We start from the raw sequence: 265,400 nt of genomic DNA, 5'->3' as shown, positions 1-265,400 counted from the left end.
CTCACCCCTTCTTCTCAGCCTCTTTTATTTGAGTACATGTTGCATAATATAGCCTTTCAGTCCATAAACGGAAATATACATTTTAGTCAGATAAAATAACAAGGAGCAGATAGCGTGGCATGCTGCAGCTCCTCCTCAACAGTCTGGAGCAGACTGCAACGCCTTTGAAGTTTCGTGCTTCTCTTAATTACAGGAACTTCCCTGTCCTCCAATGTCCTTGGATGAAGATATGAACCTGCTGCAGTATGTTAGAAAAGGTCAAAGCAAATACTAAGCACATTATTTGATTAAGACAATTATACCTAGAAAAACAATGTTTAATCCAACAGTCATCTTTACAGAAGCACCAAATATCCTATTTTGATTGAATTTGTTTCTATTCTTTGAAATGAAAGGTTGGGTTATGCCAGGCCATCAATATTAATTGTGTGATTTTTCCACTCTTACTACAAGATGGAGCCAATCTATGCACTTAATTCATGTTCTTTACAGAAACTGTACAACGTTTTAAGATGGAGTATTGCTTTTTTTAATGTTCATTAATTTAAGTAAGAAGAATTAGTTTTTTTCACATCAAAGACAGTTTAAATGGAACAATAAAGTTTCTGTCAATTAGTCAAATGAAATTAAGTTACCAGTTCGGTCCAAAACAGTCAGTTCAAAATCCTAATCTTCCACACATGAACTGTGAAAAAAATGATAAACGCGTTTCAGGGCTCTCAAGTCTCGTGCACTTAGCATGGGGCACACGTTAGAAATAATGTCAGACTGGTTTCTTAGCCTAAACCCAAACCATGTAAAACATTTAAATGTTTTTTTGAAGATCCTTGATTTCTTTATTCATTTCATTTGCCAAAATAAAACAATGTTTAATCATCTGGTAATGTTACTCAACTCCTTGCAGAATACTTGAAGGGCATTTGTTTTAGAAAAGTGTTGGGCATTCTGCACATTTGACCTATCACCCCACCGTTCACACACTCACACACACACCAACACACCCAATTTGTGCATGCTGAAACTTCATTATAGTATTTTCCCACCGTGTCTGGTGTTTTCTGCACTCACTTGCTATTTTGCCTTTCTTTGGTTCTGCCATTTTTGCTGACTCAGGAGCTGAAGGAGAAAAAAGATGAGCTAGACTCCCTGATCATGGCCATCACTACCAACAGGGCACACCCAGTGGGTGTGTCAACATCCAACGCACTCTGGACGAAAAAATCAGCCAAACTATCAAACACTTTTGAGCCATCCTGGAGGATTTTACTTTGTATTCAGAACTACATATTTCCAAACACTTGATTTTTAATTGTTGGAGTAAATACCAGATTTCTTCAAGTTTCAGACATTAAGTCTGCCAACCAATGAGTATGAGTAGGCATTTGAGTATCCATTTGATAAAAATGGCACCAAGAAGGGAAGCAAAGGCTAAAGCATCCCCTCTCTAGCAACGGCAAAAATGCAGCCAGAGGACTCAACTCAAACCCCAAAATACCTGAAAGGGTGAAATATCCTGTCCAGAATCAAAACATATCGACAAGAAAGGCTTCATGGATTTTTCACTTGTCACAATAAGGGCATCAGGGTACAGGGTGGTTTTGGAGAGGGCACAGTTCATCAATTTCCACATTTTCCTATGTTGCAGCCATATTCCAAGATTGATTATATATTTTTTTACACGCAACATCCCATTACGTGAAAATAATTTACTTGAGGTTTTGACAAATTTACTAAAAATATAAAAAACTGAGAAAGCACATGTACATAAGTATTCACAGCCTTAGCCGTGAAGCTCAAAATTGAGCTCAGGTGCCTCCTGTTGCCCCTGATCATCCATGAGATGTTTCTACAGCTTAAATAGAGTCCAGCTGTGGAAAAAACAATTGATTGGATAGGATTTGGAAAGGCACACATTTAATGTCCCACAGTTGACAGTTCCTGTCAGAACACAAACCAAGCATGAAGCCAAAAGAATTGTTTGTAGACCCCTGAGACAGAATTGTCTCAAGGCACAAATCTGAGAAAGGTTACACAAAAAATGCTGCTGCTTTGAAGGTCCCAATGAGCACAGTGACAGCTCCATCATCTCTAAGTGGAAGAATTTCAAAACCCCCAGGACTCTTCCTGGAACTGGCCGGCCACCTAAACTGAGCAATCAGGGGAGAATGGCCTAAGTCAGGGAGGTGATCAAGAAACCGATGGTCAAAGCTCCAGAGGTCCTATGTGGATAGAGGAGAGCTTTCTAGAAGGACAACCATCTCTGTATCAATCCACCAATCAGGCCTTTCAGACGGAAGCCACTCCTTTGTAAAAGGCAAATGGCAGCCAGCCTGGAGTTTGCCAAAATGCCCCTGAACCGCGCATCAACACCTCCCTGACAGTGAATCATGGTGGTGGCAGCACCATGCTGTTTTACTTTACTTTACTATACTTTTATTTTGCAGACACTTTTATCCAAAGCGACTTACAAGAGGAAGACACCAGCAATTCCCGTTTGATTTCTATAGATTTAAGAGCCCTGATAAGGCGGAACTTGTCAGAAAAAGAACATGCTCGGAAATTGTTAAGTGCTAGACGAAGAAAACTATTTTAAAATTTATTTTGTGAAGTGTGTATGCATGTGCATGTGTAAGTGTTAGATTTTCCTGAAATACTTTTTGAATAAGTGGGTTTTCAACTGCTTCTTTAAGGTGGTGGTAGTCTCGGCAAGTCAAATGGAGCCGGGCAAGTTGTTCCACCAGCCAGGAGAGAGTTTTTCAGGTACAGGAACTGGGAGACTAATCACCATCACCGGACTAATTTATGGGATATGCCTTCTGATTCCAAGAATTCAGTCACCACCATCATCTGTCTCTTACATGCCCTGCAACACCATAAGGACTCTCCTAATATCACGTCTACTGCCTGACCTGATGTGTCTGCTCTGAATTTCACTTGCTAGACTTCGTTTGTCTGTCTCCTGACGTCCCCTTCTTTATCTGTATCTCCAATCTTACAGAACACCAGAATACATCCAACAGAGATTCTTTGTTGCAAATGTCCTTTATCAGGATCCTGAGCCCATTTTGGTGTCAGTAAACAAATTTACCAAATTTCTAGAAAACAATGTACCTGCCATCAATACCTAAAACCATAACAACCAAAATAATGTGTGCTGACGGCATTTATTTACTGCCAACAACAGTTCCCTGAACTCACACTGTGGTGCAACACCATTATAAAGCCAGGACTGGCTCCAAAGGCTACAAAAGGTATTGAGCAGATGAATGCAAATGTAAAAAGTAATTTCTGATTGGTCAATATGTTTCTGGACCCCAACCTAACAGGGCATTTGAGATCACAAGATGAATTTGTGAATGCAATTTTCTGTACTGATCCCATAGCACTGCATATTACTAAACCATAACAACCAAAACAATGTGTGCTGATGGCATATTTATTTACTGCCAACAACAGTCTCTTGTTTCCCTGAACTCACCTGATGTGCAACACCATTATGAAGCCTGGACTGGCTCCAAAGGCTAAAAAAAGGTATTGAGCCACAGGATGCAGATGTAAGAACTAAGGTCTGATTAGTAAATATGTGGTAGCACACTTAAACTGGTTTGGAAGGACCTCCTGATAACATAAGCATTATGTTAAAATGCTTTTCATTGACTACAGTTCAGCATTTAACACAATAATCCCTTTCACACTCACTGCCAAGCTGGAGCATTAGGGACTCAGCTCATCTCTCTGTCAGTGGATCTCCAACTTCCTAACTGGCAGACCACAGGCAGTCAGGATGACATGTCTCAGCCACCAGGACTGTGTTTTGAGCCACCTGCTGAACTCTGTACACCCACTACTGTGCAGCCACTACAAACTACACCACCATCATTAAGTTTGCTGACGACACTGTCGTGGTGGGCCTGATCTCTGACAACGACGAGACAGCCTACCTGGAGGAGTTTGGAAACAGGAGAATTGGTGCCAGAGGAACAATCTCCACCTGAACGTCAGTGGACTTAAGTACCAAGCAGGAGAGGAATTACCAGACCCCTGTCATCAACAGGAAATACTTTTTGTGGAGAGAGTGGACATCTTTCGATACCTCGGTGTTCACATCACACATGATCCTGTTACATCAACACCGTGGTGAAAAAGGTCCTGCAGCATCTCTACCACCTCAGAGGCCTGAGAGACTTTAGACTGCCTTCCAAGGTGCTCAGGAACTTCTACTCCTGCACCATAGAGAGCATCCTGAGAGGAAACATCTGAACCTGGTTCAGGAACAGAACCATGCAGGACAGGCGAGCCCTACAGAGGGTGGTTTGATCAACTGAATGCATCATCTGTACTAAGCTCCCTGACCTTTAATCAAGCTACAGCAAGCGATGCTGGACCAGGGCCAGGAAGATAGTGAAGGACCTCAGCCACCCCAACAATGGACTCTTCTCTCTGTTGCGATCAGGGAAACGCTTCTGCAGGCTATTCGAGCTCTCAACAACAACAACACTACATAGAATATAACTCTAATACACTCCAGCACTTTCCATCACTTCTGGACTCTACCCCCCTAGAACTTTGCACAAATTTTACTTTACTTTCACTTTACACATTTTCACACCTTCACCCTACCTACCCCTAACATAAAATTATAATATTTGCATATTGGTTCACATGAATACTTGCAATATTTGCAATATTGAGGTTTATAGATTTACATTTACATTTGCAGCATTTATCAGACGCCCTTATTCAGAGCGACTTACAATCAGTAGTTACAGGGACAGTCCCCCCTGGAGCAACTTAGGGTTAAGTGTCTTGCTCAGGGACACAATGATAGTAAGTGGGATTCGAACCTGGGTCTCCTGGTTCATAGGCGAGTGTGTTACTCACTAGGCTACTACCACCCCCAGCAGTCGCAAAAGCATTTCACTGCATATCATACCGTATATGACCGTATGTGACAAATAAAATTTGAATTTGGGTGCAATTGCAGGGGTGGAACTGTCTGTGGCGAACCTATGGTCTGTCGGGCTGCCAAAGCAGTGGCGCTTGGCCGGGAACCCATGGTCTGTCGGGGGGCCGTAACGGCGGTGCTCAAAGCTGCGTATCGCTGCGGACCGGTCGGGCTGGAGGGTCAGAGGCTGGAGGGTAGTCAGGTAGAAGGGTTTGTACCGGGAGAGTACAAATCCGCTCACTGCCTTGTTGGCAGCGCAGGTGGAGCAGGTCACCAAAAGACATGTTGAATGAATTCTTGGGTTTGTTGGCAGCTGGGGTGTCCGGCAAATAAATCATGGTGGCCCCACTGCAGCACCTGGCTGTTGGTACATACGTGTGATCAGGAACTGTGTCTGATGGAGGGGACTTATTGGTGTGCTTCGCCCTGACCGCCAGTAGAAGAGTCCATTGGACCAGGGCAATGATATGGGTGACTGGGATGATGGTGTCTGTGGTGTCTGGTGCTTCCTCTTTGACATAAAGTCTGGAGAGGGTGTCTGCATTGGTATTTCAGGTGCATGGATGATAGGAAACGCTGTAATGAAATTGAGTAAAGAAGGTGCCTGGGGTTGAGGTCGGTGAGGATGAGTAAGGGATAGGCAGCCCCTTCCAACCAACGTTACCAATACTCCAAGGCGAGCTCCAAGGTTCCCTATTACCCACGTCGTAGTTAGGTTCACCCTTGTCCAAGCGCCTTGAGAAGAAGGCGCAGGGTGTGTCTTGTTGTCTGTAGTGTCATATAGGGAGAGGACAACTCCACTCCTTGATCGGAGGCGTTGACCTCTACAATGTCAGCGTCATGGTGTGTAAGGGGTAAGGCCACCTGGCTGTGTCCCCAGATGAAGTGGCAGAAAAATTGGCAAAGCCCAGGAATTACTGCAGCTGTTTGATGGTTGTGTCTTGGTGGGGTCTGTGGGTGATCCCCAGAAAACCCTCATGTTCCCATCTAATAGCCCAGACACCCCAGAGAGTCAAAGAGAGCTGGTTATGAACCAGCTGCTTCAATTCTCCATTTAGTCCACCATCAATAATTGGTCATGTAACATGACCGCATAGTTTGGCAATGCATTCAGTGAGACCCATTGAATACTCCCCATTAAACTTATTAGGCAAGAGAAAACACAATCAAGCTCTACCCTCCTGTTGGTTTCTTGAGAAAAAGGTTTCCTGAAATGACACATGAGACTGAGATCAACCATTGACAATATCTTTCCTGGATCCCCTCTTTTGTCAGTAGGGCAATCTCTTCCCTTAAATCTCTTCCATGGGCTCAACTTCTAAATGCACTTCTTTCTCTCACTCATCAAAATGCACCCCGGACCTTCCCCCAACCATTGGACATTTACTGTTTCTGGGAATAAAAACATGCCTTTTGGTAAGTGCATGAGGTGTTATCCTAATTGAGTTGTTGCCCCCTGATGTAAATAATTGAGAACAGTGGTTCCCAACCTTTTCCCCTGAAGCAACGCTGCCTGTGTCCAAGACAACCCAGGTCTGCCCCAATTACCAAATAAAACTTTTATTTGCAAAAAAAAACAGTAACAGCAGTTTTGCCTTGTTTAACACTGCAGGTTACATACAGTCTATATTAGAACTGTAATCAGCTCTAATATGCCATGTTGTGGTAAAAAAATTTTTTTACCAGCACAAGACATGGGTGAAAAGAGGTTTTAATATAACAGAAAACAAAATGGTATTATGGCCAGGAACATACAAACAAGAAACAAAGGAAAACCAAAATGCAACACAACAGTGAACATGCAACATTCCCCACAGAACATGGCTACACCTGCTGCCCTCTCTTCTGCCTACACGTTCTCCCACACTCCTAGAAAAACTGGGAGAGGAGGGGTACTGGCCTTTTAATATCTAGAAATTGGTCCTTCACACCAATGCCTCTGACACATCTTAGCATCTCTTCTTTCGAATTCCATGCAGTCTCAGTTTCTTCTCCTGTGAACATCATTCTTATAGTCTTATATCGCCCTCCAGGGCCACTTGGGCCCTTTATAGATGAATTGGACACTCTCCTCAGCACTTTCTCTTTAGAAACCCCCCTAACGCTCCTTGGTGACTTCAACCTTCCATCAGCCCAGCTCCAATCATCTTGCCGTCTTCCCCTTCTCCACTCTTTTTTCATGACCAACAGCAACATCTCTTGGACCTGGTCTTCAGTCGTCCTTCTCCAACTTCTGACCTTTCTTCCACTCCCCTTCACATCTCTGACCACCACTTCCTGACCTTTACACTCACTGTACCTACAGGATCCACAACTGTCTCCCATCCATCCTTCATTAGACAAAACCTTCACACTGTCTCACCTTCATCTGTATCTTCCTGCATTCTTTCTCATCTCCCAACCTCTGACTCATTCCTCTCCTTACCACTAGAGACCGCTACTAACTCTCTCCTCACCTCACTTTCCCTTTCCATTGATCAACTCTGTCCTCTATCAACTAAACCCAAAAGGACTTCTCCCCCTGCGCCCTGGCTCTCCGATACATTGCGTAGCAATCGAAGAGTTCTTCGAGCAGCGGAGAGAAAATACAAGAAATCTCAACTTGACTCAGACCTACTGTATTACCAGAATCTTCTGCGCAAATTTTCCACTAACCTCACTGCTGCTAAAACTGCTTTCTACAAAGTAAAACTAGAAGCCTCTGCCCACAACCCTCAAAAACTCCACAACATCTTCTTATCCCTACTCAACCCTCCGACTCCCCCTGCCCTTAACAGCTGATGATTTTGCCAACTTCTTCACAGGGAAGATTGAAAAAATCTGTGAGACATTCCCCACCACTAATCCTACTCTTCCTTCTGAAAATTCGACAACTACTCTAAATCAATTTTCTAAGCTCACATCTGATGGAATCATTCAGATTATATCCACAGGCAACCCAACCACCTGTCCACTAGATCCAATACCTTCTGCAATGTTTCAAACTATCTCCCCTGACCTCATCCCTTTCATTTCCTATATCATAAACAGCTCAATCTCATCTGGCCACGTACCATCCGCCTTTAAAACAGCCAGGGTTCTTCCAATCCTAAAGAAACCCACTGCTGATCCTACAGACATTAACAATTACAGACCAGTTTCCCTCCTCTCATTTCTATCCAAAATCCTTTAGCACTGTGTCTACAACCAGCTATCACTCCATTTATCACAGAACAACCTCCTGGATCCTAACCAGTCTGGCTTCAGAACAGCTCATTCCACCGAGACTGCCCTTTTGGCGGTTACCGAGCAGCTACATTCAGCCAGATTGGCAAAACTGTCATCAGTTCTTATTCTCCTCGACCTCTCTGCTGCATTTGACACCGTTAACCACAAGACTCTCTTGTCAACCCTGAAGAGGCTTGGAATTCGGGGCTCAGCATGGCAGTGGTTTGCTTCCTACCTTGATGAGCGATCTTACCAAGTGACTTGGAAAGGATCCACCTCTACCTCACGTAGACTCTCCACTGGTGTCCCTCAAGGCTTGGTGCTAGGTCCTCTCCTTTTCTCCCTCTACACGAGATCACTTGGTGAGGTCATTTCCTCACATGGATTATCCTACCACTGCTATGCTGACGACACACAACTCCTCTTCTCCTTTCCTCCCTCTGATCTACATGCTGCTTCCAAAATCTCTGCATGTCTAACCGACATCTCGTCTTGGATGGCAGCCCATCACCTCCAACTCAATCCCACCAAAACTGAACTAATATTCATTCCAGCAGATTCTTCACCACATCAGGATCTTGCTATTTACCTAGACAACTCGCAGCTCTCTCCTTCTGCAACAGCCCGCAACCTTGGCGTAACAATAGACAATAGACAACCAACTCTCCTTCTCGACTCACATCAGCAATCTTTCCTGCTCATGTAGATTCCTTCTCTACAATATCAGACGAATCGGCCCTTATCTGTCAACCCAGGCCACCCAACTACTGGTTCAGTCCTTAGTAATCTCACGACTGGACTACTGTAACTCCCTTCTAGCTGGTCTACCACTATGTACCATCCGACCTCTTCAACTCATACAAAATGCAGCAGCATGACTTATCTTCAACCTTCCCAAATTCTCCCACACCACCCCTCTGCTACGCTCCCTCCACTGGCTCCCAGTAGCTGCACACATCAGGTTCAAAATACTGATGCTGGCCTACAAAGCCAAACATGGAGTAGCCCCATCCTACCTCACAGCCCTTATTACACCTCGCACTGCACCTCGTATACTCCGAGCCTCCAGTACTGCTCGCCTGGTCCCTCCATCTCTGAAGGTAAAAGGAAAACATTCATCTAGACTCTTCTCCGTCGCTGGTGGAATGAACTTCCCCTCGAGGTCAGAACAGCTCAGTCACTGAGCACCTTCAAATGACAGCTCAAGACCTTCCTCTTTAAAGAATATTTAGATTAAATTGTAATGTTCTTGTTGTCGAACTTTGTGTACAGAATCTACAACAGATTCAATAAAATATATATATTCATAGTTGGGGTCCTAGTGAACCGGAATTGATCTCTTCATCGATGGTAACTTGAAAGCACGTTGTAAGTCGCTCTGGATAAGGGCGTCTGCCAAATGCCGTAAATGTAAATGTAAATGTAATGCAAGAACCATGTTCTTTAAATTTTGACTCTTAAAGACTCTTTAAATTTTGGTTCCAACTGCCCATCCCTGCACAGTACCATAATATAATAGACATTGATATCCGTTATAGGGCAAACTATGCAGAGCATAAGAAAACCAAATTCAAGCATATTTGGCTATTTTAGGTAATCCCTGTTGTATAGAGGATGAGCGTGATGGTCCAATATGCTCCAGGTATGGGTGTCATGTTTTGTAGAAGGTGTCCAAGGTAGAGTGCATCATACTTGTATTCATTAGGGATACATTTCATGATGTTGTACCATGACTTTTTTTGTAGGAACATTTACATTTACATTTAGAGCATTTATCAGACGCCCTTATCCAGAGCGACCTTCAATCAGTAGTTACAGGGACAGTCCCCCTGGAGCAACTTAGGGTTAAGTGTCTTGCTCAGGGACACAGGGAGTCTAGAAGTATTGCAGAATTGAAGATAGCAAACAACTCATTCACAATTAATAATTTATAATTATAAATTATATTATTATAATATTAATTATAATTTATAACAATTAATATTTTTTCACAATCAATAATTTTCATATATATATAACCTGGAAATTATTAATTGTTATTGAGTTGTCTGCTATCTTCAATTCTGCTATACTTCTAGAGTCTATGTGTCTTATTCTATTATTATTATTTTTTGAGCTTGAGTTTATATAAATATAAAACCTGAAAATTATATATTTGGCCTGCCTGTTGTTCCTTACAAAGCCAGTAGGCTCCACTGTGGGTTCCTTTTAAAGCATTAGTAAACTGGAGTTGGTAATTCAGAAATTTCTGTATTTGAGCAGTAAACAGTATAAAGGTAAACCAGATTCAAAATATTTACCAGATAGCAAAACAAGCTATTTCAAAATATTTTTTATATTTTTTATCCATATTTTTGTTTGTTTTCTTGTTTATGTGCTTGGTGCAGAAATTGTGTAAATATTTTGTGCTTTCAGTCAAGATTCTGTAGGTTACATGGATATGCAAGACATATAGTTGTGGGAGTTTAAACCATTTAAATAGCACCAATTACTAATATATAAACTAATATCTGTGTAGAAATCTGAAGAACCATTGGGGGGAAAAAATGATCCTGCTCTGTGTGCTTGTGACTCGTGACATGGTGTATTGCAACACAATAAAGGATCTCATCGTCATCATCAGGTTTTTTTCTCATGTGGATGCATTATGTTTCTATAGAAATTACTTCCTGTTTTTTGTTTATGACTCTACAGTCAAGGTTTATGAGGTGTGTAGTCATGAGGTGTTTAGTACGAAGTTCATCTCGCCCTTTTCAGTCATTGTTGTACCAGTAAGGAGAAGAGGTAACATCGGCCATTAAGGTAAACTTACTCTTGTTGTATGTTGTCTTTTGGTACAATGTAAAGAAAATATATTTTTAAACAGCAAAAAGTCTTCAAGTCTTGATAGCAATAGGTTCTTACAATAATGGTTAAACAGTTATGCTTGAAATATGCACTTTTTAAATGAACCCAAATGAATCACATGAATTCGACTTAATATTTCAATGTTTCCATCAGTTAAAAGAAATTGATCATGTAAGAATAACTTGTTTAATTTGGGTTCAATGCCAAATCGTGTTTGATCAACCTAATGAAATCATTTGTTAAAAAAACTCAAGCTGAGGTAACTTAAGAATTAACTTAACCTAATAATTGCAAAGGAATTAGGACAACCTAAATCAAATGAATCACGTGGAACTGAATTTCTGTTGGCCTTTACATTAAATAAATATTTCCCTTGGTTTGCTTTCTTTCTGTCTTTTTTGTAGGACCTGTCATATTTTCTCACTCATAATGTCCAGTTCAGTATCAACTACAGATGGGTTTGTGGTGGTCACCCATGTCTACCCAAAACAGCCTGTCCACTCTACATCTACAATTGGACATCATCAACATAACACCAGCTATGCTGTGCCAGGAGTCTCATGTGCACTTGGGAAATTCTTGAAAGGAGAACCAAAAGCACTAGGGGTGAAAACTATTTCATTCCGTGGCGCTGTATTAACTGTGTTACATCCTGTAGTTCTGGCTGTACGGTGAAAAACACATATTGAAGAATCAGTCTCTTGTTCTCCACAGACGGTGGAAATAATGATCGGTGTGATCATGTTACTTTTTGCCATTGTGATAGCCATAAAGTCTGAGGGAGTGGTGCTCTACTCTGGAATCATGTTCTGGGGAGCCATAATTGTAAGATTTATGAGCTTTTATGCTTATATTTTTTTCTCTTTACAGTATGAATTAATTCTTTTTATGCTTTTTTCATTTTTCTGTCAGTACATCATTGCAGGTTCTCTCTCTGTAGCAGCTGAGAAGAATTTGAACCAGTGTTTGGTGAATATCAATTTATCTTGTAGCCCTTATTATTATTAAAACTATTATTTTTGTTGTTGAAAATTATTTGTTCAGCTATAGTTATATCCTATCATTCATTCAACAGACATTGTAAACCCCAAGGAAATCCCACTATCTAGAAGAAAAGCTCTCCGGAGCACAAAAAAAAAATACATGCGTACACACAAACAAACTTACTGTTCTCTCTGACATTTCAGGTTAAAGCTTCACTTGGAATGAATATCGTCAGCTCCATAGTTGCAGGAACTGCTATAATACTTCATTCTGTTGACTTCATTATATTGATTTCTGGTTATTACAACTGTAATGGTTCATATGAGTGCTTTCAACTTGAAGATATGTACCAGGTACCGTATAATGAGTTCATATCTGGGGTAATATCAGGCTTTTTTGTCAGTAGTTCATGTTAACATGGACAAACTGGCTACATTACAGTTATATTTGTAAAGTAAACAGTTATTTCATTTTCACTTTTTTTACACATAACTGTGTGTGTTTCAGACCAGAGCACTGGGGACCAATTCTGTGATGCTGATTTTAGCAGTGCTTGAGGCCATTGTTTCTATCTACGTATCTGCATTTGGATGCAGGGCCACTTGTACCTCCAGCCCTCAGCCACAAGTAAATAACATTTTTTCAAAGCATTTTGTCATGCTTTAAGTGCAACAATCATGCTGATTTATTTCAACATTTTCTCTTTGCCTCAGACATTATACATTCCTGGCTCCATGCCAGGGCCCATGCCTATATCAACGATTCCTGTTTCGGGTCTGAACACTTCAGAGGTAGGAACATCTTAGAATGGTTTCCAAAGGGATATTTTACAATATCACACAACAATTGCAGAAATATGTGCTGACTCGGGACGTTTTTTTTCTACCACCAGACAACCAACCTGCCACCTTATTCTTTCATAAACAGCAACCTGGAACATGACCAGAAGAATTAACCCTGATAATGATATGGCTTTCCACATCCATGAAAAATGTCACCTTTTACCATGAACAATTGTACCCCTCCACATCCATTGCCCATGATCCTGTGTTTTAAATCTTTTCATTTATTTTTGTGAAATGCTTTGTTTTCTGTGAAAATTTCTAATTATTTTCAGAAATATCTAACACTATTTGTCCACTCTTACCACAAGATGGAGCCAATCTATGCACTTAATTCATGTTCCGTACAGAAAATGCACAACATTTTAAGATGGAGTAGTAGTATTGTCATATGTTCATTTATTTAATTTACTTTCATATGAAGTGGTTGATGAGCATTCAGACCTACAGACTCTGTAAACCCTGTAACTTTGAAAAGCTGTAGTTTTTCATTAATCATATTTCTTTGGTAGAATTCTGCAATTGTGATGCCTGTAACACCTGGGTGGCGCTAAATCTCACTTTTTGTCCACGACAGATATTGGCACATGGGCCAATATCTAGGTTCAGGAGGGAGAGCAGCATAAACAAAGTTTACAAGTAATTGAATGGTTTAATTAAAGTCACTGCAGTTCAAAAAGACCAACAAAATCAAAGAGCATAGAAAACAAATCAATTTGTCACTAGTCCTCTTTATTTTTAGTGCTAATCAGTTCAAAATCCAAATCTTCATAAACATCCAACCAAACTTCTCCAGAGTTCGGTGAGTTCAAACATCCAGGTTAACTTGTTGGTCTGGGAGGCACTGAGCATGAGACACATGCATTTCAACAAGTTAACACACTCACATGCCACACATAGCATTTCTCACACACCTACAGTGTGTTTTACACCAAAGCTTTCAGCTTCAACCATGAATGTGTAGAGAATCTGAGTGCATGCGCAGAAAATCTATTTTAAGGACATCAAAGTGACAAAGAATACAACTCTGAAAGTTTTTGGAAAGCAAGTGAATAATCTCAGACTGCTTTCATTACCTAACCCATATCATGGATAATAAACATGGATAATCTACAGACCCGGAAGGAAAAGGGAGGTAAATACAAACTTCTGTGTAAAGTTAAGAGCTTAAAATGATGCCATTTTTTCAGTGATAATATATACATATTTTTATTTATATATTATATTTATCCGGCCTTATAATCTTATCCAGCCAATACAACCACCTCCCCAACATAAGCACATCATTAGGATAAATAAATATAACAATCATCTGCATTAATTATTTGTTGAGTTTCTTTATTCATTCCATTTGCCAAAACAACACACTGTTTAATCATCTGGTGATGTTACTTAACTAGTACTTAACCCCCTGCAGAATACTTGCTATTCCCCAAACCCTCTTTTTTGAAGGGGGTCTGTTTAACCATGGCCATTCTGTACATTCTGACACATCACCCCACCCATTCGCTTGCACACACACACACACACACACACACACACACACACACACACACAGCTACACACCCAATTTGCACATGCAGAAGCTTCATTATAGTATTTTTCAACCATGTCTGGTGTTTTCTGCACTCATTTGCTATTTTGCATTTCTTTGGTTCTGCCATTTTTGCTGTTAGCAAATGCTTGCTTTGTTAAGATGTTGCCTTGACCAGGGCAATATCTCTACCTTGTGTTGAAACTAAGAAGTAAAATATGGTCGAAAAAAATTATGTGTGGGCAATATTTAATTATAGTTTGACTGTACCTGGGGACTCACCTGTACCCAATCAGGGCGCTGTTATAAGGTGCTGCGATTCCGCCCGTCGGACCTTGTGGACCTTGCAACTGTTCTGTTTGGTGTTTTGAGTTCTAGCAATCGGCACACGCCTGCTGGCTAGTTTTGGTTCTTCCCGTTATTTCCTCTGTTTTTGCCCATCGCACCGTGTTTATTTGTGTTTGTAAATAAATCCTTATTTCCCATTATGTCCCGCCTCTGCGCTTACTTTCCCCGTCAGCTCGCCGATGTGACAGTTTAACAGTAAGCCAAATAAAAATGGATCATGGGCAGGAGTTAAAATGAAGTCTGTGCAATTGTGGAGGGATTTAGATTCTATTCAGGAATTGTTTAATTTTTAATTTGATCAAAATGACACAGAGAAGGGAAGCAAAAGTCAAGTCATCCCCTCTTCAGCAAAACAAATTACTAAAAATAAAACTGATCATCCTTGAGATGTTTCTGCAGCTTAACTGGGGTCCAGCTGTGAAAAAAACTGTTTGGATATGATTTGTAAAGGCACACAGATAAGGTTCCAAAGTTGACAGTTCCTGTCAGAGCACAAACCAGGCAAGAAGCAGAAAGAAATGTCTGTAGACCTCTGAGACAAGATTGTACAACAACAATGTGTATTGAGCAGATGAATGCAGATGTATTAACATCAAAGTTGTTTTAACATCAAAGTTGAATCAGCCTGTAGTGTAATTTTCCACTTTTAAATTGACTGTGACTCCAGACCTCCATGAGTTCATAAATTGATCATTTTTGTGTGATTTTGTTGTCAGCACGTACAACTACGTAAAGAGTTTAATAATAATATTTCATTAATTCAGATCTAAGATGTCCTATTTTGGTGTTCTATTTTTTGAGCAGTGTATATTGTGTAGTGTTATTAAAACATTATGTGTAATGAAGTGATTATGATGCTGATGACAGCGGTAATAATATCAGGCTTTTGCCCTGCTTATTTGTGATAACATGATAACACAGTGTTTACATCTTTTGGTCATAAAGCAGCTTTATTAACATCCAAAGTCCTTCACAAAGACACAACGTTAGTTTCTCCCAGCACAGTGTTTCAACCTTCTAGGCTTTGTATGTACAGTAGGCGCAGCAGTCATTTCGACAGAAATCCCTTGAAGTGTCCCATTCAGGTTCATGGAATGGAGCGCCGCAAGACAGTTTTCAAACTCAAAGGTCATTCCTTACTGCTCACAAGTTAACAGAGTGCTTTTATGTCATCGTACCTTCTTACTTTAATTGGAAGAAGCTCCTGTCTTCCAAACCATTCACTCAAATTGTAGGCAGATGTTAGATCTTATTTAAACACATGCCTCCATTGATTTTCAGTCTCCAAAGAATCACTATTGACTTTAGAGGTTATTTTGAGGAGCATGAAAGGACAAACTTTAAACTTATTTGGGACTTCAGAAACTGTGCATTTTAAAATCCCTTTTTTTTTTAGTTAGAGCACCTTAGCTGGAAGAAGACAGTGCTGTTTATATTTGGCTTTAATCATGGGTGTTGGCACAAAAGTGACCCTGAAACAATTCACACAATAATACATATAAATCTATAGCTTTTAACATTGTCTCTAATATTCTATTCACAAAAGGTGGATGCTACAATCAAAAGGTCTTTAAATAAATATGTTTTCAAACGTTTTCTTTGCACGCAAAATCTGATTTCTAACATCTTTATTTGGTGCACTGTTTAATTGTGATTTGCCGAAATTACATAACCAATACCATCAGATATCATTTAGCTGTATTATTTAATTCATAACACAAAGTGGCCAGACATTTACTGATCTACATCAGAACACCCAATATACAAATCACAATAAATAGTCATAGGTAATCTACAGCTGATGACTGTAGATTATAGAATATACAGTTTGCTAATTTTTGTTGCTAAACTGTTATTAGTCCTATATCAAAATAGATCATTAATCACCACTACACTAATTTCCATTTAAGACTGGCTTCAGGACTAAATGACACATAGCTAGATATTCTCCGTTTATACTTTTTTTTTTCAATTCTGGAATAATACACTAAACTTTTAAGTCAATAATGGTCAATGTGGGGATGGGAGGAAGGGGAGAGATTATCAACTCAGGCATACTTGAAGTAAAACACTTTCAGAATTTACCCATTAGAGAGAAATGGTCAAATATAACCTAAAACATTAGAACCAAAAGGAGCTCCACCAGTAATATACACAGTTCTCAAACAGCCTAAAAGGGGAGAGGGGGGTCATTTTGTATTACTTATGCTAATTGCCTTACTTGTGCTCAATGGTTTGATTGAAAACTATAGTATGACGTACTATATATAAACAGTTCAAGCAAATTACTATTATTATTCACCATAATGGTTCCGGTGGATCTTTATCACAATATACATTACCTACAAACAAAAACCTGTAAACCTACAAACAAAATGAACCAAATCACACTTATATTCATATAACAGTAAATTTAAGTCTACAAAAATAAATGTAAATAATGAAGTGTAAACACCATCAGTTCTGAAATAGGGTATAAAAATATGACTCTTTTAAAGTTAAACTTCAAGTACAGACAGCATGGGTTAGTTCATAGGTATTCATTGAACCACTGAAGCTAAATATTTCAGAAAAAACGCAGAATGCAGAAATTATGTAGGAGCAGAAGAACCATCAGACAAATTTTAAAACATTCTGTCTCTAAATGTTTTTTGAGCACACAAAAACAACTAAAAACTCACAATGTTCTCAGAATTGTTTATCAGAATTCTGTAGCAGCCATAAAACGGGCAGAAAGTTGCTGCTTCGAATCCCGATATGCTGAGGTGCCCCTGAGGTGCCACTGAGCAAAAGCACCGTCCCCACACACTGCTCCCTGGGCGCCTGTCATGGCTGCCCAAATTTCACTGTGTGCACCGTGTGCTGTGCTGCTGTGTATCACAAGTGACAATCACTTCACTTTATAAAAGCAGAGAACACATTTCATTGTGTGCTGTGCTGCTGTGCTGTACAATGACAACCACTTCACTTTCAGATCCATGTCAGCTTCACATCTTCTAAATGTTAGTTAAAATTAGTTAAAATTTGTTGAATGTGTTGAATGAATGAAAGCTCCCTGGTCCATTTTTCCCATTTTATGGCTACAACAGATCAGTGACAAATTTCAGGCAAACGTTAAGTAAATACTATTTTTAAACCACAGTGCAAATTGAAACTGATTACACCACATCCAGAGTCCTGTGAAAATATTGAATCTGCAGAGTCGCATATTGCACACATCCGTGCAAATTTAGATTTCTACACAATTGTACATTATTTACATTATTTACTTTCTGTGCTTTAAGCTTTTCTGAGGTGAAAGGCACAGCACCAGTGTGTGCGTTGATTTGCTCAAGGGGCTTTGTTATTTTACATGTAAACAAGAATGGGTCTGGTGGATTTTCTTTGGAATCTTCAATAGCACTTCAATTTGTGATTTTGAACTCTTTGTTCATATGTATTATTAAAACTTGACTTTGTGCAATATTTTCCACATAATTAACTTTGAAGAGTAGAAATAGACTGAGCTGGAAATGAACTGATTGGGAAAAAATATCAGTTTCCTGACAGTCAATATTAGAAACTGATAAAGAACAAAATTAAGCAAATAAGCAGAACCAAATAGTCTTGTGAAGAAAATGTATCACGAAAGGTTATCACCCAAATGAAAGCAATGACTGATCACATGACTGACTGGATGCCAGTGTGTTGTTCACTACTTCGCAATAAGCACGAGGAGGCATAGCTTGGATATAATTATCTTGCAAAGATTCATTTTGTAATAAGAACATGATCTGCTTATTAATCCCCATTGAACTCAATAACCTTCTCCGCAAGAATTTCCTGGAAATTTGAAAGCTGCTTCATTTGTTCAGTCTGCATGGAATGCCTTCTCATCAGTTTCTTCTTAACTTTAAAATCATGGACCCTCTTTGGGGATGAAGGTGCCATGGGCAGCAATATCTTGTTGCTTGAGTGGATTGGAGATGGTGGTTTGCCATTTGCACGGATGTCAGGTATTGGCCGCTGCGGATTGACGTTGAGAGGAGGAAGGAAGCCTGGTCGGGTGTGGGATATGTGGTCCAGGAGCAAAGTTCCAGAGCCCCTGCGCTCTAGGAGCCCGGGAGTGCGGCGGCGCATTGTTATTGGGGACACAGAGTTCGGAATGCTCTCCAGAGATTCCCGGGAAGAACTAGTTAGCAAGGAGAGGGGGGAAGCATTGTACTTGCGGCGCTCCACAGACACACGTCCTGAGTCTGGAGAACCAGGAATGGACTCTGGACAAAGGTGTGTGTCCGACTCATAGTGGTCCATCCGCGTGAGTTTCGGGTGGGCGGGACAACGGAGGGTTACATGGGCCTGGGAAGCTGTCTCCTGGGACTCTGGTGCAGTGTTCCTTCGATACAATATCTGGTGTTGTTGCACTTTGTCAGCCCAGGATGGACCACAAAGTGCCGCGCAGTCCTCAGAGCAGGAGCGGTCGATCAGCTTTGGTGAGCAGGGGTCGTGTGTTTCAATGCTATGCCTGCGGGACAGCAGGGGTCTGCTGGGGCCTGAGATAGACATGCCATTTAGCTCAGTCACCAGTCTCTCTTCCTTCGGCACCTCGACCTCCTTTTTCTCCTGGTTTGTCCCACCGAGCACTGAAGGTGCCACCAGCCCCCACGGTTCTGAGTTGAGCCTTTTAAGGAGCTTGCGAGGAGGAGGCCGCTTTTCCCCTGGAGGTCGGGTGGAGGGCAACGGCAAAGCTGAAGTCAATGCAAAGCTGAAAATTCCCTCCTCTTCCTCTTCTCCCCTGGGGGAGCCCGATGTGCGAATCTCCACTTCAGAAGGAGACATGCAGGACACAGGGGACAGCTTGTCCACTATTCCAGGTGAGGGAGGAGAGTTGAGGTACTGCTTTGTTTTCTTTGTCCCTGAAGGGGACGTGTCAGTAGTAATTATAATCACTTCTTTGCCTTTGGCCTTGCAGGCATCCAAAAGGATTTGCAAAGTGTCTCGGTCACCTTTGTTGATGGCATAAACCAGTGCAGACGACCCCGAGTAGTCCTTGATGCTTGGATCTGCTCCATTTTCCAGAAGCAGGGAAACCACATCTTTGCCAGCTTGTTCTGCACAAGCGTGCATGAGCGCGGTCCGACCCGATTTGTCTGGGATGTTGGGATCAGCCCCTTTCTCTAGGAGATAGCGGACCATTTTTTGCCGGGTCTGCGAATCCTCATAAACTGCGAGGCAAGCGGCAACGATTGGAGTTTCTCCCCGCTCGTTGCCCTCATTGATGTAGGCTCCTCCCTCTAACAGCAGACGAGCGAGCCGTATTTTACCGTGGAACACGGCCTTCAAGAGGGCATTCCCTTCAGTATGCAGGGGCCCTCCGTCACCCATGTTTCCTCTACTCTCCTTCACTCTCCCACAACTTCTTCTCACCTCTCAGCTCTTCAGACGTCACTGGGTATTCTGCACAGCATCCTACACATCCTACAGAGACAAACACACAGACCAACCCTGATAAGTCAAAGTCAAATCACACTAAAGATAATGTACAATTGTCAATTGCAAATAGGTTTCATGGGGAATAAAATTCCTTTTCTCACATAATAGACCTAAATTAATACAAAAACAAGAATGAATGAAATATTCTTATTAAATACTTTGTTCTTTACACAGTTGAATATGCTGAGAACAAAATCACACAAATATTATCAATGAAAATTAAATGTATCAACCCATAGAGGTCTGGATTTGGAGTCACAATCTAAATTAAAGTGGAAAAACAAACTACAGCAGATCAAACGTTGATGTAATGACCCTAAAGCAAGTCAAAATGAGGCTCAGTAGGTTGTGTGGCCTCTATGTGCCTGTTTCATACCCGAGGTCAAAGGGAGTGGAACGACGGACGATGAAGTGAACAAAAAAGGACTTTTTATTGGAACACAAAAAATACTTATGGGAAAAAAAGGTGCTTAAAAGAACCACCACGTCTCGCACTGAGAACAGGGGATGGGTCCTTCTATGTCCCAGAGTAAAATCAGCATAAAAATTAGCTGCCACCGACTTCCACGGTTTGCATGGTCCACAGGTCCACCTCAACAACTCTGGACCTGCCAGCTCTTGGAGTCCACGTGACTAGTCACGATCCTGTGTGATCACACACAAACACGGCATTTTCGCAATACGCTGTCATGTCTAACACAAACCAGTATGTCGAGTAGGACACTTGGTCTCAACGCGTTGGAGATGAGCTCTCCAGACTCCATATCATGCAGGCCTTTTGTAGGGGAGCGGAGGAGGCACAACAAGCACCGCCTGATGCTCATTACACCAGTGCTCATCCATATCCGTGCCAAGAGAACCTGGGGAGGGAAGATGAGGAGGAACCACCAGAAGTGTGAGAGAGGCCACACCAAGTGCACATTACAGGGACTTACCAGGGTGCCCGCGGCTATAAAGACCCTAATATTCAGGGGAGGGGGAGCGTGTTGTAGGGGGTGGAGCCAGCGGAGACTTGACAGCCTCCCTACAACGTCTGGGCATGCTCCTGATGCAGTGGCGGACTCCTGAGGGATATCCTCCCAGACCTGGACTAAAGCATCCACCAACACTTGGACAGTCTGTAGCATTGGTGGATGGAGCGAGACATGATGTCCTAGATGTGCTCAGTATGATTCAGGTCTGGGGATTGGACGGGCCTGTCAATAGCATCAATGCCTTTGTGTTGCAGAAACTGCTGACACACTCCAGCCACATGAAGTCTTGCGTCATCTTGCATTAGGAGGAACCCAAAGCTAACCACACCAGCATATGGTCTCACAAGGGGTCTGAAGATCTCATCAACGGTACATAATGGCAGTCAGGCTACCTCTGGCGAGCACTTGGAGGGCTTAGCGGCCCCCCAAAGAATGCCTCCCCACACCATTACTGACCCACTGCCAAATCGCTCATGCTGGAGGATGTTTCAGGCAGCAGAAAGTTGTCTCCAGACTCGTCACGGCTGTCACGTGGACTCAGTGTGAACCGGCTTTCACAGGGCGCTCTTCACAGATGATGTTCTCTGACAAATACCAAACATGCTGCATGGTGTTGGGCTCTAATACCACCCTCATGGAGTCTGCTTCTGACTGTTTGAGCAGACCCATACACATTTGTGGCCTGCTGGAGGTCATTTTGCAGGGCTCTCTCAGTTCTCCTCCTGTTCCTTCTTGCACAAAGGGGGAGTAGCAGAGGTAGCATGACCAAAACATCAGCCAGAAAGCATTGAGACTGAGAAGTGGTCTGTGGTCACCACCTGCAGAACCACGCCTTTATTGGGGATGTTTTGCTAATTGCGTATAATTTCCACCTAGTTGACTATTCCATTTGCACAACGGTATGTGAATTAGATTCTCACTCAGTGTTGCTCCCTAATGGGACAGTTTGCTTTCACAGAAGTGTCATTGACTTGGAGTTACATTGTGTTGTTTAAGAGTTCCTTTTATTTTTTGAGCAGTCTATTTCTTTCATTTGCTCCCTAATGAGTTTCAAGAGGAGCGTTCAGTTTGGCATTGGAAAGAATTAATGTTCCACATTTAGCATGACCTTGCATTAAACCTAATTATGTCTGCTTCTGTGAATCAAATAATCTAATCTTGTTGTGCCTTCCTGAAATATTGCCTTCAAAGTTGACCGAAAGCGAATCAAAAGCATACATCATGATCTATATTTAAAGCTCCGGCTGGAGGTGGTGACAACATACCAGTAATGTTTGCTGCAAACAGTGGATTCTGGGACAAATGCATTTAACATTTTTTCAGTAGTTACACAGTTACACAGTTCTTTTGTAGTCAAGCAGCTAGGACCAAGGGACCGGGGTTCGATTCTCACCTTGGATGCACTTTTTGGGGCACTGGTGTCCTAGTGGGTAAGAAAGTGGAAGCACCTTTCATGCCTGCGAACTGCTCACCAAGGGTGATGGGTTAAATGCAGAGGACACATTTTGTTGTGTGCACTGTGTGCTGTGCTTGCTGTGCTTCGCAAGACAATCACTTCACTTTCACTTTTCATTTAAAGTGTCACTTTTCGTAAGGCAGCTCGTGTCTAACATCTACCGCCTACTGAAAAGCAGAGGCTCTGGGTCCTGCTGGGGTGGCCTCGTTGGCAATTCGTGCTCCACCTCGGGCCATGCCGCTGAGACCAAAGAGAGATATGGCTTCCACGGTGATAAGCTGATGTCCCACTGGCTTCTCCACACCATAGAGGTTGTACAGATGTTGTTGTTTTTAAGGATTCTGTTCCAAAGCATGAGTTTCTGCTTGAGATATAGTGTATAGCAAAAAAAAATAACACTTTACTCAAATAACAATGTTGTCTAACCCACATGGTGGCCTCATTTGGTCCATTTTTCAATTTTTGAAAAATGTTGTCTATTGTGATATTTTGTGTTTTACATAAGTGATTTAATTGGTCTTTAAAAAAGTGCTTTGCTTTAATCAGTTTTTAAAAAAGGACTTGTCAAAGTCGGCCCGATCCAGTACTTGCTTCAGCTGTTTTCCTTCATTTTTCATTAAAGCCTTTCATAGCAAAAAGCAGCAACAATTAAGACCAATGAAGAGTCGAAGTGTACATTCATCCAAGGATTAAAACCTTAAAAGAGGGTTCGTAAATGCTCCAAATAGCACCAAATCGCAGTAGTAGCTGAAGGCTTCGTTAAAGTCATAGTAACAGGAAGCAGTTACTTGGGGAGATGAAGGAGAGGGCTGTAACATGGCCTCTGTAACAGAACACCCATTACGTAAAAGTGGGCTGTGCAAGTGCTGGTGTTGTTTTGCAGGGCTGAGAGGTGGAGGTTTGAGTGGGTGGGTGGATGCGTCGTTGCAAATTAACAGTCACGCCCCGCGAGCATCGCTGACCAGATCGGGTTGTGCCTTGAATACGCAATAAGCCTGAAGACAGCGCCGTGTGCCCTCATGAGGCTGGTCCTGCGTGACCCCGTGGGCTGTTCCTGCCACAACTGCCTTCAATCACCTATACGGTCCTGTTCACTGCAAAGGCTGAATCGTTTTTTTAAAAAAAAAAACCCTCTCTCTCTCTCACATTTCGGATGACAATTTCTTTTTCAGGTTTGAGAAAAGGAAAATTATTCATGGGAAGATTATTAAAATGATGTATTTGTGTGTTTTATACTAGATTATAATTGTCAAACATGTCTTAGCTAATAATTTTTGGGTTAACATAAGCATCATTTCTAAACCTACTTGCTCGGCCTCAATTTCAGTTCTTGAAATGTTGAAATGTTCACGATCCTGATAGCAAAGGAAAAACATTTTTTGTGACAGCAGTACAATTGTATGATAATTGTGCTTTCGTGACTACAACCATTTCAAACTATTTCGGTCTATTGTGCCGAGTAATCCATGATCCATGGCTGACAATGAGCAGTTTGGGAACATGTCAGTCTCCGAGAGCGTTGTGCACCACACTGCACCAAGGACTTGCTCGTGACAACACTGTCATTGTCATGTAACCTGCGTCTGGATGAAGGGACGCGGGACGCTGTCCATGGTGCTGACCTCCTGGAATTAACCAGGGTGTCGTAAACAGATGCTCTTAATGCTCGATGCTACCAATGCTTTGGCGAAAGATTTGAACATATGAATAATATACGGGATCGATCGATCGATCGATCTCGGGAGGAGCTTTCCAGCGTCTGCTGCCGTTGCGCTCTGCAGGGATCTCTCCATCCAACATTCCACCATGATCCAACATGCCGGGACCGCAGTGGAGCGGGGCGTCCGTCCGTCAGTCCAGTGCGCCTTCATTCAGGTCCGCACTCGTATCATGTCATTAGCTGCTGGGGGGGGGGGGGGGGGGGGGTTCGGATTCGTTGCATATAAAAAAAAAGAACAGGATCCTTACGAAAGCGAACATCGACGGTGACATAACATGTTTGCACAGCGCTGGCCATGCAACGGACACGACGCGGAATAAATAATAAAAGTTCACGACAAAGGACCTACATTCCGAGCACCGTTCAGTTGCCACAACTGTGTCTTAAATTTTTTGGCCGAAACGATTTGCCTCTTTCCGTGGACGACAGGTTATCTACGAAGTGCCAACGTTCAGGTAATCCGGAATCTGGCAAAAATGGATCCTTACCGTGGCCGCCGCGCGTTTTACCTAAATTAAGTCCACGGGCGAACTGCTTTTACCTCCCAGCATCCAGGTTTAGGCATTTAAATATTCCGCAGATATTTCTGGCCGGTGCTGCCACCCCCCACCCGCCCCGTCGCCCCCCCACCCGCACCCATCCCTCCCGCGACTACGAGTTTAGAAGACGAGTGGCGTCGCTGCGGGGGTGGGGAGTGGGCAGCGTCGTGGGACTGGGGGGGGGGGGGGGGGGGGGGGGGGGGGGGGGGGGGGTCGAGGGTGCCAGGTCCGCCGAATATACGTGATGTGCGCGTCCAATAGTCTGTTTTTAATATCTCAAATCGCGGCAAGATAGCTCATGCTGCACGACGGAGGTATGTTTTTTTATTCTGACACTGAATCTAAAACCACTAACCAGAATAAAAAAATCTTTTAGCAACTTCACATATTCCCAATAACCATATTTTCATGATGTCACGCCAATTTCCATGATGTCCTTATTGAAGTGAAACCACTTAGGATTATTAAATATAATTCCTGCACCACCGATGGTCTGGGGCATCTTCAAACTCGGGTTTATAGTCACCTTTTGTCTCGGTGTTGTAAAGATGCATCGGGCAGTCCTCCTCAGTGCGGGAAAAGTTGCTGGGAAGCAGGGCTTCCCGATCGATCCCACGGCAGCTACCTGTGCCGTGACTCGGTCCGGTCCGGTTAATTCGTCTGAAGTTCGGCCCGGCCAAGTTTCCGGTTTATCTCCGACATCTGGCAACCCCGGCGATGCGGCGCAGACGGTGCGGCTGTACACACGGCCAGAATAAACTCTGCAAATCCTCCACGAACACGGCTTTCCGCCGAGGGTCCTCCGTTCAGATGAGCAGCTCGGTAGCTACTGCACGCTTTAGGGGGAATCCGGAGAAATGATGTCGAAGGACGTCGGCGAGGAAAGTAAAAAAAAAAAAAAAACATAAAGGTCACTACTATTTCTATTTTAATGATATGAGCCATGTTGCAGTTTGTGTTATTCTCACAACTGTCTTTATTATGTACGTATGTATAAATATTCAGCAACCACAACACTGCATTCACATCTATTCACTCCTTGAAAATAACGAATTTTGCTAAATGTCAAAAAGAAGCAGTAAAAAACACAAGATTACCCAAACCTATACCTCATCTTCACCTGAAACAAAAAGCTTGTAAATGGTATTATTTTCATTTATAGATAACTGTTAATATGAGGGGGGGGAAATTACATGTGTGGTATTATAGAGGCAATCTATAAAAACGGTAGATATAAACCCTATCTGTACAAGTAGGCCAGCTTTGTGCATGAATGTGGCAGAGAATCCACATTTTAAAAATATCTGTAGAATAAAAATCTGTAAAAAGAGGTGGGGGCAGGCTTTGCTTAAAAATGAGGGCGACAGCAGTCCACAGACCCCGCAAATACTAATCCGGTGACTGTAGCTATAACGGAACACAGTTTCTATGGCAACTGATTCCTACAGAATCGTTCCCACAGTGACATGTGCATGCCGCTGCAGAAAGGCTCTGGGCCTGCTGGAATGCCGATGCTTCGCTGCTTTTTCAGAGCGTTGGGTGTGTGGCGAATCACTGCACAGTGACAGGTCCAGTTGAAGGTTCTGGGGATGTGGGAAAACTTAAAATCCACAGGTATACATTATGTTTCTTATACATATCTGACTATACATACTCTCCACAGATACCACAAATATGAACATAGTAGAATGAACAAATTGTTCTATAAAGAAATATGCAATTTAAAAAAAAAATTTCTCTGTCCGCGACAGATTTACTGACTACAATGTAATGACGAATCCATAACTACAGGCACAAAGGGGAACTGCTGGAAGCCAGTCAGTCACTCATATTTGTTATTATTCATTCATTCCGATCATATAAATGTATAAATCCCTTAACTTGCACTTTTCATTGTTCTGTGTTAGTATCCATGCACGTGTCTTGGACGTTCAGCTGTAATTTGCCAATGTATATTTAATAAAATTGTTAAAAATATACATTATATAATGGGTGGTAGTAGCCTAGTAAGTCACAGGTTCAGACCCCACTTACCATCCTTGAGCAAGACACTTAACCCTGGGTATGTATACCTGAGTGTGTGTGTGTCTGGTGGACACATTTACATGACAGAAAGATAAAGCTCTCAGTGTACTGCAGCACTTCACGTGGCACTCTTGTGGTAAATTTCAGGACTTGCCTATATTCATCTTTTGGCGGCCCTTTGATCTTCATCCTTTGCAAGTCTAAAACCACAAAGCATGCATTCATTCTATTATGCTTGCACATCCAGAGCCTGGTGGGCTGTTGACCGTCTGTTCCTGTAGCTGCAACAGTGTTCATCAAAATTATGTTATTAACAATTATAAGTAGTTCTGGACCTCTGGGAATGATTTCATTAAAAAGGTTACGATAACAAAGCACCACAGAAGCAAAAGGAATGTGGTGAAAGCAACATGCAACCTAAAAAGGTTCCGCAGTAGCAGAATTACGTTTGGTTTAGATCTGCTCTTCCAAAATAGTAGTTGCTTTTAAGAGACATTCAGCAGACTAATCAGCCGACCTCTTGGCTAAATGACAAATACAGCACGGTAGCGAGAAGTGAGCTCAGTCCCATCGTTCAAAGAGAAGACTGCGCCTAGAAGATGAATGCATTCCTGTTCAGCACCCAAGATAATTAAATAAGGTTAAATGCTACATACACACACAGACACACACACACACATTCCCACTGAAGGCATCAAAACTATGAATGAACACGTGTGGAGTTATGTACTTAACAAAAAAAGGTGAAATAACTGAAAACATGTTTTATATTCTAGTTTCTTTGCTCTGATTACTGCTTTGCACACTCTTGGCATTCTCTCGATGAGCTTCAAGAGGTCGTCACCTGAAATGCTTTTCCAACAGTCTTGAAGGAGTTCCCAGAGGTGTTTAGCACTTGTTGGCCCCTTTGCCTTCACTCTGCGGTCCAGTTGACCCCAAACCATCTGGACTGGGTTCAGGTCCGGTGACTGTGGAGGTCAGGTCTCCACTTTTTGTTAAGTACATAACTCCTGGCCTGTACTGTATACACACACACACACACACATATGTCCCTTTACTCTCTTATGTTATTTATAAATTTATATAATCACACTGCTTCAATATGTAATGCCACGTCCACTTGTGTCGCATGCCTCGCGGCGCCTGACGTGGCGGAACGTTTATTGCGTCGTCTTTGTTTGCAGGGCGGACTTATTTTGAAAGTGGGAAAAGTTGTCTTTCTCTCGCCGGCAGCCTGGAGTAGTTCCATGCCGGGCATGTGTCGCCCATGTGCAGTGGATCTCCGTGGTAGGGTGTCCGTGCGGCAGATGAACGTCAGGTTTAATGTCGTCTGTCGCGGCGCGTTTCCTTAGCAACATAGTACGGTACCCCCCCCCCAAAAAATGTTTTTATTTAAATGCGCATTTTAAGAACATTAAACGAAAGAACTTCGTGCCAAGCATCGCGACAAAGATGGAGTTACTTTAAGTGGCTGTCGATAATTAATTACATAAATTAATAAAACGTCACACATGCATTATAAAGGATCATTTTTACCCATTAAAACATTGCAACCGGTCAAGTGGATGGAACACAGGGGGCTATTATTATTCCCCAGTGGGAATAATAAGGATGGGACTGGAATAGGATGTTTTACTGACTCAGGCTTGCGAGACATCTGGTGAGATACACCAGGCGAGGACACTCGAGCTCGACCATGGAAGAAGTTGGAACTTCACTTTTCCCTGTAAGTTTCTCCATTTATCGCACCTCTCAGCTATGAATGTTGTTCAGACCACTCAAATCAGGATTTTCCACAATAAAGTCCAACTACAGATGTTCAGGCTGAATTTCTCATTTGTATTTAACAAATATACTGCGTTATGGCCCTTAATTTTTTATAAATATGGTGTTTTTATGTAGTATTGACATAAAATAGTAATAATTACTCTTATTAAATTGGCTTTTACCTTTCAAAGCCTATGGAACACAAACCTGTTCCACTGTTAACGGGGAAGGAAGCAGAGTACATGTTGGCGCTGAAACAGGAGTTTAGAGGAGCCATGAAGCGCTTGCCCTTCTACATCAAATCTGCGGCGTCCAAAAAAGGTGGGTGACTTATTCTCAGCACCCTGTGTTCTGTGAACCGAATGCATATGTACCTTCAAATCACACGTTGACTTCCATCCTACTTAACTGTTGAAGTGGCAACATCTTGTTCGAATTTGTTTTATTTCATTTACTTATTATAAATATAGTCAGCAGATCTTAAATGTTTGTTTCCAAACTTAATTCTGCTACTGCGGAACCTTTTTAGGTTGCATGCGGCTTTCACCACATTCCTTTTGCTTCCGTGGTGCTTTGTTTTCATAACCTGTTTTGCTTTTATAATAAAATCATTCTTACAGGCCACAGTGTGGATTGCTATTCATTTATGCTAGCTGTCAGACATCTAGTAACAGAAACCTAATTATTCAGTAAGACACCATTTGAAAATAATTAATCACATGAGTTCTCTCTAAAACTCCTCCAGTGTATATTATCATTTTTATGTAATGAATTTCACAACGGGGTCACAGGTCAAACCCCACCCAGGAAGTGAACAAAATGACAGAAATTGGCCATTTTAATTTTGACATGTTAATATTAAGCCTACTTGGCTGTAATAATTATCTTGGTACTTACGCTATTATCAAAAATTTCATGAGCATATAATTTTAGTGTGTTCTGTGTTAAAGAATGCCTGAAATATGTTTTCTTTATCATATTTGTCATGTTTGCATTATAGACCAAGCAGAAATTCTAGTTTACTCTGTTCTGGATTATGTATTTCTCTTAGATGTGGAACGCTACTCAGATAAATACCAGCGCATTGAAGCATCAAAAAATGTTTTGAAATGGAGTCCAGGTTGGAAATTTGTTCACACTTAAATTACATATTTAAATTTTTGTTTTTTTACGGAAGTAATAATTTACATATTGCCATGGAGTGGTTCCCTATATAGTCATTTGTTTTTGAGTGGTTGTGGTTCAGGAAACTATTTAAACAAGTCTAATTTTGATTGTGCAAGTTGTGTCTGTGAACGTTGACAGCACTGTTTAGTGCAGTGTCCAAAGCCAATACATTAGAGAACCAGCAAGATTTCATTATGTCTTGTTTTACAGATTGGAGGAGACTTCCTGAAGAGCTGTGCAGTCGAGTTAAAAGGCCCCTGAAAGAGAGTGAGTGAAAAATGAAGGTGCTTTGATGCCTGTGGTTTGTCTGTGCAGAAGCTGAGTGACTTCAGTAATCCTTGGCTAAATGCAGAATAAGAAATGGGTTGCACATACACATGATGTGTACCAGACTGGTCATTATACAGACTGGTCATAACATCTTATTGGTATGTATGAGAAGAAAAGATCTGAACATCTCAATCCAGGCATCTCACGCCTTAGGTGAAGCACTGTGACTCATTTGTGTCTCCGGGGAAATCAATGAAAGAGCACTTTACAGGGCATGTCTCTCTCTCTGCCTCTCTCCCTCCCCCTAAATGAAATGGATATCGGAAAAGGAATTTAGATGAAGATGTGAAAGCCAGAGGCTGGTGTGCTTTATTAATATTCTGATGAGGTATAGCGTGAAATGTCCTTTATACCAGTGTTACAGTCTGTATTGTGTCTGATTCCAGAAATGACAGCACGGCCCAAGCATACGTTTCCTGCATGCAAGGAGGATGAGGAGATTATGAGAAAATTGGAGGTTGACATCAGAGAATTTCCCGTTTTCATTTAGCCTCTGACTTTAATTCATCTACTGCTGTGTTTTTTTGAGAAACCTTCAAAAAGATTGCAATTTGCTAGGCACCCGTAATTCTGCTTGCTGTGGATTCCTTAAGCATTCCTTTCACCTCACCTTTTGTGATCAGTTGTTTTTATTCTTACAGATGCGTGAGAGGGAGGAGGAGGGCATTGCTTCTGATGAAGAGGAAGAAGAGAAGAAGACAGAAGAGGATGAGGAAGAAGAGTATGACGAGGAAGAATCCGAGGAGGTAAAGAGCTCCTTTCCCGCTCATGTCTGTATGTAGTGTACCTGAATTAGGTCTCTTGATCTACTCTCTCTGTTTCAGGAAACCGGCTACATTATGTCACACCTTGAAAATGAGGACGATTTTGGGGAAGAGAGTGACTACGACGTGGATGAGGCCATTTTCTGATACGTTATGCAGTCCGATGGACCCAGATACACACAGAATTTTGACTGCATGATACAATTCTTCAAGGCAGCTAACTTACCAGATGCACAAGCCGAAATGTGGCCTCACATTAAAAGCAAAAAAAGCTACTGATATATGTTTGATATTGATATATGATATTTTGTAAGAATGTTTACCTCTACTTTACCTCTGTTTACCTCTACTTTGATGTCTTCTAGCACTGATGAATTGATGCGGGCAGGGGTGATTCTGTCAAGAGCTTTTTACTCAAGACCTTTAGTGTGCAGTATTTCTATATATGTAAGTGTTTGGTAATGTTTTAAATATTGTGACTTGTTAACATTATTTTACATGTTCTTAATTTTATATTTTAACCTTTTATAGCCTATTTATGAATATTTTATAGATTTAAAATTTAGATTATAATTTAGAAAATTATTTCAGATGTAGTTAAAATGTGCAGTCACATTACTCAATGTGAGCCAGAGTTGTTGCTCTGCAAGTTTGTATTGCTGTGTTCACTTGCTTTACAAAGTTTATTGGGTTGTATTAATCATAAATTATAAATAAATACTATTTATAACACTCTTTTTGTACATGGACAACTTTTCCAAAGTGAACTTCAAGGCAAATATCCACTTAATACAACCCCATCTCTCAATACAGTCACCTGCAAAAGCTTTGTCTTATGGAGGTAATGGAGAACCCAGCATAAATGTCATTTTCATTTGTTTATTAAGGGATGTTTAAGTCTTTAAAACCTGTTGTCCTTTGGTGGCTGCTATGGTTTTAAAACTGGTGCAGTTAATTAGGATGTCATGTAGATGGTGCTCTAGTTTTAGTTTTAAAAATAATATACAGAGATTATTGCCTACTGATAGAATACAGACAGGGCATCGTTCAAGAGATATAGTTACATTTACATTTACATCATTTATCATGCCCTTATCCAGAGCGACTTACAATCAGTAGTTACAGGGACAGTCCCCCTGGAGCAATTTAGGGTTAAGTGCCTTGCTCAGGGACACAATGGTAGTAAGTGGGATTTGAACCTGGGTCTTCTGGTTCATAGGCGAGTGTCTAACCCACTAGGCTACTACCACCCCTATAGTTTTATCTGTGGGCAATAACTATAAAAAAAACTTCATTCTTATTCTACGAAAGTTTGCAATGAGTATTGGTTATTGGTTGAGCTATTGCTGTAGCTACTATTGCAAATCATATGTCTGTGTGTGTGCTGTTTCTTGTACACTGAGGATGAGTTCAGTTCTTCTGTTGCTATGGCTTAGCTTTCTTGTTGCTATGGCTACGTTTACTGCTGTGTAATCTTAGGTGTATCTTGTTGGGCAGAACACCTAACCAGACAGAGTCTCAAATGCGTTATTTCAAAGGTCCACATGCCTCAAATATTTACATAGTGGAAAGCTGGTTTCTAATAAATTAGTTACATTACTATTACTAATGCATCTTGTAAACTGCATTCTGTCTGCATTAAACAATGAGGCCTTCAAAGGAAAAACTTGTCTAAGTTCAGAAATGGAAAATATAATGGCATGTGTACTCATAATGCTGCTCAGATACATCATGTTTCCTGTTGGTATTACAGCATGACCTCTGCCCCCACATCAGATGCCGCTCTGTATTTCAACGTGATTTTTTGAACAGGGTTTTGTGCTCTATGTTGTACTGTAAATAGTATGTTTCGACTATATCTTCAGACTAAATATTAAAGGTTGCAAGAGAAGATCTAGTTAAGTTATTTATAATTGCCTGACAGAATTCTCACCCTTCAAAAAGCCTAAACCACGTCCCCAAAATTCATGCAGTTGTATTATTTACTAGTTTAAGTGTTGTTGTGGGGACAGCCATGTCATACCCTTAAATGTAGGTCAGCAGCGATGAGAAAAATATGCTTGTGTCATCGTTTTCTAATAGACGACATTCCCGAGCTCTACTGTGAGAGCACTGCTCGGAAGATTGAGGTGGAGTTTATTCTAGGAAGTGGACGAGGACTGCCACCACTGAAACCAGAGCCTAGTGGAGAACAGGTCAAAGGGATCTTCATTGCTTTGGCAGACACTTGCTGCATGAGTAGATCATGTACATGTGGTAGCCAGTTTATTAGGAGTATTAGCGCTGTAAATTAACACTGTATTCATGAAACTGGACTTGCTAACTCATCTAATGAGAAGAACGTTCACATTATGCCCGTTTACCTTTGCATGACCTTTGCATGACCACAGACATGACATACAGATATTTCTAACCTTCACTTAGTCAACTAGTCTTGTCGATATCAGCTCTTCGAGGAACGAAAGGTGGTTGATGACAGTGCCACATTTGGCCAGAATGTAATCTGGGAACTGAATGTGTTTTTCCAGTCCCCTGCAGAGGAACGTAGTCCAAGTGCTGATCCAAGTGGAGGGATTGCCATTGTGAAACACAATGAAATGTGTCCTCTGCATTTAACCATCACCCATGACGGTGCTTTACTCAGTGGCACCTCAGTGGTACCTTGGTGGTTCAGACTCGAACCGGCAAACTTCTGATTATGGGGCTGTTTATACACTAGGCCACCACAGATTGTTACAGGGGTTGCTGGCACTACAGAGGTGTGCTGCACAAAAAATCAAAGCTTTTATTTAGGTTATATTTTTAATTATAACTAATATAACATATCGAGGGGTGGTAGTAGTGTTTTGTGCAAAATTGAGACATACATATTGAATGAAAGCTCTTAATCAGCTCTTAATAATGGGGAAAGGATATGCACTAATTATTGCCAATTTATGGTAATAATGATGGGCACTTGTCACACTTCTAAGAAATGCAAATCCACATGTGCTCAGCAACATACAGGCAGCATATCAAAATGCAGCATACAGGCAAAAATCAAAGCAGAACACTTGTATATGTAGAACTGTATTCTTAGCCCTGCATTAGCTGGAAACTTCAGACTGTAGAGTGGCAAGTACATGGCTCTAAAGGGAGGCTTGTGTACACATAGGGACAGCCCTCAGGCCAAATTAGGCTTTTGCTAACTACTTCTGTTGATCGAAGTGGCACTTACCCAAGGCCATGGGATGTAATAAGTGATAATAGTAAAATTGGAGAAAAATTTAATTAGCTTTTGCAGGCTCTGTTTATGCTCTGTAATGAATATAATGTTCTTCAGGAAGATGCAGGCAGCATCACTAAAAAATGTTCTGGAAATACAAGGAAAGATATTAGTGCAAACTTCTGCCTTTGTTAGGAGATGCTGTGTAACATGAACCTGACCATTTGTGTTCCTGCTTACTCACCTTCTCTGGCAGAGGTTAAAATTCATGAGATATATTGTGATTGCTAGGATGTAATGGAATTTCTGATACTGGTGGGGCAGTGGTGGCCTTGCAGTTAAGGAAGTGGCCCCGTAACCATGCTTTTTGCAGATTTTTTTCTGTTATTCTAGTTTCATTTGGAATCAAAATTCATTTTGCAGTGCTGCACAGGTCTTCAAGTAGCTCTACTGTAGTTAGCAAGTGATGGATGGTGCCTTTTGTAGTAATGGCATGTCCATAAATGGACAGTAACATTTGAGAAGGCTGACCCCTCTTTAGGGCAAAGGGTTATGTGATGCTTAGTCATAACTCCAATCTTTCTGCAGACTAATATCTGCATGCAGACTGTAGGAGTAAAATTATTGAAATGGACTGAAATAGAATAAATCACCTTGTGTGTTTCATGTAGCAAATTGGAAATGGAACAACGAATAAAAAAATAACACAAATACAGAGCTCCTTCGTAAGAATTGACTTTACGCACCAAATAATTAAAACTTAAATCTGAACCAGGTTTATCTTCCATGTGATTATTACGTCCGCATAAATATTGTGAGCAAGAACAGTCACTCTAAATCAGCTTCAGGCGTCAGCTTCACACACTCTCATATGCATGGATATTATTACATAATGTAAAGCCTTGGTCGGTTACATTAAGGGCCCTTTAGATGATCAATTGTGTTATAATTTGTCCTATGTGGTATATATTAAGCTCTGGACAAAACACAGCATATTCTGATATGCCATGATGTATTATAATATATCCTATTTAGCTTTATATTGTCATGCATGTCTCATAAGTGTCTAATCAAAATGTTACTACAGAAGACTACAACCCCATGTTCAGACATAAGAAAATACATTAGACTCTGTTCAAATTGCTTTAAATAACCGTTTATCTCTAATGAAGAACAGAAACATACAACATGCAGTTCTCTGCCGGTAATTGAAATTAAATTATAGTCCTCATTGCTGAACTGGCAAAATGGCATTTCAGGTGAATGAAAACAGAATGTTTTACTTCATTATTAGTGCAGTCTGATGTGACATTAATGGGGGAAAAATATCTACTCAAGGGATTCTAAGCTCCAGGAAACCAACGGCTTAGTTTTAGGTTTTCAGTTGTCCAGAACATCTTATCAGCTTCTGAACGATTAATTGTGTTCATGCTGTAAAAACCTGAAGTTGTGAAAGACAGAGGATGCCCAGTCCTTAATGACCAGATAAATCATGCCCAAAGTCAAATTAAACAGCAAGTTGAAGATCAAAGAATGTAAAGAAATATTAGCTTTTCCGTGCAGTGAGTTCTGAATTAGGAATTCAAGCTGGGACTATACGTGTGTCAGCATAATTTATGCATGATAATGCAGAGCCACAGAATGTTCTTTGAAACCCTGGATTATTGTCTGTTTTGTATGTTGTGAGATCTTATTATAGTTTTACATTTTTGGCATTTAGCAGATGCCCTTTTCCAGAGGGTTAAGTGAATTGATAAGTGGAATGGTAGAACTGTCGTTAAGTGTAGGCAAGTGTTTAATTGTTTTATTTGACACACCCCAGCACAGCACCCAGTGCACACAATGAACTGTGGTCTCTGCTTTAAATCCAGTGGGCAGGCCCCCACCGAGCGGTGTGTGGGGATGGTACCTTGATCAAGGAGACCTCACCTATACGGTTTGGCATTTGACCCCTCAACCTTTCGATTACGGGTCCGCTTCCTTTCCCGCTATTCCTTCCAAGCTGAAAAATATGAAATTTTCATAGAGACTTAAAAAGGTGTGTCACATTGATTTTTTTGACAATTGGTCAGTTTGAATAATAGTATTATAAATGTGCACCCTTTATGATGTGGGATGGGTGCTTTAACTGGGTCTATAGTTGGATTTGCTCTGTGGGCTGCAGTATTTGGACAGCTGTAAAAAGACTGCCATGGTAGTGAGAGGAGAGATGCCAGTACCTTTTTGAGAGGGGATCTTGCCTCTGAACAGCTGCAGAGCACGTAAACAACGGCGTCAGGTTTCTGACATGATTACCAAGTTGAGGAACTCGTCCTTGGCACTATCACGAGCTGCACGAAAAGTAGACATGCAGAGCTGCATGCATCTGCTTGAAAGGTGGGTATGGTATTCAGCACATAGTAGATTACATATATTCTGAAATGACATTTATGAAATAGGTGCACAGGCATTTCGGAATAAGACACATCTGTATAAATGTAACATTATGCACTATATGCATTAAATATGCACTATATATTCTACTCAGTGTTTAATATAATTTCTTGTGTTTGTCTTGTGTGTTAAATGTGACCAGATGAAACATGCTGAGCAAGACTGGTGTAATCGGCTGTTTTACAGTGCATTTACCGTGCACACCCAGGACACACCCTAATATAGTTTTCTAGAAGTTCATATACTCCAAAGATTAAAAGAAGAATAACCTAAACTGGTCATTTACTGACAGTACATGCACAGGGAATGTGGTGCAGCATATTCCATGGTGCCCTCTGTGCCCGTCAATGCTAGTGTTACATCACCAAATGCCATTCCTAGCCCATCCTGCTGCATGATTCCTTTGTTGTAGAAATTCTTTCCATTGGAGCTGAAGTAAATATAACGTAACGGATGTTGTCCATGTGATTTTTCAAATTTATGATCATTTGATCATAACCTGCCCCTCCTACTGTGGGCACCACCTCTCCCCTACTGCTGCCCTCTGCCAAGAGATTTAGGGCCATCAGAGATACCCAGAACTGACCAACCAAAGCAGTACTTCATGTTAATTATACTTTGTGCTCACCTCCAGGAAGCAGCACAGCTCATGAAACACATATCACACTCCATTCATCCCACATGTATTAATTTGGTAGTAGCCTAGTGGGTAACACACTCGTCTATGAACCAGAAGACCCAGGTTCAAATCCCACTTACTACCATTGTGTCCCTGAGCAAGACACTTAACCCTAAATTGCTCCAGGGGGACTGTCCCTGTAACTACTGATTGTGGCTCTGGAAAAGAGCGTCTGATAAATGCCATAAATGTAAATGTAAATCCGTGGGTTTTTAATCCAGATTTTTGTAAATGTTTGTAAATGTAAATCAGTGGGATTTGTTTCACAGCTGGTAAAAAAAAAATTATTTATCCACACTTGATGGTGTTAACTGTGCTTTAAATGTACTTTTTATTATTATCTCCTGTCTACATCATGTTGAATTAGGTGAGAATTCCCAACATAATTCATGAATTTGTATATTTATCAGTTTCACAGTACTGTACGGTTTTATTTTAAAACTGCTAGCTGCCTTTCCTCACCCAGGACACGTCACCTTTGTGTTTACACTGTACAAGTTAATGTAAGGAGCATTTAGTTTGAAGGTCTACACTTTATTTTTCAGCAAATTTACCCACAGGGCATCACTAAAGGCATGTTCAAATTGACAAGCAATTCAAATGTAAAACAAGTGTAAATATATACATCTATAAAATAAAAGTGAAGTATACATTTGATGTACTGTTACATAAAAAAATATACACATGCAAATATATATATAAAATAAACATCAAGGCACAGTTGCTATGGACTGAAGAGCAAACAAAAAGTAATAACTCACAATGTTAAATAAAGAGAACATATCTCTCCTTGGGTATAAACCACTAACATTTATACATTCAAAGTGCGCAATTGCATGAAAATTCGGCATGATGAGCCTTTGATCATGGCAGACACAAAAATAACACTTGGTACATGAGTGCTGACTCGACATGGAATGATTATTATGAATTGAATCAAATAAGATACAGAATTCTGAACACTATCAAAGATGAGCCTACCTGCTGTATGATTGCCTATCATAGAAAGGTTAAAACAAATAATGTCCTCAAAGAACATCTTAAGAACAAATCCTTGTTTTTCCGCATTCATTTTCAGAATGTCCATCATATCTGCTTTTCACATAACAACTGTCATTATTATCCTTCCAATTTTCTGATATTTGCATTATTTACAATCACCAAATATATGTTTAGAATTTCGCATCTGTTCAACAGGTCTGTAAGACAGGGTCATCGCCCCTGTTCTCCTCTTCAACCTGCCAAAAAGAATGATCACAGAGTCAGTGCATCTGATACACTCGACTTGACAGTAAAACCTAGATCTAACCATCTTCGTACCTCTGAGTAAGCTGGGGGAGGACGCATGAAGATGGGACAATCGTCTTCGTCATAGTCGTCGAGCAGCGGGGTGAGGCTGCTGATCCTCACTTCCCGGGGCATTTCTGAGTAACTGGGTGGGGGGGAAGGCATGCCTGTGGATACCCAGCTGTCACTGGAGACACTGCTACCCGCCTCGCTGCTCATGCTGTTGGTCCGGCTGCCAAATCCAGTGAATGGGACGTTGCCAATGACCAGGGGGAGCTCCAGGGTCAGTTTATCACTGCCTGGGACGTGAATATAGATCTGGAGAATGCAGGGATGCTAAAGTTTAATAGACAAGTAAAGAAAAGAAAAAAAAATGCATATTGTGAAGCCAATTAAGGACGCACCATGAGCGTGTAGTCCACATGGATGAGGTTGCACCCTAAAATGGTGGGTTTAATCTTGGGCACACGTAGGCTCTTCCCTTGCCATACGTCACACATGCCAGAAATGACATGGTCGCCCCGAACAGCACACAGCTTTTCACTGAAGACCTTGGTTCTGCCGTTGGCATGGTAGATGTGTTTGGCAATGATGGCCGCCTTTGGCACCACAATCCGCGAGCAGAGGTTTTCGAACTTGGCATTAATGCAGATGTCCTCTCCCTCACAGTACCCTTTGCGGTCAATTCTTGCTTGGATGGATACGCTGCCATCAGGAATGAAGATGCAGGTCAACTTCTTTTCCTTTGCCCCTGTGGCGGGAGTCTGTTGGGAGACAAGATGAGAAAACGGTCACCGGATTACCCGTGGGCGGCCGCTGAACTGGGCGTGAATGTACCGGGCGGGTGAGCGCACTCACCATGAGCTCAGGCGTGTTAATGTCGAGGTGCTCCTCAACCTCAAACGCTCTCTTGCACTCCAGCGCAGGCTGAGAGGGCCTCTCCATCACCGCCTTCACATAATACTGAACATGTCCGAACTTCCCTTTATAAGAGGACACCAGCCGTCTGCAGGAGCAGGACGGGGATTAGGGCTCTGTTAGGAAACGGGGTTCCTCACGGTTAACAGGATGGTTCCCAAAAGGGCTTACCCCTGCTGTGGAAGCTCAAACCCGAACATGTACTCATGCGTGTGTCCAGGCATGAGTGTGACTGAGCCGTCGGAGTCTGGAAAGGCATAAAAGTCATTTGTCAATTCATTTGTCGTTTGAAGTGTATTTTTGGGAGCACCTAAGCATTGCAGAAGTTTACCCGTCATCTGGCTGTCAAGATGGGCAACGTCCTCATATTTCAGATATTCCACTTCCTCCCGACATCGCTGTTTTCCTTTAGGATATTCCACCATGGCTTTCCCGATGCCGACAACTCTCATGGCAGACACTTTTGTCGCCTCGGACACCTCCACCACGATCTTTCCAGACACCTTGTCGCCGCTACGGTAAGTTTTGTTCGAGTCATTGAACTGGACTTGGAAGGCCTTCAGCTTTTTCGACAGCAGGACCATCTCCGAGCTGAACTGTGTACGTGCTTTTCCTTGTGGAGAAGGCGCCTGTGCGCCATGATTATATAGCTCGGCGCCCGGAACGCCGCGTCTGCGCCCCTCGCATGTGGACGGCACATGCACACGCTCCGCCAGCTGTGGCGCGGCCTTCCGATTGGCCGGGCTCGCCGCTCGCGCCGCCGCCGACCAATGGGAGGCCGGGGGACGCACGCGGACGCGGCGTGCGCGGCGAGAGAAATGGGCGGGGCCGTGGGGGGGGCGGCGGGAACGCCCCCGGCGCGCGCGGCCAATCAGCGGCGAGGAGGGGCCAGGGACACGCGGCGTCACATGCTGATCAGTGCGCGGCCTCGCCCCTCTGTCGCCAGCTCGGTGCCGCCCCTCACGTTTGGATTCGAATGTTTTAAGCACGTCGTGGTCACCTAGTTCGAAGGGCAGATATGTTTGAATCTACTGATGCACTACATTCTGTACTAGTGTGGATTTTAAGCCAAACTAAGAAAATTGAAAAAAGTTTTTCAAAGTGAATAACTTGGGTTAAGGCATTCCAATGGAATGATAAAATTACTGGCCAAAGTCCAACCATTAACAGAGACATTTTCAACATGGACAATATTTGAACAGCTCTGACAAATTTGATGATTTGGTCCATTAAAAAGCCAGTACTTTTCTACATTCTTAAAATGCTGAAACATCCACAATACTGAAAACAAGCGAGGTTGTGTAAGCACAGCAGATTCCTTTAAGCCGTCCTGACACTTCTGGTGTTTTCGACATTTCTCACTCGCCATCACTGCCACGACATTGCAGGCCGGGATGGTGGGGTGAGTATATGTTAGAATAGATGATACCCCTGCTTTACTCCGCCATCTACAGAGTAACGGGAACTCATGTCAGCCTTCTGCCAATTCACTGATCGCAGTAGTGAGTGGATTCTTTTGGTCATAATTTCACATGCAGTATTCCAGAATTTGAATTTGTGATTCAATGTGGCAACAATATTCCAAATTTCCACAACAAAATTCCATTCATGTGAAATGATTCTCAACTTAATATACCAACCTTATTAGCTTTTATTATTCCATAATATATGCATATCAGTATTATGTAACATGCTTCAATCATTAAGATAACCTTTGATCAGTGGTAATAGCCTAGTGGGTAATATACTTGCCTATGAAACAGAAGACTCAGGTTCAAATCCCACTTACTGCCATTGTGTCCCTGAGCAAGACACTTAACCCTGAATTGCTCCAGGGGGGGACCTGTCCCTGTAAAAGGCATATTGGACCTAATCTCACCAGCAGAGGGCGCTTCAAATCCACACAGCAAATTGCTGCATAACAAACACATCTACAGCAACAGAACCACTTTTCTAATATTCTGTACAGAAATGGACAGCTCTAACCTATCGAGACAGCACCACAAGTTCTTGTGGGATAGAGAAAGAAACACTTCTCAATGAGACTGAAACTGTGAGAAGAACAATGGACTAGTGTCCAACTGGCTCTAACTGGCATGGGTGGTAGTAGCGTAGTGAGTAAGACACTTGCCTGTGAACCAGGAGACCCAGGTTCAAATCCCACTTACTACCACTGTGTCCCTGAGCAAGACACTTAACCCTAAGTTGCTCCCGGGGGGGGCTGTCCCTGTAAATACTGATTGTAAGTCACTCTGGATAAGGGCGTCTGATAAATGCTGTAAATGTAAATGGCTGTACAAATATAGATCTTAGATTTTTAAGTTGTTATGTATCTCACCACCTAAGATTTTGAAGACAGAGATTTGCTCTCTGTAGAGTTACCAGAGACAGAGGAGAACCCACGTCAGTAACGATGCTGAACAAAGCGAAACAATTTGCTTTGGCCATTGTGCGTAGAATCAAAAAAAAAAAAACTTTAGAGCAGTGGGGGGGGTCCTCAAAATTCATTTGATTTACCACTAAAAATATCTTGTCTGAACAAGATCTCCCTGTTGTTCCAGTCATGATAACTAGGAGAGACCACGTAAAATCAGCTGAACGATTCCATGTGCTGCTACTTCAGTTCTGTGTTTGCACATGTGCAGTAAGGACCAACCACACGACAGGCTACACGTTTCAAACAGGTTTGATCTTCTTACAACCAATAAACCCTGGTCGGGAGGGCTGAATCGTGATTGTACTCCATTGTACACGGTAGGGCAGTGGTGGCTTAGTGGATAAGGAAGCGGCCCCATAATCAGAAGGTTGCCGATCCACAAAGGTGCCACTGAGCAAAGCACCGTCCCCACACTGCTCCCCGGGTGCCTGTCATAGCTGCCCACTGCTCACCAAGGGTGATGGGTTAAAAGCAGAGGACACATTACGTTGTGTGCCCCGTGTGCTGTGCTGCAGTGTTTCACAATGACAATCATTTCACTTTCACATCATGTACACTCTACAGTGCATGATGTGGGTAATCTACTATTTTCTTTCTCAACTTCTAAAAGTTTGATTTAAGGGGGCAGGAGATTTGTGCATCGCCACCTTTTGCACCAGCGTAGCACCAGCCAAAGGTTTTCCACCTCTCACTGAAGAACTGAACTTTATCCCACCATGTGCCCCAGCACAGTCTCTCTCCCATTCCTGTTCTCACCTGCATTCCCCCTCCATGCCTCATCTCCTAGTCCTGCTGTTTCATCCCCCAAACCTGTGTCTTCTCCATACCCAGCTATGTCCGTGAGCATGACCCCGGATCCGAGCAATGACAAGGGTAGAAATAAAACCTGCAAATCTTGTTGGTTTTTGAACAAGTGGGAGGGAAGGCTGCTCAGGCTTCAGCTTAGCAGCCACACAACAAAACAGGTTGGTGAATGTTGTCTTCTTGTCATCCTACAGCGCAGGGGCTGACTGAGTGGCCTGCATTTCCTCCTCATCCAGAGACTCGAGCTCGTCAAAGTCTAGCTTGAACACAGGCCCGACAGACTGAGGAAGCAGGTGGAGAGACAGGGATCCCTTCCTTGTTGGCCTGGAAAGGCCCAGCTGAATTGGAGAGGGGAGGGTCATCGTGCGCCACGGCAGCCTGCCGCAGCACATGCTCAATAAGTCATGCAAGCTGGCAGCAGAACTCTCACAACTCTGGCTGGGACAATGCCAGTCTAGTGTGGACTATTTCAAGACATGCCTTGTGGCTGTCCTTTTCGTGGATGGAGAAGCCATCGCTCTAAGTGCAGGAATCAACAGTGGACTATACACACACACACACACACACACACTCTGGTCTTATTGATCTTTTTCCCTTAATTTCAGCATACAGTCACAAATATAGCTGCGATCAGCAATTACAGGGTACAAGCTGGTTTGCATTTAGGCCATCAAGTCACAGTGTGGAAAGCCATTCCAGAAATGTACCCAACTTGTAGCATCTCTTTTAGCGCTGCCCGGTTAGCGATGTGTAGGTCATTCCACAATATAAATTATGCTAATATACATAAAGATGCTAATATAAATTCACATGTTTAATGTCTATTTTACGATACATATTTTTCGGTTATCTCTGTTTTCAGGTTGAAATTAGCAGCCCTTGGGACAGAAATTCCAACCTGGCAACTGTACCTGTAACCCGGCCATTTGCCCTTCACTTAGCTTAATTACAAAACAAACCGGTCATGCGTGCACATGAGCATGGAAATTAATATGTGATATTAAATTAAATCTGCATGTTTGTTGTGCTGATTAAACTTCCGAAAATATTATGCTTGGAATTTTTTTTGGCATTTTTTCTATTAAGTAGTTTTTGCTCATGTATTCTGTTTTACTATATGTACTTAATATGAAACTGATGAATTGATTGAAGCTTTTTAAAATAAAGGCAATGAAGGCTTTCTGCAGAACCAGGTGCTACATTTAACATTTAAACAAGGTTACAGGCCGACCTAAAGTGCACATGTGCAACAAATATGGGCTACAGGCAGTGCAAGAGTAACATCAGACAAAACATGTAGACAACAAAGAAGACAAAATTCTAATCCAGGGTAAAAAAAAAATGTATTGAACCTCAACTGGAAATGTTTCAGTACCCTTGCCCAATGATTTTACAAATGCAAGACAAGCGCAATGTGACCACAATGTGACATATGGCTGATTCCTACTGGTGCAGTAGAACGTGCTTGTCTACACGGGTTCATGTTCCACAGTAAACCCAGATGTTTCTTATACAACGACAGTACTGAAATGTAGAAAACTGTACTTACTGAACTAAAATGATTCTGGGGGATTTCAATGAAAATATCGTAATCAGTCATACAGTAGAAACTGTATTGCACGAGCACGGCTTTACGTGATATTTCTCATGATTGTGTTATTATTCATATTTTTTTAACTACCATCAGTGTGTTTAGATTAACTGTTTTAACTGTGTGTTTGTTATATTTAATGTTTGTTTATCCTACAGGACACAGATTTGTGTGATCACTTGTGCTGGTCATTGTTGTTTTGTCTTTGGTCTTGTTAATCGGTGTTACACTGCTGGAATTTTCAATGTATATACTGTAAAGAGCACTTGTTCCTTGTAGGCACTTTGAGAGTGTGAACACTTGGTTCCACATTACCTGTGCGGTCAGGGTTGAGTTGGTGGCGTACCCTATGGGTCAACCGTTTTTTGGGACCTGGCCATGGTGCTGGATGCCCTTGCAACCCCTTTCGGGCTTTTGGAAGTTGTGGGTTTAAGGTTTTTAAAGACTGTTTCTCCCAGCTCCGGCTACAGTGCAGGCATTCTCTATTAACACCTCCTGCATGTTCCTGTGGCCGAACCTGGCATTTGTGTCCAAGATTGTAGAGGGGGACATATAGATGCCTGACAGTGGAGCAGGTGGCTTTTCACCCCCTTCATTTGCCTCTCAAAAGAATTAAAGGCTAAATTAATTATGTTCTGTCTGTGCCCCGTGAGCCTTTTTGGTGTTTTAGAGGACATGACCAGATCTTTGTATCCTGGGCAATACTGCATAAGGGCAACCCCCTGTCATGTCAGAGCTTCATGGCCACTTCCTGGGCTCTACTATCTGGAATGTAGGCGTGTGAGATTTGACCCATCCTGGTACAAGCTGTGGTATTTTAAAGTGCATGCAGTGCATGACTTTGGTGCAATCTGGGAGTCGGCTAAATCTCCCATAGTGAAACACCAAACAGAAGAAAGTGGGAAAAAAACTCTGTGGAGGGCCCCGCCCCCTCATTACCACAGCCCGACTGGTCATTGGAGCTTCCATAGTTTGTTACGCCCAAAGCAATTCCAATAATGAAACACCTCACTCTGTTATCAAAGAACCAGGGTGTACATTAAGTACCTGCAATGTTATTATGCTAAACACAAATTTCAGTTTTATACTGACACATATTATGCACATTTTGGTGCCTGGGTAGTGGGTGGAAAAAAAACGTTTCAAAGCTGTGCATTTTAAGGTACAAAATTTTAGGTAAAAGCCTAAACATTCCAATGGAATATATTTTATATATTATCTATATCTATAAAGGTGCATCCTACAAATCTGTACTAAGTTTGGTGGCCATAGTTCCCACAGTTTATGAGCCATTGCTGATTTAGTGAAAGTTTGCAAATTTGACAACTTTAATTTGCTTATGGCAGCTATTATGTGTGCAAATAATGGTTCATCGGGATTGAATCGGCAACCTTCTGATTACGGGGCCGCTTCCTTAACCGCTAGGCCACCACTGCCCTATCGAGCCTGGTTTGGTTTCTGCCCTTATTACACCTCGCACTGCACCTCGTATACTCCGAGCCTCCAGTATTGCTCGTCTGGTCCCTCCATCTAAGGTAAAGGTAAGGTAAAAGGAAAACATTCATCTAGACTCTTCTCCATCTTGGCCCCTCGGTGGTGGAATGAACTTCCCCTCGAGGTCAGAACAGCTCAGTCACTGAGCACCTTCAAACGACAGCTCAAGACCTTCCTCTTTAAAGAATATTTAGATTAAATTGTAACTTTCTTGTTGTCGAACTTTGTGTACAGAATCTACAACAGAGTGAATAAAATAGATGTATTCATAGTTGGGGTCCTAGTGAACCGGAATTGATCTCTTCATCGATGGTAACTTGAATGCACGTTGTAAGTCGCTCTGGATAAGGGCGTCTGCCAAATGCCATAAATGTAAATGTAAATGTTTAATAAATCATTGTTTCCATTATGTCCCATCTCTGCACTTCACTTCCCAGTCAGCTTGCGGACTTGACACTAGGTCTACAGTTCCAGACTGTTTAGTTTACAGATTCACCAGATATTTTCATTTTTACACAATCCAATGACACAATTACATTTTGCAAATAAAACCAGTGTTTTCCCTAATGGTCTTATAAGGGTAGGTTAAAAACCGGGACAACCCATGCTATCAGGTAGCATGAACACAGGAGTAACAGCAAATTGCTAATTAAATACATTAAAATTACAACAAATACAGTTAAGTTGTCCATGGACATTGTGCCTCATTGAAACATTTTTCATTTTCATCATTTGTTAAAATTACAATTACTAAAAGTAAGCACATAGAACCCAATATTTAATCCGAAGCAAAACGTATTGGCACATTTACGTATTGGCACATTTAACATTAAATCCACATTGAGCAGAAACATTTAAAAAAAACAGTCAGAACAAGTAGGGGGACAGAGAATTGGTTTGTGACAACGTCACCAGAAAGTAAGTGTACTTTCTCAGGGTCCATAATCAAACTGCGAGCATCTTGCAGAGCTGCCACCGCAGAGGCACTGAGGTTGACATCCCTCGTAGTTGCAAGGTCAAAAGTGCAGGCCTGAAAATAAACGTCTTTGATGGGGAGCAGGGAAGCACAGTCAGCATATGCAGAAGAGCCAGGCTGTGGCTGCTCATGCTCCAGGCGCTGTGATGCTGGACATCCCCACTTGCACAACTGCAGGTCCTGCTCAGCATTGAAAGTGTCCGCAATGGCACAGGGCACACGCACCGACAAGCCAAGGGACTGTCCAGTCTGACGCACCACCAGGGTGGTGCCAATATGGGTCGCTTTAATTTCAGCATGCTGTCCAGGAGCCTCTGATTCTATCCGGAGGCTGTGGTGTCCACGGCGCTCCCCGCTTGTGATGGACCCATCCACAAAGGCAGGGGGAACGTTGTCAAGCTCAGCATGGTAGATCTGCTGCTCGATGCACTCTCGCCAGTTTTTAAAGATGATTGTTATCTGTGGGGTGGTTATACAGAACATATATACAGAGCAGTGACATAAGAATGGATTCATGCATGAAGATGCATTGATCTGGCATTTGCAGATGTTTTCTAATGTAAGGCATGCTCAGGATTTACATAATCAGTTAAAACAAGAAAGATCTACTTGGTAGGTATCTTTAGCTTTAATGATGTTTAAAATGGGAGGAGCCCATTGCAATGATTGACACATGCTAAGGTGCATAAAAGGTGCATTTTGAGTCATTTGCTAAAAAAACAGCAATCAAATTGAATTGTGCTGATTTACACCTGCATTGTTATATGGGTAGTACACAGTTAGAATAGGAGATGCATGAGGTGAAACTCATGAGTTACCTTTGAGAGGACTGTGGCATAGACACCTCCTTTAATGCGTTCACTAGTAGCCTGCACATACAGGTACTCATTATCAATAAGCGGCCAAGCTCCTTGCACAGCACAGGTGTGAAACTCATCATGGAAAGTTCGAATGTGGGGGTCCCCAAAAACTCCACAGTGGAAATAGTCCGGCTCCCTGCCCTCGCGCTGCAGATAGCTCTTCTCATAAAAGCAAGCGTCCCCAGAGATAGGGGCTTGAGGCAGGCGTTGAGGCTGAGAGGTGGGACCTGTCTTTGGACAGCTCCGCTGCATGAGGAGGTCCTCGATGCCTTGCACAGCAGAATGGTAGGCCAGATCACCTCTGCAGGCACGCGCAGTCCGCCTGGTGCAGTGGGCATACGAGCGGAGAGCGCTGCAGTAACCAGCATTGCCGCCTGCTCCGCCGAGGTCCAGGGTGGCAGCAACAAAATCCGCGTTACACTTCAGTATTCTGCACTGCGCCCACACTGAAAATGAAACGAAATGCTTTTAAAGTCATATACCTTAGCTCAGTGATAATATCTTCTCATGCTTTATTGCTTAATTTGACGGAATAAAGTAGCAGGTGACAATGTTTACCGGACAGGTCCCAAATAATGTAAACCGTTGGTTGTACTGTTGTAGGGCCCCTCTCATGGTGCGGCAGGACACTTGTGAGATATTTGTCACATCTACTGTGAGTTTACATTTACAGCATTTATCAGACGCCCTTATCTAGAGCGACTTACAATCAGTATTTACAGGGACAGTCCCCCCCTGGAGTAACTTAGGGTTAAGTGTCTTGCTCAGGGACACAGGTAGTAAGCAGGATTTGAACCTGGGTCTTCTGGTTCATAGGCGAGTGTGTTACCCACTAGGCTACCACGGCCCTCAAATTCTATGTATTTTTACTATACATAGAATTACTAAGAAATACATTTACTATGTATTTCTTATTCTAAATGTCCTCCACATTTAAAGTTAATAAAGCTAATATCTTTTATTGCTGTGTGGCAGTGAATAATAAATAAGTGAAAGTGAAAGTAAAAGTGAAGCGATTGTCATTGTGAAACACTGCAGCACAGCAAACGGTGCACAAAGTGAAATGTGTCCTCTGCTTTTAACCCATTACCCTCAGGACCGGGATTCAAATCCCAAGCCACCAAGGTTCTATCATTTACAGCATTTTATCAGACGCTCTTATCCAGAGCGACTTACAATTAGTATTACAGGGACAGTCTCCCTGGAGCAATTTTAGGGTTAAGTGTCTTGCTCAGGGACACAATGGTAGTAAGTGGGATTCGAACCCGGGTCTTCTGGTTCATAGGCGAGTGTGTTACCCACTAGGCTACTACCACCCTCCACTGAGGTGCCACTGAGCAAAGCACTGTCCCCACATGCTGCTCCCCGGGCGCCTGTCATGGCTGCCCACTGCTCACCAAGGGTGATGGTTAAAAGCAGAGGACACATTTCGTTGTGTCACCGTGTGGTGTGCTGCAGTCCATCACAATGGCAATCGCTTCACTTTCAATTTTTCACACTTTCTAAACCAGTCCTTAATGCATAGCTGTAATTTTCCACAAAAGCACATACTGACCTTGAAAGTAACATAGATGACATGTGAGCAGGGCTAGAAATATACTGTGCTTCCACTGAAGGTGTGTGTAGCTACTGGAGAGAGTCGGCTTTCCCATTCCCTTCCATACAGAAATGGTCTGACAGGGGTGATATCTGTCTTCTTACAAGGCAAAATACTGAAAATGACATGAAAATTCATTATATTACACTTACAAGTTAAAATATGGGTTTCAGGAATGTAAATGTTTGTCATAAAAACCATATTCTCTGTCCTATGAAACTTTAACTGTTGTCTGAGTAATTCCATCACATCATTCTGCACTGCATTTATAGAACGTAGTTTTTCTGAAAAGTGAAGAGAAAAGTGATTTGAAAATGACATGCTTACCTTTAGGACAGTCATCCACATGTCAGAATCACGTTATTTCACAGCGCTGTAAACCTGCCAACATGATCAGTGGCATTTTTCAAATGAGAGGGACATTAAAATCCCATAAAATGACACAGTCAGTTACTACAATTTAAAATGAAGGGGCAAAATAAATCCTGTTACATGTACAATTATGATATGTTAACCCAACATCATTTGCCCTTTAAAGGCGTTCGCATCACTGACATCTAACCAAAGATGTGTTGCAATTTGGACTCTCTCTCTTACAGAAACAGTGTAAAGCAAACAAGGGAAAAGACCAGACAAACATTTTTGACAGGTCACATACTTAGTTAATTAGTAATGCTGAACAAGCCAATGGATTAATGTTTGCCAAACAAGTTCACATTACTTCCATAGTGCATGAAAGTCAGACTATACTACTACTATACTACTACTTAAGGCCATACAACTCCTACAATAAGCATTCTGTGGCTGTGAGCAGAATTGATTTTTATCAAGGGTGGATTTAAAAAAAAAAAAACAGCAATTTATTTCAGTTCATGTGACTAAATGAACAGTTCAAGCACTAAAGTGGTTAGTGCTTGAGCAGAACGTACAGTTGCAGGGTAGAAACAGGGTAGTCTAAATATACTCTCAATTCCAGCCTACACCCAGCACTTCCCACCATGTGCTCCCTCTGAAATAACCACCACTTGCATGGGGAGGGGGGACAGGTGTCGGAAATGCAGTGGAAGTCTCAACATTCTCAAACATGTGTAGCCTGTAGTCTAATTTCATCTCATTTTCAGCATCAATGATCTTCCATCTTCCATTAATCTACATTTCGTTTCAGGGCAGTGGACACTGAAGTGCATTCTGATAACTGATTGGGAATACAGGCCAATTTTATATCCCATAAACATGGAAGTGCAGAGACAACAGCACATTCCTCTGGTAATGGCTGATACATTTATATGTCAGCATCGAGATAAAACACGCCCTGGGTGTGTCTGCACACTGACTAACTGTAGAGACAAATCCCATTACAACTGTAAATAACACCATTTATGCATAATCACAACTGATGCAAAATGTATTATTAATTACCATTCAGGCAATTTATAGCAGCTAAATATACAAAACAATCCATTACATTTTACGCGGATGATATACATATATATATATATGATATACACAAACAGGATCTATCCCAAGAAAGCCCTCATACACTATTGCAATGCCGGTCCATTCAACGTTGAGCAGTAATTCAAAGTCAGAAAATCACTACTTAAATATAAAGGTATTCGTTAAGATGGTATATAAATAATCGACGGTGCAGCGTGCCACGGTCACGTGACTTCAAAACGGAACCGTTGAACGTAAAAAAGCATTTTTATGTCCCGGCTTACCTGCGTCTCCGCATCCTCAGACCCCGACACCGAACACGAGGGGCATTTGTGACAGAGCTGCGCGGCGGGAGCCATAAATCAGCCGGGGCGGCACCTGCTGTCCCCGTCGAGGCCGACCGGAGCTATTTTAAACCCTCGCAGCACTCCGGTTCTGGGCCTTTGCCCGAAGGCCGGGGTCTCCGGCGGTCACATGGCTTCCAGTGAGGGCAAACAGTGTGGGTACACATGGGCCAGCGGCCAGAGTTGCCCTTTCTCGTTTCGTTTAAGTTCACGTCTTCGAAGATGAACCTTTCACAATATATATATATATATTCCACACACTACGACAGCGGTTCGTAACACCTGTAGTACGAAGAGCGCGCGACAGGTGGAACTGTCGCGTCACAGAAATTAATTTATTCATCTATCGACCCCAGAAGGACTCCAGCTAGTTCACCTGGTTTTTAACAATTCGGTTCATTGACGCCAAGCCAGTAGTGTGTGTGTGTGTGTGTGTGTGTGTGTGTGTGGTGTGTGGGGTGGGGGGGGGGGGTGGGGGGGGGGTGTGGGGGGGGGGGGGGGGGGGGTGTGGTGGGGGGGGGGGGGAGGGGGGGGGGGGGGGGGGGGGGGTGGGGGGGGGAGGGTGCAGGGTGGGGGGGGTGGGGGGGGGGGGGTTGGGGGAGGGGGGGGGGGGGGGGGGGTGGGGATGGGAGGGGGGGTGAGGGTGGGAGGAGGGAGGGGGGGGGAGGGAGGAGGGAGGGGGGGGGGGAGGGGGGGGGGGGGGGGGGGGGGGTGGGTGGTGGGGGGGGGGGGGGGGGGGGGGAGAGGGGGGGGGGGGGGGTGGGGTGGGGGGAGGGGGGGGGGGGGGGAGTGGGAGGGTGGGGGGAGGGGGGGGGGGGAGGGGGGGGGGGGGTGGGGAAGGGGGGGGGGGGGCGGGTGGGAGGTGGGTGGTGGGGTGTGGTGGGGGGGTGTGTGTGTGAGTGTGTGGGGGGGGGGGGTGTGTGGGGGTGTGGGTGGGGGGGTGGGGGTTTGAGTGGGTGAGTGGGTGTGGGGTGAGTGGTGGAGTGAGTGGGGTTTATGTGGATGTGAGTGGAGGGGTGGTGTGAGTGTGTGGGTGGGGGGGGTGGGTGTGGTGTTTGTGGGTGGGAGGTGGTGTGAGTATGTGGTGTGTGTTTGTGTGTGTGGTGGGGGGTGGGTGTGTGTGTGTGGTGGGTGGTGTTTGGGTGTGTGTGTGTGGGGTGGTGAGTGTGCGTGTGTGTGTGTGTTTGTGTGTGGGTGTGTGTATGTGAGTGTGTGTGGGTGTGTGAGTATGTTTGTGTGTGGGTGTATGTGAGTGTGTGTGTTTGTGTGTGAGTGTGTGTTTGTGGGTGTGTGAGTATGTGTGTGTGTGTGTGTGTGTGTTTGTGTGTGAGTGTGTGTTTGTGTGTGAGTGTGTGTTTGTGGGTGTGTGAGTATGTGTGTGTGTGTGTGTTGTGTGTGGTGTGTGTGTGGGTGTGTGAGTATGTGTGTGTGTGTCTGTTTGTGTGTGAGTGTGTGTGTTTGTGTGTGAGTGTGTGTTTGTGGATGTGTTTGTGTGTGTGTGTGTGTGTGTGTGTGTGTGTGTGTGTGTGTGTGTAATCTGGCCGTCCTTCTGGTGCTCGGCTCCTGCTCCACTGTCCTCTGCCGGCTTTGTTGATCGTGTCGGGGGGGGCGGGGCTCAGCGACCCCGGCCACGGAGGGAAGAATTTCGGGAAAAAGGAGAAAGGCTGAGTGCAAGATCCCACACACCCACCCAGCTGGCGAAAGAACGGGCGAACATCCTGAAATCTTTGAAACGACTTTATTCAACAATCCGAAATGAAAACGGCTGCCAGTGTGGGCTGTAGTCTTGCTGTTTAAAGTAACTTGTTGTGAGTAATTTTAGGTAAGTAAGAAATATTTTCCCCGTTTGAGTAACATATAGCACGGCTTGCTAAAGACTGTTACTGCTCGTATCAGTTTTTTAAAAACGATAAAATACCGGAGCTAACTTTTCGGTCACGGGTCGGTCAGAACCGACTTGGTCGCTTAGCGACGCGTCGCCATGGAAGCGGCGTTGGAGCGTAATGCGCCTGCGTACTGGCAGCCGGCTAGAGTTTTTACTTTATTCCTCGAGTTCATTTTAATACTCGAATAGATCAACTATGAATAACCTTACCTTTTTTGTAACAGAATCCAAACGTCTGACATATGTGCAACTGAGCAATTGATTGTTTCATTTTGAAGTTAGAATATTTGAAAAATAGTCATGTTAATATCCTGTTCGTGCAGTCCATAATACCGGTATGTTTTTCTCCTACAAACCTTGATTTGTGAATTTTATACCACACACCATTCTCTGAATGGGTCAACATATTTTTATGACATTGTACAGTATGAGGTATCCTTAAAAGATTGTTCGCCAAGTAAGAGGAACTGTGCCACACTACCCCATGACAGATATGATTAGTGAAAGCCCTTTATGAAATGCTTGCTTTGTGCCAAGTGTGAAAATATTTAGCCTAGAGTACACTGGATAGCACCAGTGGGCCTGCTGTGAAGTGAAATGAACGCGTTTGGCAAAAAAAAAAAAAAAAAAAACGTTCCTAGCTTCTCTTATGGTGGCCCTGATCAGAATGAAAGCACTGATTTGAATAGCCAAAGGTTTACAGTTGATGTGTTAAGAACAATGACGACCTCTCCTACTGTAGTATTTTTAGAATAGGTTTTCGACTCAGGCCTACATTCCATCCAGACAAGATCATGTCACTTTGTGTCACTTTCACACTGATTATTTTATCATACTAGTTTGGCATACCATTGTTAAGGCTCCCTGGCCATGTTTATGGATTCGGGTTTAATGGATCACTCTAAATGCTGAGAAGTTTCCAGTTAATATCCTACAACACGATAAAGACGATTGCTATTTAAAAACAATTAAAACCCACATCTTAATTGGAAAATGTCTATTTAAAAGAGACTAATTATGGATTAATGAGTCATTTTACTCGCAATTTATAATTTTGTCCTCATTTTTCAGTGTTTCCTGCATTGTAGGTACTATAGGTGTTTAGTGTAATTCTTATAGGTGAACATTTTAGTGTTTTTGCATTTCTTGCTCTTTAAAATAGGGCTGTTAAAGAGTGTCCTGTATTCTGTGGCTATATGATTGTGCCTCAAAGAATGTTCAACGGAGCACCATAAATGTGATGAACTGAGATTTCCTCATATGCAAAAATGGATGATATGTGTCCCTTCAATGTGACATGCAAAAGTGGAGAAGGGTCTTATAGGGGACCCCTCCAGTTGAGAAAGTACATTAAAATTAAAAGGGGGTTTGGGAGGTGCCTGTTTTATATTTTCAGACAGTGTTATTGTGAAATGTGAAGATTTTAAACAATGGACAGTCAGTAAGAAGACAATGTGGAGAGTAATGGCTTTGGTGGAACAGCTCTCTCTATGTCAGGCAGGTGTGGGATGTGGTGCACTGTTGTACAATCTCCTCCCAATATTGCACTCGTCCCGGCCTCCCAGACCAAGAGGAAATGCTTCCTGAATATTTATTTTGTTAAGATGTGACTAAATGAAAATCTCCAAAATGCGAATCCAATCTCTATTGTTTCTTTGTGTAAATTAGTAAAGGTAAGTAGACGGGGGGCATTTCTCAGATGCAGCATTCTTGACTGCTTAAAGTGCTGAATTTGACCTGTTCCTATTAAGAGAAATTTATTGAAGTGTAATTATCACCAACAGTTTATGAGGGTTCGTGGTCATTTATGGATTTCAGCTGGAGATACACCAATTGGCAACAATAAACAATGAATTAGCAATGAATAAAACATCATCTTGCTGGTGCCAGTCAAGTGGTTGGTATGGAGCCATCATGTGAACAGCAGGTTCAAACAGATGCTGCAAAATATCATGCCATTGTATGGATTTGAGTGACGAAATTCTGATGCTAGACAACTGGGTCACAGACTCACTCATGCAGAATGGCAGCAAAGGTTACCCAATCATATGAGGTTTTCTGTGGTCCACAATTTGATAGGTCAAAGCTGTTGGGTGGTGATTGAGGGACCTAAACAAAATTTGTCAAAATTTTGCATGGCTTAATTTTCCTGCAATTCTTTCATGTCCATGGATGGATATGTCACAGACAAAGTTAATGACAACTGAATGAGAAAAAAATCAGCAATTTGAAACGCAATCAATAATGAACTTCCTGTTCAGTATATTTATGGTGTATTGCAGGTACATTACCTTATACTTGTTAACATTTCATGGCCACAATGTGGCAAATTAATTTGTTATATCAATGTCTGTAACTCCCTGTAAAAATGGAACAACCCATAATTTGTGTAGTAGCAGTACAAAAATAGTTCTTCAAGGACAGTAATGCACGGTCTGACGTTTTGTCACACTGTAATTATAGTTTGGAAAATCCATACGCGTCAGACATGTCTTGTCTGTCTTTTCCATGTTGTTTCTTCAGGTCTGTGAGATGGAGATATTCATTAAAGGCCTTGACCCTTTTGAAGGCCCACCATAAACGGTCACTCACAGAAGTTTGGCTGTGTCTGGCTGTGTGTAGTGACATAATTGGCCCTCTGTAGACCTCACTTGCATTCTTCACACCCTTAAGTGCTTTATTACCTGCTGGCGGTGTTGGTTAAAGTCTTCAGGTACAGTATCTGAAATACAAATTCAGAATTACTCAGAATTACTTATGTAGCTTTGCCTACAGCTGTGAAGCCAATCAAGTAGAATGAAAAATATTTAAACACATACCATTGCATCGATAACGCAGATTGGACCAGATAACATTCTCCTGAGAGAAGCAGAAAACACCTAGTCTCCCACCTCGCATGTTTGTGTCAGTCACCACTCCTGAGTCTGCCACTTGTTCGGTCCCTTCATAGAGCTTCACTCTGAAACATAGTTATAATCCATGACACTATGGGATTCCTGTAGTTCTAATACAAATATTCGAAATAGTGTGTGTGTGTGTGTGTGTGTGTGTGTGTTTGTGTGTATATACAGGCCAAAAGTTTGGACACACCTCACATCAATGTGTTTTCTTTATTTTCATGAACATTTACGTTGGTAGATTCTCACTGAAGGCATCAAAACTATGAATGGACACATGTGGAGTTATGTACTTAACAAAAAGTGGAGACCTGGTCTCCACAGTCACCGGACCTGAACCCAGTCCAGATGGTTTGGGGTGAGCTGGACCGCAGAGTGAAGGTAATGGGGCCAACAAGTGCTAAACACCTCTGGGAACTCCTTCAAGACTGTTGGAAAACCATTTCAGGGGACAACCTCTTGAAGCTCATCGAGAGAATGAAAAGAGTGTTCAAAGCAGTAATCAGAGCAAATGGCAGCTATTTTGAAGAAACTAGAATACAAAACATGTTTTCAGTTATTTCACCTTTTTTACATAACTCCACGTGTGTTTATTCATAGTTTTGATGCTTTCAGTGAGAATCTACCAATGTAAATGGTCATGAAGAAAAAAAATAAAGAAAACACATTGAATGAGAAGGTGTGTCCAAACTTTTGGCCTGTACTGTACATTATTATTATTTAAATAAAACCGTGCCTAAAACTGTCGCACAGTACTGCATGTATACAATAGTATACAACTGTGAATATTTCTGCCTGATTATGTAATGTATTTATCAATTTATTAAACTCTCCTAAACCATTGAATTAAAATGAACCTGAGAATAATGTAATGGTGGTGTTTCATGTATTTCTTAGCTATAGACTGATCATGAAGATTCTGAAGGTTTGTGCATTGCAGCCAATAGGTGTATGTACTGTAGTCCTTAATAGTAATGCAATGGGAGAAATAGACAAGTGCAGTGCAGGGTCTATTCTCCCCTCTGCATAGAATACAAAGCAGGTGACTCTCAATGTCTAAAAGGGCCTCTTTGCCTTACAAAGGCCAGGCCAGTCACACAGAGAGACCCCTGACCCCACTGTCACCATACATAAAAAACAATACATGTAAACAGCATTGCACAGAAACTTTATTAAAGGTACATCGCAGTAAATATGAACTGATTCCAGAACACACACAGATCTATCGCATAACTCATCAACAATTGGTGCATATGTTGTGCATGGTCCTTAATTTCCATTCATTCTTTCCTTTGTTGCTTTCCCTTTTTATTGCTCCCCCTTCGTCTCCCTCTTTCTCACCCCACTCTACAGCTTCCTCTAGATCTGCATATCAACAGGAACCCAGCAAATTCTTGCCAAGGATTTCATTGGCATGGCAACAGGAACAATGGAAAGCGAAGGGGCCCAGTCCCCCTGTAAAGTCACTGAGGTTTGCAGAGGAGAATATTTTAAACCAAAATGATAAGCATAACTTGCCAGAATTTAGACCACCCAGTATGGTGTCAGAGAAGTCTCACCACATTCAGGGGTACAGCCTGCACATTTGCCAGGATGTGTGTTTACATTACCGAGGAGGCCTGAGTTGTTCGTAGAACTGTCAGTACGTGCAATGTAACTAGATAGACAAATGCTGTAAATGTAGACAACTATGATTGCTTCTGCTAGATATCATTTCATTTTCTCCCACACATTTCTGGCCTATGGGAACTGCAGCGTGACAGTCATGAGCACACAAGGATTTATGATAGGAATGTCATTGGTCACTTCTGTAGAACTTATAGATAAATATGAACCATGAACTGTGGCATAAGATCATTTAAGAATTACTCAATTTTCCAAACCCCAAACAGATCCTCACTGCCTGAATCTTACAACCTGAAATTTTACTGAAACCTTACTTGCGGCATAGTTTCAGGTTCAGGCACAAGGGTCATGGATTCAATTTAAGATTAACTTTCAAATTTTAGTTCTTAAATTTTTAATTCAGAGCTGGTGACTGTGACATCATCCAACCCAAGAGCTCCCCCTAGCATTAAGAAATTAAAACACCACAACATTTTACACAGCAGCCATTCAGAAAACGAAATGAATCTTCCATGCAGTTAAAATTAAACAGTGTTTCAAATATCACATTCTTGTTTAAAGGCAATAAAACATTAAAAGCCCCAGAAGTCTGACTTACCTTATGTACCCCACCTGGGGCCTGTGACTGAGATGCCATCGGTAAGATGTCTTATCACTCCATCCAACGTTACGTGGATCCTTCCACAAGAGTTTGACCTCTCCGTCTGTGCTACCTGTATGCCACAGTGCATTTCGAAGAAACTCCCCAGGGCCAGTACGAGATTTAACAGCCTATAGAGAGGCAATGACTCTCCTTTAATTATTTATTTTGTTTTATTATACAAAATAAGAATTTATTTAATGAATTCTGTATTAATTATGTAATGTAAATGTATAACATGTGTAGGATGCTAAGCAGTTTCATGCACAGTGAGCACCTTCATATCTGAGCAGCATTTTAATGCATTGTAAATGATACTGAAACAATCTTCCCACCTTCAGCTGCAATCCAGGCTCTGCCATTGCTCTAAATGGCACAGACTGCCAGTATGTTTGTTCTGTCTGCTTCCACATGACCACATAGAAGCTAGAGGAATCCTGGTAGCCAAAGATGAATCCTGCATAGTCATCATCCGTCACTGTGTTGATATGGAAGGTACCCTCAAAGTCTACACCATTGAAAGCAGTGTATCCTGGGAAAAAATAATCTCCATATTCAATGGATATACCCTGGGGGATGTAGCTGCTAATTGATTGATTTGTGTATATATGTATTTATGAATGCATTTATGTTTGACATACCCACAGCTAAACCAGGGTCACTGTTCATGGTCTGGACTATTTCCATACCCTGAAAAATAATCATGACATATCCACATCAGATTTAGGCAAAGTAATCTTAATACATTTTTATATATATTTTTTTACACAAAGAATGAAATTACCTGGTTGAGTACCACCCAGTTGGGATCTATTTGAGCATCGCCCTCTGGATCTAGAATGACTGTCTGATAAGCTCTAAAATCTGTCAGTGTGACCTCTGCACTCTCGGGGCATACATCAACTATGTCCATCACTGCATCATTGTCAAAGTCATTCTCACATACATCTCCAACACCATTCCCTGCCATGAAATTAGACAGAGGACTACTGTTTAATATGAGAACATAATTATGCTAATATTACAGGAAATAATGACACAACTTCATATCGGTTATTAAAGTCACCGTCTGAGTCTTTTTGGTTGGGGTTGGCAATGAGACGACAGTTGTCTGGGCCCAGGCCACCAGCATCAGGGATACCATCATTGTCATCATCATCATCACAGTCATCACCAAGACCATCATTATCAGAGTCCAGCTGAGAGCTGTTGGGGATGTCTGGGCAGTTGTCTCGTGAGTCCTGGTGACCATCCCCATCACTAAGACAAAATATGAATTTAATAAATGAACCAACAATTGGTATAAAATAGTTTCTTATAAACAGTAAGACCTCTAGGTGGCACTAGAGGTGCCATTACATTAGCAACATGAGAACTGAATAACACTACATAGCTTGTCCAATCCAAGACGGATATGCTTAACAGATGTGAAACTGACAGCTTGACAGGTCTAGGCTTGTTTGGTTACAAAAAATGAACCTACTCAATAATAGGTTGGTGGCATCAATGTTATGGCTAATAAGTGTGAGCATGTTCATTATTTAAATCCATTGTAGGATTTCATTAAATTTAGGATGTGTTCAAGAAAAAGTGCTGTTGAGAGGTAGCTGTAGCTGTGAATGATCCTGTAAAGTTTTGTTTAAAGACACACCTATCCAGATTGGTGTCACACACGTCTCCTACCAGGTCATTATCAATGTCAGTCTGGCAATAGAGCAAAAGAAAAAAATATGAGAAATGAAGCTGAAACAATGTGAATAGAATAACAATGTCAAACAATATGTTCAAATGAAATGTTACTGAAATATCAATGTCTACATTGGTTAATCATCTGTTTCTTTCAGCCATTTTCTTACTTTCCCCACTTTAAATGTCTTTTGTTTCTACATATTATTCTACATATATAAATAAGTGCAGTGGCACTAACCTGCATCGGGTTGCTAATTTCAGGACAGCTGTCACATGCATCCCCCACCCCATCACCATCTCTGTCGGTCTGCATGGGGTTTGGGACTTTAGGACAGTTGTCTAGTACATTGGGAATACCTGAAAAAGGGAATATGTTAACAGTTGTTGTTTGTTCGAGACGCTAACATAAAGCACTCAGCTTTGCAATATTACCATCTCCATCAATGTCATTGTCACAGGCATCTCCTTCCCCATTGCCATCTGTGTCTTTTTGGTCTATGTTTGGGACATTTGGACAGTTGTCACAAGAATCTCCAAAAGAGTCAGTGTCTGAGTTTTGTTGGTCTTTGTTTGCCACAAGTCGACAGTTATCCTGAAATAGTTCAAGAGCAGGATCAGTCTGTGAGTCACTGTGAATCAACACAATGTACAAGATGGGCATCTGTCCAGCCATTTGATATACAACAGATGTAGTTCCGAAATAATGCCAATTCTCCATTTACCAGCATTCATTTTACAGGATCAACAATACAAAAAGAAATGTCATCCAGCAAAGAGAGGATTACATGGTGAATCAGACAAAATGAGCAAAATTTATATCTGTACATCTAATATAATGTAGCAAGGTGATGGTTTAAATACTATCAAACACTAACTAAAAAGTTGAAATTGTCGCCGGTTCTAATGCCTTATAAGTGGTTTTTATTAATATTTAAAATATTTTACAACAAGGGAATCTGTGACTCTGTAGATAAAAATAAGCAATCAGCAAAACATCAGCAAACATCACCAGTTACCATAGACGCCGGTTGAGGCATAACACTGGCCAGTCAGCCATGAACACATTATAGACTGTCAGAGAGGTGCACTTCTGTACTTCACCCTTTTTCCTTCCATTAATATTACATTATGAAAGAATTTTTTGAAAATCACATTTGAATCGATTCAGAATTGTCCATGTCCACATTGATTAATTGATCGACTGATTGATTTACAAATGAAGGCCAAAGGACAGGTGCTGAATTAAAGACACCTCACCTCTACATTCTTTATTCCATCTCCATCGGCATCCTCATCACACTGATCTCCAATCCCATCATTGTCAGCGTCCTCTTGCCCTGAGTTGGGTGTGAAGATGCAGTTGTCCTGTTCCAAATATAATTGTTATTATTAGGGCTGTCAATCGATTAAAAACGTGAACAAATGAATTAACGAATTAATTCTTAAGACTAAAACTTGTTCTATATGACAAACAAGCGTCAGAAACAGGCTTAGATGGACAGTGACATGGAGATCTGATATTCATGTTGTTCATGTGTTTGAACAGCATATATGTGGCTCCACTACAAAATAATGCAAATGAGAATATAAACAGCTATATGCAGGGATGTCACTGGCTAGCACAAAATGCAGCTGTGTTAATTTATATTACTCACTCGATCACTATAGCTTTTTTTGGATGCATGATGCAGAGATTGGACTCACACCAGCCCAACAAAGCGTGCACAAAGTTCGAGTAGCACATTCATTTTGACTCTTGTTATTAATAGTAAATCAACACAATCCTGTATCAGAAACATTACAATTGTCCTGTTCAGTTCCTCCATTACAACCTTTCCTGCTGTCAATGGAGAATTTTAGGTTTACAAAAATGTAGCATTTTAAACAAGACTAGAACACATACTAAATAAATATATAAGAAAGACATGTACGGTTTTGAAATATGCCCTTTTGTGTTTTTATTCATGACCCCAAAAACCCTTTGCTCTGACGCTAGGGGTCACTGTTTCCCGGATTTTAGACATTTAAGAGATTTTAATTGGGTTTATAAACTTATTCAAAATAACATTAATCATGCTTCAGTAAAAATTTGATGAAGAAAACGTGTGGAAACCACACCATCAGAAGAACACAGTGGGTGTGGTTTTGACCTGAATGTGTTTTTAAACCTGTTTACAGTGCTTGTTGTTGTCCATACAGGGCAGAGAGCGATCTGGATACCCATCAATGTCGGTGTCTTTTCCACAAGTGTTTCCATTTCCAGCCCAACCCACATTGCACTAGGGGAGAAACATATGCAGGAGTTATCAGTTAAGAGTTGGTATGTATCCAGGAAAATCACAATAATATTGGTTAAAATTAAATATAGAGTCTTACCGCACAGGACACCTCCCCATTTCTTTCTATGATGCAGTGGGCATTGGAGTCACAAGGGTTGAAGTCAAGCATGGCACAGGACCTCCGTGCAAAGCAGCCAGATGTCTGATTGCCCATGTACCCAACTTTACATCCACCACACTTAAAAGAACCCTGGAAAATATCAGATGGAGAAACAAGATATTATGCTTTCCTAATACCTTGACAGTGGAGGCAGATTGCCAAACCATTATGATATTACTGGACTTTCATTTACATTCATCTTACATTCATTTACATCAACAAAACTATTACAGAGGATTGGGTTGGATGCATTTTAGAAAAAATATTCAACCCATAGCCTGATTCAGTATTGGGTCAGTGTTCACAGCTTCACATCTTTATCAAAGCAAGGAAACACTCTGACATCATTTAAAGTTACAAAGCTGTACTACATGATTCTATAATAATCATGTTGTTTCCTTGTGTTTTTGTATTATGCCACTAGATCACAATGCATCATAAAACCCTGCATCGTTAACTTTATACTCACAATTGTGTTCATGCAAACAGAGTTGGGAGTGCAGGCATTGTGGACTTCAACACACTCATCGATATCGACACATTCCTACAAATCAATGACGATATTTTAAAAAAAGCATAATCTTATGCAAAGTTTCATGAGAGGAGTTATTTTCCATGTGTATGTCTGTAAATGAATAGCGCAGGTCAGTACCTGCTTGTGACTCTTGGCAAACTCCACGCCAACCCCTGAGACAGGGGGTCCCCACAGCCCCGGAGGGCAGGGTTCACAGGTGAAGCCCTTGGCTGTGTTCACACAAGCCTCAGGAGAGTAACATGGCTGGGCCAGTTCACACTGAGAAAATGTGTGAGGAGAACATGTGAGAAAAACAGACGACAAGCTGTGCGGCAAGTTGACACGAAAGGTGGGGCTAAACTGAGAAGCACAATATTTGCAAACCTCGTTGATGTCCAAACAGTGGGTACCGTTTCCTGTCATGCCCTCGGGACATGGTCCACAGCGGTATCCTGGGAATTCTAAGGTCTCCATGCAGGGCACTCCTTTATAGCAAGGACTGGGGGAACAGCGTGACCGAGGCTCATGGAAGCCTAAGGATACACACATGGGTCTCTCAAGAACTGCTTGTCCTCAAAACCCAGACAAGGCTACAAGTTTCCAGACTAATGGGCTTAAACGGCTGGTGGGCTGATGAGGTAGTCACTCACCACAAACCTGACACTCAAGGATTGTATTCCTGATCAAAGACATCTCTTTTACCTGCAGATGGAAACATGGAATTTGAGTGCTTCTTATATTCCAGTAAAAACAATACACATATACATCCCAGCACACATACCTGCTCTCTAATGTCAGCTCGTAGCTCCCCTAAAATCTGATTAAAAATGATGAGCTGCCCAATAAGCGCTTTAGTGTGGTCGCCTGAAAAATCGCAACACAAACATTAGCCTTTTTTTGTAGTTGAAGTAGGATTGGGATTAAATTGGTGCCAACATGCTTATGTGCAAATGCCCAACATCAAACAAACTGGGTAAATTGGACTAAACAATGTTTGGGATGAATGTAATTAGGATCCTCTTGTAAGCTAATGTCTTTTTTATTTTAGCTTGTCTGGTCGTGCAAACTGCATATAGCCTGCACATATTAAAACTTTCGTAGCTATTGCTAACATGGGTGCCTATATTGTAGGTTTGCCACAGAACCTTAATACCATTTAGGCTCTTTGTGTCTAACAAAAATGTTAAACATATCTAACCAATAATTAATAGATAACAGGTAGGTGAAAAGTAAAAGATTTTTCTTTTAATTTTATCCCAATAATTGCCCACTTACCAAGTATGGATGTCATTTCTGCCCCATTCACTGCACAAAGAAAGTAATAGTTGCCGTGAAACCACTTCACCTTCAGACAGTATATATTGGGTAGTATATCCTAGTAATAAAAGGTAATTATGGATTTTAACTCATATTGATGCACACAGCAATAGGATGAATTTACAGGTTCACCTGTGTTATAGGATGAGGCGTCCCCTTGGAAGGGACAGTCTGTAAGACCCCCTGCTTCTGCCACAGTGCCCCCTAGAGCCATTTTGAGTGTTTCAACAGAGCCCTGAAACACAAATTAAACCCCTCACACCACTTATTCTCCAGCCCACCACAATCTGTGCCAATGAAGATTGCAGGGAAAGCAAAGAGAGGTGGGTGATACCTGCAGCCTTGCGTAGGCCTTGTGGCCGTTACGGATTTCCACAGACTCTGCCTGAGCCGGCAGAGGGACCAGCTGCGGCAGGCGTTGGCTCGAATCAGCCAGTCGACAGTCGACATAAAGCTCTAAGAGTAAGTGTTCCCGACGAAGACCTCCAACTCTTAAAATAATGTTATGGATTCTTCCATCTGCAAGGTTCGCATTCTGAAGGTTGACTGTATGGAGCTTTCCATCGTCCCGTACATAGCGAACCAAAGCTGTAAAAGTGGGAGACGTTTTATAGAGGAAAGATGTATAACTACCTACAGCTGGGGTGGTTCTGAACCATAAAAGAATGGAAAGAGAACTAAAAAGCAGAAATGATATATCTGTGGCACATTAAACATTAGTTTCTGTTGCTTGTTTTAGGAGTTATCCCAACCTTTACTTTATTTTTATCAATTGTGAGTTCTTTATTTTTATTAACTACCTTTATTGATCTTGCCCATAATGGCGAGCTCCAGGTACTTCATGTTGTCCTGCTTGTTGTATAGACCCAGCAACACACCACCCAGTTTGGGTGGTAGGCGGAAAGTGGAGGCTATGTAGACGTCACTGAGTGTCTTCAGACCCCCAGAAATTTTCTCCACTGCTACTACACTCTCTTTGGCCTCCTGGAGGGTGAGCATGTCAATCACTGTGTAAGAAAGGAGAAATGAGAGTTAAATAAGTTGCATTTGTGTGTGTGTGTGTGTATATATATATAGTTCTATATCTGTTTGCAGCATCAGCACAATGTGTGGTAGCTGCAATTTAAAAGTTTTTGAAAGAGTGAACAACAGCCATTTGATTTTAACTTATTCTAACTGTGCCCCTCCTTCTTCTTTCTTTTTTCCTGTTCTTCGTTCCATTCCTTAAAGCTTAACAATTGATTTTCCTTCCTTATGTCTTGACTCACACTCACAGACCCCCTTGGACAATGGACCCCCATGGGTGGCACTCAGAAACCACACCAGTCATGTTGTGGGGGGAAAAAGAAGAGGAGGAGGAGAAGGAGGGAGATTCTAAACAGAAAACGTCTTCATCCATACTGATCCAGTACTGAAACCTGGCCAGAAGTGTTGGAATTCATAGTAAAAGTGAGTTTAAAGGTACAAAAGGAGTACTTCATTATCAGAAACATGCATGCAGCACACAGTTGCATCTGTTTGATTGGAATCATTCCTTAAAAGGAACAAAAAAAAAAAATTTTTTTCCAGTCAGAAAATTAAGATTTATCAATTATTAACTTGCAGTAATATTGAATAACGCGACACCTCAGGTGCTGAATGAGAATAGATGCGCCTGTCGAGGAGAAGTGCCGGTTACCTTGAACATCTTGTTTGACGCAGGCGACTTGCAGGACTGAGAGGAAGATCCAGGCTAACGGCGGTCGACGCGCGTCCATTCTCGCAGAAGGCGAACGTTAGTGTGCAAAACTCGGCGGGTCTCCGGGGTTTCCTCCCAGTCAGTTGCGCTCTGCTGCCACGGGGGAGAACCAGCGCAGCTAAACGCGGGGCTGTGCGGGGTGTGTGTGTGTGTGTGTGTGTGTGCTGCCCACTCCCCATCAATCACCTTCTGCCCCCGAGGAACTCCTGCCTGTGTGCAAACCAGTGTCACGTGTGCTCGTTTGTGCTTCTTTCTTTCTTTCCTTTTCTTTTCTTTTTTTTTTTTGGGGGGGGGGGGGCTGCATCCGTCTCTTAGCTTAGATACTCGCTTGGCTTTTTATAAATCTCACAGTCAAGTGACCGCTGACCTCTCAGTGACCTCGTCGTTACCACATAAAGTTACAAAGTAACAATTCAGGAGCAAATTAATATCATTGATGGAACCAGGGAATAATCTGAACGATAAGGAAAAAAAAAAAAAGTTTTTTCTATTAGATGTATAAAAATCAGATGAGAAAAAAAATTAAAACATCAGATCTAAAAAATCAGATCTTTTATTCAGGGCAAAAAGCACAAAAAGAAATTCAGATGTCACGGCCAAATTCTCCGCTCTCCTCCACATCCTTCAGCACCTACTGTTTATTTTTTATTACTGTTGCGTCACCATGGCAACTGCTTTTAACAGCAGGTGATGAGGGAATATTTTTCTCATACTTCATTTTTATTGGACCCTGAGAGCAGGACATATTTAAAAATGAGTTAGTATTCATCCTCCACACGCTGCAACGAAAGCGTAAAGCTGTGTGTTTTTGCACGAATGTTACGAGTTTTCATTTCTTTCTGTGGAAACCAAGATTCAAATGTAAAAAGGTTTTGGCATGTAATGCCGTGAGTCATGAGTTTATCCAACTAAATCATCTGATTCTGCTAATATTCACTTACAAGAAGAGTTCTGGTCCTGTGATTCACTGTATGGAAAAACAGAGTTCTTTTTTTCTGTTTTTGAACAGGAATTCTTTCCCAGATCATTTCTTCAAGGTCATTAAACTGAGGCCTCTGGGGGCATCATTGAAAGCACAGGGATTTCCTTTAATGGGAGTGGGGGTATATGGAAGGGGCGCGTTGGACTGTAGTGACTGCTCCAAATCCAGTGGGGTTTTCTCAAAGTTTCCAGTGGAGGAGAAAATGCACAGGAACAGAGTGTCACACACCACACTAAACAAAAGAAAAACCTGACTGAACAAGGGCCAGAGCGGAATTCCTCACTGGTGGGGTAATGCACAGCTGTGTGTCTCCAGGGTGCGGGTCCAAGTGAAACATGCTATCAGCTCAAGGAGACGACCAGAAAACAGTGAGGATGGCTTCTGCCTTTCCTCAAGCAGAAAAATGAACATCCGTCTCTCAGGCTGTCATTTTTAACATTTCCATTAACCTGTGGCCCTCAAGCATGCAATTGTCCTCAATAATTACTGCTGTGTGTAGTTAAATACAGACATACACAGCATCACCGATCCAATTTATTCATTCATAAACATATAAAATATTATAAATGCACATTCTATTCTCTATGTACAAAGGAAGAGGGTAATAATGCCTCTATAAATGCACAGATCAATGCTTCTAATCTAAAAATGTCTAGTTGACCAAAAAATGTACTAGTGCTGATGTGGTCCAAAAAAATTCACAATAAGGAGAATTCAGTCATTATGCACAGCAATGAGACACAACATCATACGCATTTTACAAGAGACAGATCAACTGAATATTTTCAAATTACATTCGGAAAGGAGCACCAATATGTGAAAAAGAACAGGGGAGGGTTAAAAAAAAACAACAACATAAAAGTGATTAACAGTCCCAAACCTCATATTTCAACTTCATTTAATGCCCACGGGACAATGACACTTGGAGTAAAATCAATAGCTGGTACCAAAAAACGTGCAGGACCTATTCTAGAACAAAATATTTATAGTATTTAATGTCAGGAAATTTTCCCCACACTATAGGTAACTCTAATGCTAAAGAAAAACATCCACTAGCTGCAAATGGCAATCATGGCCCTGCACAGAAAAAAAAAATGAAATATGCAAATGAACTTTTCATGCTGCAAGGCCATCCATAACAGGGAATAAAAATCTTAAAAGATAAAAAGGACTTTGCTAGTGTACTTAGCCTTGTGCATAAATGGTGGAATTTAAAAGTTCAACAGCTTTAACTTTCCACGTGATCGGTCAAGAAACAGTAGCAGTTTTGAATGGGTCCAAAGCAGGGAGTACATTAAAGGGTGCACACAGAAAAAAATTCCAACAGGCAATAAAACTGACACCACCTACGTCTTCTCTCCAGCAATTCTGAATTAACCTTGACATGTACAACACTTTCACCATGAAACAACTTGTCTGATAACTATCAGTAAGAAGTGAGGTAACAGGAGCAGACGTGTAGAAGCATACAGGATTTAGCAGTTTACAGAAAAAAAAAACATATCTGTATAAGATGTTTCAATAATTTTGGTGAATTTATAGCAACTGGATGAAATTGTGCCCAAAATTATAATCCCGTAACAAGATGGGCAGACATTAGTTTCTCAGTCCTCCTCATCTTCGTGAGAGGGTGCCATGAGTCTCTGCTGACCCCGCATCTCCTCTGTCTGCTGGACATGCTCGATGGAGACAATGCCAGTTAGGAGGGCATAGCTCATCATTGCCCCCAACGCCACCAGCACAGACACCAGCTGCTTCCACCGCTTATGGGGCTCGTTATCAACGTCACCACTCTCTGGCTGACTGGACACCTTCCGCCCAATGCCCTCTGCAATAAATTCATAAAAATCATAAATGATTAACAACAAAATTCACAGTGTTTGACCACAGCATGAAACAACTCACCATTGCAGTCATCAGGGAAATAGAGTGACAGGATGTTGGAACAGAACTTAGTTAAGTTTTCCAGGGGTTTCAGGTGCTGCTGGAGTCTGCTGTTGGGCAACTTCATCTTCAAAATAAGAGCCAAGTGGCCAAATACATAAGCATCTAAAGAAGAGGGCCTGGAATCACAGAACTATATGATTAGGTGACAAATGTTCAATTAACTCACAACTGTAACTATGTACATATATAATTTTTTTATTTATTTTTTTAATACAAAAAAAAAAAAAAAAAAAAAAAAACAACTTACGAATCTCCAAAGAAGAATTTGTTTGAGCCAAGGCGCTGTGAGAGAAGATTCATACACTCCAGAGCATCCCGGTTGAGCTGGAGAGACAATAAAACCACACAGATTTCAATGTATTTTTCCCCCACACATGATACTTCCCCCCCCATCTTTCCTTTCCATGAGGTCCCACCCTTTTCCTGGAGTACGTCAAACACAGCGTGAGGATAATCCACATGGCACCACAAGGATCCAGTCCATCAAGATGGGTTTCCCTCAACCCTTCAAGTATGTGACAACCCAGCTTTCCCTCTTTTTCCAGTAGTGTACAGAATTCTACTGCAGTAGAATTATGTTCTGCTGCCCATCCTGTCCAACTCACCTCCTTCTCCACCTCCTCGCTTGCCTCCAAACCATGTTTGCCGCTGATGAGTCTCAGCCGTTCCAGCTGTTGACCCTGCATGCGACTGGGAAGGAAGAAGTTCAGGGGGAAGGGAATGTTCTCGCCATGCCATTTCCGGGTGACCTCAGCGTAGTTCTTTGGGTCAATCCATAGAGCATAGATCTGGGACGTAGAGAAGACACTAGATGATCAGCAAAGCAACTGCAAAACAGACTGCACTTGTTAAAATATTAATACAAAGTATTAATACTAAAGCCACCTTGACTACAGTAAGAGGATTTGGGTACAGACCGTGCATTTGGCACTACCTATGCCTGGGGATTCAATGCTTTCACACTAATTCACTAGTGTTTCACTGAACTAACACATACATGCCTACTACTTCCTTAAACATGTAATAAAAAAAGGGATGCCAGAAGTAACTTTGTTAATTAATTCCAAAAGTAAGCAAACACAAGTAATGCAGCATTAAAGTTTAATTAGATTGGTAATGGGGTGAAGGTAGCATTGTAGGTACAGATTCATGGGGTAACACTGTGCCTCTGAGGTAGACAGTCCAGTCCAGGACTGAACTAGTGAGTTGAAGTTGCTCTGGGTGAGATTTATAAATCATGTTTCCATAGAAAAAAATATTTTCATGTAGAGCAGCTGTGGCTGAATGAAAAATTACCCAAAGTGATATGCACGAAGTATGCCAACTATAACAGTAAAGATATTTCTACATCATCTGAGTTGCTGACCACAGTTAAATGGTTACTGTAACGTAATTTGAATGGGAAAGTCAGTCTGATGATTAACACCAGTAAAACACCACCTTATGTTGCTTCCTTTTGTGTGTGTTTTTTTTTATTGGAGCAAGCAGTTTCCACTGGTAGTACAAGCTTTTTGGCACAAACCAAAAGATACTTTCTTAAACTGGCTGTTAAAATGCCTGGGATAATTGCTAAAATGTGTTCAGCATCTACCAAAAGGTGGGTTGTAATATAGAATGAGAACACAAGGGAAATCAAATTAAGGTGTAAATGAACCACACACACATTTATATCACTCTGTAGCACCAGGGAATTATACAAAAACATGACTTAATTAAAATAATAATTTGATAATTGCTGAAAATGTTACAACTGATATATTAATAATGTGGTTTTACAATACTGGCAATTTGCATAACATGAACTAAAAAGATCTAAAAGATACGATTGGGCAAATGTCTGTAGCTGTGGGACATGAGGCTTTTTCAGAACAGGAGTGATGCACATTCAAATGAAGAGGGGAATGGATAGATGTGACTGACTTTTATGAGATGGAAAAAAGAGAGAGATGCCAATGACTTGACTCATCACATTTCAGCTTTGGGTTTAAACAGTTACCCTGCTTTACTGGTGACTTGTTTGCACATTCATAGTCAAGCAGTCCTTTTCTAATTTTAAGGGGCGGTGGTGGCCCAGCGGTTAAGGAAACGGCCCCGTAACATAATGTTGCTGGTTTGAATCCCGGTCTGGCAAGGTGCCATTGAGGTGCCACTGAACAAAGCCCCATCCCCACACACTGCTCCCCGGGTGCCTGTCAAGGGTGATTGGTTAAAAGCAGAGGACACATTTCGTTGTGTGCACCGTGTGCTGTGCTGCAGTGCTTCACAATGACAATCACTTCACTTTCACTACTTATTTCTATCTGTAGAGCCTGTAAAGAACAATTACTGTGCTGTGAATGTTTATTAAACAGTGGTGACCTAGCGGTTAAGGAAGTGGACCTGGTTCAAATCCCAAACTGCCAAGGTCAAATTCAAATTCAATTTGTCACATACATAGCCATGCACGGTATGATATGCAGTGAAATCCTTTTAGCGACTGCTACAGACCACATTATTGCAAATGTTGCAAGTATACAAATGTACTTTGCCGTTCCATGGGCTGCCCACTGCTCACCAAGGGTGATGGGTTAAAAGCAGAGGACACATTTCGCACCTTCAAAGGAAAAAGGTATGCTTTCCTATAACAGTTCTCACCAGCGCTGGCATGAGCTTCTCCTCCAGCAGAGAAATGAAGGCCAGAGTGTCTGCACCCTCTTTGGCTGACAGGTCATAATCAGCATTGTATTTCTGCAAGAGAAAGCTGGCCATTAGTGTCATGGTAACAGATCGGTTCCTACCCTGCATGAATGACATTCGAATAAACCTTTTGTTTCTGCTAATTAATGATAATGTTCCATATGTTCCCAGAACAACATCTGAAATCTATTCCAGCAACTTATGACTGAATTTATGAAGAGACTCCACATAAAGTGATTATATACAAAACATAACAGTACTCAGACTAAACAGAAATTGTAAAGGTCAAGACAGATAAGATCATAAAATAATATTTAAGTTCACCTCAATGTGTTAAGTTCATGTAAGCACCAAGGAATGAATCTTTGCAGCTGTAACGGCAGCTGAAGACAGTAGTTGCTTGGCGTGAACTGAATGCCATTACTTAACTACATGGCAAGAGTGAGGCAGTAATAAAAGATATCTGCTGGGCTGGTGGAGCTGTGTGTTTTGGCAAAGGCCTCAGCCACCCAACCCACACCGATACAGGTTTTGGACAGCAGTTTGGAAGCCACTCCTAAATGCTTTCCAAACCCTTGATGTTTCATGCACCGTGTTCTGCCACTTTAAAAACTGCGGTCAGTCCTCATACCTGATGAGCAATGGATGCAGCTATCTGTGTCTGAACAGTGTCAGCAAAAATATATATAGTTAAAATGACATGACACACAAACATAATCTATACATGTTTACTTTTCAGATGGACAGAAGGGGTAAAAACAACATGAAAGAAAGGAAAGGGTCAGCCAGTAGGCAGCAGTGACCTGTTTCCGGAGCTGGATAATGATTTTACTAGGGCTGAGAAAAGCTGCCGTCTTCACTGGTCTTCAGAGCTGGGAGAGATCCTGTTGGAAGTACAGAAGACAGTCATCCTCAACATATTAAATCTCACTGCTTGACTGTGTGGTAACTGCGTTTGGAAACATGACTTCTATATGTATCCGTTTATCAGATGCCGAATATGAAAAGTTACATATATCTGTATCATGTCATTGTGACCCACTAATCTGCATATCTGGTCTATGTAGGTATGACAAGCCAAGCGTCATTAGACTGCTGCACTTTCAAGTGATTGCACACTATGAAAGTATCTAACCTGTAGGACTTCGCCAGGGATTGGCAATCTTGTGTATCTTCACCGGTGCTCCTGCAAATCGTGCATATGCCTAGAAGAAAAGATCCGCAATTCAAATTAAGTTGGTTGCATGTGGCCTCAGGAGCAGAAGCAATTCCATGAACAAGCAACAATCTAAGTTACTTAGATCAGGGTACCCGTGTTCAAGATACACATTCCAAGACCAAACCATCAGAGCAAGTGGTGCCAGGAGATCAACAATTCTGTCACTTTTTAGATACCAGACAGTGACTTCTGATAAAACAGGTTGGGAGACAAAACCAGCAAAGATAGCTTTCCACCCATGGCTTAGCTTTCTGAAAAAGATAAATTCACATAACACAAACAGAAAAATTGAAGGAGATTATGACAGGCCATCATGGTTTCCTCTGCTTCTTCAGCATGTAAAAACTTTCTGAAATGAGGAAAATGTGTATCCATCCTGCTACGTGGAAAAGACCTCTGCGTACAGAAGAGCCACTGATGAAAAACATTGAGAACATTGAAATGACCCCTTTCAATTTCAGGCAGGGATGAGGAGAGTGGCCTATATAAAAGTGAGCGGGCATTCACGAAAATTACGTCATCAACACCATTCACCAAACACAATGTTTGGCACAGACAGGAAGTCGTGTCAACGACTTTTTCCAGAAAAAATAAAATTAACCCAGTAGTTCGTCAGAGTCTCGCATGATGGAATATATTTTTAAAAACAATAATTTGTGCTGATTTTCAAATATAATCTCTGAGCAAATGCAATGCTTCACACATTTGGAAGCCATGACAGTCAGTGGAGATAATGTTTTAGGGGTGAGAGGGGTGGGAAATTCTCTGGGTGGAAAAAGCATGAGAAAGGAGCGGTGACCTTTCCTCTTATGACGACATAATGGAACAAATTCCAGATCCGGCCGTCTGAGCTGCCGCTCTCCGAAAGGCCAAAGCACTCTTAATACATATCGCCATTTCTAGCCACTGCAGGATCATAGGCAGGCTATGTATTAAACAAAGTATTAATGTTTCACAAAGTGAAATTTTTAACATGACTATTTATAAAATAAAAAAAATAAAAAAAATAAAAAAAAAACACAACATTAACAAGTAATGGCTAAATGGTTTCATGTAATAAAACAATCACGGAGAGTCCCGGTCTGGCACAAATAACAGCTAAAGAAGGTGTTGAAATGTTTCTGATATGGTCCTGGTATACCAAAGTCTGAAGAACTGTGCTGAGCACAACACAGCTGGTATTAATACCATGTGCTACATTTAAATGCATACCACAAAGTTGTGCAGACATTTGGGGGGGGGGGGGGGGGGGGGGGGGGTAAACAACATTTCTCTCAACCAAGTTAATTAAGTTTTTGGGGCTAGTGTAAGGGAGTCAGACATACAGCCTCAATAAGGGACGGTTGGACATCTCCAAAACGCCTGTGGAGAATGACCTCACTAGAGGAAAAAACATGGAAGGTACACTGTGGTGGAAACAGTTCACCAAAAGGGAAAGAGTGACTTCTCTAATATACACAAACTACAGACAAATACATCTCCCAAAAATTCTGAATGAAATTTCCAAACGGTCAAGCCAAGAGCATAATTATGTGTCTCCAAATGCCTTCGTGCTCAGTAGTCAGCTTGTGGCTTTGGAAACCAGAGAGAAGAGGTAGCCCTCCAGCTCAGGAGCTTTAGACAAGCCTTTCCCCAACCACAGACATAAAAGAAGCTCTCTCACTTCAGAGATGTTCCAAAGTACACATGCTTTCGAACTGCTAAACCATTTCAATGAGAAGAACAGGACATCAGATTTGGCCACCTTTTTGTGTGTACCCTCAGGATATGTTGTGATGCCATTAAAAAATAGATAAAAAATTTAAGCATATGTTCCCATTTCATACACCAAGAACCATCACGTGCCAATTTACAATTGGCACATTACCAAGGTGTCTAATTATAAAAAAGGAAAAGCAATAGTGTTAATGGCAACGAATCGTTATTTCAGTGCGTCCCTGTAACACTATGGCGACTGTGCGTCACTGGGTCTGGCCGAACAGCACCATCTGCTGGTTAAAGCCTGAACTCAGTAATGTTATTAAATAATTAACTCTGGTTTAATTAATGTTTCTGCATAATGCACACACGAACTGACATGTTCGCATGCATGAATGCATATTTAGGACAATTCGTTTTGACATTTGAGTTAACTTATTTCCATATGTATTACATCTCATTAGTTATAAAAGACTGCGTGCTTTGTGGAAATGTGGGGGGGGGAAAGAACAGAGAAATGCTGGTCTCACAACCTCGACAGCGAGACAAGTCGTGGCTGACATAGCTACAGTAGAACAGCAACAGTAATCCAGACAGGTATTTCCTGTACGAATTGAGTTACTAGAACAAAATCTCATAAAAACGTTTACCAGCCAGGTGTTGGGTGCAACGCTGCATTAAAGGCACGGGCAATCATTTTACGCAGTACTTTTTTTCACGATACACTCCTCAAAGTTATGAAATGTAGCTTGGTTTAATTGAGCCCGAAATACTGTTTCACTGTAATATGGATATTCTGCGATGAGTAAAGTAAAGTAACGAGCCAATAAATTTTTTTGAAGAGGCAACGGGAAAGCATGTCAAAGACAACGACTCCACATTCATTCACATATACTTCATTTATTCTAAAGCAAAGTAAAAAAAAAAAAAAAAAAGGTTAGAAGCGCAGGACTCACATCCTGCCTCTGACATTCGAGCTCGGCTGCATTACAGTCTACGGCTCGTTGGATGCTAAAAGGCTAACAGAAGGTAAACACACATCCGGCGCGTCGACTGAGAATTGGGGAGGCATCGGATGATTACCCCTGAACTCGAACTCGGACTCGTCATTAGCTCTTACCAACACGACGAGACAATCGGCGTCAACCGAGGGCAAACCCCAATTTCCCTTCCAGCAAAACAAGTCAAAGGCGGGCGCCATGCTGACCTGACCTGGTCGGAAGTGACGTAGGAGTCGGCGTCCATGACGCGGTGGTGTTCAAAAGACGGTTAAAATACGTTAAGAAACCTGTCAAAACATGTTAAATTTCGGATATTTTTTCGTTTGCTTGGTCTAATCGCCAGGTACCTGGTTGTATTGCCAGAATTCGTTAAATGAGTATATTTAAAAATGTACTTGGTAATGCACAGAGTCTAAATTAAACGAAAAAGAAGATATATGTTTGGAGGGTGCAGGCTGGGGATGGGGATGCTGTAAAATGCGACTAGTCGGATATTCTTGGGAATGGGACCAAATAGGACATTAAACGAGCATACTTTGCTGACAACAAGGAACTTGATTTGGTGCTACAACATAAAAACATGCTGGATCGCAGCATCTATCCAGAGGGGTCAGGATCCTGGAGGTTTAGATTTCATGGAGCAAAGGGAAGATTACATCTGATCACCTTTTCAGCAGCAGCAGCACACTCTAGAGTGTTCATACAGAGTTATGGGGGTTGTCGACTCCAGGCCCTTTCCATTGCCCAATTGTCAATTTCCTCCTGTATTCAGACTCATCCCCTCGTGAGAGGAGCCTAATCAGAGGTTCCATAAAACATGAAAGTGCTTTTTGCAGTTACTGGTGTCCTCTGTAGTCACATTTGCTTTCACAAATATATAATGGGACTTTTCACTGATCTTCAATTCAGTTAATCGGTGTGTAGGGATGTAGTTAAGGGGTTAGTTTTGTATCATTGAATTACTGGTTGCATTTAATTTATAAGTGTAAATACTAAACCTTAAAGATAAACTCATGGCTCAGAATGAGAATTTTGTGCCACTTTATCTCTAGAACTGAGTATATCAACGTTTAGCCACGTTCTAATGAAACACGCAGCAAGAGCACATTTACTCGCTAGAGGGTGCTATTGCACCAGAGTAATTCACTCCCTTTATCTTAAAATGTAAGCTTTTAACAACTATTTCTGATTTTGAATTGATTTGGAATTTTTCTGGTGAAATATGCTAGATTTATACTGTATACAGTATACATATGTACTTTTTTTGGTAGGGCTACATTGATTTAACATTGGGAAGTTGTGGTTCAATGTTCAAAATGTTTGCTGCCTAAAATTACACTAAATAAGAATGAGGGGTATGCTGCATTTACAACTACATAAAAACATACAAATCATAAATGAGATGCATTTGAAATCCCGCCCCACCTGCTGCACCTGCAGCTTAGCCGCAGGGACAATAAAAGGTCCGGTCCTTCCAAGGTGCCAGACACATTCCTCAAATCCTCCCATCACCTCAGCCACAAGACACTGATCCTATTCATCATTTAAGCCGTGACCAGTGCTGAGGGAATAATAGACTACATTATGACACAAGACGCTTCCAAATTTGGGATTAGTCTTTTTTTTCTAATTTTAACTCTCGCAGGTAAGATAACTATTAATCAGTATGTTTTTTTAACATTTATAAATTCATAACCATTGTTATATAAGCAGATGCTGTATTATAAATATCACTTAACTATATTCATTGTATTTGGTGATCCCTTTTTAGAAGAACTGAAATCTTATGTCATGAAAAAATATATTTCCCCAGTTGCTGGATATGCAGATGTTGGACTTGAATCCAATGCTATCATCACAACCTCTCCACCCCTCTCTGCTTATTACTTAACTATCAAAATTACCAACCGGATTTACAATGACTCTCTGCAGGATCATAACTCAGAGGACTATAAACGACTCAGAAATGAGGTTGAAACCTTGGTAAGACATTCCATTGCCCATTTGTTATCAGATCTTTCTCAGATCGGATCGTATTTTGTTTTCATCTGACTTCTTTAATTCTTATATGTAACCAATCTGAAACTTCTGTATTTTTGCAAGTCAATTAGTAAATGCAAGTAGTATTTGCAGAATTCATATTCAGATACCCCATTCGATTAGCAAATTGTGTCATGAGTGCCACCATTAAACATTACTTTGTGTATAGTGTTATTATGGGCATACAATAGCAGTCATAGTTTTTATTTATTTTGATAAACTACACCTATTTGTAACATACATGTACATGTACATCAACAAGAAGTACAAAGTTGTATTAAATACTTTAATTCGATTTCGATCAGGTGAACTGCAGATGAATAAAATAGACTTTATCATGAGTGTTATTGCTAATTTCCACAAAACTTTTTTTTTTCTTTGCAGATTAGAAATGTATATATTACATCATCTGATGCTATTTACTTAGAAACAAGAAACATGGGTTTCAGGTGGGAAAATTATTTATTCATAAAATAATAACATTTCAATTGCTGCATGTTTCACTTTACAGTTGTAAGACCATAAAAATACTTTTAGTTGAAATGAATCGCTTATGCCATGAATTATGTGTTTGTTTTTTTATCAGTAATGGATCTGTGATTGCCAACTCTACAATACTGTTTCAAAACAATGACCTGGATGCACCTTTGGTGGGAAATATCTTTAAGGATTTTTCAAATTCTTCTGTCCTTGACATAGACAAGAATGATATATTAGGTACTTTAAATCTTTTATGATATATGGCAGTATTCAGAAAAAAACAATGATTGCCTAAAATAACACAGTGTTGTGATATTTTCTCTGTTACAAGCCCAAAGTGCTCCGCTACCTGATCTTCCTGTGAAAAATACCTCTGAGCCGACAAAAAAGCCTTTTACCAGTGATTCTGCCACGACAGGGACGGGCACCATGCTGGAGCACACCACCCGCTACTCATCCACACCTCCTGTCAGTTTGGATGCTGTCTCAACCACACAACACAGTAGTCCTACCACAACCTCACACTCCACTGACGCCTCTCCTGAATCTCCGATCACCTCTACCAGCACTCTGCCACATTCTTCTGCAAACAATCACAGAGAGATTAGCAGCACCCCTTCAGAGGAAAAAATCCATCCCACTGACCATCCTGAGAGCGCTTCTCCAGAGACACCGATGACGAGCTGGACTTCATCTGTCACGACGAGCACGCTGCCAACCGGTCAAACTCAACACCCTACTTCCTCCACACAGAGTACGCCTGCCCCCATGACTGCCCTGGCTGGAACCAGTGTCAGCACTGAGTCAAGCAGGAACACAGTTCATAGTTCAACAGGTGACAGTAACAACACGCCGTGGCCAGGGTCTTCAGGCGCAAGAACCACACATACCGGTGCGAGCACGAATAGCATATCTACCAGCAAGTCCGCTCACCCGGTGCTGACAGAGATGTCTGAACACTCTGACGTACCGCACCACGCGCACAGCCCTAGCGCCACAACGGCCAGTTCAGCTGGGGTGCCAGGGTGGGGCATTGCCCTTCTGGTCCTGGCTGCCATAATCTTATTCATCCTTTTGATCATCCTGATCATCATCCTTATCTTGGTGAGACTCTCTGACACTCTCTGCAGCATTTTACGTCAGTTTGCAATCTCTTTGTAACATTTCTGCTTCCATTTTGCCCTGATCTGTAGCTGGTGTTCTGGTGTTGCAGAGGAGGCCTTGTGAATGCGTCTGATCCCAACCCATATCGGCAAGGTTACTACAACCCAGACATTCCGCTGTATTCGACACAGTCCACCATCAATTTACCCAATGGCACGTACTCTGTAAGTAAATCCCTGCTTTCTCTTTGCATGCACAGTTAAAATGGGCAGGGTAAAACGGTTTATGGAGAATAAGGAGCCTTTTTGATAGACCGGCCCTCCCCAAACTGGATACTTTCCTCCATTTTACGTGCATTGGACTGCCAGACCCTGGGCAACTTCACATCGCAGGTCAGCTGGCGCCATGTAAAAAGAGAAGCCCAGTGTCCGAGTCATGCCTTTCTGAGCACTCTCTGACCAGGCATTTGGAACATGACTGGCTGCAGTTCACGGGGGGTCGCCTTTGTCAACCCCCCTCCACATTGAGGCACCTACAGACCACCTACCATAATCCTCTCAGGTGTGTCGTAGGTAAACCAGGCCAATGTACCAGACGGATGGTTAAACAGTAAATATGCAGTCATAGCAATGTTTTTCATAAATGCAACCGTTGTTTAGTGATGAGAAACAACAGCCAATCATTTAAGCAGCAATATTTTACTTGAAAATGTATAATTAAAGATAAAACAACATGTAAGGGCATACAAGATTCTCAATGAAAGTTTATTATGTTGTATTATATTATACTAAAATATATGTTTAGCAAAAACCGATTTTTTTGATCATGTACATTCTCTATGTGTCTCAGTTCAAAACTCCTGCAACAAACGAAACATCCAGCCAGGGAAAATTGGCTATGGTTACTAGGCATTCCCAATTCCCTCTGCTTTCATAGGCATCCCTTTGTCCCCTTCCTGCTTTGACATGGAAACCTGAAGCGTGGGAAACACAAACCTTCCAAAGAGGCACCATCCTGCCTCTTTTACTTCTGTCCTATTTCTAGACCTGCAGTGCACCAGCCTTATCTGCATTTAGAAAGCACTGTCCATGTTTAAATACAAATAGATGAATCAGAGAAAGGGGAAACTCAAAACTACAGTATCTGTTTTATAGTCCAGAATAAATCAGTATCCACAAGGCTCATTGCTAGGAGCAATTTGTGTTTTTTGTTGTTTTTTTTTATCTCACAGTGTACTTTTACCTACACACCCCCTGGTTTAAGATGAAATGCCTTAGATTAGAGGCATCTGCTTTTATAAGTCATAGAATTAGATTTTAGCCTAAACAGCAACTTTAAATTATCCAGAGTGTGCATTTACTGTCTACAGGCCCATGTTGGACTTACTGCTGTTTGAAGAAATTTTAAAACAAATTTAGTGATTCAACTTTTAAAAAACATTAATGCTTTGAAACCATGCAAGTTTGCTGTTTTAACAAAAGTTAATGATCAACGTCGTCCCATCATCATCATCCAAGCATTTGTTAAATGTCCCCTCATATGAAAATTTATTTTGCTTTTATACTGGTCTTAGTGGTCTCTTTCCAAAGCCTTGGTGCAGAATTACAGCCACTTTCAGCCAGTCCCAAAATGAGGTATCTGTAGCTTTAAATGCTAATGAGGAGGAGAGGGGCGGGGCAAGGAAAGCGGCCTATAGAACCACAGCATTTGTAAATGTACATAGTTCGTTGTGCCTCTATTGCCATAACATAACAAACGGTTGTTCGGTTCTCCTCACCTGTGTCTGAAGTGGCCATTTTATTAGGTATGCACTTCGCTTGGCACGCTTGTGTACCCAGTTCCTCTGCCAGGTTCATTGCTGACTGATGAGTTGCGATGGGTCTCCTCAATAGTTTGCCAACACTCTCACATGCAACAAATGATCAGTAAATGTGAAGACATCAATGAGCGAGTGAAATAGCCACCACTGATAGAATCACAAGAGACAAATGGTGTCCCTGGGGTTCAGGTTCAGACAAAGGATTGTGACATCAACACAATTCTAATCTTTGTGGCTCTACACACCACCACAATGGATTTGAAATTAAATATATCAGGTGAACGGTGTATGAATTGCAACAGTTTGTACACTGCTCGAAAAAATAAAGGGGACACTTAAACAACACAATGTAACAATGTAAGGCATGGTTCGGCAGTGGTACCACAGACCACTTCTCAGTTCCTATGCTTTCTGGCTGATGCTTTAGCCACTTTTGAATGCTGGTGGTGCTTTCACTCGAGTGGTAGCATGAGATGGCATCTACAACCCACACAATTGTAGTGTCCAAAGCATGGAGGCACTATGAGGAGACAGGCCAGTACATCAGGGGACGTGGAGGAGACCATAAGAGGGCACTACCCAGCAGCAGGACCACTACCTCCACCTTTGTGGAAGGAGGAACACTGTCAGAGCCCTGCAAAATGACCTCCAGCAGGCCATAAATGTGCATGTGTCAGCGCAAATGGTCAGAAACAGACTCCATGAGGGCCTGAGCGTCCTCAGTTGGGGGTTGTGCTTACAGCCCAACACCATGCAGCACGTTTGGCGTTTGCCAGAGAACATTAGAAGATTGGCAAATTCACCACTGGAACCCTGTGTTCCTCACAGATGAAAGCCGGTTCACACTGAGCACATGTAACAGATGTGACAGAGTCTGGAGACGCCATGGAGAACGTTCTGCTGCCTGCAACATCCTCCAGCATGAGCGGTTTGGCAGTGGGTCAGTAATGGTGTGGGGTGGCATAGCACAGCCCTCCATGTGCTCGCCAGAGGTAGCCTGACTACCATTGGGTACCGAGATGAGATCCTCAGACCCCTTGTAAGATCATATGCTGGTGCGGTTGGCCCTGGATTCCACCTAATGCAAGACAATGCTAGATCTCATGTGGCTGGAATGTGTCAGCAGTTCCTGCAAGACAAAGGCATTGATGCTATGGACTTGCCCGGCCATTCCTCAGACCTGAATCCAACTGAGCATATCTGGGACATCATGTCTCGCTCCATCCACCAACGCCATGTTGCACCACACACTGTCCCGGTTTGAAGCCTTGCAAGGGCAAGGTACTGTTGATCAAATGTTAGGTGTTGTCTTGATTTCATGATGTTTCATATCACTATGGACTGTCTAACCTGTATGTAGCTGAAATGACAATAAGCTCAACTTGAACTTGTGCATTGAACAAGTGCATTTTAGTCAAATATCCCTAACTTTTCATGAGTAGTGTAAATAACGTGGCTACGCATACACAGAAATGTTGCTATTAAAATGTATTAGGAAAGAAATAAGCCATTGTCACAATCATCAATAGTATTTGCCTGTATGAAAACTGGCAGCAGCGTGTTGTATAATTTTCATCAAAAACTATTATTAATTCATTCTTTATCCTTTCACAGGAGGACTCACCCAAGAAAGGCAGAACAGGAATGTATGTGGTGAACGAGTGATGCTGACACCATCTCTGATTCTGGTTTGTGTCAAATGTACAAAAAAATATCCATTTTTTTTCAAATCGCTAGAGTTCAACTCAGGAATATAATGAATGAAATTCTGATGGTGTTCCTCTATCATTCAGCAGTCTTAACTGATTTAGCTAAAAGAAGACTGATGAAATGCATCAAAGGAAACCACCGACTCACAGAGGAATCACAGAAAAAGAACATTTCTTATTTCTTCATTTCTTTTCATTGTTCTGCTGTAAGTTATTGAATAGGACATGGTTATTTTCTTCCACTTTGTAAATAAATGTACTTTCTTCTCAAACTGTCTAACAGAGTGGCTGAATTTTGGACCCTTGACTAGTTGTATTTGTCAAGCTCTCCAGGGGTCAGGAGAGCAGTAGAAAGCAGAGTTACACATATTTTAATTGAGTATTTGAGATCATGGCTGGGATTTCTGATTATTTGGAAGGCGGGTATAGGGTCAGGGTTAAACCCCATTAACTGATGTACATTGAAAACATGCTGGATATACACTATTTATCAGATGGCCGTCAACTTTGGAGGTCATGAAAAAGAGCAATCAGAGATGGTGAACAGTTCTTATGGTTTCCATAATCAGCTAATAGATCCTACATTTACTCTGTAGCAGTACTAATTTAGAAAAAGGTGAAGATCCATTTCTATTCATTCAGAGTAAGGATGAAATACACCTGAACATTATCTAAAAGATATATAAATGAAATAACTTTTCTGTTTGGAATGCATGCCGTACTTTTCCCCACATCAAATAGAAACCATTCATAAAGGGTGGAGGCTTTTGTGCCAAAGGTGGGGCTGCATCTGATAAATGTTAAAACATGAAATAGCCATTAACAAAAACTTATCTGACAAACATTCTTTTGTTCTACACTGAGCATGTTTTAGGCTTAAGAAAGAAAAACAACTTTAACTGTGGGGTTTGCAAACGACCTGGATAATTTGCTTCATTACGCATGATGTTACAAATGGTAAGAAATTCAGCCACATTATTTTATAATCTCATGAAGGCGTCTTATTGTACTGTAATGTCAATGCCATTTTCATAGACTTTTAATCTTTAACAATCATATATATTAAAACAATCTTTAATTATTCACTTAATACAAATCATTGCTTCCTTCCATTTTTTGCATTTCCATTATTTAAAAAAAACTATTACTAAGAATTCAACCTTGTTTCAAACCTTTTTAATTCAACAGAACCACTGGAAATACCGAATAACACTACGAGTTTACAAGCCATTTTTACTCCACTTATACAAAACCTGAATGGACATTCTTGTTACATGAATTTCAATTAATAAACTTGTGCAAAGCTTTTCTTTATAATCTAAAAATCTCAAACTGGAATAATACAACGTCGCCCTCTGGTGGCCACACAGTATTATATAGTATATTACAAGTGTGCATGTGACAACTATCAAACATATGTAAATCATTCATTGTATAGATTTACTTGATGGATTGTTCGTTGTCTGCAGTTCCCACACTTTCAGCCACAACTCTAAAGCGTATTTGGTGCCAGTGCTGACACGCTCCACATCTTCTCCATCAGCTGGGGCTCGGTTGCAGAGAACGCTGACGGGCAAGGGTGACGTGGTCATTTGACCCCCTGGAGACACCTCAAGCATGCTGTGGAGCCCAAACAAACACACAAGACAACACCTTCACAGATATTTTACAGTTTTGTGATAAATAGAGAAACGTAACAATACTGACTACATCCTTTTAATTACCTCTACCAGCCAAGTGCATCCCTGTTACGCTAACTGCATAATAACTAATGGAGAGAATGCAAACAGGCTTCTTTTACCTCACTGTTTCCGGCAGGTTAGCAGACAACAGTTCAGGTTGCTCTTCTCCATCTACAGCGGATACAATGGCTCTGACCAGCTCTGCGTCCACCCAGAGGCAGGCACTCACTTCAGCAGGTTCGGGATTCAGAGATGCCTGGGGTTAAAAAGGAATGATGAAGCAATCGCTTTATGAAATGCAAACTATTTTTTTCTGTAAAGAGCAAATTGTACCTGAAGCTGCAGGTGAGACAGAGAGCTTTGCAGAAGCATGTAAGTTACAATGTGGTGTCTCTGGGGAAGCTCTCTTGACAGCATGGGTGGATATGCAGACTGGAGGCAAGAGGCAGGGGAGAATATGTGACAGAATGCTGCAGCCTCCATGGCGTTTCATTACAGCACTGGAATCCTTTTCAAGCTACCTCCCACAGCCCCAGCAGCTCCGATGTGAACTCTTTGGGATTCAGATTAAGTCCTGTCTCCTCCCTCAACTCCCTCAGTCCAGCATCCAGCAACTGACATTACAAGACATTACAAGCTTCACCAAATGTGGACATGAACCAAAATCAGTACCATGCATAATAGCAATAGAACATGCCACACCCGTTCATCCGCTTCAACATGGCCTCCTGCAAAAACAGAAATAAAAAGGATTGCTTAGTTGCTCCATGTAAACATTTAAAGGTCCCCTATTATGAAAATTTCACTCTGTGAGATTTTTTTAACATTAATACATGTTCCCCTTGCCTGCCTATGGTCCAGAATTGGCTAGAAATGGTGACACGTGTAAAGCGTGCTTTCGCCATTCTGCTTCGCCGTTCAGAGCGCGAACACATTCTAAGGATGTTTAGGTCTAGAATTTGTCCCCTTATGTCGTCATAAGGGGAAAGGTTACCTCCCCTTTCTCATGCTTTGAGAATTTCCCACCCCTCCCCTAAAACATTATCTCCACCAACCGTCATGGCTTCCAAACATGCATTGCAGTTGCTCGATGATTGGATGTAAAAAAATAAGCACATTTGTAGTTTTTTCTGGAAAACCATTGGTGAATGGCGTTGATGACGTGATTTCCATGAAAGCTGGCTCACCTCCTCATTAGCATTTAAAGATACACACACATACTTGCGGCATTTATCAGACACGCTTTTCCAGAGTGACTTATAATCAGGAGTTAGAGGGACAGCTTCCCTGGAGCAACTGGGGGTTAAGAGTCATGCTCAGGAACTCAGGTAACAAGTGGGGTTTGAAATATATATATAAGGGTGGTAGTAGCCTAGTGGGTAACACACTCGCCTATGAACCAGAAAATCCCACTTACTACCATTGTGTCCCTGAACAAGACACTTAACCCTGAGTGTCTCCAGGGGGGGACTGTCCCTGTAACTACTGATTGTAAGTCGCAGACAAATGCTATAAATGTAAATATATAAAAGCAAGAAAAAAAGGTCATGTCAGGGGACCTTTAAGACAGTGTATGAAGAGTCATGAGCGCTCGTACCGGGTGGGACCCAGAGGTTGGGGAAGATCCTGAGACTGGCCGCCCGTCTGGTGAGCAGCAAGCGCTGATCCGAGGACTGCAACAGAACCGCCACGCCGACGTCCACGCCGCGGCTCCGCACCTCCGCCGGGAGCGAAGCCGCCTCGCCGGAAGACAGGTGCTTGAAGGGGCAGAACGGCGCCCTCTAAAGCAGGAACGAAGAGCTCGAACCTTCAGACGGACGGACAGGTTCCCCCCGACGCGGGGAGCCGAGCGCTCACCTTGAGCAGCACTCCGTGCTCGGCGTCGGCGAGGACGAAGCGGCGGCCCTGCAGCGAGCAGGCCACACGGGCCTGGTCCCCCGATGTCCCCGCGAAGTGTCCCGTGATGCTCTGCCACGGGACAGAAGGGCATCAGAATGTCCCCCACGCACGACCCGTTTCACGTTGCACCACCGACCTGTACGAACCGCGCACGCTGTGGAGCAGCCTTGTCCTTGGACAGGTACACCAGAACCCTGCGAACCTGCTCCATAGGTGTGGCTCTAACACGACGGAATCAGAACTGGAGACCAGCAGATGGTTCTCGTTAAAAAGAAGTAAAACTTGGGCGAACACAAATATTATTTAACATGAAACTGAAAGCACGTTTCAAATGACAGGCGCCTGGTCACTTCCTGGTCACGTGTTCCTACTCCTCGCTGTGTTTGGTTGGCACTTCACCGCCACCTGGCGGAATGCGTGGGTAAAACACGATGCGATGCCCACAACATAATACAAAAGACATCAACTCCTGCTTTTCTTGTAGTTTGTACAAAAATAATCGTTTATTTAACATCAGTCAATAAATGCCATATTAACATCTTACGCCTATACAATGGCATGCATATGTATGTACATATATATAATTTCTGGTGAAAAAACACACTTAAATCTAAATTTAAAGAAATGTAGATGTCCATAAATTGCTTTGCATATCAAAATTACATCTAACATAGTCCTTTAGCACTGATCAAAGAGCCATTTGGCAATCACATTTAATACATTCAACTAGGCTGGATTTTTTTCAGCAATTCATAATGACTCAGCATGCAGAATGGCCTGTGGTCCCAATAGATAAGTCCTTTTCTAGGGTCTCCTCTATCTGCGATTGTTTCCTGAACATTATCTTCGGAAAGCTTTTGCCAATGCTCCTTTGATGCCACCAGTACAGTGCACCCAAAAGAATTAGACAGATCACCATTAGGAATGAAACTGCCACTAGTTCACCATAGTAATTTTTGGATTGTGCCACAGGATGGTTGCAGCGCTCCTCCACCTTCGCGTGGGGCTGTGAGTTGACTGTGTGCTTTGCTGCTTGCTCCTCCATTTCTTTTTCAGCGGTGATCTCATAAGTTGCGTTCAGCCCAGAGTCCACTGATGTTTTTCCTCCCAGGGTTGTCCACGTTGTTTTAAAGTCCTCCTGTAGCATACGAGGAGAGGCAGCCAGCTGCACGTGGAAAACTGCGGTGATCTGCTCTGGGTTTGGGCCTTCGGCAGTAATGCAGTGGTAGCTTCCTATGGTTGCCGGGCTGGCAGAGAAGATCAGGTAACCCTCTAACGTCTGGAAGAAGATGCCATGGGGCAGAGGGGTGTTGTTTGAGAACTTCCAGCTAACATGGTCCTCATCTGAGGTTTTAGGACATTTAAGCATCATCATCCTGTTAAGATGCTGATACACAACTTTGTCTGAAAAAAGATATACAAACAGTTTAATTTGTAAAGTGATTATGGCGACTTTTCCTTCCCATTTAACCACTGATGCCCATTATATTATTACTGGCATTTTGAGGAGCTTTTAGTATTTTTGTAGTATTTGTGTACTGAAGAGATGTCAGACAGGCATACCAGGAGATGGTTTGCTTGAGCGATGTACAGGTTCCCGAAAATCTCCACACTTCTCTGTTACATTCCCATACTCTACGTCCTGGCGTCTGAAACCAACAGTTATGATGTTCTTTGAATTGTGTAAATTGAATCTATGTTAAAAGGATCCTGGGACAGATGAAATGTACAGAGCTTGAAAGCAATATGGCACAATAACTTATGTTTAAACTAATCATTACACAGATTTTAGTGTCCAGGTACACATTACAGGAACATTATACAAACATTTATAATGACTATTATACAAAACACAGAAAGAGGAGCTCACGAATCAGAGACAATCGTGGACACACTGGCACAGATCCCACGAGACGTGTCCCAAGCACAGAAGGGGTCTTGTTTCGAAACGCACACCTGGCAGGTAGAGTAGTTGGAGCAACAGGGACACAGGCACCTGGGTAACACCTTCAGAGGAGCCTACAAAAACCACTCCCTTCATGGAGTAAAGAAAGTAAAGGAGTGAATATTTTCATAAATTGGCTAATAAATGCTGGTTTCATTGTGAATATGAAATATGAATTATTTTGACATGCAGACAAACATTTAGTCCAGTTAATACCTTAGCAGTGGAGAGGAGGAGGCTTTTCATGACTTGCGGTGGTGTGAAAACTTGAGTTTTGTCAATGATGCGGTGACCAGTTCCCAGCAGTACGGCTTTGTGAAGAAACCCAGATTCTGGCCAAGAAAGTAAAACAAAACCACTGGAACAACTCAAAGTATCAAGTCAGGCAGGGAAATCAGCTTTGTCGGCTGAGTCTCTTTTAAAAAATGTTACGTACCAGTAAGAAGGAAGAGCACGGTGTAGGCCCGGCCGTTGGCAGCCTTTGTTCGCTGGACGGCGATACGACAGTAATCCTCATCTGCAGACACGAGCGCCAATCTGCGATTCACGGCCTGCACTTTGCCGTCAGTCAGAAAGGTCTTCCTCACATATTCTAACTTTTTGCCATTTTCATGGAGCAGCCCACACTAAAACAGGGAGAAAGGACCTTAGCTGCTACTTCAAGTGGCCCCTGTTCTAAATTCTCAGAATGCTTTCAGTGTGGAAAAGCATCTCCTCTTAATTGATATTAAATGATCATAAAGTATTTACCTTGCCTATGTTGAGGGCCTTATCTGTTTGTGGAAGCCATTGATTGGTCTCCGTTTTATAGGTTTTGTAGTTACCAGAAAACACTGCATTGACGTCACTAAGCTGAAAAGCACACACAACAGACGCCGCTGCTGCTGAAGGCCTACGGCAGAAAGAAAGAAATAGAAAAGCAATTTAGACTTGATCAGATGCTGTTTTTTTTTTACTGAAGAATGTGGGGTTTTAAACTGACCACTGAGAAGAGAAGACACCATAGAACAAAGTGTTGTCTGCTCGTTCATTCTCCGGTGGAGGCAGGGCCACAATGTCCTGCATGACAGTAAATGGGAGCTGCCGTTGGGGCTGACAGACCAGCGGTGCTTTGGCGAATGTGGTCCAGCGTTTCTGCAGCATGTACTCTCCACCAACATCATCCTGGCACAGGAGACATTTTGAATGGTATAGTCACTGCGGGACTACTGAAGAAGCTTTTGGACAAATCTGTGGTCTTAAATAAAAGAACGGCATACCGTGCAGACCTGGGCCACACGCGACACCGTCAGCTTCTCCGTGAAGGTGTACTCCTTACCAACTTCACTAAAGAAAAAGTAAACCTTCCGTTCACTGGGAACAAAAAACGACTTGATGAAGGTGGGTTCTGAAAGGGAGAAGAACATTATTACGCCTTGGTGTACAGGCCAGGTCAGGAGCGTCAGGCGGGCCACGTCTCACCACAAACCTTCAAGTACGCTCATGTGTGAATCAAGTGTCATGTCATTGCGTCCTTTGCTAAGATAGCGTGAGATGCTTGGCTTTTTCTCCAGATAGTCTGATGTTGTGGCTGTGTACAACTCTCCATCTGCACAGAATATGGTTGTGAGGGTTATGAGGGGCATTTCATTGGTTTGAATTACCATGTAGTAGAATGTATTCTTATAATGGCTGCTTACCAACTGTAATGGCTGCACTTCTTTTCAGTGGGTTAAATGGACAATGGCCTCTGACCTCCTTTGGAGATCCAAGAAATTCCAATGTTTCTCTATCCTAAAGGTGAAGGTGGGAAGCAAACAAAACAAAAAAAATTTCCTCATCTGAAGTCTGAAAGTAGCGTAGACTCTTATCTTTTTTTTAATCTTACAAAAAGCCTGCTGTGAGGTTTGAAGGCATGGGATCCACAGGCATACAGGTGTGTGCCATTGAGGAACTGCAGAACTCGGATGTAGTTGGGGCAGTCCACCTTGGAAATGAGACAAGGTGTTGAGGTCCATTCCTTTTTTTTTTATTATTTGTACATGAATTCCCTCCCAGTAATAAATACCTTCTCGTTTTTGCCCCGTTCGGTGCATTGATTTATATTTTCTGGGCCCGGTGGCCAAACTGTCTACAGAGGGATAATCAGTGTCAGTTCAAAACACAGGAATAGAGGACTAATAAAATGAACAGAAATGTATGAGATGTAAGATTTTTTTTATCAAAATAACTTTTATGTTTGACACTTTGATGTTTGATTTAAGCTGTAGTAAAATTCATCTTATCTGTATAACTAAACTCACTATGGCATACCTGCCAAATGATTTAAGATACACATGGTATAAGGTCTCTTTATCTGAAAGGTTATGCCTGCAGTGCTGATTTCTAAGCAATGGGATTTTGTGGGGTGCTTTTCGGGCTAGTGGTTTATAGCTCATCATGTCCACCGCAGATCAGCATAGCTGGTGGAGACCTTGTACAGCTACATAAAATTATTTTATTTGATTATTTTAATACTAAACACAATTCCAAAATTGATAAGATGTCCAGACGTTTGCCTGGTGGTGCAATGTGTGGATAACCCACCTTGCGTTTAACAGTCATCACACCAGGCTGACTGACATCCAGGGATAACACCTCATCACGAGCCCCCACATAAAGAGTCGCACCATCGTCACTCAGCAGAAGTGTGGTGGCATTATCGATGCCCTGGAAGACTACGCTGACTTCATCTGCAAGGGAGGAAACTGCAAGCGGCGATACTTTTATTTAAGGTGCTCAGAGTACATTTAAACATGACACGCTGCATGCCAATGACCAAACAGGCACATCTGAAACTAACTTTACTTCTCGGCCTTAACCACTACTGCCTCAACAGGCTTTTCAACGCCTCTGCATGCAGTGAAATTAGTCTTTGAGACAGCTGCATATCATTTCCCCCAAATGCATGTAGATCAATGTCATCTGAAGGATGGAAAAGGCACTGGCACCATGTCAGAAGTCACATCCCATGGTTGTGGAAAAGATGTGTCCTACACATTATTAAAACGTCATTTCAGCAGAAACAAATGCGTCTGGAAGACAACCTCAAATAACTAGTGAAGCTAATCATGAAAAGGCTCTGGTCAGGGAGGTAGCCTGATGTGGATGGCAGATAAAAACGGCATGAAGTTGCCTTTTACAAACTAACAGTCTTTACTAGGCTACAAATCCTTCACCATTTCAGTCTGGTTTCAAAACAGTTCAACCCTATATTGATCTACAGTGATGCATTTAATGCAGTGAAATCACTGTACTTTTAACATTGCACCTAATTTGCTTTATTTATGATAAATGTATTAATGATTCTTTGTGATTAAACATATTTTATAGATCTAATAAATGAGTTTCTATAACTGATAGGAATCTCTCTATGAGAACAGACTTATTTCCTTTTATCACTTTTCATTAGCTTTCAATCTTACAATGACAAAGATGTTTAAACAGATTAAATCGGATCATATCATCCTTGTAAACCTCATCAGATAATAGACAAAAAGTTATTTGAGTGTCTATCACAGACCAGTAACTGCTGTCAAAAAGATTGTGTAATTATAAATCTATGCACGTCTAGTTTGAGTTTAGACTTCATGGCTAATCAGTTTCACTTTCCTGTTCCTTTTGCAAAGAATTCTATCTTCAACTTTTTTTAAAAATCTTTTTTATTCTTCTTAATTCTTCAGATTAAAATTTTCTATGCTATGTTCATCCACTAGTGGTTTTAAAGGCATGTTGCATGTTTTCTGCATGTTGCATGTATCTTAATGCACAATGTTTATTACTTATTGGAAATTTAAGGAAGTATAAAAAAATACTTATATAATACTACCAATTACATGACTGGTAAATGTTGTACAGTCAAGTGTTTGCATTTACTTCTTTCATGTTCCTCTGTATTTTTCATTTTGAAGATCCAGTAAAAAGCAGAAGTCAGATATGACAGTCAGTTCTGTATTTGGTCTAACTGTGGCAAAAATGGACAAGAATTATCGAAGCATGCATCAATCCATCTCATATTTTCAGACAATTTGTTCTGTAAAGAAATAACACCTACTGTCTGTTCCAAAGTTTCTCAGATCTCAAATTTACATAAAAAAATGTAATTCATCAGGAGCACTGTAGCTTCATGGCGGTGAACAGGGGTCAACCGGCTTGATTTCTGACATTGACCATACACTCCTGCCACAGTTGCTCCGCTCTGCTCTTCTCTCTCGGACTAGATTGGTTAGTTTGTGCTTGAACTGCTAGATATTGCATCCCGTCGCGTTATTACATTGCCACAGTACGCTGAACCACAAAACCCATGTGAAAAACATTGGGTCTGATCTTTGTAAATGTGTTGGGGAATCTAGCCTTTCATTTTATTTCAGTTTAGCACAGTTTTAAGATCTCATATCGTTTGTCTGAATTTGATTCATTTACAAGATTAATTAAAAAGACAGCTTATTTTAGTTAAATGTATTTAGTGGCGATTTCCAGTAAATGATTTGACTCAGAAAGGAGGTACGCCATCGTGGTGCAAAAGAGATTTTTTTACTCACCACGAGGCATTAGGATATTCCAAGAAGCTACAAGCAGGAAGAGCTTTCTGACTTGAAAATGGGCCATACTCTCTGAAATATTATTCTGAAGAATGTCCTGAGAGTTCTTGTAAAATCCGGAGCTGCTCTGATCGGCGAGAGAGCTGTCGGCCCGTTCTTCGGTTTCAGAGTGGAAGGTTGAAGAAAGCAGGAAGGAAAAGCGCACTCTTCTCTTCTCAGACTAGGCTGGGGCGCTTCTCACATTGGTTAGCAAGTAGCGCACGAGGGCGTGAAAAATGAACTTAAATCAGATTATGCACCAAACATTGTGTGGTTTTACTGTGTGGCTGATGGATTTTAGCATCATGTAATATCATATGTTCTTCTATTCAGTTCATTGTCCCTTCCCCTCACCACTACAGACATTTTGCCACCAGAAACATCTTTTTACACACCTTAATAAAGCTAAAAATATTTTATTGTCCAAACTCAACTCGTCTGTTCCTCAGTTTTGTACAATTTTACACTGTTTTCTTGTATTTATCGTATGTTTGCTTTGTAATTTTGTGTTGTGTCCTTGAGGTCTGTGAAATGTGCCTATAAATAAAATGTATTACAATAATGTGTATATACCATCATATATATATGACATATCGCTAATGTATTGTTAGTATGTTATAAAAGACAGCAAATGAGGCATCTTTTTTCAATTAATTTAGTTCAACTTTAACTTGAAAAAATGTTGAAAATGACACTAAGCCCTTGGTTACCGAACATCTCTTTCAATGGGCCAAATGTTTGCCCGTCTCCTCATGCATGGTCATGAAAAAAGCAGCAGCACAGGCTGAAGAACAGACAATAACATTACAAGAAGAAACATGTGCAGCAGCCACATTTTATCCACTTGTTATTAATCAACCTTCCCGTTTTTAAAAAAAAAGCATTCAAATGATGCGCAACACTTTTCACAAACCATGAATTTGTTCCGCACGTTAGTAGATAAACGAACTACACCACGACCCATATCTGTGGGCTGCAGTATTAACTCCACGCACGTATGAAATGACCTGAGATTATCCAGACCAGGGGACTTGCCAACAGGTCACACAATGTGAACGTCTCCCAGAGGGAAATAACACACAGTAAAAGGCAAAAGTCTCTTTTGACAACATTCACACTTCAACAGGTTGGAGTTTCCGGAAACTTCCAGTTCCTCATCCATCCTGTTGGCTCATCGGTGACGTGCACAGGACCACTGCTCAGTCGGACAGTCCATAATAAAATAAATACTCTCACACAGGGTTCGGAGGCATATCAAAGTGCAAATCGGAGATGCCGCTGCAGGAAGGCGATGCAAGGCTCTTAAGGCGTCACTCTGTAGAAAAGTCTCGCACGCCGGCGCGGGGCAGCCACTTTCATTAGAGTTTCACTGGCTAAGGACACTCAGGTTAAACTGGGGGAAGCCGGTGGGATGGCATCGGTTGGCCTGCTCTTACAGGGGGAAGAGGTGGACGTCTGCATGCGGGAAAAGAAGGAGGTGAATTATTATTATTAACCACACTTGCAGTTCTGCTCAAGTCCAGGTTTAAACATCTGTAGATACCAGACGCACCTGACTGGTACCACTGTGACATGCTGTCTGTGATAGTGGGTGGCCCCAGGTAGCCCAGGGGTATGTGTCTGGGGAGGGAGCTGAGTAGAGGGATTCACAGGCAGGGGCTTTCTGGGAACTGGAGGTTTTGGAGGGGCAGCATTCTGTAACAAACAAATCACAAAACACCATCTGTACATGGCACACAAACCTTTTCATACCACACCAAATGCTCTTTAATCTTTCATTCCACAGTCCAGTTTGTCTCTATATTCCTTCACTGCTGTGGTACCTGGCTAACAGGGTCAGGAGGTAGAGGCTTGTTCGGAGGTGCTGGTCGCTTCACTGTGCGCTGCAGCGGAAGACGTCCAGATGGATTGAAGGAAAAGTCAGTGAGACCAACCCACACACACACACACACACTACAGCAACCTCCCAGACAACATTCCCAAAACATTTGGAAATGATAAAAAATAAAAATGGAAAATTCTTATTGTTATGTCAATAGTAAAATTACTATACTCTCAAAATGCTGTCTTGTTAACCTTGAACAGGAACCCCCATCAACTCTTCTTCGTAATTTGAACATAGGTGATTCATAATGACCCTTTAAACCCTTCGCACGTTGGCTCATTATGCATCACGTGTAACTGGAGACAAGGCAAGTTCATGCAGTGTGGCAGTAGAAAGCCAGCCGGTTTTACTATTTCGTCTCTGTTTGCCTTACTTTATTTTTCCCCAACCATGGCTGCCAAATCAAAAAGAGCAACCACCTATATATCAAATAATTACAAAGAAACTAATTATAATCATATCTATTACTTGCCACGTCTCCATGCACAGGTTGTTGCACATCTGATAATTTCACACGAACACAGGGAATCATGACAGATGCACTAGTGCATGCACTGACTCAGAGCATGGGCTTAATACGCAATCGATGGGGTGATTAAAACACACACACACACACACACACACACACACACACACACACACGAGTACACCGCGCCTCTAACTACATGTCCCCAACTACCTTGTGGTGTGCCTTGCCCTCTGGCACAGAGGGGTCTGGGGGAAGTGGTTTGTGTGGAGGGGCTGGCCTTCCCCCTGCCATCTAGGCAGTTCAGAGACAACAAACATTTCGGCAGGTTAGTGTGCGTCCGACTATCACAGGGGAATATGAATGAAAAGATGAAGGGCGTTAGGAAGATGAGAAATGCAGAGCATACACTGAAGAGTAACGCAATCAGGGTGACCACAGAGTCTTAGGTTTTATAAGTTATTTCGAAACCGGAAGTGTGCAAAGTGCTCACTTTTTCTTATGCTTTCTTACGCAAGACTAATTCAGCTGTTCAGAATTATGGTTACAGGAGGCTGGCCAATCAGATCACTGAAAGAACTCGATTTGGTCACTCTAATGATCTGTTACAGCATCCAAATAAGCACAAACATCAACCGGGCTGAAAAGGATCGTGCTCACTAGTCGCGTTTCCATTATAGGTTTGCATAAACACACGAAAGCCTTTGTTTTTAAATGTCAATCAAGCCCAATGAGACTTTCAGTAACGCTGCTGGCTATTCAGTCGCTCTGCCCTGTTTTATGTTCACGCTGCCTGAGTTGGACTTTTGGCACAGTGTTTTTGTGTGGGCGGGGCTTTGCCTCATTGGCCAGCAGGTATTTGAGTGACAGCTCTGTTCCCCTGAACTCTTTATCCCAGCTAGAATGGAGCTGTCACTCAAATACCTGCTGGCCAACGAGGCGAAGCCCCGCCCACACAGGGGCGGAGCCACTGAAAAGCCAGCAGTGAAACTGTAAAAACTAGAAGCGTTACTGAAAGTCTCACAAGCAAACATCGCATTTGATATTAGGAAAGTTTTGTTTCAAAATTTTGGCACAAATCTGATTCCATATGAGGTGATTCTGATCTGCGATGTCACAAAGGAATTGTGGATTCAAACCTTTAGGATGACCTGCTCAGTGGTAGGGGCAGTGGTGGCCTAGTGGTTAAGGAAGCGGCCCTGTAATCAGAAGGTTGCCGGTTCGAATCCCGATCTGCCAAGGTACCACTGAGGTGCCACTGAGCACAGCACCGTCCCCACACACTGCTCCCCGGGCGCCTGTCATGGCTGCCCACTGCTCACTCAGGGTGATGGGTTAAATGCAGAGGACAAATTTCACTGTGTGCACTGTGTGCTGTTGTGTATCACGTGTGACAATCACTTCACTTTCACTTCAGTTTTTGATGAACTGTGTGACTTGGAATCAATTCTTGCCACGCCTGCTACATCATGTATTTTAGAATGCCATGTGGCTCTAAGTAATATGTCCTGTGACCTAAAAACACTGCATTTTTACAAAATCAGCAGTAATGGTAATTATTAAGGAACTGCCACTGAGGTCCCCTCGAGCAAGGTACCATCCCCATTCGCTGCTCCCCACGCACCCGGTGGCAGTGGTGGCCTAGTGGTTACGGAAGCGGCCCCGAAAATCAGAAAGGTTGCACCTTTCATGGCTGCCCACTGCTCACTAAGGTGACTGGTTAAATGCACATAAATGCACGTTTCGTTGTGTGCACCGCGTGCTGTGCTTACTGTGCATCACATTGACTATCACTTCACTTTCGCACTAATGGAAAGGCGACTACAGTCTAGGTGACAGAGAACAATAGACACAATAGAACAACAGACATCTACCAATGCAGAAGCAAAGCAAGACACAGTCTACGCTCCCAAAGGGTGGGAGTTTTACCTGTGCATTTTTTAGGACTGGGTCAGGCGGGAGCGGTTTATTAGGAGGAGCAGGCCTGTTGTGAACCTGAACCGTGAGAAAACAGAAGCAGAAAGAGTGGCCTTTACAGGACCTGCTGTGGTGAGTATTTAAAATATTCTGAGCAGAAAAGAGAAGCGGTGCCTCTGCAGTCAGTTGTCACCAAAAAGGTGACACTTTTCTCATCTCTGCTTTTATGCAGTTAAACCACGGAGATTTGTTGCAGCTTTGCAACAAGCAGTTACATGCAGTTAATAAGCATTACTGTCAGATACAAGGTAAAAAAAAAGGTACGGAGCATCATACAATATAGAATATCTCTAGATATCAAACGCTTGAAACCAGAAAGATTTCCACAATGACAAACATTTTATTATAAAGACACCATGAAAAACACATTCTTAACTTATGCTCGCTCATGGGATTGAAATGAGTGGGTTTTATCCAAAAAGAGAAAGTTCATGAGAGTCAATCATCCGTCTCCTCCTAATTTAAACTCTAAATCTTTAATGACAATCATTGAAGATTTTGTATGACTAATAATTTGCTAACAAAAAGGGTGGTTAATTTCTCTTCTCTGTTTAAATAAATAGGATGACTCTGACCTTTAACCCTACACTTTGTACGAAAGTAGCGTCCATAGAGATAACCACAATGCTGCTTGACAGAAAGTACCTTGTTAACTGGTGGGATGAGGGGTATGTCATTTTGATGTGTCCACTGGTACCTCAGAGGCTGCATCTGTTCCCCATTTTGGGCATCGACTCGCTCAGCTGCCGGGGTCCTGAGAGGCACCACAGAAAGAAAGAAATGTCTACAACGCAACCTACCGGTCACAAGACAGGTCAGCAGATCAAGTCCTGTAATGTAGACTACTGGACTACAATTCTGACGAGTCAAGACCTGAGGTTAAGTAAGTTTTATAAAATCAAACACTCCACTTTTGACTCTGCAGAATGGAGAACTACAGCTACTACATGCTTCTCATATCTGGGGAACATACAGTGACCCCAACAGGGGGACTACATCCACCACAAGGTCATAGTCAAGATCAAAATCACACAAATGCCACTTCATGAATACCTCTGCATGGGATCCTCTCCTATTGTCATCCCATATATCTGCACATGGGCCACTGTGACCTGACTGAATTATGCGTGGAGAAAAATTAGATCACCTTGGCATTTACTTGCAATGGTCCTTACATTTGTTTTATGGTTTCTTATTTAACCAATGGGCACACAAAAAAATGTCTACAGTAAAACAATGTGTGCCATCTGTAAATCTCTATGTCATAAAACACTGTGTATTTGGTTTTGAATATTATGAGTGGCGTTACGCTTAATTTTGTTTCTGGAATAACAGATACCGGTGTCTTACCGGCTCTGCTGGCGGCTGCCACCTTTTTGGAAAGGACTTCTACTTAAGCAAAAGAACCCACGCCGGCAGCCAGGAACCCGAAGAGCCAAAAATAATAGCACCACAGGCAAGACGAAGAGGAAGATGACAAGCAAAGCTACTTGGGCCGGGTCCGAATCTGTGGACAGATTGTCAGAAGGTGCAACATTTCAGCAAATGGCAATACCATACAAGGGCAAGGTCCACTGCGCTTGTCAGTACACAGGAAGCTGGTGGGAGTGGCCAACTACCTCGAGGTTGCCTGGCGGGTCCACTGTCCACGCTGCCCCCAAAGCCAGCATATTTACAGTCAGGCGGGGCCCATCCCACATCGCAGTGGCAGTTCTTATTGCTGTTGCAGACCTGCCAAAGGAAGATCGGAGGATGCAGAAGCGTTGAGAATCAGGGAGTTAGTCATTTCCCCTCACACCAAGACAACAGTGGGGCCTCACGCCGTGTCCGTTGCACTTCCTGTGACACTCCTCCACCCCAAAAACCGAAGCATCTTGACAGCGCTGATTCAGACAGGCCTGAAAGGTTTCAAAAATGCAATCAGATAAAAAAAATAAAAGTGAGGAAAACAGGGTATAATGGAAATTGGTCTGCTTGGTGGAAGGAGAGGGCCACCCACCTTTCCTGGTCCACAGGACGAGCCTGGAGCAACCATGGCGGGGTCAGAGATATCATCGCCCAGGTCAAAGTGGGTGCCGCGGCAGGTGTAGTCAGTGTGATTCAGAAGAACTTTAGTAGTGAGGATCTGTGCATTGGAGCCCAGCAGAGGGCGGCCATTCCCACCTTGACACTGCAGTTTCCCACACTGCACATCTCTGCAAAAAGATAAGAACCGAATAATCGCAACCATTCCTGCAGATATTCCATATACGTTCAATATTTGCATGATATTAATGTACTAATAAAAGGTCAAACATATCGCAGGGGACTTTGATTCTGATTATTCTAAATTGTTTAATCAATAGTAACTGTGACCTTGAGGCATAACAACAGGCTCATTCCTGAAAATTGCATTGTTAAAAATGCAAAACAAGAAACAACATTTTAGGCTATACCACAAAGGTCAAATTTTGAGGTGATCTGATATGATCCGGCAATAGATGGGGCAGAATGAGAGAAGTGTGGGCTGGAAATTCTCCTGAAGCAGGGTTGCCGGTAAACATGTGATATGCTATATCTTAATCTGTCCATCGTGTCTTCTGGTTTTGGACTTCTGGTGGTACTTACGCACTGGGACATGGGATATAACTGCCATTGGCTAATTGACCACAGTTGCCATATTTGCTGCCGTGTTTGTTGACAGATGAAAAACACAAAGGTGGCGCCTTGGTGGCATCTGGGAATGCAGATATAAATGACAAATTCAAGGTTCAAGAGCTGGTTCATTGTTGTGACTACAAAACCATTGGTAAACAACTTCAGACATTCTCCAATAAACAGTTTGACATTTGAAATCTTTTTTTTTCAGTTAAGTTGATAAATTCATTAATGTGTTGAGAGCTTTTTGTAAAACAAGTGAAAACTCACTGGGATAATTTAAGGTCCCCTGACATGAAAATTGTGAGATTATTTAACATTAATACAAGTTCGCCTAGCCTGTCTACGGTCCTGCCGATTTGAATAAAGAGTGCTTTGGCGTTCAGAGAGTGGCAGCTCAGATGGCCTGCTAATGTCTTCACAAGGGGATTCATTTTTTCCTGGAAAAACACAACTTCCTGTCTATGCCCATCATTACGGTTGGTGAATGGTGTTGATGATGTCATTTCCACGAATGCCCCCCCAACTTCTATTGGCCGCTCTCCTCCTCGTCCTGCCTCTCTCCTCCTCATTAGCATTTTAAGATACAGACACAGAAACTGCACGGCCTGGAGAAATCTCATAGTGAGACTGACTAAAAGTGGCTGTAATTCTGCACCAATGCTGAATTTCTGAAAGACACTTCACATACAGTATTAGGGGACGACAAAGACCTTTATAAAAGCAAAAGCATTTCATGTCAGGGAACCTTTAAACAAAGTTTGAGTCTCTAAACCGATTATGCTGATTAGCCAAAAGACCAAAAAGCACAAGGAGATGAAAATCAGTGGGATGTGTTGCATATTCACAGTGCATGATAAAGCAGAGACACTCACTGGGCCCCCATAGAATTTGGCACTGGGCATCCAGGCTGGCACAGACACCGCTGTAGCAGTAGGATGATCCACTTTCACAGGGCTCTCCATTCTGCAGGAAGACATTGGGGGGGCAGTAGGGCGAGGTGCCAGTGCAGTGCTCAGGCAGGTCACACTCCCCCAGCGGCTCCCGGCAGACCCAGCCCGCAGTGCGAAGCTAGAGAGCATCAGATTAATAAAATGAAACTGTGAAAACATTTTGTGATTAAAAGCTTTTACTATAGACTGAAATGTGAGCAATATTTCAGAAAATACATTTTATTGAAAATTATTATATATGATAATAACATAAATAAATGGCACATAGCTGACGAAAAAATCCACCAAATACAATTTACATATTATCAGTCATTATTATGTTTTTAGCCTACACAGCTATAATTTACAATCAGATTATTCATTCTAATCGATTATATTTTATGCATATAAAATAGAAAAGATATTATGTACCCTAACAGAAAAGCAAGCATATCATCAGTCAAACTGTACAGTATTTCAATATTTATATGAGATGTAAACAGATAATAAATGGATTCTTCCTGACATCAATATCTACCTTGCAGTTCTCACAGCAAATACCATCAGAGGAACACTGTGCACCAGGAACCAGCTTACAGGTGCTAGCATTGCAGCAGGGATCATTGCACTCCTGATAAGACCAACATAAGATGAAGGATGCAAGTTCATCTCCAGGCTGCACAGCATGCTGATGTTCATGACTGAGTGAGAGTACATACATCCAGCAGGCCACAGTCACACTCCTCCCCTTTCTCCACATAGAGGTTGCCACAGCGAGGTCCACCCAAGAGCTTCTCTGGCTGTGGCACGTTAAAGAGGCACATGCCACCTCCATGCAGGAGGCTGAGGGACAGGTCTCGGGCACTGCAGCTGCTGAAGAGCTGTCCTGGCATGAACCTGGGATGATGGAGGACCGAAATGCCATGAAGTGTGTAAAATGTAGGTGAGGCATATCTACCTCCCCTAGATTACTCACCCTGTGGAGGGCTCCATGATGCAGCCGCCCATCCTGGGCTCATTTTGGCACTCACATTTGCGTTCAGCCGTGTCATGGCTCATGCCCAGGTTATGGCCCAATTCATGGGCAACTGTGGAGGCCACGCCCAGCACACTGACAAGATGATCCTGTAGAAGAGATAAAGAAGTGGGAAAACATGTGGGAACAAGAAAAAAAATAAAGCAATTGCACCTTTACGATCGCCTTGACTGAACTCACCACATTGACTCCACCAGAACGGTCCTTGGAACACATGGACGACTGGGATGCCATTCCCACTGTTGTGCCATCAAAGGAGCCACCCCTGTCAGAGCACAAACATATGTGACAAAGGGCCAGAAAACCTCAAACTGTTTCACACCCTCTGAGCCTGATATCTGCCTCAGGCCGACTCACTCACATGACCAGCTGAGCATTGTCATGGCGCAAGCGAGGCAGCAGCTCCTGTGTTCTCCAATCCAGGAAGCGGTTGAGGGTTTCCTTAGGGTTCGTATCCACCTGGATTTTATCCTGGTCGCTCCAGATCTCCAGGCCCAACAGTGCCACCCGAACATTCAAAGGCCTATAGAACTGCAAGACAGCACACACACCAGTCACAAAAGTTCCTGATGTCACGAAAAGCAAATGATTAGACATTGCATCATACATGTTAAGGAGACTCACCCAGTCCACCTGGTTGGCAACATCAAGCATTCTATAGATGATTGTCTTATTGTTCTTCTGGTAGTTCAAGAACTGTGTAGTAAACGTAATGGATCATTGCATATATCTTACATTATATTTACACCATTTATCAGACGCCCTTATCCAGAGTGACTTACAATCAGTAGTTACAGGGACAGTCCCCCTGGAGCAATTTAGGGTTAAGTGTCTTGCTCAGGGACACAATGGGGTTTGAACCTGGGTCTTCTGGTTCATAGGCGAGTGTGTTACCCACTAGGCTACTACCACCTTGGTATGCAACTGCATTTACACCAGCCACAGCTCCACCCCAGCAGAACCCAGAATGGAATACACTCAGGGTTGATCAGATTCATAGCAGCGAAGACTCAGTGATGAGTGGGTACAACATTAAAGTCTACAGTTCGATGTGGAAGTAGCCTAGACACAAAGTGACAGGTTCAAACCCCACTTACTAACATTGTGTCCCTGAGTGAAACACTTAACCCTAAGTTGCTCCGGGGAGGACCGTCCCTGTAACTACTGATTGTAAGTCGCTCTACATAAGGGCGTCTGATAAATGCCGTATAATGTAAAATTGTCAATGTTCTCTCCTCTTACCTCTTTATGATCAGCCACCAGCACCAGCTCGATGTATTTTGTCTCAGAGAGAATATCCCTCTTGCTCTAGAAAATGGAACACAGATTTAAAGCTCTGTCTACCCGTATCCTACTTTTCACATACACCTGTACAGCCTTACCCTGTGAACTTGGGGTGGGGCATAGAGAGGGGGCACTGCCCTGTGGGACACACCACAGCCCCCTGACCCAGACATGAGTTGGTGAGTTGGGTAGAGAAGATGCATCCCTTCCTCTTCAACACCTCCACTTCCTTCCTCTTGATGCTTATCATCATGCTCCTCAGGCTGCAGCTCAAAACTCAGACTGGCATTGATGACAATCACCCCCCTTCACAGATTTTTAAAGGTCAGATTTAGGCTTCAAAACACTCAAATCACATAAAATGGACAACTGGACAAACAAAAAAATCAATTTTCATGAATTAATATTTTGCTATATTTTTGCTATTGTGTTTCTTGTAGTTAGCCACAATTTATGACTTTTTAAAATGCATTTTTTTTTTTTGTTATATTTCTGTCTCTCACTTTTAAACCACCCCCCCACTTTATCTGTCCATATGTAAAAATGCTCAGTTGTACTACTGCAACGTCACTGATATATTGTATATATTTATAGAGATTTTTTACAAAGAGTCAAAGGAAATTAAACAGGTTATGAAGGGATGCTGACTGGGAATTTACTCAAATTTACGTTTCGTCAGGATTTCGCTAACATGCTGACGACAATGTCAACTTATGATAAGAAACTATGCCCTTGGTCTCCTCTAGCAGTAAAAGTACCTGAAAGTACTTTCCTGCCATCAGGCAAGAGACTCAGGACAATTCACACACGCATATCACGATTCAGGAACAGTTTCTACCCCAGTGCCATCAAGCTATACAACACATAGTATGCACTGCACTGTCACTTAAATTATGCACAATCACTTTGTTATGCAACTTATATATATTCACCCTTCTGTGACTTATTATTTATTGCTGCTGCACTTTGTCTTCTATGTATCATGTTCTATGTTCTGTCTACGTGGGAGAGGTTTTCAAGTAAGAATTTCATTGTGCTCTGTACACTGTACTTTGTACATATGACAATAAACTTCAACCTCAACCTCAAGTATCTGGATTTAACCGTAGCTGCTCCCAGAGGGGTTCCAATTTAAAACCCCACTGTTTCCTAATGTGAAATTAACAAAGAAGGGCTAGAGCTCCATTTTAATGCGGATTGAATTACGGCAAACGTGAAAGTGCCATTCAAGGTCACACTACCCGTGGCTCACGTTACCACCGTGTGTGACACGGTCACATGACCGTGCCTACTCAGCCTGCTCAAATCAGCTGCCCTGCATAAGTTTTATCCCGACATAAGTATTCAAGATTACTGAATGTCAAATTGACGCCTGAGCAGCACACTTGTGGGACCCACAAATTTTACAACAATATTTTTTGCAGCTGGCACTATAAACTTTTACTGCATTAGTAATATGTTAAATGTTACCCATTAAAGGTCCCCTATCAAAAAATTTATTTTGTGAGATTATTGTTATTGCATAAATGTATTTTTTTTAGTTCTGTCACGCAATACTTTGAAGAAACAATGGGTTAATTAGATTTTTTCTGGAAAAACGCTGACACAACTTCCTGTCTGCGCCAAATATTGTGGTTGGTGAATGGTGTTGATGACATAACTTCCGCAAAATGCCCCCTCAACTTTAAGCTACACACACCAAAACGACTAAGGGGACGACTAAGACATATATAAAAGCAAAAAAAAAATGTCCATGTCAGGGGACCTTTAACTGGATCAGATTTACAACTAACATTCTGACTTACAAACTTACCGTAAACCAGCACATGTACTCAGGGCCACTCGAGACTGAGGGAAGCCTCTCACTATACCATGATAGTAGCAGTGTGTCTGTGGGAGTAGAGCAAAGGCTTTTACACTTTTATAGGATATTGTAGTTATTTATCTATATTCCGCTAATTATTTTGGTTACGTCACAGCAAACCACTGTTTAGGAAAACATAATTTCCTTAATTAATCATTACAAGAACTGAATGTGTAATGACTTACAAAACGTTCTACCGAAGAGACCCCCGTTCCATTGGGGAGATAGTAGAACACATTTGGTGAATTTGGTAGAAGATCTCTGCAGGAGGTTAAGTACATTATATCATTTGCATGTGATAACAGTATTCAGCATTCCTTATTATTGCAATAAAAATCCAACAGTGTTGATCCCTATGTCCCAAGCTACACTGAATGCTATAATCCTTGAATCATTTTCCCTCTTTGAATATGTAGCTGGGAGGAGAAATTAGTGGACAGTGAATTTGGACACATATTGAACTGAATCAATTCAAATTATAATGTGCACCTCCTGTACTTACATGTTTTTTTCCAGGTCCAGCAGAAAAAGAACACCCCTAATGTGCAGTCCACACTGGAACTTATCCGGATGACCGTTCTGCGTGGGTGAAGATCAGAGTGTCTTATCTTATTTCTGCAGCAGAGGAAGTTTTAACTCTATTGGGTTATTTAAAATACCACTCGCTCTTTTAGAAGCTCAACCAGCAGAAAAATCGATCAAAGTCTAATCTCAGAGCTACTTTGTCTGATTAGGGCTAAAACCAAATTAGAACTACTTTAATTTGTGACACTTTCCCTGTGTTACTGAATGTGAACAGGCCACATTTGACATGCACTATATTCGCCAGACTCTCTTATGTGTATCACTTTTTTACAAGTACCATGTTTATACCACGTCTCCATTCATGAAAAGTCAGTTTTTGACCAAAGAACCACTACTTTATTAAGATGGTTTTTGTGCAGGACCACTGGTGAAGGTCTAGATGAACCTTGAGTTCTCCCAAGTAGTTGCTAATTCTGATTGGCCACAGAGGCCAAAGGAAGGGTGTAAAATCAGCCTTGAGTTCCACACTCTGAGTGGGCAGATTTGTGCCTTCAGCTTTTAGCCGTACAAGAATAGTGGTTGCTTAGGGGATTTGAACTCAAAGGCTTTAAAAATCCTCCACATCTATAGCGAGCCCTCGGGTGCCACACGTAAGCACATTACCAGTGTACTGGGCAGATCTGCTGAGTTAGCCACCGACTGATAGTTGCCCAGGGACCCTTCGCTTGGTCGTAAAACGACAAAAGCATCACGCTTCCTCACATGCCACTGAAGGGCCTGACACTAAGTCATGCTGCTTTCCTGTGCTTTGTTGAAGCATGGCAGGAAAAGGGCTAAAGAGAGCGTCCCCATTACAGCCAGTTTGGGGCTCCAGCCAGCACGACCTGGGCTTCTCTCAACACCCCTTCCTGCCATTCTGCTGGTTTCCATCTTAAACGACAAGGCAAGTGAAACCCTGATGCTTCCTGTGGCACTGCCTCACTACTTTCCTGCTTCCTCTGCAAGCAGCCGCCACTGGACAACTCAAGAGACATGGGGTTCAGAAGAGATGGCTTCTTCAGAGGCCTCCGGAGAGACAAGCACCATGCAAAAACACCCACACTGGACAGGGGTAGCATTAAGAGAGTCAGCATGACAAAAAACAGATGCTAAAGAGCATTTATAGTATCTAGCTCACAAAAGTGTGAAAAGTGTGTTTGTAAATATTTACTTAATATAGCTTATATAAAAGTACACTCAAAATAACTAAACACACATCCATTAATGTCTAAACCACTGGCAGCAAAAGTGAGTAAAATAGTCAATTTGCCCTCCTCAGTGTGACTCATTAGTGTCTAATCTAATCTAATCTAATCCTTTATACCAGCATCAAACTACAACCTACAGTGGGTCTGAATACTTAGGACCATGTGATATTTCAGGTTTTTTTTAATAAATCTTTTTTAATAAATCTGCAAAAATGTGAACAATTCTGTGTTTTTCTGTCAATATGGGGTGATGTGTGTACATTAATAAGGAAAAAATAAGGATTTTAGCAAATGGCTGCAATATAACAAAGAGTGTTTTTTTTGCTACAGGGTAATGCGTAAATATTGAATACATAAAGGTATTAAGCATTGGATTACTTTACAGCACATTACTTTACAGCAGTATATAAAATATATTTGTGAAATGCAAAGCCATTTTTGTTTATTTTACTTTTTAAATAATTATATTATAATACTTTGAAATAATTTACTTTTTGCATAAACATGAATTAAATATCACCATGAGTATTATTTAATACTGTCTGTCCTCCATTTTGACACATTTGAGCACATAAGGCAGCAAGGCGGTCACATCACCTGACAGGGAAAGTCATGTTATGTGTCGAAATAACCAATTTAACCTAAAATACTATATGTATTATAAGCTAATATAATTTTTTTATTAACTGTCATGCACATCTACTTGCATATTTAAAAAATATATATGTAATAGATATTTGAAATATGAATATGAATCTCCATTAGATCTCCTGCCAAAATATTATGCTTATATGTTTTAGTCCACAACAGTGGTCTTGAACTGAGAATGTATGAAACTTGTACTGGGTGGGCCTGCACGCTGGGCAAGTTTCCAAATGGTGGCCAAGAAACCAATCAAGAAAAAGGGTGGGTGTATGACTTCAGTCGAGGCAAAAACCAGTTTGTACTGGATGAAAAAGGATAAAAACTAAGTGAGGGATGGAGGAAGGGAGTAACAGAGAGTCTCTGCTTTGTGGCCACCACCTCAGATGAGTTTGGGATCACAGAAGAATGTGATGGACACTAATCCAGGATCACACCCAAACCTCAGGTCCTCAGCCAAGCCAGCTCCTCCCTTGGTTCTCCAATGAATTTACCCCTTTCACTGACTCCTCGGCGACCCTCATCAACTCTCGCCTCCCTCCTCTTTTTTCCTTCACGAATTCTGTCATTTCCCCCCTTTCCTGTGCCTCTTTATCCCCGTCATTTCATCCCACATTTCCTTTTACTTATTTTCACAGCCAGCAGTTCTATTCTCAACATTACCCTCTCACGTCACAAAGCCCGTCTCTCTCTCTCTCTCTCCGTCTTACTGAATCAGGTCACGCTCTTGACCATGTGCCCCGTCCAGGGAGATGAGCTCACTGCTACATGAATGCTGGGTGGGGTCCATTCACCGCTGGGACAAAAGATAGGGAAGGGGCGTGCGTCTGGAGATAATACAGGACATAATATTCCATATCGCCAACTGTCTGATTACACAGGTGCATATTTGGAACAAAATAAATGTTTTTCTCAGTTTCTGCACTGACTGAGACCTCCCACGAGCAAGGAATGGCCAAACATCCATTAACTCTCTTCACAGAAAACGCTACGTATTAACATCAGAGGAAATGTAAAGTGCTATAAATGCGTTGAAAAATACATTTTTCAGAAATTGCACCAACTCCATGAACGCTTTAAAGGGATGAGTCTGGGTGTTCTGAACCTCGCGTTAATCCATTATTTCAATCCACAGGAATCAGGTTACACCACCCCTGACAGCTCCACTTACAAGGAGGGTTCTTCTGTTGGGGTGAGGGGTAGACATGATTGTAATGGGGTGGTGGTAGCCTAGTGGGGAACACACTCGCCTATGAACCAGAAGACCCAGGTTCAAACCCCACTTACTACCATTGTGTCCCTGAGCAAGACACTTAACCCTAAATTGCGCCAGGGGGGGACTGTCCCTGTAACTACTGATTGTAAATCGCTCTGGATAAGGGCGTCTGATAAATGCTGTAAATGTAAATGTAATGTATTAATTAAGCGGAAGAGTGTCTAAATTTGTGAAAATCTGCTATACTATTCCCTGGAACAATACAAACATTCAAAGGTCTCAATACAAACATTCTTAGATGTCTTTTTTTTGTGATTTTGGGATGAGGTGGGGGAACAAATTTGCGGAATATTGTGGAATTTGCACAGCGGCGGTCATGCCTTGTGTTCAAAAGCTATGTAAACCAGGACCATTCTGGCCAATTTACGCTCATGGTCCTGATATGGAGCCCTAACCCACTTAAGCCCTTGCCACTTCAAAGCAGACAGTTCTTTGTTATTTAGATATAAAAGCAGACAGAGAGCCACTTAAATGTATATGCATGTAGGAAGGTAACTTATTCTAGATGTTTTACAAACAGGCACCATAATGGAGACAAACTCCATTTGTCTAACCCAGATAGGAAAACCAGTATAATCTATATGGCAGGACAACTTTTGTTCACAAATTATCATGATTTGAAGTAGCACTGTTTGATCGTGAATCTTGGCTTGGATCTAAGAGATCGTTATCATTTCAATGCCTTTGGTACATGCCAAAGTACAGGCTTTAGTCAACAGATGAGTGTTGAAAATGGAGGGAAAATATTTGCACACCCACACCCATGCCATCCCCACCTTTCCTCTCTTTTATTCCACTCAGCTAAAAAAAAAAGGGCGTGGTTATTAACACAGATGTTTTACCGAGTCACTACCACCGTTTTATAAAGGATTAAAGACTTAAACATCTACTGCAGCTACTGAGCCAGTCCATGGTGCGATGAACTCATCCATCAGGCTTCTCAGCAGCCTGTCTCCTACTTTTTCTACAGTTTCTTCTACTTCCCACATGCATGAATGGACCTAAGACAAATCTGCTGCCTGGTTTCCTTTTTTTGCCCCAGGAAGGAAACAAGCACTGCTGAAATGTTTTAGTGGAAGTTTCCTGCAAAAAAAAAAAAAAAAGTATGATCTGAAGCGAGGGAAAATCAGCCTACGTTTCAGGTTCAAAATCTTCCTGTGCAGGCGGCCTGAAGTCATATCCTGAAGAATTCCCCATTTTTCCCAAAACGAGCAAATTAGTGAGACTTACGTATACTGATAGGAATATTTCATAAATCCAACGGTTTCCTCAATGTGTCTAGTAAAAGGGCCTGCTGGATCTCATTGTTCTGATAAATAGGATTTTTCCACATATACAGTGGCATGCGAATGTCTGTCCTTCTGTACTCACCCGCAAGGCTTCGCTCAGACTCTTCCTGCGTCCGTCCACTATCCCAAAGGGCTTTGTCCGCTCCACAGGCCTACTCGACCTGTTATGCTGGTGGTCTTCACCTAGCAGAGGTAGAAGTTTAAGATTTCACGGCTGCACTTCCATATGAACTCCTGTTTCAATGAATATGTTTTTTTGCCCTGCATTTTAACATTATTACACCTACAGTGGTGCAGATTATTTGGTTTAGGCAGGTCGTACACATGCTCGACGAAACCTCAAACTGGAGAGGCCAGACACGCAACATCTCCACCCGCCGGGACTGTCCGAGGCAGCTGCTGTCTGTCTGTCTGGCTATTCAAGTGTCACAGACAGCACTCAGTACAACTCAGGCTACTGTACAACTGGTTATTCTGGGTTATATATACCCTCTATGAGCCTTGAACGTCATGCCTTGTAGGATTTTTTTTTTAGTAATTAAAAGTAATTAGAGCACCAAAGCACATTTCTGAAGCCCAGCAAAAGTCATAATACACGTCGTCTTTTTAATTCCATGGAATGGTTGGCGGATGAGTTCGTTCATGTTCATACCTGTGCGCGGTGGCCGGCTCTCCTCGCCGCTTCCTGCGGATCCCCTGGCGGGACCGGGTGACCGGGGTCCGGGTGACCGGGGTCCGTCGTCCAGGCCCTCAAACCGGCTGCTGTCGGCCAGCAGCGAAGTTCCTGGGCGCGCAAGCCCGACCAAAGTCACGGCGAGCAGGGCGCGAAGTAAGAAGAGGGCCGTCATCGCTCCGGGCTCCGCCGGGTCAGGGCCGACGTCGCGCTGCGTCCTGCCCCATCCTCTCCTCCTCCTCCTGGTCTACCGAGGCACCGGAGCCGCCATCCAACGCAGCAGTCACGTCAACTTACAAGCGGCCGGTGTTAAACGCGGATGTAGACATGGACGTTCGGCGGCGGGAGACCGGGTGTCGCGTCGTGTCGCGTCGTCTGTGGCGCTCGCGCGGTCCAGACCGTGTTTACGAGGATGCTGTAATCGTATTGTGCTGCGTGGAGACCGACTAGGCGGGATTTCCTTTAACTCTTTACTGTCCCCGCACTGGCGCTGGACCCGACGCTCTTTCAGCACTGTGAATTTATTATATATATACACACACACACACACACACACATTAAATGTCCAAAGTTGCGTACATTTTCGAAAAAAGATCTTGTAGAGACCATGGTGGCCAACCCATGTGTGGGGAAAAATTGGTGTCTCATGCACATCGAATCACGCTTTCACAATTTGAGCAGGATGAATCCTGGTATTGTCGTCTTGGAATATGGCGTTGCCATCAGGGAAGAAGAAATCCACTGATCGAATAACCTGGTCATTCAGTATATTCAGCTGACCTCATGCTTTGGGGACACGACGTTGCTCAAGCCAGACTTGTCCAATTGCGGGGACCCCAGACCATAGCACTGCTCCCACAGGCTTGTTCGGTAGGACCTGGGCATGATGGCTCTTATCAAATCTGGACTAAGCAGAGCACATGACTTTCTTCCATTGCTCCTGAGTACAATCTTTAAGCTCCCTAATTGAAGCCTTATTATCTGTTTAGCCATAAATTTCATAATTTTCTCATAGGGTGGTAGTAGCTTAGTGGGTTAGACGGTCCCTTGTGAGGCAGAAAAGCAAAAAAATTCATAGCTTCAATCCCCACTTACTACCATTGTGTCCTGAGCAAGACACTTAACCCTGAGTGTCTCCAGGAGGACTGTCCCTCCAACTACTGATGGTAATTCGCTTTGAATAAGGGTATCTGATTAATGCAGTAAACGTAAATGTTATGATCACTTTTCCTATGCATAGTTCCATATTTTTTTGGACAGACAGTGCATTAGTTGGTGCCCTTTAATGTAAGGATAATGTAAATAATAATATAAATCCAAACAAATACCAATAATTGAGTTGAATATTTTAATAAATTGTGACAACACATGCAAATTAATAATAAAAAACATCAGATCAATCATGCATATACCAGTGAAATAAGGGATTATACAACACAAGGGATTCATTTGAACTCATCCTGGGTTGCATCATAAGGTCAGTAAAATAAATTCTGAGAGCTGCTTAAACTAAGATATCCGGGTGTGCAGATGTTCAGTCTGTTTAATTAATTTAAGATTATTTATTTACTGTAGCTGAGAGTCAATATTTATTTGTGTTAAGGAATGACAAAAATTAGCTATCATTTTATTATTTGCTGTTAATTACAGATGATAAACAGAAAGCAAAAGTTAATTATCAAGAACAAACAATGAACACATCTTTAGAAATTCATCAATCTTTTCCTGATATTTCATAAAGAATGTATGATATTGTGGCCAAAAGAACGTAAAGCTATAGTGACAAGTAACACAAAAGCTTAGTCAACATAGTAAACTTCTGGTTCATGGTCATCGTCTACAACATGGCCGGCTTCGGATGGAGAGCAGGCGTAACATCTGTGGCCCAGGTCTCTCCAGCACTGAGGGCAGTAGACCAACTCACAGCCAGCCAGCGAGCACTTCACACCCTGTTTCCCTCCCTGACGCTCCCCACACACAGCACACCACTGCAGCCGGAGGCCGAGTCGCTGCAGAGGACTAATCAGCATCGAGAAGAGCTGAAACAGAGAAGAGTTTTCTTCAGAAGAGTTGACATGATAGTAGTGACTGTTAATTATCATGTATAAAGGTACAAATGGAAACTTTGTGTTTGATGATTTGGTGGGTAGGGTAATGAGGGTGGTAGTAGTCTAGTGGGTAACAAACTTGCCTATGAACCAGAAGACCCACTTACTAACATTGTGTCCCTGAGCAAGACACCTAACCCAAGTTGCTCCAGGGGGGACTCTCCCTGTAACTACTGATTGTAAGTCACTCTGGATAAGGGCGTCTGGTAAATACTGTAAATGTAAATTATTTCAGAAAACTTTGGATAGTCACCGTTTTTCGTGGCCACCTCTCTCTTCTTAACTTGTTGCACTGTCTGCTGACAAACTCTGCACGTCTGCGTAAGTGCAGGTTGTAGAGAAACAAGACTCGACGTTTCTCACGCTGTTAGCATGGAAATTCCAGGCAAACATGCAGAGATCAGAAAACCAAAATTAACCAAATTATGCAGAAAAATACTCGTATTGATGAGCTTTCTAATATGATTCAAAATAATTCATCAGAATAATTTACGCGGCTTTATACACAGCAACATAATAGTAAGAATGGGTGACGTAAGGATAGTAGTGACACCAGCTGATTCAGGGTGTAGGGAACAGCACAGGGAGAGTAATCCCCCCTCTGCTGCACGGGCTCAGAATACAGCTGGTGTAAGGCTCTTACTCTAAGCCTGCTTGGCTCAGTGTTGCTTTTCTAAACACACAGGCAGAAATGCATCAATTACTGGATTGATGAAAAAGGCACGGCACTCACGCTGTTTACACCTCACATTAAGACTTTCATGCGAAGACTGAAATGGATCAAAAGTTCAAAATATCTCTGCTTGGACAATCCTACTGTTCTTGTTACGTAAGAGTTTTAGGGCATTTACTGATGTGAGTTGCACATGCAGGCACAAAGCAAAGCCTGGGATGCACGAGCTGGATCTGGCGTTCATCATCAGCTAATTTTCCTTAATTAAGAAGAATTAAGAAGTGCTGAGCTGGTAGCACACAGATCATGCATTCAGTTATTAAGTAATTAACAATACAGACAGCAATAGAACCATGAATGACCACGCACACAGAAAATTAAAACATTAAAAACAAAGTCCCTCACCACACTCTCACCTTCGGAAAATAAAAAGCTGCAATGACTCGTCGCAAACGGTTGCTGTAGACTTGTAGACAGCACATAAGAACCATAACTAGAAGGGGCACAGTGTTCCAGAGGTAGTCCTCCCAGGTCAGGCTATGGGGCTGGGGTAGGCAGTCTGGAAATCAGGAAACTGGGGTATCATTACATACATTAAGAGAACATCTATATGTTAACTTACAACTGCATTTATTTAGAACGTGTCATATTAACTACAAATCTATTATACAGTCATGGCCTGGTACCCATTTGCGCTGGTATAATAGTACTATAGAACAGAGGTAAATATGTTGTTAGCAGACTTGCCCGCGTGCACTTGCAGCCGCCATGAGACCTTAATAAAAGCAACCCTCGACAGTGCTGTGTTCCAGGTTAGCCCATTCAGAAAACCCTGATTAGCTTAACTGATCAACAAGACATTAGACTCCAGCAGGCGGAAACCACTCAGCGGCATCCGTGCCTGGCACGTGCTCAAGTCTACAACAGGTGGTACAATCCTAAATCCCTGTGTTGCAGTGCATCGCCCAATGCTAACCTTAACCTCATCCCAAACAGGAATGTTCTGGAAATTGGGACGACCTGTCATAGTTGGCAGAGCTTCTTTCTAGAGATTAATATTGCTGCCCTTGGCCAACAGCCATCATAATGCTTGGCTGTTTCAACAACTGATAGCTTCATTTGGCTTATTTGTTTCAATAATTTTGCAACTTGACTGGTGTTTGAGTGTCTGGACTGAATCAAATCTTAAGATATTGCAGCGTAAGAAGCAGTGGTGGCCTAGCGGTTAAGGAAGTGGCCCCATGATCAGAAGGTGGCCGGTTGGAAACCCAATCTGCCAAGGTGACACTGAGCTGCCACTGAGCAAAGCACCGTCCCCACAAACTGCTTCCCGGGCGCCTGTCATGGCTGCCCACTACTCACCAAGCGTGATGGGTTGGAAGCAGAGGACACATTTCATTGTGTGCACCCTGTGCTGTGCTGCAGTGTATCAAAATGACAATCACTTCACTTTCACCTACGCCTGTTGCTGGAATGAACATCCAAGTTAGAGGAGGTGTTGAAAGCACCAATTGTCTTCCGCAAAAGATGCGCCAGCATGGATTCACCCCCGACTTTAATGTCAACATGCTGTCTACCTGAGTAGAACCAAATAAACAAGATTACAAAACCGAAAAAAAAAATGGAATATTCACTTCTTTGAACAGATACTCACTGGTGAAGGAGTACTCTGTGACAGTATGTCTATGGATGATATCAAAGATGTGGTGAAGGATCCAATCGATTGCCAGCAGCACACTTATAAATACAGCCAGAGAGAGAACTTGAAAGAAGCTCAGCATCTGTGCATGAAAAGTCAAACAAATCTTTAATCACCTTAAATAACAACATCTATGCATTATTTGAATCATGATGAAATGCCACACATACCAGAAGTTTCTTCTCGCTGGGGTGGAAAGACATGCTGAAGGGATTAATGAAATTGCTCTGCTCTGCTTTCTTCAAAGGTAAAAGGTACCTCCTGCCCTAAATAGGAAGTTTATTTTGTCCACTATAAAAACATTTTGCCCATATGAATGCATTCCTTCATAAATCCTATTAATTTTATTCTAACAAGAAGACATCTCTTACAGCTTCTTTCCTGCGTTGGTCAATTTGCTTGAAGTAAGTTGTGATGTATATGTTGTCAAAGCAAATGTCTTGGCAGTACTGTCTGGCATAGTCAAATGCACTTTTTTGTAGGTGAAAAATGCAAAAAAACAAAATTAATGGTGATTTAAACAAATACACATTTCAAATAGGTCCCTCAAACTGAAGTAAACAACTTACAAGAAGAAGGCAGAAAGGAAAGTGCAAGACAGAAGGACCTGGACAACTTCCACCAGGCCCTCTACAACAACTCTCTTCTCCTCAAATGCATTTCTCAGTTCTTTTGAGAAATCGTCCTGAAGAACTTTCATGCCATATATATACTGGTTATCAGTCTTCTGTGCAAACAAAGTATAGAGAAGTATAAGAATGTCCTTAGATAAGCTAATCATTGGAATTCCCTAAATTAATATACAAAATAGAACTGGCTGAATGACAGTTGTTTAAATATTGATTCATTCTTATAAAAAATAATATTAGTTAGTTAGTTAGGTGAGAATTGAACCTGAAGGACGACATTAGTGCTGAAGTCCTCTCCTAGTCGTTCTATAGAGTCGTTGAGTTTGTCAAAGGTCTGGCCAAAGTTTCCCTCTACAGGAATCTTTTCTCTGCACCAAGGGGTCATGACTGAATTGGTAAATAACAAAGGTGTGCATATAACCTCATGTGCATATAGTCGCAAACAAAATTCATACGAGAATTCATGAGAATTCTTACCTTTCATGATATCGCAAAGGAAGCCAAATTTCATGGGAATACACAACAAGTGGTTGATGACAGGAGCTTTGATAGTGTCCATACACACTTGCCATTTGTCATCGAACCATGCCTGGCAGCGATGTACTCCTTGCTGCACCACGTCTGTCATAACCAATATTGCAAAATTTACATGCACTGAATGTCACTGTGGGCTAAAAAAAAAAAAAAAAAAGGTGTGTGAGCAGTACTTATTTTACCAAACACTCACAGTCACAGCGCATCATTGTTCTAGACTCAAAGATTTCCTGAGTGCTGTTGCCTGTTGTGGCTGAATCTTCCTGGAGGGGGTCATATCCATGCTTCCCCATCACCTCATCCTGAACCCTCCTAAAGTTGCGGCTCACATTTCTAGCTTCTCTATTGAGACCCTTGGTCTCGTCCTAAAAAGATGTTCATGTTTTCAGCGGTACCTTGTTCATGAGTATAAATTAAAGAGTAAGCATAGCTTCAGAAAATGATTTTATTTTGTAATACTGACACTGACTTACCACAATTTCCTGCAAAATATCTATATAGGGCTCCACCACGGCCCTCCACATCACTTTGGTGTGTTGAATCTGCAAATCAATGTTGCAGCCCATGGAAAAAGCCACATCTTGAACATTCCGGTGGATGTTGGAAATAGGACCTATTGGGAAGACATAAAATAACAATAACCCACACTGCGCACCCCTTGGGATTTATATTCATCCTTTCTGTTACCTTGGTAAAGGCCATAGAGGACAAACAGCATGATGTAGGCCCGACCACAAGAGCCAAGCATGCTGGGAAACATCAAAAGGACCGAACAGCGGAAAAACAAGGAGAGCGCTCCCCCCAAAATGCATGCACCTAAAACAAAGCTCCTTTTAACATACGCCATACTAAGAAAGACAAACCTAGTCCTACTTTGTACCTACCTACAAAAACACAGCCAACAATGACTCTTTGGGTCCATGACATTGTGATGTTGTGCATCAACCCCAGGAACAACCCTGACAAGAGATATTGTTCGCATTAGATCCACATTTAACAATATAGAGACATTTACGGCATTTATCAGTCGCCCTTATCCAGAACGACTTACAATCAGTAGTTACAGGGACAGTCCCCCCTGGACAAACTTAGGGTTAAGTGTCTTGCTCAGGGACACAATGGTAGTAAGTGGGGTTTGATGGCACCTATGGCAAGCGGTTTTAACATATAAAGAAACCACACTCCTGTCTGTAATTGATTTTCAATATAGTTGTAATAGTATATATGTCATGATGGCTGGACATGGCGAGGAAGAAGGACACACACTCATGACATCACAAGACAGGGGTTTAATACATGGTGGACAGGACGAGGGAAACATCACCAAACAATGACCCGACGGTGAACAGACATGAACAGGGCAGCTTTATACAAACACAGGCGCACACAATAACACAGGACCAACATGAAACGCCGGTCCGACCAGATCATGACAATATATACTGATCAAAACTATAAAAAAAATGTCAATTAAAGATATTCAAAACATCATTAAATCCAGTACAAATTGTATTTCCAGATATCTGGAAAATCTATTCATCCTAGTTTAATTCAATTTTTTGATTGCTTTAAACTAGTGGTGGGCCGTTATCGGCGTTAACGTGCTGCGTTAACGTGAGACTCTTATCGGGCGATAAAAAAAAAATGCCGCGATGTTCTGACGCGACCTTGCTTTTTGTACAGGAATGCAGTATTGTAAATTGTGAATGCTTTATGTTAATGTTCAGTTCTCTTGGACACATGGCGTGAGTAGAGAGGTGCGTCGGGTTTGTGTGCAAAAAGTTATTTCTTTCATTTTAATTTATGTACACATTAGGAATATTTTGCATGTGTGTTATTTTGTGAATGTTTTTTTATGTTCTTTTAATACTGTATATTGTAGAGAGAGGTGCAGAAAGACACGATGTTCTGACGTGACCTTGCTTTTTGTACAGGAATGCAGTATTGTAAATTGTGAATGCTTTATGTTAATGTTCAGTTCTCTTGGACACATGGCGTGAGTAGAGAGAGTTGCAGAAAGACGCGATGTTCTGACGCGACCTTGCTTTTTGTACAGAATACACTTTGCACAGAAAATCTCTTAGTAAAGTAAAGTGAAGTGATTGTCACATGTGATACACAGCAGCACAGCACACGGTGCACACAGTGAAATTTGTCCTCTGCATTTAACCCATCACCCTGAGTGAGCAGTGGGCAGCCATGACCGGCGCCCGGGGAGCATCGTGTGTGGGGACGGTGCTTTGCTCAGTGGCACCTCAGTGGTACCTTGGCGGATCGGGATTCGAACCAGCAACCTTCTGATTACGGGGCCACTTCCTTAACCGCGAGGCCACCACTGCCCCAAGGGTGTCAGCTCATCATTTGTGGTTCAAGAAACGAAATCAAAAAGTTACACAACACAGAAGAAGAACCGCTACACTATGATGACTTTCACCTTGATATTTTAGCACGGATGAATACCTGGCCGAATTGCACTGTAGGGGGCGAGAACGAGTCTTCGAACTGTGAAATTACCACATCAAACGTGACGCGGTAACATGGATGCAGCTATTTAACTGAATAAACAGCTGGTAAACACAAGTACATCTTATTGAACATAATTTATTTTCATCACCAATTATCACAGTAGAACAGCTTTCTCAAGCAGTTTGTGATGCATTTTGGAAACAGGAGATGAGCCCCTGGTCTAATGCGCCACCTGGCTTGAGAAACCCGTTCTCAAAGACTTACTTTTAGTCATTATTTTGGTAGCACACATACTCTGAATGCCTTCGGCAGAATTCAAATGAGCCATTTTAATCTAGATTAATGTAGATTCATTTTGTTTACGATAGATTAATCAAGATTAATTTTAATTCCAAGATTACAGTGAGATTAATCTAGATTAAGAAAATAAATCTATGCCCACCTCTACTTTAAACCCTTTAAGATAACAAGTGGTTGTTTTAACATTTAATGTGAAACGTGACGTGATTTCTGGCTGGAAGAGAACTTGCGGGTAGGAGGAGGTTCATTGTGTACATCAGAGATGCTCGTTTGAACGAATGAGGAATTCCAGGCTCACCTGCACCGCTGAGCGCCCCGTAGACGCCGCCTAGCACGACGCGGGCCCGGGGAAACGCCTCTGGACTCTTACCGAACAGGTACCCGGAGGCGAAGCCTGGGAGGGTCCTCCTGCAGACCTTCTCCACCGCTGGTCGATTAACAAACACACAAATGTAATGAACGGACGGAACCGGTCCATGCCGCAGACGGCACACTACCGTCTCGGTACCGGCGTCCCTGTTTCGGATACCCACTTGAATGAGGAGTCGCGGCGCGTTTCGCTCGTTCGCGCTCCGCCATTTCTGCTTATTGCGACGACGACGGGGGGGGGAACAGAAAAAAAAACCTCGTTACAAGCAACGGTTTTCGCGCACAGAACCACCGCAGAACAGCAAGATGGCGCCGGAGCACCGAGCGTCCCCGGCCGAGTCGCCCGCGCTGCAGGCCAAGCGGAGCCTCCGGGGCTTCTTCCTGGGCCTGGTCCTCGCCTCGGCCTACGGGGCCACGGCCCTCCTCGCACAGAACGCGGGCGTGTGGTACAGCGTCGCCGCCACCGCGGGGCTCGCCGCCTTCGCCGCGGTCGGCATGGGGCTGTCCGCCCGCGTCCGCTGCGGCGTCCTGCTGATGGTGCCGCAGCTGTGCTCCAGTGAGGACAGTTTTGCCGTTTACTAAACTCAGTAATAATGTATTCATACATGTTCAATTTTTTCTTCTTTTATCTGCTGAGAGCCAGCGCAGATGATTCCTTTAGTAATTTATTTCAGCCATAAAACCAGAGCTATGCGTCGTCTTGTGTTTTGCAGAGAAAGGGAAGAACGTTGTCTTGTTTGTCGCGTTCTCCATGGCCATCCAAGGCCCCCTGAGCAACACCATGAAGAACTTTGACCGTGCAGCCGACAGTGTGGTGTGCGGGGCCGAGCTGGCCAAGAACCAAACGGAGGAGCTCATGAAGCGGGCAGCCACGCCACTGCTCTGTGAGGCCGCTTTCCAGCCACGAGAACATTGATTTAGGCCGTGCGATGTGTGCAATATTAACTAGATTGTGACATGACCATTCATTTGGTTGCTAGTTTAAACAGCCTTACCACAAACTCCATTATGAGGTGCCCCATAGGCGATATATCAAGAAAAGCTTGCACATACACTACCTTTCCTCACACATCTACATACAAACCTCACGCTTATACCATATATTCCTCACACATCTACATACAAACCTAACGCTTACACCATATATTCCTCACACATCTACATACAAACCTAACGCTTACACCATATATTCCTCACGCATCTACATACAAACCTCACGCTTATACCATATATTCCTCACGCATCTACATACAAACCTCACACATACACCGTTTATTCTTCACACATCTACATACAAACCTAACGCTTACACCATATATTCCTCACGCATCAACATACAAACCTCACACACACACACCGTTTATTCCTCACGCACCTAAATACAAAGCTCACACACACACCGTTTATTCTTCACACATCTACATACAAACCTAACGCTTACACCATATATTCCTCACGCATCTACATACAAACCTCACACATACACCATATATTCCTCACGCATCTACATACAAACCTCACACACACCGTTTATTCCTCACACATCTACATACAAACCTCATACATACATCGGATATTCCTCACGCATCTACATACATAGGGTGGTAGTACACACTCGCTTATGGACCTGAAGACCCAGGTTCAAATCCCACTTATTACCATTGTGTCCCTGAGTAAGACACTTAACCCTAAGTTGCTCCAGGGGGGGGACTGTCCCTGTAACTACTGATTGTAAGTCGCTCTGGATAAGGGCGTCTGATAAATATTGTAAATGTATTTTCAATGTAAATGTATTACATACAAACCTCACACATACACCATATATTCCTCATGCATGTATATACAAACCTCACGCATACACCATATATACCTCACGCATCTACATACAAACCTTGCACTTACACCATATATGTGTGAGGTTTGTATGTAGATGCATGAGGAATATATGGCCCTGGACCTGACATTATCAAACCCATCCCTTGATCCAACAAACTTTGCTCATCATATTAAGAAATTTGGTCATTATCCATTGTTGCATTCACAAATGACACGAAAGTAAAAAGTAACATACATTTCAGTAGATTTATTTTTGCTTGCTCTTGCTTTACTCACACAGCTGTACTCAGTAAGGTTAAGGAGGTGGCCAGGAATGCCCATTCACTGGCTGGACGAGTTCAGAACTTCATCAGGTCTCTGATTGAACCTGTTCAGCATATTGGTGAGTGGCCTTTCTCGGAAGAGCCATCGAAATATTGTCATTCTCAGTCTTTCAACATGTTTACCCATAGCTCGAACTCTGAGAAACATCCTGCACTTCCTGGTCAGCATTGGCGAGATTTGCAATGACAAGCTGGGTACACCTTACAAGAAGTGTAAAAAGCTGTTTGATGACGGCCGTGATAATTGCATGGAGCTCCTCTCTGTGTTCAGCTTCCTATGCCATATAGTGGACGGGTTCCGCCCTCTGTGTGGTCTCTCTCAGGGTGAGTGGCTTTAACATAGCCCTTATGCATGGGGCACGCTCACAAACACGGGATCTTCTGTGTTCGAAATGAAGTTCCACGAAATAAGCCTTTTGCCTTTGTGTCTGTCTTTTATTTCGTTCTCAGAAAAACATGATTTTAAAAAAAAAAAAAATATATATATATATATATATATATATATATATATATATATATATATATATATACACACACACATACATACATACATACATATATGTATATATATATATATATTTATATATATATATATTTATATATAAAAAAATAACTGCTCTGTAAAAACCCTACTCGGGCCTCTTCCATTTTCCGTCCACATTCCTGAGTTCTGCAGCATATGCTTCCTTTTTTTTTGCTCAGTGTTTTCTTTTCAAATGAATTATTGTGTTATATCCGCTGAAGGCTTGCTCATGCTTTTTAATCGAAATATGATCTCTGTCTGAAGCAGGAAGTAAAAGGCCAAAAAGAGCTCTGAAATTCTGCATGCTTTGATCTTGTCGCCCATGGCCCATGAATAAATTATTCTATAAATGTTGGACTGCATTATAATAATAAGATTATACATGGACAAATCTTCACAATGTTGCAATTGGGGACTTAAACATTGTCTGCATTATTCACTATGCTGATTTGCTGCTTGTAGCTATTTTCACTATATACTAACACTATGTAGCACTATAACATTTTTGTCATATTTCTCTGTTAGTTGGACAGTTCTTCTGTATCATTCCTTCATATGTGGTGAGCCACCTGAAGGAGAAAATTTCTGAGCGTAAGTCAAGAATTGAATATACAATATTGTATTATATACTGTATCAGAAATGTCACAGATAGGTGCAAATTTAAATGTTTTTATATGTTTCTTTGTTTATCATCTAGCAATAATAGCAGCATTTGAAAAGATGAGAAAAGAATTTGAGTTCAACATATCAAGTTCCATCAACTTTGACATACAATTCAACAGCAGCCACTCAGTGCAGCAGATGTCACAGGAAGTCATGGAGGAAATTGCAAAAGAACTAGTACTCTTTCAAGAGATTACTGGCTCCTTAGCATATTTGGGTCTCATCTTTCTGCTCTACATGTACGTTCAGTGAGTCAGATGCATCTTTTTCTCTCACAATTTAATTAGAAAGTAAGGACCACTCGCACTGTGTTCTGATTATTTGCGTTGGTCGGTAAAGGGCTGTCCTATACAAGTACAACTACCTGCATCGCGATGACTTTGACAACATCTACATAACAGAAGATTTTGTGCAAATGGACCTGAAGCATTCCAGAGAGGGACGCCCTACAGTCCTACCACTAAATCAGAAAGAGGCTCTTATCTACATTCTGCCATGTAAGTGCAGAGACAGAGCAAGCAGTGCAGAACAGCAAGAACATCCAGCTGAATTAGGGGGGTAAAGAGACTGGGTAGTATTGTATCATGGTATAATTTATATCTCTACTGCTATGTTGCTGTAATAGTGCTCAGCTAAATTGTACCTTGGGGGAGAAGGGAAGAGCAGATGGGGAGGCAGATTTGATCAAACCACAGGGCTCATCATAATAATGTCCCTTTGCTGTCTACTAGTTTTTTTTGCTGCACTTTTACAATGATGTCCGCATCTGTGTTAGGCTCTCCGAGACTGACTGGCAAAGAACGAGGAGCTGTGTTATGGCACATATTCTCCCTCTTCAGACACATGGCCATGGGCTGTGTCATAATGGCTCTCGACTTCATGGTCTTCTGGGTTTTCGACATGGTTCACCACAGTGCAAAGAGTGAGATAGTTGCCACAGGTAAAATAGATTCAGGCTTACAGGATATACGGCCTCTGCCTGGCATTGTGGTTTTTACTGTGTGCATCTCTAATGGGTTTTTTTTTGTAGCCCCTGTACTGGTTGCAGTGCAAGTAAATGGCTCGGGCTATGCGTCAGATATCTTCAAAGATATTGTGGCTTCATTTGACATTTTCCAAAGAAGCAATGTCACAGTTTTAAGCAAGAAGTGCCTTATGCAGCCCCAAGAGCCTGACTACACAGTGTATGCATTTATAGGTATGTTGAAAGTCTTAAGCAGGCCTCTCCTGGCTTTATCAAGTTTACACTCAATTTATTTAACCTGTAAGTAAGGCAACTGCATACACACAGCTACACTGATCATTAAAAAGGGTTGAACCTGAATGTGAATGTTGAGGACGATGAAACGACCATCTCTAGCTAATTATTATAATTATATATCAGGAGATTTGTTATATTTCATGCATATACTTGCAGTCTGGCGTTTGTAATTTTGTAATTCCTGAGGGTTTAAATTATTTTTTATCTTATCGGTGTGCGGGAGCACATGTAAAAAATGGATTGTCCTGCAGTGTCATCTAGTGGTGAAGTGTTTTTAATTTTTGTTGTTTTTAGGGGTTTTTTTTGCTTTAAGGCCATATCTGTATGTATCTGAAGTTCAAGAAATTCAAATGAAGTTATATTAAATAATATTCTAAATAATCTGGTATATTTTTGCCTTCATCTTACTATTTAGGGGCTCTGTACAATTTTCTGTTTAGTTGATTGTATTTTTGAAAAAGAATACACAAAAAAATTGTTTCATTTACTTTTCTTTTTCCCCTTCTGTCCTGTGACAGGGTCACTTTATGGCCTATCATTGTTCATCGTGATCGCCGGAAGTTACAGTAAACGATTACAGAGGTACATTTGTGCCAGTTACCATCCCAATCGAGAAAGGGTAAAGTACTGCTCTACCTGCCTACTTTATCACTCCACAAACAAAGAAGAAGATTATTCTGAAATTCTGAGTAATAAGATTTTCAGGCCAAGACAAGCCTCTTGACAGTTTGTCAGATTGTTCTTTCTCAATTTGAAGCAGTCTACATGTAAAGCTCTATAAAACTCATGCTTACTGCCATTTGAATATTTTACCTATGCAAAGAATTCAGACAATGCAGGTCTTTGCTGAGATCGGCAATCTCCTCACAACGCGCTCTGTCTAAGAAACAACAAGGCACTGTCATTTTTAACTGTCAAGCCTTGTTTTTTAACCTGTGCGAATGCAGGAGCGGATCCACATTTTGTACCAGCATATCCTTTCCCAGCGTGCATCTCTCCAGAAGACACTCTTCAGGTCTGTGGCCAGGAACAAGGAGGATGCGTGGGGGCGCAGCAGTTTACTGCAGAAACTGGCGCCGTGGTAAGCATCACCACGTGACGTTTTCCTGTGACAGTTTTCCACCGTGCCAAAGCATGTTATTTGCTCAGCTGCTGAATCGCTCATCCTTCCTCACTCGCGTGCCCTTTTTTTTTTTTTTTTGTTCTGTGCTGTGCCTCTGTACACTACCATTCAAATGTTTAGAATAAGTAAGTAAGTAAATGATTTGAAACAATTGTTTGGTCCATTAAAAAACATCAAATTGGACAAAGGTCCAGTCCAGACCGAGTTCAGGTTGTAAACGATTAGTCTTGAGTTCCAGTGGAATGCCGGGCTCGGGTGATGTTAGTTCAGATGAAAACAGTTTTATTGATTATAGTAGAAAATTCTGATCAGTACAGGATCTAGTGCACCCTAACCTTTTAAGCAATAGTGTGTGTGTATGTGTGTGTGTGTGTGTGTGTGTAGTTAGGTTAGGGTAATTTATAAATGAAAAAAATTAACCCACATCTGCTGATGCATATATATATGTTTATGTGTGTGTGTGTGTGTGTGTGTGTATATATATACACACACACACACATATATATGAAAAGTTGTCCTGATGTTAACACATTAGCACTGCATATCGTCTGTATCGTGCACCGTGGATGGATTAAAAGGCTCAGCATTGAAGCAAATGATTTGTTATACGCTGTTCTGCATTCTCAGTCTCCCTGGTGGCATCGCCAAGTTCCTGGGGGCTTTTAAGGTATCATGCATAGCCTGTGGAAAAGTCATGAAGGACAAGGGCGACCCCAATGTGCACATCTGCAGCAATCCCCTGTGCCAAGGTATATTGTTCAGACAATCCCTCCTACTGCATGTGTCTCACGGGAAATCCTGATGAGTTCTCACCATCCTTATCAGGTCTCTACTGCCTTCAGTGCTTCAGAGCCATGAGCAACACGTGTGGGCTTTGCATGGGGGCCCTTGAATTCCAGGAAGACAGTGAAGAAGAGCTGTGAGTTGCAGTTACCACCGTGCTATTGTAATAGGAAGGATGTTCCTACATGTTCGAAGAGAAACAGACGGGGCCTTCGTAATGACAGTGCAGTGCAATTAGGCAGGCTGTCGCACGTGAGGTCAAAAGTATGCCCCATGTTGAAATTTCATATACATTCCAGCGACTCCAGCGATGACCAGCTGGTCTGCCACACCTCGCCACACGGGAGAGAAAGGGATGTACGGAGGCTGACGAAGAGGCGCTACTCACTGGCCCAAAGACAACTAAGCCGGCCTGAGGATGGCTCTGATTCTGAGGACAGGTATCATTAAGCAAAAAAAAAAAAAAAAAAGCTCAAATGCCCAAATAATCCTACAAATCAGCCTGTGCGTGTGTGTCACAGGGAGCGTGGTGCATTTCACCCGAACTTCTCCGATAACGACACGTCTACGAAGGACGATGATGCCTCGCCTTGCAGTCATCCTCTGGAGACGTTTTTTCAGGTCCATGATGCCTAGCACGAATCCCCTTTTTTTATGTTAACTGTTTAAACCGTTGTTGTTGCCTATATTGTACAGGCCTTGACGTTGTCTTGATCTTACTCTGGTTGTGAGTTCATAAAATAAAGTTCGGACCTATGAAATCTGACTTGGACCTGTGGTGACTCCCTGATAAGAATCATGAAACTGGGTGTCTGGAAGCCCGAACGTTCCCCTATCGGACAGAATGTGGGCCGGCTGGTTTGGTTTTGCTTCGTTTTCCTTCATCTGCGCCTGGAATGTCCGGTATGAGCCCCAACACGCAAACGCTTCATTCCATCACGCGTTTCTTCACCCAGCCAGGACTGAAGCCCCGACCCGACCGAACCGGAGCGCGACACGCCACCCTTCCCCCGTGGGCCGGGATCGGACATGTGTAAAGGATCGAGTTGAGGACGCGAGGGCGACCGACGTGGACGGTGGGCGGAATCCACCACGCACCGGGAGCGGGGGCATAAATACCGCGTCTGGACTTCGGACGCGGTGGCAGAAGGCGTTGCGATGGCGGCCAAGGTGAGCGCGTCCTCCTTCTACCTGCCCACCTTTCAACGGGAATCGGCTGTTTATCTGCGTTTCGAGTCCTCTTATCTACAGACGCGTTGGCTTGTTATTAGATACGCGGAGAATAAAAAGCCATTGTCCTATCGATGGTGATCAATAGTATTGTCAGTGTCTTTAAAGGCAATGCAAATGCAAAAAGGCTGCTGTGCTTGCGTTATTGCGTTATTGCGTTATTGCAGGCATCAGATAAACACCCGAACGAGCCCGTCGCGCCTGCTGCTGCGGGCCGGAAATGGGACGCACGGGGAATCAATCGGCTGTGACCGCACGGCTGTCGCCGGAGGGTGTGTCGCGGTGGCCCGGGAGCGGACAGGAACAGAACAGGACGGAATGAAAGAGTGGGGATGGATCCCCTCCGAATTACCGCCTTGGCCGCGTCGTAACGCATCGAATGCGGGTTGTCGGAAGGATTCGAGAGAGGCGGAACGCGTGTGTGTGTGTGTGTGTGTGTGTGTGTATATATATATATATATATATGCGTGCGCGTTCCGCCTCTCTCCAATTTATATATATAAATTTATATATATAATCCGATTTATATATATATAAATTAAAAAAACGTTCTGAACCGTTGGTCAAACAGTTTACTTGGTCACGCCCTAAGTAAATATTACTGAGCGGTGAGTAAACAGAGGGGTTGGTGTGCTGTGTCAGGTGTGGTGGCTCCTATAAAAAAAAAAAAAAAAAGAAGAAAAAGAAGAAGGTGGTTACTGGTGAACAAGGTCTCGTGGTTTTAATTCCCCGGCCTCTGGAGAGTTGTCCAGAGAACCAGTTCCGGTGGTTAACCTGCAGCACCCAGGACAGCACCTGATGCTGCTTCTGCTTCTGCTTACCGCCCACAAACCCGAATCATTCATTCTTTCATTCAAAAAACAAAAAAACAGGAATTGTCTGCCCTCTATAGTTCTCGGAGCTGGAGTTGGCCATAAACACACTGGTGACGGAGTTTCACGCGGCCTCTGAAGATAAAAGCCCTGCCCTGAACTTGGAACAGTTTCAGCGTCTGGTCACAGCCCAGTTGCCGGACATGGTTAAGGTGAGTCCCGTGGTGGTCCACGTCAGGTCGATTTTAATTCGCCCGGCATTATACAGTGTCTGCTGTCATAAAAGAATCTTTAGTTTTTTAGTGCTTTATTACTTTACTGGTTGTCCAAGCCTTTCGTCACGTGACAACTCAGAAAGAAAACCCACTTGACAGGTTTGGTGCATGAACACGAGTGTGATTTTTATCACAGATTTCAGGTGAGGACGATGGCGTGAGTAAGCTTCTACAGGAAATGCACGTGCCCGAGGCCGGCCCGGTCACATTTGCAGAGTTTTGGGGGCTGGTCGATACCCTGGCCACCACTCAGTTTGGCCTTCAGAAGAGAGAGAAGACTGCAAAATGTGTGAAATGTCTGCTTCTCTGACCAGCCCTGTCCGACACAGCCCCAATCAAACAAGCTTGGAAGGGAATCGGGCCACACCTATCTCATTCGTTTCCACACACTCCAGTGCTCAGAAGCTCCCTCTAAAGGCAACTCCTCAGCCTCTCTCGTCTTTTGAAATCCTCACCACTAGTCTTATCAAAAGGGACTCTAAATTTCATCTAGAAGCGAAAATTGAAGGAAGTACTTGAAATGTGAGCCAATGACCAATGTCACCCTGGTGCTGTGGTCGATACTTTTATATCTCAACAGTGACCATGTTGTTTTTTACGCATTTTTAAAAAAAAATAATTATAACTATAATAAAAGCATGTTAATAATAGCCACAGTGTACTAATAATACAACAGTAAACCATTTGTAATTGTATTCTTGCTATTAAAAGACATTAAATGTGTCATTTTATTGAAACACTAATGAATGGGTTGTGTCTACTGGTGGTTAGCATGAATTACAAATATTCCACATTGTGTAATTAAAGATTAATCTAAGTTTGACTAAATGCTCAACAGTTTTTTTCTTACATCATTGAAGTTTGTTCCATACAAGATGCTATTTGGAGATGAGTAAAGTCTATGCTTATATATTATGTACAGGTAGAGGTGTATGGAACTCCAAAATACATAAACATGACATAATGAAATAAATAACCAGATGAATAATAGGGGACTGATATATATTATCAAAATGAAATTGTGAAATAATGGATCACATTTTGATATACAGCTCATTATTGTAAAATCTATTGCATTCTGCTATAGAAATCATTGTGAAATATTACTTAATTGTTTTTTTAATTGTTATAATTGTATTGTATTTCAGCAATTTTTGTTCCAAAATGTCCTTTTTCAAAGCCAGCATTTCCTAACAGACCCGCATGCTTATCATTCAAGCTGGGACATGCGTACATACATACGCCATGACAGATAGAGAGAGGTTGAGCAAACCTTGAAACAACAGCGCAATCCTACTGATTGGCTTTGTAAAAATATATGCTATTTTATTGAAATGTATTGAAAATTTATATTGTTAGGTCAACATGCTATTTACACGTACAATCACGAAATCTCTGTAACTTAATATTGCTGCACTAGTAATTGGCAATTATCACATAATTGCTGGTTCTGAGAAAGTGTTATATAAAAATGACCCAAGCTGTTTTAAGGCTTTGTGTAGATATTGGCTTGAAATGATTTCAAGCCAACTAAGCAGCTGGCAGTGGCCATCTTGCCAATTTATGGGAGTCACGTTACCTCATCTCCATGTTGCTCCTTGTCACATGGAATCATCCCCCTGGAGTCACTCAGGATTAAGTGTTTTGGAGTTGGAACGTGTGACTTTGAGGTCTTCTGGTTCATAGGCGAGTGTGTAACCCACTGGAAAACTTCACCTCACCCCTAAGCAGGGTCATGGCTGTCGCAGGGCGGGGCACCAAACTATTAGACCACAAAAATCTAAACGGTGGCAAAAGAGAACAAGTGTGGATGCTATCGAGCAAAAATAAAAGGCTGGAAGCAAAAATGCAAGGGAAAATAGCAACAGGCTTTTACGCAGCTCTGGTTGAATTAAGGAAGAGCGCCTGCGTCAGGACTGTTGCACGCTAGAGGGAGCAATAGTCCACATCTTGCTCAAGAGAAACCCCAGTTCATCTCCAAAACATCGAGTGCGACAAGATCCGTGCGTTTATATTCCTTTAAGGTACAGTCCGGTCCATAAATATAGGGACATCGACACAATGTTAACATTTTTGGCTCTATACACCACCACAATGGATATCAAATGAAACGAACAAGATGTGCTTTAACTGCAGACTATCACTTTGCATATGTGCCTCCCAAAAGTAATGGGACAATTGGCTTCTCAGCTGTTCCATGGCCAGGTGTGTGTTATTCCCTCATTATCCCAATTACAATGAGCAGATAAAAGGTCCAGAGTTCATTTCAAGTGTGCTATTTGCATTTGGAATCTGTTGCTGTCAACTGTCAAGATGAGATCCAAAGAGCTGTCACTATCAGTGAAGCAAGCCATCATTAGGCTGAAAAAACAAAAGAAACATATCAGAGAGATAGCAGTGTGAATAGAGGGTTCACCACAAGATGTAAACCATTGGTGAGCCCCAAAAACAGGAAGGCCAGATTAGAGTTTGCCAAACAACATCTAAAAAAGCCTTCACATTTCTGGAACAACATCCTATGGACAGATGAGACCAAGATCAACTTGTACCAGAGTGATGGGAAGAGAAGAGATGGAGACGGAAAGGAACTGCTCATGATCCTAAGCATACCACCTCATCAGTGAAGCACGGTGCTGGAAATGTCATGGCGTGGGCATGTATGGCTGCCAGTGGAACTGGTTCTCTTGTATTTATTGATGATGTGACTGCTAACAAAAGCAGCACGATGAATTCTGAAGCGTTTCGGGCAATAATATCTGCTCACATTCAGCCAAATGCCTCAGAACTCATTGGATGCAGCTTCACAGTGCACATGGACAATGACCCAAAGCATACTGCAAAAGCAACTAAAGGGTTTTTGAAGGGAAAGAAGTGGACTGTTTTGCAATGGCCAAGTCAATCACCTGACCTGAATCCGATTGAGCATGCATTTCACTTGCTGAAGACAAAACTGAAGGTGAAATGCCCCAGGAACAAGCAGGAACTGAAGACTGTTGCAGTAGAGGCCTGGCAGAGCATCACCAGGGATGAAACCCAACGTCTGGTGATGTCTGTAATTGACTGCAAAGGATTTGCAACCAAGTATTGAAATGTATAAGTTTGATTTATGGTTCTTATTCTGTTCCATTGCTTTTGGTCCCTTAACAAGTGGGAGGCACATATGCAAACTGTTCCTACACCGTTCACCTGATTTGGATGTAAATACCCTCAAATAAAAGCTGCAGTTAAAGCACATCTTGTTTCATTTGATATCCATTGTGGTGGTGTATAGAGCAAAAAAATGTTAACATTGTGTCGATGTCCCAATATTTATGGACCTGACTGTAGATGGAAGCTACGCCTTTGGGTGCATAGGGAGGGATTACTAGAGAATAAACTGCATCTGTGACATTTTCCCCTGAGCAAAACCGAATCTTCCTAGTGTCTTAAAATGCAACGCTGTGATGTTGGAGATATGGTTTCCACATCAGCGCTCCCATTGCCAGATTTTAGAGGTACGGACGTCTGGCCAGAATGCAAAAAAAAAAAGTGAGACTAAAGACCCGTTTCTCCTAAATGTGCAATCGTTAGTGATGGAGATAATTTTAATAATCACGCAATTTTTATAATACAAGAGTTGAGTTAACATCTGCATAATTTGTAGTCCAGCAGTAAACAGTGTGCGCGAGCACGTGACTCGGCGGCGCGCGAGGCAGAGACAGCGCGCGTGCCCGTCGCGCGAGTGGCTCCTCCCCCCGAAGCTCCGCCCACAACAGCGGCCATATAAATAAATCCACCTCGGCGCGGACATCAGCGGTTTGCTCAGGAGAATCTTTCTCGAACCAGATGGTTGTCCGAGTCAAGCCAAACCCACACCACTGCAGCAAGGCAATGGATGGCAGTCAGCAGCGGTTCGAGGCAAACATTCTGTTGCTTGGGGCTGAGAATGTTGGTAAATCAGGTAAGAATGTTACCTGTCTTGTTTGAATTATGTCTATTTGTAGGTTAAATAAATTGGATTGTCTAATGATGTTTTATGTCATTTGATCTGTAACTCTGTGCTATTATGTTTCTCAGCTCTCACTGTGCGATTTCTGACCAGAAGATTTATTGGGGAATATGGAGATATTGGTAAGTAGGATACATTTACATGCCTTTAGTTACTCCATCTTAATCTGGACATATAAGGAAATGAATTGTAGTTATTTTCCCCACAGAATCAATATACAGTCACAATGACAAAATTGACGGACGGGAAATTTCCTTTAACATTTGGGACTCACTGTATCCTCAGGTAAGGGATTACCCTTCGTCAGATGGAGCCTCCTTGAATTTTCCTTCTCATCCTTTGCTTAATTCACGAAAACTTTTTTCTCTCTGGGGATCTCCACAAAGTGGGTTGTGACCCCTGCCTGTTCACTGTTTTCCAGAACTGTGGGACACCTGAGTCGGTCAGTGATAAACAGCTCCAGTGGGCAGACGGGGTCATCCTTGTATACAGCATCTGTGACCGGTCCAGCTTCAAGGTGGTGCAGCAGCAGGTGCAGCTCATTCGGCGCTCCAGGAAGATGTCCCCTACAGCACCAATTGTCATTGTTGGGAACAAACGAGACCTCCAGCATCAGAGGACAGTGTCCAGTGAGGAAGGACGGCTCTTTGCCCTCTGCTCGGACTGTGGCTTCTTTGAAATCTCGGCAGCTGAGACCTACCATGGTGTTTTACTGGTGTTTCATGAAGTGCTCGACCTCATCAAAGAGTCAAAGGCAATCAAAAAGGGGGTTGCTGGGCTCAAAGGAATCGTGAGGAGTGTGTCCGCTGTTTTTGGGAAGAAACGAGCAGAGTAGACTGTTGTGGGTGAATTTGATTGTTGCTGAGATAACAAGTTTTTAAACGGGTTGTCCAGGCTAGATGTATCGCTAACTGAATCCAGTTGAGAAAGTAGCCTCGGTTTGATTTGTGGATCAAAGCAAGTGTCCTGAAGATGGAACATAGTACGTTGATCGAAGATTGTATGGAAAGTACTTGGTCTCAGCAGTTGGTGTCACAGAGACCCTTGGCTTAGTTGGTCTGAAGGACCTAGAAGCTCATTATGGTTAGTATCCTAAGTGGAAAGGAATCCCCTCATGTCAGGTCTGACCAGTTTGTCTCATGTGAAAAAAGCAGATACCATCTTAAAATCAGAGGATTTGGAAAGTGCTGGTTTAATACAACCATTATCCTATGCAAGATTCTTGTACAATAAAGTTATTTCTTTGTAAAGTGTAAACTATGTTTAATACATCATGTAAATAACAACTAGTTGTATTGTATAATAGGCTCCATTTTACTTTGTAACACTTTGTTCAACATTTTGCAACACTTCATTTCTTCCTACGAGAAGATGTGAAATAGCTAAAGAAGTAAAACAACAACTTTATTCTCTTTACTGGTTGTAATAAAGTTCCTGACTTGAATGAATTGTGTAACATTCTAAGCAAAATGCACAGCAATGGGAAGGAGTACCTCCACACAATTATACCATAAATAAGGTAAAAAATATGTTTATTAGAGAATTGAATTGCCTTTTTAGTGTGAATAACAGAAATTGAAACTCAAAATAATATGCAGTAAATGGGCCATTTTACATGACAGAGTATAATTTTGTAATACATGCCTGTGACAGAAATAAACAAGATAAATGAATTTCTGTTTAATGAGGACCCTCCACACAAACATTTGTTGTGTTAATTTATTAGAGCTGAGCATATAAGACCAGTGACATTTAAATACCCACTACATTATATAATTCTTAAACCACTCTAGGCACATTATGTTATCCAAATGATTCACTATAAATTATTTTAACTTTGGATATCCATAAACCCAACAGAAGGCTACACAGCCAGAAATTAGTGGACCAATAGAAAAAAACTGGCAGGCGTCTCATTAGACTTTGTTGCAATTAATTTTCAATTAAAGTCTTGTTCTACAACACTAATAAACCCTTCCAATAAGGATTCGCTAAACACATGGACGGGGCTCCAAGGGGGCTGAAAACACCTACGTCAGTCTTCCACAGTGCTATTACTCAGTGTAATGGGCCCATCTTGAAATTTTATACTGTACAGTATTGCCACATACTTTTGGTTGTTCACCACCATATTTTTCATTTGAGTGCATGTTTTAGTAAAGTACAAACATATATAATAACCTATGAACACGTTTTCTGTTACGTGATCTGTTTCTTAAAGGCCGTGCATCCATAGCAGACAGCAAACAGAAAAGCCAATATAACTTTGGAAAGAAATGCTCTATAAAGTGCTCTATAGTCAGTGATGCTCTATAAATAATTCATATGTCCTCTAACTGTTTTAGTGGATAACTGTTTTTAAGTATTATTATTTTTTTGCCTATGCATATGAATATATCCAAAAGAAATTAATCAAACCATTAAGCTACTTCACTAACATTATTTTGATGTTTGATTATTTAAATCTCTCTTGATTCATCCTCAGTGGTCTCCTCCACTGGGATCACTGGTTCTTCTTGGTGTTGGGTAGAGCTGAGATATTCAAAGGCCCGCTGGCTCTGAGAGACAAGTTGCATGATGGGAGCCATAAGAACCTCAGTGGCCGAGGACCTGCGGCGGATCATGCTTGTGGAGGGCATGGTCGGTGTGTCATCCTCAGATTGGCCTTCGGGCTTCATGATCTCACTGCAGTTGCTAGCTGGGTTCAGGGTAGCGGGTGAGGTTGGAGGGGGGGTGTCTGATGAGCCTTGGCGAGAGCGGTTGTACAGGCTCCTTCGGCGACGTGGCCGCCCGTCCATAGCCTTGAGGAACAGGCTATTGGGTGAGCTGTGACAAGGAGACTCTTGAGACAGTTCTTCCTGACTGAGGTAATCCAGGAGCTCTTGCTCTGATGGCTGCTCTATCTGTGGAACATACAGAAAAAATTAGGTGGTCATAACTAACAGAAAAAATGAGGTGGTCATAACATTATGGCATTTATGAAGTGGTTAAAAAAAGACTTTTGAGAAGAAAAGAGAAATAGTACAATGGATGAGTTTTGGGTAGAAGTAACCTAGTTGGTAACACACTCATGTACATGGTAAATGCTGTGGAATCATCAGTCAATTGGCATAAGAGAAATAAGATAAATCTTTTTGGAATACACCAAATTCGACATGTTCTGTCAAACTCCATTAAAAGTTCACATGCAAATTGATGTTACGTGAACATGTCCGCTGCAATAAAATTCCTTTTCTTCATGCATAATGATGTTTTTGTACAGCCCATTCTCTAATCTCAGTCACTCATTTTCCATAAATGCTTAGTACCGTTCCTCAGGGTCGTGGCTGCCGGAGCCCATCCTGGGACACTGGGTGCAGGGCAGGGACTCACCCAGTTGCACATATACCCACCATTTACTCCCACACTCACACCTATGGACAATTCATCTAGCGTACATGAGAGGAAACCCGCACCAGCACGGAGAGAGGAAGCAAACACACGCACAAGATCTGAGATAGGATTCAAAATCACAACCTTGGAGGTGCGACGTCACGTCACTAACTGCAGTGCCACCATGAGGCCCTCCAATCATTATTCAGAACAATATTAGCAACCACTAGCTTGCCAGTACCATGTGAATTTCAATGTGTAGGTGTTGCATGAAAATACTTTCCATAATTTTCATCAGAAGACTAAAGCCAGTTCAGCTTCAAACCTCACCATATTGTAGAGGGGAGTAGTGTTGATCACAAGCTGGATGAGAATACTGCCCAACTCCTGCAGGTCACCGACCACCACCATTACCTGGGAAGGCAGGTTAACCACATTCTGCACAGGCTGTGTGTTGAGGAGAACCTGGGCCTGGGCAGAGAGACGATTCATGGCCAAGGTGCGGAGAGCCTCCAAACGGTGCACCTGGGACACGTAGAAGGCCAGCAGGTTTTGTAGGAGTGTCATCACCACATCCACCAGCCAAGTCAACCCCACCTGATCCAAGAACAGAGGTGGACCGAGAAGGAGTGAAGAAGAAAGACAATAAAAGCAATTAAATCTTGTAATATAATATGATTGTACATGATTAATGTTCATAAACAAATCCACTAATGAGACACAACATAATTGCTGCAAAACCATAATCATCAAGGACAGAGTTGAATTGATTCGGACTAACAGTGGAGGAAGGGCTGTCCTAAATGAACTCAGCGGTCCATATAGAGAAACCTCCTTCCCCCTCTCCACAACTCCTTTTCTCCCAAGGTCACCACGATGTTGATACGCTAACCTGACTATTCCCATGGCCTCCAAATCAGAAACAATCACTTCCTGATATGTTCCCATCACGCTGTAGGTCTCAGTGTGAACATAGGCAAACGACTGATGTACAGTAACAAGGACTGACAGCCACTGTAAAAACCAATCATTAGCCAAAAGAGAAATGTTTTTTCTCCCTTCAGCTGTCTAGCAGCATGAATAAAACTATTGTTGTACTGCATTTTGGTTGCATTAAAAAAGGACGTTAAAAAAAGAAATCAATTGTAAACGGTGAAATCCTGAATTTGAAGGTGTAATTGAATGGAGACACGTGCTGTTATGAAGCTGCCAGCACATCCATATGAAGCAAAGTAGAGAAAACACAATTCAACAGTCACGTGCATTAGAAAGTGGTCTAGGCCCATCTGCAAATGACCTGCAACGTGACTGTGACATATTTTACTCCTGTCCCCCCAGAAACCCCCCCCACCCAGTGGGTCCTTTTAGTTTTGGTGGCTGCAAAACTGGGTCAGCCAAGTGACAGGGACCCTGCTGTGTCCTCTCTTCTCGCCTGGCCAAAACAAAAGAGCTCATGGTAAAAGAGCAGTACCACGAGAGGAAAGGGGTCCCACAGAAAACGTGACCTGGTACCACTGCGATCACTGCCAAGAGCTGCCAGCTCCACCAGAAAATTAATCACACGGGCACACAAAGCATGGGACAAATGCCCTCATACAGAGAGACAGGCACGTTTCTGCTCCGTCCATTCCTCCAGTCTCTCTGGGGTGTCTGAAGGGTTTTTAATGAGGGCCCTTTGATGTGGCCCCTCACTCACGGCTCTCAGCAGCCGTCTGGCCTTCCACACCAGACGGCAGCAGTGGAACTCGCAGGCGTTCGTCCCCAATTACTCACAGGCCAAGTACTGGGAAAATGAAAGGCATGAATGGTCTAAGCTTTCACTAGGATGGAAGACATTTTCACCTCTAAGGTGAGGACAAAAAGACTGAACCTCTGAAGCACATTGCCAACCTTTCTCGAACTTCTTTAATGGATTAGTAATGGAATGATTTTAAAAGTAAATTATAATAATAATAAAGTTGGATTCTGAGTTATAAAAGTAAGGATATTTGCTGATGGGATCCTTTATAACAAAAGCACTTATGAAATAATTCTGGGTAAGAGTGTCTGGCAATTGCTTTAACTATAATTGCTATGAATAAATGAACAAATATTCAACTCATTAGGATAAATTAACAGAGGTGCTTGTGGGTCTGACCTATGACATGGACGGGACATTTATCCTAGCCAGAAACAATCCCTATGGACCGTGAGTGTTTTTATTTTAAAATGGACACATTGGCTCAACTATCGAGAAAACCAAAGTAATTTAGACTAAATGTTACTTAATTTTTATTTATTGTAAGAGTCTGCTGGGTGTTTTATTTTTAACAATCTCTTGGTGGTATTTAGAATAAAATTAATTATGCTGGAATGAAAATGGAATGGGATGGTTGATATGACTGAAGTTCCCCTCGTTCTCCACAAATGCTAGGATTTTTTTCTATACATCCTATATATTTCCTGCTGTCTGAACATACTTACCCTTGTGTGCCAATAGAACATAACATCAGCTGTGGCTCACCACAGGTTCTCCAGGACAGGTAAGCAGGTGAATAAACTGAATTCATCTGTTAAGTGTAAGAGATTATGGGGGCTTTGCTCACTGATTCTGCAGCGACCCCCAGTGTCTGGAGAACCGTGTTGAGTCGCTCCGTCAGGCTCAGTGCTGTGTGGTAGAGATGGAGACTCAGGCAGAGCAGCAGGCAATGCACTCGCATCCACAATCCTGGCTCTTCATCTTCATTCTCATCTTCATACTGTTGCATCCTCATGTCCCACTCCTCCTCTGTGAATATGACACGGGGTTAGACTCTAAAATCTCAATCAATCTTTCAATCAATCACCTCTCACTCCAGATGTTGCTTTTCGGACTGGAATTTGTGGAATTCGCACGTCCTCCACATCACTCCTCTCAACACATCCTACCAGCCTTATTGCTCATTGCCAAGTAAGACTGTCAAGTCTGCATTACAGATCGCAGATAAGTCGTCACTTTTTTTATGCAACAAAATTTAGGATAAAATAAAGAACAGTAAAACAGCGCCCTCGTGTGGACTAAACTGTTCCTGGTGCGCTGCGGCCTGGGCCTCTGAGTTTTCATTTACAACATTTATCAGACGCCCTTATCCAGAGCGACTTACAATCAGTAGTTACAGGGACAGTCCCCCCCTGGAGCAACTTAGGGTTAAGAGTCTTGCTCAGGGACACAATGGGATTTTAACCTGGGTCTTCTGGTTCATAGGCGAGTGTGTTACCCACTAGGCTACTACCACCCCTTGAACACTTACGCATTTCGGGTGTAATAGGTAGGTAACGTGTTACGGCCTCTTCTGAACGTGTCAGAGCCTCGTCCAGCCCAGACATGACCACACGGCCAACAGAGGAGCTTTGAACGGCCCTCAGGAAATCCAAGCTCTGCTCCACCACTTGCTCCCACCTCCCGAGCACAACATCCAGGCCTTCATTCATGCGCAACTGCACGTCATCCAGGGTCAGGAGCAAAGCGTCCTTAAGGTGACTCGTGACCTAAAATACACAGGGGAGGTCTTGGGTGCCCACTCCCCTCTGTCATATCTCAGCAGTATGAGTAAGTGTTTCAAGTATATTTTTTGTGAAGTCAAAAATGTGGTCAGTTGGCAAGGGACTCCGCCCAAAAGGAAATAGTGTGGCTCAGACACCAACCTCCTCTGTAGACTGGTTGAGGAATGGAAAGCGTTTCTCTAGCTGGTCCAGGCCAACACATGCATAGGTGTTGGCAGTTTCAACTACAGCAGGAGGATAAGAAGAAAATGAAGCTCAACAATGAAGGTTCTCAGTCATCAAGGTGAATTTGTCTGGAAGTTGAGTCGTGGCAAATGGACTTTCTTTCTTTAATGTAGAGACGTTTCATTCTGCCTCCACAGAACAGAACAGAACTTTGACATTCTGACATTTCTTTCTGTGGATGAAGAATGAAACGGCTCTACATTAAAGAAAGAAAGTCCAGTTGCCACAACTCAACTTTCAGAGAAACTCACCAACGTAAAGCACAAAAACGGCCTCTCATTTTAGAATTATTCAAACCGTGTCTGTAATAAATGAAAAAAGCTTGTTATGAGCATGTGAGTGGGGTGATGGACTGCTTTCTCACTCACGCTGTGGTTCCCAGCTTTCCAGCAAAGGCGCAGCTCGGAATGCGGCAGCCTCGCTAACAGTCTTCACACCGAGCTCTGCAATGCCCCCCATAACGCCCAGCACAGGGTATTGCTCTTTTATGCCTCTGTAGACCAAATTCACCCTCTGCAGAGTGGAACTGAACAGAGGCAGGTGTGCTACACGCCAAATGATGTTCCCCTGAAGAAGGAACAGAAAAAGACATTTAATGTTAACATTCTAAAGACATTCTGAGACCTTTCATGCTTTCACATGTCACCTTGTTATGAAATTTTTTTTTGTTGGATGTCTCATCAAAACTAAGTACTTTCTTGAGGATGAGGTCTGAGCACATAATAAAAACCAAGGACCTTTTTTATTTTTATTTTTTACTCAATCTCACAACCCACCAGTAAGAAGGGTGGTGGTAGAAGACCCAGTTTCAAATCCCGCTTACTACCATTGTGTCCCTGAGCAAGACACTCGCTCTGGATAAGGGTGTCTAATAAATGCCATAAATGTAAATGTAAATGTTAATGATTTGCTAACCCCTGAGCCAATGATAACCTAAACCAGTGGTTCACAACAAGCAACCCTTCCTTTTGGGGGGGTAAGAGTTGGGTGCGGGGGGGGGCAGAGTTTACCAAAATTATATTAGTAAAGCATAACTGTATAAAATTCCAATAAGGATTACACGCTGTTTAATCCTGTATGCTTTATAGACTAGAGCTGTAAATCTAGGCCTGAGATGGGTGGGGTTGGGATCTTATGTTTAGTCGAGCTTGCGCAGTAAATAAGCGGTCTATAGTATCTATCCTTTCCATATGATTTGGTGCTTGTAAATTTGTTTTGGTGACTGGTAAAAAAGTGTTTTGCATGTTGTAAATTTGTTTTATATAAAGTTAGTTTTTTAACTAAATGTTCGTTTCATTCATGCAATTCTTGGCCGCTGTCGTCAGGTGATGTGTTTTAATGATCTTAAGAGAGATCAGGAAAAATTTTAAACCCACAAATTTTCATGCTCGTAGCCGGGCTTTTAAAAAGAACACTGCAAACATTGCAAGAGCTCACGTGATCATGGCTGTATGGAAATGGCACAGTAAAAGGACTTACTGTGTGACTGTCATTCATTTAAATCCACCACACTGCATAACAGCCAAGTCAGGTCGGGCTGAATTCTGTCGAATTTGGGTCTAACTATAGACTTTATATACCCTGGATGGTAAAATGTTAGTGATCGTTGTATTATTTTATTGTGCGTATGCTGGAAGGAACTGGGGTTGGGGGGAGAGGGTCCTGGCTTATCTTAGACAATGGCAGAGGGGGCTTCAGGGGAAAAGGGTTGGGAACCACTGACTTAAACCATGTCTACCATTGTAATTCCTCACTGGAAAAGCTATACAAATTCAAAAATTTTAAATGAAAATGAAAATTTTATTTGTCACCGACCTCAATATTACAAATATTGCAAATATTCAGTGATACAAATATGCAAATATTGCAAATATAAACACATGTTACAAATATATGTTTTTAAATATGTTATGTTTTATACAGTGGACATTCGCACATTTTCTGGACATTCACACGCATGGGTCAGTGACAGAGAGCAATGCCTGAGCCTCGCCAAGGGGTGAACCAGCTTGTTTAATCTGGTGTCTTCTCTTTTGGAACAATTTAAAGAGAGTGGGGCTATCAGGTTTGTCCATCATACTCACCTTGTTGTTTTGATGAAAGGAGTCCGACATCTCGCCTTGTTGGACTAAAGAGAAAGACAAAAAGTAACAGGCACATCTGAAATCTGTCGCACCTCTTCCACGAGGCAGTCAGCTGCCAGAGTGCAACACTGTCATTTGTATTTTATCACCACAGCATGGAAATCTAGTTAGGAACAGTTCTGGTCAGTTCTAGTGAGGTAGGCCATTATACAATTCCCCATTTTAAATTCCTTAGAATAGAACAGAAATAGAAGTAAATATCCTGTCACTGCTCTGTGATGCCTGTGGTGGAAGAATGCTTTTGGGAAATACTGCAGGCGCTGAAAGGTAATCACCGGGAAGGATATGTATTTAATTGAAATATTCAAAGATAATACAACTCTCAATCACTGGAATTAATGCAAATATTATAGTGAGATACTTCCAACATGATTTGGCAGCCCAGCTACTAATTTAGTCTAGAACTGTGGACCTCATCACCTCTGCCCTGCACCCCCCCACATCGTATCCACATTGTAAGTCTCTCTATAAACTGGCCCCATCATAATCATCAGATGTTCTTTTTATTAAATTCTTGAAACATTGTCACCTACCGATGTTGTACGTCTTAAAAGTAGCTGTTAAATAACCATCCAGTTAAGCGTAATGAAGATAATTTAGACTGTAATGTTTAATGAATTAGGTTTATAGCGTAAATGATAACACATTAAAGTTAAAACAAAACAAGTTTTCATTAGCATAAAATTCTTCAAATAACTACAAAAGTTGTCCTTACCTGGAAAGTGACTGATGAAACTTCTGAAATATTTTTGCTCTGTACAGTCTAGTGACTGGGACGTTCTAAGCAGTGCCAGAGCTTTTCACTGTCATCTGATAAAATGTGTGTAATGATCCATGTTTGTCCAATTTGTAGCGTGTGAACCCATGTGATGTGCAGATTTACCACCGATACCGTAAAGCGTGGAAAATCATACTGGAGACTGTGGCTAGTCTGTGACTCAATTTCTGTAATTCACCCTGACTATTCTGATTAACCTGGAATGTTGTATCATTAAGCACACTGTCTGTTGACCCTTGTCCTGGAGCTCTCAGTTAGATAACATCAACAGATATTTCTATTTGACAAGGAAAAAAAAATTAAATTTCATTTAATCATTCTTTTTTTAACTGCTTTGTTTTCCTTCATAATTTCATTCCTTCATTATTTCTGAAGCATGAAAATCACCTCTTCTCTATTTTAGAGTTACACAGGTCATAAAATCCATTTGAAAATTAGAGCATACAAAATCAATCTTTTTTATAATTCCAATCATAAAGCTTGAAAAATTATAAGGATTCAGGCATCAGTGATAGCTGAACTGTTGTCCTGAGGTAACCATGAATTTCCAAGAAATTGGAGCGAAAATAATTCTCACTTATTAACTCAACAATTATTACATTGACGTACTTCAGAAGTGACATTTATTGAACTAATCCATCCATCCAATCCAATCCAACTTTATTGCAACCAACACAGGACCAAAGTGCTGTACAATGAATAAATTAGGACAATAAATAGAACTTGCATCACATGAAACACAATAAAATACATGACAAATAAAATTAAATAAATATAAACATAAATTAAAACAAAAACAGAATAAAATCACTAAAAGTGTCTAAAACACTAAAATAAAAGTTCAAATCCAAACATCTCATAAGGTGTCAAAAGCTAGTGTGAAGAGCTGGGACTTCAAGTTGGATTTAAAAACTGACAGAGAAGAGGCCTGTCGAATCTCTAGAGGCAGATCGTTCCAAAGTTTGGGAGCTGCTATAGAAAAAGCAGGATCTTCTCTAAATTTGCGATTAGCTGATCGACTGATCTGAGGGAGCAAGGCCATGGAGGGCATAAAAAAGCAAATTGAAAGAATTCTAAAAGAAATGGGCAGTCAGTGTAATGAAGCTAAAATAGGGATAATGTGCTCAAACTTCCGGATAAAAGACAAGCTGCAGCATTTTGAACAGCATTTTTAGCCAGCTGTTCTTTAAGTTGACTATCAAACTTAAGTTCAGTGTCAAGTTTGACCCCTGAATTCCTAACAATTGGCTTATTAGACTGAGTCAAGGAATCTAAAAACACTTTACTGGTGTCAGAGGTGCTACCAGAAACCATCACCTCAGTTTTTTAATCTTTGACTTAAAAAAGGTTGAATTTGAAAGTTAAGGGCCATCCAGGCTTTTATATAATCAAGACATCTAAGTAATTGCTGAACAGAACATGTGCCTGTTGTCTTAAGGGGAATGTAGATCTGGCAGTCATCAGCATAAAAGTGAAATTTGATGCCATGTTTTCTGAGTGTAAAACTAAGAGGGAGTAAATTCAAAGAAAAGAGGGGCCAAGAACTGAGCCCTGTGGGACACCACACAAGAGGAACAAAACATGCTCACCACGACTGAAAAAAAAGTTTGCTCTGTCAAGTAGGATCTGAACCACCACAGTGCTGTGCCCCTGATACCAAACCACTGCTCCAAAACGAGATAGTAAAATGGCACAATCCACTGTATCAAATGCAGATGTCAAATCTAATAGCACAAGAATAACACAGTCACCAGTAGCTAAATTTATGTCATTAAAAACTTTTAAAAGAGCTGACTCAGAAAAACCTCTAAAACATTTTGCACTTCCAAAAAACCGTCAGTTGGCTGTGGACTATCTTTTCAAGGATTTTAGAAATCCTTGGTAAAAAAGAGATGGGCCTGTAGTTTGAACTGTAGGATCAATAGCAGATTTCTTAATCCGAGGCTGAACTGCTGCATGTTTAAAATTAAGGACCACACCTGACAACAAACTCTGATTGATCAATTCAAGAAGCACGGGTCCAACTGTGGGTAACACCCCTTTAAATAGTGGGGGGAGGGACAGCATTGTTCGGAGACTCTGCAGGCTTCAACCTACCAACAATCTCCTCCAGAGTGGACAGGGTAATAATGACCCTTATGTCTGTGTCTTTTTTTTAATGTAGGCATACAGAAGTCATATTTAAAATGAATAAATTTAAAATAGTTTGGTTAGAATGTACATTCATTTTTCAATGTAAAAACGTAGTGAAGAAGTATAAATTAAAATTTTCATCTAATTTCTTTGTATTTCCCTGTGTACGATGCCTCTCTGAATGTTACATAATTCTTATTCCCCACTCAATAATCATTATCTAGATAGATGAATTTATTATTTACACTAAATTATCATAAATTTGACCCTTTAATTAAGTAGCTCATACAAACACCCTATAAATTATATCAAAGTAACACACTGAGGCATAGGACAGTGACGCATTCTGGCAAGTATTAACTAGTGCTGATGACACTGGAACTGTAGCATAGTGTGTAACAAATTTGCCTACAAAGTCAAGGGTTCAAGCGCCACCATTGTGTCCCTGAGCGTCCCCTCTGGGACTGTCCTTGTAACTACTGATTGTAAGACACTCTGGATAAGGGCATCTGATAATTTCTGTAAATGTAATGTAAATGCATTATGTCCAAGCAAACAAATGAACAACATGGCAGAATCTGTAGTGTGTCATCTTGGCATTTTTTTATTTTCAATTTTAATGTGAGTTAACAAAACCAACATTACAGGCTAGCATTAGTGTTATATTTAGCATACTATTTAGGGTATTTTGCACTTTTACTTCCAAGTTTTACTCCACGTATATGCACAGTTTGCACTACTTAAGTGTATAATTTACAACAGTTCCTGGTCATAATTACAACATTACATACAGTTTTTAAACGTTTGATTCATCTTGTGGTTTAAATCAGGTTCATTACAGATCATTTACAAAAAAGAGCAATGGTTATCATATACAGCCATGGAGCAAAGATGGGTGTTACTGTAAAGCGTGTCTTTTAAGGAAATTCAGGGTAGAAGTTGGCCCAACGTCCTATGATGCATACATTTTTGTGATAAAGGAAAATGAATAATAAACTACAGTAGAATTAAAACAAACTGCACATTTGAGGATGAAAAATAATTTAAAAGCACAAAATAAAAACACACACACAGCTGAGGGACCTCCTGAATGACAACATTTACAGTAAAATGCTTTCATATATCATCTTCTTCCAGGACATAACCTTTATTTTTCTTTTCGGGTCAAAAGTACTGACATTCATTCAAATCGAAATGTATTTAAGATGTTTGGGAGCGGGTGCATCGGAGCAGATTACAGATTAAAAGTGTGCGAGGTTGGAGACGCTGTACACAGTTACAATCGTGCATGTTTATATACACCTGGAGACTCACTCTAGGGATGGGGAATGAAGAGAAGTGTGTTTGCTGCTGAGCTACGACGTGTGCTCACACTACTGCACTACGACCTACAGTTTTGTACTTTGCATGAGCTCCCGACACGTACAGACCTCGCCTTGAATAGTATAAAGGAGCTGCTGTGGTCAGATATAAATGACTTGACCGTGTTAAAAAAAAAGTTGAGACCTTTAGAGGTGAACCTGATATAAGCAATGCTCTTTCTTGTCAACGCCACTGTGTGCCTTGTCCACTGTGTTTTGTCCACTGTGTCTCATCACCAGATGTATGGATCATACACAACACAACAGGGGATTTCTTTTCGCTGTGTTAATGTCACACTGACTAGCTTGAATTAAAAGTGCTGATAATCTAGCTGCACCCATGGACCCATTTATAATGGGCGGGTAGTTTCTAGCAAGCAGTCCTTTCTTCTTTGCATCTCTTAATTTCTGTAAATCCAGAGGATGCATTATGATGTGACAGCACAGCAGAAAACAGTGCCTGCGTCTTCACTCCACAACGACTTTTTGCCATTGTGGGGTAAAAGAGAACTGCGAAAGAGATCACAGCCGTGGACAAAAGTATCTCCTCAGCTCTCTACATAATGGCAAACTCACTTTAGTCACCAGCTGAAAAAATTCAAAGCTTTGCAAGGCAATGTTGGTGCACAAATTCCCTTTCGATTAAAAATAAATGGCTTTCAAGGTCAGATCAAATGCTGGAAAAAAAACTAAACAGTCGGAAAAATGTCCCATTACTGTCTCTCCAGCCCGAGAGCGACTCTTCTCAGTATCAAAGGCTGTAGAACTGCATGGGGCTGCAGCTGGTGTGTCACATTTAGTACCAAACAGAGCTGTTATTTTGAGCATGTTTGTGAACATGTTTAGCATCATATCATGGAATGGAGATGCCAATTCTTGCCACTGGTCAATACAAAATATACAACATAAAAAAAAAAGAAAATGGACTCATTGTAATGTATTAGTCCATCTGGCTGCTGGTAAATATTTTAACAATCAGCCATGAGGTGACTGATACACCGCTAATCAAAATGACACATAGTACGTTCACATGGACACCAGTATGCTGAATAGTGATCTAATTCTTAATAAGACAATATTTCAATTATGGTGTTCACATGAGTTGTCTATTGAGTATTCCATTCCATTTAGGTTAATGCCTCATTGCACACCCACAAGATGTACCCTACGCACTTTTGTCTGTTTTTTCTTCCAGAACTGGACCGCCCAAACCAAAAAGCATAATGCTAATTCAAACCATTTAAGATATTTTCAATGTAAACAATATCAGTGTTATTTTTACAGCCACACCTGCCAATTGAGAAAAAAACAAAGTTGGAAGGACAATTTCAACATGTCCTGTAGATCATGTATGATCCTGTGTTCCATGATGAAAAGTCCTGAGTCCTATGGAAGTCACAATTCTTACAGTTGTGCCATTAGAAATGAGGGTGGCAAAATGCAAAATTTGTTCTAGGATGTTTACATCAAATACAGTATTTACATTTCTGCATATTGCCGATAAGGGTAGAAAACCTATTCTGATAATTCCTGTTTATTACCTTATTCAAGTTAACTTAATAAAAAAATTGTGTCTTATTCGAATATTGTCTTATTCCAGCTGAGATCAGCGTACTGCAGTCCATGTAAATTTGATCACTGTGAATCGCAAATGGATCCTCCCATCCTGCCACTGAACAGCTAAATTGGGTTGGTAGTGCTCATTTTTAAGTGCATTATTGAAACAGACGACAACGTGTGGACATTTCAGATTTGAACTACATCCACATGTAGGTCACAACATATTTGCAAGGATACACATTGTCTCCGAATACAACCACAGCAGGTCAGAATGAACCTGGATGCAGGAAGATGCTACTGCTGTTCTCAGCTTCCCTACTGTAGGGCTGCTGAAGATAAGCTTCATGCAATCAGATAGATATCAGTTTAATCAATGTGTGGGCGGCATCATATTATCCAAATCATACCTTCCATGTCATTGGATTTCAATTTGAGACAAGACTTTGTTTGGGCAAGAGACAGATTTACGTGTTGTAAATTGTCACATGGGTATAGTGAGATGTACCATTACCATAAAGGTAAAAAGTACATGGACTTGGACATACATATGAAATGATTCTAAAAAATGTGTTAAAAATGTGTTTTACGTCAGTGTTTGGTGCCGTATTGGTCAGCATCTGAGAAAATGAACTGGATTACATCACTCAGTTTTAACAAACCTTGTCAGACATGCGATACAACCAGTGCAAGAAGAGGTCAGTGATTTCTAATATTTTTCAGTTTGTTAAAAAATCACTTCAGCTTGGGTCCCCACGAACCTATACAGCACAAACATACAATAATTTATAACAGTCTTGTATTTATAGACATATTTTGGTCTCTGTTACAATTCCTTTGCGACTGTGAGTGAAGACATGTTTGTACAATATGTGTCTGTCAGTGTGGTTTCAAGACACGAGTCTGTATTACTTTATGTTCTGTTACTTAATGGAACAAAATGCTTGTTTCTGTTAGTGTCTGAGTGCATTATGGGATATGTATGTTTGTACATTTGTGTGTGTGTGTGCTTGTGAGTTGATGGTGAGTGGTGAACTGTTAATACTCGCTCAGGTTGTGCCACTTCGAGATCTGCCGACGGGGGTTGTCACAGACCTCCTGCCAGTGGGCGGCACCTGATGGGCAAGGGCTGTGCATGCCCACCACCAGCCGGCCCACCACCTCATTCTTGGTCGTGCGGTCAAAGTCGATGACAAGAAACTCGACGGAGATGTCAGGTAGGAGCTCGGCAGGCACGTCGTATATGAATGACTCATTAAAGACCGGATTCAGTGTGCATTTCTTCACATGCGTTTTCTTCTTGGCAATGCGCTTCCGCCCATAGAAGACGTTGACTTTAACATACGGGTCTGCAAAAAAGAAACCACAGAAGATGTTGGAGCACCACAAGGGTAAGACATCAGACCTATTCATTTTCTTTTCAACAACAGAGGAAAGCTAAGAACAATCTGAGGAACGAAAAGCAGTATCAATCTTGGTAAAAAAAATAGTACATGCTGATAAAACCACAGTAATGCAGAAGATTAGTAGCAATAAACACAAAGACTGATACTCACTGCCAGATAGACCCGTAATGTCCATCTTAGGGAGATGTTTGGCCTTCAGAACGACCACGCTCAACCTGTGAGATACTGGCTGGTAGGACAGAGAGACCAGCAGCTCCCCACGGCTTATACACTGTAGGGAGAGGACAGCAGACAAAATTCAGATTTTTGTCATATGGAAACTGTAACCAAAACCACTAAGCACTAAAGAGTAAGATTCAATTTAAATATTACTTAAATAATCCTTCCGTTTTAATAAAGTTTTTAAACAAATGATCCTTCAGCAATATTGACTTTTTTTTTTTATATGAAAAATAAACAATGCCATGGCTGAATGCAATGGCCCATTCCATCATTTTTACTGTGCTGCACAGCAGCGCTTCATGATAAAATACATCACTTTTGTTTTTTTTTTAGCGATTCATGTGAACGTTATGCAGTTTTTTTAAATTGTATAACTGTATAATATATAACACATAACTATAATAGACTGTATAATAGATATTAAAGGATATTAAATTCACTAAAGGAAAAAAGCCACATTCAGATTATCTGTACATTTTTATTATCAATTCTATTAAATTATGCATTTTTCATTCACGTTAACACTTCTACAATATGTACATTTAGGACTTTAACTTTCATTTCTTCACCTGTTTCAGGTTATCTGCAAATTACTAAGGGTCCCACAGTACTTGTACTGTTCAGACAAGAAGTTAATTTCCTTTATGACAGTCTCCTTTTAAACACTTTATTATAGGGAACATCTGAAAATGAGGGGAAGGTAGTGCTGGTGCTGTCACATCACTGCTTGTTCTAGGTGTCCCTGAATGTCCCACTGAGACTGCAGATAACATGCCCTCATGTCACAAACCAGTTGTCTGCGCACTTAGTGCTTTCTGCCTGCAGGGCAGTGGCTGCCACAGTCAGATATGAGAAATTCTCCCGTTTCCTTTTCTGGCGTGGCGACGAAAAGGAACATTTCGGGTTAGATTCATCTCGTCGTCTCACCTGCATGCTCCTCTTGCATATCTGCTGGGTGATCAGCACTTTGCCGGTGCTGGGGTCCACACCTGCCAGTGGCACCACCACCTCGCCAATGACATCATCTCGGGAGAAGCGGTCAAAGCTCAGCACCAGGAAGTGCAGCGTGAGCTCCGGCAGCGAGCTGTACGGCACGGCGTAGAACGTGAAGGTCTCGTCGAACACGGGTTCCAGGGTCTTGCGCAGCACACGGGTCTTCACGCGGTGCTTCTTTTCGGGAAGGATGGTCATCTTGACGTAAGGGTCGGAGCTACCCGCTCGCTCATCCATCGCCGGCAGCCCCCGAGCCTCCAGGATGGTCACCACCAGCGCCTTCTTGGGGAAGTTGTAGTCCACGGCCAGGCTGAGCGCGCCCAGGTTGGGCTCCTCGGCCGGGGTGAAGGGGGTGGCCAGCTTGCTGGCAGCCGCACTGCTGTTCTCGCTGCTGCTGCTGGCCGAGCTGCTCTCGAGACAGTAGTCGGCGCGGACGGGCAGGTCCCTCTCCAGCCGGGGTGCCTCCTCCTCTCCGCCCAGGCCCGTCATCTGCAGGTGCGCCGCCTCACCCTGTCCACATTCGGCCGCATCAGCTCCGTCCACCAGGAGCACTCCAGGACCCCGGCCATTCCGGACCTGATCCCCGTCCCGTTCTCTTCGCCAACCAGGCCGCCGCGCTAGACGCACTATCCTCTTGCTGCTGCTCAGCGTCTCTGGGTAGATGCTGATGCCCTTCAGCATGTGGATGAACTTATAAGGCGGGTCTGTGCTCGGATCGCTGTGCTCCGAGTGGATGCCATGGAGCTTGTAATTGCCCGACATCCGGTGGTACCGGCGCTGGCAGAAGGTCCAGAGGAACACCAGCACAACCACTGCCACAACAAGAACACCAGCGCCAACGAAGCCAGCCAGCACTGGGGACATGTCTGCAACACAAAGGGACAATCGACACCAATGAATTAATCCGAAAGCTAATTAAGACTTTTTAAGGTTCAATGCAGCATCCACCTCTCACAAGAAGGATACGCATAGTTTGTTTGCAGAAATATTGTTTTTTTTTTTTTTTTTTTACTCAAAGTTTATGTGTACGTGAATGTTGTGTGTGCACCGCAGTGGGCTGGTGCCACGCCCTGGGCGTGTCCTAGTGAGTGGGGTTTGGACCTCTGACGTTGTGGTCATCTGGTTCATAGGCGAGTGTACGACCCACTAGGCCAGCAGCACTCTTTCCATTTAGTGATATTAATATGACAATACGCCTTTATTAAATTGCCTGAAATAGCAACTCATGTGTTTCCATTCTGCATATTTTATATTCAATATATTCAATTATATTTAATTAGCTCATATTGAGGATTTTCCTTGAAAGGGCTCTCAGTGAAGGAGCTTAAAGAGCAGTATAGCAGCGTAGAAAGCCACAAGTGTACAGATTCACAAAAATGTACAGCCACATAGGAGACAGTCGATCAAACAATCAATCAGGTGAAACCCAAAACCCGTAGTGGCAGGAATCTGGGATCTCCATGCTGAAGATCTCTGCATCTTTCGACTACGCAGAGCCACGCCCACCCTTTTAAACACACCAAAATACTCCAGTTCTACTGATGAGGACAACGTCAATGATCTTAAACATGTCACCCCCCCACCTTTTCTCTAGCTCCATTCTTGGTGACACATCATTCGTCATCCTGCAGCCAGAGAAATCCATAAACGCCCCACGCAGCCTACATCAGAAGCACTGTGATGCAACGCGACGCTTCTGCAGCACGCCACAGCCATTACGGACCGGGGGAGCACGAGATGTGAATCGCAACATCCGAGTCCTCTGCAGAAGATGGGGATCCAAGATGAAAGATTTTTACTTGTCACATGCATAGTTATAGCAGTGAAACACGCCGGGAAGTGCACCCTGAAACGCTCTCTTTCGACTGTGCAGTAATAGAAATAAATAAAACTGAATGAAAAAAAAAGAATAAAGCTAGTTAAAAAAAAAAAAAAAAAAGCAAGCTATAAGGCAAGAAACATAAGACACAGACATCATTGGGGGAGACATGACAGTGGGCAGAATGGTGAGGAGGATGACTTGCTTGTCTCGCCATTGCTGCATACCAAAGACCCCCTACATCCACTTCCACAGATAGAGAGAAAGAGAAAGAGAGAGAGAGAGAGAGAGAGAGAGAGAGCGGGTGGGGCGGGAGGTTGGATTGGTGTGAACGACCTGACAGAGACCTGACAAAAAAGATAAATGGCTTAAACAACAACGTGACACGCATCCTCCCAGCACGGCTGCCACGCTGATGTACTACACCGGCCAGCACCATAGCCTGCTTTGGGATTTGGAGGCGTCGCGGTGTGTGTTTATGGACACAGCCCTGCCTCGGATCGAATGGCCAACGATAAAAGCGAGCCGCTCCCCAGGGCTGGGTGGGGCCGCAGTGGCAGAGTTCCTTCACTGTCACGGCACCGGCGCTCTGCTGCTTGGGAGATGCTGGGAGGTGCAGGGTGGGGGCTCCGGCCGCTCCTCGGATGGAAGTTATTGCGGCGCTGAATGAGAACACAGGCCCCTGTGTGCAGTAATACGTGCCACATTACCGCCCGTGATGGGACACACGCTGCAACCCTGTGACGCCGCGGCATCATGGGGTAATGAGCTGTGACTGCATAATACTAATTAAAAAAAGAACAAAAAACATGCGGGCAAAAATACAGTCTTTGTGCAAAAAAAAAAAAAAAAAAAAAAAAACCTTATTTTAAGCAATAGAGCAATGTTTTATGCAAATATAAAAAAAAAAGATATCCAGTAAATTGCTGCATATAATTAGTATAAAACTGAGTAAATGATAGGAAAAGGGGAGTGCATGGGTGGAATCTGGTTTTAACCTTGAGGAGTTGACGTGAGAGCAGTGTGCGAAAATAAAGAGGACAAAAGCCAATCAGCTCGAGTCGCCGCTTACAGGGGAACTCGCCATAAGTCATTTCTGTCGGCCTTTTCACACACACTCTTCTATTTTAGTTTCCATTTAGCGCCGAATCTCCAGACAAAGAGCCCGGCCTTCTTTCCCCGCCATTGGTCACTGGGCACCCCCCCGGTAGGAATTCCGGCAGGATGATGTCAGATTTTGGAAGCCACTCGGAGCCAGCAGCCCTGGTTGCCTGGTTACACCCCATGGGGCAGAAGCCCGGCGATTTACACACACCAACACGCCACTCCCCAGTTTCACGTTCCGCAACAACAGAAAGAAATTCAAACATATATAAAAATCTGAAACCAAAAAATTATACGGAAATACGTATAAAGCCACTGTGCGTGTTTTATGTCCTGAAAAGAAGCATTATTATTATTATTACTAAAATTACTTATTTCCATCCATCCACCTGCCCACTACAACACTGCAGTCCATAAAGTGTGTGGACCTACATGGATACGTTCCTTTTTTTTTGTTGCTATAAGCAACTGTAAAACCTAGTAGGAAAGTGGCAAACATTACATATTCCTCTAAATATGCACAGGTCATTTCAAATGTCAAGTATAGACAATATTTCACCTTTTTGACAACTGGTTTTCAGGAAAGGCCATAAACAATATGTGCTAAATTATTGTTGGTACTTCTACTGATTGCCCCACAGCATAAATCACAGGCTCACATCCCACGAACACATGAAGCATGCTGTAGTGCGGCCACAAATGAAATACTGCCTACAGCATTGGACTCCATTTTCCAAATTGTGCCAAATAAACCATGTTCCTGTTACACAGGATCATTTATGGCATCTTGAAGCCTCCACCGCACAACATCAAACCAATCAAACGACACATGGAGATGGCTGGTCCCAAGGTCAGAGTAATCTGCATCTCAGCAGCTCCGTGATGGGACCAGACCCACAATAGAAAAGCATCGGGAAAGAAATTTCTTTCCAAATCCTCACACAAGCTGGAATAAACTACAACGGTGTTGGAAATTCATTAAAAAAAAACAGTTCCCATTCAAAAACACTGCAAACCATGTTGAACGCGCGGTTTATGATCTCAGAATGGCGCTAATGAAGTTTTTATCCAGAGACGACACCCCTCTGGTCGTTGTGCTGTTGCGAACGTTGTAAACCCGCTGGATGCCCACGGATGCGTGTGGACACGTGACCGTGGGGATGCAGGCCGCAGGCCGCTGCGTCCCACCCACGTCCGCCCTTAAACGCCCGACTGCACGACATCGACCACCAGAAACGAGCAGTTACGACATCATAACGACAAAAAAAAAAAAAAAAAAAAGTCGAAAAGCGCGACACGGGCGCCATAGGGAACGAGTGTAAAATATGGAGCCCGTGGACGGACGCGCAATCCGTAGCAAACGCAGCGTCAACAACACGAACTTGATTTGATGAACAGATTTAAAGGTCCAAAAACGCGCCGGCGTGGAAGAGAAGGCCCTACTCACCGTGCGCTGCTCGTATTTCGGCGATCTCAGCCATTTTGAGATCCAGCACAGTGCGTCCCTGTCCGGATAGACGAGATCGCGCGGCGATTTTCTTCTAGTTCTTCGCGAATTTCCCACCGCCGGTGCAGCTCATCGTTACATTTCTTTTCTTTTTTTTTTTTTAATGTTTTTATTCTATTTTCACCGTTATCTCGTCTCCGCGGCTCGGAGGCCCGGAGGGGTGATGCTAGACGCTCGGATGCGGCGGAGGCGGACTGGCTGGTGCTCGGCGAGTCTCTGCGCTAAGCCCCGCCCTCCGCGGACGGGCGGATCCGGTCCAGACGAGCTCGGCTCGGCTCGGCTCGGCTCGGCTCGGCTCGGCTCGTGTGCCGAGTGAACTGTCCGTTCGCACAGGCGAGGAGTCAAAGCTGAATTCAAAGCTGAATTCAAAGCGAACAAGTGCTTGTAAGCACTTGTTCGCTTACGACGTATGAAATGCAACGCGTCTGCTGTGAGTGCAATGCGGGACTTAAATCCCTGAAATCCGGCAGAATACATTCATTATAATTACTTCATTACATGATGTAAACCATAAGTACAGTACAGTTTGGACACACCTTCTCATTCAATGTGTTTTCTTTATTTTTATGACCATTTACATTGGTAGATTCTCACTGAAGGTATCAAAACTAGAAATGAACACATGTGGAGTTATGTACTTAAAAAAATGTTTTATATTTTAGTTTCTTTGCTCTGTTTCCTGCTTTGCTCACTCTTGGCATTCTCTCGATGAGCTTCAAGGTCGTCACCTGAAATGCTTTTCCAACAGTCTTGAAGGAGTTCCCAGAGGTGTTTAGCATTTGTTGGCCCCTTTGCCTTCACTCTGCGGTCCAGCTCACCCCAAACCATCTCGACTGGGTTCAGGTCTGTGGAGGTCAGGTCTCCACTTTTTGTTAAGTACATAACTCCACACGTGTTCATTCATAGTTTTGATGCCTTCAGTGAGAATCTTCCAAAGTAAATGGTCATAAAAATAAAGAAAACACATTGAATGAGAAGGTGTGTCCAAACTTTTGGCCTGTACTGTATGCTACAGATTATATAAGGCACAGTTTAGTAAAGTGTTACTACCACGTTCAAACCAAACCGGAGACTGGTTGATGAATGCTGGGATTTGTGCTGCACGCCGTTATCTGTTGAGCCCTGAATTGACTGCTTTGTGGCTGTTATCTGCATATTTGAAGCCATTGACCTGATGCTTTTGCGGATTTTTGTGTTTTTAACCAAGCAAGAAGCAATGTAAATTCCATTGTGACAATAAAATACATTCATTGTGTAAGTTTACAGTAAAATATTTCTAATAATGTGTACACAATACAATGTTTTAAATGGGTATACTAGTCTTTATTAGAATGCACGGACTGTTTGACTGAAAATAAATGTGAATGTTTACTGAATGCCTAAAGTCTTTGTGCTGCATAAAAGACAAAATTGTAGTGATGGATAAAAAGAATGGAAATCGAGCTGTATCTTTATCGATTGTAGTAGAGTTGAGTTCAGCACTATAAATGTTTTTTAAAAGTTAAGAGTGACGGTAGTTGTAGCGTGTGAGACCAACACAAACCCAGAACGTTCAAGAAGTTTCTTAAACTGCGTCACAATGACGCGACCTGCGCAACTTTTCCAATTTATTCTGACGCTCAGACTGAAAATACTGCGAATGGCCACTAGGGGTCACGTAGTGTGCAAGTTTTAAAACATAAAGCCATATAGACCAAAATCCAAGGGCCAAATGCAAAGTGCAGTTAAAATCAGAGCCAAGGGCCACTTTAGTGGAGGAAGCAAGTTCTGTAAAGATAATTTATTCAGAGAAATTAAATATCAGGGAACAATTAAAATGACATCTTCACAGTGACTGTTGAGCCTTGTCAGCACAATACATCTTTGTTGGGAGTCCTCATCTCTACTGGATGCAGCTCTATTTTTTGTTTGGACGCTAAGCACATATACATATTTATGTCAGCTAACTGTACATACTAGAAATGTGCTGGAACACACACACACGCGCGCGTATATGTGTGTATAAATATATATTTTTTTGTAATTTATTTGCTCTTATATAACATGTTCACTCTCTCAGATGAACGCTAATCAAGGTACCATTGGTTTTCATTATATATACATATATATATATATTTTTTTTTTTAAATACAGCAGTTACAGAGATATTGTGATGCGATGACACTTCACTTTATCAGAAATAGGAACGTTTGAAAGTCTGCCAAACAAATAATGCAAGAACATTTAGAACATTTTTATTGTTTCAAACCCACCATTGATATACACATAGCCCATTCTGGTTACCTATTTTGACATTTTTAAAAGAAACTCACTATAAAAAATACATTATATAGTTCTTAAAAAAAGAAAAAGATATCCACTGATGTTTGACTCAAAACAAGTATTTGCTCAGTGTCTGGTACTGGTTTGAATTTGGTAGTATTATATGATTGATTAAAAAAATAAAATGAACATTTTAAAATGTTACAATAAAATTCAAATTGGAGGAACACAAATCTGTGTATTGGTGTTACACAGGTGATTATTTATGGCACATCCCATATTAATCTAAAAGGGCACCATTCACCGATCACCCTGGCCACTGTGTATGGAAACTAAACTGAGGTTGAGCTGGTCTGCTGTTCCCATGGTAACAGAGTCAATTCCTCCACCATTGCAGTCTAAATAGTGGGCAGTTCAAAGGTCCTGTCTGCTGGACGTGCCTCTGGAAAAGTGTATGTGAGTGTGTGTCTGTGTGTATTTCTTTGGTTTCATGAGTCACAGACTGTACCGGGGTGTAACTGTTATTGTATGCTAGTAAGTGGAGATGCACAGGATCCAAACTCAGTTAGCGGGGCCAGGGTCTGCCAGAGGAATGGTGTGCAGCACCTCATCCAGGAGCTGCAGGGCCCGGTGGAGATGCACTTCTACCCAGCAGGGTGTGTGCTTGATGCTCTGCCGGGGGTAATCAGGACCCCAGCCCTTGACAAAGCTTAAGCGCAGGATGCAGAGGCGCCTCAGGTCATCCACCCCAATCCCTGCTGCAGCAGAGAGGCCTAGAAATTGGAACAGTGAAAAACAGAGATTAAGAAGTTAATTAGGTTTAACTTCTACTGCCACTGCACTAAAATTAACTTTTTCAAATAATTATGTTTTTAAGGGACTGCTGCAGTTTTTACATCAATCTTTCATCAGCTTTTCATTATAAATAGAGTTCAATATCCAGTCCACACCACGCAGTAGAAGCGCCACAAAACAGGCAATAATAATGAACATACTGACAGCTGGGGCAATGCCCCCCACACTTCCAGGTCCCGGAATGTTGCCCGCCACGGCGGCCGCCTGAGCGGACGCTGCTGCTTGTGCTGTGGCTGCCTGCTGCTGCATCTGCCGGTGGCACTGACGAAGGTCAAATACCTGAGGACGAGGAGGAGGCTTATCTCTTTGTGCACCATTTATCTCGATCTTGGGGGTATTCATTCTGGGCCAGCTTTTTCCCTCTTGCATAGTTGTGCATCCTTGTTCTACCTTGATGTAAGCGCCAGGGTAGATCTTATGAACTGCGTCGCCTGGGGCTCGGCCAGCCTCTCTGTCCAAATAGTAGCTCTGCACAAAAACAGCGTGGTCGCTGAGACAGCGCATCCAAACATCTCCTTCTCCACGGCACTCCAGCTGCACCCCTTTCCCAATGTGTAGCCTGTCAGACACATGGAAATAAGACTTTATAATAATGATAATAAATATAATAGGTTTAAATTATATAGCACATTTTCAAAGCAAGTATTCTTCCATTAATAGTCAAACAATACTCAGTACAAGCCAAAGAACAATGCGTAAGGACAAACACCCTGCCACAGACTCACCTGGCTCTCTCACTGGCTTCAGTGCGGTGAACGTTACTCAGCTGCCCCAAGCAGAAGCGGTCACCGCCAGAGGGATCCACATAACCATCCACAGTCACCAAAGGACAGTTTGCCAGAACCTTAAACATCTCTCCAACCTGTATGTCCATCTCAAAGTAAGATATTGAGCACCAGAATTCAGGACCTGTTAAATAACACATCAATGTTGATAATTTATAGGTCACAGATGGGTCAGCATAATGACATCTTACCACAAATGCTCATAACAACAAAGGCTATAGGAATGATAAAGCACCTGGATGGTTGGAGACTTGTCGGGAAAATGAAGAAGGAGCGTGATGTTGAGACCCTAAACAAATCAAATTAGAATTTTGTCAGCATTAAAAAGATTTTTTCTCATTCAAGCACAGTATTTCTGAATCATATCTGGTTTAGACAGTTAAGCTTTGAAAAAAAATTCAGATTTTCAAAAAAAAAAAAAAATGCCATGTTCATTATTCATATTCATTGTGATAATGCTAGAGCATCAATCCAATTCCAAATTCTTCAAAACCATGTTTGAGATCAAGCTAATCATCTATATGCAGTATATTTAGTAATGTCTAAAAACCATTTCAAGTCATTACAGACCTAGCTGAGGACATTCACTTGCTGCTCAAAAGAGAAATGCCAAAAAACCAACGGTATGTTCTGCATACAACTGTATAGCATAGCACAAAAAAAGTGAAAGTGAAGTTATTGTCATTGTGAAACACTGAAGCACAGCACACGATGACACAACAAAATGTGTCCTCTGCTTTTAACCATCACCCTTGGTGAGCAGTGGGCAGCCGTGACAGGCTCACAGGGAGCACCTTGGCGGATTGGGATTCGAACCGGCAACCTTCAGATTACGGGGCCGCTTCCTTAACCGCTAGGCCACCACTGGCCCTGTGCAAATCATAAAAAAGGAGAAAAAAATATTTCCAGCGCTGGCAAGAACTGCTTACAGCACCATCAACCCCAGCCCTGGCTCCGATAAAAGGAACCCACGTACAGCATCGTGGGCTGGGTGACTAGAACGCGAATGCAGCCAAAGGCCTGCCCCAAAACTACCGCGTTTTTATTTCCTCAACTAAAGCCTGTTCAATGAAAGACAAAGAAAATGAAGGTGAGGTCCCAATCGCCACTAACCCTGTTTGGGAACAGGTCCAGCGGGAACCCTCCTTCCTGAAAGTCCAAAAGGTGGATGCCATTGTTAGAACCAGGCTCTGGTGGTGAATGGAGAGCAGCAAGGCTGGTGCCCCTTGCCGCTCTGCCACGTCATCATTAAGTGTTCACAAGGAGGTGTTGGTGGCACCAAGAGTAAAAACAGACACCATCATGTTCATCATGAAGCCACAGTCACCCCTTCCAGTAACCTTGGTACCTCTGCCCATCCTAGAGGTCTCGTTTGAGTGAGTGGGGCCGCTGCCCAAATCTGCCGAGGGACATGAGTACATCCTGGTAATTGTGGACTATGCGGCATGATATCCAGAAGCCGCTCCCCTACGGAAGGCCACCATCGCACACAAGCTCTTCCTCCTGATGAGCCTGGTGCACAGACCTTTTCTGCCTTCTCCAGGTGAAGCATCTCTGAACCTCCGACTACCACCCCCAAAACAACGACCCTGTTGAGCGCTGCAACCAATTCTTGAGGCAAATGCTGAAGGGGGTGATATGCTGCCCTATGTGCTTTTTTTGCCCTCCGACAGACAGATGCCACAGGCCTCCGCGGGCTATCAGGTCACATCTAGGAGATAAAGGAACGGATCCAAAAAATCCTGCCACTGGTATGTGGGCAGGATAGCCAAGAGAGCTGTGACCCTGTGCTGGTGCCTTCCTCAACCTGCAAATTCCTTGCCACCTGGCAGGGCCCCTACATGGTGGCCAGCCAGGCCGACGCCAGGCACAGACGGTATACCGTGTCAACCGCGTAAGGAAACCAGCTGAAGGGACACCAATGCCAGGAGGTAATGTTCCTCCCTGGGGCGTGTTCAAGCTTACCCTGTGTCTGTGGTTGCCCTTCTATAGCCTCCCACATGACAAGTGCTACATCAATATTCCTGAAAAAAAGGCCTCGAGCAAATCTAAATGTGACAAGGGTCTGACTGATCTGGGGCTCAATAGCGTATTCAAATACATTCAGTAAAATATGTAGAGTAACTGTTTTTACCAAGACACACAGCAGTGACGTACAGAAATGATTTGAGGGATGATGGGATTGTTGCTGGTGACTCCGTCCATTTACTTGAGGTCCTACAGGGGTATACGAAGCTGTACTTGAGCCGGTCCAAGTAGCTGAAGATTTCATGAATTTCAGTAAATAAAAATGAAAATGAAAGAAAGAAGATTATTCAATCATCTGGTGAATTGAAACTGTAATGCAAAGCAACACTATTTAATAAAAAGTACAGATCTCCCCACAAAGTAGCCCAATTCTAAAATTGCAGGGACAGTAAGGAAAATGCTTATAACATTAAAAATATAGGGACTGTTAATGACTACCACAGAAACATTATACATTATGGCAGACATCCTGGAAGATTATACACAAATTCTACATGTCTCCCTAAATTGTACTTGAGAGCTGTCTGTCTTTGGAAGTGGACCAATTTTTAATTTATACAAATGTGTAGATCATTTGTGTGTAACAGATACTGTGTTCATGGGCTGTTCATGGGATTACACAGGCTAAACTTTGTCAGGAATCCCTGTTCAATACTGTGTTATCTGTATAGAAAAAAAATGTCTGGGAAATGCATTACCTAGTTTCAAAGATTGTGTTTAGCATATAATAGTAGTAGATGTAGTAGTAGTAGTAGTAGTAGTAGTAGTGTGTGTGTGTGTGTGTGTGTGTGTGTGTGTATATATATATATATATATATATATATATATATATATATTCACAAAATTGGGGAAAATGTGACTTACTATAACTCGCAAATACTCAAGTTTAAAATTGTATGCACAACAGGGATGGGAATAACACAAAATCCATGATATCATGTTATCATGATAGCAATGATATCACAGTACTGCCAATTCTGTGATACTCAATACAATTATCTATGATACAATCAAAATATCTTTGTAACCGAAGAAAAAAAACTGAGCTAAATCAAGCAGAGAAAAAATACTGTATCAGGGTTTGAACACAAATGCAGTCTGGTAAAAAACAGCCTTCAGTACCTCCAATCAGTTCTGTTTATAAAAACACAGTTTCTTAGACATGGGTTTAACTTAAGGATTAACTTAAAACTTTTATATGCTGAAAGAAAGTATGACAGTATGTTTCAATATTGAAGTTCAACAGAAGTAGCTATTCTCTGATCGTGTAAATTTCTCAGAGCCAGACAACATTGCCATCTTTCTAATTCTAAGTCAAATGCATCAAACAAATGTTTACGGTCAAAAATCTGAAAGTTACATCCCTCCATTTCCGAATTAGTGCAAAACAGTTGTTTTAAGATGTGAAAGATGCTCTGACCACATTAAAAAATTACGTAATCTGCATTATGGCACCATCACACTCCGGCTTCATTACTCACTGTGGAAGGAGCCCTGTGCCTGGGCGTGCTTTGAGCCGCTGTAGTCACTGTGGCCGGACGGCGACTGCAAGTGAGTAGGGGTGCCGTGAGTTGGGGTGGACGGAGGGGACGTAGAGGCCAGACTCTGGCCCTGAGGGGAGGCGATCTGCAGAAGGCCCTCATTATGGGCGCCCTGCATGGGCATCAGCGAAGCGGCTACTGTGTTGCGGAAGCGGGGCGATAACACCATCATGAAAGGTGAGAGACAGCATATGGAGACGACCGCATATATATCGGGCTATTGTGAAAGCCAAGGACATAGACACGACTAAGCCTTAGTTCACATGGCCCCGGCCCACATTACGCTGTAGCAGGGCCCTGTGTGAAGCTGTCAGCAGCTTTGAGGGGAGGAAGCTCACCTGGTGGGGAGCGAGAGAGGTTGGAGTAGACGCTGACAGATGGCGCGCGAGTCGGCTCGGGGGGCAGCTGCAGCGGGGGGAGCGGCTGGCTGTAGTGGTCGGGCTGAGGGGGGATTCGGGACGGGACGTCCATCTGGATGCAGTCCGGGACGTACTCCTCCTTAATTAGCCTTCCTGCTGGGGCTGGGGAAGTTCCCCGAACGCACGGGGTGAGCACCTGTATATGCATTTATATGGGGTTTTTATCCCCCCCCCCGGAAAATTCAGCTACGCTAATTTTTTTGTACTTTGGACAGAAAAAAAAAAAACAACAACAACAACAACAACGTGTCCCAGCAAGCACAGATCTGGCACGGGATGCTGGTGTTTTTCATTTTCAGGAAACATGCTGAACATGAGAAGCATAATAAACAAGCCTCGTCAGGTGTATGATGTGGTTCCTCTTATTCCAGAGAGCTATTTATTCACACCAAAGAAAACGTAAGCCTCTTACCAGAGTTCTGCAAACTGAGCCCGACTTCGTGGAGAATGAACGGAGAAAAAAAAAAAAAACAAAAAAAACAATGCAGAGTTACAATACGGATTGCAAACGTATCAATGGGTTATCCTCTGGCTACAAGAAAGATGAAAGAAACACATGGGGCGTAGACGGGAAAAAATACCTATGCCAGGAGACACCACCCTCTCGTAATGGTAGGGGTTGACACAGACGTTGTCATACTTGAGGTCGAACGCATACTGACAGAACTTGACATGCTTCAGTTCATTTTTGTGGAGGTCTGGCCAGCGCCAGAGTCGTGCGTAGATCACGTGGGGAAATCCTTTCCGCCCTGCAACCTAGGAATGAATGTTTGCAAATGTTAGAACGTTTACATTTACAGCATTTATCAGACGCCCTTATCCAGAGCGACTTACAATCAGTAGTTACAGGGACAGTCCCCCCCTGGAGCAACTTAGGGTTAAGTGTCTTGCTCAGAGACACAATGGTAGTAAGTAGGGTTTGAACCTGGGTCTTCTGGTTCATAGGCGAGTGTCTAACCCACTGGCTAGGTTAGAAGTCAACACAACACACACACATACATGTGTGTGTATATATATATGTAGGAAGAAGTTATACAGTTTTGTAGGGAGCTATTTATCCCATAAGCCCTCTGCTCCCAGATATGCTTCAGGGGACAAACTGAATCTGAATCTGAGTCACCAGTGCGGCAGTCCTGAATCACACTGATTCACAGGTTCTCGGGACATATATCTTGCCTAAGAAATCTTGACAAGAAAAAGCGTGTGTGTGTGTGTGTGTGTGTGTGTGAACAAGAGAACACATGTGATAAAGTAACTGGTGTTAAACATGTTCAGGGCACAACCTACATCCAATTCAGTCCCACAACAATGAAAGTTCAGAAAGAATCTGGAAATTTCTCACAACCTAAAAAAAAAAAAAAACAACCCAAAAAACACACCCCATCCGAACAGAAACTTTCCACAAAGAGTCAGAGTTGGGTTAGAGCCAAATGTATGACGTCTCACACACTCTCACACACACACACACACACACACACAGACCACTAGTCAGATTCTTTCACTTTGACTCATTTATCCACTTGCTGGTACAGAGATCCATTTCCTACACATCTTCAAATCGTGCGGAGGCAGCTAGCTGACAGACGGGGTACGAAGGCACCTGAAGGCGCTACGGCGACCCAAATTTCAGACAAACTCGGGACGCTCCAACACACACCCACACACGCTCGCATACTCAGAGACAGACAGGCTTAACTTAACCCTGCCCCTTTCCTGTGTCTCAGACAAAACAAGCCGCGCCGCCCCTCCACCCTCCTCTCTCTTTCGCTCTTTCGCTGTCTAAGCTGGGGGAGGGGTAGGGAAATCGCTCTGCCGTTTACGCTCTTCCATTCCCTCGCACACGAGCTCGCAGAGGCCCAACCTTTACAGCGGGCTGCAGCCAAGTCCAGAGGCTTCGCTGGTCTCACTGATCGGAAAGGTGACCGAAGTCACCCTGAAGCAGGAGATTAAGGTCGCGTAAGGCACGCGGGTGAATGTCACGACGAGCAATATCACATATTCAACTATCATCCTGTGGGATGTTGACATTCTCTCAATATCTAATATATTTGAGGTCGATTTGAACAATTTCACCATCCCCCTGCTCTGAATTTGTCCAAAGACAAGAGAATGTGAGAAATAAAACTGATCAGAACTGCGGCGAATAACCTCGACATTGTGAGGGCAGCAGAGCCACGGAACCTGGTGACACACCTGAAGCCGCCCATCCAGCGTCCTCTGGATGGTGACACATTTGCTCGGGTGGACCCCGTTTGTCGTGATGGCCGTGATGAGGGAGTCCAGCTCGTCCTTCTTCTCCTTCAGCTTCTTCACAAGGCTCTCGATGGCCCGCTTGGCGAAGCCCTCGTTCTCCCCGCCCTGCCGGTGGCACATCAGGCTGTGCACTATGCTCAGACAGGCGTCATTGCTGCTGGGGGGGGTTTACTGACATTTTCCTGCAGAGTTCAAATGGGAGATGCAACGTAAAAGCACGGCAGAAAAAAAAAAAAAACATTCGGAGTGGCTGTCATGGAAAACAGCTAGATGTGCTATTTACGCGTGGCCACTCGGACAACTTCAGTCAACTGTCAACCTCTGCCCGTAGAGAAAAAAAAATGTCCTCTTGACACCCAGGTGTCCCAGCCTGTCCGGGCACACGGCAAACGGCGAGGCACTTACCGAGTCCCCGAGACGGACGCCTGTCCCCCTCCGGCCGCCGCGTCCGCGCCGGCGTCACTTCGGAGCGCTCGCGCCTCTGCCGCGACAACACGCGCGAGCAATCTGCGCCCGAGGCTCGGCGCAGCCAATCAGCGGGCGGCCAGCGATGACGTAGCTCCAGGTCTGTCTGGGCTGCCGTCAGATTGACGGGACGGCTGGACGTCCCTCTCACCGTTTTAAGGTGGCGCCATGTAGTGCACTGCCATTCCGCTCAGCTCCTTACACAAAAGCTTAAACATACGAAGTATAAATGTGCGAAATGTAGTCGCAGGGTTGCCGGTTCGAATCCCGAGCCGTCCCCACGCACTGCGCGCCATTCTCCAAGGGCGATGGGTTAAAATGCAGAGGACACGCTTCGTTGTCACAATGAAAATCCCTTCAGTTCGAAAACCATTTAAACTATTTCATCTCGAAACACAACTGCTGTCCAACCGCAAAGGACGTTTATACATGGTTAATCGATATTCAAGATTCAAGATTAACAGTACTGTCAGTACAACTTTTCTGTACAATGAACAGGTCGAACAGGACATAACTGGACAAAATCATGTAGGACTGCTTGTGAGTGGATATGTTGGATATTTCAAACAGACAACCAACTCTCCTTCTCGACTCACATCAGCAATCTTTCCCGCTCATGTAGAGTCCTTCTCTACAATATCAGACAAATCAGTCCTTATCTGTAAACACAGGCCACCCAGATACTGGTTCAGTCCCTAGTAATCTCACGACTGGACTACTGCAACTCCCTTCTAGCTGGTTTACCACTATGTACCATCCGACCTCTACAACTCATACAAAATGCAGCAGCACGACTGATCTTCAACCTTCCCAAATTCTCCCACACCGCCCCTCTGCTACGCTCCCTCCACTGGCTCCCAGTAGCTGCACGCATCAGGTTCTGATGCTGGCCTACAAAGCCAAACATGGAGTTGCACCATCCAACCTCACAGCCCACGTTATACCTCACACTGCACCTCGTATACTCCGAGCCTCCAGTACTGCTCGCCTGGTCCCTCCATCGCTGAAGGTAAAAGGAAGACATTCATCTAGACTCTTCTCTGTCTTGGCCCTTCGGTGGTGGAATGAACTCCCCCTCGAGGTCAGAACAGCTCAGTCACTGAGTATTTTCAAATGGCAGCTCAAGACCTTCCTCTTCAAAGAACATTTAAAGTCCACACGACTAGCCGAGACTATCACCACTTTTAAGAAGCAGGTGAAAACCCTCTTGTTCAAAAAATATTACAGACAAATCTAACACTTACACACGCACATGTGTACACATTGCACAAACAATACAAAAATATATAAATACATTATAATTTTTCTTCGTCTAGCACCTAACAATCTCTGAGCATGCTCTTCACTGACAAGTTTGAGCCTTATCAGGGCTCTTAGTTTGTAAACTCAATATTCTATAGAAATCGAACGAGAATTGCTGGTGTCTTCCTCTTGTAAGTCGCTTTGGATAAAAGCATCTGCTAAATAAAGTAAAGTAAAGTAAAGTAAAGTAACATTTAGATTAACTTGTAACTTTCTTATTGTTGAACTTGTGTACAGAATCTACAACAAGAGTGAATAAAAAGATTGTATTCATAGTTGAGGGTCCTAATGAACTAGAACTGATCACTTCATTGATGGTAACTTGAAAGCGCGTTGTAAATCGCTCTGGATAAGGGCGTGTGCCAAATGCCTTAAATGTAAATGTAAATGTAAACAGGACACACAAGACAAGAGAAACATGTACAAGGAATGTGCAAAAAGATACAATATAACAATGATTTTGTCATTATCATTGTTAATAACAGATATCTATTCTAACATAGGCACCCAAAGGCTTGCCCTTGTACATTTGATTCACGTGCATCTGCTTACCTTGTGTCTAGGTAGAGGGACGGGCCCAAGGGGCCGTGGAGACTTTGCCAGTGGGGATTGTGGCAGGAGTGGATGGTTTGGTCGCCCTAAAATCACCCAAGAGGAGCTTGACTACCAGCTGGACGCCTATATGTCCAAATCCAAAGCATACTTAGATGCAGAGTTGGACGCTCATATGGCCCAGTCTGACACTGAGCCAATGGAGCGACTTCTACACACTTCTTCCGCCTCAGTTATGCTAAACTTTGTTGCATTTTTTTTTTGTTAGTTTGCTTTTTTTTGTGACGGTGCCAGTTCTTGATTGACCTGGCAACATATTTAAATAAGTACACATTTGGTTCATAATTGGAAGCTCTTTAATCTGATAGCTACTCTAAAGTAGGCGGAAGAACCAAACGAATATAAAGTCGCCGCCCTGCCTGCCTTTCAGGCCAGCAGGTGGACGTAAAATATCGCGATAATTTACGCGGTTTCCCCGATATCCGCGCGCCATTTTCGGTAAATTGGCGGCTTTTCTTCCTCTTCTTCTTTTTTCCGGTCTTGGAACACCGTGGTTAACGTACGGACTTCGCGGTGAGTGTTGTCGGCGTAAATAAATCGTCGTGTCGGACGATTTTTTTTTTTTTTTTTATTAAAACGATGGTAGTTGTCGTTAATTTGGCGGAGTTGCAAAGGGTGACAAAGTTTACAATAATTACAAGGACGTACTATATTTCCACCGCGGCGGGGAACGTGGACCGCTCATGTCCCTTTGTCGCCTCTTTTTGCGGGGTTTACGCTTTTAAAAACCGGTAATAGTTGTTCTGGCCTCTTCCGTCAGGAAACATGACGTCCACGAAGGTCACGCTGAAAGGCACCAGCACAGTGTCCCTGAACGAGCGGTGAGACCTGCCGGCCTGGAAACGTCCAATGCTGACAAATGGCTAAAAAATAAGATAATAAAAGTTTCAACTGCGGCATCTCCCTGCTGGTTTGTGGGGTTTCTTGAAAGCGACTGTGTGTGTGTGTGTGTGTGTGTGTGTTCTCGCTGTTTCAGCTTCACTTGCATGCTTAAGAGCCAGCTGCAGCCTCCAGCCGACGTGAAGGTGTCCATGCAGGAGCAGCATGTGGCCAGTGCTCGGAATCGTCACCTGGCCCTGCAGATGGAGAACAGGCCGTCGGTGCAGGCCGCTCTGGGGAACAGTGAGGTGAAGGATGTTGCGTTTTCACCTTGGGGCGGCAGAAACGACGTTTGCGGGGTTGGCGATGGTTTTTATTCAAGCCTCTTGTGGTGTAGGCTGACACTCCACAGCAAAGAAGGAAGAGGGTCAACATCCATGCCCGATTAGGCTACCCCGTGCGAGGTGGGGCCCGAGGTTTCAGAGGGCGTGGCAACAGAGGAGCTGTATTCCTGAGAGGTAAAAGCTGCTTTGCCTGAACTGTTAAGATCTGAATAACCCTTTTTGTATCTGCATGCGACATTAAACCTTCTCCTGCAGTATGGGGAAGAGGTGGTGTGAGTTGGTTGTCCGTGCGACGAGGGCTCAGGCACCAAGGGAGCTTGGTGGCCCGAGCAGGGGTTTTGGTGAGCAGAGGGGCTCGTGGTGGACTCAGAGGAAGAGGTTTGTATTTGGTGTATTGAATGCTGTAATAAATATTGCAAGAGTACATTTGATTCACGTGCATCTGCTTACCTTGTGTCTAGGTAGAGGGACGGGCCCAAGGGGCCGTGGAGACTTTGCCAGAGGGGATTGTGGCAGGGGTGGATGGTTTGGTCGCCCTAAAATCACCCGAGAGGAGCTTGACTACCAGCTGGACGCCTATATGTCCAAATCCAAAGCATACTTAGATGCAGAGTTGGATGCTTATATGGCCCAGTCTGACACTGAGCCAATGGAGTGACTTCTACACACTTCTTCCACCTCAGTTATGCTAAACTTTGTTGCATTTGTTTAGTTTGCATTTTTTTTTTTTTTTTTTTTTTTTTTTTTTTTTTTTTTTGCAATGGTGGTGCCAGTTCTTGAGTGACCTGGCAGCAAGTGTATATATTTGGTTCATAATTGGAAGCTATTTAATCTGTTTAATGTTGCCCATTTACTCGTACTAATTGTATGCAATCGTAATATGCACTGTTCTGAATGCTATTATTCTAAAAATATACTCTGCTTACTTTTTGACTTTAAATACTTCAATTCCATAAAAAAAAACTTCCATTTAGTTTATGTGCAATATATTCTAAACATCCTTTATTTTTTTTTATTTTATTTTATTTTTTTCTCCTTGTTTTGTTAATGGCTGTGTGTTCACTTTGGAGTCAGACCTTGACATACTTTTTATAAAAGGAAAAAATGGTTGATCGGTTTAGTTGTGGGTTTTATTTTAACAACCCCATCTGTTTTAACCACTTTGTTGTGGGTTTAGTTTAAGGTTAAGCAGTTTTTTTTTTTGTTTTTTTTTTTTTCTTTGCCATTTGTGCTGCATTTTAATAAATGTACACGTTTGTTAAAGTGTGTGTGTTTTTAATCCTTCCTGGTTTCCATTATTTGACTTGTAAACTATTATCTTTGCATCTGTGCATGCACGCTTTAGCAAGTGACTGTGATCTTTTCACATTTTCATACTTTTTTTTTTTACATATGTATATTTATTCATTGCTTCAGAAGACCTGATTCTTCCCCCCTGCCTGTTTGGATCTAATTCTATACTGGTTGGCTTGACTAATTCTAGTATTTAATGTCTCACTTCCATGCATGTTATGATACACTAATATAATAAATGTTGTGGCTTTCTTACAACATGCAGGTGAAATAAAATTAAAATCACATATTGTCATGCTTTTTGTACTGCAGGGGGCACTACTGAGATCTGTGTGACCCATGTTTATCTCTAAAGGTTGACTTGTTCCATCACATAGAGTACAAATTATTTCACACATTTAATCGGACTTACATTTTTATTGTGCCTAGTGCTCAACATCTATAAAGATATTGTAGCAATTATTCATAATATTTCTCATTTACTCCTCACTATCCATCACAGAATGCTGCTGCCATTCCTTGTGCAGGACGGGGGCTTCCAGCCTACAGTTGACTCAGAATTCCAGTTGCAAAAGACACCTGCAACCATTTGGCGAAGGTGAAAAGACCACCGTGGGACTAGACCGATTGATTCTCCTTTTTAAGAAAGATGGTCAATGATGTTTTATATCTTATTCAAAGGTCGGCACATTTTACCATATTGTCTCTGTTCTGTGAGTGCTAACATTTCCTACTATAGACTAGTATGTCATTTGTTTCCTGTTGTTCATCTCAGTGTACTGCAGGGGGCACTAGATAACTTTACAGTTTAACTGATCTCCTGCCTGTTTTCATCTGCTTTACTGGGGAAAATACAATGTCCTGTTTTTTAATATGGGACCACAGGCATCATTTTAGGACCGAGACTTACTTCCTATATTCTGTGAACTGAAATCGTTTCCTCAACTCTTTTACATGCAGCATGGTGCCATGAAGGTTAATGTGCATATTTTAACCCAGGGTTTCGCTGTCCTCCTGGACCACCTGTCATGTTTTAACAATTTAATGCTAATTTAATTTGACTAATTAGAATCAGTGGTTTTTTATGACCCAATAATGAATGAGGCAGGTTGCAAGCGTTTGTCGGCAGGAATGAAAGTTTCCTGCCAGAATCGAGATTAAGAATCCCAGCATTCGGTAAACGGACCATCGTGGTACACTGCAATTTGTTAACTGTGGTATTAAGGTGTCATTCACTGGCCTTTCCCAGCCTGATTCCGTAATCTTTACTGACCCATGTAAAAACAATGCCAACCTGTGCACATAATCATAAACCTGGGGTAGCAATTTTTGGCACTTATTGTCTAATGCATGGATTTTAACGTCAGAGACGTAACGTTTTTAGTCTTAAGAATTGGTCTCAAGTATCCTGCTGAACACAAAAAGAATGAGGACGAAAACCTGGACAGGTCTGTTGAGTATTTATGGCATTATGGTTGAATGAAATGGCAGTCATTTCAAACATTTGATGTTCGGAGAGCTTCAGTGCTGAAATACATCTTGGACTGCAGTTATAAAAATGTTGTGAAATGTGTGTAATTACCCAGCAAGGGGAGCAAATGCCATCACACCCAGTCAAAAATTAGAGCAATTTATGATAGCAATTAATATCCAGCTTACTATCAAATGACAAAGACTGTCTAAGTGTGCAATTACAGTCTTTGTATGTGTACTTGGAAGGGTGACACATACATCCACTAAGAAATACAGAGTGAGCACATTTATGCAACTTTATCACATGTAGAATTATACCACTTGTCCTTGTCCCTTTTAACCTTGATATTTAAAAACTCAGGGTCCTAATGTGCTACTTGATAAATGCTGTAAATGTACTTGGAGCTAGATAACAGAAAATGGCCTTTACATATTTTATTGCAATTCAGTCTTGATATATGTTTCCGCCATTTTCACAGTTTCACATTCAAATATCAGAATTGCATAATTTATGCTGGCAGAGAGTTTGTAATTCAGCGTGTAATAGAAATTCATAGCTTCAGAAGACAAAATCATTAGTGTTGATGTCACATCCTCCTAGAAATACAAATTATCCTTAATCCTCTCGGTCTCATTTTACGGAATAGGTTATTAACACCAATTTTCTACCCTATATTGTTTGCTTCTTGACCCTTGACCCTCATTCCCTTTCTGGGAATTGTCCACTGCAGTGAAGTCTATTTAATGCTACTTTAATTTGACTAATTAGAATCAGCTGTTTTTAATGACCCAATAATGAACAAGTCAGAATACATTTTCGATTTTTGATGACAGTAACAACATCCTCCTCTGAGTCCATTTGTCTATGAAGCCATTTAGCAGAGACAGATGCAGACAGAAGGCTTTAAAGGCTTGCTGTGCTCTTTTAACTTGTAGCCTGAGCTCTGCTAGCCTTGCTGATGTAGCTCCTGATTGTCAGGCATACTTGTCAAAGTGGCTGCTCACTGAATTGTGTACTCCCCATCCCATCCTTTTGTTTGATATGTCTAAACAGAGCTGCTTTACTCTTTGGATGACTATAAAGATTTGTCTTGTCTTATCTTATCTTATCTGGATAACTGAAGAGCCCCAGCTTCCATATTGTGGCAAGGCGATGTTTCTTGACATAAATGTTTTAACATTGCCTGCCTGTAATACAAGATGGTGTAAGGATATGACAATTTGTCAGTGTGAGAAAAATGGAACTGAGGATTAAATGGCCAGCACACTGAGGTCTAGAAAGCCTGTGAGTGGCCCTTTGTCCTGAAGAGACTAAGGACGTTCAGCATGAATGCCAGGATCCTCGTGAACCACACTGGGTGCACCATTGAGAGCCTGTTGACAGGTTGGAATGGGGTCTTGTACAGAAACGGCAAACTGCTCTGCTCACAGCAGCAAATCACTGCGGAGAGTGGTGGAGGGATCTTGGCACATCGCTGGCAACAAAGTGCCACTCCACCAACACCTCTGTCTGGAGCATGAACTTGCAGACATAAAGAGGTAAAACTGTCAGGTTCCCTGATTCATAATTCATTAAACATTTCTTTTTTTGATTACCTGTCACAGACTGCTGCTATTGTAATAATGCACAATACTGATGCTACTCTTGTACATTTTACATATTAATCCTCTTTTTCAGTAAATTTTCCTGAACCTGTTATATTGTTTTTCACATAAAAATTCTTGAATGTCATTCAGCTCATGCTATATATTTAATATAGTAATATTCCTAATTTTCAGTACTGAATTGAGATATTATCATTGTAATGACACATTTTACTTATTCACGATAAATAAAACTTTAATTTCCTTTTATACATTATTCATAGAAAGGTTGTTTATTGACTTCAGTCTAGAACTGTCTGCTGATGATAATGCTGCTGTTTCTGACCAATGATTAATGCAAAATCTGACATTTATTATAGTCTGTCCATTGTAACATTCTAAATGATTCATCTAAATAAACATATTGCATTTGTTTTGTATTCCACTGCTGAAGCTTAGTGATGGAATTTCGTGGAGAAACACCTATCTCGTAGATGCTACATCTGCACCAGGCACTTTATTCATGCAGCCATTTTGCCGGGCACTCACAAGGCCGGTAGCGAGGGCTATCGTGTTTCCATGGCAGTGCCAGCATCACCTCTGAGCTAAAAAGAAGGCTGCGCTTGAAATGAATGTCACTGGCTTTTGCGGATCACTCTCAGCACTCTGTTAGCCTCTTCAGTGACACATGTTTCAAAAGCTGACATGTTCCTGCCGATTTTCATCCAACGCTTCACGACTAAGAGAATCATTTTTCGTTTTCATTTTTGGTGAAGCAGTTCTTCTAGGTTTATAGCTAATCTGCATTGATGCATCTTCATCTATGCTTAGTCGTGTAAGTATTTTAATTGAATGGTAAACTGAATTATTCATTCATTCTGTTCTTTGTCTTTTCATACTTAAAAAAACAGTCTATGAACCAGTGACAGGACACATACACAGTGAGTAGATTTTTCTCCCCAAGGTGTAAATATATGTAGAAAATGTAGCACACATGATTTGAGTGTTTGACTTTTAAAGCCTTTCCTTGTCATTATTGCTCACCTCCTCTTTTTTGAGTCCATTATGAGACTAGCTGAGTGCCTCCGTGTTATGTCAATCAGGAATCAATGGTCCAATTCAACACCCACCTAATTTCTAGGAGAGGTGGAGTTCTGACAGTTCACTCCCACATGGCATCAATTTTCCCCTTCACCGTGATGTCAGGAGAATAAGGACAATCAACCATGCTCAGGATTTGCATAACAGAATTTAAAATACAAAGCAAATGTCTGCGTACGTGGAATTTTGATTATGTCATGCAAATTTTATGAACATTATATTCACATTTTGTGTTGAAGCAATGAGCACAGAACTGTCACAAGGGAATCGGCTTTTTCTGCGTGAAGCGACCTGTCTCAAATCCCTGACACATGTTGCCTTGTTGCAGTGGAAGTAATCTGACATGAGCTATTGACCAAACCCTTTCACGGCGTCCTTAAAGGAGAAAAGGTGGCGCTGGGAAGTAATGGTGGTGTGGGGTGTGTGAAAGAGGGGGACGGGGGCTATTGTGTTGCATCCTGTTGTGGTAACACTATCCTGCACTGGCTGTGACTCTTCAAGCAATATCGGCGTGGTGAGGGTTGATGAGATTTTCTTACCGGCCGCATGCTTAGAAGCTGGAGATGGAGGCAGTGGATGTAGCGCTGGAATCCTTTATGGCTACAGTAGATAAATGCTCAGATCAAAGTCAGTTCTCTGTCCAATGTGATTTGTGATTGATTGTCCTAACAGAAAAACCGCCTTTCGGATTGTTTTTTTTCTTGGTCTTTCTTTTGTCGATGGCTGTAGCTCGGTAAAGGTCAATTCAATTAGACCAGTATAATGCACATGCATAAAGAACAAAAGAATCACTTATGTTGCATAGCTATGCAAAAATGGAGCATGCATTTTCCACGCAGAATTTTTTGGGACCATTCAGGGCTATGCTGATTAAACCCGGTATTGTAAAGCAATCTGTTTCTGTAATCTGATTTGAAATGCAGCTAATTTCTTCACAGATATCTTATAAATGGGCAAAGCAGGGTGGTAGTAGCCTAGTGGGTAACACACTCGCCTATGAACCAGAAGACCCGGGTTCGAATCCCACTTACTACCATTGTGTCCCTGAGCAAGACACTTAACTCTAAGTTGCTCCAGGGGGGGACTGTCCCTGTAACTACTGATTGTAAGTCGCTCTGGATAAGGGTGTCTGATAAATGCTGTAAATGTAAATGAAATAAATGCAAAGCACAACTTAACACCTCCCATCATGTGAGCCACCGAAGGTGTCAACTTGTGTGTCTACGGCGATCATGCCTATCAATGCCGATTCATGCCAGACGTTTATTGGCACAGGCATGAGACGCTCTCATTCACCTTTTCTTCACACAGCCTGGCACACGTAGCACGAACACTAACATTGTTATTGTCTCGCTGGCTGTCAGTGTCTGGGATGTCAAGGGTCAAGTGTGGGGGGTGTCAACTGTAGGGACTGTCAAAGCCCATTGAGAGACACTGTGTGTGATTATGGGCTATACAAGAAATAAAGGTTGTTGTTGTTGTTGATGTCTGCATGGCACACAGAAAGAGGGACTGGGAATGCTCATGTGGAATCTCTCTCTCTTTCCAACCCCCACTGCTTCCATCACTCTCTCTCTCTCTCTCTCTCTCTCTCTCTCTCCAGTTGAAACGGAAGCCTGCCCCTGTGAGTGAATGAGAGAGACGCCTCCTCCTAGGTGAAGTCTCACTCTAATCACAGAGCGGGACTGCAGCTCTGTTTATTCAGCCCCTGGCTCTGACTGCACCTACAGGAAAAGACTGGGCAGAAGAGGCACGGCAGCTATGCCGGGATTTCCAGCATGGGAGTCCCGCAGCGTCCGGGCGCATGCCTGTAACCTGACCTGGACTTGGAGGAGGTCCTGTTCTGATGTTTGATGGGCCTTGCCTCTGATCCCCAACTGCTGTCATCACCAGGCTATGAGGACTCCTGCCTTGGACCCTTTGAGATCATCAGCTTTTCATCCAGGCCTGGCACTGACCTTACAGAGTGTGAGGAAGTTGCAAGGAATCTCTACCTTTGATTTCTTTCTCTCTTTGAATTGTCTAGATTTAGCAGCACAGCGCTGCATTGAATTCATGTGACAGAGCAAAATGTGTCCAACTGCTCTTAGTTGGACTCATTTTGGAATGATCTCTGCTTTCATTCTGCATGCTCCTCCGCCCCCACCGACCCATCTCCCTCTCTCCCTCCCTCTTTTTCTCCCTCACTTTCTGTTGTTAGTGAGCATCTGGCTGTGCAGCAACAGCTGAGAGACACTGCTCACAGATGACCAGATCACCACGGTAGCCGGAGCCTGACATGGAGATAACACACTTCTCCATTTGAGGTAATCTGATTTCCAAAATTGAAGCGACTGCAGGCAATTCATGACAACGGCTGTGTAAATCAGACAGGCTATTAGTGTAAATCAACAGCCGCTGTGCGTTCTGTACTTCAGCAGTATGTGTTGTTTGTGTGGCCATTGACCTGGTCTAAAATTACATGGCAAAATTGCATTGTCATGAAAACCATGAATTTGAAGAAAATAAATTCTAAATGTATATTGACTAAAGAAGAACAGAATCTAAATATGAGTTAATTGTTAGTGAACCTTGGTACCTGATGTCCATGTTGAAACAGTTGCTTTGACCAAAGACCATTCCGATAATTAGAGGTTTTTAAAGAGGTTTTTAGAGTAAAGAGTTGTTTAAAAGTTTTATCCTTCAGACTAAAGTAACATTTTCTAGAATGAGAAAGCAACCTACTTCTTTAATTATTTTTTGAAGGTAAATGCCATTTTACATTGCAATAAACAACTGCGCTGACCTGCATTTGCCCTTTAAATATATATATTTTTAATAGAAATGTATTTGGTTTGTAGTTTATCAATCAGCATTCACTGATGGACATGGATGGTGACCACAAAGACATGAGTCCTTCCTTTGGGATCAAGGCTGCCAGATTCCTCTTTTTTCTCCTGCTGATCAGTTCCAGGGCTCAGTGGAGTTTTTCAAGGTTCTCACATCACCGCCAACACCGTCATGCTCACCGGCACCAAGAGAAGAAGAACATCACCCTGGCAGTCATACTACCCCAGAACAACACTTCGTACCCCTGGGCTTGGCCCAGAGTTGGGCCAGCTCTGGAGCGAGCTCTGGCGGTCATCAACGAGAACTCTGCCCTGCTGCCGGGGTATCGGCTGGGCTATGTCTTCGAGAACAGCGAGGACTCCAACGGCACCTGTTCTGAGTCCAAGGCTCCGCTCAAGGCGGTCGACCTCAAGTTTGCATACCACCCCTGGGCGTTCATCGGGCCCGGCTGCGACTACACCGCCTCACCGGTGGCACACTTCACCGCCCACTGGGGGGTGCCCATGGTCACTGCCGGGGCTCCTGCCACGGGGTTCATCCACACGGACCTGTATCCCACCATCACCAACACAGGACCCACGCACAAGAAACTGGGCGAGTTTGCTGTGCACATCTGCCACCATTTTGGCTGGCGCCAGCATGCCATGATCATGTTCACTGACAACAAGAGAGGGGATCGAACTTGCTACTTCACTGTGGAGGGTGTGTACACAGAGCTGCAAGGGAAGAACATTACTACTGTGGACCTGGTGATTGAGGAGGATTCTGTGAACTATGCAGAGATCCTCTTGCGGGTCCAGCAAGAAAGCCGAGGTGGGTGTCTTATTTCCCTCAGAGCGTGAAAATAATCTGTTGAAAAGTGTCAGGTGACATTGGCTTTTTGCCCCATCTCTCTTGTAGGTAAACTTCACATTTCTGTTGGGTTTCTAGATTTGGTCACTTAAAACCAGGCAGATATCAGCTCTCTGTTTCAATGACAGATCGAACCAGACACAAGGTTAATTGATGCCACTCTGCATCACAATATATATAGCCTACCAGTCAGACCCTGGTAACACGAGATATAAAACCCACGCTCAGATTATAGGGACAAAGGCAAAAAGTTTTGTAAATCTCAGCACAAACAGACATTTTTCTTTTTCAGACTTTTGTATTGTTTTTAGTCTGACTGATTGGCTGATTTTGAAATATTTTCTGCATTCAGTGCAGTCAGGACAGACATGCTTGCCATATAATAAGTCCATTTATGTTCTAATCACATTTTATTCAGCTGAACTTGCAATATTTTGTGATCTCCATCACTGAATGAAAGTGTCTCGATCCCTGATGCATCTGTACCTCAACACAATCTGAGGTGCACAGCAGTGCATCTCTGCATGAGCAGATAAATAAATAACTTTATGATTGGTTACCTTAAGCCCTTTCTCAGTTCCCACACAGCTATAAAAATGTCTACAGAAAAACATTCATTAACAGGGGTCAGGAACCACATCACCATTTATGGGAACCAGGCACATATCAGATCTGTCGGCATTTCCTGAAAAAACATCAGTCTATCTCGTCATTGGTCTATTTTATTTGCACCTCATGACTGGATTTTTATTGCTGTGGGCTGTTTGGCTCGCAGTTGAGTGAATTTGTGAATGTGCAAATGTTAATGCGCTCACCATTGTTGTGTATGTTTAAGGTTTAAAGAGACTTGAACAGTGTTGTAATTGCTTAAGGTTAATCCTTGGTCTCCTGTAGTGACATATTGTCCATGGCATGAATTTACCCAAGAGATAAGTCCCGTAATTAATGTTTCACTTCACGAATCTAGTCGCACTTTGACTGACGCACATATGACATGGCTGCAGTTTATTTAAGAAGGAACTGGATAAACTCTGGTTTCTTCCTATGTTACACAGTTTCCTATACACAAAATCAGTACCCACAAACGTCCAATGATCACCTCTGCAAAAAGCCAAAAAAGGCAAACTGAGATTGAATCATGTGTGCCACCTCCATCTTGTCTGTCACCAGGGGGTTCTGTAACCTTTACAATGCATTCATCAACAGAGGTGAAGCATTTCACAATGTGACCCCCAACTCATCCTAATCACCCCACCACCCCAGGGGCCCGATAAATAAATATTCACGACAGCAGCAGCAGGAAAACACACCAGGGGTGCATTTGTCAGCGGTTAGGCTGCCTTCTAGCTCAAAGCAGACAGCAAAATGTAGCCAGTTACACAGGAGAGCCTGGCAGCAACAGTTTCATGGTCCTAATCGATTCAGAGCGGGCACGGCCGAGCCCGGAAGACGGATGAAAATTATGATTTTTTTCATTAGTGACCCCAGAATTCACGGTGGAGTGCCGGTTAGGATAAAGCAAAGAAAATGAATGCAGCAACAGGTGTCAAGGCTACCCTTAATTATATATCCATTCCCACTGATTCTGCCTTCTGCCTCACAGTCAACACTCCTGATCCCCTGCCACCACCCCAAATCCGCCATTTTGCATGCAGACATGCACTCATTCTGACAGAATTACTACACCTGAAACTGAATTATTATATTGCATACATTCGAACCCGGGAGAAAATGTAGGCCCAGTGCCTGGCTTAAGCTTGGTTAAAATATAAAGAGGATTTCAAAGCACAACATCGATGGAGGATGGCATAATGGCATTTAAAGGTGAGTTTCAGAGCTGCAGGATGAGAAGCAATGTTTCCACATGGGTGTTTGCATTGCAGAAATTGGGTTCACACTCACATATTCCTTATAATGTGTTGACCAAACAGGAAAGAACTGCTGGCGTATTATTTTTTTTAGCATTCAGATATTTAATGATGAGAGTTCTTAAAATGGGTGGTTCTCATGGCAATTCTTATTATCGCATACCCTCATTCCATGAACCTACTGCCATCAACTGTGTCACATGTGAAAAGTATTACAAGCAGTGTTGCCAGATATCTCATTGATTCAGTCCAAATCAGCAGATGCCAATGATCACAATGTGTACTGGTGTGTACATCTGTACATACATGTCTAAATGTAGCTGATTTACAAATTCTTAATGTGCAGTTATGGCCCAATTATATAAATTCTTATGAGCGTTAAAGTCCCTCTCCACAACTATTAAATGTGAAGACGTGCTGTAATCATGCCCAAAAATCTGCTCTGTTTGTTATGTGGCTCTTTTAATCAGGCCTTTTGATGGGCAGTTCTCAGCAGGTGCCTCTTCCCTTCTGCTCTGAACCAGAGCTTCCTCTCTAATGAAAAGTTGCTCTCTGGGCTTGTCATGTTCCAGCCCATCTTGTTTAAAACTACTGAAGTGTTTTCCAGTTTTCCAGTGTGATGGTGTAGTGATTGAAAGGTAGTTATTTCTGAAGACGTATGCTCAAAGCCACCTGCCCCTTTTTTAAACCATTTCATCAAATCACATTTTAAATGTTACACACCTGCAGTTTGCTTTCATCTGTCTGTCAGTGAGTAATTGTTTTCTCTGTGTGAACATGGCAAGGCAGAGAGACTTCCACGTCCTGCCACAGCTTCTCTATATATTTCTTTCAATTTTGGAAAAGTATCTTTGAAAATATATTTATTTTAAAAAGTTTGCTGATGTAAATCTCTCCCGCTCTCCCCCAAGTTCCCAAAAATCTAGATGACAGATAGTGGTCATGTAACTACTTCCCCTGTCACCATGGCTGCCAAGTCACAGACTGGCCATGCTGAACAAAACTACCCACAGGGCCGTGCAGAACGCCACATACCTCCTTCCTTCCCGTACGCCCAGGCCATCTGGCATGGGTTAAAAATTAATACCAGCATTAGAAAAGCGAGAGAGCTGGAATGGGAAGCTGTGTGGCGAGGGGGTTCATTTGCATGAGTACGCATGGTCCCTGTTCGAAGTTTGTTTCCACAACCTCAGATCTGTTTCTCATTAGTACAGACGTTTCAGACAAGAGGATGGTGCCCGGAGCATGGATGTTTTCAAGATAGAAAAGAGTCAGATGTTGTTTACATTTTTTAAGACTTAGAGGAGCTCTGAGGGCTTTTGAGAAGAACATAACAAATGGACATTTTATCAACAAAAAAAAAATCTGAATTTTTTTACTTTAATTTCAAAGTTACAAACAGTATATGTATTATGACAGTCCAAAATGTATATGTTAATTGTGGCAATTAAGTTTATAGCGTTACATTAATTAGATTTACATTACAGATTTACTTTACATTTGCATTATTTTTAATACAGACACATGGCTGCCTAGTTGCCAGTATTTCAGTATTTCTTTGTGGCACAGAAACATTGGCTGAACCAACTGAAGGCTCACTCTACCCTGGAAGGGGGTCCCTCTCTGTATGAAGGTTCTTTCCTTTCTTATTTTTTCTCTCTCCTAGAGTTTCCTTGTGTGCAGAAGGGTCAAGTGTGGGGGGTGTCAACTGTAGGACCTGTTGAGACATACTGTATGTGATTATGGGCTATGTAAGAAATAAATGTTGTTGTTGTTGTTGTTGAACTGCACCAGCAGAGAAAGACAGAAAAAGCTTAATGAATTCAGGGTAGTGGCTCTGCAGATGTGAGATATGAACATGGTTCTTGTAGAGGGTCTGAGCATGGAGAGGATTATTACTGTAATTGACCAATTAAAGGAAAATGCAGCTGAACTTCTGTATCTAGTGTCCTTGTGTGTTCACAGCAAGTGTAACTCATTGAAAAAACACTGACCAATCATAACTGCAAACGCCTCACTTCATGCGCAGAATATTAACCCAAATCTACCCTTAGCTCTGTTTATTGATGAAGTCGGCTGAAAAAACATTTTATTTCTATCAATAATGGTTATTTTAGATGCCATTTTGGGAGGAGGAAATCAACAATTTGCTTGGAGAATCTCTGAGTTTCTCTCTCCCCTTGACTGGGAGAAAAACGTGATCCAGAGCAAGACCAGACATCAGCACATAATCCTTTAGCCCTGTTACAGTGAGCCAGCTTCCTGATTTATGTGCCTCCAGGCTCCCCACCATGAGGAATGATCTTATTGCTAATATGTTGCTAATGTGTGTGTGTGTGTGTGTGTGTGTGTGTGTGTGTGTGTGTGGATGGGGAGAGAAAGAGACTACTACTGAATGTCAGTTTGAAGCATATGATGAAAATTCTCATGATGCCATTGTCTATTTTGATCAGTTTTTGAGACCCATGCAGCATTGGGGAAAGGGTAACATAATAGCTGAGGTCAGAGTCACATTGCAATTGAGAAAGAGAGAGAAAGGGAATTCGAATAATACATAAAGCTTAATTTGTTAATTGAATTGTCTTTCTTCCCTGAGGGAATGTGTTGCCCCATGATGTAATTATGGCATGTAGTTTTGTGAAACGTTCATCATTTTGTAATTGGCTAAAATGGCCAGCAACATTTTGTTTTGCTGTTGGGTTGTACATGACACGTACTGCGTTAGAGAGAGAGAGAAAGAGCAGATAATACTGGAGGAAATACCAATTGTATATTTAGCTTGCGCGAGCAAAAAAATAATCGCTGTGCATATCCGAAACTCCCCCTGTTGTTCCTTTCAGCTTATCGTACTGCGAATGAAAGTACCGGATATATGAGCATGCACATTATCTACCATTACCAACATCAGCAGGGCTCTTCAGCGTGGAGCCACTGCATCATCGGGTTTCTCACAGAGGTCACCTTAGGAATCATAAAAGATGAGAGCCTGAACATCCAAGGCTTTTGAAAGGCTACAGCTCAACCAGTGAAAATGATCTATTCCGCAGGCCCAGTGCAGATATGACCCACACAAGCACAAACAAGACAAAAGAAAAACACAAAAAAGAAGGAAGAACTCTTTAAAGGCATCTCAGTTTCAACCGACACTTCCATGAGGGGTTTAGTCTGACAATCACAAAACAACTAGGAATTGTCTGGCGATCAGTCAACTCAAACCCATCTGTCTAGCTGATTGTTGTGTCTTTGGCCTTGAGGGAAAACCCTAATTTGACACTCGTTTGATCCCTGAAGGCTCATTCTTCATCAGCACAAATATCTGGAGAGAAACTTGATCCAATTCCACGAAGAGGTAGATCTTTAGACGCAACAAAGCCTAAACCTAATATTAAAAAAAAAAAAAAAAACAGTTGTGTGCCACAGACTCCCCAGTATTATCGATGGCCGGTGTTCACAACTCCTTATGTCAGCAGAAACCCGACAACCTGTCATCACACCCCAGTCATGCTGGCACTCGAGTACTGTGGAATTTCTGAGCCAGCTTTTCGCTCGTGCTGCTGTTTCCGTTGCCAGATTGTCCAGCATGTGTGCTTCTGCTCATCTGTGTATACATGTTTGTCTTCTGAGCCCAGCCTTTAGGTACGTCCCATCCCAGTTTGGAGTCATTTGTTGGCCATGTGAACACTGTTAAGTTGGATGGTCTGACCTGTGCATAATTTCCTTTTTGTGTCACCAGCTGCCACAGCACACAATGAATCTTGGGATACACAGTGCCACAAATTATTCAATGGCCATATTCTTCAGGCCCCAAGAAAACAAGGATGCGCTTCAAAAGCTACTGTCACGCAGTTTTTAAACGTAGACTCTACTCTTTCGGTTTAATCTGTGCCGTATTATTTATGCCATCATGTTGCACAGAGTTGGCTTGTCAACATAGACAGAATGCCAGGCAATAGATAAATGTGTTTAGACATGAGGTGCTGTGCCGAGGTATAAAAGGGAGACAGAAAATCATTCAGTAATTTTGTAAAATCATTATGGTTATTTCAGACAGACGTGACACATTGTCCCCAACAGGTTAAAGACTTTTTTTTCGCTTTTTTGTGTGTCGAGCGGGCGTTGGATGTTAAAACTCTAGAGACTTTGCACTTAGAGGAGGTGTCTAATGAATTTTCTAAATGCTAAGAAATGTTGCAGTGCTGCTGTGATGCTCATGATGCTGTCTTCTTTAGTATAATGTAGATACCTTCATAAAAGAAAAAGAGATACTGCCATCAGAGAATTCTTTGTGGCAGAAACATTTTTTGGATGTTTTTTTGTCTAGGGTTTGTAACCTAGTTAGAACATAATTTTGTTTGTTTAAATATGTGACCTTTATTGCCATCCCTGCATAAATAGGAAATGAATAAAAAATCCTGCATAATAAAATTTAAATTCTTACATTCGTTCCAAGGTGCATAAAATGAAATGGCAGACATAATCACACACATTAGAGAATAATTTTCATATTTGACAAGAAAATGTGCACACAATCAGACAGCCAACCACACACAATTCAGCAATAAGAAGAGCAGAAGCACATTTCACAAAGTATAATTTGTGCCTTTGTTAGGCCATTTTCAGAATTTGCAGTTTCACATGGCAGCACTACATAAATAACATCTGCTTTAAGTGTAAGTGTAGTTGGATGGTGCCACAGGACCAAAGTCCTAAAGATGTGTCCTTCCTTCATGACATTTTCCATCAAGGTCTTGGACCTCATTGTAGATTAGGTTTACTTCAGCTATAAAGACCAGTCTGTTGAAATATTATTTCAGCTAAGGACGAGCATATGAAAAAAGTTCAGACTAAATGAAAGGTTAATGCAGCTTGGTCCCCCATTGTCCCAGAGTCCAATTTGTCTCTGTTTCTATGGTATTTGAAGGATTCCCTGGACTTACTCATACTATTTTGGTATTATTCTGACATTGTCTGCTTAAGTTTGATGTTTTTTTTGTTTGTGGACCAATGTTTTATAAAAACACATAAGTAGTTATTCTAAAAGCATGCAAGCAAGTTTGACCAGCTTAAAGTGTGTTTTGATGATACAGGCAAATATGAGCTTTGATTAGCGAATCAGGCTAACATGTGTTTTTGTGTTGTCATGCTGGTCTATCAGCTAGGATCAGCAAAAAAACAGCTACCAGCATTGTGCAGTTTTTTTAAGAAGGCATCTTGCTATTATATTAGACAATGTACGCAATACTACCATTTTTTTCATGATGATTTCTGTGCTAAAATTGACTTATTTAGCATATGTTGGTTTTATACCAACCCGATGGATTGTAGTGTAGGTTTGTTGAATGACATTAGGTGAAAACAGTCCTTTTAGACAGAGTCCTGCTGACCTTAGAATTAAGTAAAAGAATCTGAACACCTTTATGCAAGTCTTGTTCTAGCAATTTAAACAATTTTACTCAATGATTGCAATATGCCCATTTTCTTTATAGCATGCTTAACAACAACACAATGTGTTTTTTTTCTGCCATATTTCCTGAATTTCCTACTAAAAAAAGCTGAGAGTATGAAAAGGATCAGCCTACTGTAGAGTGATGATAAAAGTATAATAACTTAACTAGCCAAATAACTAGCCACAAAACAAATTGAAGCCCAAGTGTTATTTCCATTTTGCCAGCTAACAATGAACGTAACCAAAAAATCCAACTTTTGGTTAGTTGGCCTGGGAAGGAACCACCAGCAATTCAAACCAGGATATTCTTGTTATGTCATTCTGATGCATTCAGTTTTTAAATATGATCTACAGCCACTGAATTAAAATGAAGCTGCTATCTTCTTTATGAGACCCCCTGCAGCCAGGATCAAGGGTCACAAGTAATGAGTCACAGTTGAATTTTGGAGAAATTCTAAGACTCCTGATTCATCCTGACTCAAGAAATGGGTGGTAATTAGGAGAGAAGTCTAATTATGTGTGCTGAATGATTGGAAGACCAGAAGTATGGATCCAGCCCTTCATGAGTTGACCAGAGATTTGGACTCTTTCCTGTTTCATTATTGCCGAGTACTTCTACTCACTTCCTGCCCAGGCCATTAAATCTGAAACAATACTGACTGGCAGGAAACTGAACCCTTGAGGCTTCCTGAGTCATAGGTCCACACTGGGCCAGATCCACCCGTGTGTCCAGTTACAACCAGTCACCATGCCAGTTGCACATCTCCATGACCTCCTTATTATTTCTCACCTTCTCAATATGCCCTTTTTATTGTGTGCTGGTATACAGGAAGCTTGCTGGTTTTATCTGCCAGACCATTAAAGCATTTTTTTCATAGAATAAAAAATCATGTCAAGGACACTCGACCAAGACAGTAATTTTGCACCTTATTGTCTATGCAAACATAAATTAGATTTGTATTCACCTAAAGCAGAGGGTAATTCATGTAAGTCGGTTCTTGGATACATTCTTAAACCACAAACCATTTAGCTTGCATGATTCGTGGTTCATATTCTCTCAGTCTACACACAGAAACTGAAATCTGTACAGTCTATTAAAAAAAGAAAGAACAAGTGTATGAATGGGCTAGAGAGGCAACAGGAACAGCAGGACTGGTTCGAAAATCCTTCTGTATGTACGCTTGCTATTCTGAGCACATTCACACTGACAATCATTCCGTGTGCTATGAACACCCAGATGGTAAAATCATAATAGTCAAAAATAGTAAGAACACTGGTACGCTACCCACCCTTAATGGTCGGCATGTTGGCTGTGTAGCGGAAGCAGAGGAAGCTCTCACAACTTGTGACCAGGAAGCGGCAGTTGCTGGAATTCTGACCACCACACCAAACAAAGGTAAGCAGAAGTACTTGGTGTGATGTAATTTCCACGTTGCGTGAAATACGGAGTGATCAAGTGAGCTTGGGCAGATATTGTGGCGTTTCCAGAAAACGCACAACTTTCAGTGTATGATTACAGACAGCACTTCCCCATCAAAATTCACGCCATCATAGTGTGTACACACTGCAGTACAAGGTGTAAATCGAAGCACACAGTTCACAGACACAGCAAGTCGCATCAGGTTTTGTGAAGATGTGTGGCAACCAAGATGCACTGCATATGCTGTATGACAACATCAACAAGTCAGAAGGAGGGTGGCTACCGAAATGGCAGTTCAGAAACTCCAAATGGCAACAAGCGTCTATGAATATAGACCTGTAGGACTGTGGTGACACCCCGGGAGACGCACCCAGTCCCGCTCCCCCTCGATCGTGTAGACCTGAAATCCCATTTACCAAGTTGGATTAACATCAAAGGCCAAGCTGCTGAAAGTAAATCCTCAGCTTGGCCTTTGATGTTAAAAAACCAACTTGGTAAATGGGACTTCAGGTTGATGCCGATTGATGCAAAGTCACTCCAGGAATCATAGCGATGGATGGTCAGAACCCTTTGGTTTTTCTCAGTTGTATTTCTATAGGAGCAGGTCCTATGACCTGTAAATGTAAATATGTCTTTTATCACTTGCAAAAGCACCTCAGACAAACTTAAAAACCTTTTTTACAGTATTTGGGAGTCCGCGGTGGTGTGGTGGGTAGCATCTCCAAGGTTGTGAGTTTTAATTCTGAGTGTGCGGAGTTCCCCATGTTGCCCCCCCCAAATCGAAAGACATGTAGACATATTGACTAGACAGACTTGCGACACTGACTTGTGCTCAGGTGTGAGTGAATGGTCTGTGTGTGTGCCACCCTGCACCCAGTGTCCAGGGATGGGCCCCGGCAGCCGTGAGGAAAAAGACTAATGAGTTTGTTCTGTCTGAGGGTTAATGGAAATGCAACCTGAAATGTCTAACCACATTATACAAATACTATGTAAATACATACATTTATTTACCACATTTTGCGCGTGTGAGCAGAGATAGACAGTAAATGTAATTCGCTGAATGTTCCTTTGAAGATACTTTTTATACAGAATTCTTTGTATTTAAGAAATCCAGAGTAAAACATCAGTATTGAATGACGTTGATTGTGGCCACCTTTTGTGAAACCCAGTCTATTACACCCTGCTCATATCTACACATTGCTTATCTTTTTTATTCTACTGTGTGAGTGTTATATTGCTTTAGACACATCCACATCTGGAACCAAATGCTGTCCGTGTTAATAGGTTTCCCCAAATAAATTTTCCCCAAAAAATCTGAATGTGATGGATATTCTCAACTTTTCCCGTTTCCTGTAAGGGACTTGTAAACCGTGGGTTCAGCCCACAGTAATTGCCTCCCCCTGTATGACATGAATGGGGGGTTTGCCTGGGTGACCTCCCTCCATTATTACCTCAGCTGATTAGATCAGCATTAATGGAACCTCTTACAGCTGATGTAACACACGTTTCATCCAGATCGCTTTCGCTCTCCCTGACCTCCTCTTTCTTTTTTTACTTGCTGTCCATTGTCTAACATTCACAATTAGTCTCACCCACAGCTCAGATGCATATCTGTTCCTGGAGTCATTTTGGGGCCTATGTGACTCCCTTTACGTAAGTCGTTGGCCCAGGGAACCAACTCTGAAGTTGGCTGGGCATTAAATCTGTTGTGTACAAAATTATATTTTATTTGCTCTGAACACATACAGAGCTTGCGGTGGGTAAAGGAAACTTAGCTGTTCCATGAGTGAATGAAATAATCAGTTCCATTTGGACACACATGATGGCTCTAATAATGGGTGCAGGCTTTTTTCCAGGGGCCTTTCCTCCATTCGACAAGCTTCGGTAAGAGCAGAGTAAACAATCCTCTGCCCTGGTGCACCCATCTTCCCATCTCTTATGAATAAAGGTGTCTGGCAAACTGTGATAACTGCAGGTCATTTGCACAATTCAGAGCTCCCAAGACAGTGTTGAGATTTGAAACAATTGCGCCGTATAGCTGTGCCGGCTCACCGTTTGAATGCTGTTTCTTTACTGAGTAATGTCCAATATCTAGTAAATGTGTGGTTGGATGTGTACGGACTGGATAGTGTACTACAATGTGACTGTGTCGTGCGTTGTCATGCTCTTCACCTCTTTTTCCCTACACTGCAGTGGTCTTTGTCTGCTGTCCGAAAGACGTGTTCCGCCAGCTGATGGTACGCTTCAGGAAGGCGGGTTTACCTCATGAAGAGTTTGTGTTCTTCTACATCGACGTGTTCGGACAGAGCCTGGACTCAGAATTTGTTCGGCCTTGGCTCAGAGGAGACTGTGATGATGGCATTGCCAAGGTTGCTTTCCAAGTAAGTGTCAGGCAAGCATAGTCTGACGTTTATTCAAATCAACTACAAATATAAAAAAAGGTCTCAAAAATATTATTGCTCATTGTTAAAGGAAAAATTTTATAATATAGAAATTGTATAGTAAAAACGAACAAACAGAAGCCATGCTGCCCACCAAGGTAATATAATATTAAGGTAAGGTAATATTCTCTGCATTTATGTTTAGAGAATTGCTATTAAACTACGGTCCCTCTTTGTGGTTGTGTGCAGATCTCTGTTACTTTAACATTACATAAATGCTTTTCTTTCTTTCAGAGTGTGAAGATTCTGACTTACAGAGAGCCTCAGAACCCAGAATATGACGTTTTTGTAATGGACTTGAAGAGAGACGCTAAGAGGATGTTCAATTTCACAGTAGAAGACTCACTGGTATGGAAGGAGAGGGAGTAGGAGACTGGAGAAATGGAAATTGAAGTGGTTAACAACTCCATCAGATGTTTTAGAGACTGACCTGAAACAGACCATTCCTGATACATTCCTGATTTACTATAATCAGGAATGTAATAACTTGCATTATAACATCACCATTTACATTCAGGTCATTATATTCTTTCAAATGACATCTGCCGAAGGAATGAATGTTATGTCTTTCTCTTTCTGACATGCCCCTCATCCAACATACATGCTGAAATTAGAATTTCTAAAATCCATTACTCTATCGAAAGGGTCCTTTAGAGGACTTGCATGTTCTGTTGTTCCATGTGACACATTTCTACAGATTTCAAACATGGCTGTCTGGTAGCCGTCTGCACATTAACTAGGATTTGATAAGGCTGAATGTTTCAAAAAAAGCAAAGGGCAACATGAGGTGGCAGCATTCTACATTTTATTTCGTTATCATGTACCCACTGTACCCTTAAAAGCAGCCACAGAAGAATTTCAGTCAAAAGAAACAAGATAACAGGTTTAACAGGTTGGCAAAATGAGCAAAGAACAATGTTCTTCTTTGTCCTAAAATAAAGTAAAAAAATAGCAATGCAATACTAACATAGTCTCCTGAAATTGAACTAAATATTAAGTAATTTATATTATATGTTAACTTCATTATTTAAATAACGTCTTTAAGTTTTTTCTGTTATTAATTGCTGATTCAGTAAATTCTCTAATTAATGGACAGGTTCAGGAATTGCACTTTTGCGTGTAGCAGTAACAATATGCATATTATACATAAATGGGTAACAGGTCAAAGGATTTTTGGAGGGTGATCATATATGTTATGCATGTATATGTCCGAGAAGTAAAACAGGAAACATCTGCTTTTTAACAGATGAACATTATCTCTGGGGGCTTCTATGATGGCCTGATGCTGTACGCACATGCTCTGAATGAGACCATGGCACCAGGGGAAGGCAGGCCTCCGGGAGAGATCGTAACCAAGAGGATGTGGAATCGGACGCATGATGGTGAGCTCAGACCCAAAGCCCTGGATCCACATCTTACCCTGTATTTACTGCTCAGTTTCCAGTATTCCTGCGGTTTTACTTGCACTGACATAGGGATCTGGGTGACATTTTGGAATGAAATGAAAAAGATCTCTCGGCTGTCAGGGTTTGTGTTTGTGTGTGTGGCTGAGTAGCAGCACAGTACACTCCAGGAACGTGCACCATCAACTACTCCTCTTTATATGAATGCTGCAGCAGACAATGGAACAGCAACAGGGAAGAGAGTGAACAAGTAAAAGAGTCTGCAGTGTTCCTTTTTATAAACTTCTTTTCCGCCAGTATTGATTTGGCCTTCAACACAGTATCAAAGCGCCCCTGATGGGGGATGAATTATTGAGACGCTGGACCAGACTAGGCCACAGCAATTCTACACCTTCTCCAATGTGTCCCATTATCACACTACGACAGTAAACATTGACAGCAGTCTATACAACGTTGTAAACCCAAATTTTAAAAACGTAATAGAAACAATGCATTTTAAAGGATTCAGGCATGGCAACTGTGAGAGTCATTTTAAAGTGGATTACGTGGCATAATTAACCCATCTGCTCCCGAGAGGTGAAATCAGAAACACATTCCGAATGTTGATCATTAAACATTTGTTCTGGGAAATTTCTACATGTGTGAAGTATTCAATTAAGCGCATGGTGACTGCCCTCTTGGGGGTTTATATTCAGTGTTAATCGTTCTGCAGAACAGCTCCTCATTACATCCATTCAGTTGCGAAAAAGCAGAAGAAAGGAACAGAAATTCATTAATATAGCACAGGCAGAAAATAAAAAGGGATTCTCAGATTCTCTGGAGAGACAAGGAGTAAACTCTCAGATATGAAGGAAAGAGACCTTCATTTTAAAAGGTGCACATCTCTTCATTGATTGTTTTGCTCTCCACGTTTCCGTCATATCTCTCTCGTGACCATTCCAATTTCTTTCCGTCCTTGCCTGTTCCTTCAGATGTGGGGCAGTGGTGGCCTAGCGGTTAAGGAAGCGGCCCCGTAATCGGAAGGTTACCGGTTCGATTCCCGATACGCCAAGGTGCCACTGAGCAAAGCACCGTCCCAACACACTGCTCCCCGGGCGCCTGTCATGGCTGCCCACTGCTCACCAAGGGTGATGGTTAAAAGCTGTCAAGCTGGTTTGACATGGCAGGGCAGAATGATTAATGATGGAATGATGGCTGGACATGATGATGAAGAAGGACGCATACGCACAACGTCACGAAACAGGGGTTTAATACATGATAAACAGGACCGGGGACACATCCAGTAACAAGTAACAATTACCGAACAGGGCAGCTTTATACGACCAGACACTGGTGACCATGATCAGGAAACATTGCACAGGACGAACAATAACCCCTTCCGGACTGTATCATGTCAAAAGCGAATGACACATTTTGCTGTGTCACCGTGCGCTGTGCTGCAGTGTTTCACAATAACAATCACTTCACTTTCACTTCAGATGCACAAAGATGATGCATGCATTCACTTTATTTGGACACTGAAATTGCCAGTGTTTTCCTGTCTGGGGCTTCTCAGGATTCCTAAATCGTTTCTGTCAGTCAGAGTGCTATTTGTTCCGTGTTTGTCTTTGTTTTGAAAATTGTACAATGGTTTGTTTCCTGCTTTTGCTGTTGTCCATGTTCCTCATATATACTCATATAAGTCTGTGAGTCCTCTCAGCCACCTGAAAGTGGGCTCCTAGTGAACCTGAGCAGTGCGCAGAATCCTAATCAGGCTGAGCCACATTTTCCACATGCTTTTAAGATCAGGGAGTCCTGTCAATCTCCTATAAAAATTTGCTGCTGAGAGCCACTCATGCTCCGTATCGCCCTCAATCCATCTGCTTCATCTTCTCTCAGGCCCCCTGCATTTTTTTCTAATTCCTTGTCATCCATCACTCCTCAGAGCCATTGATCCTTCCATCTTGCCTCTTCTGCGTGTTCACATAGAGCAGTGCTTCTGTCTTGTGCCTGGCTGATAGTGCAGAAGATTATTCAGACACTCTGTCACCAGCCATGTGTATCTATAAATAAGCCAGGACCGTTATGCTTTCATGATCCAATTTTACCTGGGATTAAAGTGGATTTTAAATCAAAGGAATGCTGTAGTTAATCGTGGCAGATTGTCAGATTGTATCAGACATCAAATATGTGATGCAGCTTTGACTTCTTTACAAATGTGTTTTTTTTCCATGACTTCCATGCCTTCAAGATTCAAGGCTTCCTTGAATGAAGTTATGAATCATCATGTTTCAGCTGCAGCTGTATAAAATATTCCTTTTTCTAGTCTACGTAAATGTGCTTTTTAAGTGTTTCAGTTTAAAATGAGTTCCTATACAGAGGTTTCAGATGGTTGGAAGGGGAAGGAGACTGAAACAAACCTGAAAGCATGTAGCATAAAGGCCAGGAACAAAAACACAAACACAGGGGTATTGTGAATGACAACGTCAATGTGTCAGCACGTTCTGGGTGCTGCATGCCCTCTCTCAAGGAGTCCTGATCCTTACTCATGCTTAATTGGCTTCAGCTTGGAATGATCAGAACTCCTTAATCAGAATCAGAAAACTTTATTAATCCCGCAGGAAATTGCTGATGCACCTGCTGTGTGAGCCCCGGGGCACCTGGCGTCACACAGACGTACCCCTGCAGAGCCAAGATAAAATCTTTAAGGTTGCTGCCTTGTTCAGTTCTGCTTTTGAGTTCATTATAATATCGATAATAAAATCCATTAGTTAAATGGGCATGTCAGCATGAATACATGATGTGTTTTCCTTATTATTATAACGGCACAACAACAGCACTACACACGTAATAATCTTGTAAATGCACAGCAATAATTACAATCTGACTTTATTCTTTATGCAATACATAAAGAGGCATTTCAAATTTAAACTGCAAAAATACATGTATCTGGCTTTTTTTAAGCAAATAAATCTTGGTTTAAGAAGATTCTGAAAATAATCTGCCAAATGCATTTGTCAAATTATTTTTAGATGAACACATTACCCAACATGGCATTTCTCCCCTTAACTCAAATTGATCATCTTGAGCAGATAATAGCTGTTTCAAATGTGTACGTCCGGTCACTTTGTGCTCGAGCATTTTGAGATCCCAGAGGAGCTAAACTCTGGGCTTTTCCAGGAAGCTGTGATGTCACCCACCAGGCATGTGGTGTGTGAGTCAAAATGAACATACGTTTAAAGTCAGTAAATTAGCCACACATGCTCCACCACTTTTGCTATACATACTACAATATTGAACTCTGAGCCTTTAAGCCATAAGGTTAATTACTTTTCTAATGTATTTCTGTGAAGGGCTGTTACTGTAAGTAGTTTACTCTCTTTAGTCTCATCTCCCAGAACCCATAACCGTGGTACTTCTGTTCATTTGTGTGGAGGTGCGAGACCCTTGATCGCCGTGACCTACCCTGCGGTCTCTTTCACGGGCTGGACTTTTTCTGCCTGGATAATAGCTGTGATTTCAGCTTTAATGTCAGAACTCATTTCCTTAATACATCAGGACTTGCTTTACTTCAACTTGTCACAGGATTGATCGCAGCCTGTTATGCCCTGAGAAATAATGTAAGGTCATAATGGTGCAGGAAATTAAAGCCACGTCCCAGTAGTCATGGCACTATTCAGAGGAATAGAATTGGCCGCCTATGGAAATCAGATATGGTGAATGATGTGCTGAATAGCACTGCACACATCTCACGTCTTATTTCTCTGGCTAAAGTAAATTTGATCAAATTGTCATTTTAAGTAATTGTAAACCTAAGAGGCCTATGCTGTAGTGTCAAGCAGACTGGTTGACTTTACTGTAGAAAGTAAAGTTGTAGAATTTGCACACACTCTCTGAATGTGCGGTAGTTTGCACTGATTATCTACATAATATGCCTTCCTCCCATCCTTTCTCTCAGGAGTTACGGGACTGGTGAAGATTGATGAAAGTGGTGACAGAGAGATAGACTTCGCCTTGTGGGACATGACTGATTCCAACAGCAACGTCTTTCAGGTACCAGCCAGATTTCTCACATGCTGTGACAAATATTATGTAAATACTGTAAATATAAAAATAATATATAATATCTCAATAGACTGCAACCAATTTGTTTTCTTTAACATGCCTACAGTTAGGTTTGGGCAATGCCTTTTCTTAATTGTGAGATTAATTTGAAATCAGTATTAAAATTTCCGTACTCATGCAGTATTTTAAGAGCCTCATAGCAGAAACCCAAATGAAAGTGAAAGTGAAGTGAAAGTGAAGTGTCACACGTGATACACAGCAGCACAGCACACAGTGCACACAGTGAAATTTGTCCTCTGCATTTAACCCATCACCCTGAGTGAGCAGTGGGCAGCCATGACAGGTGCCCGGGGAGCAGTGTGTGGGGACGGTGCTTTTGCTCAGTGGCACCTCAGTGGTACCTTGGCAGATCGGGATTCGAACCAGCAACCTTCTGATTACGGGGCCGCTTCCTTAACCACTAGGCCACCACTGGCCCAAATCTTGTTTTCAGATTAGATTAATTACGTTACCCTAGCTGGCAGACCATTCTTAAGCACATTTACAAAAGTAAAGAGATTTCCTTGATGATCAGTCTGTATGGTGTGTATACATACACAATCAGTTTGCAGTTCTCCGTGCCTTAGCCTTTAAGGGGTCTTTTTAGCCTTGATATACTCTAGTATGTTCAGGCAGGCCATCTATTTGCAGTCCTAGAGTGTCCTCTTCAAGGCATTTGATTGGCAAATTGAAGATGAACCATTGTAAGCTTAAAGCAACTGCAATTTCTGGGTTTGTGGCAATGTAGAGTGCATTGTTTTCCTTTTCATGTAGACAACGTTCTGGTCTCCCAATTAACTCCATTCTATTTCATTCTATTCTTTCGTAATGTTGTCCATTAAAAGTTGCTTCTGCCAAGTTTTCTGATATATAATTGGTCTGGTCTCGTCACTCACAAACTTTCTGTTGTACTTTTTTGCAGTCTATTACATTTTTGGGGAGGCTTTTACCTCTCTGTTTTTAAACGACCTTCATCATAAGCGATCAGTTAAATCTTTTCTACGTCTCTCTTGCTATGTGTTTATCTCTTGCTGTTGTGTTTTATGTCTTTATGACAGATTGTTTCAATTTACAATGGCATGGAGAAGAGGATGATTCCTGTCCCTAATATGACTGTCCATTGGCCGGGTGGTACGGTGCCCCTCGACATTCCAAAGTGCGGCTTCACAAACGAAAACCCTGCTTGCCACACCAGTATGTACATTTAAATTAAGATCAGATCAACAAACACGCATTTCATTATAAAAACATAATTGTCTCACATGTATTTCCTTGTTTCTTATTGTGTAAAATATGATCCTTGTTCCATGAACCAGCGGCAAATAGGCAAGTGTAATTGCATAGAAATGCAATTAAATGAAAATAACAATATAAAACTTGTTCCTTTTTAACCCCTGTGTTGAGAAATATTCTGTTACAGCCGCTGCCTTGTCTAAGCACATGCCTTCCTGTCTGTGTTTCTCAGGAACCATCACAATGCACCAGATGTTGACCATTGTGGTTTTCTTTGTAATCATCATTATCCTTACCATCACGGTATTTATATATCGGTGAGTGTGTGCTTATACAAATACTGTACATTTACTGTACAAATACTGTATTTAATATGTCTGTTCCATTGTGCATTCAATTGTCCATTCATAAAAAATCACATACATGCAGAAAACTGAAACTGGAGAATGAGCTGGTGGCTCAGCTCTGGAGGATCTCCTGGGATGATATCGAGTTGGGGCATCAGGAGAAGATGTTACGCAGCATGGGGAGCAAACTCACCTTGTCTCTGGTGAGAAAAGCCATTCAGTCTCCATTCTGTCTTTTTTCAATAATTCCAAAAAGAAAAGTCGTTACTGAAGCCGTTTGTTTCATTTGCTGCCTGCAGAGGGGCTCCAATTATGGCTCTTTACTCACTGGGGATGGCAACATGCAGGTGTTTGCTAAGACTGGCTATTTCAAGGTACCAATCAAGCTAACCACACAGTTCATTAATTACTATAATGTCATAATTGTTTATTGCTTATGATATGAAAATGACAAACCTGTTTTTGTTGTATTCAATTAGTATTTTTGTTGACAAGCTATTTATTAAATACATGGAAATAGTTTAACATCAAATTATAGTGTTGCCCAAACTTCTTTTTTCAGAGGAACTTAGTAGCAATAAAGTACATCAACAAGAAGCGCATAGATCTGACCAGAAAAGTGCTCTTCGAACTGAAACACGTGCGTACGGACGCAGAGTATCCCTCTTCCGTCCTCTCATATTTCTGGGGGTTTACGCTGGTCACCTAACACAGACTTTCCATTTCGAATTACAGATGCGGGACGTCCACAACGAACACCTGACTCGTTTTATTGGCGCGTGCATCGACCCGCCCAATATCTGCATTATCACTGAATATTGTCCTCGTGGTAGCTTGCAGGTAATGTGCCATAACCAAGATTTTTTTTTCAGTATGAGGAGGAAGCATATATTGTGTCTAACTGCTTCCAGTTCATACAGACACTTGTTTTAAGCAAGAAAAAAGAGGAAAAAATATTTCATGCATTTTCAGAAAACTAAAATTCCATGTTTATGTGGAATTTCCTCCTAAAGTCCAAAGACATGCATATTAGGTAAATTGTGGTTCTTCACTGGTCCTCACTTGTGCATGTGTGAGTGTGTGTCTGTTTTTGTGGATATTCCCCATATTACAGACAGACACCCAGTGCAGATATTGTTCCAGTCTGTGCCCCCAGATTGCTACAGCTGCCCTCTTCTGACCCTGAAATGAATGGATGCATGCATGGTTGGATTATTAGAATGTCAGAATTTAAATGCATGTGAGATGAATCAGATTAATCTCAATTTAAACCAGTAATTGTCTGTTTTCTCTTTAGGATGTGCTAGAGAATGAGAGCATCACACTGGACTGGATGTTTAAATATTCATTAATCAATGACATTGTCAAGGTACATAAAACTTACATTTCTCTACTTCTTTTCTTTTTAATCCCATCTCCCAATCCATGACCCAATCAACTATAGTATTATTCCTACTACTAGGTAGCACTAGATAGTAGATTTATCAACTGTTTTTCTTTGCTGTGTTTGAGATTACAAGGACATCCCTTGATCAAAATGTATTGTTGACCTGTGGCTGTCAATAACTTACTTTAGCATCTCCTACTTCTCAGCATTGACTCGTAAAGATACAAACATTTCTAATTAACCTTTTCCCCACCTCTCCTCCACATTCTGAAGGCCACACCCCATTTATGTCACACACTTTATGACCTTTTTCTAGGGTATGGTCTACCTACACAACAGTGTCATTTTATCCCATGGCAACCTGAAGTCCTCCAACTGTGTGGTGGATAACCGATTTGTGCTGAAAATCACAGACTATGGCCTCTCCAGCTTCCGCACAGAGTGTGACTTGGAAGATACCCATTCCTACTATGCTAGTGAGTGACAGGACTTAGCACTTCTATACCTTTGATTGATGTTTGCCTATTGGATGTGCCCAGTTATGAACAACCCTTTTCCCAGACTGATCTTTCACATTTCCACCCTCTTTCCTTCTCTGGCTCCTGTCCTTTGACATCCCATCCTTTGATGGAGCAGAAAAACTGTGGAGGGCAGCTGAGTTGCTCAGAATGGAGTGCCCACCAGGCCGCGGCACACAGAAAGGTGACGTGTACAGTTTTGGTATCATCCTGCAAGAGGTGGCACAGCGCAGGGGAGCCTTCTACCTGGAAGGGGAGTCACTCAGTCCAAAAGGTTAGTATACGAATTCATAGACCTGAACAGTCAGGCCCTTGCCGTAATGACCTTCCATCAGAAACCCAATGCAATCGAGGAAACATGAGAGTTTTAATGCCGTCATACCTTCTCATGATCAATGTTGAGATGGGCATTGTGGAGGTGATCCTCCATCTTTAATTATGTTTGCTTACTTCTCAACCCTGAGTGTCTCCTCAGAGACAGCCGGTCATAGGCGAGGTCTGTTATGCACTACTTATCTGTCTCAGAAATGTGAATCATCTGCGGTTTTATCAAAGAATCTGACCAGTAATTTCCAGTTCCTGGAGCACACAGATTGCTGCTTTCAGGGCTTTCCGTTACTTGCTATTAGCCCATGTCTCAGTCATGACCTGACACCTGATTAAATGACCTTTAGAGCCACTGTCTAATCATTTTTAGAGACCTGCTCTTGGGTCCTCATGGATATATGGTCTGAAGATATTAAGAATTCCCTTGGACTGTTAAGGAGAGAAACATGGATGATGAGAAATGTTTCGTGACCAGTGATCAGTCCAGATTGAAATGTTTTGAATATTTGAATGCTGCCAACCTCACCAGTTTGTCTATGATAGAGACCAAAATGCAAAATACTACAAAGCCATCTAATTTTTCAAACTTTCGAATACTGAGTGTGTCCATGCTTGATTGTGGAGTTTTATGGTTCTGTTAATTACACAGACTCTTTAATGGCAGCTCAGAATGGGCAGGGCTTTTCACTTTCAATGCCCTATATCTTACACGCCTCATTAACACATACTAATAAACTGGGGTGCCCTGTAACCCAGCAGCTATGTGCCTCAATAAACAGCTTCCTCTGATTTTCCACATTGGCATGTTGGACAGATAACAGTCTTTTCGGCTGTACCAATGCATCTGTGATCACATCCAGTGTAATCTGAATGTAGAAATGTACGGCAGAAGTGATCAATTTTTTTTTTTATAAATATGTCTCGCACGCGCTCTCTAATTATTTCAAAGAGGCCACTTAAGTGCTACAGAGGGCAAATGCTAATGTGTTTCCTCCTCCTCTGCTGCTGCTCCGTATTGATTGAAGCAGATAAGTGTGCACTATTCATGTGTCTGCTCTCCCATTTTAAACCTCCACCATGCTGCCTTTTCCTGTTTCACTGGTCACACTTGACATTATCTTTTCACATTGAGCAGCATTCCAGTTCCTTCTTCAGATCACACTCAAAATAAATCACGGAGGGTTCAGGGCAAGCTGGAGCCTCGGGTTAACTGAGGTCAGAGTTAATGAATTAGAACCAATAATGGGAAGTATTAAGCCATCATATAATATGTTTTTGATGTGTGCATGTCAGTGTATACTGCAACAGTTTAGCTATTTAGCTATTTCATAAAATGTATTGTTGGTCAATTTAAGCATTATGCTATGAAATATGTGCTCTTGTAGATCTTCTGTATGTCTGTATGGAATCATGCTCTATCAGACTTGACTACCTTGACCTGTGACTAATAACCCAGTGTATTATACCCTCTGGTGGTGAAAATGTGGGTTTGCATGTTGTAAAGAAGTTCAATTTCACTTACACATATTTAGTAATCGAACAAAATGTTTCAACCTTTCAATCTTTTCCAAGATCAGTGACTTCTTTATGAAACCATTTATTCTGCTTGATCTGTGTCTGTGCAGCTGTCTCTGCCATTTCTGGCAAAGCTGTGCAGCATAATAATTCCACGCTCAGTGATATATTTCTTACCCCGAGATCTCAGAAACAAATAAACTGACATTCGCCCACATTTCAGCATCCCAAATCTATAGCCAGAAACTGATGCATGTTTTTCAGTGATTTTCACGTATCCATGTATGCAACTTAAATGAAGTAGAAAGAAAGGTTTCCATACAGCAAGATAAGAACAGGCAGTGTACAAAGATGACAGTGGGGGTTGTTATACTGGAGATGTATTATCGTTCCGTTACCAGCAGTGGGGTCTTTAACATCATTTTACTAGTTGGAACCACTGCAGTTTAATACCTTTAGTAGCCATAGTACAATTATATCAAAATGAAGGGAGCTGGAATATAAAGAGAAGGCACGACTGTAGCATTGATTTTTATGAAAATTGCTGTGCAGAACATAGCCAGTAGGAGCATTTGAGTGGTATAAATTGCACTGAGTTGGCTTGTTTTATCTTAGAGTATGAGTTATTTTCATGTTCTCAACAGCTGGAATAAAGAAACAGTGAAAAGTGGTGAGGAAGATGCAGAAGAAGATTAAGCGGAGTACAATGGAAATATTTGTCTGAAGGGCTGGGAGGACAAACTGAATCATTTTATTGAGTGAGAAAAATTCTATACAAGGATTCAATGCAAGGATGAAATAATTGAGGATGACTGAGATGCTTAGTGCTTTGTTGTTCATTTTCTTAAATTTCCAAAAATATTTGCTGACTCACATCTTTGAATATCCTTCATTGTTCTAGAATATGTTCTTTGAGTTTCATGGTTAATTTTAGTTTTTCTGAAGCCATTCTGTTGTGAACTTGCTTCAATGCGTCACCCAACTTCTACAGAGTTTCAGCTGACAACACACCATGCTTTCATGATATGCACTTCCAGAATATGGGGCAGTGGTGGCCTAGTGGATAAGGAAGCGTGTGCTGTGCTGCAGTGTTTCACAATGACAATCTCAATGACTTTCACTTCAGTATGGTTACATGTTCTTAGTTTTAATCTTAGTTTCAGATGTGCAGCAATGTTCTTTTTAGTAAGCAGCCTTCAAACTCTGGCTTGTTTCTTTACTTCAGCTCATGCTCATTTTGACTGTGCACCCACTTATTGGTAGAGAAGTCACAATCCCAAAGTGTCTTTATTTGTAGACTGGAGAATTTCTTAAACCGTACTATCTTACTTTGTGTCTCTTTCCAGCTTTGTGTCAATCAGCAATTCTAAAGTGAAGTGATTGTCATTGTGATACACAATACACACAATGACTCAACGAAATATGTCCTCTGCTTTTAACCATCATCCTTGGTGAGCAGTGGGCAGCCATGACAGGCGCCCAGGGAGCAGTGTGTGGGGACGGGGCTTTGCTCAGTGGCACCTCAGTAGCTCTGATCCACACCTCCAATCTCATTTTTCACGCCTCCAGATATGCGGATATGCTACCTAATTTTTTTGAGGCAGTAAACTGTGCTAGTATTTTAGGTATATTATATACAAAACCCCTGACTAAGAGAAATATCACATTTTATGATAAATTAATTCAGAAATAAAAAGGGAAAAAATTTTTTAAAAAGGGATCACATAATGATTTGGGGTCTTTTGATGTGTTTTCAGCTTGTGAGATGTCTCTTTAAAAAAAAAAAAAAAAACTGTCTCACCCCACAGAGATAATTGACCGTGTGGTGCTGGGTGAGTGGCCATATCTTCGGCCATCGGTGAACCCACAGGTCCACAGCGAGGAACTGGGTCAGCTGATGCAACGCTGCTGGGCAGAAGACACCTCAGAGAGGCCTGAGTTCAAAGAGATTCAACTGCTGCTACGCAAACAGAACAGGTCTGATTCTCTTACAGAAATGTAAATGAGTGATATCCAGACCTGCTCAAACCTGGAGGTCAACTCACCCACCTAACTAGGGTGGTAGTAGCCTAGTAGGTAACACACTTGCCTATGAACCAGAAGACCCAGGTCAAATCCCACTTACTACCATTGCGTCCCTGACACTTAACCCTTACTTGCTCCAGGGGGACTGTCCCTGTAACTACTGACTGTAAGTCACTCTGGATAAGGGGCGTCTGATAAATGCTGTAAATGTAAAATGTCAAGACCTAACCCAACTTACACATCATAAACACTTTTATTGAGACCACATGCAAGGCATTACATTGATTTTGTGATAAGAATGGAGGATCATTAGATGCAATTCAAAACAGACATCCTTAAGCATGTAATATTACATAATTGATTTTATGAATAGCAGTTTTTTTTTCACATTATATATATATATATAAAACTTACTTTCTTAACAATAAATACATATAAACCAATCCTGCTTCACATTAACAGGTTGCAGTTGCCAAGCAACATATAAGCAAAGGCAACATAAGCAACATAAAAGCAGCTTTTTGTGTATTTTTGTATAAACCAAGTAAAATGCAGGCAAGAAGCATTTCACCTTCAGATGGGTGACTCATTCTGATCAGATTATAGAATCAAATTTGTGTTCAGCCCCCCCTATTGTAAAGTCAATTATTCGTAATGTTAAGATTTAGGTTTGACCTATTTGACTGCAGGGAGAAGAGCACAAATATCCTTGATAACCTTCTGTCCCGAATGGAGCAGTACGCCAACAATTTAGAGGAGCTGGTGGAAGAGAGGACCCAGGCTTACCTGGAGGAGAAACGCAAGGCGGAGGCCCTTCTGTACCAGATCCTGCCGCAGTGAGTCTCTGACTGTGGTGAACTGTGGACCATGCTGGTGACTCTTTACTCACAGCCCAGAGTGATCTCCTTTTCTCCAGAAGTCAAGTAACTTGCTCTGGGTTGGGTCTATTTCAGCATTTACTCATTATACAGTCACATACAGTCACAGCTGTGTGGTGATTCTCTATGTAGTTCACCAACTCTGATTTGGCAGTAGCACCTGTCCAGAACTACCATGCCTGTAGTTAATACAAACCGTAACATTCATAACCAATTTTTATCTTGTGCTTTTCTAACAAGTATGTCATGACTCTGAGGTTGTAATAAAATGTATTTGACAAATAGTGGTGGCTTAGTGGGTAAGGAATCAGACCCGTAATCAGAAAATTGTGCGTTTGAATCCCCACACACTGCTCGCCGGGACTTTCTTTCATGGCTGCCCACTTCTCGCCATGGGTGATGGTTAAAAGCAAAGGACACAATTCATTGTGTGCACCGTGTGCTGTGCTGCAGTGTTTCACAATGACAATCATTTCACTTTAAATGTTACCCCCCGGGAAAACATATCATAATATAAAAATAATCACCTAATTAACAATCTTCTCAGACTCCCTTCAGGGGGCATGACAGATTAAATTGTGCTCCAAGTGCTCTTGTGCCTTTAAATCTTGGATCAAGACATGTGCTTTTGTTTCGTGGTTTTGTGCAGTTCGGTGGCAGAGCAGCTGAAACGAGGGGAAACTGTCCAGGCAGAGGCCTTTGATTCTGTCACCATCTACTTCAGTGACATAGTTGGATTCACAGCCCTCTCGGCATCAAGCACTCCTATGCAGGTGAGAACATAACCGTGCTGGCCTAACCGAGTTATTAGTTACCTTGTGTTAAAGTAATAGAATATGGACTGCAGACCATATGCAAATTCTATATGGCTTCTGCCTAATAGGCCACGGCTCTATTTTTTTTTTTGTTGCTCAAAACAGCAGCAACGTTAGCACTGTGTGTCAGTCACAGGTTTTTATGTGGCCACCCCTGAAACTCATTACTGATAAATGGCTGAAAGATTTCAAAAATTAAAAAAATGGACATGGCAGCAGCTGTGGTTCTATCACTTGACTTCATACATGTTGCATTTGAAATATGCCTGATATGCTTTTTTATGTTTTTTTTTTTTCTTTTCTGTATTATATGTGCAATTCTTTTGATTTTAGCTCAGTGTTTGTACAATTAGTCAGATCTGTGTTCTTTCACTCAGGTGGTGACACTTCTCAACGATCTTTACACGTGTTTTGATGCCATCATAGACAACTTTGACGTCTACAAGGTAAATCATTTCAAATGAGTTCCTTCTGTATTTCGCAATCAAGCAAACATTGCAGTAATACTGAGATGTTGAAATAGCTGCAAACAATTTAGGCTACCTAAGTGGAATCATCTCTGTACTCCACGGAGCAAAACAAATGGCCAACATTTCACTTATAGTCAACGCAAAGTAAAACAAGCATAAGTAAAACTAGTAAAGTAAAACAACAAGCTGTCTCTATAAGATCTGAAAATATTAAGGATGCAAACCAAAAGAGCAGCTTTTGAGAAAGAGGAGACTAAGTATGATTTAATAGTTTTAAGAGTTTCAGACACCCTTGTGGTAAATACTTTGGACAGTAACAAAGTGAATTGTAATTCGTTACTGTACTTAAGTAGATTTTTTGTGCATATGTACTTCACTAAAGTATTTACATTTGTAGAGACTTTTTAATTTTTACTCCAGTACATTTCATTGTTAAATATATTACTTTTTACTCCACTACTTTTTTTCAAAGGCAGTTGTTCCTTTTTTATGTTTAAAAATCTGACCTTTGAACTGTTTCAAGAAGATCAAGATGTTCGAAGATGTATGCTGTAAGTTCACCAATCAAATTACTGCACACGGCTATTGATCTTCTATATTACTGGTTGCATGAACTTGCTTATACCAGCCTTTTCAGAGTTGTAGAAAAGATGAAGGACCTTTTGTGAGTTAGTCATTTCAGTATATTCTGTAAAATAATCTAATAAAACTACTAACAATAAAAGTGATAAAAAGCGATAAAAGTAGTGGCCTAGCGGTTAAGGAAGCGGCCCCTTAATCAGAAGGTTTCCGGTTCGCAAGGTACCGCTGAGGTGCCACTGAGCAAAGCACCGTCCCCACACACTGCTCCCCGGGCACCTGTCATGGCTGCCCACTGCTCACTAAGGGTGATAGGTTAAAAGCAAAGGACACATGTTGTTGTGTCACCCGTGTGCTGTGTTGCAGTGTTTCACAATGACAATCAGTTTCAGAGAGGTACAGATTTTTACATGTGCTGCATTAACAGGTTAAAATAGATTTAGGTGATTGTATTTACAGTCTTTTCAAATGCGTAATCCACATATATTATCTAATAAATTTTGTTTATATTATACGATTCAGGCTGTTATGTGATCTAATAATCACCCATAACAATTATATTGTGAATACAGTAGTAGATGAAAAACAAATGCCCATTTTAACAGTTATTGTACCTGTACTCTGCATGACTTCTCAATATCAGTGAGCGCTTAGTAACTCGCAAACTCAGTACTAGCATTCAGTCCTACAATTTTCACAGTTTCAGCTTTCAAAGACTGGCGGTGCCCAAAAAATAAATGTGGTCTGAGCCACAGTCCCTGAGAAAAACACTTAACCCTGAGTGTCTCCAGGATAACTATCCCTGTCACTACTGACTGTAAGGGCATCTGATAAATGTTGTAAATGATCATTTTAAGTTATCAGTGGCATTACTTGCATTCAATTAAAGGGAAAATTTAAATTGAGGAATTTAACTTTACTTTATTTTGCTCTACTTACTGGAGTAAAATTTTTACCTTAACTCAACTTTATAACTCTACTTTAACTCAAGTACTTGGTTTGTGTACTTCGTCCATCAGTACATCCTTAAATACGGTGACAGTACTCTTGCACTTGGCCACAAGGTGGAGACTATTACGAAAGTTGTTTGCCTTCCGCCATTATCGATTTGGCAAAAAAATTATGCAGATAAGCCCTTCCTGATACAACCCGCCCCATTTACTCAGGGTGGGACCGGCACCCAGAAATACATTGTTGTGGCATCCCTAGTGGCTGGGTTAAGACTATTAAGAGTAAATAAGTGGAATAGCCCCACAGTACTCTTGTTCACTTTTTGCACCAGGTGGAGACTATTGGGGATGCGTACATGGTGGTGTCTGGTCTCCCTGTGCCGAATGGGAAGCTGCACGGGAGAGAGATCGCCCGGATGTCTCTGGCTCTGCTAGACACCGTGCGTTCCTTTAAGATCCACCACCGACCGGACCAGCAGCTTAAACTGCGAATAGGAATTCACAGCGGTGAGGCCGACACGCATCCAGTAAAAACCAATGCCTGTTTCCGTCCCTGTATCAGTTAACAAGTAGTGGTGGTGGTGTTTGTGTGTGTCCACTAGGACCAGTGTGTGCAGGTGTGGTGGGACTGAAAATGCCCCGCTACTGTCTGTTTGGAGACACAGTCAACACATCCTCTCGTATGGAATCTACTGGAGAAGGTGATGCATGCTCCATGCTGCATATTCAAGCATCACTTTGTAATAGTTTGATTGAAGGATGACTCTAGAGGCTTCAGAGTGTGAATGATGCATTTTCATCTGTCTGGTCTCCACAGCCCTGAAGATCCATGTGTCCACGGCAACGTTTGAGGTGCTGCAGGAGTTCAACTGTTTCCAGCTGGAGCTGCGTGGAGATGTGGAGATGAAGGGCAAAGGCAAAATGAGAACCTACTGGCTGCTGGGAGAAACTAAAGCAGTGAATGATGTGTAAATTCAATGGAGAGATGACCAGCATTAGGGCCCTGGTTGACCTTCTATGCTGACCCTTACCCAGGCTCACAGACGTACCACTATCCTTAGGGAAAACTGACAGTATTAGTATTTCTTTCGGAATAACCATTTTCAGATCTTCCTGTTCACGTCACCCATCTGGTTGTCCTAGTAGTTAGCACTTTAAAGCTGGCATGTTGGCCAGCTGATGGTCCAATTGTTTCTGTGTAACAAGCTTTTTCATGCTAATGTCAGAAAAATGAAGTAAGAAGTTTGAAGCATTCGCTGAGTGCGTGTGTGTTTGTAGGAGGGCGTGTGTATTTTTATGCATCGCCCAACGTTGCTTTTTGTGACCTCACTCAAATTTACGTAGGCCTCGTAACACATTGACATCAGGTCAGCAGTTTCCTTTCTGCAAACCTGTGTAGTGTGTAAAGTTCACTTCTGGTCTGTCATGGCATTTGGAAACTTTTCATCACGATCTGCTTATTTTGCTCACCCCAAAAAATTTACATGTAAATCTTGGCATCGCCGGGTATTTTCACTCTGGACCAATTGCTTAAATTGCGGTTATATGAACTCTGGCTGAAGCCACAGAATCATTACAGAAGACAGACTGACTGATATTTAGTCGTCCTCAGAGCATACGGCTGATGATGAAGTGCAGAAAGAACAAATGGCTCTGGGCCAATGCAGGTTGGTGTTTTAAAGAACCCCCACAACACTGAATGTGTTCTGTTGTCCTCTGCTGTGTGTCAAATTGTAACCATTTGTGTGACAGGGCAGCTGTTGTTTCCGGAAGATCAGAGAACCCAAGCATGTAACAAAATAGCAAATCTACAGGTTTTTGTCCTTTTCCTGATGTCTTTTTTATGTATTAAACTACTGAAATATCTTTTGAGTTGTTTGATTGTTGCAAGGTAAGGATTTAGGATTGCATGTCGATGAGTGTGCTGTTGCTAAATTAATGAATGCTTTATGTACTTAATCAATTTCTAATTGTGGACAGCAAACATAATCCTCTATCATAATTTGCTTCAAGGAGAAGTCTCAACTGGCTGTGATAGTCAATTCGCTAAGCATCCGTTAACTTTTTTCTTTTTTTTTAAACAGCTCTTTCGACTAAGCAGACATTGCCATTCTCATTGTAATGTCACCCGAGTGGTCAAGAGAACCTTTTTGTTTTAACTTGCATTAACTACAAAGATTATGGATTTAAACAGTTGTGCTGAAAGATCTCTATTTTTCATCTTTTGGAAATTGTTCTTCAAAGTTCTGAAAGTGCAAAGAAAAGTGCCTTTTAGGGACACTTGTTATCAGTTCTAAAACACCATGAAGGCATCACCTTCTTACAATAATGCTTATAATAATTTCTCACTGTCCACGTCATCTGAATAAAATCCAACCACACAACGTGCATGACATCAACAATCACTATCACAAGAGTTTTTAGCCTCAGCTTTTATTGTGGTGTGTCTGTGCGCAATGGGACCCGTCCTTCCTGAAGAACTTCACCGCAGCCCAGCGCTTCTTCAGCAGGCGTCTCAGCCGCCCTGTCCCCGCCGGACAGGGAGAGGCGGTCGCCGGCTGGTAGCTGTCCCAACAGTCCCGGCGGTTATACGGGCCACGGGGGAGGTGATCGGGCTGGCGAGAGGCGCACCAGAGCGCACTGGCCGCGTCGCAGGACACGGAGCGCACCGTGGCGCGCACGTTGCGCGGAATGTTTTCTATGTCCGGCAGCGAATAGGACTGACTCCTTGATGTCAGAGGAGAAGGTTGGATCGGGTGCGTCGCGTTCCTCTTCCCGGCGGAGGACACGTGCTCGAAAAAGACGGACTCCCTCCTCTGGACGCACGGACTCTCCCCGAGCGTGAGGAACCCGTACGGCGTGGTGATCTTGGTGAGGTGTGGAAGGGACATGGCCGCTCTCGTGGCGGGGTCGGACGACATCTCGCCGTCTTCCGCCGCAGCGGGTCCACGCCGGTGCGTGGGGAGACGCGTGGACCGTCGCGCCGCGGACCGATGCGCGCAGACCGGCGCACGTAGCCCCGGGGCACCCCGCGGCTGCCTGGGATCCCCGCGGCGCGACGGGCGCAGGGGCGGAATCGTGAACTTGGGAACACGGTCGGGAGTGACGACCATGTCCCGTAAAGACGCGCGCTTCGTCGCGAGGCTCGGCGTTCGCGCATCCTGCAGCTTGTCCACGAAGTCGTGTCGCCTGAGAATAGCCGAGGTGTCGCACGGCATGGCGATAAGTCTGTTGCTTCTGATCGAGGTTTCCTGCATTTTTTTTAATGAACTAAGTAGCACTTAATGTTTTGGATCGTTCCTGCTGCCCGTTTGCGTGGGTTTATATAGTCCACTGTGGGCTCCACCGAGTGCCACACGGGGAATAAACCCCGCCTTGACAGCCAACCTTTCACCCTATTCCTGGACACACAGGCTCAAGGTACGGTCAGTGAAAACGTAATCGGAACAGGTTCCAGCATCCATATGGAAATAAGAAAAAAGTATTTTTCTGTGGGTTTTTTTTATTCTAATTGGGAATTAAATTAGAATTAAATTCTAAAAGGGTCTAGTGTCTGACATGATTCAAAGCTGTTTTGCAGTCTTAAAATATTTCCATATCAATATGAAATAGTAAATTTCTAATACATAATACATCCATAAAATGTCTTTAAGAATATCTAATGTGAGAGTGCTTCCCTCAGAACATATTATGACCACATGTTGGAGCTGGTTTTAAACCCTTGACCCGAAGCAAAACCTTTAAACGCATAGTCATTTCTATTTTTAAGTTAATTCATAATTTGACTTGTCAACATAAATATTCAGTATTTGCAATCTTTGCTAATCTTGAACTGGAAGATTCAGTCATGGCAGCCACCATGAGAAATAAATGTATCACACAAAGGTGATTCCCAGCAACATGGTATAGAAAAATATGTCCACAAAATCACACCTGTTGCTGAAAACATTTGGGGACTATTGAGAGAATTCTTACCAGCTGCATGACTGTCTGGTTTGGGAACTCCACCTACAGCGGATAGTGAGGACAGCTGAGAAGATCGCCATTTACAACACACGCTGCATCGAAAAGGCCACCAGCACTGTGAAGGACTCTATAGGGTGGTAGTAGCCTAGTGGGTAACACACTCGCCTGTGAACCAGAAGATCCGGGTTCATATCCCACTTACTACCATTGTGTCCCTGAGCAAGACACTTAACTAAGTTGCTCCAGGGGGGACTGTCCCTGTAACTACTGATTGTAAGTCGCTCTGTGCAAGGGCGTCTGATAAATGCTGTAAATGTAAATGTACACACCCCTCACATGCACTCTTCACCCTCCTGCTATCCGGAAAAAGGTATCGAAGCATTCGGGTCCTCACTGCCAGACTGTGCAACATCTTCATCCCACAGGCCATCAGACACCTGAACACTCAGGGAGTTTCCACTCTGGACTGACACACACACACACACACACACACACACACACACACACTACCTCTGTTGAGTAATATTATCTATTATTGCACTGTTCCATTTTGCATGGAAGTATTTGCACTATTTTACTTTGCGCATTTATTATTCATTTTTATAGTTTAGCGCTGCCTCTCGAATTCATTTCTACATGTTTTTTTGTTAAATGTTACTCTTTCACTGCCCGTGCCCCCTGTTTGCACTTTATGTCTGTTGCACATGTGCACTTTATGTCAGTATTTAACTTTAATATAGGTCTGTGCTATTCTAGGACTATATATTTGCTTATTTGTACAGTGAACTTTTATATTATACGGTCATTATATACAAAGTGTCTGTGCTATTGTCTTTTGCTGCTCTTATCTTGTACAATGTAAATTTCCCAATTGTGGGACTAATAAAGCATCGTCTAGCACCAGGTTCCGGAGAAACCTTGTTTCGTTTCACTATGCACTGTCTAACATGTATGTAGCTGAAATGATAACAAGCTCAACTTCTTTGTATTTTTTGTGTATATAAGATTTGATTATATTGTATATTGTCACTGTTTTATAATATTGTGCTTGAGAGACACCATCAACCACAATCAAATTCCTTGATTCTGATCACTGACCATAAGATCCTCTTATTTTGTTGCAGTAATGTCTCTGATGTAATGAATCCATTAAAAGAACATTTTGCTCTTTAGGACCTCTTCTTGTGCTTTAGGCCACTGGATTATGTTGAGAAGATTAATTATAAGATGTGATAGTGCTGGGTCTGTTTCATGAAGGATTCCAGTGGCTTGGTTGAAATTATGATGATACTTTATTGGGAAAAAAAGCTTTACGTACAGCTAGAAATGCACATTGGCCCTTTTTGTTAACCACTATTGTTATCTGCAGCCTGGCCACATGCATTACAGTAATTCAAGGAAAAACTCCGAATCTCTTTGAGCTCACAAGTCAGCTATTGCAATTGCATCTGCTAAATGCTGTAAATGTTTTGTTTGACCAACCAATAAGTGTCCAAAAGATGGTTCACACTGAAGAACTTTAAACTTTATTTCACTTTTATTTCACTCCTTGTCTGACGCCAAACAACGAGCGTCGACACGGAACGCGAGGCCCGCGTTTGGCTTTCTGGGGACGGAAATCAGTGTGACACCCGCAGCGGCTCTCCCTCTTCAGCTGGCCGGGAGTCCAGCCAGCCACCGATGGCCGTAAACGTTCCGCTTCTGGTGAGCAGCCGGCCGTTGCAGCGTAGTATACTCCTGTGAGCCCTTCTCGCCGCATACGTTGCATCACTGAACAGCCACTGTTTGAGCGGCCGTTTATAGATGCGATAGCTTGTTTTGCTAACTGCTAACCAGTCACAAGCTCTTTGCCGCCTTGTGTGCACGCCCCAATGTTAGCTAGGTGCTAGAAATTAACATCTATTCCTCGTTATGTCCAATTGGTAATAACAACCAACGTGCACATTCGTGTGTTGAACTAGCGCTCGCAGTGCGAGTAAGGACCATCCCAACAGAATAAATGCAAGGTTGGCTTTACAGAATCTGCGAATGCAGTAAGGGGGTGACGACGTGACGTAGGGTTCCTGTCACTGTATAATTTTATGCTCCTTGAGATGCAGTATACGTTGTGCATTGTGCTCTGCCGCAGGCCCACCAAGACTGTCAACATGGGCCAGAAACGAAATGCCAGTTCTCCAGATCCAAGGTCTCACCAGTGCAAGTCACTGAAGAATGGCACATCCAGCAAAAGAGCGAGACTCAGTCCCAAGAAGAAACGCGTCTCTACTTTGACTGAAGGGAAGAGTTGGCGGGGTGTCCAAGATGTCAAAAGGCACTCCCCTAGATTCAAATCGCAAGGGTCTAAAAACATCTCAGGTGTGTATAGAATAATGCGGTCATCACACTTTTTGGAGTCATTTGGAGTGTGATGACAGATCACGTCATTATGGGTTTCTGTGCAACCAGACCAGGATGAGTGTGCAGAGGAGAACGAGCAGAACCCCAATCCAGCATCACCCTCCATCCACTCAGAGGAGGACACAGAGTTGGGACTGGTGATAACCTTGGGTGACATTTCATTGTAGATTTTACTCAGAAAAATTGCCGAACATGTATCACAATCAGGATGTATGTTTACAATATTTGTTATTTCTGTTATCACCCCAAATCTGCAGATGAAGACAAGTGCGGCGAACAAAAACAAATGAGAAGGGGGAAAAAGTTGACTGACCAATCCGATTGTGGCAAGGATGAGGGGAATTCTGAAAGTGATGTGCAGGAGGAGACTGACGAAGACATTAGGAAACTTGATCGAGATCTGGAGAGAAAATCCCGGCAGCACAATCTGACTTCTGTGAATGTGCGCAACATTCTACATGTATGTATATCTGGCCCATCGCTGTTTATGTATTTGATTTTATATTTGTATAAAATATTTATTTAAAATATTGGCCTTTTTTTTTTTTTTTTTGTATTAATTAAGAGGATTTCATCTGGTTTAATGGTTCTCTCTGTAGCTGACTTGAGCCCACTCGGAGGAAGATGTCAGTTTGTCAGATTTGCCAGTGGCCGTCTTTCATTTCCTTCCTAATTGCCACATAGGAAGGGCATAATCTGCCGCCATCATGCACCCAAATGGAAGTCAGCTGACTGTTAATATCTTGTTCCGCAGGCAAATACTGAGTTATTGGGTGTTTATTGTGTTTGTAGGAAGTTATCACTAATGAGCATGTGGTGGCTATGATGAAGACTGCTATCATAGAAACACAGGGCATGCCCATGTTTGTAAGTTTATGTCTTACATTCCGTAACCATTTATATGACTGTTTATTCCAGCTTCTTTTGCTAATGTGTGTTGTGCTGTAAACGTTTGTCTCTTAGGAACCAAAGATGACCCGTTCGAAGCTGAAAGAGGTTGTAGAGAAAGGAGTGGTAAATCTGTAACTTAACTCTACTGGTTTAATGAAGTCATGTTTTGGCTATCGTTGTCTTGATACAGAGCCTTTTTTCATTTATTAGGGCATCCCCAACTGGAACATCTCTCCGATCAAAAAATCCAAAGAATTAAAGGTATGTGCATTGCAGGGATTATTCTTTTTTAAATATAAGGCTTGAATAATTGCGCCTATGTTTTACTTACTTTTTGTTTAGCCACCTCAGTTTGTGGACATTCCTCTGGAGGAAGATGAGGACACTTCTGATGAAGAGTATTGTCCTGATGAGGATGAAGAGGATGAAACGGCAGAAGATGTAAGTGAGACTGAATGTTGATTACTGATTTTAGCCAAATTAATTGGACATTTGGTATCTATGTTTTGTGTATGTTCCCACAGACATTTCTTGAGAGTGATGTAGAGAGCACTGCTTCTTCCCCGCGGGTCAGCAGGGCAGGACGTCCCAGGACTCCCACTGAAACATCCGAAGGTGATGAAAAAGACCAGTCTCAAAACCACATCACGGTAATACCCTGAAGTCTGTAGAGTATGGGTAAGTTTGAGAGCTGAGCTTTCAAAGTGTAAACTCCCTTCCTCTTCTAAGTCCGCTCAGAGGCCCAAACTTTCCAGACATCTGAGGGTGGAAGCTGTGCCAATGGGCCCTCCTCCACCACCCAAGTCCTCTGGTCCAGCACGGCCTTCCAGAGTCCCGGACAGCAGTTTCATGGAGAAACTCCATGCTGTGGATGAGGAGCTTGCACTCAGTCCCATCTGCATACCAGAGCATTATCAGGTGATTCATTTGAAGACCCCAGCCAAGATATTCACATTCATTGCAAACATTATACAGCTTTCAAACAAGCCTGAAACTACTGATCCCTCATTTCCAGTACACTGGTGCTCGGCCAGTGCTGAACTGGGAACAAACTGAGAACCAGTCCGGATTCTCAGCTGGAGCCCCGTGATAATACGTCACAGATCACGCCCACTAAACAGAAACCCCAGCACCGAGTTCATTAAGGGGCAGTGGTGCAGTGGTGGCCTAGCGGTTAAGGAAGCGGCCCCGTAATCAGAAGGTTGCCGGTTCGAATCCCGAGCCGCCAAGGTGCCACTGAGGTGCCATTGAGCAAAGCACCGTCCCCACACACTGCTCCCCGGGCGCTTGTCATGGCTGCCCACTGCTCACTCCGGGTGATGGGTTAAATGCAGAGGACAAATTTCACTGTGTGCACTGTGTGCTGTGCTTCTGTGTATCACATGTGACAATCACTTCACTATTACATTACATAGTAATAGAAATCTGCATTGCTGCCACTTTTACACAGCCTTTTGTCTTTGTCTTGCTTTTTTAGCTTTTTGACGTTTCTTGTGATGTCAAGAAGCTAAAAGGGCCTGTTTTTTCAGCACCAACAACGGCACTGGTTCCAAAATAGGGAAAAGGGAAATAAGGGGTTCTTAAGGAGTTCAACAGATTATAGTTTGAAAACCTGATATCTTGCCAGTAGCGTTTTTTTCTTTATTTTTAAAATTAGCAGTTCCTTCAATCTGAACTTCCCCTATCACCATCTCCAAGGGTCTGAGCAGTGCTGGAGAGGCGAACACCAGTCTGGTGGCATGCCGGACCCGATCTAAGAGACCACTGAGGGACATTCCTCTAGGCATGTTGGAAGCAGAGCTGCATGCTCCAGACATCACTCCCGACATGTATGACTGTGGATCGGCAATTGAAGACAAGGACTGGACAGAGTGGCTGCAGGGCCTCATGCTCTCTGATGCAGAGAATGAAGGTAAGACTTTGCATGTTTTGCTACCTAAATCTTGCTTGTAAATATTTTAATGGTTATTATATGTGTATACAGTGTATACAGAGAAGGTTTTACATATATTAAACGCATTTGTGTTCGTTCATTTCTTTTTGACACTTTTGTCCATTGTCAGTGAGTACCAATTAGTTTAATGAATCATTCTTGATACATGAGTGAATTAAAAGAGCGGTACACCAAAGACTACTCATCTCTAAGCATTAATAATCAAGAACTACCTGAGGTGAAGGAAGAGTCCACGTTCACTTGAAAAGATTATGCCTCTTAACAAATATGCATGTTGGCATGACCAATTAACTTTTGCAGATTGCACTTTATTAGGACCTTAAACGTGTCTGTGTTATTAGTATGTGTGCCTAATGGCGTGTGCAGTGGCTATATTGCTGACTCTTAGCTGAATGGCTTTCAGACCTCCCTGAAAGCCTAATGACTCCTGTGTGAGTGTGTGTTTTTCAAGGTTTGCCACTTTAATGGCACTTGCTTTGTTTGTTCACTCATGTTGTGGTCCATCTGACCTTTTCCCCATTTCCCTTTCTCTAGCACCCTCACTATCCACAGCCCCCTTTGAACATACAGTACCACACAGGCCTGGTTTGAAGTCCGTTTATCGCCCACCCCAGCCCGTCTCACTCCATCTGCACTAATTACATCACCTTTTCTGTCTTTCTCGCTCTCAATTTTTCCAGTGTTGTCTTAGCCCCAGTTTTACGGCTGGTCAAATACAGTTTGTTGCGCATTGGTTTAATTGACCTCATATGGAGTTTGTAATGGGCTGATTGCATGTATTTAATGCATCAACGTTAATGGTGATCATGGAGGCCCATATCTTAGCCATATGCTCATATTTTTCATTTTAGAAGAAGCGGATGATGACGATGACCCAGAGTATAACTTCTTGGAAGACCTGGATGAACCTGACCTGGAGGACTACCGAACTGACCGTGCTGTTCGCATCACCAGTGAGCTCGATGTTGAATAAACAAAAGTCTCCCTTAATTTTTTGTCAGTGTGAGTTACACCAAAGAATTTGTGTTTGTTTCAGAAAAGGAAGTGAATGAGCTAATGGAGGAGCTGTTTGAGACTGTAAGCAAGTGAGAACATGATGGTTTTAGACCCGTTTGCCTACTGTCTCATTATCAATGTTTTCAAATTCCTTTAGTTCCAGGATGAGCTGGGAGTGAAGGAGCAACATGAGGAGGTGCATTATGAAGAAAAAGTGCCAGCTCCAGCAGTACCCAAATTCAATGTTCCTCAGGCCATAAGGTACATCACCGCTTCTCCAAACACTTGTTACTTAACGTAATTCATTTACTTTTGAGCCAAACATATTGGCGACTTTTCTTCCTGTCCAGCATCATTTTGTATGTGTTGAAGGTATAGCGATCTAATCACCCAGAACAGAGCTTGCTGACTGGTGTCTACGTGACGGGAGGTTCACAGTGCAGTACAGGATGTTATTCTTCAATTGGAAAATCTTGAGCCTATTTATCTTGGAACGTGGGCATCAGTCCATAAAGAAATTTCTTACACTGTGTACAGAAAGCATTACAGCTTGCCTCAGTCACTAGCTAAAGGGACATGTGTGTGTACAAGCACACACACACACACACACAGACACACACACATTGAGTCCTCCCTTTGGGACAGTGCAGCTTAAGGTAGCTGTGCCTGTTTGGGTTGGGAGGAAGAGAAATTCTCTGTGGGCATCCATCTCACTTATTCCAGAGATTGGGTGAGGTTGCTCAATGGAGTTACACACAAATGATTTAGAAAATCATATTCTTATTATTCTTTTTAATAATTCTAAATTAATCTCAACACAGTTTTGCATTCTTTAATCGATGCCAAAATTGGACCGAAATTAGTTAGAGAGAAATTACTAATTTTCAGTGATAGAATTAGTTGTGATCTAATTAGGCAGTCAGAAATGGTCAACCACGTCCCCTTTTGAGTGCGGTGTGTCATTTCAGGTGATGATGGGCTTGCGTTCGGGTGCAGTTTACAGGTGTACGTTTTCACCTGTTGAAAACATGTATGTGCCGAGTGTGCCCAGGCGACGTGCTGTTACCAATGCACCGGTCAGGAATAGAACACAGAGGCGCAGGAATAGATGGCAGCTGTCTTCCCGCCAGCCACCCCATTGTACACACACCTGGCACGTATACACCGCCCATGTGCCAGTATACATTGGCGACCCACTGCAATCTGTCAACTTCATCTTCCTACAGTGGGTAACCCAGCTGCCGTCATGTCAGCATAGTGGCAAAGTTGCACTCACATATGTAGCCTGTGACCTAATGCATCCGGCCTCGAACCCAGACGAGTGTTCTTTCATTTGAACTCAGTGGGTAAAATGTAAATGCATCACAGTAAGCAAAATCTCCTTTTGAAGAAAATATGCTCGAAACAGATATGAGCATGAGGCTAGGTGTGCAAAGTTGTGGTCCATTAGCGTCACTGTATCCAGGGCACAGATAGGGATCACAGGTCCAGCACAAGTCTGTAAATGTTAAAAGGGCATTGTGACGTCAGACTGGGTTTTTCCAGATGGAGCTGTCCTCTGACACTTCATTAGGTGGGCTGTCCAGACAGCTTCCTTTAAATCTAATAAAGCAGCACACTGGGACCATGCCTGTGTATAATTTGGTACGACAGATATCAAGCCTGATGTATGTTGACCTTTGACTGGGCACAAAATATTTTTGCACACAAACAATATTAAATGTATAAAAATCAGTACTTAAAAGAGAAAACATCAAAACCCGTTTCAGATTTCTGTTCATTTAGATTGTGTGCTTGGTTAGACAATTGCAGATTTAAAAATGCTATATGACTAAGCAATATATGGAAATAGTTACTTGTGGGGATTTTACAACACAATATTAGTAATATTAGTGTTAGCTCGGCAAAAGCTGAGGTAAAAAATCTTAAGTAAAGCTGTGACCCTCACCTCACGTAGATTTGAGGAGCCGCTGGCCAACATGCTGACGGCGTGCCGAAGAACCGTGATGCAGCAGCAGCGCCGTGACAACCAGACAAGGCCACCTCACTGGGCACCTGTGCCACAGATGGTGCTGATCCGCCCCGGTTTGACTCTGGTTCTCACAGCTGCACAAAAACAGCGGCTCCAGCAGCAGTTGCAGCAGGTGAGATGTTGGGGAGACCTGTGTGCATCTGTTATCATGCAAAGCAAAAGTTTGTTACTTGCTGTCTCACGTATCGTTCTGTCCGATTCTGCAGCACATTCAGCTGCTCACTCAGGTGAACATCCTCTGCACCCAAGTAGAAGCTCTGCACAATCAGGCCGCCGTGACTAGCCTTTACCTGGTGAGCATTATTTTGTTTATAGCAGTGAGTATGAATTGACTGATATTTTAGAAGCGTTGTATCTGTAGTCTATGGGAGATGTCATTTCTATTTTCTCTTCTCTGCCCTCTTCTCAGTCTGAACTGCAGTCGTTTGCGCTGCGGGGCGAGCAGATGAAGGTCGCTCTGGATCCGAGCTTTCGCAGCATGTTTAGGGCTTCAAATCTGCAGCCATCTCTGGACCTTCTGGAGGTGCTGAAAAAACCTTCATCTCCACTGCTCCCTGCAGCCAAATCAGGGCGAACCACCTTTGGTGAGGAAACCAAGAATCCATTAGATGAGAGTATTCAGAATCATAGCCTTTATAATATCAAACATTTAGCTAAATAAAAAGAGTCATTAAAACAATTATAAAGCAGCTTTAATCTCTCTCAAAATATGTCAGAAAGTGGTGGCATATTAAGTTTACACCAACACAGTACCAGTAGGTGCACAGATGATATGATATTTATATTTGTGATTGTCTTATCTTTCACCAATTTAATGTCATTGTAGTTGCTTTTTTCTGTTCTGCAAAAAGTATTTTATTATTGGTAGATTGTGTGTGTTTGTGATAGTTGAATGTCTGTCTTTTTGTTTTTCTACAGTGCGCAACTACCCACTGCTTCCTCCAAAAGTAGCCTGGCTGTTTGCCACCTGCCCAGTGTTCCTGTACCCAGAGCTTCTCCCTCACTGCAGCCTGGACCCTGCTCTCCATCCATCTCACACCAAGAATGTCTATACCAAGGGCGAGGATTGGTATATAACTTAAATCATGCTTGTTTAAGTGTTGTAGCTGTGCTTTTAGATTTAATTTCATTCTGGTAGGTATTAACACTGCATGCCAGGAACCTACCAGCTGGATAGCATCGCAATGTTACATTTAAGATAATTAGTGGTATTTTCATTAAATGTCAATGGTTTTAATGTTTTGGTGGATCAGTATACTGCAACATGCTCTGCATTAATCCATGAGTGTTCACACAAGCAGCCTTCTCCTGCCTTTTTATCTCCAGCCTCATTGTGTTGGGGCTGAAGCACTTCAATGAAACCGAGGCACCCTACCGTCTCATCTGCCAGTATCTCCTCTGCGGCAAGAAGCAGGACCATGTGCGCACCCACGTGCGAGACATGTGTGCTGTTAGAGCACCTGACAATGTCATCAAGGTTGGCCTGGTATTTCAAAAACGGTATTTATATAAACACTATAGTTATCTTGTATATTTCAAATGCTATTTATTTCTTTTATAGTTTTACTTCCAGCATAATTTGGTGCCACCCATGCCAGTCACATGTGTTGCTGTAAAGCCCGGTGAGGAGAGCCCCCCAGTGGAAAGAGAAGAGACAGTCATGCCAAACTGGCTTCGGGTAAAAACTGGTTTGGTTTCGATAAAATAAATCCACAGAACATTCTATTTGAATATCTGTTGCGTATTCTTTATTTACAGAAGAGTTTACCATACATTCACAAGGCAGTGATGGAGTACAATCACCTTCAGGAGCCAGATCCAACTGACAAGATCATTTTATCACCTCCTTACATCTTCCCTAAAGGGATGTGCTACCCTTTGTCCCTTCCCGAAAATCTTATCCTACGTCTGCACCCCTCTGGGAGGTTTGAACGCACAGATTCCAAATCCACTCCTCATCACCTACATGGATCTGCATTCCTTGCCATTACTCCTCTGACCCACACTCCTACAAGTGTTTGTAGTGGACTCAATGTTTTTGGCCAGCCTCCATCACAAGGAATCGTTTTAGTGGCCAAAGCTCCCTTTACTCCTAGTCAAGGTCAGGCTGTATTGACCCCTGCCCATGGCGCAGTTCCCCTGAGCTGCACTGGAACAATCAGTTTTTTGCAGTATGCTCAGGGATCCAGTTGCACAAACACATATCTGCAGCCATCAAAATCACGGAAAAAGGAAAAACCAAGGAGGAAGATTTTCCCTCGCAGACTGCTCCCAATTCAACCTGCCCCTGTAAAACCTGACCCTCAGCTTCCCCAGCTCCTGACTGTGACCCCTAAGACCAATGTGAGGGAAGTGGGTTTAAATGGTCTGGGAATGATGCCTGCACCTGTATTACCCCAGACTGAGGGTGAGTTAAGTGCTGCCACAAGCACTGCCGAGTCCGCGTCCTCTGTGGTTGTGATTAATTTGCCCACTTTACACGGTGCCAGTGTTGCTCCTCTAAGCACTAATCCTGAAGGAGTATTTAAGTTGTTCCCTGGTTTTCCTCAGCGTGACCCTCCCAGCCATTCAACTGATTGCTTTGCTCAACAAATTGAACAAACAAGGACGCCGTTGCCGGCGATTTCTATTTTAGACCCTTTACAAATTGATCCTACAAAACCACTTAACAGTGATATCAAACAGATGAGTCCAGTGTTGTCTCACGGTTCCCTTGCCAGAACTATGAAAACGGGTCCAAACATCATTACAGCTAATCAACAAATGGGGAACGAAGTGCAACCAGTTCCCACAAACCCATCCCAGAATCAGAACCCAAACTCCAGTCATTACAATAGAATGTCTTCTGCCCTCCATATGAATCTGACCTCCTCAGCTGCCCTGCCTGGAGGGTCCCAGTTTATTTTGCTTCATACCACCTTGAAAAGTTCTCCTGACGGGGCCTTAACCAATGGAGACTCCATGCCTGTGGTTACAGACTCATCAGTGTTGAAGCCCCTAGACAGCCAGCAGCAGATTGCCCAACTAGTTTGCGAAGAGCCCAGCCTGGGGGACACTGACCTCCCAGAAGTTGGGGAGGATATGGAGAAGCTTTTGCAAGGGATTGAGAGATGGAGGGAGCAGGAGCCACAGACAAAAGGAGATGTAGAAGAAGAGATGTGGGTGGAGGGAGAGGGTGGGTGTTTTGGAGGACCTCTCCTGACGCTCTCAGAGTCATCACAGAGTCCTGTTTCTAGCCTGGACAACCACGCTGATGCCTTGGAGAGGTTGATTGAAGAGAAGGGGGATGAGAAATATTTGACAGAGGGCCGGAAAATGTCAGGTTTACTCGGTCTGAGTGGTGGAACAGAGGACTACAAGAATTCTGCGGGGGGAGACGGTGGACACAGTGGCAGCACTGGGGGTGGAGAGGGTGAGGAGCATGAAAATGGGCAGGGAGGAAGTGGAGAGAAAGACCAAAATGGAGAAAGAGAGCATAACAGCGAGCATGGTGGAGATGGTGGGCAGCAAGGCGGAGATAAAACCGGTGGAGAAAGGGATGGAGATGGAGAGAAGGATGGAGATGGGGAGCGGGAGAGACAAGGAGAGGATGAGGAAGAAGAAGAAGACTTTGATGATCTCACTCAGGATGAGGATGAAGAGGAAGTGATGTCATCTGCCTCAGAGGAATCTGTGCTCTCTGTCCCAGAACTTCAGGTGTGAAAAAATATTCATAGTTTATATTATATTTTTTTTTGTGTGTGTGTGTGTGTGTGTATATATATATATATATATATATATATATTTATTATTATTATTATTATTATTTATTTTGCATCTAAAGGAAACCATGGAGAAGCTGACATGGTTGGCATCTGAAAGAAGGCTGTGTGGAGAGGGGGATTCAGAAGAGGAAAATTCCCCGAACTCTCCAAACTCGCCTAACTCTCCAGTGTCCCAAAACTCTCAAGAGGACAATTCCGAGGAAGAGGAAGAGGGCACCGTGAAGGGAGACGATCTGGAACCAGGAGAAGGAGATGCCAATAAGCTACCTGGAGGAGAGACTCCTCAGGAAGATGGCCCACCACAGTCTAATGGGAAAGGAGTGGGCCGTGGAAGAGGTTGGCACTTCGCAATAAAATGTGATACAGTTGTTTTGATGTTTTGTCTTTGATCTACTGAATTTTGCCTAAACCTTGACCCAGTTTATCACTTTTTTTTTTTTTCCTTCAGGCCGTGGCCGTCCTCCACCACGTAGTCTGACGCGGAGTCGGCGCCAGGAGCGCTGCAGCAAAGATGCCTCCAAACTCCTTTTGCTCTATGATGACCGCATCCTTGACAATGACCCCATGAGAGAGAGTAAGGACATGGCTTTTGCTCAAGCCTACCTCAACAGGGTAAGAAGTGTATAATTTAAGTGTTAATTTACGTTTATTTCTGCATGACAAAATTGTAAACCAGTCAACCAATTAACATTTTTTTTTAATTATCATATTTTATGTTTAAACTGCCAGGTGCGTGAGGCACTGCAGGATGTCCCTGGGAAGGTGGAGGAGTTTCTGAGTCTGCTGTATGACTTTGACCAGAACAGTGAAGGTCATAGTGCAGTGGAACTGTTCTTCCAGCTCAAGCCTGTTCTCCGGGACTGGCCTGAGCTGCTACGGGATTTTGCTGCCTTCCTGCTACCAGATCAGGCATTAGAATGTGGACTGGTAAGGGCCATAAGAAGTCTTAGTACTGCACTGGAAACACTGCAGCCTTGTGACATTGATTTGAATTTTTACTGTTCATTGTTTTCCAAAGTTTGAGGAGCAGCAGGCATTTGAGCGTAGCCGGCGTTTTCTCCGGCAGTTGGAGATCAGTTTTGGCGAGAATCCATCCCACTACCAGAAGATTGTGCGAGCGTTACAGGGGAGCCCAGGACTCAGCCCTGCCAGCGTAGACGAGGTATTTATTAATATATTATCACGTTTCACTTATCAAGTATGTATGTATGTACTAAAACCTTTGTATGGTTTTAGTTTAGTTATTTTGAAATGAGTCCAGGAGTTAATTTTGTGTGTGTGTGTGTGTGTGTGTGTGTGTTTCAGCTAAAAGCGCAAATGGCCAGTCTTCTCAAAGGGCATACTCATTTGCAGGGGGAGTTCTCTGTGTTTTTTGATGAGCTCCGCCCCCCACCAGCCCGTCCAGGTCAATTTGAGCAAGTGACTTGGCCAGATGAAGGAGGTGATGCCTCTGATGGAGGAAGCACTGGCCTTTATCAAGGGGGAGGGGCAAGTGGTGGATTTGAAGAAGTCATGCTTCCTGACTTGGAGGAAGAGGATGAATTACACAAGATTCCACCGATACCTACCAGAAACAAGAAGAGGAAGAAATTAGGCAGCCATAATGATTACAAGGTAAAATTGTAAAAAAAAAAAAAAAAAAAAATCGATGTAAGGTACCGTGTATTGTCTATGTGTGACAGGTTATTGCAGGTTATGCTGGTGTTTTACCTGATGTGGTTGAGGAAATGAAAACACAAAACTATCAATTGCAGGAATGTGATTGGCCAGATAAAGACTGTGGCTGTCACTGTCATGAAACAACCCATGATGTTAAGCTCCGCAAACACAAGCGGAAGGGATGTTCTCGTTGCCATAGCAACAAGGTACTACTTGTAGTTTGTTTCATTGTAGTGATTAATAAATAATGATTCTGTCCCACAGGGCCACCATCTGTCCTGTAGATCTCATTCACCTCCTTCCTCACTGTCACACCTGGCACACACTCAATTTTGAATCCCTGTTTCTCACCCAAAACCTCCTAGTCAGTGATACCTCAAGCGTTGAACAGTTGATTTGTTTCTGTGTATTTTAGATTTACAGATGGTGATCACATTTCTTCTTGCAGGCTACAGATGTTTCTAAAGCACTGAAGATCCAGCATCTACCTTACCCTACAGCCAGCAGCCCTGCTACAGACCCTCTCACGGACAGAGGAGGGGAGGAACGAGAGGATGTGAAAGACGCAGAAGCTGAAATGAAGGACGAGATAGAAAGTGCTGCAAGCAGTCCTCCCCGTGGTACTTTTTGTTTTTCCATTGTGGGTCGTCTTTATTCAAACGAGTGGGGAAATTAACTGCAAATTTGTTTAGGGGGGTCTATGGGGGTTCTGTGTGAAACATTATTTCAATACTGTTGTACTGACAAGAAACCAATCTTGAAATTACAAATCATTGTCATAATCATGGGAGGATTATTGTCACAGGTTAGGTGTGAATACTTTACACTTCTGAAATACATCATGTAAAATATATTCATTGTTTTTAGAAGAATGTTTATGTTCAACATTGACCATTTCATGCTACAGTACATGAGCAACCCCATATTTGTCTTAATAGATCAAAGTGTAGGACAAGGTGGTCCTGTGTGGGATGGTGGGGAAGGAGATCCTCCCCCAAATCGTGAAGACAGAGAGGAAGAGGAGGTATATGAGGAGGAAGAAGAATGGAAAGGAGGGGATGGGGAACACAATGCATCTCCTAAGAAAGCCAACAAGAATGAAGAGGGCTCAGCTAAATCACCACCTACTGTGGTTGGGGATCACACCCCACCAGCCCGAACAAGTCCCCCATCTGATACCCCCGTTTGTGCCAGAAATATCTCCCTCACACCCAGTGGGGAGAAAGTCATCCTCTGGACCAGGTGAAGAGAGAACTAATTCATACATTTTGTGCAATTTCAGCATAAAGAAAATTAGTCATTAGTGTAATACTGCAATGCCATATTGACCCAATTATAAGATCACCCTGCGTTTTCTAATTAGATTACTTGGTGGCATCCACTGGTTAAAAAAAATGGGTTGAAATGGCATTTTTCTTGTTTAATATGAGATTTGTTGTTCTACAGGGAGGCTGACCGTGTGATTCTGACAAAGTGTCAGCAGCAGGGAGCCTGTCCCGAGACCTTTCAGGCAATCTCATCTCAACTTGGCAACAAGACTGCTAGTGAGGTAAACTGGTCGTTTGTCATATCTGACCGTAAATCTGCATTGGTCTGGTGCTTGTGCTGCAGGTGCTGAGCTGTGTTGCCCATTCATCTGCAGGTGTCCAGACGGTTTCGGGACCTGATGCGCCTTTTCCACACCTCGGCTGCACGACATACTGGCTCTGAAGATGAGAACACAGAGCATCTTTCTGCCACAGATGACGAGCAAGACTGATTTAAAACCTGTACTGCTTGAGGACTGTTCTTTGTTTTTACTTGCAGTGGTATTTTTTTTATTAAATGTTACTTCTGTATGTTTTCAGAGAAAACATTGTAAGCATTATGTTCTTATTCACTCAGTGGTCATCTGCAGACAGGTTTGTCCCATGCATGACCTCTCTGCCATCAGTGGGCAGCTGTGAGATCGGGGTGGAATCTGGGTCCTGCTTAATCCCCAAATTGAAGTCTTCTTGAATGCTGCTTTTTTGGCTTTATGTAATTAGTTCATGGCACTCTGTGATGCCAATGTTGATGTCTTGCACCAGCAATAAGATGCCAGTTTTGGACTAGAATGAATGAATGTGTACTACATGAGAGCCCTGACCAAATTTAAGCACAACAAGCACCCAAAGTCACTTAGGCAGGAGCTCATGAACGTGAAGACGATCTGCTGCAGAGATGTCTGTGTTGTTTTACACCAACCAATGACAGGGCATTAATTGTAAATTGTGTAATTATTCAAACGACAAATAAGCTGTATCATATTTGCTATTTTGTTTGTGTAAATGTGTTGAAGTGTGTTTGCTCATATTTAAAAGTACATTGCACCATGCTGTATATATATATTTTTTATAAAAGAAATCCTCATCCAAACTTTGTCTTAATTTTTTTTTCACCTGTATACGCATTGAATGAAATATAAATGAAAACATAAAATGCTTCAGTACTGCATGAACTGCTGTTCTCCTGAAGGATCTACCCCGACTTGATCATCAAAGGTAGAAAACCGAAGGTCTGGTCCAGGAGGCGTCGTCTGTGGGATTTCCTGTCTGACACACAAGACGACTGCCGCCAATCCACCGCAGACGACACACGATCATATAAAAACGCTTAATATACACTGCTTAAAAAGAAGGGATGTTTTGGTCACTTTTGAATGCTGCTGGTGCTTTCACTCTAGTGGAGTCTACAACCCACACAAGTGGCTCAGGTAGTGCAGGTCATCCAGGACAGCATAGTGTCCAGAGCATGGAGGCGCTACCAGGAGACAGGCCACGTGGAGGTGGGCAACAACCCAGCAGCAGGACCACTACCTCCGGTTTTGTGCAAAGAGAAACAGGACGCAGACGTCCACAGGTCTTGGTCGAGAAGTGAAGTGATTGTCATTGTGGAACACTGCAGCAAAGCACACGGTGCACACAAAAAAAGATTGCCAAATTTTCCACTGGCGCCCTGTGCTCTTCACAGCAGGTTCACACTGAGCACACGTGACAGACCTGACAGTCTGGAGATGCATCCTCCAGCATGACCGGTTTGCCAGTGGGTCAGTAATGGTGTGGGGTGGCATTTCTTTGGGGGGGATCTCTCAATAGATCCTCAGACCCCTTGTGAGATCATATGCTGGTGTGGTTGGCCCTGGGTTCCTCTTAATGCAAGATGATGCTAGACCTCATGTGATGCAAGATGATGCTAGACCTCACTACCGAGCCTAATTTTTTAATTGTTTTAAGGACATTACATTAAAGTTGGATCAGCATGCTATGTGTTTTTACTATTGAAAAAATCCAGATTCCAAATTAGTCATTTTTGTTTGATTTTGTTGTCCATACATTTAGTAATGTAAAGAACATTTACAGTATTTAATAAGAATATATTAATAAGAATAATTTTCTTTAATAAGAATATTTCATTATTTAATAAGAATATTAATACGAATATTTAAGAATATTATTAAGAATATTTCATTCATTTAGATCTAGGATATCTTATTTTTGTGTTCCCTTAGTTTTCTTAAGTATTAAGATAACCTATAAAAGTAAGGACGCTCAGTGGGTCTTCTTTAGAGAAGAAGTTTAACTTGTCGCAAAAATGATGGGACTATAGGAACTTGTGCTAAGTGAGTAATAAAAAAGCCAATTCCCTTATTTATGCGCTCTAGAATGTTAGTAAAACCTATAATTATGTATGCCTTTTTAGTTTTGCGCGGTGGCTAGCTAGCACTGTTGTAGCATCTCGGCTGCTTGTTAGCCAGCATGAATGGATGGATGGATGACGTTAGCCGGCTAGCGCAGCGAATGCCAAACATATCGAACATAACATGTAGTTAATTTAAACACACAAAAAATGACAGTTTTATAGTTGCTTGCAAATTTATAAAATTAAAGTTTTTTTTTTCCGTCTAGAAACGTATTAGTAATATTAAGAAATATTGTAAATGTTTCATTTTTTGCCAATATCTGTCGCAGAAATACATTTTTTTTTATTAACCTGACATTTATTTCTTTCAGGCCAAAACACGAAAAGAGAATGTGGTCGGAAAGTCCAGACAGAAAACATCAAGGCAGCTAAGGTGAGCTGGTAGTCCTGTTTACTGCTTTCGCACCTTTTTTAAAAAATATATATATAATTCTTGTGTCTGTCTGGATTAATAATGTTTACCTGTCGCCACAGAACATAGCTGATGTTATCAGGACATGCTTGGGACCAAGGGCCATGATGAAGGTATGTATCGTGTTCTTAGCCACCATTTTATTGCATCACTGATTGTAAAAGATGTAATTGATGTTTGTATCTACTTGGGCAGATGCTTCTTGATCCCATGGGGGGAATTGTAATGACCAACGATGGCAATGCCATCCTCAGAGAGGTAAGTTTTGATTTGTGTTAAGGTACGATAACAATTTGACAAGTATATTTTATGTCCAGTTGATGATTGTGGCTTTTGATCTCCCTCTGTAGATCCAGGTTCAGAATCCAGCAGCCAAGTCCATGATTGAGATCAGTCGTGCCCAGGACGAAGAGGTGGGAGATGGAACCACTTCTGTGGTCATTCTTGGTGAGCCTAAGGACCGTTTTAGAAGAGCTTAGCTGTTTGTTGTGATGCTTTTTTGGTGAATGCCACTTCAACATGGTTACTGACCCTCAGGTGGCGAGATGCTGTCTGTTGCTGAGCAGTTCCTGAAACAGCAGATACACCCCACTGTAATCATCGGTGCATACAGATAGGCTTTGGATGACATGCTTGGCATACTAAAGGACATCAGGTATCAATGATTGTTGTTTTCTATTCTAAACATTACTTTACTCATCTCTGTGATTTTTATTTTTTATTTTTTCATGATACTGACCTATGTAATATCAACAGCGTACCGGTGGACGTGAACAGTCGTGAAATGATGATCAAGATCATCAATTCTACTATCAACACAAAGGCTCTGAGCCGCTGGTCCAGCCTGGCCTGCAATATCGCTTTGGATGCTGTCCGCACTGTTGAGCTGAATGAGAATGGACGGAAGGAAATTGACATAAAAAAATACGCCAAAGTGGAAAAAGTAGGGTTTATGGTTTTTACTCGTCTTGCTTCTTCAAGACTGTATTGTTCATTTTTTAATCTTGTGCCTTCTTAATTTTATCTTAGATACCAGGAGGAATTATTGAAGACTCATGTGTGTTGAAAGGAGTGATGGTCAACAAGGATGTGACTCATGGTCGCATGCGTCGTCTTATCAAGAACCCTCGTATTGTCCTGCTGGACTGCTCACTTGAGTACAAGAAAGGCGAAAGCCAGGTGATCACATATGTATAATATGAATATATACGCATGCTCTGTTGCGTACTTCTTTTTATCGTCTTCCAATAATCTTAATGTTAAACATTAGTACACATCTCTGTATTTTAGACCGAAATTGAAATCACACAAGGAGAAGACTTTGCTCGAATCCTGCAGATGGAGGAGGAATACATTCAGCAGATTTGTGAAGACATCATCCGCCTCAAGCCTGATCTCCTGTTCACTGAGAAGGGCATCTCAGGTGCATACAGTTTTCCTCACCCCGTTGCGTGGGAACTGGATGACTTCTGTTACCCCATGTTTTCTTTTCTACACCCGGGTTAATCTGCTGCTGTGTTTGTTTCCATTAGATCTCGCACTGCATTACTTGATGAGAGCCAACATCTCAGCTATTCGCCGGGTCAGAAAGTCAGACAACAATCGAATTGCCAGGTGCGTAAATCCCCCTTCTCAATTCTTTTTAATTAATATTGTATTATAACAAATAATCTGAATGACTTTAATGCTTAATAGAGGTGATATTAAAATATGCCTTAATCAACACATTGGACGTTAATTGGCTCCATTACAAATTGGTTGCATTTGTTTTTGTTTTTCAATTTTTGCAATTCCTGCTTTTCTTCATTCTTAAAAAAACATTTCACCTATGATAATCCATGAATCTCCTCTCTGCAGAGCCTGTGGCGCACGAATTGCCAGCAGGACTGACGAGCTAAGAGAAGAATATGTAGGAACTGGAGCAGGGTTGTTTGAAGTGAAAAAGATTGGTGATGAGTACTTCACCTTTATTACTGAATGCAAAGACCCCAAAGCTTGCACCATCTTGTTGCGTGGAGCCAGCAAGGAGATTCTAGCGGTAAGTGTTTTTTCAGTGACTGGTTGTTTATGGGCTTAGATAGAAATTTTAAGAACCAGCAATTAAGATTGATGTCCATTTCTATGTCTGTTTAGGAAGTGGAGCGAAATCTGCAGGATGCCATGCAGGTATGCAGGAATGTGCTGCTTGACCCTCACTTGCTGCCAGGTGGGGGCGCTGTAGAAATGGCAGTGTCCAGAAGGCTGACTGAGCGCTCCCGTGCTTTCACTGGGGTGGAGAAGTGGCCATACCATGCTGTGGCTCAAGCCCTGGAAGTCATTCCCCGGACCCTCATCCAGAACTGTGGGGCCAGCACTATCCGTGTGATCACCTCCCTCAGGGTAGGTTCCTGCTTCCGTCTGTCTGAAAGATCTGTGATCCACTGTGATCCATGTTTCTTTTAATCATGCGTTTTAACAACACAGGCAAAACACACACAAGAGGGCACTACAACATGGGGTGTGAATGGTGAAACGGGGAACCTGACCGACATGGAGGAACTCGGTATCTGGGAGCCACTGGCTGTGAAAGCCCAGACCTACAAGACTGCTGTAGAGGTGAGGCCACTTTTCTCAGGCAAGCTGATCTCTGTGTCCTTGGTGATTTCCTGACGTGACCCCCCCCCCATTTCTCTCTTTCAGACGGCCATTTTGTTGCTACGTATTGATGAGATTGTATCTGGACAGAAGAAGAAGAAGAAGGATGGGAGGCCAGGGGGCTGAGTAGAGTAGCAGCAAGAATAATACACAAGCTTTGTGACCAAGGTTTGGTCTTTGGTCTTTGGTCGCATTCCCCAGTGTCGCTTCATTTCTGTTTATCGACTGTATTCGAGCATAGTTACTTCAGTGTAACTGTGTTCTTTTTTACCAATTAAAAAATAAAAAAATTATTCATTCTGACTTCTGTATTATTCCAAGAACAATGTAATAGTTCTGCAGTTTTTCTATTCATTCAGAGGTCTGTGTTGTTTTACACCAACCAATGACAGGGCATTAATCGTAAATTGTGTAATTATTAAAACAGGACAAATAAGCTGTAACATATTTGCTATTTTGTTTGTTGTAAATGTGTTGAAGTGTGTTTGCTCATATTTAAAAGTACATTGCACCATTGTGTATGTAATTTTTTTATATAAAAGAAATCCTCATCCAAACTTTGTCTTAATACGCATTGAATGAAATATAAATGAAAACATAAAATGCTTCAGTACTGCATGAACTGCTGTTCTCCTGAAGGATCTACCGTGACTTAATCATCAAAGGTAGAAAACCGAAGGTCTGGTCCAGGATTCGTCATCTGTGGGATTTCCTGTCTGACACACAAGACCACTGCGGCCAATCCACTGCAGACATTTACATTTACGGCATTTGGCAGACGCCCTTATCCAGAGCGACTTACAACGTGCTTAAGTTACCATCGATGAAGAGATCACTTCTGGTTCACTAGGACCCCAACTATGAATGCATCTATTTTATTCACTCTGTTGTAGATTCTGTACACAAAGTTCGACAACAAGAAAATTACAATTTAATCTAAATATTCTTTAAAGAGGAAGGTCTTGAGCTGTCGTTTGAAGGTGCTCAGTGACTGAGCTGTTCTGACCTCGAGGGGAAGTTCATTCCACCACCGAGGGGCCAAGACGGAGAAGAGTCTAGATGAATGTTTTCCTTTTACCTTCAGAGATGGAGTGACCAGGCGAGCAGTACTGGAGGCTCGGAGTATACGAGGTGCAGTGCGAGGTGTAATAAGGGCGGTGAGGTAGGATGGTGCTACTCCATGTTTGGCTTTGTAGGCCAGCATCAGTATTTTGAACCTGATGCGTGCAGCTACTGGGAGCCAGTGGAGGGAGCGTAGCAAAGGGGTGGTGTGGGAGAATTTGGGATGGTTGAAGATCAGTCGTGCTGCTGCATTTTGTAGTAGTTGTAGAGGTCGGATGGTGCATAGTGGTAGACCAGCTAGAAGACACACGATCATATAAAAACGCTTAATATACACTGCTTAAAAAGAAGGGATGTTTTGGTCACTTTTGAATGCTGCTGGTGCTTTCACTCTAGTGGAGTCTACAACCCACACAAGTGGCTCAGGTAGTGCAGCTCATCCAGGACAGCATAGTGTCCAGAGCATGGAGGCGCTACCAGGAGACAGGCCACGTGGAGGAGGCCAAAAATTGCCAAGATTGGCAAATTTGCTATCGGCGCCCTGTGCTCTTCACAGTAGGTTCATACTGAGCACACGTGACAGACCTGACAGTCTGGAGATGCTGTGGAGAATGTTATGCTTCCTGCAACATCCTCCAGCATGACCAGTTTGGCAGTGGGTCAGTAATGGTGTGGGGTGGCATTTCTTTGGGGGGGATCTCTAGATGAGATCCTCAGACCCCTTGTGAGATCATATGCTGGTGTGGTTGGCTCTGGGTTCCTCTTAATGCAAGATGATGCTAGACCTCATGTGGCTGGAGTGTGTCAGCAGGAGTGTGTCAGGAACATGCCCAGGTGTTGTATTGAGGTCATACAGGCTCATACACTCTAAAAAATCATTCATGGTGATAGTGGGTAAAACTTAAAAAAGAAAAGATTTCTAACATAAAAAAAACATGTTTGTCAAATGTACATATTTTCGTGAGTTAATAACTCATTTTAGGAAGTCAGTGCAAAATAAAAATAAAAAACACTTCCTTAACTTAATTATTTAAGTCTCTTGAATCAATAATTTAATCACCACTCAACAAGATAAATTATTAAGCATGCGCAACTTGTAGGATTGAGTTCAGCAACGTTTGAATTTCCCATTCTTGCCAGCCCGCGCCCGCGAGTTTGTGCCTCGTTTGGATTACGTTACCCTAATTTTACAATGAATCTATTGGCAAAATATCGTTTTCACACAGCAGAAAAAACTTATTCATGTAAAGTGTAATTTGGCGTAAAGCTGACACAATTCCATATAGCTCACACGTTTCTTTTAGCTTGCTAACACGGTCCTAAAAATATTAATCTGTATTGGGTTTGTTTCTGAGTGGCAGCCGAATGAGGTTAAATAACGTTTAATTTAAGTTGCACTAATTGTGACACTACAAAAGTAAAAGAGTAATGTGTATGTTTTCAATCGTAATTTACAGTTGATATTCTGTCAGTAAAGTTTCGTCAGTAACAACTGCTCGGGTACCTGAGGTATTCAGCCCCTGGAGACACTGGAGGGAAACCCCGTGTAAAAGTTCAGCGCGGCCACGTTCAGCGATGTCGTCGCGGGTTCCAGTGGTTCTTTGTTAAGTTACTTCTACACTGAAAACTCAGCAGATGAAATTTTCTTTTTCTTCATTGACGTTTTGATGCTCTAAGCCGTTTTGTGGCATGTTAAAGTTGGCCACCCCAGCTAACAATATTATTTGTTCAGCTTTTAAAGGCGGGCTGGGAAGGTAATTATTGTTTGTAATTACATTTAAACCTTATATTGACGCTGTGCAAGGATATGTTGTTTTGTTACTTAAGGCTTTTGTTATAGTATTATTAATGTTAAGGATAACTTAACTTTCTTAAGATGGTAAAGTATTTGCTCAGCATTGGTCTGTAGACCGTCAAGTTTGTGTTTTAGAGCTATGGAATGTTTTTGCTTTGACAATTTGGCTGGGATACAGTAATACAATCTTAAATTAGTTTTTTTTTTCAATTTCATTTCACGTGTCAACCTTTTGTGACTATAATGAAATGTAAAATTTTATTTAAGATGGTATGAATTTTACTTTTAGCAGTGTCCCATAACTGGTTTTAATGAATTGGACTTGTAAATTGTGCAAATTTGAAACAGTAGGAAAGACTGTGCTCTTAAAGCATTGTAGACTTAGACAAGCCCATGGTGGAGTGTTTATGCCTTGTCTATACTGGGATTGTTATTGCTCATTTAAAACATGGGGTGGGCTGCGAACCCACCTGTCGAGAAGCCATTTGTCTCATGAAACAGTGGCATATTCAAGGTGAAGTGATTTGTCACATGTGATACACGGCAGCACAGCACACAGTGCACACAGTGAAATTTGTCCTCTGCATTTAACCCATCACCCTGAGTGAGCAGTGGGCAGCCATGACAGGTGCCCGGGGAGCAGTGTGTGGGGACGGTGCTTTGCTCAGTGGCACCTCAGTGGCACCTCGGCGGATCGGGATTCGAACCAGCAACCTTCTGATTACGGGGCCGCTTCCTTTACCACTTCCTTTACCGCTTCCTTACCACTAACACAGAAGTGTTATCTTTCAAATGTCCATGTTGTTCTTTAAACACAATCTCCACACAAAGACAGTATTTTAAGCACATTAGCCGCCATTAAAAAAAATGGAAACTGTCCCTTGTGTTTTTGAAAATTGCCATTTCAAAACAAACATTCATGGAACATATGCTTCTCATAGGAGCCGAAAACACACTCCTCACTCACTTGATGACTTCAAGCCTGAGCTTTTACAGAGGCATGTCAATCCATTAAATGCAGGAGGTGATCCTGTTGATGAACATACTGAGGATGCACTGAGTGAAGACGAAGAGGTTGGTGAGTTGCCCAATTGAATTGAGAGAAATGTAGCCCACTTATTGCTAAAACTGGAAAGCACATACAATGTACCTCACAGGTGTTGATGAGATAGTGGAACAGATGTTCTGCTATTTTTGATGCAGCACAGGTAATTTTATGTATTCATTTACAGGATAACCTATGAAGTTATTTAAGATTCTTTGTTTTATATTTACTAATTGTGCTGTTTAACTGTGCATCATTTTATACAGCTAAATTATGAATTTAAAAGGATCACCACTGTTAACCTGGAAAGGACATTCATGGAAAAACTGGACCTGTACTCCCCAAAGATAATGGCATTGGTCTCTTCAAGAGGAGGGGCTACAAAAATGAAGATCCAGCGAATCAGGAACATTGTGGACTAAAAGTGTAGTAGTGTAATTTAAATATTTCTGTTCAGCAATAAATAGACATATACAGACACACACATCTTTGAAATAAACCATAAGACATTGAAATTGAAGACTTATCTAAATTTTTAGCAAAGTTATAAGGATTCATGGTTGGAACAAATAAGGAAGTGACAAACATGAACTACGGACGACAGGAGCTTTTAAGGGTTTATTCATGCACAAGGCCAAGAGCTATTGCAGTACTTGACCACACACATTGTAAATTCTAGTTCAAAGCTTTGGGCAGAGACAGGATCAAAGATTAAAACAAAGTAAACTGACAAGTAGAGAAATTAATTACTTAATGGAATATAATTAAATATTTTAACCTGGTTCAGTAGTATGTTTACTTTTGTAATATGTATACTGATATTTGCATATCTGAAAGCACAATTTCTGATGAATTTGTCTTCTCTCTTACAAATGTACTGTAACCCTTTAAAGAGATTTGTTTTCCCTGTTCCATTTTTTAGTAGAAAGGAGGAGAGAGGTTGTTATCCGTTCCCTGTTGGTGTATCTGAAAGAAAAAGAAGGATCTCTTCAGAGAATACTTGGTAGGTAAATCTGACATGATTGTGTTACTGTAATTTCTAGATAAAACATACAGTACTGATATGTTGACTTATTATTCACTTGCCAGGATGATGAAGTGCAGTTTACTGGAGAAATGATGAAGATCATAGTCATCAGAAGCGCAGTCATGAGTCACCCAGCCAGTGCAAAGATTGTTATAGAAGGAACAGATGTCTTGAAAGACCTAGATGTACCAAGAGCCTGTGCCTTGCTAATGGGGTTGATATATGCACTCAACCTCAGCTATCCCAAAGAACTGAAGAACACTTTAGAGGTATTCCAAAAGATATTTCTGGAATTAGATGGACTGAAAGCCAGCCCAAGGGTAATGTCACTAAAATGTAAACTGCTTTCGTAAAGAAAAAGAAAAAAAGTGGGTTGTGCTAGTGTTTTAGTTCAGGTGGCATGGTAGCGCTGTTCCATGTTTTTTTTTTTTTAAACCCCAAAGTGACTGTATAATACACCAGCCATTCTTTCAGTCCTCTAATAACATTGTACAGGTGTGCCTATTAAGGTTGCCAGCTTTTGTATTGTGTTGTAATATGATATTTGTAATATTTACTCTGTCCTCACCAAAAGGACTAAAAGTGTAGTAGTGTAATTTAAATATTTCTGTTCAGCAATAAATAGACATATACAGACACACACATCTTTGAAATAAACCATAAGACATTGAAATTGAAGACTTATCTAAATTTTTAGCAAAGTTATAAGGATTCATGGTTGGAACAAAACCTTTTTTTGTTTTTTTAAGGCTTTCTAATAAAAGTTGTAATCAGTTGGAACAACTGAAATGACTGATTCATTGTGATTATTTAAGTTACTAATACTAAATAAAATTATCGTAACAATTTGCATGCATGTTTATAAGTAGGATATAAGTAAAAAAAGAAGTTTGAGTAACTTAAATGGATCAATTTGACAACTTAATATTGTCAGAACATTTTAATTAATATTGAGTTGGTTCAACTTAATTATGTTTGTAGAGGTCAAATCAAATCATGTTGGTTACACTTAAACTGTTACATTACTCTTATTTAAAATTACATGTTGGATTTACTCAATTATGCCAGAGTTGGCATAACTTAAAAAGATCAATGCAAATTGTTAGATTTTTTTTTTTTAAGTAAACCCAACAAATTATTTTTTGAGTGTAGAGACAACACACTACCGAGCCTTATTTTAATTTGTTTTAAGGACATTACATCAAAGTTGGATCAGCCTGCTGTGTGTTTTTACAATTTAACTTAGAGATTGACTCCAAATCCAGACCTCCATGGGTTCATGAATTTGATTTAAATCAGTAATTTTTGTGTGATTTTTGTTGCCAACACATTCAGCTATCTGAAGAACAATGTATTTAATAAGAATATTTCATTTCTTAATAACATTATTTTAAGAAATAATTAGAATATTAACCAGAATATTTCATTCATTTTAATCTAGGATATCTTATTTTTGTGTTCCCTTAGTTTTTTTAAGCATATAGAATATATATACATATACACAGGGTCCTAGCCTGTTTGGTGCCAAAGCACAACCCCCCACCCCCTCAGCCCACACACATACACATACATACATCAACACCTAGACATATACAGACATTCAACCAAAGGAATCACAATCTAATGCTTACCATTAAAATAACACACCCAAAAGAAACCCATAGTGATTGACCTAAAAGACATCCAAATGAATAAATAAAATGAACATTCGCAATTTGGCACATGACTATCCTGCAGTTTTTAATTCTGTTAATATGCTGTGGATTTTTGGATTCATCCTAATTTCACAATGAACTAAAGACAATTTTGTAATAATATGGCTGCAAAAAAGTGAAAGTGTTTGAATAATAATATGAATAATCTAATAATATTTATTGTTCAATTCCACCTTAAGCTTTAAGATGAAGGCCTAACAATCTTGATCAAATCCACGACTCGAAACCACGAGAATCCATGTGCGTAAACGCGATACAACCTACCCTTAAGTCGCCTACTATACTCAAATCTGATTGGCCAACTGAACCTCACGTCAAGCAAACCCATGAGTTTATTGGCTCTCGTGGCTCCGTGACACCGCGCTTCATAGACTCTTCGGCTCAGTGGTTCTTCTTAAGAGTTCTTCTGCTCTGGTTGCCGGTGAACTCTAACTTGCCGCAAAAATGATGGGACGACCGGTTCTTGTGCTTAGTGAGTAACCCAAAAAAAGCCAATTCCCTTATTTATGCGCTCCAGAAGGTGTTAGTAAAACCTATAATTATGTATGTCTTTTTATTTTTGCGCGGTGGCTAGCTAGCACTGTTGTAGCATCTCGGCTGCTCGCAGCGCCTGTTAGCCTTTGAGCTGGTCGCCTGTCTTGGCGTCGGTGAAGCCCTAACCGGGCAATGGTTGGTCGGCTGTGGTGCTGACGCTGACCGGGTCCGCATCGCTCCTTAGCTGCGGTAATTTAGTCCGAAGCAGGTCGCGCAGCATGGATGGATGGATGGATGGATGGATGGATGGATGGATGGATGATGTTAGCCGACTAGCGCAGCGAATACAAAACTTATCAAACATAACATTAATTTAAACACACAAAAAAGGACACAGTTTTATAGTTTTTTGCAAATTTATAACATGAAAGGTTTTTTTCTAGAAACGTATTAGTAACTAAGAAATATTGCAAATGATTCCTTTTTGTCGCTGAAAAAAAAAACCTGACATTTATTTATTTCAGGCCAAAACATGAAAAGAGAATCTGGACGGAAAGTCCAGACAGGAAACATAAATGCAGCTAAGGTGAGCTGGTAGTCCTGTTTACTGCTTTCGCACTTTTTAAAAAAAAATATTATTCTTGTGTCTGTCTGGATTAATGTTTACCTGTCGCCACAGACAATAGCTGATGTTATCAGGACATGCTTGGGACCAAGGGCCATGATGAAGGTATGTATCGTGTTCTTAGCCACCATTTTATTGCATCACTGATTGTAAAAGATGTAATTGATGTTTGTATCTACTTGGGCAGATGCTTCTTGATCCCATGGGGGGAATTGTAATGACCAACGATGGCAATGCCATCCTCAGAGAGGTAAGTTTTGATTTGTGTTAAGGTACGTGAACAATTTGACAAGTATATTTTATGTCCAGTTGATGATTGTGGCTTTTGATCTCCCTCTGTAGATCCAGGTTCAGCATCCAGCAGCCAAGTCCATGATTGAGATCAGTCGTACCCAGGACGAAGAGGTGGGAGATGGCACCACTTCTGTGGTCATTCTTGGTGAGTCTAAGGACCGTTTTAGAAGAGCTTAGCTGTTTGCTGTGATGCTTTTTTGGAGACTGCCACTTCAACATGGTTACTGACCCTCAGGTGGCGAGATGCTGTCTGTTGCTGAGCAGTTCCTGGAACAGCAGATACACCCCACTGTAATCATCGGTGCATACAGACAGGCTTTGGATGACATGCTTGGCATACTAAAGGACATCAGGTATCAATGATTGTTGTTTTCTATTCTAAACATTACTTTTCTCATCTCTGTGATTTTTTATTTTTTCATGATACTGACCTATGTATCTATCAACAGCGTACCGGTGGACGTGAACAGTCGTGAAATGATGATCAAGATCATCAATTCTACTATCAACACAAAGGCTCTGAGCCGCTGGTCCAGCCTGGCCTGCAATATCGCTTTGGATGCTGTCCGCACTGTTGAGCTGGATGAGAATGGACGGAAGGAAATTGACATAAAAAAATACGCCAAAGTGGAAAAAGTAGGGTTTATGGTTTTTACTCGTCTTGCTTCTTCAAGACTGTATTGTTCATTTTTTAATCTTGTGCCTTCTTAATTTTATCTTAGATACCAGGAGGAATTATTGAAGACTCATGTGTGTTGAAAGGAGTGATGGTCAACAAGGATGTGACTCATGGTCGCATGCGTCGTCTTATCAAGAACCCTCGTATTGTCCTGCTGGACTGCTCACTTGAGTACAAGAAAGGCGAAAGCCAGGTGATCACATATGTATAATATGAATATATACGCATGCTCTGTTGCGTATTTCTTTTTATGGTCTTCCAATAATCTTAATGTTAAACATTAGTACACATCTCTGTATTTTAGACCGAAATTGAAATCACACGAGGAGAAGACTTTGCTCGAATCCTGCAGATGGAGGAGGAGTACATTCAGCAGATGTGTGAAGACATCATCCGACTCAAGCCTGATCTCATCTTCACTGAGAAGGGCATCTCAGGTGCATACAGTTTTCCTCACCCCGTTGCGTGGGAACTGGATGACTTCTGTTACCCCATGTTTTCTTTTCTACACCCGGGTTAATCTGCTGCTGTGTTTGTTTCCATTAGATCTCGCACAGCATTACTTGATGAAAGCCAACATCTCAGCTATTCGCCGGGTCAAAAAGTCAGACAACAATCGAATTGCCCGGTGAGTAAACCCCTTTTCTCAGTTTGTTTTTTAATAATATTGTATTATAACAAATCATCTTAATTACTTCAAAGAAAATGCTAAATAGAGGTGGTATTAAAATATGCCTTGATCAACACTTGATCAACAAAAATAGAGATGTATGGTGTAGGTTCAATCGTTCTATTGGATAAAGATAACAAGACTATGAAAATATTTTCCCAGAAATTGTACAATGACTGCTGGCAGTGGCCTAAAGTAGCTGGCCCTTGGTGACATCGTAGGCACTCCAAGCTGGTATTAGGAAACATTTTTGATAGCTTAGAGTAGTGTAGACGATGTAGTACTTTAAACTGGATCAAACATTGTCTAATATAGACCGAGGAGGTATGAATAGCTTCTAGGCACTTTTGCCAGCTCTCACCCGTAACTACAATGTTAAGATCCTGTTGCCATGTCACTTTTCTCCCATGAGGGTGAATAAATGTTCTGGATCAGAGTATATGATTTTGATATGTTGCCTCTCATAAAGGGGTCCAGAGCAAGAATTTCATCTGTAGCATTTAGGGCTGCAACTACATAGGTTAGCCTATTTGTCCTTAGTTCTATTTTAATTTAAAAAAAAAAAAGGAAAAAGGGGTGTACCCCCTGCTATAGCCCATCTGAGAATAAAGAGGGATAAAAAGTATAAAGGTACAAAATAGTAAAAAGAAAATATAAACAAACAATTAAAGTATTACTAATAATCCAACTTAAACGATACAGTTCAGGTGGGGTTAGTATACCTCCAGGGGTCAAACAATTTGTAGGACTCCATAAATGACAACAGCTGATGCAGACACATTCTTGGACGGTGCAGGATTCGATCTGTCTAAATTTGGCTGCAGGACCAGGTTTAAGTCACTCCCCAGAATTAAGTGATATGTGTCTCTAGGTGTGGGAGCTTAGCAAAAATGGTGCAAAAGAACTGTGGGTCGTCCCAGTTGGGGCCGTTGACATTTGCGGAAACTACATCATTAAATACACAGAGCTTCCCTATAACTATTACAAACCTGCCTTTGATATCTGATATTACAGACTGTTACAAACAAAACCCCCTTTTCTTATCAATATCGCTGCACGTCTTGATCTGTCCCCATATTCATGGAAGATGAAAGATGTGATCTACCCAGCCTCTCTTTAATTTTGAGTGTTCGTTACCTCGAAGATGAGTCTCCTGTATAAATATAATCTCAGGTGCCAGGGCTTTCAGATGAGGGAAAAAACCCTGCAAAGTTTTATAGGGTGGTGCAACCCTTTAATATTCCATTTTACAAAAAACGCAGTGAGCCCAGCCCTGACCTGTTAAGACCAGCCATATTGTGGATCCCACACACTGAGAAGGAGAAGAGGGAGAAAATAAATAAATAAAATAATAATGATAATTAATAAATATATATATATATGAATCCTGAAATGCAAACTTAAAACCCCAAAATGCCCCTATGCCGCAATTATAGTAACGTCATCAATAACAATAAACAGTCAGTAAACAGTAATAACTGAGTACACCAATAAATCGGCTGAAATTGAACATGCACCCAGTCTGAAGGTGTGATATTTTAACCAGAATTTTGTCAATCATGAATCAGACCAGTTTTACAGAAAATACCTGAGTAGAGAATACTGTACTTCCTACATGTATAAGATGAATGTTGTTTATCTTGATATGATTCTTCTCTCTGGCAAGACGCAGGGTATTTGCACAGTCCTGGTAGTAGTGGAAGCGGGCCACGATGACGCGGGGTGGATTCCCCTTTCTGGGCCCTGGAAGAAAAGATTGGCGCGCCCTGTCCAGCAATGGCGCTTCTTTCAACTCAAAAGCTTGCTGAAGTAGTGCCGAAACAAAAGTCGTGGAGCAGATCTGAGCCTCAGGAACTCCTTATTATCATGCCGTTGTTCCTCTGCGATCTGGCCTCCGCGTCGCCGCACTCATTTTGCAATGTTTCAGTCAGTGTTGTAAGGCGACGTACTTCTTTCTGCAGACATGTAATATGGGCAGTGCATGTCAAGAGGCTTTCTTCCATGTTGTTCACTTGAACGCTGAGTCCAGACAGCTCCGTAGTAACAGTCTCCCTGTATTCCCTCAGTTCGGACCGGACCGCTCTTATGTCCGATTTTACCAGCCATTTCTACGGATTATATATGTGCAGATTCCTTTCAGACCAAAGCACAACCAACAGTTCACCTATGAAATATGCCTAAAATGCTACTATTTTAAAACCTGCTTGGCGGAGCAACAGACTAATGCGTCTACTCCATAGCATGCTCAGCAGCGGCACCCATTTTCTTCATTTAAAAAAAAAAAAAAAAAAAAAAACATTTCACCTATGATAATCCATGAATCTCCTCTCTGCAGAGCCTGTGGCGCACGAATTGCCAGCAGGACTGACGAGCTAAGAGAAGAATATGTAGGAACTGGAGCAGGGTTGTTTGAAGTGAAAAAGATTGGTGATGAGTACTTCACCTTTATTACTGAATGCAAAGACCCCAAAGCTTGCACCATCTTGTTGCGTGGAGCCAGCAAGGAGATTCTAGCGGTAAGTGTTTTTTCAGTGACTGGTTGTTTATGGGCTTAGATAGAAATTTTAAGAACCAGCAATTAAGATTGATGTCCATTTCTATGTCTGTTTAGGAAGTGGAGCGAAATCTGCAGGATGCCATGCAGGTATGCAGGAACGTGCTGCTTGACCCTCACTTGCTGCCAGGTGGGGGCGCTGTAGAAATGGCAGTGTCCCACAGGCTGACTGAGCGCTCCCGTGCCTTCACTGGGGTGGAGCAGTGGCCGTACCGTGCTGTGGCTCAAGCCCTGGAAGTCATTCCCCGGACCCTCATCCAGAACTGTGGGGCCAGCACTATCCGTGTGATCACCTCCCTCAGGGTAGGTACCTGCTTCCGTCTGTCTGAAAGATCTGTGATCCACTGTGATCCATGTTTCTTTTAATCATGCGTTTTAACAACACAGGCAAAACACACACAAGAGGGCACTACAACATGGGGTGTGAATGGTGAAACGGGGAACCTGACCGACATGGAGGAACTCGGCATCTGGGAGCCACTGGCTGTGAAAGCCCAGACCTACAAGACTGCTGTAGAGGTGAGGCCACTTTTCTCAGGCAAGCTGATCTCTGTGTCCTTGGTGATTTCCTGACATGTGGACCCCCCCCCCCGCCCAATTTCTCTCTTTCAGACGGCCATCTTGTTGCTACGTATTGATGACATTGTATCTGGACATAAGAAGAAGAAGGATGAGCAGGCAGGGCCAGACATGGGAGGCCAGGGGGCTGAATAGAGTAGCAGCAAGAATTAGGTTAGGGGGTGTTAGGAGGCTGGGACTGATGAGGATGCATGATGAACGAACAAAAAAACAAAAACAACACTGAGAAGGGAGCTTGTGAAGGATTCCTTTGCCGACCACAACATGTGAAAGGATCTGCAGAAACATTTCATGAGCTAATGCTCTTGTGCATAATACACAAGCTTTGTGACCAAGGTTTGGTCTTGATCTGTATAAACCTCGCATCCCCCAGTGTCGCTTCATTGCTGTTTATCGACTGTATTCAAGCATAGTTACTTCAATGTAACAGTGTTCTTTCTTACCAATTACAAAAATAAAAAAAATTAATCGTTCTGACTGTATTATTCCTAGAACAATGTAATAGTTTCCATTCATTTTTTTTTCAGTAGCAAAAACATACAAACTGAACAAGATCCTTCTTGCTACAAATCCATTTTTTAATATCAAATAGAGATTAATCGCTCCAAAGAAAAATTGCATAACACATGTGTTGTTTAGCCATCCACATGTTTGTGGAAACGGATGTTTTACTATTTAAAAAAATAAAATAAAAACCACAGGGATAACCTTTACATTTTTTGAGGCTTTATTTGTATAAAATATCAAAACACAAAGAATAATACAAATTATGCATAACAGGTGAATTTGAAGCATAAACGTCTGTAAACTTCAGTACAGAACCGGTGTCTGCCCTGACCTACTGCAGTTCATTCACTTTCTGTAAAAATCTCGATCACGTTTCACAGCAACTATTACCATTTTGTACAGACAGATTTGTGGAAAGCAAATAGCTACTAAGTATAAGATTTAAGGGGGTAAAAAAAAAGAAGACAAAAGTCCTGAACTTCCCTGAGGTCTTCAGCCACATGAACAAACAGTCCACTTTTGAGACATGAAAAGTGTGCCTAGATCTCCATCTTCCGGCGTCCCTCATCCCAACGCCCTCTCCCCCGTCTCAGGGTCCACATCATTATCAAGTTCTACGTTTGGGGGGAAAAAGGACACCCTGATGCAGTGACATAAACATTATTCTATACGTGCATATGAAAGTCTGACTTACCCATCCCGCAGTCGCTTGGTACCGACCGGTGATTCTGGGGAACACCAACACTGTTTAAACGTGATGGTCCCGGGAAAGGAGGGGAGTCCAAATGCATGCTGGGATAACTTGGCCCAGCCTGGTATGCAGCATCTGTGTCCATGGCTGTATTCACAATTTATTATTTTTAATAACTAGGTTGTAATCTGAGACACAACATGATGTGAAGTGATTGTGAAACACTGCAGCACAGCACACGGTGACAAGACGTAATGTGTCCTCTGCTTTTAACCATCACCCTTGGTGAGCGGCGGGCAGCCATGACAGGCGCCCGGGGAGCAGTGTGTGGGGATGGTGCTCTGCTCGGTGGCACCTTGGCGGTTCGGGACTCGGACCGGCAACCTTCTGATTATGGGGCCGCTTCCTTAGCCGCTAGGCCACCACTGCCACCTGGCACCATGGTGGCTCCCATTTGGGTGCACTGTTGGAATGGGGCACGCTCCTCAGCGTTTCCATGAAGAGGTGTGTCAGGCCAGCAACAATGTTTGGGCAGAACCACCATGAACTATTTAAGCACCGTCGGCCCTTGGTCCCCCATAACTTTGCCGGCAGTTCTCCAGTCTCCCGTCCTTGTCCCCCTTTTGGTAGATCCTGACCCCGGCAGGCCCCCTCCTGTAGCCATCACACTTTGGTCCCTTGGTCCTAGTCGCTCGAACCCTTACTGCAAGCACCGTCACCGATGTCACGTGTGACAAATGTCTGTGTGCAGAGTGGCCGCTCACCTGAAGGCTCCTCTGCGTGGTGGGGCCCGGGCGGGCGGGTGACGTCCCCCGCTGGAGCGCCGGGTGGCCCCGCGGGGCCGTTCACGTCTGCGCATGCGGGCGAGGTCGTCGCGTTAATGTTCAACAAGCGACACCCACACCCACACGTATCAATCACCACCGGTCACCTTCGACGAGCCCTGGTCTTAAAAGTGGATTCTATGTCCAGCAACACACTCGCCTATGAACCAGAAGACCCAGGTTCAAACCCCACTTCCTACCATTGTGTCCCTGAGCAAGACACTTGACCCTGAGTGTCTCCAGGGGGGGACTGTCCCTGTAACTACCGACTGTAAGTCGCTCTGGCTGATAAATGCTGTAAATGTTCGTCGTTTTAGATTCGTGGCGACATTAAGCGCTTTTACCGTCAGCGAGAACGCGTCGATGCACCGCGTTTATTTTTTTAAATTATTTTTTACGTTAAGGTGACGTCGGTCTTACCGGTCTGGCTGCGACAGCGACATTTCCTCAGCTTGCGGAAAGGACAGTTGTCCCGCAGGCGCACCAGGCACGCACCGTGTCTCCGTCGGCCCTGCGTGGTCATGCCGCGGACACCGCGGACTTCTCCCGCGAGTTTCTGCCCTCCGACGGCCTGGAACTACGACCCGTCGAGCAGGTCTGCGGTGTGACGTCACTCGTCGTTTTTACTTTTTTTTTTTTTTTAAACTAAACTTTAATTCGTGTGCATTTGGCATAGGACTTACACAAGTGATACAATCTAAAACCATTTATATTCACTAGTATTACAGTTTATAAAATAAAATAAAGATGTTAAAATCTATACTGTTAACTGCTAGGCACTATGTAAACGTGTAATAATGTGAAGCACATGATACCACCATAAACAGACAGACAGACAGTGCATCCAGAATATACACCTCATCACATGCGTTTCAGACACCAACGTAAGGAAGGCCATTAAAAAAATAACACATCAATGCTAAATTTTCTCTTTATATAGTAATAATAAAAAAGCAGTTCATATAAATCATCTGCTAATTCATCATATAAATCAATCACTCTAGTCCATTTGGTCTTCTAGAATAACGAAACAAGCAAAGCTGAAGTTGCCGAGACTGTGCGGTGACTCCTTATCCCCAGAACCTCTGGCGGTGGGAAACGCGTGGATTGGGGGGTGGCATGGACTCGTCAGAAAAAATGCTGCCGTCGGCGTCCACGATGAAGATGAAATACAGGTTGGCCACCAGCATGGCGAGCATGGGCAGAAAGGACAGGCCAAATCCGAAGCCCCTCACGCTGCTGCCGAGCGCCGCACCCAGCCAGTAGCAGAGCCTGTCGACCAGAAAAGCACCGACTTGGATCATGGCGATCGTGAACGACATGCAGACAGAAAACCATTTTAAATGGCCACGCACAATCACAATGGAATCATTTTACTCTTCAGTTTCCTGCTGAAAATCAAATAGATGGTTAAATGAGGCGTGCGCTATTCGGCGGGGACTTCCATGAAATCCACTTTTAAAAAGCATTGATTCGATTTTGGATGCCAAGAACGGTACGTCAGACTGCGCATTACCTCCCAAGAGCAAACACTATGGTCAAGAGGGGCACAAGCTTAAGCAAATCCTGGGTCAGGTAGGCCGCCATGACGGCCAACTGGAGGAAGTAGAGAAGGAACAAGGAGACGGAGTCCTCGACGAAGCGCTGGTGCACGGCCACCTGCCTCGGCTCGGAGTTCCCCTCGCACAGGGGCTTCAAGTAGCGGTAATGCAAGCGAGACGCGCCCAGCACCAGCAGACCTGGGAAGTGTGATGAGAAGGGGAAACATGACTGTCCTTGTCCCAGCTTGGTCACACTTCTCTCTATAGTTAGCCTTTTAAAACGGATGGAAATGCGTGTTTCATTGTCGTATATACATCTAACATGACATTCACCAAATTATGATATGAACACTCATCCAATTCAATAAAACCGCATGAGAATGCATGACCTTGTGTAGACAGGACCATTCTGAACACATATTCAAAATATATTGTTAAAAAACATAAATAACAAAAAAAAAAATCCTCCTCACCCAGTACAATCGGCACGATGGCAAACACCGAGCAGCGCAGCGTGTAGACCAGCCGCAGGGGGGCGCTCTCCAAGACGGGCGCGTCGAACGGCAGGAACATGTAGCCCCCCCAGACGAGCAGTGGGAACACCAAGGCGGCGGAGAACACCGCTGCGCCCGCTTTCAGCGAGTCCCGGTGGCACGCGTCACATCCGCCTGGAAACGACACGCGGGAGAGGAGTGTCAGCAAAAACCACGAATCGCGCCGAACGTGCGACGCGAAGACTACGGCGGACCGGGCTTTTTACGTTTCGGCGGGCCTCTCTGCCAGTCAGGGTGGTAGCCATTCGTTGGCACCCCATGGGACCCGAGAAAGTGACTCTTCTCCGTGACCTCGTCCCAAGAAGCCCCGTACTCTCTCTGGGACTCGGTCACGCCGAGGGTGAACACGCGGGCCGCCTCGTCCGGCATGGAGTTGATCTCCTCCACCTTGACCTCCAGGTGCGACCGCTTCTCCTCTGGCGCGCCGCCGCCGCCCGCACCCGTGGGGCCCGCCGGGGCCGCCGGCTTCTGCTCCTCGGCCCCGAGCTCTCGCTGGCTCTCTGTTCGGCTCTCTCCTCCTTTAAGCGAGGGACACTCCGACATCACGCTGGCTCTCTCGGCCGCCGCCGCCTTCGCGCCGGGCCACTCCAACGTGCCGGGCTCCATGTGGGCGGAGTGAACCGCCTTTTCATCCGCTTCAAAACCCCCATCGGGCTTCTTGAACCGCTCTTCCTCCTCCCAAGACGGCGTCTGTGGCCCTGCCATCAGACTCGAGGGCGCTTTGTCGGCTGGTTCTAATTTCGATATAACTAGTAATTTAGAACGCTTGTGACCATCAGGTCACGTTTTAAGACATCTGGACTTAAATCCCAACTGGCCTCTGTCGTCCTGCAAATAATAGACAAATGTTCACTGTTCTGCTTTCATGAGAAATAAATATAGAGATTCGTATCAGTCAATAAAACAACCTCAGTTTGGTACAAGGTAGGCACGATTTCTCATAAATGCAGTGATTACGTCCGGCTAACTTTCTTATTTTCATATCTGCAAACACGATCATACCTGACTGACTGTTTTAATTACGCAGTTAGTGGTTAGACGTGTAATGGCGCGCAAATAAGACATAATGGAAGCGTTTTGTGGTTTTCATATATGTATATGGGTGGTATATGTTCATATATGTATATAGGATGGTAGTAGCCTAGTGGGTAAGACACTCGCCTGTGAACCAGAAGACCCAGGTTCAAATCCCACTTACTACCATTGTGTCCCTGAGCAAGACACTTAACCCTGAGTGTCTCCAGGGGGGACTGTCCCTGTAACTACTGATTTTAAGTTGCTCTGGATAAGGGCGTCTGATAAATGCCATAAATGTAAATATATGATATATTACTATCTTATTTGACTGTACAGGGAAATACTTTTCTGTCTCGCCATTAAACCGCTCGGGCCCGTCCAACTCCGATTCGTCCATCTTACACCCCGAAGCGCTCTCGACGCCGCTGAAAAGAGCGCGGCGTGTTGGGAAAAGTCGCCGGGCGCCGGGAACACCCCACCCCGCTCCTCCTGACACGACCCACGCACTCAGTGGACGCGAAGGCCGACAGGAGCGACGCGGAAGCGCGAACACGCCGGAGCTGTTTAACGCGGTTACAGGTCGCGGGTCAAAATGCATCAAAAGTTAAAAAAATATATATATACACACATATACATATATATTCATGAGAGACTTTTACCGGCCTGTCCCGGTCTCCGGTCCACTGGCTTCTGTTTTGGGTGAAACTGTGTTTTCGAGTGGGACGACAGGTGTGTCCAGGTAAATTTCTCTTAAAGGAATCGTCCCTTAAAGGAGAAGTGCGTGTTTTTTTTCTACGTTTATTTAGTTGCCACGCAATCGTACGTGCGCCAGCAGTAGTCAAATAAAATGTCCCATCTGTGATTTTTCAGCGCGTCTCTCTTGTATATTCGAGCGACTTTTGTAGATAAGGCGGCGCAGGGCCGGCTGCTCTCTGGACTCCGGTTTTGTGCTTTTGCGTTTGTTGCAGCTGTCAACAGACCATTGGCTGCTCTCTCTCTCTTTCTCTCACTCCCTCTCAGTCTCTCTCTCTCTCTCCCTCACTCTCACACTCTCTCTCTCCCTCCCTCTCTCTCCTTCACAGTCTCTCTCTCCCTCCCTCTCAGTCTCTCTCTCTCTCTCTATCCCTCACTCTCACACTCTCTCTCTCCCTCCCTCTCTCTCCATCACAGTCTCTCTCTCCCTCCCTCTCTCTCACTCCCTCTCAGTCTCTCTCTCTCTCTCTATCCCTCTCTCTTCTTCACAGTCTCTCTCTCCCTCCCCCTCTCTCTCTCTCTCTATCCCTCACTCTCACACTCTCTCTCCCTCCCTCTCTCTCAGTCTCTCTCTCTCTCTATCCCTCTCTCTCCTTCACAGTCTCTCTCTCCCTCCCTCTCTCTCTCTCTATCCCTCACTCTCTCTCCCTCTGTTTCTCTCTCCCTCACTCTCACACTCTCTCTCCCTCCCTCTCTCTCCTTCACAGTCTCTCTCTCCCTCCCTCTCTCTCTCACAGTCTCTCTCTTTCTCTCACTCCCTCTCTCTCTCCCTCACTCTCACAGTCTTTCTCTCTCCCTCCCTCGCTCTCTCTCCCTCCCTCTCTCTCTCTCTTAACACCAGCAGTGTGTGTGTGGTGAGGTTTCTGACGAATTCTATTATTGTGGAGGTGTTGGGCACAGTGAGTTGTCACTGGTCAGAAGATCCTAATATTGTGAAGCCTGAGTCAGTGGTGTGTAGCTCAGGAAAAACAAGAGCCGTAAATTGTGAACCACATCAGATGTGTTCTCCAGCACATCCCACACCTGGGTGGGAAACGGACCCGTTATCAGAAGGTCGCCGGTTCGAATCCCGATCGGCCCTGGCGACACTGAACAAAGCGTCGTCCCCACACGCCGGGCGCCTGGCAATTCAAGATTCAAGAGTGCTTTATACCATGTATTTCACACAGTCCCCCCCATAGTGCAATCATAAAAGAAAAATACTAAACTAAACTATGCTAACATTAACTAAAGCTTAAATTTAGAACTTTTCTGTACAATGAACAGGTGGAAAAGGACAGAACTGGACAACATCATGTAGGAGTGCTTGTGAGTGGATATGTTGGACATTTCAAACAGGACACACAAGACAAGACAAACATGTGCAAGACGTGCAAAAATCAGGTGCATAAGGCTGGATGTGTATTGTTGTTGAGTTTAGCAGTGTTCATGGCTGCCCACTGCTCACCAAGGGTGATGGTTAAAAGCAGAGGACACATTTCGTTGTGTGCAATGTGTGCTGTGCGGCAGTGTTTCACAATGACAGTCACTTCACTTTCACATGCGCAACTGGACTGGGATCTGGCGAGTTCAGAGGGCCAAGTCAACACGCCGAAGACTCTTAATTATTCCTCAATATGTCCTTGCAATGTTGGCCACATTAAAGTGCTCCCATTACTTCCATGAAAACGTGGTCAATCCTCCACCAACCATTTACATTTACATTTACTGCATTTATCAGACGCCCTTATCCAGAGCGACTTACAACCAGTAGTTACAGGGACAGTCCCCCCCCTGGAGCAATTTAGGGTTAAGTGTCTTGCTCAGGGACACAATGGTAGTAAGTGGGATTTGAACCTGGGTCTTCTGGTTCATAGGCGAGTGTGTTACCCGCTAGGCTACTACCAACCAGCAATGTTGCTTTTAAAACTTTTCCACAACCAGCATTCATGCTGTCTTTTTATACCGCAGTAGCTCTTAGTGCTCCACAAACACGTCAATAATTCACGGATTACCGGTTTTCTCGCTTGGACCATTGGGAATGCCGTGACTTGCGCGAGTCTGTAAACCAGTTTTCCTGCTTTCAACACGAGCTGCCAATTCACTTGCCGCCAAATTTCCATTCTGACTTCACTTTGCTTGGTAGGGAAGATTTATACCGAAATGTTCATTTCCGCTGTCCGAATTCAACAATTGTACAAAATGTAAAATGTCCACCGAATCCACCTCCATCAGGATCCCAATACCAACACGAACTTTTGAACAACACAGTGGCGGTTTGATCCAGATTGAAACTGAGATTGGATTTGGTTTATACGATCCGATTTCAGAATCCCTCTTTTCGCTTTGAACAGGCCCATTTGATTATTCAAGCCAACCTGTCGTCCGAAATCCCTGGACGCGGTGTTTCACGCGGAGAGACGGAGAAGCGGAGCAGCTCCTGGCCCTTGGCTCGAGGGCCGAACTCACACACAGATACATGCTCCGGTGTCGCCGGCAACATAACACTGCGCCCGTCTGAGCGAACAGACACAGACGTCACCGTCCCCACGCTGCATTTGCATTTGTAAATTCAGGGAAAAAAAAGAGGTGTAGAGATGGCACTGAAACAGGACATTTCGTCTTCTTTCTCAAACAGAACCGTAAGCGGGATTTTGACATAATATTCGTGGACTCACGTGTCATAAACACATTTTTTATTTTTTTTTTACAAAGCAGTAAGTTGGAAATTAATTCTGTTGTGTATATACATATATACCTATATGGGCATCATGTTTGGTGGTAGCCTAGTGGGTAACACACTCGCCAATGAACCAGAAGACCCAGGTTCAAATCCCACTTACTGCCATCGTGTCCCTGAGCAAGACACTTAACCCTGAGTGTCTCCAGGGGGGGACTGTCCCTGTAACTACTGATTGTAAGTCGCGTCTGATAAATGCTGTAAATGTAAAGTATTGTGTAGGTTCTGTCATTTAAACTATTTAAAAAAAAATATATATATATATATATATGTGTGTGTGTATGTATGTATATATATATAAAATATATAAGTGTGTAAATATATATATATAAAAAACTATATATATGTGTGTGTGTGTGTGTATATATATAGTATCTATCTATCTATATAGATAGATAGTTTGAATTGGCTTACTGGTGAAAAAGAGGCTTATCTAGTTATTCATTGCGTTTGTACGTGCGCCGGGCACGGAGGAGTATCGGTTTCAGCGGCCACGCGTGGGTTCCTGTTCCCCGTCAGAAGGAGGGTGTGTGCCTGCTGACGAGCCTGGAAACCCCTCCGAGCCTCTTCCAGCGTCGGGGAGCGGCCGCCGCCAGTCCGTCGCGGCGAAGGGACGCGCCGGATCCACCGCGGAGCGCTTTTTTTTTCTTTTTTTTTTTTTTACTATTGTTCTTTTGTTGTTGTTCGTTATTCCGCGTCGCAAAGTCGCGGCAGATGAAGTGACGTCGGCCGGCCGCCACTAGCGTGAGTAGCCCGCTCTTCTACTTTCACCGGCCGAAAGTCGCCCGAACACAACGACGGGAAGTTGTCGCCTTTTTTTTTTTTTTTTTTTTTTTTTTTTTTGCGGTTCGTCACGTGACAGGAGGAACCTGTTGAATTATTTACTCGAGAAGTTTTCTCTTCCAGCAGGTTCCCCGCTCGTGTTGTTTTTTTTTACCAAATTCTCCACCCCAGTAACGAAAGGTCAGATTTCATAACGCCATCGCATTGTCCCATCAGCCTGGGACAACATCCAAATGTAATTATTACAGTTTGAAACGTTGTACTACAGTCCTACGGGGACCACGGTGAAGTGGGGGCACCGTGTACAGCGCGTCGGACTCTGGGTGAATGTGGGTGACGTCGTGATTGCCTGTGGGCCCCCTTTGGGTGCGGGGCCACGTGCGCCCTGCCACATTGCTGCGCTGATATCCTATCTGAGCAGTAATCTCTCGGGCCGCCGGGACCACGCCGGGCCTATCTGGATTCATCGTCCTTGACATTCGCTGTGCCATCGCTGACCAGGGGGTCCGGCCTGAGATGAATTCTGCCACTTTTTTTTTTTTTTACTTTGGTTTTAAGCAGCTGCGGCCGACGGGACGTTGTGCCGGTGTGGAATTTGGAGATAAGCTGGCCGCACCGTCTGCCGTGTTTATACGCGAGTGTTTGGTCCATCGACGGCGGCGTCGGGCCCTTTGCTGGCCTGTGTAAATATTTGCTCCATGAAAGCATATTTTCCCCCCAGCCCACTGGCAGGACTACAAGGGAGGGGCGACACGCGTGACACAAAGCATTTGTGACACAAAGCAAAAAAAAAACACGTGTTCCTGCACCCGAACGAAAGGCCTAAACGTCCATGAAGTGGGTTTTATGGGTGGGTGTGTGATGAGACGACATGGATGCACGTCCTTCCTGTTGTTTCCAAAGGGTAAATTGAGGCTTTGAGCGCATACTGCATTTATCAGATGGGGCAGTGGTGGCCTAGCGGTTAAGGAAGCGGCCCCGTAATCAGAAGGTTGCCGGTTCGAATCCCGATCTGCCAAGGTGCCACTGAGGTGCCACTGAGCAAAGCACACTGCTCCCCGGGCGCCTGTCATGGCTGCCCACTGCTCACTCAGGGTGATGGGTTAAATGCAGAGGACAAATTTCACTGTGTGCACCGTGTGCTGTGCTGCTGTGTATCACATGTGACAATCACTTCACTTTCATTATCCAGAGCAACTTGCAATCAGTATTTAACAGGGACAGTCTCCCTGGAGCAACTCAGGGTAAAGTGTCTTGCTCAGGGACACAATGGTAGTAAGTGGGATTTGAACCCGGGTCTTCTGGTTCATAGGCGAGTGTGTTACCCACTAGGCTACTAGTGCCTACTGCTTTTGTGATAAAGTTCAGAGAAATTAGTGGCACTGTATTGGTGAGCGACTATGTGAGTTCCTCTTTGTGTGATACTGTAATATTAATAGAAGGGGGCATTTTTACCCTTTACTTTCTTACAATGTGCTCATTTTTCTGCCGAGACAGACGGGGGGGACCATCATGGCACTGTTCAAACTGCAGAATGTTGAAGACTTCTATGAAATTGGAGACGTTTTGGGCAGGTTAGTGGCGGTGAAGCTGATGCATGCTTATTGCACGTGTCGATATCCGGCGGTAACCCCGAATTCTCTCCTGTGTAACGCTTGGCAGTGGGCACTACGGGCAGGTGTGTGCGGTGCGTGAGAGGGCCACCGGCGCGCGCTGGGCCGGAAAGTTCCTCAAGCTGCGGCGCAGTGCCAGCAGTCGGCTGGGTCTGGAGAGGAAATCTGTGGAGAAAGAAGTGGAGATCCTGCAGGCTCTGCCACACTGCAACATCATGGCCCTCAAGGATGTTTTTGAAAGCCGGGCTGAAGTGGTCCTCATCGTGGAGCTGTGAGTCGGTGTGGGTGTGGTTGACTTCATAAAAATATGTATTTTAGAGCATTTTTTTTACCTTTATATCCAAAAATGACACCCATTTTTATGGGATTTCCCATTAGCATATTGTTTTTACTTTACAGTGCCTGTAATAAATGTATATTGAATCATTATTTATAGTCATATGTATTTCTCCCTGACCAGAGAAAGCTGTTTGTTAGGGCTTGAGCAACTCCCATGACATCCACAGCATGAATTGGAATATTACATAAGCGATTAAGGGGTTCGCGTGGTCAGTAAACAGGATGGGTGTGGTCCGGGAGTTCATTTTCCACCGAGGAACACCTGTTACGGCCTAATGTGTAAAACAGACAACGGAACTACAAACAGATGCACTATTTCCATCTTTTGTGCACTAGGCTATGTGTCTATTACTATTTAGTGCAAATTACTGGTTTTCTCAATTGTTCAGTTGTGCAACAATTACATTTTTTAAGCATTGAGCCTTAAAAAAAAAAAAAAAAACCTCCAATGAAGCCCGTCTCGTACCTTTTTTGTGTGGAGTTTGCATGCGCTCCACGAGGTTCTCCGGTTTCCTTCCGCCTTCCATGTGCACTAGGTAAATTGGCAGCTGTAACTTGTCCATGGGTGGAATTAGGAGATGGAGGTAATAGCTAGCGATCGGGTGAGCAAGAGCTGTTCCTGATGACGAACTGCGTGTTACATGGAACTGTGCATGTTAAAAAAATATTTTACTTATATTATTTACTTTACTTATTATGGCAATTATCAGTTGTCCTTATCCAGACACAGGGACAGTCCCCCCAGGCACAGGCTTCTACCACCCTCTATAAACACTGCAAGCATGTGGCTCCAATGTTTGAGTGCCTTAATGCCAAATGGCGTGTCTCCATTATGAAAATAATGTAAATGCACACACAAACGATACATAATGATGCATAATGAATTGACCCTAAAACTCCCTGACTGTCCGTCTCCATCTTTATGATGGGATTGTTTCTGGCTAGGATGAATTTTGCAATTATTGGTCAGAGCCATGTAAACTAAACTCTGCCTCTGTCTTTGACTTTTGTCTCTACACAGCATAGGTGGTGGTGAGCTTTTTGACTTTGTTGCAGAGAAGGAAAATCTCTCTGAGGGTGAAGCCATTGAGTTCATGAAGCAGATTCTTGAAGCGGTGAGCTTCATGCACAGCAAGAAAATTGCACATTTTGACCTTAAGGTGAGTAAAAGAACTGTCTTTAAACAGATTGTGCTGTGCATGACTGTCTCATGGTTGCATACATATAACACTCTTATACAGCTGCAATATATGACTATGCTGTTATGCTGCTGACTTTACTTAAAAAATACACCTGGTGTGTTCAATGAATAGGAATCCACATTTTGCACACTGTGAAAAGTGGAAGTCAGTAGAACTAGGGGCAGTGGTGACCTAGCGGCAAAGGAAGCATTCTCGTAACCAAAGTGTTCCGGTCACACTGCTTTTCATGGCTGCCCTGTACTCACTATGGGTGATTGGTTTAATCGCAGATGACACATTTCAATCTGTGCACCTTATGCTGTGTATTGCAATGACAATGACTTTTACACATTTTTTTTTACTCCCTTTACAATTCATTCGTGTAGCCGGAGAACATGATGCTTTTGGATAAGGAGGTGTCACACCCCCACATCAAGATCATTGACTTTGGCCTGGCTCATTGTTTTATACAAGGCAAAGAATACAAAAGCTTAAGTGGCACCCCACAGTACATTGGTAAGTGTGCTAAGTGCGTGTGAGTGTGTATATTTGCCCTTTGAGCACTGGTGGTTAAGCACAGGATGTGAAGCTTAGGGGTAGTGAGAGTCTAGTGTAGTGTGAGTGGTGGCGAAAGTAATCTGTAACCACTAAATATTTCCTACAATTTAGTTCATTCAACAGCAAAACTCCAATTCAGTTAACCAATATCTTAATACATTAAGCCATATATTTTCTACTATATTTTTTTAGCCGTGTGTTTAAGTAACTGGTGTTGTGTTGTAACTTCCTCTCAGCTCCTGAGGTGATCAACTATGAGCCCCTGAGTGTAGCGTCGGATATGTGGTAAGTCTCACTTTAAGACTCATGATTGTGCTCATAATTGTCACAGACTGAGGAAATACAGACTTAGTTTAAGTGTCATTTAAATTTTTGATGCACTTTCTATGCATTTTGCTAGTGCATTGTCCACTTTTATGTCACTTTTTATGTGCAGATGTTTCCATACCTGTTTTTGTTATTATATGTATATTAGGGTTGAACATTGAGGTGAAAATAAACATTTTCATAATGTGATTTAGCTTGCATTAGTATGAACATGATACATATTACCTCATATCAAAGCATGCTAGGACAGTTTGAGTCCATGTGAGGCGCAGATCCATGTGTCCTTCATCATATTTGCCTCTTCCTGTTTGTGTTGGAGATAATTCACTACTTGATGATGTTCATGTCACTATTTGCATGAATCACAAATATGATCTAAAGGTTTTTTGCCACCTCACACCAATTGGACATTATGTTGTGCAAATTTAGTCTAAACCAGAAAGTTTTTTCGAAAATAACCCAGGAGGACCAAGCCGTTGTGGTCCTGTAGGCACAAACAATGCTGAGCCCTGCATGGAAATACCATTACATACCATTTTAATTATCATAGGTACAATGGGCATCGCTTAATATTCCCAAACAGTTGATTTGCCCCAAATATTGGGTTTGCCACCAATATTTCCATTGACCAAAAAAGGAAATGGCTACACAGGCCTTTATTGCTCATGGGTAAGAAATATTAAATCTGACACAAAACTAGAAGTTAGGTGTGTGTGCTCAAGGTCTAATCGCCTGGTAGCTGTCACAAATAGTTTTGAGCTGTTGAGTCGTTAATGGGCACAAGAGCCCATCAGTCATCTTATACTGTCCATCCTTATCTTTCTTTTACATGCATTGTTCATGTGGCATGCAGACAAACCTCTGTGCGGCTTCAACAAGACCAAGGTCTTTGCGCAGCCTTGGAACGTGCTGTGTGAAAAGTGACAAACATATGCAAAAGGCAACAAATATGTGTAGAGCAAAGAACAGTGAAAAATTTATAAAATATGATACTTGATTAGTCCCACAAGTGGGAAATTTACATTGTCAACAAAAAATCAATAGCTGAGATGTGGGTTTTCCTTTTAATTAACTTCTCATCTTTATATAACTAAATTGCAGTAGTTGCAGGATACTATTTAATATGGTTTGGATGTGCTTTAGTAATTATTGTTCAATGTTTTTTTTCCAGGAGTATTGGGGTGATCACCTACATACTGTAAGTTATCAAAATCGAATAATTTCCATAAAATGGATCAAAATTAATATATTCTGTTTTGCATGTGAATATAAATGTAATGCAGTTTAACAGAGCAATGAAATCCCCAAATTAGCATTTATGATATATTGCAACATTGACCTGTATCATCCTGTTATTTTTTTATACCACAACTAATTTCCATGGTCTGCAAAATGCTAATAAAAATACAATGCATATTTTATTCACAACACAATTTGCTAATTTGACTATTTGAAAGTCATTTGAATACCGTTAGCACAGAATTTGATGGCAGTAGTATATTTTTGTTAATGCGCAGCGGTGACCTAGTGGGTTAACAAGAGGACTAATTCCCGAACACATTTCACCGTGTGCTGTGCTGTGTATCCAATTGACAATTACACTTCTCTTCATTATATCTTTCCTTGGTACACCTCTGAAGACATTTTGATACATCGTAATACATCGTAGTTGGTGTAAGGCTTATGTAACAGTGTAAATTTGCTGTCCCCGATTAATTTCTAAACAGCTGGCAACAACAATGAATACACCCCTAAATGCAAATGTGTCAATATGATATAATATAACATATAAGAAAATGTTTAGTTGGTAACATAATTGAGCAAAACCATCTTTATAAAATGTTTATAAAGTGAAGTGATTGTCATTGTGATACACTGCAGCACAGCACATGGTGCACACAGTGAAACCTCCAATGTATCCTCTGCATTTAACCCATTTCCCTTGGTGAGCAGTTTGGCAGCCATGACAGGCACCCAGGGAGCAGTGTGTGGGGACGGTACTTTGCTCAGTGGCACCTCGGTGGCACCTTGGCGGATCGGGATTCGAACCGGCAGCATTCTGATTACTTCCTTAACCGCTAGGCCCCCACTGCCCCACCAGGCCACCACTGCCCTCATTGGTATCTTTTTAAGTGAACATAGACAGAGGTTCACCAACCTGCAAAAAACGGCATCTACTCTTGAGCAGGTTTCAGGCATGAGCCATCATTCCTCTCCCAAAACTCCAGCAACTGGTCTCCTCGGGTCGCAGATATATTTATGTAGTGGTCAACATGGCCCTGCCCCAACTTTTGTGTTATGTTCTATGTATTGGTTTTCTGTGTCCTGCTCTGAATAAATATGGGATTATGAGATTGCAAATCATGCAGCAAATTATGAGATTGCAAAACATGCAGCAAATAATAAGAAATGTTTGCGCTGTGTTAGGTTACTTTATGGTAGTTAAAGATCTTATGCAGAATGCTGATGGCAGGTTTTGTGTAACCCCCTACAGATTAAGTGGAATGTCTCCCTTTCAAGGAGACACAGATGAAGAGACACTAAGAAATATAGTTAGTATGAACTATGAATTTGAAGACCGCTACTTTAGTGATACCAGTGCAGTGGCCAAAGACTTTATTCAGAATCTTCTCGTCAAAGACCCAAGGTAAGCAGACGGGTTGGGGGAACTAAATCACTAAAATGAATCCATCCATTATTCTGTGTCCCATGTTTTTGCACTTTATGCAGCCTGGTTTGTTTGTTGGCGCTCATGTGAATTAATGTCAGCATGCAACTTTGTTTAAATGTTACATGCAGCGCCTCGTTTCCGGAGAAACGTTGTTTCGTTTCACTATGTACTGTCTAACATGCATGTAGCTGTACTAACAGTAAAGCTCAACTTGACTTTGAACTTGAACTGTGTGTGGGTGATGTCAAATGTCTTTGTGGTTGCTTTACAGTGGGAGATTGACAGCAGAAGAATGCCTAGTCCATCCCTGGATTAAGGTGAGACATCATTGTAAGCTTCTGTAGAAACATTTGGTTAAATGGGGTTCTCTTTGATTCTCTGGTTCAAATTTTCCCTCGTCCTCTATTTCAGCCATTGACACGTAATGATGCAGCCAGCAGGAATCGCTCTTCCATCAACATGAAGAACTTCAAGAAGTTTAATGCCAGGAGGAAGTGGAAGGTGAGCTGTCTCCAGAACTCACGGTGAAAATGAGTGCAACCAGTCTGCCATCTGTTGATCAAGCTTTGCACTGCAGCACAGGTCATACTGTTTACTCTCATTTGTGAAGTACAGGAGGTCACATTACAGAACATTAAGTTTGTGTGAACTAGGTTTACATTTTTCAGGATGTGATTTTACTGTCACATGGTTTTTCCGTACTGAATTGCATTCACATACTTGGTATTAAAGGCTTTTTGTAGAGTTACATCTATAAATGTAGTGAAAACGTGAAAGTGATTGTGAAACACAGCACACGGTGCAAACAATGAAATGTGTCCTATGCTTTAAACCATCACCCTTGGTGAGCAGTGGGCGCCCGGGGAGCAGTATGTGGGGACGATGCTTTGCTCAGTGGTACCTTGGCATCCTTCTGATCACGGGCCCATTTCCTTACCTGCTAGGTCAACCACTGCCCCCGTTGTGGTTTGTACTTAGCAGAATTGCTGCTGGCTAGTCTCAAACCTAAATCGAGCTGTGGTGCTTTGGTTAGAAAGTGACAGTGATGGATGGGATAGTGGCTAAAAAAGGCTACAGACAGTAACTGGACACATTTTGAGACTGCACATTTGTTTCAACAATGCAGCTGGTGAGTGTTCTATGTATATGTATTTGCTGATCAGTCCTAACATTAACATTTTGTCCTTGAACTCTTGTGGACATGTGACCATCAGAACAAGGTCAGTGTAGTAATTGAAACCCTTTCCTAGATCAAGCCTACTCAAAAGACCTACTCAATATTAGACAGATTACATTATTTTATTAATTAAATACATTTTAATAAATGTTGTTTAAATGTCATTCTTGTTATTTAAATCTGTCCCACCCCAGATGTCTTACAACATGGTCTGGGCCTGCAACAGGCTTTGTCGCATGCAGCTACTATGCAAGTCGGATACCCAAGAAGATAGCGACCTGGTAAGGGCAATGCCAAATTTGTGACCATTTAAATCAGTGTGGCACAGGGCCTAACTGGTGCATTTGCTGCAACAACAGAGAAAATGTGAAAGTGACCAGGAAGACACAGAGACAAAGCCTGCATCCCTCATCCGGCGAAGATTGAGCAGCAACTCCTAAAGAGGACACAAGAGGGCATCATCTCACCAGAAAGAGCCATCAACACAGTGGAGAGCTGCACCTCCGCTGCCAAGAGTTCTCCTGCTGTGCCTCCCTTTGATACAGAAGCCCAACACGTGTTGGTTCTGTTTGCCAATGTTGGTGATGTTATGATGTTACAATAGCTTTACAATATGATTGTAGAAGCAATTTTCAGCAAGCTATAATGTTATCATTATATATTTAGGATAGGATAAACCTGGTGTGGTATTTTTGACAGTTTGCAGCACATCATTTAGTTTTTTTTCTCACTATGTTTTAGTATTTATTCAAAAAAGTTACTTGATGGACTTTCAAGTATTGCTCACAGTCACCAGTTGTATTACATTAGAACAATAGAATAGCAGACAGCATTTCGTACTGAAATATGTTTTTTTCTTGTTGAACATTTTCTGCACTGAAAGTAAAAGCTGAACTTAACAAGGAAATGTAGCATAATTCTGAATACTGTTAATAGTAAATCTCTAACATGCAGGTCTTTTTTGTGTGGATGTTTTTAATGGGGGGTGGGGGGGGGTGTAATTGAAATGAATTAATTTAGTCTGTTTTAGGCTGGGGTCTTATCATTACTCTTTTTTTCCCCCCAAATAAAAAGTTTGTAAAGGACTAAAATAACAGTACTCACTCATGAGTTTCTTCTCTTTTTTTAAAAAAAATGTGTTTGCTTTCCATATAGTCATTGCAGTGTAATAAAGGTTTTTATAGATTCTGAATTTGTGTCTCTGGTTTTAAGATGTTTCTTTTTTAATTACATGTTGGTCTTGTCCAAAGTGGGGACTTCTTTTAAAACAGAAACCTTATTTTAAATATATATGTTTTAAAAGAAATGTGAAAGGATTCATTTTCTAGAGAGTGGAAACTATTCCTCTTTACAAATAAATAAATAAATCTTTCCCCCTGCTAAAATAAAACTAATCCTCACGCTGAACAATCCAAAGGTGTCTTGTTTATTGTTTTCAGATGATATGCCTCACAAACGTTAACAAACTTTAATTTCTATTTAGTTGAACCATGTGCAGATAAATAATGAATAAACTATGAATACATAATGTTCAGATGGGTTATGTTTTGTCCCAGATTCATGAAGTGTGGCATTTTGAACAACAATCAGAAACGTTGTTTACAGATTATGTAAAAACATTTCTTCAGTATAAGCAGGGAGCCAGCGCGTACCCAGCGGGTGCTGTGTCGGATGCTGAAAAAAATGCTTACGTTGACGATTACTTTCAGAAACGGTATCCGTCTGAAAACTGAAAAAAATATGCTCAAACCCTGCAAGGAGAAGCATAAACAAACTTCTTCTGAATTCACTTTGGGGGAGGTTTTCAATGAGGGACCTCCCATTTACAGAGATGGTGAAAAGACCATTCTTTTGCATTTGTTTGAAATGTTTGAATGACATTTTGCGTTTGTCTCGGACGAAGTGGTATTGGTTCAGTGGCGCTATGCAGGCGTTTATGGTGCTCAAATTTGTGACATTAAGGTATTCCTAGGAGTGTTTACAACGGCTCATGCACGCCTAGAATTATACTCTGTGATGAGAAATTGGGAGACATTTACATTTACAGCATTTGTCAGACGCCCTTATCCAGAGCGACTTACAGTCAGTAGTTACAGGGACAGTTCCCCCCTGGAACAACTTAGGGTTAAGTGTCTTGCTCAGGGACACAATGGTAGTAAGTGGGGTTTGAACCCAGGTCTTCATGACGCTCCTCTACGGTTTTTGATACAAGATGAGTTTGAGAGATGTTACAGGTAATTATGTAAATAACCCTTTTCTTTTTTTCATCAATATGCCTGTAACACTTGTATATATGCTTTATTTCTATTTGCATGTGTGTGCTTTTTTTCAATATGCCTTTAACATTTTATATATATGATTGGTTCTATTATTTGTACATGTGTGATTTTTCAATATGTCTGTAACATTTTGTATATTTACAAAAGGTTTTGTTTCTATTATACGTTTGTGTTTTTTTCTTCAATAAAATTCTCCTGTATAGTGAGTGGACCGTCAATTTCTAAGAAAACATTTTTTGTGAAAAAATGCCAACCGTCTAATTTCTACAACGATTGAAAACACAGTCTACATTTACGACTGCTGGCAACCTCTTTATGACGAATTGTTAAAAATCTGAAAATTTATAGAAGGGATCCCGGACATTTTAACTGATGACCAACTCTTGCCAACAACTAAAGCATCGCTATTTATTATTGACAATTATTGGACGTTGCTACCAGTAATAAGCAGGTTGAAAAAGTGTTTACACAATATGTGCACCACCGAAACCTCAGCGCCCTCTATATGGTTTAGAATTAGGTTTTTCAGGGGAAATCCAGCAGGACAATCAGTTTAAACAATTAGGTAATACTTTTCAAAAACCCTAAAGACAAAAATCAAATCGATGTGTTAGCAAGACAAATGTATCCTGGTAATACCAATTTGTTTAAAAAAACTCTACTGAAAAGCCCTTCGGTTACCTCATGATCGATTATAAATCAAGAACTCCTGACACATTTAGTCTCAGAATCGATCTGCTTTCAGAGTATCCGGCAGTCTATGTTCAGAAAAAAAAGAGTTTAGACGCTAGCATGTCTAACCTGCCGCTTCTAAAACTCTTACTTAAAGCTAAGACGTCTCATTTTACAAGGATCTTCAAATGAGTTCATTCTAACCTTGTGCGAAGTGGCTTTAAACGTGGCTTGAACGTGCAATATAAACAGATGGAAAAGGAAAAAAAAGCTATAAAATTCATAGCCGATAAAAAAAATTTACGTATTAAGGAAGAAACGTGATCAATCAAGAGAACAGGTTTTTGCCTCTGTTAAGCATTGCCGTTCCCTTGATAAGCAGTCTAAACGCATCGAGACAGAGGGGCTAATGGAGTATGCTGAAAAAATGTATTTGGTCCCCCAGCGACAGCTGGACAGCTTAAAAAACAATGGAGCACCCGCATCTCTAAGACAACACGTGGAAAACGATTTGGACACATCAATAAAAACCATTTTGGATAGGACTGATTTGGGGGACTAAGAAAAAGTTCAACTATACACGTCGCTGCTGCAGAGGTATATATCATTGGTTATGCAGGGTGATCTCGAGACTAAAACAATAAGGCTTAGCCTACCACAGGCATCTGAAAACATACAGACAACACCCACACAAGCTGCAACAGTTAATGAGGTTTTACAAAATGTACCACAGAGAAGTAAAAGGAATGTCTGGTATATATTACAAACAAAATGATGAAATCGCAGGGGGTTGCTTCGTGGAGTAGAGAGGGTGAATTTGTTTTCAATGGAGCGGTCATTCCAGGATCCCACACATTTTCGATTTGGTTAAGGGGGTCACCACCCCTCAAATGATGAATCCTCATAGGAGACCCCAGGGTTGGCGCAAATTTCTGAGTGCTATAGCCACGTTGAACACTCCTCTTTCTACGGTTCTAAAGAGACGTGTAAAAGACAAAATAAATTCTTTTAAAAATAAAAATAACAAGAGTTTTACTACCCACGATGCTGATTCAGAACCCCCCATGTTTTCATTGCCGCAATTTAGATACAAGCGTGTAGCTACAATTTTAAACAATAATCTGTATATAGGCTTGTTTTTTAACATGTTTGAACACGTAATGATAATAAAGGTGTTTTTAAACATATTATAATTCTAGGCATGCGGACATAGTTTTTTTTACAAATAACGAGACCATTTTATCAGTTTTAGTCAAGTCATTGGAATATTTACATAAAACATCTTCATTGCTCAAACCCTTTGACATGTGGTAAAGAAAGAATACACAGTGTTCTCCGCATGTAACCCGTGATAAATCCTGAACTTGTTTATTTGAAAATCGTATGTAGTTTTTAGAAATTCATAAACGTTTGACGGAAACATCTTGTTGTCTGGTTTGTTTCCAAAACTGTCAAAAAAACTACCGACATGGTCTTCAGTTATGTACTCTGCTAACCAGTGTTCACCCGGTTGGTCTGAACTGTGTGTGTTGATTATCACAGATGCTGGTAGGGTTAGCACAGGTCTTTTGGGTAAATGATCGGACGGTAGAACGGCTAGAAAATAGTTGTTCTGGAGATTTTGTCCATAATATTTGATAGTTGAACGGTATTCATGGCTTCAGTAGTGGTCCACAAGAATCTGTCTGCGAATTAACAGTGTTTCGAAGTGGTTGTCTAAAACGTGTTTCCAACCTGATTAATTAATTATTACATTCTTGGTGAATATAAGGACCGTTTTAGAAGAGCTTAGCTGTTTGTTGTGATGCTTTTTTGGAGAATGCCACTTCAACATGGCTACTGACCCTCAGGTGGCGAGATGCTGTCTGTTGCTGAGCAGTTCCTGGAACAGAAGATACACTCCACAGATGAGCGGAAGGAAAGAACATAAAATATGGATGCAGGTCAAAATAAAAATGATTTGGTGCCAAAGAGAAATTCAACGTCACAATCATCAGTGCATATAGACAGGCTTTGGATGACATGCTTGGCATACTAAAGGACATCAGGTATCAAGGATTGTTGTTTTCTATTCTAAACATTACTTATCTCATTACTTTTATTTTTATCATTTAATTTTTCATGACCCTGGCCTGTGTATTATCAACAGCGCACCGGTGGACATGAACAGTCGTGAAATTATGCTCAAGATCATCAATTCTGCCATCAACACAAAGGCTCTGAGCCGCTGGTCCAGCCTGGCCTGCAATATTGCTTTGTTAAAGTGGAAAAAGTAGGGGTTATGGTTTTTACTCGTCTTGCTGCTTCAAGAATGTATCGTTCATTTTTTTTATCTTGTTCCTTCTTAATTTTATCTTATAGAAGAGGAATTATTGAAGACTCATGTGTGTTGAATTGTTTTTTAAAAATTAAGAAAAGCAGGAGTTGCAACGGATAAAAATAAATACAACCAATTTATAATGGAGCCAATTAACGTCCAATGTGTTGATTAAGGCATATTTTAATATCACCTCTATTTAACATTTTATTTGAAGTATAGATGCATGATTAATGTAATCGCAATCGTAATCGCGATGTCAGTCTGTGCGATTACATGAACGCAAAAAGCTGCAATTTAATTTGTTAGTACATGGATTGAATTGGCAACATATCACTCATTCTCTCAAAGTTTGCAAGCTGACTGAAGTCTCACTTCAGTCGAATGTGACGTGTTTGGTCACATGGCTTTCGATTCTGTTCAATGGAGACCTCAGATTCGTGACTCACATAGACATATGGGTAGACGCCGCATGACGGCTAAGTAATTAAATTAAATTATGTCATTTAAAATTACATAACGTAGCCTACCTAAAGCGAAGGAGTGAAGTTCCCAGCTGGCATCAATGAGGTGTACAGTAACGCCGAGGTAGTTATCATTGTTGATAGATGGTCCCCAGTCAGTGCTACACACCTCGCCTCTACCATCTTCTCGTCTTTTGCGGCTTTCTCTCCTCGCAGGTAGTTTGTAAGATGAGTCACCTGGAGAACAAGCTCGAGCCCATCATCTTCAACCACGCTCATAGGCCGGCAGCTGGTGGCAATCCATTGAGCGAGGAGATTCCTTAGCTTGGCTGATAGAGCTGTGCTGACGGGCTTGCCTCGGTTGCACTCAAACATAGTAGTTTGACGACGACTCTTCCTCTGCACTACATCAGTACTTGGCCCGGCATCCTCCGCATTAGCTAACAGATGCTTTGCATTTAGGTGGTACTTGAGACTGGAAGAACTCCTACAGTAAACTAATTCCGGTTTGCACAAGGTGCAAACAACCTTAGTCTTGTCAAGGTTTCCATTGGGAATAATTTTCTCTGAACTAAACCCGGCTTCAAAGCTGCATCCATGTTACCATGTCATGTTTGATGTGGTAATTTCACAGTTCGAAGACTCGTTCTCGCCCTCTACAGTGCAATTCGGCTAGGTATATATCCGCGCTAAAATATCAAGGTGAAAGTCATCATAGCTTGCGTAGTGTAGACCCAGCTCCCAACCCAAATTTGTGAATAGATTAACGGCGATATTTTTTTAGCACCCGATAAGAGTCTCACCTTAACGCAGCACGTTAATGCCGATAACGGCCCACCACTAATAATTACACATATTCTTGTTTATTAACATGGCAAAGACAATATTATTACATCTGAAAACAGTTTTATTATTTCTGTTTTGAAATAAGTTATTTACTGATTGTCA

The 265,400-nt window shown here is 42.3% G+C and overlaps 23 protein-coding genes, 2 long non-coding RNA genes and 1 pseudogene across 50 annotated transcripts; 13 read left to right on the top strand and 13 right to left on the bottom strand.

The window, feature by feature from the left end:
• The first annotated feature begins 10,837 nt into the window (after nucleotides 1-10,837).
• On the top strand, nucleotides 10,838-13,183 carry LOC114791116 (membrane-spanning 4-domains subfamily A member 4A-like). Its single transcript, XM_028981661.1, has 8 exons — nucleotides 10,838-10,954; nucleotides 11,404-11,605; nucleotides 11,714-11,824; nucleotides 11,912-11,968; nucleotides 12,187-12,336; nucleotides 12,491-12,610; nucleotides 12,697-12,774; nucleotides 12,876-13,183. Exons 2-8 carry the CDS (start codon nucleotides 11,429-11,431, stop codon nucleotides 12,936-12,938), a joined length of 756 nt encoding a protein of 251 aa, XP_028837494.1. The 5' UTR covers nucleotides 10,838-10,954; nucleotides 11,404-11,428; the 3' UTR covers nucleotides 12,939-13,183.
• A 4,404-nt stretch (nucleotides 13,184-17,587) lies between these two features.
• ankrd34a (ankyrin repeat domain 34A) lies at nucleotides 17,588-25,717 on the bottom strand. Of its 6 annotated transcripts, XM_028981756.1 has the most exons (3): nucleotides 24,818-24,955; nucleotides 22,547-22,970; nucleotides 17,588-20,164 (listed from the first exon to the last, which is right to left on the bottom strand). In XM_028981756.1, the coding sequence occupies exon 3, from the start codon at nucleotides 20,069-20,071 to the stop codon at nucleotides 18,488-18,490; it is 1,584 nt and encodes a 527-aa protein (XP_028837589.1). In that variant the 5' UTR covers nucleotides 20,072-20,164; nucleotides 22,547-22,970; nucleotides 24,818-24,955; the 3' UTR covers nucleotides 17,588-18,487. The 6 variants fall into 6 exon arrangements, with proteins under 6 accessions (XP_028837589.1, XP_028837588.1, XP_028837586.1 ...); XM_028981755.1 differs by lacking the exons at nucleotides 22,547-22,970; nucleotides 24,818-24,955 and adding an exon at nucleotides 25,395-25,717; XM_028981753.1 differs by lacking the exon at nucleotides 22,547-22,970 and having other exon boundaries at nucleotides 24,818-24,954.
• Nucleotides 25,718-27,975: 2,258 nt separating this feature from the next.
• polr3glb (RNA polymerase III subunit GL b) lies at nucleotides 27,976-31,382 on the top strand. Its single transcript, XM_028981326.1, has 7 exons — nucleotides 27,976-28,619; nucleotides 28,852-28,981; nucleotides 29,712-29,780; nucleotides 30,038-30,094; nucleotides 30,544-30,614; nucleotides 30,799-30,903; nucleotides 30,982-31,382. The coding sequence occupies exons 1-7, from the start codon at nucleotides 28,590-28,592 to the stop codon at nucleotides 31,066-31,068; spliced, it is 549 nt and encodes a 182-aa protein (XP_028837159.1). The 5' UTR covers nucleotides 27,976-28,589; the 3' UTR covers nucleotides 31,069-31,382.
• Nucleotides 31,383-37,751: 6,369 nt separating this feature from the next.
• On the bottom strand, nucleotides 37,752-40,071 carry txnipb (thioredoxin interacting protein b). Its single transcript, XM_028980912.1, has 6 exons — nucleotides 39,775-40,071; nucleotides 39,615-39,690; nucleotides 39,384-39,531; nucleotides 38,930-39,289; nucleotides 38,559-38,843; nucleotides 37,752-38,476 (listed from the first exon to the last, which is right to left on the bottom strand). The coding sequence occupies exons 1-6, from the start codon at nucleotides 40,025-40,027 to the stop codon at nucleotides 38,429-38,431; spliced, it is 1,170 nt and encodes a 389-aa protein (XP_028836745.1). The 5' UTR covers nucleotides 40,028-40,071; the 3' UTR covers nucleotides 37,752-38,428.
• Nucleotides 40,072-46,252: 6,181 nt separating this feature from the next.
• hjv (hemojuvelin BMP co-receptor) lies at nucleotides 46,253-50,964 on the bottom strand. The gene is made up of 5 exons (XM_028980854.1): nucleotides 50,924-50,964; nucleotides 49,530-49,583; nucleotides 49,161-49,317; nucleotides 47,564-48,051; nucleotides 46,253-47,204 (listed from the first exon to the last, which is right to left on the bottom strand). Exons 3-5 carry the CDS (start codon nucleotides 49,255-49,257, stop codon nucleotides 46,599-46,601), a joined length of 1,191 nt encoding a protein of 396 aa, XP_028836687.1. The 5' UTR covers nucleotides 49,258-49,317; nucleotides 49,530-49,583; nucleotides 50,924-50,964; the 3' UTR covers nucleotides 46,253-46,598.
• Nucleotides 50,965-52,524: 1,560 nt separating this feature from the next.
• Nucleotides 52,525-57,969, top strand: LOC114789825 (uncharacterized). Its single transcript, XR_003749732.1, has 3 exons — nucleotides 52,525-52,805; nucleotides 55,392-55,581; nucleotides 57,119-57,969. It is a non-coding gene; the product is annotated as an uncharacterized LOC114789825 (long non-coding RNA).
• On the bottom strand, nucleotides 54,609-65,944 carry thbs3a (thrombospondin 3a). Its single transcript, XM_028979220.1, has 23 exons — nucleotides 65,669-65,944; nucleotides 64,791-64,997; nucleotides 64,325-64,578; nucleotides 64,123-64,225; nucleotides 63,949-63,978; nucleotides 63,455-63,537; nucleotides 63,324-63,375; nucleotides 63,058-63,206; nucleotides 62,812-62,952; nucleotides 62,629-62,703; nucleotides 62,097-62,249; nucleotides 61,889-61,999; nucleotides 60,978-61,085; nucleotides 60,153-60,312; nucleotides 59,959-60,077; nucleotides 59,683-59,735; nucleotides 59,098-59,291; nucleotides 58,816-58,994; nucleotides 58,673-58,721; nucleotides 58,367-58,563; nucleotides 57,990-58,162; nucleotides 55,688-55,827; nucleotides 54,609-55,590 (listed from the first exon to the last, which is right to left on the bottom strand). The coding sequence occupies exons 1-23, from the start codon at nucleotides 65,745-65,747 to the stop codon at nucleotides 55,529-55,531; spliced, it is 2,871 nt and encodes a 956-aa protein (XP_028835053.1). The 5' UTR covers nucleotides 65,748-65,944; the 3' UTR covers nucleotides 54,609-55,528.
• A 1,282-nt stretch (nucleotides 65,945-67,226) lies between these two features.
• Nucleotides 67,227-75,467, bottom strand: mtx1a (metaxin 1a). The gene is given in 9 exon segments (XM_028979221.1): nucleotides 67,227-68,538; nucleotides 68,616-68,773; nucleotides 68,905-68,981; nucleotides 69,263-69,445; nucleotides 71,292-71,384; nucleotides 72,137-72,172; nucleotides 72,174-72,217; nucleotides 72,469-72,538; nucleotides 75,371-75,467. Coding segments are annotated over 9 exon segments (966 nt in total). The 5' UTR covers nucleotides 75,452-75,467; the 3' UTR covers nucleotides 67,227-68,314.
• A 1,258-nt stretch (nucleotides 75,468-76,725) lies between these two features.
• LOC114790702 (uncharacterized protein PB18E9.04c) lies at nucleotides 76,726-82,359 on the top strand. Its single transcript, XM_028980991.1, has 7 exons — nucleotides 76,726-76,896; nucleotides 77,065-77,234; nucleotides 77,676-77,740; nucleotides 77,878-78,008; nucleotides 78,103-78,875; nucleotides 78,965-79,099; nucleotides 82,309-82,359. The coding sequence occupies exons 1-7, from the start codon at nucleotides 76,836-76,838 to the stop codon at nucleotides 82,357-82,359; spliced, it is 1,386 nt and encodes a 461-aa protein (XP_028836824.1). The 5' UTR covers nucleotides 76,726-76,835.
• A 1,067-nt stretch (nucleotides 82,360-83,426) lies between these two features.
• On the bottom strand, nucleotides 83,427-86,370 carry nudt17 (nudix (nucleoside diphosphate linked moiety X)-type motif 17). Its single transcript, XM_028979008.1, has 8 exons — nucleotides 86,121-86,370; nucleotides 85,943-86,053; nucleotides 85,683-85,866; nucleotides 84,788-84,813; nucleotides 84,607-84,699; nucleotides 84,419-84,517; nucleotides 84,205-84,341; nucleotides 83,427-84,023 (listed from the first exon to the last, which is right to left on the bottom strand). The coding sequence occupies exons 1-8, from the start codon at nucleotides 86,193-86,195 to the stop codon at nucleotides 83,831-83,833; spliced, it is 918 nt and encodes a 305-aa protein (XP_028834841.1). The 5' UTR covers nucleotides 86,196-86,370; the 3' UTR covers nucleotides 83,427-83,830.
• An 87-nt stretch (nucleotides 86,371-86,457) lies between these two features.
• LOC114789710 (semaphorin-4A-like) lies at nucleotides 86,458-93,016 on the bottom strand. The gene is given in 15 exon segments (XM_028979005.1): nucleotides 86,458-87,388; nucleotides 87,548-87,633; nucleotides 87,855-87,967; nucleotides 87,969-88,019; nucleotides 88,146-88,261; nucleotides 88,366-88,555; nucleotides 88,680-88,821; nucleotides 88,912-89,093; nucleotides 89,189-89,316; nucleotides 89,398-89,517; nucleotides 89,609-89,702; nucleotides 89,797-89,895; nucleotides 89,977-90,039; nucleotides 90,495-90,655; nucleotides 92,489-93,016. Coding segments are annotated over 15 exon segments (2,256 nt in total). The 5' UTR covers nucleotides 92,556-93,016; the 3' UTR covers nucleotides 86,458-86,744.
• Nucleotides 93,017-93,166: 150 nt separating this feature from the next.
• On the bottom strand, nucleotides 93,167-110,733 carry adam15 (ADAM metallopeptidase domain 15). Of its 12 annotated transcripts, none has more exons than XM_028978994.1 (26): nucleotides 110,240-110,728; nucleotides 109,670-109,770; nucleotides 105,111-105,187; nucleotides 104,794-104,869; nucleotides 104,558-104,634; nucleotides 102,843-103,050; nucleotides 102,703-102,768; nucleotides 102,085-102,156; nucleotides 101,822-101,991; nucleotides 101,641-101,725; nucleotides 101,401-101,549; nucleotides 101,144-101,321; nucleotides 100,963-101,055; nucleotides 100,368-100,563; nucleotides 99,463-99,571; nucleotides 98,855-99,050; nucleotides 98,676-98,753; nucleotides 98,475-98,586; nucleotides 98,206-98,362; nucleotides 97,909-97,971; nucleotides 97,501-97,609; nucleotides 96,808-96,873; nucleotides 95,092-95,172; nucleotides 94,351-94,410; nucleotides 94,080-94,222; nucleotides 93,167-93,982 (listed from the first exon to the last, which is right to left on the bottom strand). In XM_028978994.1, the coding sequence occupies exons 1-26, from the start codon at nucleotides 110,433-110,435 to the stop codon at nucleotides 93,916-93,918; spliced, it is 2,985 nt and encodes a 994-aa protein (XP_028834827.1). In that variant the 5' UTR covers nucleotides 110,436-110,728; the 3' UTR covers nucleotides 93,167-93,915. The 12 variants fall into 12 exon arrangements, 11 of the variants coding, with proteins under 11 accessions (XP_028834827.1, XP_028834836.1, XP_028834828.1 ...); XM_028979003.1 differs by lacking the exon at nucleotides 110,240-110,728 and adding an exon at nucleotides 109,258-109,381 and having other exon boundaries at nucleotides 109,670-109,772; XM_028978995.1 differs by lacking the exon at nucleotides 94,351-94,410 and having other exon boundaries at nucleotides 110,240-110,731.
• Nucleotides 110,734-111,783: 1,050 nt separating this feature from the next.
• On the bottom strand, nucleotides 111,784-119,419 carry dcst1 (DC-STAMP domain containing 1). The gene is made up of 16 exons (XM_028982058.1): nucleotides 119,203-119,419; nucleotides 118,968-119,096; nucleotides 116,788-116,862; nucleotides 116,591-116,719; nucleotides 116,377-116,516; nucleotides 116,097-116,268; nucleotides 115,847-115,990; nucleotides 115,635-115,756; nucleotides 115,310-115,467; nucleotides 115,112-115,211; nucleotides 114,911-115,006; nucleotides 114,696-114,822; nucleotides 114,502-114,618; nucleotides 113,458-113,600; nucleotides 112,622-112,732; nucleotides 111,784-112,299 (listed from the first exon to the last, which is right to left on the bottom strand). The coding sequence occupies exons 1-16, from the start codon at nucleotides 119,246-119,248 to the stop codon at nucleotides 112,060-112,062; spliced, it is 2,049 nt and encodes a 682-aa protein (XP_028837891.1). The 5' UTR covers nucleotides 119,249-119,419; the 3' UTR covers nucleotides 111,784-112,059.
• dcst2 (DC-STAMP domain containing 2) lies at nucleotides 119,265-126,633 on the top strand. Its single transcript, XM_028982059.1, has 16 exons — nucleotides 119,265-119,594; nucleotides 119,752-119,922; nucleotides 121,155-121,256; nucleotides 121,327-121,521; nucleotides 122,246-122,311; nucleotides 122,419-122,632; nucleotides 122,724-122,881; nucleotides 123,160-123,324; nucleotides 123,415-123,582; nucleotides 124,164-124,264; nucleotides 124,593-124,726; nucleotides 125,396-125,517; nucleotides 125,594-125,687; nucleotides 125,851-125,991; nucleotides 126,073-126,172; nucleotides 126,508-126,633. Exons 1-16 carry the CDS (start codon nucleotides 119,345-119,347, stop codon nucleotides 126,586-126,588), a joined length of 2,262 nt encoding a protein of 753 aa, XP_028837892.1. The 5' UTR covers nucleotides 119,265-119,344; the 3' UTR covers nucleotides 126,589-126,633.
• Nucleotides 126,634-131,197: 4,564 nt separating this feature from the next.
• Nucleotides 131,198-133,300, top strand: LOC114790247 (ras-related and estrogen-regulated growth inhibitor-like protein). Its single transcript, XM_028980133.1, has 4 exons — nucleotides 131,198-131,808; nucleotides 131,925-131,978; nucleotides 132,065-132,141; nucleotides 132,278-133,300. Exons 1-4 carry the CDS (start codon nucleotides 131,694-131,696, stop codon nucleotides 132,689-132,691), a joined length of 660 nt encoding a protein of 219 aa, XP_028835966.1. The 5' UTR covers nucleotides 131,198-131,693; the 3' UTR covers nucleotides 132,692-133,300.
• A 71-nt stretch (nucleotides 133,301-133,371) lies between these two features.
• Nucleotides 133,372-141,936, bottom strand: plin6 (perilipin 6). Its single transcript, XM_028980132.1, has 8 exons — nucleotides 141,835-141,936; nucleotides 141,060-141,103; nucleotides 139,344-139,542; nucleotides 138,892-138,974; nucleotides 138,498-138,735; nucleotides 137,814-137,995; nucleotides 135,559-135,825; nucleotides 133,372-134,759 (listed from the first exon to the last, which is right to left on the bottom strand). Exons 2-8 carry the CDS (start codon nucleotides 141,087-141,089, stop codon nucleotides 134,316-134,318), a joined length of 1,443 nt encoding a protein of 480 aa, XP_028835965.1. The 5' UTR covers nucleotides 141,090-141,103; nucleotides 141,835-141,936; the 3' UTR covers nucleotides 133,372-134,315.
• Nucleotides 141,937-144,611: 2,675 nt separating this feature from the next.
• On the bottom strand, nucleotides 144,612-154,220 carry syt11b (synaptotagmin XIb). The gene is made up of 4 exons (XM_028981795.1): nucleotides 153,940-154,220; nucleotides 149,504-150,435; nucleotides 148,505-148,625; nucleotides 144,612-148,297 (listed from the first exon to the last, which is right to left on the bottom strand). Exons 1-4 carry the CDS (start codon nucleotides 153,971-153,973, stop codon nucleotides 147,987-147,989), a joined length of 1,398 nt encoding a protein of 465 aa, XP_028837628.1. The 5' UTR covers nucleotides 153,974-154,220; the 3' UTR covers nucleotides 144,612-147,986.
• A 1,991-nt stretch (nucleotides 154,221-156,211) lies between these two features.
• On the bottom strand, nucleotides 156,212-164,682 carry smad10b (SMAD family member 10b). 3 transcript variants are annotated; one of them, XM_028981082.1, is made up of 12 exons: nucleotides 164,548-164,669; nucleotides 164,083-164,324; nucleotides 162,471-162,645; nucleotides 162,302-162,325; nucleotides 161,809-161,991; nucleotides 161,411-161,608; nucleotides 160,059-160,160; nucleotides 158,137-158,190; nucleotides 157,842-158,025; nucleotides 157,507-157,675; nucleotides 157,257-157,395; nucleotides 156,212-157,034 (listed from the first exon to the last, which is right to left on the bottom strand). In XM_028981082.1, the coding sequence occupies exons 2-12, from the start codon at nucleotides 164,260-164,262 to the stop codon at nucleotides 156,823-156,825; spliced, it is 1,620 nt and encodes a 539-aa protein (XP_028836915.1). In that variant the 5' UTR covers nucleotides 164,263-164,324; nucleotides 164,548-164,669; the 3' UTR covers nucleotides 156,212-156,822. The 3 variants fall into 3 exon arrangements, with proteins under 3 accessions (XP_028836915.1, XP_028836914.1, XP_028836913.1); XM_028981081.1 differs by having other exon boundaries at nucleotides 157,257-157,675; nucleotides 161,411-161,605; nucleotides 164,548-164,682; XM_028981080.1 differs by having other exon boundaries at nucleotides 157,257-157,675; nucleotides 164,548-164,676.
• A 2,604-nt stretch (nucleotides 164,683-167,286) lies between these two features.
• Nucleotides 167,287-168,342, top strand: chtopb (chromatin target of PRMT1b). Its single transcript, XM_028980990.1, has 5 exons — nucleotides 167,287-167,342; nucleotides 167,498-167,648; nucleotides 167,738-167,858; nucleotides 167,940-168,062; nucleotides 168,146-168,342. Exons 1-5 carry the CDS (start codon nucleotides 167,287-167,289, stop codon nucleotides 168,340-168,342), a joined length of 648 nt encoding a protein of 215 aa, XP_028836823.1.
• A 6,477-nt stretch (nucleotides 168,343-174,819) lies between these two features.
• npr1b (natriuretic peptide receptor 1b) lies at nucleotides 174,820-206,368 on the top strand. Its single transcript, XM_028981056.1, has 23 exons — nucleotides 174,820-175,103; nucleotides 175,336-175,441; nucleotides 175,976-176,777; nucleotides 187,744-187,931; nucleotides 188,226-188,339; nucleotides 189,238-189,373; nucleotides 193,332-193,426; nucleotides 194,536-194,671; nucleotides 194,943-195,027; nucleotides 195,140-195,260; nucleotides 195,357-195,431; nucleotides 195,620-195,697; nucleotides 195,793-195,897; nucleotides 196,355-196,426; nucleotides 196,761-196,920; nucleotides 197,081-197,236; nucleotides 200,613-200,781; nucleotides 201,519-201,665; nucleotides 202,357-202,480; nucleotides 202,900-202,968; nucleotides 204,854-205,028; nucleotides 205,124-205,222; nucleotides 205,339-206,368. The coding sequence occupies exons 3-23, from the start codon at nucleotides 175,997-175,999 to the stop codon at nucleotides 205,491-205,493; spliced, it is 3,240 nt and encodes a 1,079-aa protein (XP_028836889.1). The 5' UTR covers nucleotides 174,820-175,103; nucleotides 175,336-175,441; nucleotides 175,976-175,996; the 3' UTR covers nucleotides 205,494-206,368.
• Nucleotides 206,369-210,065: 3,697 nt separating this feature from the next.
• gon4lb (gon-4 like b) lies at nucleotides 210,066-224,577 on the top strand. 5 transcript variants are annotated; one of them, XM_028981546.1, is made up of 31 exons: nucleotides 210,066-210,191; nucleotides 210,616-210,842; nucleotides 210,933-211,034; nucleotides 211,142-211,344; nucleotides 211,677-211,751; nucleotides 211,848-211,898; nucleotides 211,986-212,036; nucleotides 212,118-212,216; nucleotides 212,300-212,425; nucleotides 212,505-212,693; nucleotides 213,474-213,687; nucleotides 214,581-214,682; nucleotides 214,766-214,806; nucleotides 214,883-214,986; nucleotides 216,683-216,869; nucleotides 216,964-217,050; nucleotides 217,167-217,341; nucleotides 217,676-217,826; nucleotides 218,084-218,234; nucleotides 218,319-218,435; nucleotides 218,516-220,453; nucleotides 220,581-220,857; nucleotides 220,970-221,133; nucleotides 221,251-221,448; nucleotides 221,540-221,683; nucleotides 221,875-222,135; nucleotides 222,276-222,386; nucleotides 222,629-222,800; nucleotides 223,119-223,422; nucleotides 223,627-223,729; nucleotides 223,823-224,577. In XM_028981546.1, the coding sequence occupies exons 2-31, from the start codon at nucleotides 210,635-210,637 to the stop codon at nucleotides 223,937-223,939; spliced, it is 6,222 nt and encodes a 2,073-aa protein (XP_028837379.1). In that variant the 5' UTR covers nucleotides 210,066-210,191; nucleotides 210,616-210,634; the 3' UTR covers nucleotides 223,940-224,577. The 5 variants fall into 5 exon arrangements, with proteins under 5 accessions (XP_028837379.1, XP_028837378.1, XP_028837380.1 ...); XM_028981545.1 differs by having other exon boundaries at nucleotides 221,827-222,135; XM_028981547.1 differs by lacking the exon at nucleotides 211,677-211,751 and having other exon boundaries at nucleotides 221,827-222,135.
• A 1,215-nt stretch (nucleotides 224,578-225,792) lies between these two features.
• Nucleotides 225,793-229,076, top strand: LOC114790504 (T-complex protein 1 subunit gamma-like; annotated as a pseudogene).
• Nucleotides 229,077-232,849: 3,773 nt separating this feature from the next.
• LOC114791146 (uncharacterized) lies at nucleotides 232,850-234,265 on the top strand. Its single transcript, XR_003749921.1, has 5 exons — nucleotides 232,850-232,881; nucleotides 232,961-233,011; nucleotides 233,115-233,282; nucleotides 233,771-233,851; nucleotides 233,938-234,265. It is a non-coding gene; the product is annotated as an uncharacterized LOC114791146 (long non-coding RNA).
• A 1,693-nt stretch (nucleotides 234,266-235,958) lies between these two features.
• Nucleotides 235,959-241,938, top strand: cct3 (chaperonin containing TCP1, subunit 3 (gamma)). Its single transcript, XM_028979695.1, has 14 exons — nucleotides 235,959-236,062; nucleotides 236,589-236,650; nucleotides 236,744-236,794; nucleotides 236,877-236,939; nucleotides 237,032-237,128; nucleotides 237,219-237,336; nucleotides 237,433-237,619; nucleotides 237,706-237,855; nucleotides 237,967-238,099; nucleotides 238,209-238,290; nucleotides 240,668-240,848; nucleotides 240,944-241,189; nucleotides 241,274-241,405; nucleotides 241,499-241,938. Exons 1-14 carry the CDS (start codon nucleotides 236,035-236,037, stop codon nucleotides 241,598-241,600), a joined length of 1,632 nt encoding a protein of 543 aa, XP_028835528.1. The 5' UTR covers nucleotides 235,959-236,034; the 3' UTR covers nucleotides 241,601-241,938.
• A 2,240-nt stretch (nucleotides 241,939-244,178) lies between these two features.
• On the bottom strand, nucleotides 244,179-247,538 carry tmem79b (transmembrane protein 79b). 2 transcript variants are annotated; one of them, XM_028980776.1, is made up of 5 exons: nucleotides 247,259-247,538; nucleotides 245,777-246,410; nucleotides 245,502-245,696; nucleotides 245,004-245,226; nucleotides 244,179-244,759 (listed from the first exon to the last, which is right to left on the bottom strand). In XM_028980776.1, exons 2-5 carry the CDS (start codon nucleotides 246,285-246,287, stop codon nucleotides 244,558-244,560), a joined length of 1,131 nt encoding a protein of 376 aa, XP_028836609.1. In that variant the 5' UTR covers nucleotides 246,288-246,410; nucleotides 247,259-247,538; the 3' UTR covers nucleotides 244,179-244,557. The 2 variants fall into 2 exon arrangements, with proteins under 2 accessions (XP_028836609.1, XP_028836610.1); XM_028980777.1 differs by having other exon boundaries at nucleotides 245,789-246,410.
• A 3,123-nt stretch (nucleotides 247,539-250,661) lies between these two features.
• On the top strand, nucleotides 250,662-259,912 carry LOC114790200 (death-associated protein kinase 2-like). 3 transcript variants are annotated; one of them, XR_003749779.1, is made up of 13 exons: nucleotides 250,662-250,815; nucleotides 252,352-252,428; nucleotides 252,517-252,738; nucleotides 253,828-253,966; nucleotides 254,374-254,503; nucleotides 254,782-254,830; nucleotides 256,044-256,070; nucleotides 257,367-257,519; nucleotides 257,815-257,860; nucleotides 257,955-258,044; nucleotides 258,488-258,672; nucleotides 258,915-259,001; nucleotides 259,080-259,116. XR_003749779.1 is itself a non-coding variant. In XM_028980027.1 (12 exons), exons 2-12 carry the CDS (start codon nucleotides 252,389-252,391, stop codon nucleotides 259,158-259,160), a joined length of 1,059 nt encoding a protein of 352 aa, XP_028835860.1. In that variant the 5' UTR covers nucleotides 250,664-250,815; nucleotides 252,352-252,388; the 3' UTR covers nucleotides 259,161-259,912. The 3 variants fall into 3 exon arrangements, 2 of the variants coding, with proteins under 2 accessions (XP_028835860.1, XP_028835859.1); XM_028980027.1 differs by lacking the exon at nucleotides 258,488-258,672 and having other exon boundaries at nucleotides 250,664-250,815; nucleotides 253,833-253,966; nucleotides 259,080-259,912; XM_028980026.1 differs by lacking the exon at nucleotides 258,488-258,672 and having other exon boundaries at nucleotides 250,664-250,815; nucleotides 259,080-259,912.
• Nucleotides 259,913-265,400: the final 5,488 nt, after the last annotated feature.

This window comes from Denticeps clupeoides, chromosome 5 (genome assembly GCF_900700375.1).
Source record: "Denticeps clupeoides chromosome 5, fDenClu1.1, whole genome shotgun sequence".
NCBI classification, from domain to species: Eukaryota; Metazoa; Chordata; class Actinopteri; order Clupeiformes; family Denticipitidae; genus Denticeps; species Denticeps clupeoides.
Note: the sequence above shows the minus strand (reverse complement) of the source record. Positions and strands in the feature narration are given on the sequence as shown.

Bases quoted from the DNA above. Each gene is read 5' to 3' on its own strand.
- LOC114791116 (XM_028981661.1), top strand. From the start codon at position 11,429: ATGTCCAGTTCAGTATCAACTACAGATGGGTTTGTGGTGGTCACCCAT. The intron at 11,825-11,911 runs GTAAGATTTATG...TTTTTCTGTCAG, and splicing joins TGTTCTGGGGAGCCATAATT to TACATCATTGCAGGTTCTCT. The intron at 12,611-12,696 runs GTAAATAACATT...TCTTTGCCTCAG, and splicing joins CCTCCAGCCCTCAGCCACAA to ACATTATACATTCCTGGCTC.
- ankrd34a (XM_028981755.1), bottom strand. From the start codon at position 20,071: ATGGGTGACGGAGGGCCCCTGCATACTGAAGGGAATGCCCTCTTGAAG.
- polr3glb (XM_028981326.1), top strand. From the start codon at position 28,590: ATGGAAGAAGTTGGAACTTCACTTTTCCCT. The intron at 30,615-30,798 runs GTTGACATCAGA...TTATTCTTACAG, and splicing joins AGATTATGAGAAAATTGGAG to ATGCGTGAGAGGGAGGAGGA. The intron at 30,904-30,981 runs GTAAAGAGCTCC...TCTCTGTTTCAG, and splicing joins ACGAGGAAGAATCCGAGGAG to GAAACCGGCTACATTATGTC.
- txnipb (XM_028980912.1), bottom strand. From the start codon at position 40,027: ATGGTCCTGCTGTCGAAAAAGCTGAAGGCCTTCCAAGTCCAGTTCAAT. The intron at 39,691-39,774 runs GTAAACTTCTGC...ATGCCTTTCCAG, and splicing joins TCTTGACAGCCAGATGACGG to ACTCCGACGGCTCAGTCACA. The intron at 38,477-38,558 runs GTACGAAGATGG...TCTTTTTGGCAG, and splicing joins CTCCCCCAGCTTACTCAGAG to GTTGAAGAGGAGAACAGGGG.
- hjv (XM_028980854.1), bottom strand. From the start codon at position 49,257: ATGGGAAAGCCGACTCTCTCCAGTAGCTACACACACCTTCAGTGGAAG. The intron at 48,052-49,160 runs GTCAGTATGTGC...TTTCATTTTCAG, and splicing joins TCATCTATGTTACTTTCAAG to TGTGGGCGCAGTGCAGAATA. The intron at 47,205-47,563 runs GTAACTCATGAG...ACCACCCCACAG, and splicing joins ATGCCACAGTCCTCTCAAAG to ATAACAATCATCTTTAAAAA.
- thbs3a (XM_028979220.1), bottom strand. From the start codon at position 65,747: ATGGACGCGCGTCGACCGCCGTTAGCCTGGATCTTCCTCTCAGTCCTG. The intron at 63,207-63,323 runs GTGAGTGACTAC...GTGTATCCTTAG, and splicing joins CCTTGAGTGTCAGGTTTGTG to GCTTCCATGAGCCTCGGTCA. The intron at 58,564-58,672 runs GTATGTCAAACA...ATTTTTTCCCAG, and splicing joins TGACCCTGGTTTAGCTGTGG to GATACACTGCTTTCAATGGT.
- LOC114790702 (XM_028980991.1), top strand. From the start codon at position 76,836: ATGACACAAGACGCTTCCAAATTTGGGATTAGTCTTTTTTTTCTAATT. The intron at 77,235-77,675 runs GTAAGACATTCC...TTTTCTTTGCAG, and splicing joins GAAATGAGGTTGAAACCTTG to ATTAGAAATGTATATATTAC. The intron at 77,741-77,877 runs GTGGGAAAATTA...TTTTTTTATCAG, and splicing joins ACAAGAAACATGGGTTTCAG to TAATGGATCTGTGATTGCCA.
- nudt17 (XM_028979008.1), bottom strand. From the start codon at position 86,195: ATGGAGCAGGTTCGCAGGGTTCTGGTGTACCTGTCCAAGGACAAGGCT. The intron at 86,054-86,120 runs GTCGGTGGTGCA...GTCCCGTGGCAG, and splicing joins AGCGTGCGCGGTTCGTACAG to AGCATCACGGGACACTTCGC. The intron at 84,024-84,204 runs GTAAAAGAAGCC...TGGGCTCCACAG, and splicing joins AACCTGCCGGAAACAGTGAG to CATGCTTGAGGTGTCTCCAG.
- adam15 (XM_028978994.1), bottom strand. From the start codon at position 110,435: ATGACGGCCCTCTTCTTACTTCGCGCCCTGCTCGCCGTGACTTTGGTC. The intron at 105,188-109,669 runs GTGAGTACAGAA...TCACCCACGCAG, and splicing joins GTCTGAGCGAAGCCTTGCGG to AACGGTCATCCGGATAAGTT. The intron at 103,051-104,557 runs GTAAGTTTGTAA...AAATCTGTGAAG, and splicing joins AGTACATGTGCTGGTTTACG to GGGGGTGATTGTCATCAATG.
- dcst1 (XM_028982058.1), bottom strand. From the start codon at position 119,248: ATGGCGGAGCGCGAACGAGCGAAACGCGCCGCGACTCCTCATTCAA. The intron at 116,517-116,590 runs GTAACAGAAAGG...TCTTCCCAATAG, and splicing joins CCTCTATGGCCTTTACCAAG to GTCCTATTTCCAACATCCAC. The intron at 115,757-115,846 runs GTAAGAATTCTC...TTACCAATTCAG, and splicing joins CCTTTGCGATATCATGAAAG to TCATGACCCCTTGGTGCAGA.
- dcst2 (XM_028982059.1), top strand. From the start codon at position 119,345: ATGGCGCCGGAGCACCGAGCGTCCCCGGCCGAGTCGCCCGCGCTGCAG. The intron at 124,265-124,592 runs GTAAAGTACTGC...GTGCGAATGCAG, and splicing joins ACCATCCCAATCGAGAAAGG to GAGCGGATCCACATTTTGTA. The intron at 125,992-126,072 runs GTATCATTAAGC...TGTGTGTCACAG, and splicing joins GGCTCTGATTCTGAGGACAG to GGAGCGTGGTGCATTTCACC.
- LOC114790247 (XM_028980133.1), top strand. From the start codon at position 131,694: ATGGTTGTCCGAGTCAAGCCAAACCCACACCACTGCAGCAAGGCAATG. The intron at 131,809-131,924 runs GTAAGAATGTTA...TATGTTTCTCAG, and splicing joins TGAGAATGTTGGTAAATCAG to CTCTCACTGTGCGATTTCTG. The intron at 131,979-132,064 runs GTAAGTAGGATA...TTTTCCCCACAG, and splicing joins TGGGGAATATGGAGATATTG to AATCAATATACAGTCACAAT.
- plin6 (XM_028980132.1), bottom strand. From the start codon at position 141,089: ATGTCGGACTCCTTTCATCAAAACAACAAG. The intron at 138,975-139,343 runs GTGAGTGAGAAA...CTCCTGCTGTAG, and splicing joins GGAAAGCTGGGAACCACAGC to TTGAAACTGCCAACACCTAT. The intron at 134,760-135,558 runs GTGAGGTTTGAA...TATGTTCCACAG, and splicing joins CTACTCCCCTCTACAATATG to ATAGAGCAGCCATCAGAGCA.
- syt11b (XM_028981795.1), bottom strand. From the start codon at position 153,973: ATGGCTGAGATCGCCGAAATACGAGCAGCGCACG. The intron at 150,436-153,939 runs GTGAGTAGGGCC...TTTGTGTTGCAG, and splicing joins CGAAATACGAGCAGCGCACG to ACATGTCCCCAGTGCTGGCT. The intron at 148,298-148,504 runs GTGAGTATCAGT...TCTTTTTTGCAG, and splicing joins CATTACGGGTCTATCTGGCA to ACCCGTATGTTAAAGTCAAC.
- smad10b (XM_028981080.1), bottom strand. From the start codon at position 164,262: ATGTGCCACCGGCAGGGCGGGGAGAACGAGGGCTTCGCCAAGCGGGCC. The intron at 162,326-162,470 runs GTATTTTTTCCC...TTCTCCACGAAG, and splicing joins GGTGGTGTCTCCTGGCATAG to TCGGGCTCAGTTTGCAGAAC. The intron at 160,161-161,410 runs GTGAGTAATGAA...TGAAATCTTCAG, and splicing joins GGCACAGGGCTCCTTCCACA to CTACTTGGACCGGCTCAAGT.
- chtopb (XM_028980990.1), top strand. From the start codon at position 167,287: ATGACGTCCACGAAGGTCACGCTGAAAGGCACCAGCACAGTGTCCCTG. The intron at 167,649-167,737 runs GTGAAGGATGTT...CTTGTGGTGTAG, and splicing joins CCGCTCTGGGGAACAGTGAG to GCTGACACTCCACAGCAAAG. The intron at 168,063-168,145 runs GTTTGTATTTGG...CCTTGTGTCTAG, and splicing joins TGGTGGACTCAGAGGAAGAG to GTAGAGGGACGGGCCCAAGG.
- npr1b (XM_028981056.1), top strand. From the start codon at position 175,997: ATGGACATGGATGGTGACCACAAAGACATGAGTCCTTCCTTTGGGATC. The intron at 195,261-195,356 runs GTGAGAAAAGCC...TGCTGCCTGCAG, and splicing joins GCAAACTCACCTTGTCTCTG to AGGGGCTCCAATTATGGCTC. The intron at 195,432-195,619 runs GTACCAATCAAG...TTCTTTTTTCAG, and splicing joins CTAAGACTGGCTATTTCAAG to AGGAACTTAGTAGCAATAAA.
- gon4lb (XM_028981545.1), top strand. From the start codon at position 210,635: ATGGGCCAGAAACGAAATGCCAGTTCTCCAGATCCAAGGTCTCACCAG. The intron at 212,426-212,504 runs GTAATACCCTGA...TCCTCTTCTAAG, and splicing joins AGTCTCAAAACCACATCACG to TCCGCTCAGAGGCCCAAACT. The intron at 218,235-218,318 runs GTTGGCCTGGTA...TTTCTTTTATAG, and splicing joins CACCTGACAATGTCATCAAG to TTTTACTTCCAGCATAATTT.
- cct3 (XM_028979695.1), top strand. From the start codon at position 236,035: ATGATGGGACGACCGGTTCTTGTGCTTA. The intron at 236,063-236,588 runs GTGAGTAACCCA...TATTTATTTCAG, and splicing joins ACGACCGGTTCTTGTGCTTA to GCCAAAACATGAAAAGAGAA. The intron at 237,129-237,218 runs GTGAGTCTAAGG...ACTGACCCTCAG, and splicing joins CACTTCTGTGGTCATTCTTG to GTGGCGAGATGCTGTCTGTT.
- tmem79b (XM_028980776.1), bottom strand. From the start codon at position 246,287: ATGGCAGGGCCACAGACGCCGTCTTGGGAGGAGGAAGAGCGGTTCAAG. The intron at 245,697-245,776 runs GTCCGCCGTAGT...TGTCGTTTCCAG, and splicing joins GCCGAAACGTAAAAAGCCCG to GCGGATGTGACGCGTGCCAC. The intron at 244,760-245,003 runs GTAATGCGCAGT...TCTGGTCGACAG, and splicing joins ATAGTGTTTGCTCTTGGGAG to GCTCTGCTACTGGCTGGGTG.
- LOC114790200 (XM_028980026.1), top strand. From the start codon at position 252,367: ATGGCACTGTTCAAACTGCAGAATGTTGAAGACTTCTATGAAATTGGA. The intron at 254,504-254,781 runs GTAAGTGTGCTA...ACTTCCTCTCAG, and splicing joins TGGCACCCCACAGTACATTG to CTCCTGAGGTGATCAACTAT. The intron at 258,045-258,914 runs GTGAGCTGTCTC...GTCCCACCCCAG, and splicing joins ATGCCAGGAGGAAGTGGAAG to ATGTCTTACAACATGGTCTG.